The 288,358-nt window shown below is 39.6% G+C and overlaps 5 protein-coding genes across 10 annotated transcripts; 4 read left to right on the top strand and 1 right to left on the bottom strand.

The window, feature by feature from the left end:
• Positions 1–3,453: 3,453 nt before the first annotated feature.
• Positions 3,454–35,683, top strand: wdr81.L (WD repeat domain 81 L homeolog). Its single transcript, XM_018246156.2, has 11 exons — positions 3,454–3,961; positions 7,598–11,133; positions 13,104–13,211; positions 15,607–15,782; positions 18,455–18,636; positions 21,247–21,412; positions 24,410–24,575; positions 26,470–27,135; positions 28,117–28,262; positions 30,249–30,428; positions 35,306–35,683. Exons 2-11 carry the CDS (start codon positions 7,635–7,637, stop codon positions 35,630–35,632), a joined length of 5,616 nt encoding a protein of 1,871 aa, XP_018101645.1. The 5' UTR covers positions 3,454–3,961; positions 7,598–7,634; the 3' UTR covers positions 35,633–35,683.
• Positions 35,684–48,519: 12,836 nt separating this feature from the next.
• serpinf2.L (serpin peptidase inhibitor, clade F (alpha-2 antiplasmin, pigment epithelium derived factor), member 2 L homeolog) lies at positions 48,520–70,834 on the top strand. Of its 5 annotated transcripts, none has more exons than XM_018246150.2 (8): positions 48,520–48,602; positions 49,169–49,232; positions 59,853–60,483; positions 61,206–61,349; positions 62,522–62,725; positions 68,136–68,278; positions 69,524–69,728; positions 70,030–70,834. In XM_018246150.2, exons 1-8 carry the CDS (start codon positions 48,535–48,537, stop codon positions 70,341–70,343), a joined length of 1,773 nt encoding a protein of 590 aa, XP_018101639.1. In that variant the 5' UTR covers positions 48,520–48,534; the 3' UTR covers positions 70,344–70,834. The 5 variants fall into 5 exon arrangements, with proteins under 5 accessions (XP_018101639.1, XP_018101638.1, XP_018101643.1 ...); XM_018246149.2 differs by having other exon boundaries at positions 59,850–60,483; XM_018246154.2 differs by lacking the exon at positions 48,520–48,602 and adding an exon at positions 48,640–48,782.
• Positions 70,835–87,421: 16,587 nt separating this feature from the next.
• Positions 87,422–127,614, top strand: serpinf1.L (serpin peptidase inhibitor, clade F (alpha-2 antiplasmin, pigment epithelium derived factor), member 1 L homeolog). The gene is given in 8 exon segments (NM_001092514.1): positions 87,422–87,494; positions 116,079–116,161; positions 118,996–119,173; positions 119,825–119,980; positions 121,156–121,359; positions 122,638–122,780; positions 124,063–124,273; positions 126,063–127,614. Coding segments are annotated over 7 exon segments (1,230 nt in total). The 5' UTR covers positions 87,422–87,494; positions 116,079–116,086; the 3' UTR covers positions 126,326–127,614.
• On the bottom strand, positions 126,720–153,829 carry smyd4.L (SET and MYND domain containing 4 L homeolog). The gene is made up of 11 exons (XM_018246147.2): positions 153,683–153,829; positions 149,607–149,758; positions 148,695–148,839; positions 144,202–144,291; positions 140,636–141,650; positions 139,645–139,827; positions 137,732–137,883; positions 137,526–137,658; positions 129,490–129,606; positions 129,122–129,245; positions 126,720–129,025 (listed from the first exon to the last, which is right to left on the bottom strand). Exons 2-11 carry the CDS (start codon positions 149,738–149,740, stop codon positions 128,881–128,883), a joined length of 2,238 nt encoding a protein of 745 aa, XP_018101636.1. The 5' UTR covers positions 149,741–149,758; positions 153,683–153,829; the 3' UTR covers positions 126,720–128,880.
• Positions 153,830–153,926: 97 nt separating this feature from the next.
• On the top strand, positions 153,927–190,689 carry rpa1.L (replication protein A1 L homeolog). Of its 2 annotated transcripts, none has more exons than XR_005965216.1 (17): positions 153,927–154,161; positions 158,029–158,076; positions 158,214–158,292; positions 159,512–159,620; positions 161,957–162,045; positions 167,991–168,065; positions 172,076–172,199; positions 173,633–173,735; positions 175,866–175,934; positions 176,041–176,233; positions 176,320–176,459; positions 177,762–177,910; positions 179,146–179,278; positions 182,584–182,760; positions 184,725–184,836; positions 186,534–186,620; positions 189,554–190,689. XR_005965216.1 is itself a non-coding variant. In NM_001088116.1 (17 exon segments), coding segments are annotated over 17 exon segments (1,830 nt in total). In that variant the 5' UTR covers positions 153,992–154,125; the 3' UTR covers positions 189,665–189,748.
• Positions 190,690–288,358: the final 97,669 nt, after the last annotated feature.

The following is a 288,358-nucleotide window of genomic DNA, read 5'->3' as shown; positions in this document are numbered from 1 at the left end:
TGCTACTTGACCTGAGATCTATGGGGTGATTGAGAACCTTTTTGCTTATCTGAGAATAACAAAATAATCTAATGCTCTGTGCACAGGAGTGAAAATCTGTTGGAAGGAGAAGAACCCAGAGTCAAGAGGGGCAGGCAAACCCTGTACTTACAGTCTGCTTTACAGCAGGCCTAATGGGCAGAGCTAAGAAGTGCCCTGACATAGAACCAATCACTAACATTTGAATCAGGTGCAAGTTAAATGGATAAGGGGGGGGGGCCTACATGCCTCCACCAGCCCACCTCTTACCAACAGAGTGCTAACTGTTAGTGTTGGATTATCTATTTCAAACAAACAAACAGCTAATCTATTGGCAATAAAATCTATAATATATTTTTTGAAAAGACCCGCACTCCAGTGTTGTAATCACTTCAAATTTCTTTTATTGCATACATATATCCGACGTTTCGGTCCACATTTGGGCCTTTGTGTACAATGATTATGTGCATTTATACCCATACATCCCCATTTGAATTTGGCGCCACGGATGACATCATATACATCAAAAAAAACTTCACCCACAGTCTTTTTTACATCAAAATCATATAATCTCTCGCCACTTGGTGTCACTGGTGAACTGTGCCAAGAGTCCATTCTAACTTCAAACCCGACATAGGGACCTAGGGGCAAATTCACTAAGTGCTGAAAATATGATATCGACGCCTTCGCTGCACTTCACCAGGCGAAGTTTTGACAGGTAATTAGTCAAGGAAAGCGAAGTTACGTTAGCGATGCCTAATTTGCATACGGTGCCAAGTTAAAGTACAATGGACGTATATGTTGCAGCAAATACATTACACTACACAAGCCTGGGAAAGCTTCATAAAATAAAATAGAGTTGTTATTTTGCCCTATACATGTGCCCACTGTATACTTTAGGTGCCATATGTTAGGAAATGTAGGGGGGAAGGAGGGTACACCTAAGAAATATTTCGATCTTTTTCAGCCTATCACCCTTAAAAAAGTAAAAGACGCCAGCGTTTTTGGGACTTAGAAAAAATTTCAACTTTTTTTGAAGCAATCCCTATCTACTCTATTGCACTTCGCCTGGTCTGAGCTAGTGAAGTCAAGTCTGATGCAAGAGGTAACGTTCAGTAAAATGCGCAAGTTAGTGAATTAGCGTAGTTATGTCCCTTCGCCATAGCACAACTTCGCCTGGCGTAAGGGTGCGAAGCAGCGCTAGAGTAGGTCCACTTTGCTAGCGAATTTACACCAGCACCCGTTAGTAAATCGGCGAAGTAACAAAATGACGTCACGCTGCGAATTTGGCGCTAGCGTTAGCCGCTTCGCGCTTTAGTGAATTTGCCCCATAGAGTCTGTAAAGTGCATACAAATTATGTACTTAGTATACAAAAAATTGACAATATATTGTGACAAAGTGTTTCTAAGCATGGTATCTCTAAAAACATTGTTTCAATAAAATCTGCTTCAACCTTGTTTTTGTCGTATCAGTCTTTTGTCATATCACTTTTTTGTCATTTACATGAAAGAAACATTCTACAGAAAACAACTAAGTACTAGTTGTCCGTTTAACCCTCTAGGAGCAACGCAATCAAGTTTGTATATCCAAAACGCTTCTCTTTTTAACAGGGCTTTATTGTAATCTCCCCCTCTTGGTTTTATTGTGAAATGATCGATGGGCATGCATCTGAAGGTTGCCAGACTGTGCTTGGCTTCTGCCCAATGTTTTGCCACCAACTGTTGGGATATATAGTTTTTTCTCTTTTTCTTTCTCTTTGTCTTTTTCATTTCTATTCGGGTCAAGCGCTGCTCTAATACTTGCTCTATGCATCCCTATTTGTTCTTTGAGCTGCCTAATGGTTTTCCCACAATAAATTAGACCGCACGGGCATTTTCTAATGTATATCACCATGGTCGTGGTGCAAGTCATCCTATGCTTAATCGCATATCTCTTTCCTGTTGGTGGGTGGTGAAAACTGTCTCCTATTATCAGACTACTACACATCACAGAACCACTGCATCTGAACACACCCGGGCGTTGGATAAGGAAATGTTGCTTTTGTTGTTTCATGTACTTTTCTACTGGATCTGAGGGGCTCAGGTTTTTCTTTAAAATCCTCCCCCTCCTATAACTGAGTTTGGGTCTATTTGGTAATTTTCTAGCCAAATTGTCGTCACTAGCAACAATAGGCCAATGTTTTTGTATGCATTGATTCGTGTGATTCGATTGAACACTGTATTGGCATAATAAACATTTTCAGAAACACTTTTACCTTTGTTACTCATCTTTTCATCACAACACTATCACATATAAATCTACGGTCTAAGCTTAATGCCCACTTTTTGGTGTCCTGAACCAATTTATGGGGATACCCTCTTTCCAAAAACTTCTCCCCCATGTTTTCCAAGTCTTGGGCACATTTAACAATATCACTGTCAATTCTTACCACCCTTAGCATTTGCGATTTGGGTAAAGAATTCAGCAAATGCCTCGGGTGGTTGCTATGATAATGCACAATATTATTTCTGTGGGCTTTATATACATGCACGTATGTAAATAACCCCCATTTTGTACACTTTTACATCCAAAAAGTGCTGTCATGTTTCAAGGTAAATCTTCAGATGACTGAAGGAGGAGGATGGAGGGCTGAGGGTGGAAGGCAGAGGACTGAGGGCGGAAGGCTGAGGGCAGAGTTCATATGACTGACGGCTGAGATGGGAGGGACGGAGGTGTGACTGCAGATTTGGACGATGAGTGGCTGTAAAAGCAACTGATGCGCTGTTCCGAAGACATAGGACATCGCATGAAGGAGATGTATTTCGCTGCAGGATGTCCTAAAATGCGTTCCGTACATTCAGCCCAGACTCTCAGCAGAAAGGCTCGCTGTGTAGCTCTGAAATATTGACAGTTTTAGGGCAGAGACACACGGCCAGATTCGGGGATATTAGATTAGTACCCGGCGACAAATCTCTTTTTCGGGCCGACTAATCTGCCCGAACTGCCTTCCCTCCGAATGTAAATCGCCGGTGGGATGGCACTCAGAGCGCTTCATTTTCCAAAGTCGCCCGAAGTTGCCTCACGAGGAAACTTTGGGCGACTTCGGAAAACAAAGCGATTCGAGTGCCATCCCGCCGACCATTTACATTCTAGCTGGCGGGAAAGCAGTTCAGGGAGATTAGTTGGCCCGAAGCAGAGGAGATTTGCGTCACCTGGCGACTAATCTCTCTGAATCTGACCGTGTGTCTCTGCTCTTTGGAGTTAAATTGCTTTCAAAAAGGGTTTTTTAATTCATCATTACATATTTTGGGGATGGATGATTAGTACTGTATATCTGAATATGAACATTAAATGAAATGTCTCCTTTAAATCAGCTCCGGTCATAAGGGTTAGATTAGAATAATCCACTTGAAGGAAATGGGGGGGCGGGGTTTAGCGGACTTGTTTGTGCTTCCCCAGTATCCATGTGTCTATCACTAGCTGTTCCCCATGCTTCAGCCCTGCAGACATCACACTGCGTTTCCCCAGCAGACAGCACACTTCCCTTCCCTACACTCTCTTACAGCATTCCACCCAAGCGCAGCTCTCCTGCACCCCCACCCCCTGACAACAACCCTCTCCAATTGCAAAGCTTTCAGTTTGATAGCTCTGCACCTTTCCTCCACTTTAGCCACAATTCTATATTCCAATCTCCCCCTGCCTGCTCGGTATGGGTCCTTCTCACATGCTGTCACGTGGTGCCGTGACAACGTCACTCACTGCTGCTTCAGGCACAAGAGTCGCACGCTCTGTCCATATGACTTCAGTCGTGTCCGCCCACATCTTGGTCACATGACTTTGACATCACGACTTCCTGAAGTCACTCCGTTCTGGTATCCCAAGCAGAATTGTGCTGCTGAAGTCCTGGCTGTGGAGCCTGCGAGCTGGGGAGACAGTGTAGCCTCATTTCTGTGCCCTGCAAAGGTAATTGCTTTCTGTTGTCGCACTCTGTGTGGGTTCAGGAAGTTGTTTGATAACATGTAATGCTCCTGCGAACTGCCCCCTGCAGCTCTGCCATTCTGCTGCTAGTTATATTATCTGTATCCCTACTGATCATGAGATATATATATTATTGGCTGTTACTGTCCAGCAGCTATCATTTTCTAAGGCACTGTTTCTTAGCCTTTAGCTGGACTACAATTCCCAGAATCCTGCTGCATAGAATCACTATCAGTTGCATTTGGGAGTTGTAGTTCTGCTGCATGTGGGAGCTAAATCTATGAAACAGTGCAAGGTGTTGGCTGGGAAGCTGAACAACAAATTGGGGCAGAATTGTAGAGACTGTGTATGGTTTAATTATAAATCTTTCAGCTTATGCTTTAAGAATTTTAGGTTTTACACTGCAATTCCCAACATTCTGCCAGGGCCCAGCAGACAACGCACTTCAGTAGTGAACAGTAATTGTGTGCAGAACGCTTATAATTTAGAGAACACACGTCCCCCGTTTTGGCTTTCCAAACCATTTATAAGTAGAGTTATGAGACCTGTTATGCAGAATGATCGGGACCTGGGGGTTTTCCAGATAATGGACCTTTGGATCTTCCTACCTTAAGTCTACTAGAATATCATGGAAACAATAAATGAAACCAATAGGCTGGTTTTGCTTCCAATAAAGGTTCATTATATCTTCGTTTTGTTTTATTGTTACAGAGAAAAGGGAAATCATTTTTAAAATTTTGGATTATTTGGATAAAATGGAGTCTTTGGGAGACTTTCCGTAATTCAAAGCTTTCTGGATAATAGATCCCAAACCTGTACTGCTTTTATGACAAATGTCATAATGTACAGCATTCTTATTATCTGTGCACCTTCAGCCCTCTCTTTAGACCCAGTATATAATAACTTGTGATGTATCACACTTCTGCTATACTGTACACAAATAGAAGGGCAACACAGGGCTGCACAATACAATCTCTTAGACCAGGGCTGTCCAACTATTGGATCATCTGTATTTGCAAGAGATTCATGTACATCATTGTGCACAAGCAAAACATACTTATCAATGCTTTCATCAGTGGTCAGTGCATTTATCCAGTTCCATTACCTACCAATACTTCTCAATAATCTTGGTGGGTCAGTGGAGTAAAAAGCACTTTACTGTGTAAGAGCCTCGCCTTAGGTCAGGAAGTTCTGCTGTTTCTGCTTCTTAGGGTTTAAGTTAATATGCATTAGGTTTTTTGTCTTAGTAGAGAGTGTATGCCCCCCTTGCAAATTAGCATGCCCTAGGAATTACAGTGGAATTCTGAGGGATCCTGCATTGTGGGTAAAATGGCTCCATGTTGGTGTATTGTACACAGTATGCAGTGCACACAATTTAGCATGCGCCTTCAACTACACTGGAATTCTGGGGGGGGAACTCTGCATCGTGGATTAAAAAAAAGTCTAAAATTTGCACTTTGCCGGAACTAGGGCTAGGCAGAAGAGTCACGTGCCTAGAACGTACCTCTTCTTTCATCCTACCCATGGTCCATACCCTTTCTCTCCCATCAGCACTCTCCTGCGCGCTTCTGTGTGCAATCTCTTCTCCCTCCACGAATAGAAATATCGGGCGCGCATGCGCAGTTACGGACGCACTCTAGCCTGTGCCGGCAGGGGGGCAAATCGGCCGGCCAGGTTGCCTTGGGCGCCCGGCTGGTATGGCCTGGTTTGGACAAATATCATTTGGTCAAATAGCAAACCGAATTCCCCAAATAAAGGAATGTTTATTTTGATCTTAAAGCGATACTGACATGTTCCTATAAAATCATAGGAATGTGTCCGTGTCAAGGAGGTGCTGCATGCTGAATATTTTCCTCTAAAAGCCACCCCCAGCCCCACAAACCTTTGTGAAGCCGACCCTCGGATCTTCTGCATTGTTTTAGTCATGCTGTACTGGGGCGGATCAATCCTTCCATAGGCTGAAGTCCCGTTTTTATTGGTAATTAACCTATGGAAGTATCGCAGTCTTTTTGAGGAAAATATTGTTGCGTGCAGCACCTCCTTGATACGGACACATTGCTATGATTTTTATGGGAACATGTCAGTATCACTTTAATGCTGTCCCCATTTATAGAACCAGTGGGTCTAGGCTTTTAAAGGTCATGTAGAAGCCCTGAACATATTTCTGTTAATTTGCATGTTCAGATATTGGCGCTACTGTACCCCTTTACACCTACTCAAGAGGCGCACTAGGTATATTGCCAATGTTATCTCCAGCAGTACAGGTTCTTAGTCTGATATGAGATTTCACTTACGGCCTTGCTAAAGCTTCTGATTAGTGTGCCACTGCCTGTGGAAAGATTCTGATTAGTGTACCACTGCCTGTGGAAAGATTCTGATTAGTGTACCACTGCCTGTGGAAATGTGCTAAATTGGGAATATACATGGATCACTTGCATAATAGAATAAGGGCAATATCACATCTAAATGTATCTGAGAGAAGGGGATCAGCCTGAAACCAGAAACTGTAAAGTTTAAGGTGAAGGGCCACTTTAATAAGTAGGTAAAAGGGCTACTTATTAAACAGAAGGGCACAAAATATGCCTTTATAGCAGTTTTGGTTTTGTGCATGTACTTCTGCCTGAAGTAGATGCAAATAAGTGCCAATCATGCACAAGCTCCCCACTCTTTATAGAATGACATCTGCAATGGCATTCTGGGAAAATTACCTTATTATGGGTAAAAACACAGCATTACCTTATTATGGGTAAAAACACACTTAGCACTTCCATCATACATGCCCAGTGTATCAAAAGTAATTTTGGTTCATTAATAAAGCCCTAGTACCACAAGCCTCACCAATTTTTTTGCTTTTGGTTACTGCAATAGTGCAAGTGTGCCCATTAAATGTGCCCCGGTGATTTTTGTAAAATGTACTGTTACTTGAAATATTACACATTTGGAAATGGGCTTTAATATTTAATTAAGAACATGTTTTTAATTGGGGAGGCATGATCACAATTATCTCATTCAAGTTTTTGCAGTGTTTCTGCAGTAAATCAAAGGACAGTGGGGATGATGTTAATTGGAAAAGGGCTGAATCAATTTCTTGGTAAATTATATTCATTTAAGGAAAACTATCCCCCCAAAATGAATACTTAAGCAACAGATACATCATATTAAGTGGCATATTAAAGACTCTTACCAAACTGAAATATATTTTTAAGTAAATCTTGCCCTTTTACATCTCTTGCCTTGAACCACCATTTTGTGATGGTCTGTGTGCTGCCTCAGAGATCACTTGACCAGAAATACTTCAACTCTAACTGTAACAGGAAGAAGTGTGGAAGCAAAAGACATAACTCTGTATTTTAATTGGCTCATGTTACTTAACATGTATGGTTTGTGTGCACAGTGAATCGTACGATCCCAGGGGGTGACCCTTATTTGTTAAAATGGCAATTTTCTATTTATGATTACCCAATGGCACATACTACTAAAAAAGTATATTGTTATAAAAATGGTTTATTTACACAAAGCAGAGTTTTTACATATGAGCTGTTTTATGCATTATATTTTTAATGAGAATGATTTTATCTTGTTAAAAGTGTTTTTATAGTTTGCCTTGTTCTCATTTTTTAGATTAGAATGCATTTGGGAGAGTGATATTACCTTCAAAATGGAGTGGCTTTTAGAAGCAGTCAAGAAAGAACTGAACATTGATTCAAGGCAGCTTATAATAGCGGAAGAGGGAACCCACGTTATCGCCCTGGTGTCACAGAAATGGCTGGCAAGCATTAAAGAGCGCCGAGCAGTCTCTACACAGTGCCCAAAACCGGAAGGGTTCAGCCGTGTGGAAATACAGACATTCCTTCAAAGATCTGTGCATAAGTTACCAGTTGGCTGGACTAGAATTGAAATCCATGGGGTGAGAAAAGAAAGATTGGCCTACCCCGTAGCACTGAATGATTGCTTTCTAGAGGGAAAGAATATTGATTCTGAATCTCTCATCAGGTTTATGCAGTGCATCGCTGTTCAGAACTACAGTAACATGTGGAACGCGGCCTGTAGGACTTATGTACAGCCATACGAAAGCATGCATAAAGTGCCAAGCATTCAAGCATTGGACGTGCTAAAGTTGTCCCTTCAGAGGGTTTATGGTTGCCCCTTTATTTTTATAAATAAAGCGGCACCAAGTTTATCTCCTTCTAAAGAAGGAGCAAGTTTTGTATTAGGTGCACCATCCAGTTCCAATATTGTCCAAGCTGAAGCTCTGCTGGAATCTGGATCTATGTTATATATCATTTTACCTTGTATACCATATTCCTTATATGATGTGGTCACATTTAGTCCAGCTAAACTTGCAAACAGTCATGCTAAAGTGCTCTTTATCTTGTACAATATACTGCAGGCTCTAAAGGCGTGCCATCAAGGGGGGCTGTCAAGTGGGGCGTTAACATTACGTAATGTGTTAGTCGATGAGAAACTGTGCAGCCAGTTGAGGCCTAACTTTATTGACTATGAAAGAGAGTGTAGAAGCACAAAGGTGGAAGAAAATATTAATACAAATCAACTTGGGACTGTGGGGTTATGCATGTGTTGTAACAAGGAGTTAAAGCAGATGGTAATAGACTGGATTCATGGCAGAATCGCCAACTTTGACTATCTTATGTATCTGAATAAGCTGGCTGGTAGACGTGCAGGCGATCCCAACTACCACCCAGTATTGCCTTGGGTTGTAGATTTCACTACCAAGAACGGAAAGTTTAGAGACCTTAGGAAATCTAAGTTTCGCTTAAACAAGGGAGACAAGCAGCTGGATTTTACCTATGAGATGACCAAACAAGCATTTGTAGCTGGAGGAAGCAGTTCAGATCACCTGCATGTTCCTCATCACATTTCCGATGTTCTGTCTGACATAACATACTATGTGTACAAGGCTAGGAGGACACCAAAGACTGTGCTTTGCAACCACGTCCGATCTCAGTGGGAACCAAATGAGTACCCTGCAAGCATGGAGCGAATGCAAGGCTGGACTCCTGATGAGTGCATTCCAGAGTTTTACACAGACCCCACCATTTTTAAATCTATACACTCTGACATGCCAGACCTTGAAATACCATCATGGTGCAGTTCATATGAGGACTTTATTCATGTCCACCGTGCTCTTTTGGAGAGCCGAGATGTATCCCAGGATCTTCACCACTGGATAGATCTTACTTTTGGGTACAAATTAACTGGGAAAAATGCACTCATGGAAAAAAATGTTTGCCTTCATTTAGTGGATAATCATACTAACTTGACTTGTTTTGGAGTGGTTCAGCTTTTTGATCAGCCACATCCTAAGCGCTTATTAGGCCCTTGTTGCCCGTCTTTCGAACCCCCTGCCATCTTGTCTACTCAAAACATAAGCCAAATGAGTGAATGGAAAGATGAACAAACAAGCAATGGAATCAATGGACCGGTAATAGAGGCCATGGTATGTGAGGCTATTTGGAATACTGACAAATTGTGTGCAGTGGATGAAGAACTGGAACAAGGAACTGAAGCTCTTGACTCATTGGGCATTGCAGGAAAAGGCAATGATCAAGTATGCATCCCCTCTGTTCAGGTTACTAGTACCAGTACATTCCAAGGGGAAACCCGACCTCCAGGCAGTAAGTCAAATCGAATAAGCAGGCTCACAACTAACGCAGAGGAAAGTGAAAGGAAACTCTTACTTCCTGAAAGCTTCAATCCTGTTCAAGCCCTTGAAGAACTAGAAAAACTGGACAACTTTTTACTTCGGGGCTTACACAGTACCTTACTGCCCGTTCAAAAATCTTCTAAAATATGTCCACTTAGTCTTTTGGATCTTTTTCAAAGAGATATGCAGGCCTTGGGTGTCATGATTGCAGAGATTGTTTTTGCAGGAAAGATTCATACCATGGCACCAAAAACATCCTTGTTAGAACGATATATTTTAGTACGTAATCTTAGCAGACATCATCCAAAGGACATTCCACTTCCCCTTTTGCAGATGCTTGAGTCATTACTGCAACTGCACACACCAGAAGAAGAACTTCTTAAAGATAATGGGGAACATAAAGGAGCCCTGCTTTTTGAGTTTTCACACATTTCAAAAGGTCTTCCCCCACCTTCTCCTTCATTACTCCTCAGTCCTTTATGCTCCATTATCCCTTTTCCTACATACTTTCCAAATCTGCACAAATTCATCCTAACATACCAATCAAGAAGAACTGAAGATGAGAGTCAAGGCCGGGAGCTAGTATTTCAGCTGTGGCAGCAAATTGATGGTATCCTCTGTGATATTAACCCTGAAGGATTAGAGATTCTGCTGCCTTTTGTCTTGTCTTTGATGACTGAAGAAAGCACAGCAGTTTATGCTGCATGGTATCTCTTTGAACCAGTAGCCAAGGCTTTGGGCCCTAAAAATTCAAACAAATACCTGCTGAAACCACTTATAGGGTCATATGAAAATCCTTCACATCTTAATGGAAGATTTTACCTATATACAGATTGCTTTGTTGCACAACTGATTGTACGTTTGGGCTTACAGGCATTCCTGTCTAATTTGCTTAACCACGTTCTTCAGATACTTATTGGACTGGAGACCTCAGGGGATGAGAGGAAGTTGCTGTCAGGAGGAGCTGAAGATGAAGAGAGTGGTGGTGATAGCCCTGTATCATGCAACTTTGGAGAGGCAAGACAAACCAGTATGGATCAAAGTGCATCCTCTCATGAGCTCCTGGACTATACCTCTGGAGTCACTTTCCATGATCAGGGTTACCTAGCAGAAAATGAGGATTTTCAGGGTACTCTTTATGTAAGTGACCCACTTCAACCACAAGAGCCAGAGTCACTTAGTTTGGGGAGGTTAAGTGACAAGAGCAGCGCAAGTGAAGTCTCCCTTGGGGATGAAAAAGTTACAGACAGTGATTCACTAAAAGAGAAGGGGAGCTTACAATCTGGAGACAGCAGTCAGGATTTGAAACAGAGTGAAGAATCTGAAGAAGAAGAGGAAAGGGAACGCTCTCCTGGGCTCTCTGAGTTAACATTGTCTGTCAACACTGACATTTCTGTGGATACAGTCCTAGCCAGTGAAAGCAGAGAAGACGAGGAAGAAGAGCATGATCTAAATAACCAAACAGAGGAAAAAGAGCAAAAGATTGTAATAGGTAAGACATCTATTTAAAGTTTAATTTAGAAATCTGACTTGGGCTAGGCATATTGTCAGTTTCCCAGCTGCCCCCAGTTATGTGACTTGTGCTCTGATAAACTTCAGTTACTCTTTACTGCTGTACTGTAAGTTGGAGTGATATCACCCCTCCCTTTCCCCCATGGGAAGGTAACCAGATAGCAGCTCCCTAACACAAAATAACAGCTGCCTGCTAGATCTAAAAACACCATCAATAGTAAAATCCAGGTCCCACTATGACTCCTTAAGTTGTATTGAGTAGGAGAAACAACAACCTGCCAGAAAGCAGTTTTTGTGCTGGCTCTTTCTGAAAGCACATGACCAGGCAAAATGACCTGAGATGGCTGCCTACACACCAATATTACAACTAAAAAAATACACTTGCTGATTCAGAAATTACATTTTATATTGTACAGTTAATTATTTGCAGTGTAATTTAGAAATAAAAATGAAATCATAAAAATCATGACAGAATCCCTTTAAGGACTGGCTCATAATATACAGTATATTTACAAAATTCTCAATACAAGGCTTATTAGTAATACATTCAGATTCGCATTACATAGCGCTACTGAAAGCATTGCACTCTGTACCAGAAAATGATTAATAGTCAGCTAATGTATTGATAACCCCTAAGCTTAGCCTGTTGACAGCACTCATATCTAATAAAATATATGTAACCCCCACTTTTGTCACTTTAGTCAAAATAGAAAATCCCAGTATACAAATGTAGAGCCATACAGAGTGCCAGTGCAACAAATGAGTTCACTGTATCCTGACAATATAGATACAGATCCACCATATTTCCAGGCAATAACTCTAATTTTATTTTATCTATTCCAGCTGCTTGATAATAATATTTTTCTAGCATCAGATTTAACACCAACAATTCTGCTTCACGTTTGCTGATCAGAAGCCTGGATCTACTCCTGCAACAGCAAACCCAGTGGGTTTTTTCTGGGATATTATATCTTATGTTTGAGCAATGGCTTGTGGATATTTAATCAAACCGGAAACACATAAAGCAAAATTTGTAAACCTTTCTGGGTTTCCTGTAAAGGGGTGAGAATAAAGCAAAAGTATTTTAAGCATAACCCCCAACAAATTCTCCGCCCTTGAGACACTCGTATACACACATATATAATGTTTATAAAGGTATGGGATCCATTATCCAGAAACCGGCTATCCAGAAATCTCTGAATTACAGGAAGGCCATTTCCCAAAGACTCTTATTTTAAATAATACATTTTTTAAAAAAATGATATCCCTTTTCTCTAATAATAAATCAGTTCCTTGTACTTCTTCCAGACTAAGATATAAATAATCCTAACTGAAGGCAAAACCAGCCTATTGGGTTTATTGAATGTTGAAATGATTTTCTAGTAGATTTAAGGTATGAAGATCCAAATTATGGAAAGACCCGTTAAACCAGAAACCCCAGGTCCTGAGCATTCTGGATAACAGTTCCCATGCCTGTATTGTAGAAGCATACCAGGGCCTTGTATAGAAAGAAGCTACAGTTATTATTACAGTTATGGGACCTGGTATCCAAAATGCTCAGGATTATCCAGAATTCTCAGGTTTTCCTGATAATGTTTCTTTCTGTATGGATCTATGTTTGGATCTTCATACCAGAAAATACTAGAAAATCATGTAAATATGAAATAAACCCATTGGGCTGATCTTTGCTTCCAGTAAGGATTATTTATGTCTTAGTTGAGATCAAAAGTACAAGCTACTGGTTTATTATAACAGAGAAAAAGGAAAGCATCAATTTTTAAAAATTTTGAGTATTTGGTTAAAATGGAGTTTATGGGAGATGGCCTTTCCGTAATTCTGAGCTTTCTGGATAACATGTTTCCGGATAACTTGTATTACTCTTTGTTTTCTTTATAAAAGTTGGTGAACAAATGGTATCTCTATGTATAACTTTGCCTGTATTTGTTGCAGACACTGCATGTAAGATGGTGAGGTGGCTCTCGGCCAAACTTGGTCCAACAGTGACCTCTCGTTACATTGCCCGGAATCTGCTGAGATTGCTGACATCCTGTTATGTTGGTAATTCCCCATTTAGTTTCTGTGTATTTTTTAGTTCTTTTTATGGATAATGTGACACATTAAGAGACAGCTTGCCATAACCTATGTTTAAAACACAATATAGAAAGCTTCCATTGCGGTTTAAGATTCATGTGGATGAGTAAACTTTATAAATAAAGTCTGCAGGTATGGAATTAGAAGTGTTTCTCATCATTTTAAATCTGACCCTTTGCTTGTGTTCGCCTATATCTTGAAGGCAAGACACCTTCCCTAGTAATCCTAACATGTTTTAAATTTACTTATGTATTATTGTAGTCCCTTCAGGTAAAGAAGTTGTGGGTAGATCACATTGAACTTGCAGACCACCAAAAACAAGATAAAGTATCAGCTGGCATGTTAGTAGGTTTATTGTTGGTAGGTAGGCTTGGGCGAATTTGACTTGTTTCGTCTGGCCAAAAATTCTGCACCGGCGAAATGCTGCAGACACAGACTTTAATGGGCGTCAACATTTTTTTTTACACGTGTCATTTTTTTTGATGCATGACACCATAAAAGTCTAATTTCCACAGTGAAACAAGGCAAAAAAAATGCTTTTTGGACTTTCAAATCCATAAGATTTACACAAAGCATTGCAGTTCTTGCTCTCCTCCAGGTTGTATTTCAGACACAGCCAGTCACAGCAGTTCAATTTACAAATCTTTTCTGATACCTCTAGTTATGGGCACAGGGAATCCTGTAAATGAATCTCTCCATGTTGGTCCAAAGTTTCTAAGCAACAGATGCACTCCAGGACTTTATTATGCAGTTAAAATAAAGAAAAAATTGTCAGCGTTTTGGTCCCAATTATTGTGTGCGTTTTTGTTTATTTTTACCACATCGTGAAGTCCTGGAGTGCGTCTATTGCGGAGAAACTTTACTTATGATATGCAAGATGGCACACAGGCATATGCTGATTATATATGGGACTGTATATATGTGTGTGTGTATATATAGAGAATAAAATACCCCCTATTGTAAAATATAAGGATATTATAAGACACAGAGGAGTTTCATGACCGTATAAAAACACAAGGCTGAAGAACTCCGAGGTGGCTTCTAATATCCTCATATTTTCCAACAAGGGGTACTTTATTTATTATAATACACAAGTTTTAGTGAGTCATGTGACCAAAATTACATCACTACTCACCGTTAATAACTGATGACATCACTAGTCACAAAAAAAAAAGGTTGAACTCGATGGACATGTGTCTTTTTTCAACCTTACTTACTATGTTACTATGTTATAATATTAAATATCTTTTATATATAGTGAATAAAGTACCCCCTCTTGGAAAATATAAGGATATTATAAGTTACCGAGGCCGAAGGCCGAGTGTTTTTATACAGGTTATGGAACTCTGAGGTAACTTCTAATATCCTCATATTTTGCAACTGGGGGTACTTTATTTATTATAATACACAAGTTTCAGTGAGTCATGTGACAGAAATGACATATATATAGATATATATATATATCTATATATATCTGTCATTTTTGTAGGTTTCCTTCTAATGATTCAACACTCACAGGACTTGCTTTAAAAATGAAAAAGAAATCCTATTTTATTTTATCTTAATAGAGCCTGAATCAGACGCTTGCACTCTGAATCAGTCTTCCATAAGCCCAATACCTGAGTGCGCATGCGCGAAAAGACAAATGCGCACTTCTGTTTTTCGCGCATGCGCACTAGTATTTTTCGCGCACACGCATACGTCGGCCAGTGCAGGGACCGGACTGGGGGATAGCAGAGGCAGAGAAGGTGCATGCCTGGCGCCCCTCCAGCTTTGCGCCCTAGGCACGTGCCTACTCTGCCTAGCCCTAGTTCCGGCCCTGCACTGTACTAGATGCTGGTGCTAATCAGGCCGCCATGTCTCTTTCTTTCCATGGTCATCCATGCATAAGCAGACTCGTATTTATACAAGTGGCCACATACATGGTCAAATAACAGTGACCCAAAGCAAAAGAGAGGACTGTGTGCTTCCTCTTCACCACAGAGAAGGGGTTTAATCAGATGGGTGGACAGTAAAGACAACATCTGCCAAACTGCCTGATATTAATCAATGCATGTATGACCATCTATTGAAATAGTTTTTTTTTTGTATAGTGTGGCTCTTCTACTCAAAAAAAAATTTGTAGGCTTCATGTGAAAGCATTTGTGCTGGGGATTTCCTCCTCTAGCTAACAAATAAGTATACACCCTGTGTGCCACAGTCTTTATAACTTAACATCCTCCTACTCTAGTGCCAATCTGTAATTAACTCACATATGTATTATATTGGGCTTAGGTGCTACCCTGCAAGAGTATCCTTGATACTTGTGTAGGTGAATAGTTTGTGGGTGATTTACACATCTTTTTTTTTTTTATGTTGTTAGGTCCCCAGCGACAACAGTTTATGGCTAACATGGACGAGAACAGCCCAATAAATGTTAAGAAGCGAGTGTGTGGGGACCAGGTGTCTAAACCGGTGTTGGACTGTCTCATGTATTTGGCTCATCTATATGGAGAACCATTCCTTACATATCAGTATCTACCTTACATCAGCTACTTGGTAGGTCATACTGTTAAACAGTTTAAATAATATTTTTCTTCCCATAGATCGCTATGTTTTGCCTAAATCATGCTCTGTTGGGGTAGGCTGAGACCAGTAGCGTAACTAGATGTTACTGGGCCCCACAGCGATTTAATTTTATGGCCCCCAAAATATCCAGAGCTTGTCCTGTTTTACCAACATGTGTTGAAATTGCAAATATTAGGGCCTCATGGGGCCCCTTATACCACTGGGCCCCTCTGCAGCCGCAGGGTCTGTTTCCTCTGTAGTTATGCCCCTGACTGAGACCAGGTACAATAATCACTACCCTGGGAGCATTCTGTTTTACTGGCACACCTGCAAGTAGATATATTATAACCTTGACTTTAGGGGCAGATTTATTAAGGGTCGAATTGAAATTTTGATTTTTATTTATTTTTTTTTTTGGTCAAAACTCTCAAATTCGAATTGTGAATTATACAATTGTGAATAATTCGAATTTAGAGATTTATCATACTATGGCCATTTTAGAATTCAAATATGACTATTCCCCTCCTAAAACCTGCCAAATTACTGTATAAGTCAATAGGAGAGGTCCATGGATCAATTTGGTAATGTGTGTAGCCTTCCTGACATTGGAGTTGGTAAGATTCATTCAAGTTTTACATATTCGATTTTTTTAATGACTAATCGAATTTCTAAACTAATCGAACTCATGTGAAACTAATCAAACTCATTTAAAGAAAACTCGCATGAATTTGAAATTCGACCCTTGATAAATGTGCCTTTTAAAGGAGAAGGAAAGCTACTGAAGCAGTTTATTGCCAATAGATTAGCCACAATAGTGCAAGCTATAACACTATATTTATTCTGTAAAATGCTTTACCATACCTGAGTAAACAGCTCTAGAAGCTCTTTAGAATCGCAGCTGCCATATTAGCTTGGTGTGATATCACTTCCTGCCTGAGACTCTACCTGCTCACTCATAGCTCTTGGCTCAGATTACAGCAGGGAGGGGAGGAGGGAGGGGGGAAAAGGAGCAAACTGAGCATGCTCAAGCCCTAGCCCTGGAGGTTTAAGCTGAAAACAGGAAGTCAGATACAGAAGCCCATGTATACACCAATAGAAGGAAAGAAATGCTGTTTTTCTTTTGACAGAGGACTCAGAGCAGCATTACTTTGAGGGTTTACTGGTGTATTTATATAGACATTTCTGATGAAGCTTAATTCATTTTAGCCTTTCCTTCTCCTTTTAAAGTGATATTTCTTCATAAAAATGATAGAAGTCCACAGCATATATCCATCTTGGATCTCCTTAGACCATCTTTCTAATGCCAGTGACACTGAACAGGTTCATTGCACTCTTGGCTGCAGAGGAGATGAGCTTAGGGCTTAGCAGAAATCATCAGAACATTAATAAGTTCAGTTACCTCTGTCATAAAAAAAAAACCTGATGCTACAGGACTGGTTAATAATCTGTTTTGGTACTTGGTGCATTGGTTTGTATGCTGCCATGTAATGTGAATCTGAATTAATCATTTTAGATTTATATATTTATTGTGTATTGTGAGCGCAGCCCAAAGCATGTGCTGTGAATCGGCAAAAAGATGAGGAGCTTCAGGGGGCAGAGGCACAGATCTTCATGTCCAAATGTCTGTGATGCATTGAAATGCACAACAGTTTTCAGAATTTTAAGAAGCTGTTGGGGAATGGAATTCTGGCAGGGGGTGTAGCTTGAGTGAAACCGAGATGTGACCTGGGCTAATACAGGGTGTGTGACTGAGGTCACAGTGGGCATGGCCAAGGCACACTCCAATCAAAAGGGATCTGTGTTGGTGTCTCTGAAGCAGGACTGTATAGTCGGGAACAGCTTCATCTACTCCCTTATAGGGTACGTGCCACTTCTAGGTGCTGTCAATGTTCTGGAGAAATAAAACCACTTCCAACACTTTTATAGAAAATAATTTGAGCCTAAAATAAAACTGTTTAGGTATAATCAGCATTTGACTTAACCACATACAGAATGTGTAATGTCATGCTACCATACCTAATATCCCTTCCCAGAGACTTTTATACCCACTCCTACTATAGGCACCATCTCTCCCTACTATACCTGATATCCCACAGCCTTAGTCCCTTCACAGAGATTATTATCCCATTGCTACTATAGGCATCATCTCTCCCTGCTATACCACAGTCACCGTCCCTTCCCAGAGTATATTATCCCCACTACTACTATAGGCACCATCTCTCCCTACCATACCTGCTATCCCACAGTCACAGTCCCTTCCCAGAGACTATTATCCTCACCCTCTCATCCCATAATATTTGTTTTTCATATAGACCCTTCAATGAGGTTGTTATCCTCGCATCTACTGGTACATACTTACCATATCAATCCTGCTTGATAAGGACCTTGATAAAGGCCCTAATGTGGGGCTAAACTTTGGATACACAAACATGAATAAAACTTGATGGTTCACTGATATTGGAGTGCGGATCCTTCTAAACTTTATAGAATACTAATTGGCCCAGCATCCACTGCAACTGAAGACAGGCTCAGAGTGCAAGTGTTTGGTCACATTATATATTTCTATATAAACGTATATATGTGTATTTTTCCCTGTCTGCTCAGGGTTTTACAGTTTGCTCTTCTGCATATTTCTAATCTATTTCTCCACTATATTCTTCCAGGTGGCTCCCACCAGTGGCTGCAGACTGAATAGCCGCAAGGAAGCCAGTCTATTAGCTGCTGTGACTCTGACCCAGAAGATCATTGTTTATCTCTCAGACACTACTTTGATGGACATTCTGCCCAAGATTAACCAGGATGTTCTACTACCTGTTCTCAGCTTCTTGACTTCAGCCACTGTTGGGTAAGATACTTAATGGCTCGCTGCTAATTTTCTGCTTGATTATTTGAGACAACCCCTAAGCTTAGCTTCTCAACAGCTGCTCAAAGCCCACTGAGCATGTGAGTGTCGCAGACACTTTCCAAGATGGTGACAAGTCCTGGATCATCGCTGCTATTTTGAAGCTGAAACATTAGGCTGGTGCAATAAGTATATAAAATATGGCATTTTTAGCCATATTCATGGCCATCATTTAGTATGTTGTTGTTATAGTTAAAGTGGACCTGTCACCCAGACACAAAAATCTGTTAAATAAAAGTCCTTTTCAAATTAAACATGAAATCCAATTTCTATTTTTTACTAAAGCATTCATAGCTGTTGTAAACTCATTTAAAAATCTCAGCTGTCAATCAAATATTGTCTGCCCCTCCTCTATGCCCGTGGCATAGAGGCGGGGCAGACAATTACTTTCACTTTCAATTCAGCACTTCTTAGATGTCACTGCTCTCCCCACATTCCCCCAGTTCTCTTTACCATATAACTGTGTGGTCAGGGCATGGGGATGGACATCAGGTCCCCCATTCTGGTGAAAAAGATAAATTTTAGTGGGAGCACTTACCGGACGCTGAATTCAAACGTGCTGCACTGCTAGCCGCCATCCCACACGGTCACAAGAATTCCAAGAACAAAAAAGGCGGAGCACCGTGAGAATTCAGTAAAATTTAAAAAATGAAGTTTTATTCAATAAACATCTAAGAACAAGTTACAGCAGCAGTGAACCCATGGCTGCCCGCTTAACGCGTTTCGTGGCGTCCTGCCACTGCACCATTCTGGTGCACAAACAAGATTCTGAGATGATACAAGGCTTTTCTTAATGACAGTGTCCACAAAATGGCTCCTGCCTGCTTGCTATAATTTTGAAATCCCAGACTGAAGGAAACAAGATTCAAATAATTTATATAGTGTAGTTAAAGTTCATTTTCCTTGACTAATCTGATAAAATAGGATTTTGAATAATTTTTTTGGGTGACGGGTCCCCTTTAATTCAAAGCACTTTCCAATTGGTCTTCATTAATTATTAATGTAATCGTTTTTTTGCCTTCTTCTTACTCTTTCCAGCTTTTAAATGGGGGCCAATGATCCCCATCTAAAAAACAAATGCTCTGTAAAGCTACAAATTTATTTTCATTGTTACTTCTTAGTTCTCATCTTTCTATTCATGCATTCTCCTGTTCATATACCTGTCTCTTATTTAAAGCAACACATGGTTGCTAGGGTAATTTGGACCCTAGCAACCAGTTTGCTGAAATCTCAAACTGCAGAGCTGTTGAATAAAAAGCAAAATAACTCAAAAACAGCAAATGATGATAAAAAAAATTAAAACGAATTGCAAATTGTCTCAGAATATCACTTTCTACAGCATACTAAAAGTTAATTTAAAGATGAGCATCCCCATTAAAATACATCACTCCACGATTTCTCAAAAAATTAAAATGTCTTAAAGTCATTCAAATATAATGGTGTTATACCAGTTGCACTGGTAAAACTAGTGTATTCATAAAAATTATTGTTTATATAAATAAACTGCTGTGTAGCCATGGTGATAGCCATTCAAGTTGAAAAAGGGCTAAAATAACAGAGCTCTGTAGAATACAATGGGTTCAGTTCTTATACAGGAATTCAAACGTGTTGTATTCGACAGAGCTTATCAGATACCTGCTATGAAACCTTTTTTTTTTTTTTTTTTGATTGAATGGCTGCCCCACATGGCTACACAGTAGCTGATTTATATAGCTATAGTAGTCTTTCAGAAGCATATACCTTTAAACAGTGCATGGCAACAGTACATTATATTTTAATAACTTTATTGTTTGCTGTGAACGTTCATCTATCTTAGCAGATATTATAGATACATTATAATTTAATTACTAATTGCATTGTTTGGTGTGACCATTCATCTAACTTAGCAGATATTATAGATACAATATATTTTAATTACTAATTTTATTGTTTGGTGTGACCATTCATTTAACTAAGCAGATAGCAAAGAGCAAGTGCATATGAGTAGGATCTTTTTATACAAGTTTCTCAGGTTCTTTTGACAGACTTGTGGGTTTAACCAGAAAAACTCTCAGATTTCAGACCCTCTTTCTTGTGGTACTATTAACATGCATGGGAAACTGATACATTAAGAATGTGAAATCCTCTACGCAAAGTCCACCAATTCCATCCATCACAATCACTAGTGTGGACTAGTTGTTATTTTGTTTTAAACAGCAATTAGATCGCCCCATCAATAGAGATTCCTACAGGAGTAAACGATTCTATAAATTATCCCGAATTATTATGGCCATACACTCAAATGCATTTACAGTATTTTATCTGATTATGCTTTGCCTGTTCACATCACCCCTGTAGAATAATCTGTGTATAATACCTATTTTCAACATATAATCCCAAATCCGTTGATAATGCTGGAGCGTTGTTATTATTGTACTGAGTTATTAAAGCTTTTTCACACAGGATTTGGCTTAATCCTGATACAATGTGGAAGTAGGCTACTTAACCAACCATCACTAATTATGTTCATGTTCTTTTTATGAATTAAATATATAGATATTCCTTTCTTTTTAGGTTTCCCAGTGGTGCACAGGCCCGTGTAGCTCTGTGTGTGAAGTGCAGCAGTCTGCTTTCTCTGATCTGCTTAAGGATCGGACGAGAGATGGTCCAGCAGCACCTTGGTGATACTCTCAGAATTTTCTTCAGCAACTTTACATTACTGCAGGAACTCCATGAACAGGTTTGTGTGTCACTAAACATTTACTTTCTCAGATTCACAGCTTTACCAATATATTCCACCAGGCTGGAATCTGTGGAGAAGTCAAAAGATTTGGATAATATAAATTGTGAAGGTGGCAGTTAGGTTTCACCCTAATCTTATGGTGCCTCAGCATACACTGCTTAGAAATTGGCAAAAAATGTCTGTATCACACATGCTTTTGCCCAGGAGTATGCTGGGGCACCAGAAGGGTATTGCAGAAAAGAAAAGTACCCTGGGCCACTGCATTTTTAGAAGAAGTGGCACACCAGCGCAGCTTAGCAAGTACGCAACTAGACAAACAACTACTGTACCTCCCAATAATTCTACCTTTTCTTCTACTTTAAAGAATAATTCATGAGGCATAGCACATGAACCAACAACAACCTTATTCACTGACTTTCTTTAAAGGAAAACTATACCCCCCAAACAATGTAGGTCTCTATTAAAAGATACTGAGTAAAACAGCTCATGTGTAAAACCCTGCTTCATGTAAATGAACCATTATCATAATAATATACTTTTTTAGTAGTATGTGCCATTGGGTAATCATAAATAGAAAATTGCCATTTTAAAAAATAAGGGCCACCCCCTGAGATCGTAAGATTCACTGTGTACACATATAAACCACATGTAAGGTCACATGAGCCAATTAACAGACAGAGTTCTGCCTTTTGCTTCCTCACTTCTTCCTGTTACAGTTAGTGATGTAGTATTTCTGGTCAGGTGATCTCTGAGGCAGCACAGATAGAGTCACTAAATGGTGGTTCAAGGCAAGAGATGTAAAAGGGCAATATTTATGTAAATATATATTCCAGTTTGGTAAGATTCTTTAATTTGTCATTCAATTTGATATAAACTATCTGTTGCTTAAGTATTCATTTTGGGGGTATAGTTTTCCTTTAAGCAGCTGATCTAGGGAATCCATATTATCTTTGGCTTAGTTTTGATTCACATACAGTAGAACCCCAATTTTCCATTTCCCAAGGGGGTGGCATCAATTCCGGGAAATTGTAACATCCAGGAACAAAAAGATGCCACTTGCTTGCCTGGAACTGCAAAAAAACGGTGTCAATTGCAGGGAAGCCCTCAAATCAGGGTATGTAAAATTGCGGTTCTACTGTAATATAGAGGGCTGCCAAGTTTGAGAAAATATGGACCCCATGGCTGGATGTCAACCCCCAGGTATTGTTATCGGATAGCTAAACTCTAACTGCAAGTTGTGATATAATGAGTTTGTTTGAGGCCCTGGGCCTTCTGACATGACGATCACTGTTTTTATGCAAACACTTGTACCCAGCTTATTCTGCAAATGTCAAATGTGATTATTTATTATTATTGTTAATTTTTATTGATTTTCTTGTCTGTTTAAAATGCAAAATAAAAACCTTTAAAAAAAAAAAAAATAGAGGGCTGGGCTTCTTTATGAGACAGAGGCCTCAGGAACAACCTGTTGTTAATCCTAAAATGGCCATAGACGCAAAGATCCGATCGTACGAATCGTGGATTCGTACGATTTTCGGACCGTGTGTGGAGAGTCCCGACATTTTTTGTCCGCCGGAGATCGGTCGTTTGGTCGATCGGACAGGTTAGAAAATTTCTGTCGGCTGCCGATAATATCTCTGCGTGTATTGCCGATCGTACGATTTTCAGAGGGAGACTGTCACTAGTGTTGTCAGACATAAGTATCGTACGATTGCCGTCAGGGGCAGAACATTGGGTGATCTGTTCTTATTTGATCGGAATGGTAAAGACTTTGATCTGAATGGTTAGTGGAGGGTCGGGAGATGGGAAAGTCCGATCGTACGTTGATTCGTACTATCGGATCTTTGCGTCTATGGCCAGCTTTAGAGTTACATTTATGTGAAGAGGTTAAAATGAGATGTTTGCTAACTAGAGGAGGTTATTTGGAACAACTGCTGCAAATATGGTCTGTTTAACGGAGCAAGCTAAAAAATGACATTGATGCCTTTAAATACCATTTAAAAACCTATCCCATACCTAATGCTGCCATTGTAGATCCCGCAGCCATCCCATACCTGCTTCTTTTTGCACCATACACTACTACTTCTGTGTGCTCTTCTTCCAAGATGGGGAATCTTCAAGCACAGAGGAAGAGTGTATTTTCCCCCAGTCCAAGCCAAACCCACAATGGATACCTAAATTTCAACCTGAACCCACCAGCCTGCGGGTTTCAGGTTAACCTGCACATCACTAATCCAAAGATAATCAGATTCTTTCCTATGGAAACATCAGTCATACTGAGACATACACTGAGTAAGTTACTGCAGTAGTTCTGTTTAAAGAGTTAAATAACAGGTCAGTTTTTAACCTAGAAGGTTAATGGAAGAAACTTGTGAGGCTTGGATAGCTATTTCTTTTTCCAAAATTAGATAAAATACTGTAATCTTCATTTGACACCTAAACCTTCATGCAATTTTTGTTCTTCTGCTTCCGGTCAGAGTTAAAGTACAAGGGAGTATTTGTTGAAGTGATAAAAGGGAAGTGGTCACCATACCCAAAGTAAGGAGAAACCTTACGAAAGTAAAAATACCACAGGCATGTGTATTATTTAGAGGAAAACATCAGAAACGAAACACACTGCTTCCCTTCTTAGTCAACCAACATACACTATTTCAGAATATACAGAAAAGGTAGTCACTCTAAGTAGTCACTCTTAGTAAAAAAAATTCACGCCGTTTTTTATACGGCAAAGCATGGCAATATGTGGTGTATTATCCCACTATTTTTTACACAGCATTATAAATATGCTTCTTTTTGGGTGCTTTTGATGTGTGTGCAAACACTATAAATTTTTGATTTTCTGTGGCAAATCATGAATAAAACATTGCTACAAAGAACGGTTTCTACCTACACTAATGGAGCGCTAATGGTGCAACTAAAAATTGCTTTCTCTGACATCAAGGCCACATTACTCACTTCAAATCCATTTGTGAAAATTGTTTGGTCTAATTTCAGGGCCTAGTCATGGAGAACCAGGAAAGCTTGGAGCCAGTGGTACAGCATGTACAGTGCAAGGATGGAAGCTCCCTGCCCGTTGATTTGAGTTTGCTTGATGAGCTGGAGAAAGTATACAATGCGGAAATGGCCTATGCCACCTATATCCCCTTCTCGTGCCTTATAGGTATGTGATATGTCATCAGCCCAGTGGATGTCGGCGAGAACTGTTATTAGATGTCACCTAGTACAGTAATGGTTAATCCTATATTTTATTCTACTCAGCATTTTCAATTCATTCTTTCAACACTATATGTTTTTGGAAGCTCTAGTACTATATACTATTCCATTTTTAGTTTTAACCTCATTCATCAAGGGATGCTATGGTCATTTGTTACGTATGTGCTCCGGTGAAGCACTCTCCATAAATTCAATATGATAAAGCTGTCGAAGACATTTTTTTTTTTAATTATTGTACTTTTTATTACAATACTTAACTGCTGCAACTTGCTCAAGATGCACCAATCTGAATTCAAATAAGTGTCTGTTTTGGCAAATAGCTCACATTGTGGTGGTTTTAAATGCTGCATTAGCTTCTGATTCACTTACCTAAAGCTGGCCATAGATGTGCAGATTATTAGGCTATGTCTGACGGAGAACGAACATCTTTTTCAATCTTCCGACCTGCAACTAACCATTCAGATTAATATAAATTAGTAAAGAGAACAAATCACATGATGCTCGGGCCATTAATTGACAGACAGCAATTGTGCAAAAGTTATGTCTGACAAATAGTAGTGACAGTCTCCCATTGATACCATCAGTTAGGCAATACATGCAGAGATATTATCGCTAGTTGATATACATTTTTTAACCTGTCCGATAGATTGAACGACCATTCGCCATGGCATGAAAAATGTTGGAACAATCCACACCCAGTCAGAAAACATTACAGATCTTTGTTTCATACGATATTATTTTTGTGTCTATGGCCAGCTTAGGTCAGGTAATGTAGACACAAGGCAGATGCCTGCAATTCCAGAGCTTCAGTCACCCAATTCATCAGAGCCTACTGGGGTGGGGTGGGGGCGAATGTATGCTTGCTGTAAGTTGCAAAGCACACAAATGCATACAGGACATCAAGATGAGTCAATAAGTGCTTGATTTTGGATTCATTTTAGTAATTGCATTTGTAAATGAGCCTTAGGGCAGAGAGACACTCTGCGGTTCGGGGAGATTACTCGCCCGACAACAAATCTCCTCTTCTTCGGGGCGACTAATCTCCCCGAACTGCCTCCCCTGCCTTCCCGCTGGCTAGAATGAAAATCGCCGGCAGGATGGCACTCGGACCGCTTTGTTGTCTTAAGTTGGCTCACGAGGTAACTTTGGGCGACTTCGGAAAACGAAGTGCTCCGAGTGCCATCCCGCCGGTGATTTTCATTGTTGCAAAGAGCATGAATGCATACAGGACATCAAGATGAGTCAAAAAGTGCTTGATTTTGGATTCATTTGTAAATGGGCCTTAGGGCAGAGACACATGCTGCGATTTGGGGAGATTAGTCACCCGGCGACAAACCTCCTCTTCTTCAGGGGGACTAATCTCCCCAAACTGCCTCCCGTGCCTTCCCGCTGGCTAGAATGTAAATCGCTGGCAGGATGGTATTCGGATCGCTTTGTTTTCTTAAGTTGGCTCACGGGGAAACTTTGGGCGACTTCGGAAAACGAAGTGCTCAGAGTGCCATCCCGCCGGTGCCCAAACTGCCTCCCTTGCCTTCCCGTTGGCTAGAATGAAAATCGCTGGCAGGATGGTATTCGGATCGCTTTGTTTTCTTAAGTTGGCTCACGGGGAAACTTTGGGCGACTTCGGAAAACGAAGTGCTCAGAGTGCCATCCCGCCGGCGATTTTTATTGTAGCTGGCGGGAAGGCAGAGGAGGCAGTTCGGGGAGATTAGTCGCCGGGAAAAAAGGAGATTTGCCCCAGGCGACTAATCTCCCAGAATTGCAGTGTGTGTCTCTGCCCTTAACATTTGAAAGGCATACTCCGGTATGAACCATACTTTACAAATATTCTTGTCTTCAAGGTGATGGCATTGGTCAGTTGATCCCTAACCATGATTTGATTTGGAAACTAACAATGGTTTATCAGGATGCAGTGATCCCAAAAGACATTGAAAGTCCAGCAGCACCATTGTCATCCAGTTCAAGGATAGGCTCTTCCTTCTACACTGCAGATGATGACGGTCAGTCGGGTACATTTGGCAGTGTTCTGGTAGGCAACAGGATTCAAGTACCTAAAGACACCCAGTATCCTATGTCCAAGTCGACATGTTGCAGTCCTGTGATGGAAAACTTTCAGTGTGACGAAAACGCTTTCAAGCAGGACCTTCAAAAAAGCGCCCAAGGGCTATGTGGTAACTGGCTGGCATACTGGCAATATGAAATTGGGGTCAGTCAACAGGAACCCCACTTCTGTTTCCACCAAATTAAACTGCAGAGCTTTGTGGGTCACTCTGGCGCCATCAAATGTGTCAAACCACTGAGTGGAGAAGATTTCTTCTTGAGCGGCAGCAAGGACAAAACTGTCCGCTTGTGGCCTTTGTACAACTACGGAGATGGCACCAGAGATATAGAAGCCCGACACATCTATGCAGAGCACAAGAGGTCTGTCTTCTACGTGGGTCAGCTGGAGTCTGTGCAGCAGCTGGTGAGCTGTGATGGAGCTGTCCATATATGGGACCAATATACAGGTAAGATTGTTAATAACATCATATAACCCAAAGGATTACACTAATGCAAATGCCGCTGAGAAGAGAACCAACTTGTACACAAAAAATCGGAAATTGCGATGTCAAAAATTGCAATGTCAAATTCAATTTGATCTTACCAGTATCTCAGTAGATCTGTGATGGAGAAATGAAACTTCTGATCAATTCATTACATCTTGAATCAGGATCGCTAAAACTTTTATCACACATTAATCGATAAATCCATCCCGGATCAAAGGGAAACCCTACAAATTTGTATTAGTCTTATTTAAAACAAATCCCCTACAAGGGCCCCTGTAGGGGGGTTTGGGGGCACCGCAGGGGGCCCCTGTGCCATCAAGTCAGATGTGAAGTTGTTTCAAAAGAAAGACTTCTTTGTATGATTGGGAATTTTTTCAGCGTTTAGCCGTTACTGGGCAAAGGTAACTAACTAAAGGGGTTCTTCACCTTTGTGTTAACTTTTAGTATGATGTAGAGAGTGATCTTCTGAGACAATGTGCAATTGGTTTTCATTTTTTATTATTTGTGGTTTATTTAGCTTTTTATTAAGCAGCTCTCCAGTTTGCAATATCAGCAATCTGTTTGCTAGGGTTCAAATTACCCTAGCAACCATGCACTGATTTGAATAAGACACTGGAATATGAATAGGAGAGGGTCTGAATGGAAAGATGCGTAAGAAAAAGTAGCAATAACAATACATTTGTAGCCTTAGAGAGCATTTATTTCTAGATGGGGTCAGTGACCCCCATTTGAAGGCCAGAAAGAGTCAGAAGAAGAAGGGAAATCATTTAAAAACTATAAAAAATAAATAATGAAAACCAATTGAAAAGTTGCTTAGAATTAGCCATTGTATAACATACTAAAAATTCACTAAAAAGTGTACCACCCCTTTAATACAAAATACTGTTGTGGGTGTTTTAATTTTTTTCAAAACCAGATATATATGGTATTTATTTGTTATAGGTAAGAACATTCGAACCTATGAAGCTGCAGATACCAAATTACCAATCACTGCTGTGGCCACCATGCCACCGCCTTATTGCAGTGTGACTGTGGGAAGTGCTGACTCCATCCTTCGCTTTATTGATCTCCGGAAACCAGGACTGCAGGTATCCTGTAGCTTAATATAAACTGACTTCCTCGCCCCAGATTTTGACCCTGTTTGATATTTTAGTTAAAGGAGAACTAAATATATAAAATTGCCATATTTTATATACTGAACGTATTGCACCAGTGTAAAGTTTCAGTTTGTCAATAGCAGCAATGATCCAGGACTTCAAACTTATCACAGGGGGTCACCATCTTGGAAAGTGTCTGTGACACTCACATGCTCAGTGGGCTCTGAGCAGCTTTTGAGAAGCTAAGCTTAGGGGTCGTCACTAATTATCAAGCAGAAAATCAGGTTTGTCTGTAGTATAAGCTTATGCTACAAGGCTGATTATTAAATTCTGATGCTAGTTGCACTGGTTTCTGTGCTGCCATTTAGTAATTATCTGCATTAATTACTAATCAGTCTTATATTATGACATTTATAGTCTATATGTACTGTATATTGTGAGTGGGTCCCCAAGCTTAGTTAGTGACAGCAGCACAGAGCATGTGCAGTGAATCAGCAGAAAAGAAGATGGGGAGCTACTGGGGCATCTTTGGAGACACAGATCTTTACTGCTAAAGGGCTGTGGTTGCCTTGGGCTGGTACAGAAGCCCAAAACCTAATGTACAGCATTTCTAGCTACTTCTATAGTTAAGCTTTACTTCTCCTTTAAAGAATATATTCAGCTAGTAAGTGAATCATTTCCATGTAGTCCAGTCTCATGCATGCAGTAACTGTGCAGGACAAATGAACAGCAATTCATATATAGGACAGTAGATGGCACTGTCTGCAACTGTAAAATTACTATCCACTGCCTTGTGTTCTTTTTCTGTTTTTTTGAGGGGGGCAGTGTTCTTCCAGAAATAGTCCATTATGGAGGAAATATATAGAAATATAGAATTAACCACCGCTTGGTGCACAATTGTTTTTTTTTTAGGTTTGAAAATACAATAAAAATGAAGGCAAGAAAATAAAATGAAAGCAAGAATGAGGGCTACTTAGCTCTTGTCACTGGACTGCTGTTTTGGTGCTCCCCACGTATTCTAAATATAAATGGTACTGGTATTGGTTTTGTGATTGGTAGGATGATTGACGCTCAGGCATGAGAACAGGGGCATGTCTATAGAACTGGACTGAAGGCGCCTTCATTCTAACACGGAAACACACGTTATAAACACATATCATATATAAACACATACACATGTGCATGGATCAGACCTGGATGACAGTAGCAGACCTTTTGCTTGAGTCATAATTAGATGGCAGCTGGCACTAAGGCAGAAACCAGATATAAGATTTTTCTGTTGAGTGGGGTGGACTGGACAAAAATCAGGCATTGTAACACCGCTGAGAGCAGTTTTATGTGATAAAGGAGAAGGAAAAGCTATCAGAAAGGTCTATATAAATACACTAGTAAACCCTCAAAGTAATGTTGCTCTGAATTCTCTATCAAAACAAACACAGCTTTTCTTTCCATGTGTACACATGGACTTCTGTATCAGACTTCCTGCTTAAAACTCCAGGGCATAGGCTTGAGCATGCTCAGTTTGTTCCTCTCCTCCTTCCTTTTGCCCCATCCCTCCTCCTCTCCCTGCTGTAAGCTGAGCCCAGAGCTATGAGTGAGAAAGGAGAGACTCAGGCAGGAAGTGATGTCACACCAAGCTAATATGGCAGCTGCTATCCTAAACAAACAGAGAGAGCTTCTAGAGCTGTTTACTCAGCTATGGTAAATCATTCTGCACAATAAATATAGTTTTATGGCTTGCACTATTGGCAATGAACTGCTTTGGTAGCTTTCCTTCTCCTTCGAACACAGGAGCTTTGTGCTTCATTCTTGTGCTGATTGTAAATGCAGAGTTTTATGAAGTTCTGTACCACGGATAGGTGCATTCCCAAACCATACATGTTACATATGAGTACTGACTGAGAATGGAAGTCATGACAGCCCTACACTGTACATAAGCATCTGTCAACCTCTTATTATTTCTGCTTTGCTTCACAGCATGAATTTAAGCTAGCCAGTAATGTGAATGCCGGCCTTATCCGATACTTGGCGGTCAGCCCAAATGGACGCAGCGTTGTAGCGGGTTATTCTTCGGGGTTTATCATTCTGCTGGACACCAGAACTGGGCTGGTCCTAAGAGGCTGGCCGGCCCATGAAGGAGATATCCTGCAGATGAAGGTAAGGGACACAGAATATTTGTATTTGTGTGACGCTTTTGAAGCAGTTTTCATGTCAGATGTGTAGGGTGTTTTGTGTCCTCAATTACACAGCATAGGCCATTTCTCACACCCCCTTACCTCCATCCCAATACCAAATGCAGCAGATCAAAGTTCACTGAGAGTGGGTAGTGCCACTTGCTAACCGTGAAATTTATTTCTCTTGAGCCACAATGTGGCTGCTCTTTGTCCCCCCAGACACACACCTCCAGTAATTTCTACATTTCTTTTATCTTTACAATAGCGGGAATCTCTAGTGGGTAGCAGTGTCATATGCAGTGCATTTTTTAAATTTCTGTTAAACTGGCGGGAGATAACTTTTTGTTTGTTATAGATTGGCCAATTTTAAGGATTTTTTTCAATTGGTCTTCACTATTTATTTTTTTTATAGCTTTTAATTGTTTGCCATTTTCCAGATTTCAAACGGGGTCACTGACTCCATCTGAAAACAAATGCTCTGTAAAGCTATCATTGTATTATTCTTGCTAAATAGAAAACAAATGAAAGCCAATTGGTCTCAGAATATCACTCTCTGCATCATACTAAAAATGAACTTAAAGTCAATATCCCTTCTACAAGGAGCAGTAGCTTACAGGGGTGGTTCACCTTTAAGCGAGCTTTTGGTATGTTAGAATGCCTCATTCTAAGCAACTTTTCAACTGGCCTTCGTTATTTTTATTTTTTTATATAGTTTTTGAATTATTTGCCGCCTTCTGATTCTTTCCAGCTTTCAAACGGAGGTCTGTGACCCCATCTAAAAACAATTGCTCTGTAAGGCTACACATGTACTTTTATTGATACTTTTTATTACTCCTCTTTCTGTTACTCCTCTTTCTATTCATATTCCTTATTCAAATCACTGCATGCAACCAGAAATTGCAAACTGCAATAAAAAGCTTAAATAACTCAAAAACAATGATATTGTCTCAGAATATCACTCTCTACATCATACTAAAAGTTAATTTAAAGGTGAATTGAACTACTCATGGGCCGTAGCCTGAGTTACATAGCATTGCAAGCAGTTGGACACCCCATCTTTTAGGATTGTTTTGCGTCCAATAATTCTGTTTGACTACGTTGCACAAAGCGCCTGCAAATTAACTGTTGCCGTTAATTACTTTACTATTTAAGTCTACAAAGAATTGTATTACAGAGTCCAGGCCCAAATCACTGTGAACGTAGACCACAGCATTCAGGTGTTTTGGTCCTGGACTCTGTAATACATTTCTATTGCAGGGTCGGAATAGTTGGACTGTCTCTTCAATACAACAAAAACAAAGTTTAACTGTGACTTTTCTCTGAGTCACAGTAATGAATAACTCTTCTTTATATTTGCCTGCCCCCTGTGCTCGCTGTTACAGTTTGTTTAACCTATTGGGAGTCAAGGTGAAAGAAAAGTCCATCACGGTATGTTTACCGGCGCAAGGAGATTTCTTTGCTCTTTTTTTCAGCTTAAGAACCATACCATATATATTTTTTTCTATTATAAAATGAATCAAATATCCGTCTTTTCATTCTGGAGTTTTAATCCTTTTTTTTTAAATTTTTCTTTCTTTGTCCTGTTGGTGGACAAAGAATAGTATTCTGTGATAATGCAGAGACAGAATATTGCTGAATTCTCCCGAGCATTTCTCATTAATGAGAGAACTGAAGCAAACACCATATGGACTAGTTTAACTCTAGAGCGCAGTTAGAATTTAATGACGTGCTCGTAGCAAGCACTTCTCAAATCTCCTGAGCAACCTTTATATGGAGTACGATAAACATGGGTTTAGCTTTACCATGTGAAAAATGTTGACGCAAAGGAAACACACTGTCACCCCTCCTTTTTTTTTTTAAATGCCCCAAAACAAGGGTCCATTGGGGGGGTAATATCTGAAATGGGATCTAGTTATAGAACTATTTCTATTGCTATAGGCTTCAAGAAGATAGACCTATAAACATCTCTCATAATTTTGTGAGCTAGAACGAATCCTTGGATTGTCCTTTCGCTTATGACGTTCATGTTATGTTAAAGGATAACATTTTATTGACTCTTATCGCTAAAACAATGACACTATACGGACCGGCTTCTCTCTGTAAGGTCAGAAGGGCTTTCCTGGTTTATGAGTACAGGAAATTATCTATATAAAAAAAGGCATCCAAAATGGCTTTCTTTAGTACTAATGTAAATGAGAATTCGGAATACACGGTTATGGTACCATAAACAAGGCACATTTTAAAATGATTCTGTCTTGGGATGTTTTATTTTGCACAGAAATAAGTGTGTTCAGATAAAAGACAATGATAAGTTCCTATGTTTGCAGTGTTATTTTAAAGGACCACTTACTAAGCTAAGGGACTGATGCAAAAGATACAGAATATATGTAATAGAAATGCTACAATATAAGACTGAATAGTAAATAATTCAAATTATTAGTACATGGCAGCTCAGGGACCAGCACAATTAGCATCAGACTGAGCCCTGTGGTACCTGCTTATGTTACAGGCAAACCTCATTTTCTGCTTGATAATTTGTGACAACGTCTAAGCTTAGCTTCTCGACAGCTGCCCAAAGCACACACATGTGCAGTGTCACTGACACGCCTAACAAAATCCAAGATGGAGAGCACCTGTGACAACCTTGAAGGCCTGGATCACTGCTAATATAGAGATGCTGAACCTAGTTGCAGTAACACCTTCCTAAAATATAGAGAAAATATTCTTAGGGGCAGAGACACACGTAGAGATTCGGGGAGATAAGTCGCCCGGCGACAAATTGCCTCTGCTTCAGGCGACTAATCTCCCTGAACTGCCTTCCCACCAGCTAGAATCTAAATCAGCGGCAGGATGGCACTCGGAGTGCTTCATTTTCCAGAGATGCCTTACGAGGAATCTTTAGGCGACTTCGGAAAACGAAGCTTTCCGAGTGCCATCCTGCCGGATTTTTAGATTCTAGCTGGCGGGAAGGCAGTTCGGGGAGATTAGTCGCCTGAAGAAGAGTCGATTTATCGATAGGCTTTCCGAATCTCCGCGTGTGTTTCTGCCCTGAGGCCCCCATACATGGGCAGATATAAACTGGCGACAGATTAAAGGAAAACTATACCCCCAAAATGAATACTTAAGCAACAGATAGTTTATATCAAATTGAATGACATATTAAAGAATCTTACCAAACTGGAATATATATTTACATAAATGTTGCCCTTTTACACCTCTTGCCTTGAACCACCATTTCGTGACTCTTATCTGTGCTGCCTCAGAGATCACCTGACCAGAAATACTACAACACTAACTGTAACAGGAAGAAATAAGGAAGCAAAAGGCAGAACTCTGTCTGTTAATTGGCTCATGTGACCTTACATGTGGTTTGTATGTGTGCACAGTGAATCTTACGATCTCAGGGGGCAATTTTCTATTTATGGTTACCCAATGGCACATACTACTAAAAAAGTATATTATTATGATAATGGTTCATTTACATGAAGCAAGGTTTTACACATGAGCTGTTTTACTCAGTATCTTTTAATAGAGACCTACATTGTTTGGGGGGTATAGTTTTCTTTTAAGTTGTCAGCTTATTGCCTAGTGTATAGGGCCCTCCGATGGGCTTTCCCGATTGATATCCAGCCAGATGTCAATCAGTCAAGCTTAAAAATCCAATCGGATCAGGGATCGTATCAGTTCGTTGATGAGGTCCTCGATCCGACCGCCCATTTTCTCCTAGTTATGATCTGATCGTTGGGCCCTAGGGCCCATGAGTCATGTTCAGGCAAGCATTTCAAGGCAGAGATATGATTTAAATAATTCTAAGAAATATGTTTCATTAAGGTCCTTGGGGCTGTGTGGAGCTTGTAAATATATTCAGCCAACTCAACGGCTTATTCTATTTTTTTCATATTTGACACCATCTGGGATTGTCTGAGCACTGTGGAATCCCAATAATTGATACTTGCTGATGCCTAGGTAGCAAAAAAGACTTTCGAGAAAATGTTATAGGGAATTACACTTTCTGCTGCTCTTTCTTCCACTTCCATTTCATTGATCTCACATCAGATTGTTTGATCGTTGCTTTACATCATAAGAAGAGATATAATGGAAAAACATGAAGTGAATTTGGTAATGTTTTGGCATTTCATGGAATCATCTGTATAGTAGTCACTGTATGGGGATGCTAGATGGACACCAGAGGTGGCACAGTATTCCAGATACAAAAAAACGCCAATACCTTTGTATGCTGCAATAGGGGTGATCCCAATTTATTCCATGGTGCTACCAGACACTACAGTATTCCAGGCCAGTATTAGACCTGACAAAAGTAGCAACCCCACATACACTGTAGTCTTCATATGAGCTTTCATTTAGTAATTGGAGAATTGTATCACTAGCTTCCAAATCAGTAGATCGATCCATGTGTGCCATTATGGAAAGATGGAGCAGTGGGCATTCTTCCTTTGCATTGATGGCAGGATGACCTGAATATGATTATAAACATAAGCAATAGAGAACTCCATTTCATTTTACCTGTTTGGAACAGGTAACAGGGTGATATGAAATTGATAACACATGAAGCACATTTTCCAAAAGAGTTCATCTGACAGTTAATAAGACTGACAGTACAAAGGAGCACTGTACTAGAATATAGTGTTAATTAAGCAGAGACATGCTTATCATATAATTGCCTTCACTTAATCCCATTTAGCATAGCAAACATGCAGTAGATGTACTTTGTGAAACATGAAGTTCCCGACGCTATAAAGCAAGGAGCTAATTGAACTAAGGATTCTCTAGAATAATTAGAATTATTTAAAGTAATTTTGGTGTATCTGAGAAATTCATTGGCTCGTACTTGTCTTGCAGGCAGCAGATGGAAACATTGTGGTGAGTTCCTCCACTGATCACTCCCTAACAGTCTGGAAGGAGCTGGAGCAGAAACCTTTGCATCAATTCAAGTCCAACTCTGACCCGATCCACGTGTTCGACTTGTACGGAAGTGAGATTGTAACCGGCACTGTGGCAAATAAGATCGGCATCTACTCCATGCTGGATTCTTCAGCCCTGCCCAACAGTTCAACTAAACTTAGCACTGAGAACTTCAGGGGAACCTTGACCAATCTTGCTGTCCTTCCTACCAAAAGACTTCTGCTTCTAGGTTCAGACAATGGAGTCGTACGGCTTCTGGCTTGACCAATTTCATTTTGGTATAACTTTCATATAAACAAGGATGGTAGATCTAAAGCTTCACCGTGTGTTTATAATTGCCAAAAAAACATCTCTTAAAAAAGTGTGATCATAGCGCGATTCTAAAGAATTTCAAAAGAATTTGAATCGGATTAGTCTAGCCATTTTGCTGCAATACAATATTTGTGTTGAACAAATGGCACATATGGGGACCTATAAAAGCAGATCTTAAAGGGGTGCTATGCCTAGGGCAGATTTTTTATTTCATCTGAAATGGAGGCCAGAGCTTACACTTTATTAGGCCTTTGGAGATGGCCACTCTTGGCTTCATTTGAAAATGTTACTATGCCAATATTCTTATTACAAAAGGAAAGATTTTATCAAAGGTTGAAATTAGACTTTTTCATTTTCAACAAAAAAAAGAGACTTTTGCCATGCAGCTCAAACACTTTAGCGGTTTGTCTTGCTGCTGACATTTTTACTACTAAAAAAAACCTACAGAGATCCATTCACATCTTTGAATGGAAATGTCTCTTATCACTCCACTTACTCAAGAGTTGTCCTTGAGTTACTTCATCATTAGTCTATAGGAATGGTGCAAGTAAAAAGGTTCTCTGGCATTTTCACACTTGAGAAACCCTGGGTGACTTAAAATGCCTGGGAACTGGAAAAGAGAAATATCAAGAAATATTTCACATTTTGACAAACCTCTCGCTTATCGTCGGGTTATAAAAATCTTAGAGACTTTTTCTAAACTCATCAGTCACAAGAAGTCTCTGACTTCTTTCTGCAGTCTCTGGTATTTATCATTGAATACACACATTTACATAGACTTGAATGGTAAAGCAATAAGAACTCTTGAGACATGTCCATTATTTTCAAGTTAGTGGAGCAATAGAAAGATTTATGCTCAAGCACGTCTATAAGTATATCACTGAAAACATTTAATTTCTCATCTTGACCATTGATTAGCCTTTAATGTTAAATGGGTTGTTCACCTTTGAGTTAACTTTTAGTATGACGTAGAGAGTGATATTCTGAGACAATTTGCAGTTGGTTTTTATTTGTGGTTTTTGCGTTATTTAGCTTTTTATTCAGCAGTTCTTCATTTTGGAATTTTAGCCGGCTGCTTACAAATTATCGTAGAAAACATGCACTGATTCGAAAGAGATAATTGAATATGAAAGGAGAGGCCTGAATAGGAAGAAGAGTAATAAAAAGTAGCAATAACAAGACATTTGTAGCCTTAGGGCTTTAGCACACGGGCAGATTTGGGGAGATTTAGTCGCCTGGTGATTAATCACCTCTTCTTCGGGGCGACAATCTCCCCCAAACTGCCTTCCGCCTGCTAAAATGAAATATCCCCTGCGGCAATGCACTCGTGGCGCTTCAATTTCCGAAGACGCCCAAAGTTTCCTTGTGAGGCAACTTCGGGCGACCTAGGAAAACAAAGATTGTCGCCCCAAAGAAGAGGTGATTAGTCGCCAGGCGACTAAGTCTCCCTGAATCTGCCCGTGTGCTAAAGCCCATACAGAGCATTTGTTTTTTTTAGATGGGGTCACAAACCCCCATTTGAAAGCAGGAAAAAGTCAGAAGAAAAAGGCAAATAATCCAAAAACTACAAAAAAAACGAAGACCAATTGAAAGGTTGCTAAGAATTGGCTATTCTATAACATACTAAAATCTAACTTAAAGGTTGACTGCCTCTTTAAAGGGGACATATTGTGTAAAATAATACAAGAAAACCCCTACTAGGCCTTGCCCTTCTTTTTCACTTTCTATTGGCTGGTTTCCAAGGCTGTTAAGGGGAGCTGGTCACTCTGTAGAACACCAACCAATTAGCAGCTAGACTGACCTGACAGGGAACTGCAGCCTACCTCTGTTTGCATAAATGCAGGGCTGTGATTGGCTACCCACCTCTTTGTGTTCCTCTGGCAAGGACATGCCCACCCCTCACTGAAACATGGAAAGGGAACCATGTGGATCTATTTGGTGCTCCCATTTTTAGCCCAGATTGAAACCTGTACCAGATAGTATTCACCATTGCCTACAAGATTATGGGGGTTCTGAGTATACTGTATGTCCCCTTTAAAAACGTTGCCTTTGCACAAAAGATAGAAGTTAAGGCTGGATACATGGGAACAACGTGTTGCTTATGTTGTTTTTGAGAATGCATAACCTTTAATCCCTACTAATAGCTTAGTTTGCATACTTCCTTGCACTTAAAATGTATTTTCCTTAGTAGCAGAATAGAAATTATACAGTATTTTCTGTAAATTGTACATAGAAGTGGTTTCCATTCTTTATCCCGAGGAGCCTGACCAATGTAATTCCTATTTATTACGTCGGTTAAAAGCTTCCATAAGTGATAGAGGTAGTCGTGCCGTGAATAATAGCCGCTGGTTGCAGCACTGTACAGTAACTGACAAATAGCTTTTTTTTTTTTTCTTTTTTATGTAGGAGTTTCAATCCAATTCTGAATAGAAATCACACATTTCTTATGTTAATTGCTTTTGGCAATAAAACCGTGGATGCGCAGGAGTCATAATTACAAAACCTGAAAAATAGGCATCTCAGGAAATATAAAAATTTCTCAGGCTTGCTTTCACATTCATTGCGTTTTCATTTTTTTATTTTGTGTTTGTTGTTTGAATATTATCATTGGGGTATCGGAATCATTTTCGTTCCTGTTGCTTGTATCGGGGATTAGCTCTGAGTCTTGGATACGGAAACCATCGCAATTCATATTCCAGCACTCTCACACTCAGTAGAAACTTTCATGTGTTTCTTATTAATGGGCCGATTCCAAAAGCACTCCAAATTACCCTCTACTGCCTTCCATTGAGTTTCAAAGGATAGGCCTAAAAGAGCCAGTGGCTAAGCTTTAGAGCCTCAAAATGCACTAATGCATGATGGGAATGGGGTATTTTGCTCTAATGCTGACTCAAAATCGACCCAAAGTGCTTCTGAAAATGTTCGACTAAAAGGAAGGTTGGCTGATACTTTGCATTGTGGTTGATTGACGAGACATTATAGGTGTATTTTCAATATGATTGCCCTGGTGGCTGCTTCCTTGGGGCACATGAAGCTGCACCCATGCACCAGATGTAGGGTGCAAAGCCCGCACTTTCCACCAAGGTGATAGTCTTTGCATTTCAGATTTGTGAAGGGTGCTAAGGAGCCTGTCCATACCAGCGGCCGTGCCCTCTGTTTTGAAGATCTGGTGTGAAGTGCAGGGCCCAGGACACAAGCGCTTAATGAATAATTACTAAAGGGTGTGATTTTGTACTCTTAAAGGAGAAGGAAAGGCTTTGTGCATACAGTACACGGCCCACATGTAAGCGTTAGAGTGTTAAAGGAAAATGAAAAGGCTTGGTGCACTTGGCAGTGCCAAATGTATTGTATTGGATTGTATTGACTTACCTGAAACCCCGGACTGGTGCTCCTATCAGCAGAAAACGGCACCAACCCGGGGTTATACCAGTGAGCACCACGGAGCGATCCTCTTCCGGCTTCTTCTTTCTTCAAATTCAGCGCCGATTCGGACCTAAGCGCCGCCTGAGGCGGCTCCTGCAATGCCGCCCCCCCTCGCCGACTTACTTGTCGGGAGGGGAGGCAGGAACACTAATGCGGAGAGAGCAATTGCGCTCTCTCGCATTAGTAAAGCCGAATTTCCGGTTTAAAAACCGGAAATTCGGCTCTTAAAGGTGCAGGAGCGGCTTTTTGCCGCCCCTGGAAACCGATTCGGCGTTGCCGCCTGAGGCGAGCGTCTCAGCTCGCCTCATTGGCGGCGCGCCCCTGTTCAAATTTCCCGGGGCAGACGCATGCGAAGTTGAACGAAATAGCCGACTTGAAGAAAGAGGAAGACGGAAGAGGATCTTTCCGTGGTGCTCACTGGTATAACCCCGGGCCGGTGCAGTTTTCTGCTGATAGGAGCACCGGCCCCGGGGTTTCAGGTAAGTAAATACAATCCCTTGGGGTGCCTAACATTTGGCATCCCCAAGTGCACCAAGCCTTCCCTTCTCCTTTAACACTCTCACGCTTACATCTGAGCCCTTCGTATCTAATACACAAGTAGTGACCTCTGCTTTAACCGAGCAACCGTTACAGTAACTTGTCTCTTTCCCCGTCCCTTTAGCCTTCAGACTACTGTCATTATAAAAGCATTGCAAGAATAATTGCCCTGGCCTGCCGCAATATCACACACGGAGTGAGACTCGCAGACCTTGAGGAGAGAGCTAATAATGCAGCAACGTCCAGCACTATTTTTGGAGTGTGCTTATAAGGTCAGGGTGTCCCTGTCTCAGCACTACATTACTCACTTGCCCGTCTGTTAAAGGACCAGTAACACCAAAATCTACATATATTTTGCATTAATACAGACTTGATTTAAAAGCATATATTCCTTATTTGTATAAAGCATGCTGTCTGCATTTATCATGTTTGTTTCCCCTTTGAAGGGCTCCTGGGTCTAGAACCAGAATATTTCCCTTTATTCTCTTAAGACTATGGTTCACCAGGTGCTTTATTTGGAACTAATACCATCAGTCAAAAAGCCAATGTTCATCTGTTGATAGCAAACGAAAGCACCTTGAGTAACCTTGGGCATAAGACTTGTCTCCCCAAATACACTCCGTCCTACATTGAGTATAGCAGCAGTAATGCAGGACTCCTGTTGCAATTAAATATGTTTTTTTGCATAGTTTTATGAAGGTCTTTATGGCAGAAGGAATTTAGTCCATTGAAGTGTGTGGGGAAGACACAGCACAAGTTGTATAAAGACAGGCATAACTAGTAGAATTGCTTTAGAGTTTACCCAATCTTGGGAAGGATTTAGACTTTTCCAGAAGGATTCAGTTGAATCCAAGTGCCTGGCCGAACCAAATCGTTAAAATTACGTGGCTTTTCATCACACAGACAAAAAAGTGAAAAAATTTAAATATGCCTGGTTCTCGCCACTTCCCATCATTGATTTGCATATGCAAATTAGGGTTTGGATTTGGCTCTGCATATGGACGAATCCCAAAATAGTGGATATGGTGCATCCCTATTGGGCGGTACATATCTCCAACAGTGGCTGAGAAGAATTGGGATTGCAGTTGAAAAATAAATTTTAGGATGGCTGTTTGCTGCCAGTTGGCCAGTCCAATAGCTGCCAGTTTTGCACAGCTGCATTGGTTATTATACTTGCAACAAAGTGCTTTCTGCGGATACAACCGTGATGTGCCCCATCTTAAATGCTTGTGCTGTGGCTACATTCTGGTTTCCTTTATGTCCATATAAAGACTTTCCCTTAAAGAGGTTGTTCACCTTTGAGATAACTTTTAGTTTGATGTAGAGAGTGATATTCTGAGCAATTTGTTTTAAATTGTTATTATTGAAAGTTTTTGAGTTATTTAGCGTTTTATTCAGCAGCTCTTCAATTTGCATTTTAAGCAATCTGGTAACCAGGGCCCAAATTCCCCTAGCAACCATGCATTGATTGGAATAAGAAACTGGAATATGAATAGGAGAGAGTCTGAATAGAAGGATCAGTAATAAAACGTAACAATAACAATACATTTGTAGCCTTACAGAGCATTTGGTTTGTTTTTTAGAAGGGGACAGCGGCGCCCATTCGAAAGCTGCAAAGAATGAGAAGAAAAAGACAAATAATGATAAAACCTTAAAAAATAAATAATGAAAACATTTTGAAAGGTTGCTTAGAATTGGCCGTTCTATAACATAATAAAGGTTACTTTAAAGGTGAACCAAGCAAAATAAACTATTCTCCATTACCTTTATTCACTGGTAGATCGTTGAAATGGACTAAGGGCCCGAATATCGAGGGTTAATTAACCCATCGATATTCGACGATCTAAGTTAAATCCTTCGAATATCGAAGTCAAAGTATTTACCGCTATTAGTTCGGTCGAACGAGCGAACGATTTAATTCATCGATTGAACGATTTTCCTTCAATCAGAAATTGCCAGGAAAGCCTATGGGGACCTTCTCCATAGGCTAACATTGGTGCTCGATAGGTTTTAGGTGGCGCAATAGGTGGTCGAAGTCTTTTTTAAAGAGACAGTACTTCGACTATCGAATGGTCGAATAGTCAAAACGATTTTTAGTTTGAATCGTTCGATTCAAAGTCGTAGTCGAAGGTCGAAGTAGCCAAAAAAAAATACTTCGAAATTCGAAGTATTTTTCATTCTAATCCTTCACTCGAGCTAAGTAAATGTGCCCCTTAATGTTTACATGATTTTCTAGTAGATTTAAGGTATGAAGATCCAAATTACGGAGAGATCCGTTATCTGGAAATCCCCAGGTCCCGAGCATTCTGGATAAAAGGTCCCATACCTGTATTACTGGCCCAGCTATGAAATCAGGGTCACTTACTGTAAGTCTTGAGATGGACCCTACAAAAACAGGAAACCAAGTGACTTTGCACATTCCATCAAGTTTCTTCTGTGTGTATCTCTGTACAATATAGAGTATTTCACATTTGCTCAATGGAGGCAGGAGTTTTGTGCTGAGGGGGTGATATCTCTGTACATTTTCTACTTCTCATCGATGATCTGGCTTCTCTACTAAATCCACTTGTTTAGCTGTACATAGTCCAGATGAAATCTCTTGAATGTATATAATAATTGTATTTAATATAATTGCACATATGATCTAATAATAAATATAAGATGCTCATAATGTGAGTCCAGTGCATTTTTTAAATAAAGTGGAGCTGTGTATGAGAACATTCCTAGAGTTTTCACCGACCGATCTGTTGGACCGTTTTAAAGGAGAGTGAAAGTGTGCTTGGCCCCATCCTGAACCTGACACATATGTAACTGCTGATCACTGTAACTGGCTACAAACTGCAGAATAGTGTTGTGGGTTGGTGAAGTCATCTGGTGCGGCCTTAGGTCCTCTGATGTAAGATCACCAACAGAAGAAGTCAGGTCTGAATTGGCTTCAATTGAACATCTTCCTGTGATACAAAAGGAAAGTCAACCGCCCCCTGAAACCCATTCAACCTCACAAGGGATAAAAGTATCAGTATTCAATTGTTCTCTAGCCTAGCTACCAGCAATTCTAATTCTAGCTACATTTTCCCTTGTTATCTGGCCATACGTACACGATTTGTATGGCCAGTGTCCTCAGGAGACTTAATCATTTGCTAGTTATTGACCCAACCATCTCTGCAACACGTGTGCACACAGTCAAAAATAAATTAGAGGAAACATTGGTTGAACACATTAATGGCATGGTGCCAAGCACCCCTGCATTTGCCCTCCTGCCTGTACTTGTTCAGTCTGTACTCCATCCATGCTCTTGGGAAGCTTCTCTATACACGCGAATAGTTTTGGTTGAGGGAGAACGAGTAACATGATGTGTTGAAGGGTGCCCTGAATTTTCCAGGAGGTTTGGGCTAACAGAGCCTGGATTGGGGGAAACAACAGTATTTTTAAATAAATGCTTGTGTCTAGCCAGCATCAGACTGGAGGGTCCAAGGCTCACCGGGGCTTCCAACATAGGGATTCCATCCCCCCTTCAGGGTCCCAGCCGAAACCCCCCTCCAAGCCCCAGCCATAACCCCAAAGGGCAGTGCGGGCCTGTGCAGGCAGCAGATTGCAGGTGCAATTCTGGGCCTGCCGGGGTTTTACCCAATAATCCTCTGGCCCAGTCCAACGTCTGGCATGAATGCTTATGATTTTAAAGTGTCCCAGATCACTCCTTTTTGCACCAGCATGGGACGTTCCACAAAGAACTTTTAAGGGTATTTTTGAGTCAAAAAATCTATTTTTACGTTTTTTTAAAACCCTGACCCTGGAAATAACTTGAATCCGATAATACACCATCTGCAGTAAATCCTGTCAAGGTCATGTAGAAGTCAATGTCAGAGGTCCCTTGAACCATTTTAATAACCATGTTAATAGCCTTCGTCATGTTTCAGTTTTGTGGGTTTCGCTCATAAACTCAATCAATTGGAGCGATTTGAGTTTTTTCCTCCGAAAACTGAAATCAATTCAAGTTTTTTGGGTTGTTAACCCTGACCATTCGAGTTCATTAGAAACCATTCAAGTTGTGAGTTCATTCGAGGTCTAAAAAAAGCTCACATAGCTCTTAAATTTGACCTTTGACAAATAACCCCCTGAAAGTACAGATAAGGGCCTCTGCCTCTCTTGGCCCAACAGCAGTTGCAGAGTCGGCTACTGTCTGGTAAGGTCCTGCCAAACAGCTGTATGGTGCCCAGATAGAGGGCAAGGTGAGTGGTGCATGAAGAAAGAGAAATCACAGATGTACAGTCACTGCAGGCAGAAAGTAACATTAGAGCAACTAGTAATGTATATCGCTTCGGCGGAGGTTAAGGGGGAGTAGTACACAAATTATTGGATGAAAATAGAATGCTACAAGAAATATATAATAAGATTAATGAAGTATACAATGATCCATTAAGTAATTGGGGGAGTGGTAGATTGTGATAACCTCATCTGTAACATTGTGCCCTCGGCATGCCCACCCCAAGACAACAGAAACCTGGGGTGCGTCAATATAATCAATGAGTCATTGGGTCAGATCCCCGTGTGTTGGGGACCCTGTGGATAACCTGAACACTTACTCTGCTGGGAGCCCAGGACAAGCTTAGAAACCAGTGACTGCCAATGATCTGATAATTACATAGAAACTTGTAGGAAATGGATTGCAGCCAACGTACACAGCGTGCCTCCTAGATGTGCCCAAAGTGTTCTATTTTACTGAAAGCTTGAGCTGCAACCAATTACATTAATACACATGCATGAAGGTTTTAATATACCCATTATAGAAGCCTACAGTGTTAGTATAAAATAAGGGCATGTACTTATAGATACATTTCTTCCCTTTAATTCATACAATACACTGAGAAGCATTGCCAATACAAAGGGAAGTCTGACATCTCTGAAATGTTTTCTATTTTGGAATGGCGACTTTTACCATAAGTTGATATAGAATACTCCCACCACGTAGATCAGAAGATACACCGAAGACAACATTTTGCTTCTATTAATAAAAACGGGTGGTATGAAGGCCATGGGATAGTGATATGTATATCTGTAGGGTAGAGGGCCTAGTAAAAGACCCCTGTGATCAAGATTTAGAGCAGTGATCCCCAACCAGTGGCTCACAAGCAACATGATTCTTTCCAACCCCTTGGATGTTGCTCCCAGTGGCCTCAAAGCAGGTGTTTATTTTTGAATTCCAGGCTTGGAGACAAGTTTTGGTTGCATAAAAACCAGATGTACTGCCAAAAAGATCCTGCAGGCTGCCAGTCCACATAGGGGCTACCAAATATACAATATACACAGTCCTTATTTGTCATCCCCAGGGACTTTTTTCATGCTTGTGTTGCTCCCCAACTCTTTTTACATTGATATGTGGCTCTTGGGTAAAAAAGGTTGATGACCCCTGATTTAGAGGTATCTCCTCCTCCTGCATTATTCTTGTGTTAAAGAGGATCACAGAAACCCACCCAAATCAGCATAAGAGCCCAGGTCTGGACTGAGAATCAAAATAGGCCCTGTCATTTCAGGTATACGTTGGCCCAATCAGCCCACACAGAGGCCCAAACAGCCCCACCAGCATAATAAATACTGACTTTCTATGGCAGCCCCTCTTGCATTTGCCAGAACCCACAGAATGCCAGTCCGGGCCTGTGGGAGCCCATTGTGGGGTCAGAAACCATAGGTTAAAGGGGAAGTTAATCTTTACATCTGCTTTTCCTATGATGGACCTTTTCTGAGCAACTTTTTAAATCACTATTTAGTTTGTACTGTATGTTTTCCAAACTACTTGCCTTCCCATTATGGTCTTTTCATCATACGGTTTAAAAGGTTTCTGATAGCAAGGGACATTGACCCCAGCAACTAAAGCAGATTGACTGTGAAGCTTTTTATTTTACTTTTTTTATTGTTGTATTATATATCGCTTGCTTTTCTTTAGTTTAGTTTAGTTCTTCTGCTAATCATTTTCTATTTTGATTTAATAACTGCTCCCGGGTTGCTAGGGTAATTATCAGTTTAAATTCCAAGTCAGAAAGGCGCAGAACAGAAAAATGTAAATCATTTAGAAAAAATCCAGAAATAAAGGCCAGTTGTGGTTTGTGTTACAATTATGCTGTTTTACACTAAAATGTAATTCTAAGGGGAACAAACCTTTTAATAGAATACCAGCTTCAAACCTTCATTTACAGATTTGTTACCCTCTACTTTTCTTTGAGTAATGTCAAAAGGTGGGAATTCTTATACCATCAAAGACTGTAGCATTTCTGTCAGCAAGAGACTATTGTAAGAGAACTAGATATTGGCCTTCAATGGGTGTCAGCTGCCATGATGCCCACCTGCAATTTCCATAACACAAAAAAAAAAACTTTATGGGCTTTGCCAGTAAGTCAAGATCCTGCAATTGTTTGGGTCATAAACTTTTAACCACATGTTTTCTCTTCTTCTTATGGTGTAGTCACAGCATAAAGATATTAGGTTCCAGACCTTATCCCAATACCTTAACCATTTGTAGATCACCTGAAAGCTCCTTAGGAGATCATATCTCAAAATACAGAAATAAACTTCAAGTTATGGCCCCACTGTTATGCATAGCCATATTCTTGACTCACTTGAATTGTTTTAAAGGTGACTGTTGGAAAGTATGTATTATTGCAGTGATCCACAACCAGTAGCTCGTGAGCAACATGTTGCTTTCCAATTGTATGTTGCTCCCAGTGGCCTCAAAGCAGGTGCTTATTTTTGAATTCCAGGCTTGGAGACAAGTTTTGGTTGCATAAAAACCAGGTGTACTGCCAAACAGAACCTCAATGTAGGTTGACAATCCACATGGGGCTACCAAAAGGCCAATCACAGCACTTACTTGGCACCCCAAGAACATTTTTCATGCTAGTGCTCCCCATCTCCTATTACTTCTGAATGTTGCTCACTGGTTCAAAAGGTTGGGGATCCCTGTATTATTGGTATGTATCTATTAACCGGCCACGGGCGTCTGCTCAATGTCGAACTGGCCCACCGTGCTGCTAATCATTTGGCCTCTTTCATGAAAATTCCCTATTTCTATGAGAAAAAGAGGCTAAATAGATGGAATAATAGATTATAGTATGTAAAGAAAAGAGACTAGTAGAATAGAGGTTGAGTGAGGAGAGGAAGTATAATAGTAATGAGAGTGGGCCCCTGGTCTAAGGTTTTTGGGTGGGCCCTTGATGTCCCAGTCCGACACTGCGTCTGCTGAATATTTTCCACTGAAGATTAGCCTATTCATGACAATGCAGTAGATAACCTAATTATGCATAATATGGTAATAAATGAATACACTTCTAGCTACACCTCCATCCTAAGCCCTCCCACTAACATGGTAACAGCCAATGACCACTCTTCTGCCTGTATGTTCTTAGCTCAGCCAATCTTCTGCAAATGCTACAGGTAAGCAGCTGCCTACCAATTAACTTTATTAATGGCACCTCAAGCTTCCCTTCAAATTGTCTATAATGATATCACTGTGTAAGTAAGATGATTACTGTTTGCCTTGGGGTGGGAAGTATAAAAAAAAATTGTGTTGTTGATAATCAAATTTACAAACAATTTCTTGGAACAAGCTGAAGAAGTCAGGGTGGGGGCAACTGCCACCTTCTGTGGACACCCATGTGGACTGTACCAACTGCAGGGCCCTGGGATGCTGAACCCAAGTGCAATTGGACAGTGCAGTGATTTGGGGCCGTAGAAATTTCAGCCCAGCCCTGCTCAATGTATTGTTCATTTGTTGGGAGGGAAGCTATCACCAGAGCACCTTGTATTTAACACATAATATGACTAAATATTTGATGTGGCACATTTCCACTCTGCTTAAAATGACAAAGGACAAACACAGTAGTGAAAGCTGAGGGAGTCGCTGCCTTGTTGCAAAACAATTGCTGCAAGCGAGGAAAGTGATACATTCACCTGCAGTAACATTACGCCCCGTGATTATTCTCTCTCTTCCTCCCAGAAGTCAATGTTGGGGACCAACATCCTGGTTCCTTTCTAATGAATTGTTTTCTTACTAAATGAAACATTCCATGGGTTAGTAATGCTTGTTCCTAGCAAACAATTGCAGCATGAGAATTCTTCACCAAATGGGATTTCATGTTGAAATGGCACTTATGAACATGGCTGAGGTTTGTTTGTTGAAAGGTTAATTCATTTACCAAGTATTAGGCTTCAGCACAAGCAGGAATAGAGGAGGGATTTGGGCAGCAAAAAACGCTAGGGTGGCGGGTGTTCTTTATCAGAAAGGGCAAGTAGGAACATCAGCTAAGATTTCAGCAGTTTCATCATCGACTGGATTTCCATGGAATAGTCCTGTTTGGCAACTCAGTATAATAACTTTATAACTCAAGAGCCTCCAATTTCCTGTAAATCATATCCTTATAAACGGTGCTTAGTGATGTCATCAGTTATAATCAAAGCTTAGTGATGTCATTTCTTAGTGATGTCATTCTGTCACATGTATTATAATAAATAAATAAAGTACCCCCTGTTGCAAAATATGAGAATATTAAAAGTCACCTCGGAGATCCAGGACCTGTATAAAAACTAGCGATGGCCGAACCCCCAAATCCTTCGCAAAAGATTCGGCCGGATACCAAACCGAATCCTAATTTGCATATGCAAATTAGGGGGTGGGAAGGGGATTTTTTTTTTTACTTCCTTGTCACGTCATTTCCCTGCCCATATGCAAATTAGGATTCGGTTCGGCCGAATCCTGCTGAAAAGGGTCCGAATCCTGGATTCGGTGCATTAGCCTGGTGCTTATATATGGAACTCTCTGTAACTTATAATATCCTTATATATTACAAGAGGGGGCACTTTATTCACTCTATATTAAAGTACAAAATGGAAAATACCAGCCTGGCATGACGTCATGCACCAATTCATGCATCACCCCAAATAATGTGGGGAGTTGTCTCAGAGACAGACTGGGGTGAGCACAGGTTACAATGTGCAGCTGGGGCTAATGTTTGCTGAATGCAGTCAAACAGTAAACAGGGGAAGTTTCACAGAGCATTTCACCACGGGTGGGAAGGGCTTATTAAGAAGCAGAGAAACTGGAATTTGTTCCCTTTCTTAGACACTCATACAGGTTAGAACTCTGTAGGAATAGGTAAGTGTGGGGAATGAGAAGTTTTGGGGCCATGGTATGTACCCTGAGTTAAGTGTATCGGATAAAGGATTATGGAGAATGAGAAATATATGTCTGCGGGTTATACTACAATTCCCAGCATCCCCTTACAGACCTCAGCTTAGGATGCTGAAACTTGTAGTTTTGCAACAGCTTGTGTCGGCTGATCTATTTAGTTACTGCAGAGACAATACTCCTTCCCTATAGTCACCTTAAACATTCTAAAGAGAGGTCCTAGAAGAGATGGACATTGTAATGTACAAATAGAGTGTTATATGTTTTCCTGGGATGAGGTAGAGAGGAACGGACAAGTAACTGAGGTTTAACGTTTCCTAATTTTTAAACTGATTTTGGTCCTTTCCTTGCAGGACAATGGAGCGGCTGCTGCTGCTGTGTCTGATTGTGCTCTCTGGGATAAACGGCTCTTCAGCTGTAAGTATTTATTCCGATATATTTTCTAGTTCTATCAAGATACAGAGTAAGTAAAGGGGAAGTTGATCCAGGTATGAGACCTGTTATCCAAAATGCTTGGAATCTGGAGTTTTCTGGGTTTGGATCTTCATACCTTGTCTACCAGAAAATCATGTAAACATTAAGGGCTTTAGCACACGGGCAGATTCGGGGAGATTAAGTTGCCTGGCGACTTATCGCCTTTTCTTCCAATCTCCCCCCGAACTGCCTTCCGCCTGCTAAAATGAAAAATCGCCTGCAGCAATGCACTCGCGCAGCTTCGATTTCCGAAGTCACCCAAAGTTTCCTCGTGAGTCGACTTTAGATATCGAAACGGCGTGAGTGCATTGATGCAGGCGATTTTTCATTTTAGCAGGCGGAAAGCAGTTCAGCCTCAAATAAGTATTCATTATATCTTAGTTACTGTTTTGTTATTACAGAGAAAATGCTTAAATTTATAAAAATTTGGATTATTTTGATGAAATGGGGTTTATGGGAAAACAGCCTTTCCATAATTTGGAGCTTTCCGGATAACGGATCCGATACCTGTATATAGATTCGCTCCATCCTGGTCTGCCTTGACAGGGAGCTTGTAGCGCTTGTATAGCTAAGTGTTAATCTGGATTTTAAGGTCTGAATGCAAAGGTGCCATTGGTCAACCTGGAAAAGTGTGGATTATCTCTTACACAGCCACCCAGTGTAATCAGACCACATTCTGTGTATAATACTCATTTGGTCAGACGTGCCATAGCAGGTACAGGTTGTACATCTGTAGGGGGCCTGAAAATTAGTATTTAGTTTTGTATATTACGACACAGGGGGCTCAAAATATTGCTCTTTCAAAGCCCCAGTGGAAAAAGTGAATGTTGTATGTACTTTAGATTGTACGCTCTTGTGCTCAGGGCTCTCTGGTCCTGACTTTATTCTCTTTCCTTTGTCCGTTAAATTATTGCAAGACCCCTGTTTGTTACAAATGATTGTAACTCTGCGAGTTGAGCCATAACACAACAATTCCCACTTGTACAACAATCCAAGTTGTAAGGCCTCCGGGAATTCAGTAAATTGGCACTGGGAAGTAAAACCTACAACTGTCAATAAAACACTGTCTTGTGCTCTGATTCCTAATGTACTACTGGCAGTGAATAGGCAGCTGTAAATCTGAAATGTACGTCTGAAACTCAAGGGATTTTAGTTTGTAGAATTTTTTTTGTCCATGAGGATTTGAGCAAACTTGTGAAATGCTTGTTCCATTCACAGTACTAACAATGAGATTTTTTTTTAATACTAGTGACATTTTTATGTCTGGGTGAACATTTATCATTTAAAAAATTGTAGTAAAAATTATGAAGTTGCCAACTTGTACAACGTAATCTCAGGCGCATATGAAAGGTAGCTGTGCTCCAAATCCATTGTAGCTAGTAGAAATGGAAATGCAGATGGGTGATCTATTATCCGGAATGTCTGGGACCTTCTTTTTTTTCATAATTAAGAACACCATACTACTTTATCTAGCTTATCTCTAGCTTATCAGGTAATGACTAATAATTAGATACTATACTTGCTATCGCATAGCCATAGTCCCTTCCCAGAAACTATTATCCCATTGCTATTATACACACCATCTCTCCCTACTATACCTGCTATCCCACAGTCACACTCCCTTCCCAGAGACTATTATCCCACTGATACTATAGACACCATCTCTCCCTACTATACCTGCTATCCCACAGTCACACTCCCTTCCCAGAGACTATTATCCCACTGTTACTATAGACACCATCTCTCCCTACTATACCTGCTATCCCACAGTCACAGTCTCTTCCCAGAGACTATTATCCCACTGTTACTATAGGCACCATCTCTCCCTACTATACCTGCTATCCCACAGTCACACTCCCTTCCCAGAGACTATTATCCCACTGTTACTATAGACACCATCTCTCCCTACTATACCTGCTATCCCACAGTCACACTCCATTCCCAGAGACTATTATCCCACTGTTACTATAGGCACCATCTCTCCCTACTATACCTGCTATCCCACAGTCACAATCCCTTCCCAGAGACTATTATCCACTGTTACTATAGGCACCATCTCTTTATACTATACCTGCCAAAGTCCATTGCATTTTAAACACAACATACTGCATTTTTACACACTTGACATATGCCCACAATATATTGAAATAGAAAAATGCATGCTGCAATCACAAAAACACATTTGTGTTGAATAATTTCTATATATTTATATAAACACAGTCTATACATTTTGACATTTTCAGCATGCATTTCAATAAAACTATGTGTGAGGACTCTTAAGCTGGCCATAGACTCAGATCTGATCATACGAATCGAGGATTCGTACGATTTTCAGACCGTGTGTGGAGAGTCCCGACATTTTTCGTCCAGCGGTCGTTTGGTCGATCGGGCAGGTTAAAGATTTCTGTCGGCTGCCGATAATATCTCTGCATGTATTGCTGATCGTATGATTTTCAGTGGGAGACTGTCACCAGCTTTTGTCGGACATAACTTTCGTACAATTGCTGTCAGGGGCAGAACATCGACTGATCTGTTCTTTTACTACTTTATTTGATCTGAATGGTTAGTGGCAGGTCAGGAGATGGGGAAGTCCGATCGAACGTTGATCTTTGCGTCTATGGCCAGCTTAAGGGTCACCTACACACCCCTATAAACCTAAGTGAATGTTAAATCTATATGCCACATGGCTGGCTTAAAGGGGATGTAAACGCAAAAATAAAATCCTATTAATGAATAATCCCGTTAATGAAAATTAATTAATTGGACATAGATTTCTTTTTCATTAAAGGGATTTTTCATTAATTGATTAAAATATTTAACTAACTAAAAAATCTGTACCGTTTTTATAATATGACTGTATGCTGTGAAATACCACCTTTGTTTTACTTGCTTTGACTGCTAGGATAGATAGACCGTCCCTAACTGCTCTGCAGGGAAACTGATCATACTTTCAAATGGCAGGGGGGAGCCCCCCTGCCCCCCCCTCCCAACTTACTTCCCAGAACTCAAGCAAATTTGTTTTTTATCCTGTAAAGCAGCCGGCGACTGTGCAGAGATTTGTATCCACAGACCCAGTGCAGTCTGTATATTCTGATTATTAAGCAGTCTTGATGTATCAGCTTCTATGGCAGATATTATTTGACTTGTGCTGTTTTGATCATTTATGACGATCCCTAAGCTTATCCTCCCAACTGAAGCTCAGACCACAATGAGCATGTGCGTAGTCTTGGTCTTGCAAAGATGTTTAACAAAGTTACAAGATGACAGCCCCCTGTGGCCAATTTTGAAAAAACATAAATCATTTGTTTAATTAATATTTCTGGTGCAGTAAGTTTATGTTTATTATACAAAATACAGCATTTCTAACCCTTTAATTATCAGTTCATTTAGTGTTATTGTTATTATAGCCATGCAGTATGCATTTGAATGAAATCCATATTCCGGGGGTGGGGGGGGAGGTGTGTGATAGAATACAGTAATATTCCCATGCTTTTAGTTTGTCGCTTGGCTGTTTTGAAACTAAAGCAATTTACAAAATGAAATGAATTGTCTGCAGCCAAGAACCCACATCCTACACTACTGTATATAGTGTTAAGTTACAGCATCTCTTCTGTCTGTTTGCCACTTGCTATTCCCTACCTTTTTTTAAAACTCCAGTTCCCACTATGACTTCCATGTTGTGAAGAATTACAAGTGTGCTAAACATTGTTTCAAATGATCCATGTGGTGAGGAGCAGCAGTGCACAGAACAGCAATCAATAAGCAGATCCTATTTTTCGAATATTATCATGAAAAGCTACTTCACACCAAATTTCCTGTTATTGTGTCATATTTGGGTTTACTTTCCCTTTAATGACATATGTAATTGAATGAATATATATATTATAGTTTGTAACCGATCAGCGGCATTGTCCAAAATCAGATTGTGTTTTCCTCACCTACAAAGCAATGAATGGATATGTGTGGTTGAAAACCTCTTGCTGCTGTTTGGTGAAATGTTCCATGAAATTCACATTTCTGAGTGATGAGTGAACTGCTGGTTTCGCTGTTTCAGACAGAAAATCTTGAGCTTTTGTCTCAAACTTCAAATGACTGGTGGATTATGGTTTCACAACATTCTAAGGGGCCTGTTAATTAGGTGGTATAAAATCAATTGACTGTCTTTCCAGCATAAATTGTTTATTATAAGGTGTGTATTTCTCCTTATGTATAACTTATATTTTGCCACCTATTCCGATCCCCAGGGCTGTTTTAATAAATGCAGTGACATAATTAGAGCACGCCAGGCCCTACCTGCTAAAAATAAATCTTTTTTTGTTTAGGGAGGCAAACGTAGCATACATGGGCTCAGTAGCATAACTACAGTGCACTAAAAATCTCAAGAGAGAAAAACAGGTTCCAGTGCTTGCATTTACTTAGCTCGAGTGAAGGAATAGAAGAAAAAATATATAATTTTGACTCCCATTGACAAAAGAGTTGGGCGTGTAAAAATTGTTGCAGACATAAAAATTGTCACGTCCACATTATTTTAACGCTTTCTCCAATTTTTCTCCATTTTCACGAATCACCATTTTTTACCAGTTTCGTGAAATTTTCAGCGAAACGGGACAGATTCACCCATCACTAATTAGTTCTTCTATTGTAAAGCCGAGCCATTTTGTGCTGTGACTGTGCTGTGATTTGCTATCACGTAAACCTGTTTACTTCTTTCTAAATTTTGCCTTAATAACATTTAACTTTGGAACAAATAAATATTTACATTTTATACTGCCCCTGTCCTGAGTAAGCATCATTATGTATCTCACATACTTCTAGGCCAGGGATCCCCAACCTTTTTTTTCCCGTAAGCCACATTCAAATGTAAATAAAAGTTGGGGAGCAACACAAGTATGCAAAAAGTTCCTGGTAGTGACAAATAAGGGCTGTGATTGGCTATTGGTAGTCCCTATGTGGGTTGGCAGCCTACAGGAGGCTCTGAAAAACTTGCCTTCAAGTCAGAAATCCAAAAATAAGCACCTGTTTTGAGGCCACTGGGAGCAACATCCATGGGGTTGGTGAGCAACATTTTGCTCATCAGCCACTGGTTGGGGACCACTGTTCTAGGCCCCAAGCCCCACCCTTTTCAGGTCTGAAAATCATGACCATTGGGAGGTATGCGTTCCTCTGCTTGGGCCCCTGCATTTATAATAATTCTCATAAACAAACCAGTCAGCCGACTGCCCAGCCAAAGTTGGGAACCCAGAAAGATTGCACTGTACACTCTGCCTTCTCTGTGCTGTGTTTGCACCATAAATGAGGCTGTGATGTCCAAGGGGCAGGTCAAAGGGAACTGTATCTACATGAATATGCATGCTACAAAGTGGGTGCCAGTCTGTGAGAGACTTTATATTTTTTCTTTTGTTTTAAAGTGTCGCAGGCAGATTTGGGAAGGCTTAGCCTCCCCAAGCCGCATTGGAAAATCTGCATATGCCCGGCACACATAATTGCCCCCGTTTGCAACCCCCTTCCCATGTTGCAAGGGTGCAAGCACGAAAATTTAAAGAAGAAGAGACGTGGGGAGGGGGGAATTGTAATGCTATAGAGTAAGCCGGCCCTTTTCAAAAAAAGGTGGCAACCATAGTGCCCATGGATGTTGGTCCAAGACGGCACACTTTGGGATTATGTCTACTTCAGTATTTCACTTACATTGCTTTTTCTTTCTATGAGAGTATGTGTGTCATATTTTAATTACTCTTTTTCCCAAGGGATCCCCAGTGTTACAAAGGGCTGGTGCAGTGAAATCAATTGTTTCGCGAGTTGAGTGTAATGTGAATAAATACACTGCAAGAGATTCACTGAGACAACGAGTTGAAACGGCAGCACAGCGCTCTGATAGATGCAAGTTGGCACCCCACAGTCAATTTGTCTTTCCTTATCCTTTAAAATGATTTCCATACCAATTCTACATTTCTGCTAATCTCTTGAATTAGAATTAGAAACCCATGGTCCTCCTTTTATATTTACACCATGCTGTGGCCCTGACAGCAGGAACCTAAAGATGTAATTACATGGGCAGAAATAAATGGCAGTGTGATGGATTTTGATCTTATTGCCAGACGCTTGGATAATGGATGGGCACCTTGTGGGGCAGTGAAGACTACAGTACAATGAGATCACAGAAGTTTGTTTGGACTGAAAATCTGTCTCCTTTACCTTCTCCTTTACCTAATTCTGTTCAACTGGCAACTGAACAATTGTCTCTGTTCAATTTGCCCATCCACATGCGTGGGCTGAATGCAAGGTAACCCAACCTGTAGCCACTTTATATCTATTCTTTTAAATAACACCAATGTGTAAAAGCTCTGCCATTCGCATATATATCTTTGCAGACAGCAGGGTAACTTCAAGTACCACTTACCATAAAAAAAAAGCTGTCATTGTTCATAAAATGACTTATTGACTCAGAACGAGTAATGGTGAAATCATGGAGGCTGCCTAGAGCTGCTTGTGCCTTATCTGCCGCTGTGTGAGTTGTGGAAACGTTTAACTTGTGAATCCAGATGAATACATTAATAATACATTATGTTGTTTCAGAAAGGTTTTGCCTGTGTTAACCTAAAAAAGGTAAAACTTTTCACTTTTCACCACAGTGGCGTAACAAGATGTTACTGGGCCCCAGATCAAATTCAAGTTAGGGCCCTAAAATGTTGCTAAGTTTACCATTTCTGCCAAGATATATTTAAATTGCTCATTAATTAGGATCTCAATTGGCCCTCTAACCTCCTGGGCCGCCCTGCTTCCTCTGCCTATGTTTTACCATGTTGTATTCTGCTCACGTCTTGTTTGAACGTTGTTTAACTTTTTCACTAGTGATGGGCGAATAAAATCGCCAGACACAAATTAGCAGTGGATTTCCACTGTTTCCTGCAAGCGAATGAATTCATGAAACTGCGGCAACAATTAGCCGGCGAAAAACCCAGAGAGTAAAAAATTTACGCACGTCAAAATGGGTGCGCATAAAAATTGTTACACGTCAAAATTATTTGGACGCCCATTGACTTTAATGCATTTGGACCAAATAGGTGATGCAGGTGTCCTACATCACCTGCTTCCAAGTAGAGAAGTTAGGGAGAGCAATGTTTCTCCAGTTTGGGGTAATTGGCCTCTTAGCCAATAGTAATTCCTCGAGGAGAAAGCGTGACTGGTATTAGTTCTGCTTAAGGTCTTGTATTATGGCCAAAATACATGTCAAGTATTTATTTTTAGTATCTACATCAGTTATACCCAACTCCCAGTATTCTTGCATTACACAAAACCAATGGATTTTTAATTGATGGGATTGGCTGTTTTTCCAAAATGAAAGTTTAAGTTTAATGTTTCTTCCTCTGGTGTTTCAGTCTGGCAGCTCAGTAATTCAGTTGCAGGCTCTAAACTGTTACAATTTGCTACATTAGTTGATCCATTTCTCAGCAGCATCTCTGGAGTATTAGCAGCTATTGTATCAATTCTAACAGCTGCTTTTAAAGGATAAGTAAACCTTTAAAATAAGTGGATGTAAAACAGATGAGGGGGCTATTCTAAGCACTTTTGTAATTAACATTCATTATTTATTTTGTTTTTATTCCAAGATACTAAGGTATACATGTATTGTTAATATGAATGAATTTTGTTAAGACAGCGCCACCTGCTGGTCATTTTCCCACCAGTCTGACCACCAAGTAGTCAAGGAAGTTGTCAGGAGAAAGAAAGAGGCTGCTCTGATTGAAGAGGCTGCTTCTAATTGTAGAAATTACCCTTACTCACGAGCGTTTGAAGCTGCGCTCCCCTGCTTTCCGATTTTATGCGTTCAGCCGCAGAGAACCACAGGAGTACACTCAAAATGCATGTACACGTGGAACGCAGGAAAAATGCAACATGCTGCATCCCAACCTGCGTTCAGCTCTTAAATGCATCTGTGTGAGTACAGCCGCATTGAAAAGAATTAATTTCATCTACTCCTGAGCTCCACTGCGGCTGAATGAATAAAACCAAAACGCAGGGAGTGCAGCTTCAAATGCCTGTGAGTAAGGGCCCTTAAACAAAATTCAATGATAAAACATTGTAAAACGCTGCGTAAAATAAATGGCGAATTTATCAAGGTGTGTTTTTTATTCTACACCATGCGAACGCCAGATTTGCTGCTGTTATTTCACATTGCTTCACACCTATGCAAGTAAGTGGCGGCAGAAGTTGTTCAAAGAAGAAGTGCTACTTTAATAGTAGTAGAATGTGTACAAATAAAATGTACAAGAGTATGAAGCGTTTCATGTATGCCGATTGAAGGTTTGAATTGTCCCTGCTGTGCCTTTATAAAATTGTGTGTACTGGGCTTTATGCAGAACCAGTGCGATTGATAAACCAAAGCAACACTCGTTTGTGTTCTGGCTGGATCACCTGTTTAATTATTCACAGTAGACTGAGTTCACATTCACATTGGGAGTCTCTGGCGGACTCTCTGAGATTTTTATTCCTGTAATTACCTTCTAAACTATAAATGCTGGTGTCAAATTCTGCTTGACAAAAGCTTTTACTCCCAGCCGGCACACCATCTCTCTGCTGACGGTTAGTAAATACAATGGTGGATTCCTGGTGTTTGCCTTATGAGAAGTTACGCACTCTATCCTGGAGATCTGAGTAGATTTACACAGACATCAGGGTATTGCTTGGATGTTGTATGTTGGTTAATTCATGACCTAGGTGCTATTTAATGTCAATTACATTTTAGTTTATTCCAAGTATAGATGCACACTGGGATTTTTTATAAAACAATTGTATCATATTTAAAAAGTAAAACAGGCCAAAATGTTGGTCCCCTTCTAGGACCTTTGTCTTTTAAAACACAGTAAAGAGACTGTGACCACAAAATTAATACGGACAAAGATATTATCCTCTGTACTCAACCCATTATCAATAAATACTGTATAAGACATTAAGCTACTAATAGAATGCCTACACCTTTTTTCTACGTCAAAGTCATCCCTGGTCTTGCCAGTCCTAAATTCACTTTAACCTGATTCATTAAGAATTTTTAGTAGCTTGATGCACAAAATGACTCAATTTCCTTAATATATTCATAATGGGTTTATCTTTATATGAATTTTGTGGTAACTGCCTCGTTGCACACAAGCAAATGGTTTAACATTTAGTGACGAGCACCACTTTTTTTCTTTTTGCTTTAGTTTATACTGTACAGGAGCAGTGACCAGCTCCATGTTGTAGCTCCCATCACTCCCAGCTATAGTCAGGTGATCCCAGTGGTGGCCAATAAAAAGGAACCTTAGTGCACAAAATATCATGTTAGTGTACAAAGTGTCCTGCTTATGTTGATAATGGTTATACTATATATATGTTATATCAGTGGCGTAACTAGATATTACTGGGCCCCACAGCAAATTATTTTTCAGGCCCCCAAAATGTTTAGAGGTTGACTTGTTTCTCCAATATTTATTGAAATTGTATATAAATTAGGGCCTCGTGGGGCCCTATCCCTCCTGGGCCCCCCGCAGGGTCTGCTTCCTCTATAGTTAAATATATTACAGCACAGTACTGATGCAGTTCAATTAAATAAAGGGCAACATTTCACGTAGTTTCTAAAAAACATGACACAGTATTGAAAATACCATTTTTTTTTTCTGGTCTTTTTTTTTTATATAAAGTACTCACCATCTTCAGCATTATAGGTTTTCATGCACAGAGCAGAAATTCTAAGGCAGGCGCTAGTTTAAAAAATGCAAAATTGTCTCTTAACAGTACCAGAAGCAACTTTTTGCTCAGCACTGCCGACTGGGGTTGGATTTATTACTCACCTCATTGGCACTGTTGGCACAGTGCCCCTGCATGCAAATATTTCAGCTGTGTGTATGAGTATGTATGTGCTCCATCAGTTAACATATCCTCCCCTATGTGGGTCATCATGTGTTGTGCGGCATAGTTATTAAACAATGGTAATTAAACACTCAGTAAGAAAAAACAATTGGTCTGTTGCTGGTTTGGACTTTGTTCCATCATGACATATCTCCTTCTGTCAATATATTGATGGGAAACTGTATATAAATACATCCAGGGTTACAGATCCTAACAGGGTATTCACTTGAGGAGACAGGGTGTTGATATTTGAGAGAACAGCACATACTGTAAGTGAGCAAAGCTCTATATTGTGTGCAACAGATAATAGTGGGGTCTAGGGTTGCCACCTGGCCGGTAAAAATGATGGGTGATCCCAATGTTATTAATTGGGAAAAAATATAAATATATAGGAAGGCCGGTATTTTTTTTCCAGAAAAGGTGGCAACCCTAGTGGTGTCTAATAGGAAAAATGGATGAGGCCTCTACTGCAGCTAGCAGGCAGGCAACAATTGAATTCTCTCTGGGCAGCACATTTACCTTTTTTGCCAGCACCCATCAGCAACATAATATTCAGCATCAGCACATATTTTCTGCTGAACCTTCTCTCCAAACCTTCTTTTAAATAATCAGTCATTAGTGCTTTTTGTACATTTGTATAATATTGATGTCTAAAATGATCTGTTTCCACTCTTGCAGCAGTATACTACAGAAGTGCCACCTGATGCCAACATAGAGGACAAAAATGTAACAACACAACATTATGAAACAACCTCTATTCCTGAAGACTCTACCTCTGATACATGGGAAGACCTACATCCACTTGTAACTACAGCCTGTCGCACAATTGACTTTGAAACAACAACCGCAAGTGACAGTGATAACCTTGGTTCAGAAGATAAGTTGGAGGAAGGGTCTGATGATAAGTTGGAGGAAGGGTCTGATGATAAGTTGGAGGAAGGGTCTGATGATAAGTTGGAGGAAGGGCCTGAAGATAAGTTAGAGGAAGAGCCTGAAGATAAGTTGGAGGAAGGGCCTGAAGATAAGTTGGAGGAAGATCCCCTTAAAAAGTTGGAGGAAGGGGCAGATGAGAAGCACCCAAGTGAAGATAATGAACCTTGTAAACTTGTGATGGATGATAATGATGATGACAATGAAGTAGAACAAGAAAGCTGTGATGAAAATGCGTCGCTGGAAGAGATGCGCAAATTTTCTCAAGCTATTACGTCCTTCAGCATTGATCTGTTGAAAGAAATTGATCCAGAATCCCAAAAACCAAGTGCTGTCATGTCACCATTTAGCATTGCTTTGGGGCTGCTCCAGCTGTCACTAGGTAGTAACCAACTCTGGGCAAATGTTGGGTCATGTAATGCATTAACTGTGAAGTTCATCATAAAATGAGCTTAAAATGGTTCTGTAGGTTTGGATGGATCTGCATTATTTTGTTTACTTTGTTTTATTCAACTCCAGTTTGGAGCTAAACATTGTCTGGTTGCTATGACACCAACTAGCCTATCAATCAGACAAAGGTTTCAGTTGCAGACTGGGGTGATCAATGGGAATCAACACAAATCTTGCTTTAGATTTGGGTTGTTGAGCATATCTAAAGCTGGCAACTAAACAGTGGCTATAGAAGGGTCAATGGGATTTTGTAATAAAAAGTACTGTACTATGTTTGCCCAGGTGCAATAAACCCATAGTACCCAAAAAGCAGGTAGTATTTACTGGTGATCTTTTTAAAAAGCAACATATTTGTTGCTATTAATTACTGTACCTGGGTAAACTTAGTTCCGTTTTGGTTTAAAAAAACAACAAAAAAAAAGCTTGTGCACAATTATGACTTTTTTCAGTAATTCTTATTTATGTATATTAGTGGAAGCTGCCATATAACCCTTCTTGGCAAATGTCATCTAAAAATATATTTAGACTCCCAAAGGCAATATATAAATGGATTACCCTGACCTATAGGATGTAGTTTCTTTTAAAATATATAGGGGGAATCTGAGGCTTATATGTTTGCTGACCTGTGTCTTCATTGTTCCATTGCTTTTGTAGGTGCTGGGAAAGAGATGCAGGACAAGCTGATGGAGACACTCCATGTTGAGTCATTGCACTGTCTTCACAACAAGCTAAAAACTGTCAGGAAGGAACTCACAACATCTATCCTGAGAACTGCTACTCGAATATATCTAAAGAAAGGTTTGTATCACTCCTTTATGGAGTCAAACAAGCTAGTAATGTGTGCCAATAATCTCCAGACTATTTCCAATTTATCCATTTTTAATTCCACCTCTCCATGACATGGGAATGGTTTCATACATGGCAAGACCCACTCGTTTGGAGAGGTTGCCAAACAAGCAGACCTTGCACTATTATGCCCACCTTGAGTGGTCTATATTGGGCTGATCTGATCATGGACCTTAGGGCCCAACGATTGAATAACAAGGCCAGGATTGCAGGGGTTGAGATCAAGGACCACATCAATGAACCAATGCGGTTCTCAATCTGATGAGTATTTTAAGTCTGTGCGATCGACATCTGGCCAGTTTACGGTCAGATCGTGGAAGCCCTTCAGCAGGCCCCGTATAACCTCCAATAAACTGACAACTATGTCTATTGACAGCTTTTCTCGCCCTGTGTATGGCCACCTCTAGATACAGTCATTTTGCTTTGAATACTCTAGGGGGCAGATTTATCAAGGGTCGAATTTCAAAGTAAAAAATACTTCGGAATTTGACCATTGAATTAAAATATCGAAGTCGAAGGATTTTTCACCGAATTTGGCCATCGAACGATCGAAGTAAAATCTTTCGATCCTACGAGTAAATCGTTCAAATCGAACGATTTTAACGTACGATCGAACGATTTTACTTTGATGCGTGAAGACTTAGAAAATGGTTGTAGAAGGTCTCTATAGGCTAACATAGCACTTCGGCAGGTTTAATTTGGCGAAGTATTGAAGTCGAAGATTTTTAAAGAGACAGTACTTCGATTATCGAATGGTCGAATATTTGAACGATTTTTACTTCGATTATCGAAGTCGAAGTAAATTCGAAGTTGTAGTATCCTATTCGATGGTCTAAGTATCCAAAAAATTACTTTGAATTTCGAATTTTTTTACTTTGAAAATTCCCTCTAATTCACTGTTAAGAAAAAAAAAGTTTCCAACATCATATTGGCTAGAAATTGTTGCTTTCCTTACACACTCTACAGTGTCAGGGTTGAACAGGGTTTTCCTACGGGGGCACAAGAAACACTTTTTTATTACCCCGTCTTGACTGCTTAGCATCAAAGGCAACTTGCTCTTCATGAAAATATTGTTTTTAATATCATTCCTTAATTGAATATGCTTCATGATTTCCCTTGTACAGGTTTTCAGATAAAAAAATCTTTTTTGAAAAGATCTGAGAAGTGGTATGGATCAAAGCCTATGAATCTGGCAAGCAAAAAAAAGCAGAATCTGGATTCCATCAACAAGTGGGTGAAGGATGTTACGGAAGGTCAGATCCCACATTTTCTCTCTGATCTCCCACAAAATGTTGCATTAATTCTGCTGAATGCTATGCATTTTAAAGGTACGTATAATGGAAATGTTTTGGAAGTTTTTATTCATGCAAGGATTTTCTCGGTGCCAAGCCATTCTATGGGGGAAATTCACTAAAGGGCGTATTTTCACCTCACGTCACATTTTGCGCCACTTTATCAGATGTTAAGGTCATCTCTGCAACATATTAAGTGGGAAATGATTTTCACAGGGTTAAACACAGAACAAAAATGGGAAGTCTTTAAAATGCTGCTTAATAAATATACGTCCATTTATTCCCCTTGTAAGCAAGGAATGTGGTTGCAAAGCAAAACCTTTTTGGTTCAATAGAAGTGTTGGTGTTGAGGTGGGTAAGAAAAGAAATGCTTTTATGGCTGGTTAGCTGGGACAGTGAATTCTTTATAAGGTACAAGGAGGCCAATAAATCAGGCAAAAAAGCTATAAGGCAAGCTGAAATTGATATGGAAAAGGATATTGCAGCAAACAGTAAAAAGAATCCAAAATAATTTTTTAAATATCATAATAAAAGAATGAAGCAGTGATGAGTGGGGCCTTTAATATCAGAGGGGGGGTCAGCTGGTCGATGAAAACTAAAAAAAAACCCAGCAGATTATGAACTCATATTTTTCGTCTATCTACACAAATGAGGAACCAGTTAATGAAGGTTTTGTTCTTAATAGTCCCAATTCTAGTAATACAACTAATGATGCATGGTTCACACATGAGGAAATTCAAAAGAGACTAGAACATGTTAAGATATACAAAGGTCCGGGGCCAGATGGTATTCATCCCAGGGTAATTAGCGAGCTTAGCTCTGTGATTGCCAAACCTCTTTACTTAATTTTTCAGGATTCATTGAGATCTGGCATAGTGCCGAGAGACTGGCGAATTGCTAATGTGGTGCCTCTATTCAAAAAAGGATCCCGTTCTCAGCCTCAAAACTATAGGACAGTTAGTCTGATGTCAGTGGTAGGAAAGCTTTTCAAAGGGTTAATAAAGGATAAGATACTGGACTTCATAGCAAATCATAATACTATGAGTGTGTGCCAGCATGGTTTTATGCGTAATAGATCTTGCCAGACTAACTTAATTTCTTTTTATGAGAAGGTAAGTAGAGACCTCGATTCTGGGATGGCAGTGGATGTGATTTACTTAGACTTTGCTAAAGCATTTGATACAGTGCCACACAGAACGTTACTGGTTAAATTAAGGAATGTTGGCCTGGAACATAGTATTTGTACCTGGATAGAGAACTGGCTAAAAGATAGACTACAAAGAGTGGTGGTAAATGGAACATTTTCTAATTGGACCAGTGTTGTTAGTGGAGTACCGCAGGGCTCTGTACTAGGTCCCTTGCTTTTCAACTTGTTTATTAATGACCTGGAGGTGGGCATTGAAAGTACTGTTTCTATTTTTGCAGATGATACTAAATTGTGCAGAACTATAGGTTCCATGCAGGATGCTGCCACTTTGCAGAGTGATTTGTCTAAGTTCGGGAACTGGGCAGCAAACTGGAAAATGAGGTTCAATGTTGATAAATGCAGGTTCTGCACTTTGGCAAAAATAATATAAATGCAAGTTATACACTAAATGGCAGTGTGTTGGGAGTTTCCTTAAATGAGAAGGATCTAGGGGTCTTTGTAGATAACACGTTGTCTAATTCTGGGCAGTGTCATTCTGTGGCTACTAAAGCAAATAAAGTTCTGTCTTGCATAAAAAAGGGCATTAACTCAAGGGATGAAAACATAATTCTGCCTCTTTATAGGTCCCTGGTAAGGCCTCATCTGGAGTATGTGGTGCAAGTTTTGGACTCCAGTCCTTAAGAGGGATATAAATGAGCTGGAGAGAGTGCAGAGACTAAGTGCAACTAAATTGGTTAGAGCGATGGAAGATTTAAATTATGAGGGTAGACTGTCAAGGTTGGGGTTGTTTTCTCTGGAAAAAAAATCGCTTGTGAGGGGACATGATTACACTTTACAAGTACATTAGAGGACATTATAGACAAATAGCAGGGGACCTTTTTACACATAAAGTGGATCACCGTACCAGAGGCCACCCCTTTAGACTAGAAGAAAAGAACTTTCATTTGAAGCAACGTAGGGGGTTCTTCACAGTCAGGACAGTGAGGTTGTGGAATGCACTGCCGGGTGATGTTGTGATGGCTGATTCAGTTAATGCCTTTAAGAATGGCTTGGATGATTTTTTGGACAGACATAATATCAAAGGCTATTGTGATACTAAGCTCTATAGTTAGTATAGATATGGGTATATAGAATTTATGTGAATTTATAGAGGGGTGTGTGTATGGATGCTGGGTTTTCATTTGGAGGGGCTGAACTTGATGGACTTTTTTGTCTTTTTATAAACCCGATTTAACAATGTAATTAAGTTAATTTGCAGCACATACTCTAATTCATCAAAATGCAAAGTTACATTTCGGGAGACAAACTCTGACGAAGTTTCGCCAGCAAAAGTTCGTTAGCACGAGCATTTCAGCATTTCATAGCGAAGAACTATATATAACCTGGCGAAGCAGACTTTTGCGAAATGGGTAACATAGTGAAAAATTCACACTTCAGAGTTCCATTTAGGGTTTTGGTCTAAGTATTATATAAACCCAAAAATTATAACAAACATCAAATCAGTTTGTTTGATATATTTGTTTGAACAGACACCCACACACAAAGAAAACATTTAAAAACAAAAGGTTCTAGATCCCCTCATAGCTGTACCATAAACGTATCATTTTCAGTACTGCCTTACAACTTGAACTAGTGTGCTAGCTGTGCCCATTGGGGGGAGCTCCAGCACAGTATATAAATAATGGAGACGCCACAGCAGCAGAGTCTGCTTCATTTCCAGTTTTTATTCCTTGTGACCTGGGCTGCATACTCTCTAGGGGCTTGATAGCAAAAGAAAAAAGTCTTGTTTTAGGATCGAGCAGAAAGTATGGTTTCCATAGCCCCAGTCTCACACACGGCTGCATGGACTGAAAACCTTCAGGATAAAACTACAGATTAAGTCATAGATGTGCGACAAGGGCCATTAAACAACTGAGGGCCTCAAACTAATAAGGGGTACTGGGTGTTAGAGTCCAAATGCTGGAGGACAGCAACTTGATATCAGACCTTTAAATTACAGTTCCCAGCAGCCAGGGAGGAGTTGCCTTTTATAGCCTTTGTTCTTTGATTTACCTCTATCCAGAGCAAATACACTGTTGCCCTACTCTAAAATAATTTGAGACTGTTGCCCCAGGCAGGACTTAAGTCCAAGCTGCTTGAAGCTATTGCCCCTGTTTCCCATAGAATTGATGGCTGATAAGGATGAACAAAATATTTTGCTGCAAAAAAATGGCCATAGATTCTAATGTGTAGTAAAAAATGTTGCATGATTTGAAAAATGTCACATATAAAAACCCCATTCAATTAAATGTGCATTTTTCGGCAAAGCAAAACGGGTCAGATTTGCCCATCACTACTGGATGAGTATGTTTAATGTAACTCTCTATTAATTGCCCACAGAGACTGTCACCTCTCCAGTCCATAATGAACACTGCCGCCAGGCTCATACACCTCAGCAACTGCTCCTCCTTTGCCTCGCCATTCTGCAAATCCCTGCACTGGCGTCCACTACCTTTTAGAATAAAATTCAAACTAATGACCTTGACATTCAAATCACTTCATAACTCTGCCCCACCCTGCATCTCTGAACTCATCTCTATATACTCACCCAAACGCTAACTACGCTCCTCTACTGACCTGCTACTCGACTCTTTTCTCATTACCTCCTCACATGCTCGCATTCAAGACTTTGCAAGGGCTGCACCCCTCTTCTAGAATTCTCTCCCACGGTCTGTTTGACTTTCTCCAAACCTTTCTGCTTTCAAAAGATCTCTTAAAATGCACTTATTTAGAGAAGCGTACCCTCACTCTGCAATGCAATACCACATACAGTACCACATCTCTCACCCACTTCATTCTGATCTTGCCCACTCCCAAATCTTGTGTCTTAGTCCCTTCCCTTTAGATTGTAAGCTTCTTTGCACAGGGCTTTCCTCACCTTTTGTACCGGTATTGGTTGTGATGTATGTAACTCCATATGTTCTATGTATGTAATTCATGTGTTTTAGTTGTATAAACATATTACATTACAGTGCTGCGAAATATGTTGGAGCTATATAAATACATAATAATAATAATAATAATAATGCCATGCATATGGCTGACTAATAAGGACAATGACCAAAGCTTGTGCTCTTCTTAGGACACGCGTTATTCCTAAAAATAAACCACTTAGCAGTGGCGTAACTAGATATTATTGGGCCCCACAGCAAATAATTTTTCAGGTCCCCCCCAAAATGTCTAGAGGTTGCCCAATTTTAGTAATATTTATTAAAATTGTATTTGAATTAGGGCTTCATGTGGCCCCTATACCTCCTGCCCCCCTGCAGGGTCTGCTTCCTCTGTAGTTACGCCCCTAGTTCTGGGTTTGGCACTTAATGGAATCCACAAACCATTTTCCAGCTGTACGCCATATACTGTGTGACTATCATTAGTCTATCCTGACAAATGGACAAACAATTCCTCTGTTTTTAAAGGGAAACTAAACTTTAAAAACCTTTTGCTTAGTAGCAGTGACTCCAATCAGGGCTGAGCATCTCCTGCTTGTAGTCCAAAGAGGAAACCCAACTCTTGTGGGGCCGCAGAAAATGCAGACCTCATTGAAGCTAAAAAATCTGCTTACACAGGGAACTAGGGGTAATTTTAGCTTCATACTTTAAATGTGGGTGTTACTTTATTGGTGTAAGTTTCTTAAGTATACCATGGCTGGTGTCCATAGTCCACATTCATCTATTCTAAGGGAGAAAATATATAGGGGCTGATTTATCAAAAATGTTTTTTTTTCAAAATTCAAGGAAAAGTGCAGTGAAAAACATGAGTATGAATATATGCAGAATATACTTTGTAACCTTGAATAGTCGCCATTTATTAAAAAATAAAACCACGAAAATTTGGCAGAAAAAACTGGTGAGGTTATATATACCGTGAGTGAATGGGAATGTTCTCTGACAACTTCATTTATTTATTTATTTTCTCGGTTTATTAAAACACTTGAGATTTTCATCCTCGTTGAAAATGAATGGAACAATGAGTTTCCCGCGCGAAAAAATGCCCACGGAATATTTTTAAAGCGTTTTTCGAAAATGAGCTAGCGTTCAAGAAAAAAATTCATACAAGTTATTTTTACGAACTCGGATTTTGATAAATCTCCCCCCATAAAGTGTGTAATCTTGAAATTAGACAAATTGTCTTTGTAATTGAAGTGTTGTTGTTGATATTCACTCCTTCTTGACTTTTCACTTTGTTGAAAGCAGGGGAATAGTATAAGATGTGCCATCATGTCTGTGCTCAATACTAAAAGCTTTACTTCGCCCTGCGCAGGAATTTGGAAAAATACCTTTGATCCCAGTTTAACCTCCGAGGAAATTTTTTATATCAATGATGATGTAGGAGTTCCAGTGGAGATGATGAGTGCTCAGAAATATCCTTTCAGCTGGTTCTACTTGGATGGCATTGAGGGACATGTGAGTTTTTAACTGAGAAATAAGAGGAAGCCAGAAGACATATTTACATTTCATCTGAGAATAAAGCTAGTTACGTCGGCTTAATTGCTATATTGTAATGAGTATATTTATAAGGAAGACATCTATGTGGCCTGAAGACTTGTAAGTCATGATCCAAAGGTTGGCTGTGCAAAACTGCATATGATTAAAAACATACTGATGAGAGTATCCCTTTATCTGCAAACATATGAAGTAATGGGGGATCCATTTATAAAAGTCATGCCCTGAACACAATAAATGAAAACTTGAATGGGAAAGAAAGAGGCTGCTCTAATGTTTTTAACAGATTTTTTAATATTTAATTTTGAAATTTAACATGGGGCTAGACATATTGTCAGTTTCCCTGCTTCCCCATGTCATGTGACTTGTACTATGATTCACATATGTAACACTATGTAACACATTCAGTTACACCGAGTAGGAGAAACAACAGCCTGCCAGAAAGCAGTTCCATCCTAAAGTGCTGGCTCTATCTGAAAGCACATGACCAGGCAAAATGAGCTGAGATGGCTGCCTACACACCAATATCACAACTAAAAAAAATACACTTGCTGGTTCAGAAATGAAATTTTATATTGTAGAGTGAATTATTTGCAGTGATAACCGTGTCATTTAGAAATAAAAAAATACATCATAAAAATCATAACAGAATCCCTTTAATATCTTGGAATGAAAAAAGAATAAATAATGAATGTACATTGCAAAAGTGCTTCAAATAGCATCAATTTTACATTTACTTATTTTAAAGGTTTACTTATTCTTTATTATTCAAGTGAAAATATTTGCACACTAAGGGTAGGGACACACTGGGCGATTTGGGGAGATTTAGTCGCCTGGCGACTAATCGCAGCGACTTTTCTTCCGGAATGCCTCCCCTCACTCTGCGCCTGGATAAAATGAAAAGTCGCCGGCGCTAATCACACACGGCGATTGGTTTTCCGAAGTCGCCCGAAGTTGCCTCACGAGGAAACTTCGGGCGACTTCGGAAAACGAATCGCCGCGTGTGATTAGCGCAGGCGATTTTTCATTTTAGCCAGGCGCAGAGCGAGGGGAGGCATTCGGGGAAGATTGGTCGTGGAAAGTCGCGGCGATTAGTCGCCAGGCGACTAAATCTCCCCAAATCGCCCAGTGTGTCCCTACCCTTAGTACTACCTTAATGTTCAAAAACACTATTATTAAATGTTTTATTGTTCTAATATTTTGCAGGTAGCTAAGCTGCAATTCAAAGGAAATATGAGTTTTGTTATCCTAATGCCTTTCAGTTCAACCTGGAACCTCTCAAAACTTCTGGCCAATTTTAATCAATCTGACCTCTACAGTCGATTCCCTAAAGAGAAGGCCTCTAACCTGAAAATGCCTAAACTAAACTTGGACTATAAACTGGAGCTTAACGAGGCTCTGACAAACCTTGGTAAGTTCAAAAAATTTCCAAGCAGATATTCTCTGAAGTTTTGTTTGATGGTTGGGCTTTGCCTGTCCCTGGTTCAGATAACCTATACCATTGTTTACATGTAGTCAACTTTCCTTCAACCACCTCTTGTTTGTTCTTTATTAAAAGCCCTGTACAGTAGTAGAATCATGGAAGTGAGCAAGCCATTGGATGAAATTAAAACCTGGCTTAATGATGCCATCAGTTATAATTGGTGGTTTATGATGTTGCATGCCTGTGACATATACAAGAATAAAATAATCATGATGTCCTTTCTCTCCAGGACTTGGGCAGCTATTTACTAATCCAGATTTAAGTGGAATAACCAATGAGCCATTGTTTGTCTCCAGTATCCAACACCAATCAAGCCTAGAGCTGAATGAAGAAGGGGTTGAAGCATCTGCAGCCACAGCCGTTATGACATCGCGTTCACATTCAGTTTTCCGCATCAATCGTCCGTTTATTTTCTTCCTCTTCGAGGACACCATGGGTCTTCCTCTATTTATGGGGCAGGTCCGTGATCCTAGCTCAGGGTATCAGAAGAAGAGCAGTTCCAAAGACAAGAAAAACTTCAATAATGGCTTCTTACCAAAATAGGAATTCTTATGTGCAAAGAATAGGTGACTCCATCCTGCACAGCAAAACTGAGCATTTAAATAGCCATTTATCAAGCTTTGATATTTAATTTTTATGTTTTTTTTGCTGAGGCAAAATAAAGATGTATACTCGGAGTTTCCCTAGTATGTATTTGATTTTACAACTGAAAGAACTTGGTATTGAAAGGTACATATAATAAGGAGGGAATCCAAAAATTCTATATTTAAGAAGAACTCACTTGCTGTGTGCCTGTTTGTAGTGCTCATAGGACTTTATAAACCCAAGTTGGCAAAACAATTTGTATTATTTGTAGAGCCCTAATGTGTTTTGATTTTCTTTTTTTTTTAACCTTGCTGTATTCTTTGTCTTCCTACATTTTGATAATTGATAACCTGTTGGAAAAACTGGTATTTATCATTTTATATCTGTCTAATCCGTGAGCTGCATGGGAAATGTTTTAATCTGTTTTAATAAATGTTTATTGTGACCAATTTACTATTGCTTTCTGTATACTTTGCGATGTTATGGGGGCAAATGCTACAGTCATGTAAACACAGTGTATATTATAAGCTGGGTGAAGTTACTAGAAGTAGCTAGTGATGGGCGAATTTATTCGCCACGCGCGAATTTGCGGCAAATTTGCGCGATTCGCCGCCAGAGAATAAATTCGCGAAACGCCCGCGAAAATTTGCGCCAAAAATTCGCCTGCGTCAAAAAAAAAAATTTCTTGAAAAAACGGACGCCGGCGTCAAAAACGGGCGCCCACGTCAAAAACAAGACGCCAGCACCGTTTCGTGCGAAATTCGCTAATTTTTCAGCGAAACGGCGCACATTCACCCATCACTAGAAGTAGCTGAACCAGTCATTGATGTGTGAGCAACATCTATGGAGAGAAAGTAAAATAACTATTTCAGATATGGGATCAGTCTGCTAAAAACATTTATATGTGGAATAAACCCAATAGATTGTTTGCCACCAAAATGGATTCATGTAGTTTAGTTACCATCAAGAACAAGGTACTGTTCTATTATTACAGGGGGAAAAGGAAATCTTACCTCTACTACAGTCCAAATCTTTAATTATATTGATAGGTGGGTAGCTTGTGTAAGGCTAAACAGATTAATTAAATAATATCTACAAAGGAGTGCAATACAATATCATAGAAGACTTTACAGGATAACAGAACAGGGTGGTAGTAAAGACAGCATACAATATTGGTCAGCACACAGGATAATCAATAAGAAAAGAGTAGCTTACAAGCGGTACCCACAGCTTTCAGGTGCTAGCCTAAGTGGACCCCAGGGAACTATAGGCCGAAGTGGAAATATACTGGGATTTATAGGCCAAAGTTGAAAGATTCTAGGAAGTATAGGCCAAAGTTGAAAGTTGCTAGGAACTATAGGCCAACGTTGAAAGATGCTGGGATCTGTAGGCCAAAGTTAAAAGATGCTGGGATCTATAGGCAAAAGTTGAAAGATTCTGGGAACTTTTGGGCAAAGTTGAAAGATGATGGAAACTATAGGCCAAAGTTGAAAGATGCTGGGATCTATAGGCAAAAGTTGAAGGATGCTTGGAACTATAGGCTAAAGTTGAAAGATGTTGGGAACTATAGGCCAAAGCTGAAAGATGCTAGGAACGATAGGCCAACGTTGAAAGATGCTGGGATCTACAGGCCAAAGTTAAAAGATGCTGAGATCTACAGGCCAAAGTTGAAAGAAGTTGGCATCTATAGGCAAAAGTTGAAAGATGTTAGGATCTATAGGCAAAAATGGAAAGATGTCGGGAAGTATAGGCCAACGTTGAAAGATGATGGGAACTATAGGCCAAATGCTGAGATCTATAGGCCAAAGTTGAAAGATGATGGGAACTATAGACTAAAGTTGAAAGATACTGGGAGTGTGATCTATAGGCTAAAGTTGAAAGATGTTGGGAACTATAGACTGAAGGTGAAATACGCTGGGATCTATAGGCCAAAGTTGAAATATGCTGGGATCTACAGGCCAAAGTTGAAAGATTCTGGGAAATATAGGCTAAAGCTGAAAGATTCTGGGAACTATAGGCCAAAGTTGAAAGATGCCGGGAACTATAGGTCAAAGTTGAAAGATGCTGGGAACTATAGGCCAAAGGTGAAAGATGCTGGGAACTATAGGGCAAAGTTGAAAGATGATGGGAACTATAAGCCAAAGTTAAAAGATGATGAGAACTATAGGCCAAACTTGACAGATGCTGGAATCTATAAGCCATAGTTAAAAGATGATGGGAACTATAGGGCAAAGTTGAAAGATGCTGGAATCTATAGGCCAAAGTTAAAATATGCTGGGATCTCCAGGCCAAAGTTGAAAGATGTTGGGAACTATAGGTAAAAGTTGAAAGATGTTGGGAACTATAGGCCAAAGTTAAAAGAAGCTTAACACTTAAAAGGGGAAAAATTCCCTTTTGAAATTTTTGATGTGCATGCTTCTACTCTACTACATAAGGAACTGACCAGACTATAATGTCCAGAATTTCCTATCCTGTGGCCTAATTCTCTCTAACATCAATCAATAACAAAATCAGCAAGTTAACTTTACAGGCCCATTTTAAAAATAAAATGCGCACTGGCAACTTGGAAAGGGCAAATTGTTTCTACTTAATGTCTGAATGACCTCCAAGCACTTTTCAGACGATAGTTGCCTGGGAATGCAGCACCAACTAAAGTGCCAAAATTATCTTTGGTGCCATTGCCCTAATATGTCTTTTAGCTATGAGTAACCTCCCCCTCGCCCCCCCAAAATATTTAAATAAAAGTGAGTAAACTAACAAGTGCAATAAAAAATTCCCAGTACAGCTCAGAAATCAGTGGTGAGTTGGAGAACAAAGATTCCAGAAATCAATTCACTTTGAAAATGTGGCTGGTGTGTTCATACAGCGTGAGAGACATTTCCTTCTGCTGCAAATAAATGCTCCACTCAAGTGGATTTTATTAAATTTGCCTAATGGTGCTTTTCAAAATATATGACTACATAATGAAAGGGGAAAGAAATGACTTTATAACAGAATTAAAAAAAAAACAAAGATTTATACATTTAGTCAAATAATGGTCGTGATCATAAAGGGCAAAATACATGGCTTACACGTTCTAAATTGATTGTTATAGTCATTAAGAGTTCAATTAAAAACACAAAAAAAAGTCATCAAAAACCAAATGAATGGCTGAGCTGGCACCCCAAACAAAAGATTACAGCAAATGAGCTACAGAAACATTTAGGAAGCGACCAGATGCACTTTACTTGTTTAAGAGCAATTAAAGCTCTGGATACATTCTGCTGTTATTGAGTCTGAAGGCTGAAAGAGTCAAGATCTGTTTGGGAAATATATGTCTTTATAGAGTCTGGTAAACCAAGATCCTAGTGGAATGGCCCAACTGAGTATAATGACAACACAACTCTGGGGAGGAGGGACGGGACTAGCATTAAAGTAGTTGTACACCTTTAAATTATGTTTTTTATTATGATGTAGAGAGTTTGCCATTCAATTTCATTTTTTATTATTTGGGGTTTTGAGTTATTTAGCTTTTTGTTCAGCAGCAATGTCAGCAATCTGGTTGCTAGGGTTGAGATTACCCTAGCAACTATGCACTGAGTTAAATAAGAGACTGGAATATGAATAGGAGAGGCCTGAATAGAAAGACGAGTAATAAAAAAAAAAAGCAATAACTCGCTTAGGAGTTGTATGTATGAGGGGAATAATAATTCTGTAACATCTGGAGTACACCTGGACAAGGCACGGCAACTTGGCTTCAGATTAAAAGAGAGAAATGTTTATCTGTGGTTTTTTTTTATTTTTTGTATTTTATTCCTGATCTAAATGAAGGTGTAGCTCACAAAGGATTACAGTAATACATGTTAATGGTTTCTAATTTAAACTGTATATTTCTTTGATTCTAACGCCATCCATTCTAACAATGGTAAGCATTAGTCTTTGTATTCAGTTTAATCCTTTTTCTGTCTCACTGACAAAGCTGAGCAAGAATCTGAAACAGGTCTGGACTGGGAGTCAATATAGGCCCTGACATTCTAAGTACACAGAGGCCCAAACAGTCCTCCACCAGCCCACTAAATAGTGACTGTCTATGGGACCTCACTGCAGAACCCACAGATTGCCAGTCCGCGCCTGACCTGAAACTATAAATCAAACCAATTGCTTGAATGTAGCACTTGAAACAGAGTCAGGGTGCCATTGAATTTAGGTTGGACATAGGGTGTAGTTACCTTCCATCTTAAAGAGGTTCTTCACAATTAAGTAACTTTTAGTATGGCATACTAGCCTGTACTAAGCAACTTTTCATTTCGTCTCTTTTATCATTTGTGAATTATTCACCATCTTTTTCTGCCTCTTTCCAGAGATTTCAAATGGGGGTCAACGACTCGGCCGGTTAATAAACTATTGCTATGTGAAGTTACAATGTTATTGTTAGAAGAACACAGACATTGTAAAAAATGAAAGTCTAGTGGGCATGTAGGATTATCTTTAGGTGTCTATCTTATCTCACCTGGCTGGGTCTGGGTGATTGACCCTGGTATTTGCTCGGGTTGAGACTGCATAGAAAAAAGATGGCATGCTGTATTCTGTTGTCCTTCTTGCTCTTTTGAACATCCTGAGGATGGCGATAGAGTAACGATCCCCAACCAGTATCTTGTGAGCAACATGTTGCTCTCCAACCCCTTGGATGTTGCTCTCAGTGGCCTCAAAGCATGTGCTTATTTTTGAATTCCAGGCTTGGAGGCAAGTTTGGTTGTATAAAAACCAGGTGCACTACCAAACACAACCTAAATGTAGGTTGACAATCCACATAGGGGTTACAAAATGGCCAATCACAGCACTTATTGGGCACCCAAAAGAACATTTTTCATGCTAGTGTTGCTCCCCAACTCCTTTTACTTCTGAATGTTGCTTACGGGTTCAAAAGGTTGGCGATCCCTGTGCTAGAGCAACAATCCCCAACCAGTGGTTTGTGAGCAACATGTTGCTCTCCAACCCCTTGGATGTTGCTCTCAGTGGCATCAAAGCAGGTGTTTATTTTTTAATTCCAGGCTTGGAGGCAAGTTTTGGTTGTATAAAAACGAGGTTTCCTGCCAAACAGAGTCTCCTGTAGACTGCCAGTCCACATAGGGACTACCAAATAGCCAACCACAGCCCTTATTTTGTAACCGCCCCAGAACTTTTTCATGCTTGTGTTGCTCTCCAATTTTTTTTACATTTGAATGTGACTTATGGGTTAGAAAGGTTAGGGACCTCTTCACTAGAGAATAAGCTTTTGGGAAGTAGACACTACCCCATGTGTTTGTATAGGAAAAGCTCTGTGTCTGCATATCAGCAGGTATTCTGGAAGGCTGATCTCTATTTTACATTTTATCCATTATCCAGAAAGCTCAGAATTACAGAAACGATGTTTCCGATAGACTCCATATTATCCAAACAATCCAATTTTTTTAAAAATGATTTCCTTTTTCTCTGTAATAATAAAACAGTACCTTGTACTTGATCCAAACTAAAATATAATTAATCCTTATTGGATGCAAAACTGGGATTATTTAATGTTTACATGATTTTCTAGTAGACATAAGGTATGAAGATCCAAATTACGGAAAGATCTGTTATCTGGAAAACTCCAGGTCCTGTGTATTCTGGATAACAGGTCCCATACCTGTATTATTTTTTAGATCCATATCTACTTACTACAGCGTCTCTTTCTTACTCTTGAGAATTTCTGGAGAGAGAGTAGGATCTCTGGTTATATTGGCCTGTGCATAGTCCTTCCACTTACATTCACTGTGCATTTTCATTAGCGCAAGAGACGGAAATCAATTGCGAAATGGATTTCTGTCCGGCTGTATCTGTCTGACTGCAGGGCTGTATATTCTGGTAAGGGAAAGGCAGAGATCACTTCCTCACTGCTGAGCCCATTAGGAAAATTTCCATTCAGCACATACATATAATTGCCACTGCAAGACATTCACTAATAGAGATGTGATTAAGCAATTAATTTGGGTTTTGTATGCGACTTTAATTACTCTTTAGTGACTTTTTTTCCTGAGTGCCTAATAGAAAAACTTTCTCTTTCAGACAAATGAGATGCTGATTACTTATAGATTTTTAATCAGAAATGGAGTGCACCTCAGCTTGTTGGCAGGGATTGCCAATTTTTCATAAATAAACATTTTATTTCTACAAGTGCATTACTCATAAACTGGAGTAGGATACACTGCTGAGCATCCTTGAGGGATCCAGCTGATGGTGGGAGTTGTAGAAGTAGTTAGTCATTCTTGCAGGAGAACCTTACTTGATTTCCCATCTAAGTAGAAGTAGATGCGCAGGTCCAGAAGATGATGGCTTATATTCTCTCTTTTATTTCTCCTTAACAAGATCTTTAGGACCAAAGTCTGGTTGTGTATCAAAGTTTTCCTTCTGGAACACTGTGTGCTTATACTAGTGGGATTTGGTTGGGTGGTCTGGATGATTTTGATCTCTCTGCTTGGCCATCATGATATATAAGTCACTTATACGCGACCCTATTTCTTTTCAACAAGATTTGTAAGAGCAAAGTCTGGTTGTTCTTCAAAATTTTTCTTCTGGAACACTGTGTGGCTTATACGTGGTGGGATTTGTTGGCCATTTTGGTATATAAGGTGCTTATACTCTATCCTATGTATTTTCAACAATTTTTGTAGGAGCAAAGTCTGGTTGTTCAACAAAGTTTTCCTTATGGAACACTGTATGGCTTATATGTGGTGGGATTTGGTTGGGTGATCTGGATGATTTTGACCTCTCTGCTTGGCCATCATGGTATATAAGGTACTTATACTCTATCCTATGTATTTTCAACAAGATTTGTAGGAGCAAAGTCTGGTTGTACATCAAAGTTTTCCTTCTGGAACACTGTGTGGCTTATATTTGGTGGGATTTGGCTGGGTGGTCTGGATTATTTTGACCTCTTTGCTTGGCCACCATGGTATATAAGGTACTTATACTCTATCCTATGTATTTTCAACAAGATTTGTAGGAGCAAAGTCTGGTTGTACATCAAAGTTTTCCTTCTGGAACACTGTGTGGCTTTTATGTGGTGGGATTTGGTTGGGTGATCTGGATGATTTTGACCTCTCTGCTTGGCCATCATGGTATATAAGGTACTTATACTCTATCCTATGTATTTTCAACAAGATTTGTAGGAGCAAAGTCTGGTTGTACATCAAAGTTTTCCTTCTGGAACACTGTGTGGCTTATATTTGGTGGGATTTGGCTGGGTGGTCTGGATTATTTTGACCTCTCTGCTTGGCCACCATGGTATATAAGGTACTTATACTCTATCCTATGTATTTTCAACAAGATTTGTAGGAGCAAAGTCTGGTTGTACATCAAAGTTTTCCTTCTGGAACACTGTGTGGCTTTTATGTGGTGGGATTTGGTTGGGTGATCTGGATGATTTTGACCTCTCTGCTTGGCCATCATGGTATATAAGGTACTTATACTCTATCCTATGTATTTTCAACAAGATTTGTAGGAGCAAAGTCTGGTTGTACATCAAAGTTTTCCTTCTGGAACACTGTGTGGCTTATATGTGGTGGGATTTGGTTGGGTGGTCTGGATGATTTTGACCTCTCTGCTCAGCCATCATGGTATATAAAGTACTATTCCTTTTCAACAAGATTTGTAGGAGCATAGTCTTGTTGTTCATCAAAGTTTTCATTCTGGAAGACTCTAAAACTGTGGATTATACATGGTGGCATTTGTTTGGGAGGTTTAGATCATTTTAACCTCTTAGCTTGGCCATCATAGTATGTACGGCATTTATACTCTCTACTTTGGTCCTCCATAAGATTTGTAGGAGTAAAGTCTGGTTGTGCCTCAATGTTTTCCATATGCACGTAACACCTGATTGGCCATCATGATATATATATTGCACCTTGTGGCACAGGCAGTTTTGATATGAAATTCTGTGATCTCATCCAATAACAGTGTTCTGCAAAACTGAAAACCTTGTTTGAACCATATCAGTTGGAAGGTGGTACAGATGGAACAATATGCAACCATAATACTGCAGCCATTAATTGCAATCCACCCTAAGCCAATACTCACCCCTGGGATTTAATGCACAAGTTGAGATTCCAGCTACAAACCCGTTTCACCCTTGTTCCTCGTTATTTGTATGCAAGGCAGCAGGAATTCTGGAGTAAGATCAAACCCTAAGAATGTCTGTCTGGCTACAGGAACTGTGAAATATATCTGTGCAGTTTATCAATTGTAAAAATCTAAAACATTTCCTGGAACTTATAATGAAAAATAGAGGGTGAGGCTTGTAATAAGGATAAGGAACAGTTGGCAAAAGTTTATTTTGGTGCGTTGTATCCATGAACATAGGAAATGTGTTGCTTCTGAGTAATAGTGAGCCAAGCACTTAATGTGCCATAGTCCCAAGGCAAGACTGGGGTTGCAAGTTGAGCCAGTAATACTTTTATAGAACTTGGGAGGAAATCAATGCAAAGAGGGAAATGGCTTTGCACTCAACGTATTCATATTTCCATCAGTCAAAAAGCACCCAAGCATGCAGCCCTTTAACATCATAAGAATGAGAGCAATATGATCTCCATCATGTACTAACACCCTTTAACCACAAGCCGCAGTTCATAAATTACACCCTTGAGTTTGTCACAATTATGGTTTTCATGAACTTTTGGAAAGCATTTAGTATAAAGTAACCCAAAGCCCTTAATGTACTCCCGACCCATATAATTTCTCCTTTATCATGTGGGATTTTATTTCCATGTGATGTGCAAAATTGACGAGCCAGGATTTATAGTAAAACAGTTCTATTTGGCAGGGCTGAGCAGGGATACATTTTAGGATAACTGAGCAGCACATAAATGAGCAGCCCATATTTCATGTCCTTAGAATTCTAAAGTTTGCAGCAAGGCCGGGCCAAGGTTGTTTGGCACCCTAGGCAAGGGTTCCAATTAGGGATGCACCGAATCCACTATTTGGGATTTGCCCGAATCCCTGAATCCTTGGCGAAAGATTCATCTGAATACCGAACCGAATCCAAATCCAAATTTGCATATACAAATTAGGGGCAGGGATGGAAAAAGTGGAAAAAATTCTTCTTTTGTGATGAAAATTCACGTGATTTCCCTACCTGTCCCTAATTTACATATGCAAATTAGGATTTGGTTCGGCTAGGCACAAGGATTCAGCCGAATCCTTTTGAAAAAGGCCAAATCCTGGCCAAATCCCAAACTGAATCCTGGATTCGGTGCATCCCTAGTTCCAATCAGCGACCCCCCTGTCCTATATTACCATTTCATACCTAGACATGACGTTTTTTTAATAAAAGAAAATGTTTTATTGAATGAAACGTTTCATTTATATAAATATGTAATGTTTACAAACAAAAATAAGGTACTCCAGCCCATATTAGCCATCAATATTGACCCCAAGGGGCCTAAGCCCCTCCATCTGTACCTGTGCCAAGCACCATTGCCCATATTACCTATTAATAATGGCCCCCACCCAACAGGCCTAAGCCCCCCATCTGTACCTGTGCCAGACCCAAGCGCCTCCATTGCCGATATATTAGCCATCCCCAACCTTGGCATGTACTTTGGAGTCTTCCAGAGTCACAGACGCTCATTGATAACACAATGGAGCTGCCGGCATGCGTGGTAGACTGCTGAGCGTCTATGCGTCAGATGACATTACAAAGACTGACCAGCAGAGAGAACCTGTGTGCTGGAGTACTTTGCGGCTCATGCTGAAGAGACACAGAAGACCTGCTGAGGTTGAGTTGAGCTTTTTACCTTAATGATTACGCTTCCTTGCTGCTGGCACAGGTACAGATGGGGGTTTAGCCTAAGGGCAATTGGGGGCCGGGAGCAATTATTGATGGCTAATATATGGGCAATGGTGATTGGCACAGGTTCAGATGGGGGGGCTTAGGCCTGTTGATGGCTAATATGGGCTGGTGTACCTTATTTTTGTTTATAAACATCTACATATTTATATAAAAAAAACATAATGGTAAGGTTGGAAATGCTAATATAGGAGGGGGGTGCTGATTGGAACCCTTGCCTAGGGTGCCAAACTACCTTGGACCGGCCCTGATGTAAACAGCCACAAGCGGTAATGAGAAGCTGTTGGGGCAGGCGGTTATTTCCAGATAATCATATTATTAAAGGCCAAGCATTACTCGTGTGTAAATATGGAATTAAAAACAAAAAAAATAAAAAAATGTCCCCTGAGAAGTGCGACCCGAAATGACTGCACACTAGGCAAGTGCCTACTCTGCCTATCTCTTGGTCCGGGCCTTACAGACCCAGGTCAAGCCTAGCGTCGCCCTAGGCAACTGGGCTGGCCACTTAATGCCCTTCCCAGTTTGTGCACGAATGTGCACTCGAGCCAGAGGTGACAACACTGGAGACAAGTGTTGGTGGGGGAACAAGGCTCCGGACCAGGGGTAGGTGAAAGAAGAGGTACGGTGCACTACGTTGAAACCTAGGCAATCGCCTACCCCTAGGTCTAGTCCTGATTTATAATCACATACCTAGCCCAAAATTGTTAAGACATGATGATAATGAAACGCGGCAGGTTTAATTACATATAGATTTTCTTCCATGGAAATAAAAATGCATAAGATAGCTTGATATCTTATGCAATACCTCACCTTCAACCTTGCCTCCCTGCTACCAACCAAAATCATGGAAAGGCAGCTGATGATGCCTTTATTTTCAAAACACTGTTAAATTTGAGGATTCCTAACGTTCAACTTGTTTTGATTTTACAAGTCTGATTCCTGGGGGTTCATTTCTTGGGGCGCTTGCCTTTCTATGATATTGGATGATCTCCTCCCCTAGCAGTAGCTAAAGGTAATAATGTGAGTCCTCTCTAGAGACGGTTGAGTTTACTCAAAAGTCTCCTCTGTCCCACACAATACTTTCTTTGTAGACCTCTAACAACCAAGCCATAAAGAAAAAACAGCAAATCAATAAAACGTCAATCATGGAGTCCTAGAATCCTATTCTTGGGATATGAATCTTGGAATTTTCAAGATAATATTATAATATGGCTGCAACAGTGTCCTTAGCATGACTGTTACTTTATATGACCAGGTACTTTATATAATTTGAAAAGCTTTACAATGCAACCACCTCCCATTCCCCCTGTATACTTTATAATAGTGGGCCATTAGCATTTAATACACTGGCTTGTAGAAAGGAAGGAAACTTGTGCACACACATACCTCTGTACCAGGCAGTAATTGATAAATAGGCCATAAATACATTTTCTTATCCAGACATGTCAAACCGCCACTTTAATTACAATAGAAATTGCTTAAAATGTCTCTAAAAGCCCCATTACCTGAAACGACTTCGGCTGTCACAGACATTGTGATGCACAATCCCCAGTCAGACGGCAAGGGAACAGGAGAAATGATCCCACTGCTGTAGGCTGCCAAGCACACAGAACAGAAGAATGGTTCATTTTAATCTATGAATGTAATAATCATGAGACGTAAATGGTTTTAGAACCCAAAACAACAGCTTAAATACACTCATTGTTAATCTTACAGAAATTACAGTTATTTTCTTTTCTGGGGTTGCTGGGTTTTCATTTTCATTATCCTTTAAAATTACAGTATAACATATATACATATCTTTTGTGCTACAAGTTCTAAAAAAAATAAAATAAAAAAAATAAAAAGTCAACACAGAATGTACACAAGATGCCTAAACCTTGAAACAAGGTTTAAAGGAGAAGGAAAGCTAACAAAGCAGTTTATTGCCAATAGATTAGCCACAATAGTGCAAGCTATAAGACTATATTTATTCTGTAGAATGCTTTACCATACCTGAGTAAACAGTTCTAGAAGCTTTCTCTGTTTGTTTAAGATAGCAGCTGCCATATTAGCTTGGTGTGACATCACTTCCTGCCTGAGTTTCTCCCTGCTCACTCATAGCTCTGGGCTCAGATTGCCGCAGGGGAGCGCAGGAGAAGACGCAGTCAATTATTTTGAAGGGGGCTGTACTCACACAGGCGCATGTAAGAGCCAAACGCAGGTGAAATGAAACATGCTACGTCCCAACCTGCGTTTGGCGCTTACATGCGTCTGTGTGAGTACAGCCCCCTTCAAAATAATTGACTGCATCTACTCCTGCGCTCCCCTGAACGGAAGAAAGCACAACGCAGGGGAGCGCTGGTAAAAACGGCCGTGTGTAAGAGCCCTAAAGGTGAAGTTGAATGCTAATAAAGACCAAGCAAACCACAGTACATAACTGTAATAGCCTCTGTTTGTAAGTATGAGTTTTATGTAAGCCGGGTGTATATAACTCGAGGACTCCCTGTAAATGAGTTTCTTTTGTTGTTCCTCTCCTAAAGCACAGCTCCACTGACCATGATCAGCGTTGCATTGCACACAGTCAGAAAGTCTGTATTTTGGGTGAAGTCAGTGTCGGACTGGGACACCAGGGGCCTATCCAAAAACCTTAGACCAGAGGCCCACTCTCAGTACTAATATTCTTCATCTCCTCAATCAACCTCTATTCTCCTAGTCTGTTATCTTTACATACTATAATCAATTATTACCATCTATTTAGCCTCATTGGGGTAAATTTATCAAAGAGTGAAGTTCCGCCACTAGAGTGAAATTCCGCAGCTCTCAATTCATTTCTATGGGATTTTGAAAGGCGTATTTATCAATGGGTGAAAGTGAAAGTTCACCTGATAAATACACCTATAAAAATCCCATAGAAATGAATGGAGAGTGGCAGAATTTCACTCTAGTGGCGGAACTTCACTATTAACTTCACTCTTTGATAAATATACCCCTTTGTTCCCATAGAAATAGGAAATGACCATGAAATAGGCCAAAAGTTTAGCAGCATGAGGGCCCACTGACACCTGGTCCCACCGGGAGTTATCTGGTATCCCTGTGGGCCAGTCCGACACTGGGTGAAGTGCTCACCAAAGTCTGTCCTTTTCCTATATAGTCTTCCTTTCCTGTAGCTCAGCACCTTTCCAACTGACGCTTGGAGGCCTACTTATCCAAATACACATTTGCCAGGTTTCAGAGGGTTTACTCTACTTTCAATTAGGGATGCACCGAATCCACTATTTTGGATTCGGCCGAACCCCCGAATCCTTCACGAAAGATTCGGCCGAATACCGAACCCTAATTTGCATATGCTAATTAGAGGTAGGAAGGGGAAAACATTTTTTACTTCCTTGTTTTGTGACAAAAAGTCACGTGATTTCCCTCCCCGCCCCTAATTTGCATATGACAATTAGGATTCAGGTTCGGTTCGGCAGAAGGATTCGGCCGAATCCGAATCCTGCTGAAAAAGGCCGAATCCTGGCCGAATCCCGAACCGAATCCTGGATTCGGTGCATCCCTACTTTCAATAGACTCAATTTAAAAAAGAAAACATATGTTGGCTTATTTAATAAAAAAATTTGCATATACAAAACTTGAATTTATAAAAATGAGCAACAAAAACTTGAATACAAGTTTAAAAAAATTCAAATTGCATAAATAGTTGTCAATTTTGCCTAGGACAGCTCCCATTGATGACGAAGTTTTACATTCAAGTTTTTTGAGGCTTTTTTTTAGCTTTGTAAATATTTAGTTTGAAGTTATAAATCAAGTTTGTGAGTGTAAATGAAACAAAAACCTCAAACCTAGAATTCAAGAGTTAATAAATCAGCCCCTTATTGTGTTGGAGTAGTTTAATATCATATCATAATATCATATCTGGGCAATGAACCAGTTTCTTTACGTATATCTGCTGGGACAGGGCACTCCTGTGTTTCAGTGATCACAAATCTTGCTGTGAATCCATGTATCAATGATAGTTTATTAACTCAATGACTTTGCAGCTATTGGTGTTTTTTCTCAATTTATCTAGGATGCTGAATGATAGAGAGTAGGTGAATGTGTTAGTGTGGAATCATTGTTCTCTACTGTGATGTTTGGCACCATAGGATCTAGTGATGTCCCACTGGTGCCTTGAAAATCTGGCCTGTACTTGTGTTTAAATCATTAGATCTGCTGAATATTTTCTGCCTAAACTTGTTTGTAACGAGAGATAGATCCTTAACCCTCACACTTAGAGGCTGTTTATTTAAAGGCTCTATTTTTCTAAAACCATTTCTCTAAAATCATGAACGCCATGAAAGTTACTAGAAGATCCGAATATAAAAAGTATGAAAAAAAAAAAACTGCTGAACAATCCCAAAAAAAAAAAAAATCCGAATATCTCTAGAACCCTCTTAGAGGCCCATTAATCAAAGGTCGAATTTAGAACGAATGTGAATGTCTAAAACTCGAACGAATATTACTGACTCGAAAACTCGAATCAGATTTGAATCGAATTCGACGAAACTAGAATCGAGCATTCGTTGCAGCTGGAAGAAGGGCATTTTATCTGCACACGTGGAAAGCATATTTTACAGTGAGAGTAGTAAAGAGGAGGAATGCATTCCCTAAAGACTTTGTACTGGGCAATTGCCAGATAACAGTAGTCTCAAGAACGGGTTGAATTACTGCTTAGCGATTTAAAAAATACTGAGCTGGCATGTTGATCTAGGCTGGATTGCAGGGAAGATACTTAATATAATGTAATGCAATCTTTACAGCATGAGAGTGGATACCTGTTAAGTAGCATGCAGATTAATCACAGTATAGACAGTAAATACTGCCTCTGCTAATGGCACCCACTTATCCTGCTGTACTTTTGTTTACTTCCCGTCCGGGAATTACTCCCCTAAGGTTAACAGCAGCTATGGGCCCGTCTATTTGGTTAAGGGAGTGTGTCCTCATTCCCATATTCATGAACCACACCCTGGGGATATTGGGACAGTTTCTTACATGCTACTTGATGTTCACGAGTCTTTAAAATTTGAGGGATCCCAAAGTTTGTCCATAGCCAAAGGTAGAGAACAGCATCCAGAAGGCCCCATGAGAAGGGTTCGTAGATTAGGCTTAAAAATCGACATAAAATAACATACACGGAACCCTAACCTGAGCCTTCCAAACCCTACCTGACCCAGCATGGTTGCTTTATTTATAGACCCACACCAACCTGTCCATCTTCAGCTTCACGAAAGGGGGGCAGATGGCATAGGTGTGCGCCTACAAGTAGAAGCCGGCAGAGTAAAGTCGCAGGTGGCGAGAGCAGAAGGAAAAACTCAACTCAAAAGTTGACCCTAACCTGCGAGTTTTGGGCCAGCATGCACATCACTAGGACTTGCGAGAGAGAGAGAAATCACAGAAGATAGTAGTTATTAATAATTCCTTTGTATTTGTTGTAGAGCTAGATGGTCATATCGGTGCAAGCATTCCATATAAAGGGATTCCATATTTCCCTTTTTCCCTCTTAATGTAACTAATAAATATTCGTCTCTGTCCCACCACATCATTGAGCCGGGACTAGGGCGCCAAGATATTAGGGGTGGCATGCTGCCCAGCTGCAATCTAAGGAGCACTGGGTACATATACTCCTGTACACATAATCACCTGTGCTCCGGCGCATGTGTGTGCTCATGCAGGTTGGTGGAGGGGGCTAGGACCCTGCCACCTAGGGCGCCCAAGCCCAAAATTCAGGCCTGCCAGTAACCTATGCCTGGGTAGTGACCTGTAGGAGCGAGATATGAACAGAATTTCTTGGTTTCCATTTCATGGAAACTCATGCATCTTCCTCTTTGGATTTTCAGGGGGCTGAATGTTGGAGACCTTGATATTGGGGGAAGCCTCAGTAGGTGAGGAAACATTTGTAGGGCCCAGGATACTGCAGTTATCCCTGGAGGCATCCATTCAAGTAACTAGTGCACATACTGTAAGTGCCACAGATGTAGACATCCGCAAGTGCAGAGGCAGTCCCTGTAATTACCTTGCAGTCAGTTTCACTTAAAACCACTTTCATTACTTTCATTATTATTCAGTTTTTCCTGCCTTCCGCTCTGAACTGATCGCTGCTGTATCTCTTGTAGCAGGGGAAGTCAGGCACTACCACCACCTCCTGACCATCTGGTTTCTCCAGGGCTCCCTTTGCATCAATAGACACAGCACACTCACACTGAAAGAACTGGGCAGAGTCAAAAACCAAACATGGGAAGGGACTCAGTATTAGTGAAAAATATTAGCAAATATTATTAAAATTAAATAATCTTTATTAGGACATGTATTAGCCTAACCCATTTCGTGCCAAGGTGGGCACTTACTCATAAGCTGTCGGTCTCCCCTGGTCAGACCGACCTTGGCATGAAATGTGTTAGGCTAATACATGTCCTAATAAAGATTTTTTTAATTTTAATACTGTTTGGGCTACTTTTTCACTAATAGAGTGAGTCCCTTCCCATTTTAGGCTTTTGATTTACTTTACAAAACCGATTGATAACCCCTTGGACTGGGGGGTTTTCGGGGATGAGACCACTGTATATTTTTGACATAAATTAGACATATGAGAGCTGTCCTTTTTTTGGTTTTGATTATTATTAATTGGTGTGTTAATGGTTAAGTTCCACTGGCACCCAGTTTATCCCAATACTTTTTGGACACCTACAATCTGGGCCAAATCAGGCTTATCTGATGGTTTGGTCCCCGGATCAATGATCAGATTATAATGGGCACCTATGCAGGCCTGTCAGGAGAGGATCACACCAAAGTACGACCCAGAAGGATTTTTAAACCTGTCCAATCTGGTCTGAAGGGGCTGAATCTGCCTCTTAAATCTGTGTGCGTATTTCCAGCTTTACAATCCAGCCACATCACCCTTTCCTCGTGTTTCTACAGCAGCTGTGGCTGAAGAGATTTCAATTGAACCTCCCCCTTCCATAGGGCTCCAGACACATCTGTTTGTCTGCTGAAGAATGCCTTGAAATGTCCCATCTGATCAGTAACATGAACCTTTCCCTCCCATCCCTCCAGCCTGTAGCCCAGTTGTGTCTCTCCCACCCAGGGCCGCCCTCAGCTCCACCTCAGCACTCACAGCCGATCTGCTCCACAGATAAAGAGAGGCACAAGGGCTGCCCTGCTCCACATTCCCAGAGTCATCCCCAGGGGAGGGAGAACAGGTGCCCTGTCCCAAGAGACAGACCCCGTTGGTACCAGGAATTACAATTGGCCAGGTATGAGCAGAATTCCTTCCTTATGTCACTTTATACTGCAGCACTGAGGAAACAGGCTGGAAGAGGGTATGGTCAAACATATATAAATGTATATACATAGCAATAACAATGTCATAGAAAAGCTGCTTGGAGAATTAGGGGTGAGAAGTGGCCCTGGGACTTAGCATAAGGAGTAACAATCAGAGGGAAGAGATGGGAAGGGTCAGTTCTACTTTCTGCAAAACTTCCCAGGGAATTGAGAACAATTACAGAACTTTTATATCCTGCAATTCTGATTGATTGTAAATGGCTGAATGGTAGCAGCGAATATAGGGAATATATGGGGCAATACTGGGCCACAAGGCTTGCTTTCACATATACAAATGATTTTCAGCATTTATTCCTGTAATAACGTCTCTTCCTCAACAGTCTTAATAAATAAAACCAGTTAAGGTTTATGTCACACTGTAAGATTATAAACTGATTTTTGGAGCTAGTTCAAAATTATATTTGCTGTCTCCTAAAAGGCATAACAGGCTACTTCCCCATACAACAAGCCATGGCATGAGATCTTTTATCCGGAAACCTGTTATCCAGAAAGCTCCAAATTACGGAATGGGCTCAGTTTTATCCAAATGATCCACATATTTAAAAATGTAAATAATTAAAAAGTAGCTTGTAATTGATACCAAATAAGATATTATTATTCCTTATTGGAAGCAAAACCAGACCAGTGGGTTTTTACATGATTTTCTAGTAGACTTAAGGTATGAAGAATTACAGAAATAGACGTTATCCAGAAAACCCCAGGATCTGAGCATTCTGCATAATAGGTCCCATATCTGTATAATTTGTATAACAGTTTAGCATAAATGTGATAGGACTGATGTATGCTTTTTCTTATACTAAAGTAATCCTGGTCTTTTTTGTTCTTGATAGAGCTTAAGCACATTTTCTCCACCTTTCTTGAACTATAATTCCAAGTATCCTATGCTGACATTCCTTCCAACTTGCCTTTGTTTATGTATTTATATATTAGTGTTGTTCTGTGTGGTTGGCAAGTTAATTTTTCCAGTTAAATTTGTGTCTGCTGAGCCGCTTTTTCCATATCTTTTTAACATGGATCAGACTCCTAATTTCCAACTCATCTTCCAAAGGGCAAACCAATGTTTTTTAGAGCCAGTTGGCTGCCCACATTGTGTTATTACATAATATCCAAATGGTACAAATAAAATCAAAATTGTTGAGTTTTGCGAGCAGAAATCAGTTATTTAAGGGGAATTCATGAATAAGAACAATATTCTTGTTGGTTATGAAAGGGATTCCACGCAAATTGCACTAAAACATAAGCAACGAAATTCAGGATACATCACAGTAAAAATATATTTTGCTCCCCCCCCCCCTCCAAAAACTTTAGATATAAAACTTGTATTATGCCAATTTAGTAGACTAGACATATTTTTTTTTCTACTGAAGCATCAAGGGGCAGATTTATCAAAGGTCAAAGTGAAAATTCGAATTTAAAAAATTAGAATTTCTTGCTAATTTTGTGTACTTTGACTAGGGAATAGTCCTTCGATTCGAATTTGAAAAAAAAAATTGAAAATTCGAATTTCGAAATGTATCATGTACTACTAGCTCTTTAAAAATTCCACTTCGACCATTCGCCATCTATAACCTGCAGAGTTGCTGTTTTAGCCTATGTGGCACCTCCTAGATTAGAACCTATTTGGAGTCATTTGGTGGACTTTGAAAAAAAAAGTTTTTTTTGGGAAAAACTTCAAATTGTACAATTCGAATACGCTATTTCTTAGATTCATACACTTCGAATTCGATAAACAGACCTATTCAGCCAAAAAAAAAACTTAAATTTCATTTTGGTCGGTCTTTTTCAATTCGAATTTCAAACTTTTTCAAATTCGATATTCGAACCTTGACAAATCTGCCCCCTAATGTCTTGGCTAATGGGAAATTATAGATACAGTTTAACTTGTGTTAATAATTGCAGTATTTATATACAGAGTGAGATTGAGAGCTAAATGAGCTGCGCACACAGGACTTAGTTAAAGGGAACGTCAACCCAAAAAATAATATTTTGCCTAATAAAAGAATACATAATTTTAAGTAACTTTCCAATATACATTCATTACAATTTTATCTATGGTTTGCATGTTATTTGTATTAATATTGAATACAATATTCTCTTCTCTGCCCTGGTGGCTCAGATTGTTGATACAATGTAAGACAAGGCAGCTGATTAACAGTCCTGACTTTGCTGGGGAATTAAGACTTTTGCAACATTGTTTTAAAAGTAACAGCCAGGAGTTAAGCAAATGCTACTTTTTATAACAAATGTTTTTTACAAATAACTTTAAAAACACTGCACATTTTTAATATGTCTATATTGGAAAGTTGCTTGGAATTATGTTTTCTTTTATTTTGCAAATGTTTATTATTGCCCTTTAATATTTTGCTCCTAGTTTATTGCTCAGCATGTTTGTTCGTAAAAGTGATCGAAATATTGGACGGTAAAACAGTAGCAAAATCAGTGTCTATGGAGAAAACAAATACTTTTTTAAGCATGTGCCCAGCAATTGTCACCTGCTGATTGGTTGCTATGGGTTACTAGACCCGGTGCAAACAGTATTTTGTTACTTTTATTATATTATTCCATATTATTCCATAAGTGAAGAATTATTCCATGGAACAGAGAGCTGCTCTGTATGATCACAAGTAGCTCTTTTATACAAAGCATCTCTAACCCATGGCTTCCCTTCAATGGCAATGGCAATTTCACTGCACACATTGTTTGTAGCCCATCACAGTACATTTGCTTGCCAGATGATCTTCTCTCTTTCCATGTCCCATTCCAGACATTTTAAAATAAATGTGTAGAGCAGGTTGAATGTTTCCCATTATTCCTAATGTTCCTAGGTTTTGTGAAAGGGCTGCACTGTGCTGAGACCCTGGGGCCAGACTTTGGTTGGTAGACGTCTACGACTCTGTTTTAACAAAAATTAAATAAACGGTAGCATCCTAAGTCCTCCAAACACACCTGGTGCAGCCATTGTTTAGCTACAATCATACAGTGTTGTTTCAACTGGCAGTTGCTATTTGCAACCAGGTGTACCTCCTGTAGGTTGCCAGTCCACATAAGGGCTACCAATAGTAAACCATAGCCCATAATTGGCACCCCCAGGATTTTTTTGGATACCTGTGTTGCTCTCCAAGTTTTTTTTACATTTGAATGTGGCTCACAGATGAGAAAGGTTGGGGATTCCTGTTTTAGGGACTTATTTTAGATCCCCTGCATAGAGGAGCATCAGAGATTTCTTTTTCCATAGATTCAGTGAGGTCTTCAAGCCATGGGTGTTCTAGTAACGGTTTGGGTACCACCCCTGAACTAGTTACAATTAGTGATGGTCAAATAAATTCGCCAGGCTCGAATTTGGGGCGAATTTCCACGTTTCGTCGCCGGCGAATAAATGCGTGAAACAGGCGCGAAAATTCACCTGCAAAAATTCGCCGCCACCATAAAAATTGCTCGCATCAAAACCATCGCACGTCAACATTATTCAGACGCCCATTGATTTTAATGCCAGTGGCAAAATTGACACGAGAGTCAGAATTGACGCGGGTGTCAAAATTCGCGTTTCACAAATTTTTCACCGTTTTCAGAATTTTGTGGGAAATTCACAAATTTTTCAGCGAAACGGACAAATTCGCCCATCACTAGTTCCAATAGTAAAACATCTAATGCACAGGAGTAAAATCAGGTCACATATACACATAATAAACCAATCAAAGCTAAACCCAGCGCAGACCATGATATCTTCAAATTGGGAAAGGAACAACTGCGTTGACTTATACATGACCCTGAGAAGTTTTCAGATTCTGGCTTTTTGCAGCATCTGGGTATAAATAATAATTCCAATTTAATTGTTTTTCCACCAATATGTAGCTTAGTTACCATCAAGTAAAGGTAGAGATATAGGATATATTTTCTGGAAAGCTCTAAATTACAGGAAGGCCATCCCCCATAGACTCCATATTAAAGGGTAACTCCGGCTTCCAAACCAAAATTTGATAAAGAGACCCACGTAACACAGAAACCCCTAATATACCCATCACAGTTACCTGTTTCTTCACAAAGTATGAATAAATGCCATTTTCTATGCTGAAATCCAGCTGTTTAATAGTTCTTTTCTTTCTGCAAGGAGGGACTAAACACTGATGTTACAAATTGTAACAACTTCTCCACAGCTTACAGACAGCATGCAGGAACTACATCACCCACAATGCATTGCACTGGGATGTTCTGTTCCTTATTGAAATCACAAGTGCAAGGAATTGTGGGGTTTGGAGGATGCAGGCTGAGGACAGATGGCTGCTGATACAAAGTAACAGTAGTCAGCCAGCTCAGCAAAGTAGTCAGACAGATCAGCAGAAGAGCAGGGGACTAGGCTTACGGAACTGTTCTAAACCATTAAAAATCATAAAAAGCCTGCATATTTTTTAATTGATGTATATTGCAAAGTTGCTTGAAATTGTTTACTTTTCAAAAAGCTTAAGTTATGTTTGTGTGGAGTTCCCCTTAAATTAAATAATTCAAAAGTTTAAAACATATTTCCTTTTTCTCTGTAATAATAAAACAGTATTTTGTACTTGATCCCAACTAAAATATAACTAATCCGTATAGGTGGGAAAATAAAACTGGTTTATTTAACATTTTAATGATTTTTTTTTAGCAGACTTAGAGTATGAAGATCCAAATTACGGAAAGACCCCTTATCCAGGAAACCCCAGGTTAAGGATTCGGCATAACAGGTCCCAAACCAGTACTGGTTTATTATTACAGAGAAAAAGGAAATCTTTTCTAAAAATGTTAATTATTTGAGTCTATGGGAGATGGCATTCCTGCAATTCAGAGCTTTCTGGATAACAGGTTTCCGGATAACAGATCCCACACTTGCAACATGTAAAGGTACATATTATCAAAATGTATTTGACTTTGTAACTTCAGTCCTGCCAGTGCAGTAAAGCAGAGTATGATTTATTTGGATCTGTTGAAGCTTTATGTTCCAAATTCAGAGAATCATTCATATTCAAGGGGCCAAAACTTTACAGAATCCATTTGAAAAACGACTGCATAAGTTTTGTATTTGGGGAGAAACATATCTCCTTTGATGATTGGGATATAGTTCCTTGCGCCAGGTTTGTTGCCGACGCTGCCTCAAACCGTCATGTTTACGGCTGGACAAGATTAATTATATTAAAGAGTATGGACTCATTAAGGGCTTTGGGGTAAACTCCAGGGTGATTTTTCATGTTAATTAAGAAACAGCTAAGGCCTATATATAGGATTTTCTGATTATTATGATAGAGGTGACATGCAGTGTAGAGGAGCTGAATATAAATCTCTGAGCCACACATCAGACCCATCTCCCTTTAATGTATCCAACTGTGCAAATCTAATGAAACTGTGCATTATAGCCCTCATTTACAAAGGGCAGGGTGCAAAGTGTAAAGAGTGCACTTAATAAATGGCAGGCATTAAAGGAGAAGGAAAGTTTAAAACTGACTTTATCAGAAAGGTCTATATAAATACATCAGTAAACAAAGTAATGCTGCTCTGTCAAAAGAAACACAGCTTTTCTGTCCTTCTATTGTGTACACATCATACCTCCCAACATTTTGGAAATAAAAAGAGGGACAAAAAAGTTGCCGCTTGCAGTATTGGGATTTTTTGGCCACGCCCATTTTGTGGCCACACCCCCTAATTACCATTTTACTATAAAGTTTTTCAGGTTATGAAAGTTTGATCATATTTCTGTGTTTTTTTTCCAGTTATTACAGATTTGCTAATGAAGGTGAATTGTCCTTTAAGCTGTGAGTCTAAGGGCACAACTGGTGATTCGGGGAGATTTAGTCGCCTGGTGGCTAATCGCCTCTTCTTTGGGACGACTAATCTCCCTGAACGACTTCCCCCTGTCTTGCGCCGGCTATAATGAAAAGTCGCCTGCGGCATGGCACAAGTGGCGCTTCGTATTCCGAAGTCGCCCAAAGTTTCATCGTGAGGCAACTTCGGAATATGAAACGCCGCGTGTGCCATGCTGCAGGCGACTTTTCATTATAGCCGGCGCAAGACATCAGGAAGCCATTCGGGGAGATTAGTCAAGGTGAATAGACTAAATCTCCCCAAATCGCCAGGTGTGCCCTTACCCTAACTTCTCCCAAGAGACCTGTTATCTTATATGGTTACAATTACTTATTTGCTTTTCTCAAAATTCTTAAAAAAGTATCTTATCTGCAGCTGTGGCTGATCTGGGCTCTCTGCCAAAAGCCAATTAAGTTAGAAACATTGTTTCTTTTTCTACCTGTTCAGTGCAGAGAAAATCGGGACTTTCCAGTACAAAAGAGGGACTGTCCCTCTAAAAACAGGACAGTTGGAAGGTGACACATGGGCTACTGTCAGACAGACTTCCTTCTTTCAGCTCAAACCTCCAGGGCTTGGGCTTGGGCATGCTCAGTTTGCTCCTCTCTCCCCCTCCCTTCTCCCTCCTCTGCTCCCTGCTGTAATCTGAGCCTAGAGCGATAAGTGAGCAGGAAGAGACTCAGGCAGTACGTGATGTCACACCAAGCTAATATGGCAGCTGCTATCCTAAACAAACAGATAGAGCTGTTTACTCAGGTATGATAAAGCATTCTACAGAATAAATACAGTATTATAGCTTCCACTATTGTGGCTAATTTATTGACAATAAACTCTGTAGCATTCCTTCTCCTTTAAGGACAGGGATGGCTGCTATTTCCATTTCCCGCGCCCCCAGATGAACCGGGCACAGCAGCCGAGGCACGGGTACATAAAAGGCAATATCAGCAATGACTCTCAGTCTTGGAGCGGGTTAAACAAATGTAGCCCCTGTTTCCCAGGAAAACAAAACGAAAAACTAAAGTTTGGCTTCTCTTGTTCTTTGATTGATTTTTTTCATTTCCTATTCATATCTCTCGTTGTTCCTTGGGAACCAGAAATTATGCTCTAAGCTTGAGTGGGCAGAGAATAAATGTGTCTGAATAATTCCACGCACAGCACAATGTAAGAATATGGGTACATATTATTCTGACTATCTTTTCTCCTAAATTTGTGCCGGTCGGTGTTAATAAATTTTACACGGGCGAAAGAAATGATGCCCCTATGTGTATCACTTAAGGAACCAAGTGAGCTCCAGCCATGATACTTATATACATGAATGCTTCTGGCCAGATATTCACTGTTATAAATGTCCCTTCTATTCTCCAGCTAGGTCTTGGTGGTTTGAAAAATGCTTTGGTACATGTAAACATTAACCACAGCAGGTTCTTACTCTTCCTTATCATGGCACATAGTATTCCAAACGCTGAATTTGGTTCAACGCAAACAATAAAAAGTTATGAGATCAGTTATCCAGAAACCCATTATCCAGAAAGTTTCGAATTATGGGAAGGCCGTCTCCCATAGACTCCATTTTAATTAAATCATTCACATTTTTAAAAAACGATTCCCTTTTTTTCTGTAATGATAAAACAGAAAGATATAAGATATAATTAATCCTTATTGGAAGCAAAACCAGTCTATTGGGTTTAGTGCATGTTTACATGATTTTTTAGTAAACTTAAAGTATGAAGATCCAAATTACGGACAGACCCCTTATCCGGAAAACCTCAGGTCCCGAGCATTCTGGATAACAGATCCCATACCTGTAATCCATTAAAATCGTATATGGGTTTTAATATAGGTAATAATTCTTTTAAGCATAGGATCAGGAATGTTATTTCTATATAATACACAAGAGCCATGAATATCCTGTAAATTATACCCTTATAAACGTTGACTAGTGATTATTTTAGCCATCAGCAACAAGTAAAGCACATGTAAGGAGACGTTTGGTGTGCAGATTCAACTAACCATTTCAACCTATGAGGCATAGGCTTTGCATCATCCAATCACATTCTGTAAGTCTCTTGGACTATCAAAAACAGAGCTGGCCAATTACCTTCAGTGGTGGATGTTAAAGGCCAATTGATGTCAATTGATAGGAGCAGTAGCTGCACCACTGTCTCTATCCCCATTGAATGGACCAGTTGGGCACTGTATGTGGTTAAATCCCTGAGGATGACTACACAACACACATAGGATGGAAAATGCAACTGTTACAAATGTACCTGTTCACTAGCGCCAAGCAGCGTCAGATTGGGATGCCAGGGGCCCAGCAGAAAACCTTAGATCAGTGACCCCCAACCAGTAACTCGTGAGCAACATGTTGCTCACCAACTCCTTGGATGTTGCTACCAGTGGCTTCAAAGCAGGAGCTTATTTTTGAATTCCTGGCTTGGAGGCAAGTTTTGGTTGAATAAAAACCAGGTGTACTGCCAAACAAGAGTCTCCTGTAGGCTACCAGTCCACATAGGGGCTACCAAATAGACAACCACAGTCCTTATTTGTCACCCCAGATACTTTTTCATGCTTGTGTTGCCCCCCAGCTCTTTTTACATCTGAATGTTGGACACGGGTAAAAAAGGGGATTCCTGCCTTAGATCATGGGCCCACTATCCAAACTATTTTTCCTCCTGTCCTCAATCAACCTCTTTATTGCACTACAGGTATAGGATCCATTATCTTTTTCTGTGTAATACCTTGTACTTGATCTCAACTAAGATAAAATGAATCCTTATTGCAGGCAAAACCGCCCTATTGGGTTTATTAAATGTTTACATGATTTTTTTTTAGCTTTTTCCATTATCTGGAAAACCCCAGGTCCTGAGCATTCTGGGTAACAGGTCCTCTATATGTAGTCTCTTTTTTGTACATGCTACATACTATTGTTCTATATATTAAGGGGCAAATTCATCAAGGGTCGAATATTGAGGGTTCATTAACCCTCGATATTCGACTGGGAATGAAAATCCTTCGACTTCGAATATCGAAATCGAAGGATTTTGCGCAAATACTGCGATCGAACAATCGAAGGAATAATTGTTTGATCGAACGATTAAATCCTTCGAATCGAACGATTCGAAGGATTTCAATCCAACGATCGAAGGATTATCCTTCGACCAAAAAAACTTAGCCAAGCCTATGGGGACCTTCGGTTCGGTAGCTTTTAGGTGGCGAACTAGGGGGTCGAAGTTTTTTCTTAAAGAGACAGTACTTCGACTATCGAATGGTCGAATAGTCGAACGGTTTTTAGTTCGAATCATTCGATTTGAAGTCAAAGTCGTAGTCGAAGGTCGAAGTAGCCCATTTGATGGTCGAAGTAGCCATAAAAACACTTCGAAATTCGAAGTTTTTTTACTTCGAATCCTTCACTCTAAGTTAATGAATTGCCCCCTTAGTCTTTTTCTTCCCATACAGAAATAAAGAATGACCATGAATTAGGCCAAATGTTTAGAAGCAGAGGCACACTGACAATTATTCCCACCATGGGTTTTCCTGGTATTCAACACTAGCACCAAGTCATATATTCAGCTGTACTTTAGACTCTTACCTTTGTGCTCTAAGCTCATTCATACTGAGGGAATGCGTATTTTATTTATAAGACGTGAATCATTTCTGTGATTCTAAATTCCATCTAGTGCCATTAAAGCTAATGGAGATTTAGATTCAGCAATCAAATGTAAGTGAATATTTATAGACAGCACATGATCAGTGGCTCTGTACTTACACAGCAACTATTAACCAAGTACCACAGACTTGCCTGTAGGCACTCTAAAGGTGGCAATAGACACATAGATCCGATCGTACGAATCGAGGATTCGTACGATTTTCAGATTGTGTGTGGCGTGTGCCGACATCTTTCGCCACACACAATGTGTGCCGATCGGTCGTTTGGTCGATTGATTAGGTTTGATTTTGACCCGACCGATCCCGCCGGAGCCCATGGCACATCGTAATCTGATCGTTTGGCCATACGCCCGAACGATCAGATTACCCCCGATATAGCCATGCCTGTTAATGGCATATCGGGGAAAGATCCGCTCATTTGGCAACATCGCCAAACGAGCGGATCTTTGCATCTATGGCCACCTTAACTGGGATTAGTATCAACTGCCCTGCTCTAATTTATTCATTCCTTCAAAAACCCAACTTCATTGGTCAAATACAGTCGTTTTCATAAAAGTACATTATATTCAATATTACACCTAGACCATTTAAAGTCCATACAATCCTCATAAACTGCTTAGTGATGTCACCAGTTCCATTTGGTGCTTCCATTTGGTCATTGATGTCACCTGACTCTTTAAAACCAATGTGTTGTAAGAATTAATGCTCTCCCTGTTTTCAAATATAAGGATATTAGAAGTCACCTTGAAATTCCATGACTTGCATAATGGTGTTTGGTCGACGGCTTCATATATTCATATTGGTTTTGCCATTCCTTAATGACTTTAATATTCTATAAACACACAAGAATCAGGAACATCCTGTAAAGTATAGCCATAAAAAAATCTGTTTTGAGATGTCATCAGATATAATCATATCATATCATATAATAATATGTTATGGATTTTGTGTCACGTGACTCAGTGAAAGTTTTAGACTATAAAGAATAAGGTACCTGCTTTTATAAGAATATTAGAAGTCACCTTGGAATTCCTTGACCTGTATAAAGACTAGACCTGCAGCCTTGTGCCTTTATATGCTCGTGGAACTCCTTAGTGACTTCTAGGGGCAGATTTATTAAGGGTCGAATTTCGAAGTTAAAAATACTTCGAAATTCGACCATCAAATTGAAATACTTCGACTTCGAATATCGAAGTCTTTTTCATCGAATTTGGAATCGAACGATTCGAAGGATTTCAGCGAACGATCGAACGATTTTACTTCGACTTCCAAAAACTTAAAAAAATTCTCTAGAAGGTCCCCATAGGCTAACATAGCACTTTAATAGCAGGTTTAATTTGGCGAAGTATTGAAGTCGAAGTTTTTTTAAAGAGACAGTCGAATATTCGTTCGAATATTCGAACGATTTTACTTTGAATTGAATTCAAAGTCGTGGTATCCTATTTGATGGTCGAAGTATCCAAAAAATTATTTTGAATTTCGAATTTTTTTACTTCGAAAATTCCTTTGAATTCACTTCTACCCTTGATAAATCTGCCCCTTAATGTCCTTACACATTACAACAGGTGTTACATGATTTCCTATATAAATGGAGCTTAGTAATGTCATCAGTTAAATTCAGTGATGTAATTTGTGCCATGTGCTCTCTGTTATAAAATACGAGGATGTTAAAAGTCAGGGAGTTCCATGACCTGGAACTCCTTCAGCCTTGTGACTTTATATAGTAATGGAACCCTTCAATGACCTATAATATATGTATATTTTATATTATTATATTATTCCCCATATAATACACAAAATCCATGAATATCCTGTAAATTATATCCTTATAGTGATGTCATCCGTCATAATCTGTACATTTCTGTCATATGACTCAATGAACGATCACAAATATTGAAACACACTCAGACAAAATCATACTCACCACACATTTCACTCCTGTTGTTTCAAGCTAGCCAGTTCAGATAAAGGTTGTAATAGTGTAACTAAAACGTAACTTTTAATAAATATTCTAATTTATACATGCTGCACATGTATACAGAGAAAATGGTTTTAATGTGCAAAGCCGTGCAGAACCTTGTCCTTAAAATTACACACACATTAAAATCGCATAAGGTGGAGCGGTGATGTTAATACTACTTACTATTGAGGCTTTAGTATCCACATTTTTAGTCGCTATGCATCTGAATAGTATTATTATAATAGCCGACACTTCCCTCCCTTCCAAAACTTCCCCCGTGCAGCACCTGCCTATCTACGTTGGGAAAAAGTGGGATCTACTCACATCACCTTCCACCAATGTCGCCCTACGTGTTTCACTGATTTCTCAGCTTCATCTCAGATTTCTCCGCGACCTGTATAAAAGCACTTGCCTTCAGCTGCAAGCTTTTATATGGTGATAGAACTCCTCAGGGCATATATTTTTGCAATGGGTTGTATATTTTCCCCAAATAACAGTCTGGTCTATTGTTACAGAGGCTTTTCATAACATAACTAGCTTTCCATAATTGCTTCTCCTGTATTGGCATGGCCAATTAAAGAGCAACACGGTCGGACAGGGGCAGGAGCGATCCTGCCATTTTGCCGCCCGAGACGGCCTTCGTTCTGCATTTTCAGCACCGGCGGGGGTCAGGGGCGTCCGCATCGCTAGGGCAGAGAGCGCAATTGCAGGCAACCAGTGGGGCTCTGCCGCCTGAGGCGAGTTTCTTGGGGCTTGAGAGACAAAGGGCAGGTGGGGATCAAGTCTGGGTTGGTGGGGCCCATGAGTGCCAGGGCCTGCCAGGTTTTTTCTCATTGTCCTGCCAGCCCTGAAGGCTGATGAAAAGTAGGCATAAACTGACCAGCCCTACAAGGTATCCAAACAGTTGGCCCATGGGCCCAGGAGCAGGGCCGGATTTACATAGTGGGCACCCCTAGGCCTGCTGCCGTTTGTCATCCCTGTCCCCTTCCCTTCATTCGTGCACACGCACTCATTTTCATCATCAGGTCAGGAGCACTGGGATTGGCACAAAGGAAATTTAAACAACTATTGTATCTCATGAGCAGCATTAGAGCTTCCAAACCAATGTGAATGTGGTTGGGCAGCATGCCTCCCCCTTAAATCCTGCCACCCTAGGCACGGGCCTTGGTGGCCTTACCACAAATCCAGGCCTGCCCAGGAGATATATATCATACAATGGCCCTACACAGGGACATGCATATGTCCTTGTTCTATTGATGAGAAGCTGTGGCTGTTATTGACGTCTTTGTGGCTGATTAGTAAAGGGTTTATGGCTGCTCTATCTGGTTCCGTCTCCAGACCCCTGCAAGTATCTCAATGCTATTGTTAAATCCTCTTCTCTAGACTGGGCTGCTTTCCCCTTCAGACACACAGAGGACGTGACTTCTGGCTCCCTGTGTTATTTTGGCATAAAGAGAAGCGTGTAATTAAATGCAAAGCTATCTCGCCACCAGCATTGCTGATCTTTGCCTGACAAGTCTTTCATTATCACGGAAATATTCTCAGCTCTCCAACAAGTTTTTGCGGCATCAGCACAATGATTTCCCTGAACTTGCATTTTCTTCAATGGTCGAACTTAAAAAACACTGTCATTTTCCAAGAAAATCGTGGCAGGCATTTTTTCCTGTGTGGTTTGGCCAACTCTTGTGTATCGTATTTATTGCAAAGAATTCACACAAAAAAGGGGGGGAAAACTCAAAAGAGTTCCAGTAAGTTTAGAGCTGGAGTGAATTTGTTTGGACAGAATTTGTTTGTTGCAGCTTAATCGATGGTAGCTAGGAGTAGCCTTTTCTCTACACTTGTATTTTCTCTTCTGTTAAAGTGCTACAGTATGTGTGTGTTATTCATCAATGAGAACTCTATCTGTTCATCGCTAGCAAATTCCGGTGTTGGCTATTTAGCAATAGTATAACCGTTGTACATGTTCAGTCCTCACCCTAATTGCAGAGCAGTGAAAAAAAGACATTTTGGGTGCTGGGCTCTGGAATGCTTTGTTGTATCAAGGGTCAGAACAGAACATACAAAAATACAATACAAAAAAGTATTTTCCCGCATTTCGTTACTGCCGGGGTGCACCTTCCTATGGGCCACAAAGCACCCCATCTGTTCTTACCCTAAAGTAGATATTGTTCAGAGAAGAGGGGCAGCCACATGTTTAGATTATTTTTTTGTTGTACCAATTCCTCCCTAAATTTAAAGGGCAATGAAAGTCCAATTCATAGAGTGTTCCAACTTTTTAAGCACCCCACTTAATCCAATTGTTAACCTTAAACCCAAATCCAGCGCTCCCCTTTATGTATTAAGGGAGGTCTTTTGTTTGGGAGCTCGGATCAACGATATTTACTCTATGGGGGGAATTCACAAAAGTGTCGGGAACGAAAAAATGTCTTTAAAATGTCGTAGAAAGTGTCGTAGCAACAGCCAACAAATTCACAGAGCATTTCTCCGCCAATTTCCCGACATGTACAACACTTTTGAATTAGTGTCGTTAAAAGTGGGCGTGGCTTTTTCGGCGCCACTTTTCCCGACATTGTTATGAATTACTCGTAAACTCCTTTTTTTTTACAGACAATTTTTCAGACACTTTAGGCTCTCCAAAATGAAAATGTCAGTCAAATTGTCTTTTAAAAAGTCTTGGTAAATGTCGTTTGTACGATGAAAAGATATACGACATTTTAGAAAATTGACAGACTTACGAGACATTCAGAGATGGTAACATCTGCCTTTGTGAATTTGCCGTTCGTACGTCATTTTACAAATTTGTTGACCACCACTTCTGGGTGACTTATTTTACCGACACTTTTGTGAATTCCCCCCTATGTGTATGAATTCTCTGTGTTGCCCTGGGTTGGAGCCCTTCTGTGGGTTGGTACTCTTGGGTTACCTGCAAAAAACAAAGCGGGTACCCTGCAGGCTGTGGGTAGGATTTTCGAGTCTGGGAATAGATTGTGTTGGGGCCTCTCATCTATTTTTCTTTTCTTATGTAATATAATCCATATTATCTGTATTTTACTCCTTTAAGCATTTTTATAATGCTGATATCACTTCTGGTTTGTACCAATAGCATTTCCCGTTTAATGGTGGTCAGTGGGTTGCAGATCAAGCAGCTGCGGGTCCAAGTGGGTAACAATGTGGGTTGCAGTTCCAGGTTGGGTCCAGGTTTCAAAAAATGGTTCAGCGCAGGAATCGACCCTGGGCCAGTGATTGCATACTAAAATAATAATAAAATGCTAATAATAAAGTGGTGCAATGGTGCCAATAAAAATACTAAGCAGCTAGACTGCCTGTTTCTGGTTCTTTACCTCTTTATAAAGAAGCAGCTTTGTATCGTGAGTGGGGTGCATCTAAGAAGTTCAGTGGTGCAATGGTTAGCGCTAGTGCCTTGTAGTGCTGTAGTCCTAAGTTTGATTTTAACCAGGGCACAATTTGCAAGGCATTTGCGTGTGGGGTATTCTAGTTTTATCTCACACTCCAAATATAGGCAGGATAATTAGTTCCTTATAAAGCTGGCCCTAGTGAATGTGCTATATGCATTAAATAAGGAATAATAGTACTACTGTAGTGCCAGGGTACAGGTTTGTGGGGAGTGCTTACCATAGGAGCATCCCAGGGATGGAACTAGGGGTAGGCAGAGTAGGTACATGCCTAAGGTTCAAAGCTGGGGGGGTGGCATACACGTACCTTTTCTGCCTTCTACCACTAGTCCAGGTCCCTTTCTCCTCTCTGCCTGAGTATGCATTGATTCACGCGTGATTGCCCATTCAGACTGGCCTGGTCCAGCTCTGGAGCATCCCTCCTTCTAGGTGAATTGGCCTTTTGTTGTACTTTATTATTTTATTATTAACATGTATTTATATAGCGCCAACATATTGCCTAGCACTGTAAAGTAAATGTGATTATACAACTACATCACATGAATCTCTTTAAGTACTTTAAGTGAGTCACCTCTGCAGGACCCGCTGCCGACACTCAGCTACACAGGTACAATGTGATACATTAGTTCATACATTTGTCAGCTTCAGCCCTTACTGAGCCTTCTCACTGGCTTGAAGAGAACTAGAAGGTAAATTACTGTACCACACTGTAACAGCTGCTCTCTAATTTAGTATTCTTGGGAATCATTTCCAAAGCTCACTAACTATGCAGAACTATGCACTGACTATAAAGTTTTCCTTTGACACTCAAACAATGGCAAAAAATCCCAAATTAAAAAATAGAATGCAAGCTTTAAACCTCTAATCAGTCATTTTTGTGAAACAGAAACATATGGGTTCATTTAGTAATGGTGGGGCAGGGTGCACCATGTGTCTTACACTTTACTTTCTGTCCCCCAGGTTCATCCTTAGTCACAGGTTTTTGTGCTCCATTCTAACATGCAAAGACATGTGGCCTTTCTCATGAATATGGTTCTGCCTTTATTCACAAACGTGGGCTATTGGGGGGTTACATGAGCATCTCCTCTAGAGACACCCTTTAGCTGGTGCATCATTCAGACCTGCAAGCTAGGAAGCACTAATGGGTGCAAGGTAATAGACAGGCATTAAAGGAGAACCAAAGAAGAAAGGTGTAGCTCTGGAGAGGATTCGGCACAGGTAAAGATAATGGGGCAGTATTGGTGGGTTTGTGAGAGGGGAGAATTCTCTTGGGCAAGTTGTTATCTATGTTTTTTGTTGACCTTTAAATGCAGTGCTGCCTTGTTTCCATGAGCCATGAGCATCCTATGGGCACCAGTGCTCAGTGGATAGGTCCTAAGGGCCCCTTAGAGCTCTGCACTTATGTCTGTGGAATTACTATACAATCTCTCTAGAGTCTGTAGAACTTGCTTTTTTCCAGTTTTGTTGCCTTTAAAATTGCCATAGTTATACTTAAGTGTCAGATTTATAAACAGGGTACTGCTTGGGCATCACAAGTTTTGGAACTAGATGTTCTTCAGATGTGGTATTTAATGTATTTATTCTCCCCTTTCCACTTTTCCTCTTTTATGTAAAGCCAAGACATATACTATGTATCCAAGTTCTTTGTGCCCAGGGTGTTTAAGCACATCCACTGGACACTGCAACACGGAATGAAATGACGACTGCCCAAACAACGGCTTATTAAGGTTCCCCTTAGGAGCCGCTTTTTCCCATGTGCGGCCTTCTGTGTCCGGCTTTAACCAAGCTGTTCTAGGGACCGCAGAGAGGGTCAGAGAAAGCAAGGAAGGTATTTCAGTGCCTGGGTTGGATAACAACAATATAACAGCTGGAGGCCTAATAAAAGAGAAGAATTGGACAAGATGAAATGTTTCATTCACTATTCAGCCCTAAACAATAAAATGCATTGAGGTTGCAAAAAGGTGAAACCACCCACCATCTGTGCTGTTCTTTAACTTTAGCCCCAGCTCAAGCTGCATTCTTCACGCCATTTGAATTTTGCTCTGTGACCCCTAACGGGAAGTTTAAAGAGACAGCAGCAGCCGCCATATCACAAAGCAGCCTTTTGGCTCCTTTCAGTCCCAGGCAACCCAAAGAAAGCATTTTGCAAATGTGTGAATGGCCGGCTCATTAATTATAAAGGATCATGGAATTTATTGCTGTGTAACACACAGAGTTTCAATGACAATGGGAAGCCAGCGTCTTTAACAGGATCAGGGTTCAGCTTTGTAAATCAGCTGTGATTTCCCTTCTATTTTTAATGAGTGCCACTTATACTAATAAAATAGAATAAAAAGGCATTGCCATGGGTCTTTGGAGGTTTAAAAGTGGATGATTTCACTGGCATGTAAATAGGAAGCGGTTTGAAATCACAAGGTGACTGACATTGCATTCTGGGCTTCCAGTATATAAAAACCTTTATCAAGCGGAATATTCTTAAGGGACACTGAAAGTGCGCTGCAGATTCACAAATCTCTTCTCTTGCAGTTAAAAAAAATCTCCCAGATAACCTGACACTATGCCCAGAGGATCTGTACCCACTCACAGTCAAGCATTGCATATGTTACATATTTTATTTGTGGTGCAAAGTCTTCCAAGCGTTCGTGGCAAATGCAATAACTAAGGAGAGATTATTTTTCCATCTGCAGAAGGTGTAGCAGCTAATTAAAGTGGACGGACTGTGAATAACATGAAGTACAGTCGTGTACAGACTCACACAGAATTCTTATGATATACCGATAATTCCATGGAGAACAGAAATGCTATTTGATATACAATACTGTGTTAGTTCCTTGTACAGGTATGGGATCTGTTATCCAGAATGCTCGGGACAAGGGGTTTTCCAGTTAATGAATCTTTCCGTAATTTCGATCTTCATACCTTAAAGGTGGCCATAGATGTAACATTTACGATCTTTCTTGGAAAAGATCTTTCCAAGAAAGATAGTTCGTTTCAATACACACGTGTAGAGCTGAAGTCAGATATACAGGTAGAAACAATAGAATTCTACCGTATCAGACGATTCAGCAGTAACAGGGCCGCCATTAGAAATCACAGGGCCCCGTACAACAAAATCTTTGGGGCCCCGCCCACACTGGCGCCCAAGCCCCACCCCATATCCTGCCCTCTCCACATCCCAGTTAAAAGACCACACAGACATCAGCGCTATAAAAGTAACCTCCCCCCACACAAGTTATAAAAAGCTATTGATGGTCAAGGCCCCCTTATAAATTAAAAGCAAAAACATTGGCGCCAGGGCCCCCCCCATAAAAGTTTTTAAAAATTGGGGCCCCAAAGAATATTTTTTAAAACAACATTGGCGTCAGAGCCCTCCTCACAAGTTAAAAAAAATTGGTTGAAGTTAAGGACTTCAACTTCACCTCCTTTCGTGACTTTGGGTCTTTTCACCGCTTCAGGACTTCAATTTCGTCTATTTTCGTGACTTTAGGTCTTTTTGCCGCTTCGGGACTTCGGCTGTTTTCTTGACTTCGGTTCTTTTCGAGTCTTCCGGACTTCGGCTGTTTTTGTGGCTTCGGGTCCTTCGGCTGCTAGGCAATTCTGAATACGGGACTTGCAAAATGGGCGCATTGCTCGGGCGCTCGTATGGGGGGCCCAGCTCTTTCAAAACTGCAGCACTGCCGGGCCCCCCTTCATGCCCAGGCCCCTTGTCCCCCTGATGGGGACCCTGAGCAATAACAATGGCTGATGTTAAATGCCTTCAAAGGCACCCGATCAAAATTTTCTGTCCAGCCCGATCGATGAGCCGACTGATATCCAAGTCTTCTGCTGATATCCCACCATACACGCACCAATTATCATACGAAAATGAGTTTCATGCGATATTATCTGTACATCTATGGTCAAATCTACTAGAAAATCATGCTAACGTTAAATAAACCCAATAGGCTGGTTTTGCTTCCAATAAGGATTAATTCTATAATATTAATTCTATTATATTAAATACAAGCTCCTGTTTTACTATTACAGAGAAAAAAAGGGTCGAATTGAAAATTCGAATTCTCAAGATGTTTTTAGCCTTTCAAACATTGTTTTTTTTTCTGTGAAAATTTGAATCAAATTCATTTTGAGTTTTCGGGTTTTACATATTTGAATCTTTAAATAAATAATCCCCCCAATCAAATTTCAAGGTAAATCGAATTTAGTAGAGTTTTAAAAAATTCACATGAATTCAAAATTTGACCCTTAATGCATGTGCCTCCCCAAGTACCCCTGCCCCTCTCTGTGCAAACTCCAATTGGATTTTTGTAGCCTGCGCCACTTCTTTTTCCTCATGTTTAACTGCATCAAATGATCGTGATAGTTAAAGCTGATCATTCACTGTGCCCTTAGATACAAGGGGTGCAAAAGCATGATATTTAGTGATCATTCAAAAATTTGCATCTGGGGTCTGGTTGCTATCTGATCTAGTGCAGGTGCTCTGAATGACATGGAAAATAGAGGTTGGGTGATGCCAATGTGCTTCCTCCTATAAACGCATCATGAATTCGGTGCTGCCCAATGTGGGTATCTGCACTCCAGAGAAAACACAGGGGCACATGTAGGTCTATGCACTCCACTTTGAAGCACGACTAATGATGGGCGAATAAATTTGCCAGGCGAGAATTTGCGTTGAATGTTCGCGTTTGGACTCGCATCGGAAAAGTCGCTTGCGTCAAAACCATAGTGCGGCAACACTATTGGGACGCCCATTGACTTTAATGCTGCCGTGAAAATTTACGCAAACTGAAAATACGAGTTAAGCTAATTTTTCGGTGTTTCGCGTATTTTGCAGGAAATTCGGGAATTTATCGGCAAGCCAAACGGGAGAAATTCGCCCATCACTAACCATGACCAGGAGCAATTTAAAAAAGTGCAGGGTTCAAGTGACCAAAAAAACAATGTGCTAAAAAAAATGTCTATTGCCTTCAACAGGTTTTGCAATTTTTCGCCGTTTCCTGAATTTTTGGCTAAGCGAAATGGGACAAATTCACCCTTCAATACTGGTTAACACAAACATGGAGCTGAATTAACTGAGAATAATGTAGAAAAGGTGGGGTGAGGGTAACAAAATACATTTGGAATTCCTGGTTTTCTGTAGCCATGATACAAGACAGCAATAGGCAAGAAATAGACACTTTTATTCCAACATAATTTCCTGAGTAGTAGAAATGAGCATATACTGAATAGGGGACCATTCACATTCAGTCAGCCTCTGGCTCCTCCATTGTAGGTTAGGCTAGAACTTATAATGTGTTTAATGTGTATACCCTATTGGATAGCACAGACTGGTCCATGATCCATGAGAAGCATTGCCAGACATACAGCCCAATATCCAGACTGCAGAATGTGTATCTGTTTGGTGAGCAGGCTATATTAGGGGGCACATTTACTATTGGTCGAATATCGAGGGTTAATTAACCCTCGATATTCGATCGTCAAAGTAAAATTCTTCGACTTCGAATATCGTAGTCAAAGGATTTACCGCATTTCCTGCGATCGAACGATAATCGATCGAAAAATCGATAGATTCCAAGGATTTTAATCCATCGATCTAACTCATTTTCCTTCGATCCCAAATTGGCTAGAAAGCCTATGGGGACTTTCCCCATAGGCTAACATTGATGCTCGGTTTTAGGTGGCGAAGTAGGTGGTCAAAGTTTTTTTTTTTTAAAGAGACAGTACTTCGACTATTGAATGGTCGAACGAAGTAGCCAATTCGATGGTCGAAGTAGCCAAAAAAATACTTCGAAATTCAAAGTATTTTTTATTCTAATCCTTCACTCGAGCTAAGTAAATGTGCCCCTATATGTTACTTTCATTCAGCACAGGCAAACACTGGAGGTTTTATCCTACAATTGAAATTCATGCTGAAGCAGTTAGTGAAGGTGCTATGGAGGCAGCCACTTATGGTCTCAACATTATAAGTTTGTAAGCCAAGTCCGGATATAAAAAGGCCAAGAATATCATTGCGTATAAGTACAAGCAGGGCCTGTACATCTAAACGAGACACAATGTACCAAATAAAAAAGGCAGCCGGCCATGCTTTATTTCTGGAAGAACAGCGGTATCCACAAAGGAAATATTCATTTGCATTTAACATCATTAGCGCCAAATGCCTCAGTGTTGTGTTGGAAGCAGCACAAAACATTCAGATTCACTTTATACATTAAAATCTTGGGGCTGTTTTGAACTGTCTGAAAAGTTCCCCCTTGTCCAGTCAGCAGAATAATAAACAGAAACGAACAACATTTTCTTTTTTTTTTGTCACTCTTGGGGGCATATTTATCAAGGGTTAAATTTCGAATTGAAAAAACTTTGAAATTCTAATTCAAAAAGACCAACCGAAATTAAGTCGAAGTTTTTTTTGGTTGAATAGGTCAGTTTTCGATCGAATAGGTCCGTATTAGGCTGAATTAGATCTAATTCGATTAGAAGTTTTTCCCCAAAAAAACTTTGATTTTTCAAAGTCCACCAATTGAATCCAAATAGGTTCTATGAGGTCCCCCATAGGCTAAAACAGCAATTCGGCAGGTTTTAGATGGCGAATGATCGAAGTCGAATTTTGAAAGAGACAGTACATGATAAATTTTCATTTTTTATTCAAATTCGAATTGAATTTGGACTATTCCCTAGTCGAAGTACAATTTGAACTTTTTTCATTTGAAAATTCACCTCGACCTTTGATAAATCTGCCCCTTAGTTTAAATCAGTGATCCTCAACCCGTAGCTTGTGAGCAACATGTTGTTCTCCAACCCCTTAACTGTTGCTCTCAGTGTCCTAAAAGCAGGGGCTTATTTTTGAATTCCAAGCTTTGAAGCAATTTTTAATTACATAAAAACGAAGTATAGTACCAGGCAGAGCCTCCTGTATGCTGTCAGTCCAAATAGGGGCTACCAAATAACCAATCACAGCCCTTATTTGGCACCACAAGGGACTTTTTCATGCTTGTGTTGTTCTCCAACTCTTTCTACATTTGAATGTGACTCACTGGTAAAAAAAGGTTGGGGACCCCTGGTTTAAATCATGGGAAATGTGGTCTACTGAAGTCAAAGGTAAACAAAAAACCTAAAAGATATAATGGTTATAAATGCAATCCAGTATGCCCTAAATAAATTGTAGTAGCCCTTTAATAGTAATGATATATCACTTTAAGTAAGAGCAGATTTATTAAAGGTTGAGTTGTTTTTTCCACAAATAATTTGAGTTTTCGAGGGTACCTTTCAATAAAAAATCTTATTTTTGGGTTAAAAAAAAACTCATAAATTCTTTTATTTAAATACATCCCAACCCTGGAAATGGCTTAACTCTGAATATACACCTCTAAAACCTGTTGAGGTCATGTCGAAGTAAATGGTCCCTTGAACCATTTGAAGATGTTAATAGTCTTCATGATGTTCAGAGTTTTTTTTTTGATGGGTTTCGCTCAAATTTGAGCAGTTTCACTGGAATCTCAATCAATTCTACTATTCGAGTTTTTCACTCCAATTACACTGTTTTAAGGTTTTTTTTTTATATTCAAGTTTTTCTTAAATGAGAGACCATTCGAGCTGTGACTTCATTCGAGGTCTAAATAAGCTCACAATTCGACCTTCGATAGTTAACCCCCTAAAATTGTCCACAGCTGCTTCCCAGCAATGATCTTGTTAGGCACTGGTTTCTATGCTTCTATGTAATGTAATTCTTAACAATCCTTTTCAGATTTCTAGTGTGAATTATATATTTTACACATACTACAATGACGCTCTTGACCTGACCCTAACCTGTCCTCTCTGCGCTCTATAAATGCAAGTTTTTTGAGAAGGTTGGGATGGATGGGGGAATGTCTACATCTGCTGCTATAATTTGACTGCAGCACACATACAGTAGGATTCTGTAAATGTAGTTGCATAAGATGATAATCATTTCCATGAAAGCTCTTCCAGCCAGGATATCACCAGCTGGTTGAAAACAAGCCAACAATGCTAAGAAGGCTACTGGAAAAATAGGTCTCCACCTCCTCCAGAATATATCCTCCAGATGTTTTTTTAACTACAACTCACCCTTTCGAGACAAGGTGAGCTCTTCCCATGCTGAGAAAGCACAGGAATTTGGGAATCACCATTACAAATATTCTACTTTATGGAAAGAAACGAATACGTCTCCAGCAAGTACAACAATGGAACTTCAATATCATCAGCTGTCAATCTGATTCCAACCCAAGTACTTCTGCAAGTTCTGTAAAATAGGCATGTAATCCTGTTCTGGCTCTCTGCCTCATAGCCCATTAAATGGACACTGGTTTCATAGTTAATTTGAGTCAAAAAAGTTGATCAAGTTCAACCCTTCCAAATGAAACCCATTGCATACATATGCTTGTAATGACCTGTCTATATACCAATACCTATACTACACTAACTGTAGATCTTAAAAGAGAACTAAACCTCCTTTCTGATAAAAACCCCTACCCTCCATAGTCCCCCCTCCCTGCTCCCCCCGCACAGGAGTTAACACAAGTAAATACCCCAAGCCGGTAATTACCCCTTGTTGAGTCAGCGCAGCGGAGCTCACGGGGGCCATCTTTAGCCGATTCAGTAATCTTCGGGTCTTCTTCCACCGCTTCGGTAATTTTCGGCGCATGCGCAGTTGTAGTGAACCGGGAGAATGCTCCAACTGCTCATTCGCTGATACGGAGCTTCCTTACTGAGATTACTGAAGTGGCTAAAGATGGACTCAGTGAGCTCCGCAACAAGGAGTAATTACCAGCTGAGGGTTGTTTACTTGTGTTAACTCCTGTGCGGGGGGGGGAGCAGGGAGGGGGGACTATGAAGGGTAGTGGTTTTTATTAGAAAGGGGGTTTAGTTCTCCTTTAAGAGCACGTTAGCCTTGGATATTACACTTGCTCAAGAAATCACCTATCCCACTTTTCAAGGCATAAATAGAATCAGCCATCACATCACCCGGCAGGGCATTGCACAACCTCACTGTCCTTGCCATGAAGAACCTCTTGCAAGCACCTTTTCTCTAACAAAAACAACACCAACCGTAACATAGCTTAATTCTTCCATTTTTTTTACCAGTTTATTTGCATGTCTCTCCACTCTCTCCAGCTCATTTATATCTCTCTTAAGACCTGGCCCAAGATTGAACTGTATACTCATTGTGAGGCCTTACCAGGGGTTTTAGTGTCCTTTTTTATGTAAGACAGTACTTTATTTGGAAAACATGTTGTTTCCTTAAAGGAGCACCTTTACATTTAACTAGTGATGGGCAAATTTATTGGGCAGGAATGGATTTGTGGTGAATTTCCACACTTTGCTGACTGCAAATGTTTTCGCAAAACTGCTGAAAAAAATTTGCCATGGAAAAATTAGCTTCGTCAAAAAAATCGTTGTGCGTCAAAATTGTCACTGGTCAAAATGATTTGGATGCCCATTGACTTTAATGCATTTATACAAAAGAGTCGCATGTATAAAAATTGTCGATTGCGTCAAAATTGACGTGCATCTAAATTATTTTGACGCCCATTCACTTCAATGCGTTTCGCAAATTTTTCTCCATTTTGCAATTTTTTTGCAGAGTTTCATGAATTTTTCAGCAAAGTGGAACGAGACAGATTCGCTCCTCACTTAATTTAACAGTACATTCACTGGGGGGGGGGAACCTAACGTATTGGGGCTTTCCTTTCCTCCTTCTTTATTGCCCTACTTTTGCTTAATTATGGCCAAATAAACCAAAAACTCCTCTCTATGGTCATATGTGACTCTTATCTTTGAGATACCTGAGTAATGTATCAAGTATAAGTTCCATGAAAATAACTAAAACAGAAACACGTTCACAATACTCACCAAAAACCATGGAATGGAATGAGGAAAACCATGAAATGTAGAGATAAGTGATGGGCATTCAACAGATCTCTGTGGACCCTAGGAGTTCCCATCACCTATTTCTACATTCACTGGGGTGGGGGGGGGAAATAACGTATTGGGCCTTTCCTCCTCTTTTATTGCCCTACTGTTGCTTTTCTATAGCCAAATAAACCAAAAACTCCTCTTCATGGTCATATGTGACTCTAATCTTGGAGATACGTGAGTAATGTATCAAGTATATGTTCCATGAACATAACTAAAACAGAAACACATTCAGAATACTCAACAGAAACAATGTGTGGTCCAGGTGCACCAGCCCTAAAAGTCCAGCCAAGGAAGAGGAAAACCATGAAATGTAGAAATAAGTTATGGACACTCAATAGATCTCTGTGGACCCTAGGAGTTCCCATCACCTATTTCTACATTTAATGTAGCAAACATCACAGTCTAGGTCTTATCTACAATATTTTGACATGTTTAATCCATTTCGTTATGTAGCAATAATAGTGATTTTATTGGTATTTTCTTGGCAGTAATGCTTTATGGCTGTTTTTAATTCTTTATTTACTGTTATATTTCTTCTTAAGCGATTAATTTTCGTCCAGCTCATAAGATGCCTGACTATTGGCACGGCATTTATTATGTGCCAAGTGACTCATCAGACTCCAGCAAAACAGCTTCTCAACCCCTATGATTATGAGCCTTTAAAAACCTGGAAAATACTCCACCAACGAATAATTGTGGAAGGAAAGAAAGGGGTTGTGTGATTTTCATGTATTAAACACATCTGTAATTGTACAAATACTGGACAGAATAAATGGTGGGAATCATTTATATTGAGTGAGAAAAACTTCAGGAATTTTGATATGGGGTGTCCCTGGCTGGCCCTAAGCTAATAGATAACATGGGACTCCAGGAACTGTAGTTTAGCCACAGCTGGAGATCTATGGGTTTAGACCCTGATGTCTGGTTTTACCTAGCATATATATCAGCACAAAACATTGTGTGAATAATATTCCGTTAAATAAATTTTTTGTCGTCTGTACAAAAAGCAGTAATTGTCAGACTTTCTGTTTTAGCCAGGCCCCCTCAAATGTCCAAACTTTGGTCAGGGCCCGTTTCAGCTCATAACAAGGTTAAAGATATTGGATAACATTGTTGTACAGGTATGAGATCTGTTATCCGGAAACACGTTATTCCAGAAAGCTTTCAATTACAGAAAGGCTGTCTCCCATAGACTCCATTTTATCCAAATAATCCAAATTTTTTAAAGTGATTTTCTTTTTCTCTGTAATAATAAAACAGTACATTGTGCTTGGTTCAAATTAATACAGTATAAACTGTAAAGAATCCATATTGGAAGCAAAACCAGCCTATTGGGTTTATTTAATGTTTTCATGATTTTCTAGTAGACTTTAGGTATGAAGATCCAATTTATGGCAATATCTGTTAACCGGAAAAATCCAGGCCCCAAGCATTCTGGACAACAGGTCCCATACCTCTTTCAGACATTCCGCCATCTACCACCTCTAACCTCCAAGGTGTTATTTTAGGTGTATCTAGGACAGCAAATTGACATTCTCCCCATTGCCTTCTGGCTGAGCCCCAGCACCTCTGCTCTAAGTCAGCCCAAGGGGGACACTCTCACAATTTGGAAACCACTGGCTTAGAGGGAAAATTGCATGTTGGGAGCCTTATGCATGACCTTAAGGCTTATTTACAAACTCAAATTTTGGTGCATCGTGCTATTCCGGTGAATGCACAGATGCACTGGCACAAAAAAGTGCACTTAACACTATGCACTGTGTTTTCTAACGAGCCTTCTTATCCGATTCCTTTCCAATTTACTAGGGATGCACCGAATCCACTATTTCGGATTCAGCTGCATTCCTGAATCCTTCATGAAATGTTCAGCCAAAGACCGAACCAAATCCTAATTTGCATATGCAAAGGGAAGGGAAAAAGTGGAAACTTTTTTTTACTTGATTTTCCTTCTCTCCCTTAATTTGCATATGCAGATTAGGATTCAGATCCGGTTTGGCCAGGCACGAGTATTTGGCCAAATCCGAATCCTACCAAAAAAGGCAGAATCCTGGATTCAGTGCATCCCTACAATTTACCCTAGCAAACGGGTAGTTGAATGAACAAGAGACTGGAAGATGAATAGGAGAGTGCCTGAACAGAAAGATATTTAGTAAAAAGAAACAATAACAATAAGTTGTACCCTCACAGAGCAATAGTTTTTTTCTGCCGAGGGTCAATGACAAAAGCAAATACATGAAAAACTATACAAATATAAAAAAAAAGAAGACAAACTGAATAGTGGCTAAGAATGGAATAGTATATAATAAAATGTAACTTAAAAGTAAAACAATATTTTATATTTTGGAGTGTGCAATTTGTCTTAGTTAGTATCCACACAATGATTCTGCCATAAGAGAATGACATTACTCTTGCACCTCTTGACGTCTCTTCTAAGCGAAAGTGGTGGAGGAAGCAATCCATTATGCTTTGGGTAATTGCAGTAGACAGCAAACATGTAATTGATCGTTGTAAAGCTATTTGATGTCAGGCACATGATAAACATAAATATGTTGATTTCAAAAGCGTGAAATGGACCATGAAGGATATCTATGGGTCATTGGCATTCTCATTTCCCCGCAGACAGCACATGTCCTATAGCGTTAGTACAGCATCCCAGCACTATCACATACCACTTTCGAAGTCGGAAAATGAACAGGCATTTCACTGAAGCCAAGAGAGACACTTTGCAGCAGCTAATGATTTCAGATATCATAGACTGAGCCAAAGTATTGGATATGGCATCGCGGCACAACGAGCGTATAGCTCAGTCTGTAGGTGCAACTGAGGATGCAGGTTCAGTGTGACACATTCATTAACAAGTCTCCACCACATAGGTCAGAAATATTCCAGCCCTCCGTACCACAGATGTTGGACAGCACCATTTTAAAAGATCTATAGGTAACCGCGGGTCCCTTCTCTAAAGCTGCCGTTCTAGGTACGGGCCTACAAGTGCCTATATAGAAATACAGCCCTGAATATGATTAGACAAGCTTGACAGATTTAATTTAATAAAACATCCTACGAATCTTGTAGAACAGCTATTCAAAATAGTGATGTTGCGCTTAGCAAATATTGAGGCAACCACAACTTACAGAAAAGCCCATAATGAAGCTATTGTAGATATAGGTCTAGGATGAAGAACTCCAGCCATAAATCCCACTATGTGTTTTCCTCTGAACCCTATAGCAGAACTCTGTAGGGTTCAGGTTCTCATAATCGCCTGCTTGATAGAACCTCATAGAATTAATTAAATCCAGCAAAGCAGTCTACATCTTTCAAACTCTACTTTCATACTCTACTCTACTGTCAAAGGTTTTCTTTCTTCAACATTGGTCTCAGGAGTGGAAACAGGCGCCACTGCACCAATTAGGCAACATTACAATAAATTTGTCTGCTTTGAGCAGAGGGGATAAAAAGCAAGGGGCAGACAGATACTGATAAGGTTAAAGTCTGAAATATTATATCTATATTAGAAAGTTGCTCGGCATTAAATTTGTTTTATTTAGCAATATATATATACAGTAAATACTGTATATATTTATTTGGAGGGCATTTCTCTTTAAGGGTTCAGTGTTTGTATGCTTTACGTGGAGACTGTGCTGTATTTTTATGCAACATTTAGAAAACATTGCATTGTAATAATTTATTTCTACTCTTCACAGGACTCACAATGAAGATCTACCTAGCTTTGCTTTTTACAGGAACCTTCCTGTCTTCCACCAGCGCCCAAAATGCTGCAGAAGAGGTAAAAAAAACTTTTTTTACAACTAATAAATATATTGCTTTATAGATTTATGTATATAAACAATTAATTAGAAAGTAATTATACAAAGAGACACATATAAAGATCCCTACAGAGAGCCCTACCACCTGTAAAGGGCACTTTTAATAAATGAATTATACTAGGAAACCCAATGCCGAAATAATATTGCCGAGTTAGGTGTGAGGTTCTTTATACAGTACTCAAAGTGCTTTTCAATAAAAATAAAATCACTGGGTGATGTCAATATGTTAGACCCCCAATTACTAACATTGCTGACCTTTTACACCAGGATCTTCTTTAAGAAATAAACCAGAACTTTGCTGTAGAGCTCCATGCTGCCATGTTTTCCCTTGCTTTGTCTTCTGCCAAATGAAGTTGGGTGCATGTGTTGTACAGTAAGCACACAAGAACCACTATACTAGGCATGCACCCAGCCCAAGGGACATCTGGTAGCAGGGAAAGCATATTGGGGATGTGCTATGTTGGAAATATGTTGGCACAAATTCCCAATTTATGTTTTTTTTTCACATTTTCTAGTCCTTTATCTTGTAGACGGTGAAAGCCCCTTTCCTCCCATCTCAGTGGATACCCTCCTATAACTTATAAAGGCACAATTACACACTCAGTACACTGCAAAGTGCAATGTCGGCATGCATATAACCATTTACTCATAATACAGGTTCTTCCAGTGCAATTGAATGTGCGCGCTAAATTGCATCCTCTGCAAAACTCAAATTAACACCTATTTTCATAAATCATATTGCTGATATTCAAAAACTGCAGAGGAGAATGTATGGGCACAAGGGTCCTGAATGGCATTAATGCATGTTTGATACTGCATCCAAAGTGATACCCCCAACAAAGGCAATTTCCATTCCTTTACACCAGGGTTCCCCAACCTTTTTCACCTGTGTAATATTTAAATGTAAAAAGAGTTGGGGAGCAACACAAGCATCAAAAATGTTATTGGGTGATGCCAAATAAGGGTTGTGATTGACTGTTGGTAGCTCTATATGGTCTGGCAGCCTACTTGAGCCTCTATTTGGCAGTACACCTGGTGTTTATGTAACCAAAACTTGTCTCCATGCCTGGAATACAAAAATAAGCAACTGCTATGAGGCCACTGAGAGCAACATCTAAAGGGTTGGGAAACAACATGTTACTCAAGATCTACTGGTTGGGGATCACTGTGTTACACTATCAACAAGCAAAATAATGTTTCTTTAATTGCCTTTTACTTTTACAAATATATCTATGTATTTTTGCATAGCTACTAGTGTCTGCAGAAATGTACATTACATATATGATTATGTCAGACAGGAGAACTAAATACTAAAATTTATTTTAATATTTATCTTTATAACGTGTGTGTGTGTGTGTGTGTGTGTGTGTGTGTGTGTGTGTGTGTGTGTGTGTGTGTGTGTGTGTGTGTGTGTGTGTGTGTGTGTGTGTGTGTGTGTGTGTGTGTGTGTGTGTGTGTGTGTGTGTGTGTGTGTGTGTGTGTGTGTGTGTGTGTGTAAAATATAAAGAAGAGTGTGCTAGAATCCATGCAAAGCCCAAGCTGATGATGTTCTCCTGACCTTAGGCAAGCAGAGCCTGAAAACTTCCATCCCAGGGAGCATTTGCATTATACAGTATATCCCATTAAGGTTCCCCCCGGGCTTATCTTTCTTGTATAATAACAATGTGTGCAGGAGGATTGCACCGTGATCCCTCCTCGGTGTCTGTGCTCAATTACACAAGCCTTCGGTTTTCATTGTCTCAACAAAAAGCCGTTTCATAAGTAGACACTCAATTAAGTAAATTACAGTGGCTGTGGGGTAATTAATACTGTGTCATTTTCTTCTTGACTTTGCTTGTACTATAGAAGAAAGATTTGCATTTCTAATTACAGTTCAGCTACGAGGCCATACACTTATGGCAGCTGTAAGCAGTTTTTCATGATAATGGCTTCTTTAGAAAACTCTGAACTAAAATGACTGTTAAAGTAAACCCTTGCAAGCAATGTTGGTTATACTGAGTTGGCGGTTTCCAAAATACCCAATGTTTCTGGCAAAGGCATTGGTTTTGCATCAGAGTGGGCATCACATTTCATTGCTCCACGAATGCCTGCACTTGACTTACAAAAAGGAAATTATTGATGACTACCCATGTGGCAATATAGAATGAGTTTATCCCCCCCCCCTTTATTTAAGATGAGATTAAGCATTGAACACCTACATACTGGAACTACTGATAAAGAATATATACCAGCGATCCCCAACATGTTGCTCGCCATTCCCTTGGGTGTTGCTCTCAGTGGCCTCAAATTAGGTGCTTATTTTTGAATTCCTGGCTTGGAGGCAAGTTAGGTTGCGTAAAAAACACTTTTATGGCCAAACAGAGCCTCCTGTAGGCTGCCAGTCCACTGGATAGCCAATCCTATGCTTTATTTGTCACCCCCAGAAACTTTTTTCATGTTTGTGTTGCTCCCCAACTCTCCGGATCTGTTCGTCTAATGGTGGGTGCTGGATCAAAAGTTTGTATTCATAGACTCTCACATAGAACCGCACTCCAAATCATTTAGATGAATAAAGTCACATTTATTTTGTGTCCTAACAAAATAAATGTGACTTTATTCATCTAAACGATTTGGAGTGTGGTGAGAGTATATATATATATATATATATATATATATATATATATATATATATATATATATATAACCTGGTCAGGACCTAAGGGGTTGTTGAACCAACAACCAGTGCTATATGGTAGTGTTTGAAATTGTTTTAGGTGGCATTCAAAAATATATAAGCCATCCTATGTTTTAACAGGTCCTACCAGAAGTGGAAGAAGAAGATCCCTTCTACAAGAGTCCACTTAACAGGCTTACCTCTTCGGCATCCAACTTTGGATATGACCTATATCGTATGCAAGCAAACAAGAATCCCAACAGCAACATCTTTATTTCACCACTGAGCATTGCTACTTCCCTGTCAAGTCTTTCCCTGGGTGAGTTTGATAAAGATGAGAAATGGCATGAATCGTTTTCCATGCACCCTACAAAACTCTTGATTTTAGATCACATATAAATGTAAAAGATTTTCACATGGTGCCTTCAAAGTACTTTGTGGATGCATGGAGATACAATAACACACTGTTCAGGAGGCATACAAACAGGGGTACAAGTAGAACAAACCGAGACTGCACAATGTAAATGGTCAGGGACCAGATGATTATTGATCGGAGGGCAGGTCATTTCATTAACTGAGGCCAACCATACCCATGTAGTATGGACAATGCTTGTTCTGAAATTGAGCAGGTTAAAAAATAATCTGCAGATGCACCACAAACTGGCAATAAAGGCGCAGATGATTTTTTTTAACCTGCCCAATTCCAGGATAACCAATATCCATACTACATGGATGTGGTTGGCATCAGCAGGCACCATATGCCTTTTTAAACTTAATTTCATAAAATATTATTGGTCATTGTATGGCCAGGGAAAATGAAGTGTTGTTTTAAAAAAAGGTTTAAAAGCAGTTTGGACAAATAGGTTACCGTATAGAGTAAAATGGACATGGTAATTAGAATAAATTGTCTTGCTTCATTGTTAAGATGCATTTGTCTGTGGGGATTACTGATCAGTTTTTTTTTTTGTAGGGAGTGGGCAAAGAACCGAATCCTTAATCCATCGTTCTCTCTACTATGACCTTCTCAATGATCCTGAACTCCATGCTACTTATAAAGAACTGCTTGCAAGTCTTACTTCTCATGGGAGTGGATTGAAAAGCACATGGCGAATCATGCTGGAGAGAAGTAATTCACATTGTTTTCTACTTTAGAGTAGCATTTTGCATTACCTTATTCAAAGGCTCCGTAACCATTTTTGTATTTTTGGGACAGTATCAAAATATAATTTACTACTATCTTTGCTCGTTTTATTCTAACTGCTCTAGATCAGGGAAACGTTAACTGCTTAATTGCTGCTGTTAGTCCAGCAAACAAACTCATCTGTTGCAACATAACCCATTAGTGAGCAAGTATATCCTCATTGTAGATTTTATTGCATAATTGTTCCCGTGTATATCCATGCCAATATCTATAAACCTACCAAATGTGTAAGCAATAATTAGTGATGGGCGAATCTGACCTGTTTCACTTCGGCAAAAAAATTGAGAAATGGCAAAAATTCGATGAAAGTCATAGACATGAAGTCTATGGGTAACAAATTTTATTTTGAAGCGCGACAAATTACGCAACAAATTGTTGACGCACAACAAATTTTTGCACCCATCAGTCTAAGGCTGTCATTTTTGCGGCAAAACGTGGTGAAAAATTTTGCTTATCACTAGCAATAGTCCATTTCAATGAATCAACAATGAGCTTTGATCTTTCACAGACAGCTAGACAAATTAAATCAAGGACCCGGAAGGATTTCTGCTCAAAAAGCAAGAGTTACCAATGTATAAAGTTTCAAGAGGTTCTTATAGAAAGGCAATAGTTGTCAATGTAGTATTATAAATGCTGCAAAAGTATTTGAAGTCTCATTATTCCTATAGTATTTTAGCAATGTTGAGTAAAAACTGAGGCTCATTTATAAACATTAGGCAAATTTGCTCATGGGCAGTAACACATAGCAACCGATCAGTGATTGCCTTTTTTTCAGCCAGCTGCAGCTGAGCAGTGATAAAAACTTGTTTGGTTGCCATGGGTTACTGCCCAGGCAAATTTGCCCATTGTTTGTAAAGGTATGTGACATGTTATCCTGAATGCTCGGGACCTGGGTTATTCCTAATAAGGGATGTTTATCAGAGCGAAAAAAAAATGTTTGCAATAAATTGCATATCAAAATAATAAGAATCCAGTGAAAGTGAATAGGATTTGGGGTATTTCACAAGGATCTGATGAAAACTGTCTCTGAACCCTTTCAATAAAATGTCGTTACTGTAAACGCAATTAAAAGGACCTTCCGTAACTCCCTCTATAAACAGAGCTCAGGCTACGACTGGACTTCGTGACTCAGGTTGAGAAGTTCTATGGAAACAAGCCAAGGATTTTGACGGGAAACACTCGCCTGGACCTGCAGGAAGCCAACGACTTTGTACAGAAGCAGACTCAAGCCAAAGTTGTGAAGTTCTTTAAGGAGATTCCAGCTGGTGTTAGCATTCTGCTGCTTGGAACTTCTTACTTAAAAGGTACAATTAAATAGATCTACTATATGCACAATTGTCATTGGCGCACAAGCCCCAGGGAGCATAGTTCTACAGATACTTCATTCATTCTCTTTGATGTCGCTTTATATTATTTCTAGATGCTAAAAATGGGACCTTTCTTTGTGATGAGCAATTTTTTTTTGGCTATTGGGTGAGCAAAATAACTGCATTTATAGAAATATGAATATTCAAAAAAAAGAAAATAAAGTGACACGTTTGTTAGAAAGTTTTCAGAGTTACGTGGACACACACCACATCTGTTGTAGGCCAGAGATTTGGAGATGGAAGCAACAGCAGGTAGCAAAAAAACGAATGAATGCAGTTGAATGTCACTTGTTTGGATGATGCATCCCGCATGTGACATCCAATAAGTACTACACAAATGTAAATATCAGTCTTAAAGGACGACTAAAGCTTAATAAGATGTTAGAAATGCATCACCTTATGTTATGGACATCAGCCCTTTAAGCAGTGTAGATCTGTGCTTCCGAAGACACCACATCTGTTTTTTCCCTCATTCACAGAACATGCTCTGCTGACCTATGAGTAATGAATTCAGAATTAGGTACAACACAGATAGAAAACACAAACATCAGAATTTAATAATAATTAACCTGAGTGCACTGACAGACGTAACCTCGTTTTCTGATATTGTTTTAATTATTTCCAACTACCCCAAAGCTTAGCTTTTCAACAGCAGCCTAAGATACACTGAGCATTATCGGTTTAGCAATTTGTTTGGCACGCCCCAGTGCTCCTCTGACAAATGTATGGGGATGGGGTACTTTTCTAGTGAGTTCCAGTGGTAACCCTTTTGCTCCATTAAAGCTTTCATCCAAACTTATAGTATCTACTAATATTAGAACATTTGAAGGTTTTACTGGGTCTCTCATTTTGCAGGTCCTAAACATATAAAATAATTTAATTTACTTATTTTAATCTGTGGAACAACTTAGATGGCTTTACCAATCAGATTTACTCTTCATTTTCCTATTAGGCATTTTTGCTACAAGTTGTATTGGTGTGCCTCATTGTTCTGCTTTGATCTTTTGTTGAAATTCCTGCTTGTTTAACGTGGAAAACAATAAAAACATTTTCACAAAAAAAAACCCATATAAAATAATTGTTTTTCATTGGCATGGTATGCCGTAACAAGCAGCAAGTGTTCTAGAATCTTCGTGAATGTTCATACAGGAAAACAAACGGTTTTTTTCCGCTTAATTAATAGAAGTGACTAACGTATTTCTGAATTTATAACAGGCCAGTGGGCGTACAAATTTAATCCTCGGGAAACTGTCCAGAGTGAATTCCACCTAGATGAACAGACATCTGTCACTGTTCCAATGATGTCATCTAAAAACCTTCCCGTGAGATACGGCTTAGACTCCGACTTTAATTGCAAGGTGTGAACACAGTCTTCTCCATCTCTTCTCTTCAGTCACACTCTTCATTTCCATAAAGGCTTGACCAGACATGTCCCTTTTTCCTATAGACTCGTCATATAATTAAATGTTCTGCATTCTCGTTCTAAATCTCTCTTTTCACCTGCAAAAGTTTCGTATAAGCCCGACTCCTATTCAAACTACAAAGCACTGTCTGTAGCACAATAGTTCTTCACTGCTAATGCCGCCCGTTGAGGCACCGACACCTGCAAATCAGATTCATTCTTTAACACAATGTAGAAAATGAATCAAAAGGCTGATTTCTTTTTTTGTATTATTTGTAACAATGGAGCTCACAAGTGATTCAGAATTTGCTAAATCGCAGTTCCATTGGAATCAATCATATGGCTTTCCAGTTCTAATGGGCCATGGATCTTATGGTACTGGTAGCTCTGCACACTAAGGGACCTATTTACTAATATTTGAATTAGTTTTTTTCACAAATCAATTTTTTCCTCTAAAATTTTATTTTTTAAAAATAATTTTTATAAAGAGTAACATACTCGAATACAAAACTGCGGCAAGTAAAAGCAGTCGAGATCGAGAAGTTAGTGGGAGCTGCGCTGATCCTATTGAATTTTTTTGAGCCATTGAGACTTTTAGAGGTTTTTCATATTCCTTAGTGCATCGTTCAATGTTTTTCCTTTTATACTTTTTGTTTGGATTCAATAATAAATACAAGGCATTTGAAATTTTAGAGAAATAGGGTTTAAAGGAGAACCAAACCATTTTCATTAAAATCCCCTACCCTACATAGACCCCCCCTCCCTGCTCCCCTCAGTCTAGGTGTTACCCTGGGTAAATGCCACTCTTTAATTACCCCTCGATGCAGATTCAGAGCATCGGAGTTCACAGGCGCCATTCTTCTTCTCTTCGGGTCTTCTTCCAGTTCTTCGGCCATTTCCGTGGCTTTTGGTGCATGCACAGTTGTTCGGGACCAGAAGATTTCGCCAACTGCACATGCGTCGATACGCTGCTCTCTTACCGAAGAGAAGAAGATGGCGCCCTTGAACTCTGATGCCTTGAATCTGCAACGAGGGGTAAGTAAAGAGTAGGGGCATTTACCCAGGGTAACACATAGGCTTGGGGAGGGGGGCAAGGAGGGGGGTCTAGGGTATTTTAATAAAAAGGGTTTGGTTCTCCTTTATCCGTATTTTTTTTTAAAAAAAAACTCTAAAGCCACTAAAATTCTTTAAAGATGTTGAATAGAAATTTTCATGCATAAATCTTTCTTTTATTACAGATTGTTCAGCTTCCTCTCACTGGTGGGGTTAGTATTATGTTTTTCCTGCCAAACACAGTCACCCAGAACTTGACCATGATTGAAGAGGGCCTGACATCCGAGTTCATCCATGACATAGACCAGGCACTGCAGACTGTCAACATGGATCTAAGAATCCCTAAACTGAAGTTGAACTATGAAGTGGAGCTTAAAGAAGCACTGCAAGAATCAAGTATGTTTCTCATTATTTATATCTGCTACATATATATATATATTTATTGTGCCAACATTTATGTAGCACTGATATTGCCCCTTCCCTAAGAGATTACAATACCTGACAGAGGCAGGTTGCTATTTCTCTTCTGCCAAATGCCAAACCTACAGCCCTCCAATACTTGTTTATTGCCAATAATCAAGGGTGTTGGGAATTATTAAAGTCAATCTATAACTATTGCCAGGAACCAAAGATTTTCACACTCTGAAAATATTAACATACAGTATTACACAAAAAATCTGGAGTAATGAGTTGTCCTGATGGTTCTGCTTGCTGTCTACAGTAGAAAAGCACTTGATTTCCCATGCCAAATAGCATCAAAATTTCAGTAAAAAAAAGCAGAAATTTGTCTTTTAACGTTACCAGGGGCTTTTTGTCACTGAAGCTACATTACGGATATATTAAAAGAGTGAAACATTGAAACACTTATATTCCAGTGGGGCACACCAATCGTTCTATTATGGAAAACATTTTATCAGCAGATATATTTTAGAATTCTTGATTTGGGTTAGTAAATACACTATGGGAAATGTCAAAAAAGAAATGAGAAAGAATAAATGATTTTAATAGATGTGAAACAAATCTGTGAGAATTGTATTTTATTGGGCATTAGATTATATTTAGAATATCTTGCACAGATGGTTACATAGCTCATAAAACAATACAGCTAGATGAGTATTTTAATGGCATATTTTAATACTAATAATGAGAATATTATTACTCTTACAGTTTCATGGCTCAGGCAATCTGTTAGCTCTCAGAGACACTAGAAGCTGCCAGCGTAACCTAAAAACATGACTTGCTTCACGAATAGTTATTGAGTCTAATAGATTTTAGCACATTGTTACATCGTGCCCTTTCTATACGTGTCCATTTGTAAAGGGATAGTCAGTTAAGACAGTCAACCGGGTGTACAATGTCCAAGAGATCAGAACCAAATCAAATGTAACGTGGGAATGAATGGAGATATCTTCTCACAATAGCCTCTTGCTCAAAAGCAGCAGTTTTCTATTTTCCCTTTTAATAATATTCAGAATTTTGCTGCATGTTTGACTACAATCACTATATGAAATCTGATTGGGACAGGTTGAATGGAATCCTCCCATAATAACAATGGCCATATGTAGGGGTTTCAGGTGTTTTGTCTGCTACATTTTTATCTGCACTAAAAATACATTGTCCAAATGCCAATGTCTGTGGGAATCACACGAAAGCACAAACATATATATATCCGTTAAAATCCATAGTTACAACCAATGGTTACGGTTACAGCCCCTGAAGAAAAAGGTTGGCAACCCTACTGATGGTACATGTGACAGCTACCATCAGTAGGGTTGCCAACCTTTTTCTTTGGGGGCTGTAACCATAACCATTGGTTGTAACTATGGATTTTAACAGATATTCCTTAAATGAGAAATGTTGAGACCAGAACTTGCCATGGATAAACATCTCTTCAGCCCTGTCTACATCTGCTTTAGACAGCTCATTCTTGTTTAACCAAGGGCAGTCTCGGATGTTATCATGGTTTGTGATGCGAATACTGATAAATCTAATTTACATGACTTTGGACAAAAGAAACATTATTGTGAGTGGGAGATGTATTATGTATCACTCATTTGCGCATAATGTACATTTTCTCACTCCTGTAGGGAATACAGGCTTAATTCCTAATAGAGAGCATTGTGCTTGGTTGGTGTTACTTTTCTGTGTTCAGCAATTTATGCACTTTATTTTTCATTATTTACAGAGCTCCAATCTCTTTTCTCCACTCCTGACTTCAGCAAAATCTCTTCAAAGCCATTAAAGCTCTCCCATGTAGTACACAAAGCCACCTTGGAATTGAACGAGGATGGAGCAGAGACAGCGCCAAAAGCAGAGGCAAGCAGCCGCAAATACTTTCCTTTGGAGTATCACTTAGATCATCCTTTCTTGTTTGTTCTCCGTGCCAATGACAACGGCGCTCTCCTCTTCATTGGGAAAGTTATGGACCCTAAGGGATTTTCCTTCTAATAAATCAGTGCTGTGCTATCTCCTTTTAATGTTCTGAATGACAGAGTGCAATAAATTGCTTTGCAAAATATTTCAAGTCCCTTCACGGCAACTGGAGCTACTGTACTACAGCCGACACCACCGCCTCAGTTGCCTGTACTCAATTTCACTGTGTTCTTGAATCATTCTCCAGAAGAGTTTTCTTCCCATAGACTTCTGATTTGATATGATAACTCACAAAAACTCAAGTGGTATCTCAAATGCAATAACATAGTAAGCATATCCCCAACCAAATCCTACTGTCACTTTGGTAACACAAATCAGGTCAGCCACACAAGAAAAAGTTCTTGGGCCACTTCAGCATGGCCCAGGGCCAGAATATTTACAATTTAGGTGGTTGGACATCATACATGACTTGGGTAAAAAAACAAAAGCATCCATTTATTTCACCAGCTTTCCTTGTGTACATAAGGACAAACTAAAGATTAAAACAGGTCTTGTCACAAATACCTTTAATGATGGAAAATTTTACAGATTTAATAGGTTCCACCGTGACTTAAAGAGAGGATAAACACATTTCATATATAGGTGTGCTTCTCTATATATGTAGCATATTGCTCTATATAGCCAACAATATATATGGGCACTTGCTTGCCCAATATTTTATTCCTAAACCAAGCGTATCAATGTGCACATGCTCCATGTGGGTGATTGGAAAGAAGAGGTGCTGAAGCAGTGCCTGACAATCCTGCTACCCTATTTGTATTTTGTCAGGAACTCCCTGGTTGTGAACCAGGGACCTGTTGTATTCTTGCCACTGATCCTCACGCTTGAGCCACAGAAGGCACTATGGTGACAGCCTGATTCTGACAAAGTGCCTTCTGTTTTACTGCCTCCTTATCAATCTTCCCTGACACCAACCATATCCAGCTGCAGGCAGTTACTTTTTAAAGGGCTATTAAGCCTGCTTCCCAGACTCCCTTGCTGGATCATTGTCCAACCTGCCTTATCCCAACCTTGTGCCATGTTAATCTTGTTCCTGAATTGTGCTCCTGATCCTGTTCCAGTAACCCTGTTCAGTTCCTGCCATCTTGGCTCTGTTCTCTCTGGTATTCGATCTCCCGTTTTTGACCTAGGCCTGTTAACGGACTCTGCAAGTCCTCTGCCTGTCTCGACCTTGGTCTGTCCCTGGTTTGTCTGCCGACTGCCCTTGACCTTTGGCCTGAACTTGGACTTTTTGCCTGCCCTCATTTGTATTTTGTGCAGAGGTTTGTACGGTTTTCTTTATTAAACCAAATAGTTACTCAGCACATTGGCTCCTGTCAGTTTATCATAAGCTAATCCTTTAACATATACACAGATAGGACCAGTTGTGTGAATAACAGGTGGTCCAATATGGGAGCAGGTTGTTGGTAGGGTTTCATTTTCCTTTAAGGTTTGCTTTCAGTGAAATCAGAGGCCCTAGCCCAAACCATGGAAAACAGGCCCAGCCCCAGACCATTATTCCCTCCAGCAGGTTTAATGCATTCTGACAGGTAGACTTTTCCATCAGACTGCCAGTTGGAGAACTGTCATTTTTACACCACTCCAGCCAATGCTTGGAATTACACCTGGTGATGTTAGGTTTGTTTGCCTCTGATCAGCCTACAAATAGTTCTTGCACCGATATTGCTTCCAGAGACAGTTTGGAACTCAGACAGTGTCCCAGTGTCATTATAAGTCTATGGCACACTAGGAGATTAGTCTCAGACAATAAATCTTCCTTACCGTGAGCAAATAATCTCCTGCAAATTCTTTCCCACAGGCAATAATGTCTCCTAGTGTGCAGTCAGCCTTAGACAAAGTGTCCAGACACTTATGGCACTTATAGTTTAACAATTATGTCTCAGAAATAAAATGCATGAAGTGATTTCCAAAACAAAAATATTTCTTTTCTCTAATATCACTGTATCTCTTAAACAGTGTGTACGTATCGAAAGGCCTGAAATATCTGTTTAATATGACCATAGTAAAGGCTGATAGCAGAATGAGGACCAACAGATGGTGCTATTTGGTGTTCCTAACTATATTTCCAAAACCATATTCCGAACCAGATAAAATTATGACAGAGGACCTTGAGTCCATGCCCTTTCCTCTTGCTCACCATTCAGTTCTATTCCTCTGCTGTGCTTTTTCAAAGTGACAATGCCCCTTTATGTGCTCTTCTCATCTGCTTCATGTCAGAACAAATAAAAAGCCTTTGTACTTACTGCTCGTTAATGATTTCTCCCCTGATTCCTTCCCTGGCAGAAAAAGGAGCAGAGTTTCACATCTGTGATATTTATGAAAATAATGACTGAACAGGGACATGCATCTCATAAATAAGGTGTAATGAGAAAGCTATTCTAATTAGTCAAAGTTAGTCCCCCAACAGTTGGTGCACAGAAAGAATACAGGAGTTTCTGAGCATTAAGGCAACAGATACAGGAACTTCTGAGCCAAACAATATTTTGAAAACTACTATAAGCTCTGATTTATAGTTACAGGTCCTCATCTTGAGTTTTTCCATATTTATTCCTCTTTATTCTGGAAGTGTGTCACTTTCTAGGATACCCATGAAATTGTATCAGACATGTCTCCATAGTTTTCAGCTCCTGCACTAGATTGTGATCCGACCCATAGTGCATCGATAGAACCTTCTGAGCCTCCATGATAGTTTTCATTGCATCAAGCACCTCAAACCTGATTTGTGACAAAATCATATTGTTATGGGTTACATTACTGACCACACTATAATGGAACATCTGCAAAAAAAAAAAAATTATACTATTTTCTTACCCATTAAATAGGATCTGAGCAAGCTTGAAGAGTTCATGTCCAAGTTCCATACTGGAGGAGCCATAATGAACTTCAACTATGCTGATGCTCTTTCTAAGGTGCCCTGCAGCTGCTCTCCAATTGCCTATTCAGACAAGAATCAAAAGCGTAACTTGTTTATAATAGATGTTCCTTATAATTAGATATGTTTTGTTTTCTCAAGAATTATTTAAAAAAAATGAACCAAATGTGGTATAAATAGGAGGAGCTTGTTTTATTTTACAAGCCTTCTGAATGAGGGACTGCAATGGGTGCTTCATGCATATGCAAAACACCTTATACATGAACGCATTGGAAGACGCTTGCTTTTTGGTTCTGCCCAACATTACCATCTGAAGCTTCAGCCTGAGCCAGATGATCCATGATCTCCCCCACCAGCAGGTGATTCTGGGAGAGAAAACGCTCCGCTTCTGATAAACAGGACATCAACATAATTTTGGCATCATCTGACAGAAAGTAAGACAAGGATAATCAGTCACGTTTATTTCTAGTGAATTTTTGGCAAATTGATTGATGTTGGCTCTAACAAGAGGAACCAGGACAACCAACACAGCAAAGAGAATGAAGATAATATGGGTAAAACCTTTATCTTGAAATAATCTACAAATCAACAGAGATCAGCAATCTTGAATACAGGCCTTCTTTGACTGGTATATATATTATTTTTTCCCCTGAAAAGTAGTAGAGGTATGGCTGTTTGCACCAAAAGCACAGCGTTGCCCTGTGTTTTTGAAGGCCACTTTAGCCTCATAATAATACTCATGTTTAAATAAAACAAAAGCCCTGCGTGTTTTTAGCTCTGTTTTCTCCAAATAAGAAAACAAGCAGTGATATGGCTGTTTGCACCAAAAGCACAGCGTTGCCTTGTGTTTTTGAAGGCCACTTTAGCCTCATAATAATACTCATGTTTAAATAAAACAAAAGCCCTGCGTGTTTTTAGCTCTGTTTTCTCCAAATAAGAAAACAAGCAAATATGGTAGTCTCTGCTCTGTTAAAAAAAATGCCTTTCGTTAACAATTAATAAGGGTAGAGGGAAAGGACATTGGTACCAGACAACCATCATTAGAACACATGAAAAACATACTTGTTTTTTTTACCTATGGACTACAATGGAACCATCATAAGCAGGGGTCCCCAACAGTCAGATGTAAAAAGAGTTGGAGAGCAACACAAGCATTAAACATGTTACTGGGTGGTGCAAAATAAGTGCTGTGATTGGCCATTTGGTAGCCCCTATGTGGACTGACAGCCTACAGGAATCTCTATTTGGCAATACACCTGGTTTTTATGCAACCAAACTTGCCTCAAAGTCTGGAATTCAAAAATAAGAACCTGCTTTGAGGCCATTTGGAGCATCAGCCAAGGGGTTGGTGATCACTCATCTAAAGCAAGTATGATATTACTAAAAACAATATGCTTTAAAGAGAACTGGGAAAGCCTTATAATAACAACGTGGAATTTATAGAAACACAAGATACTTGAAGATATTAAAAGCAGCTACCACAACTGAACACCAGACTTTAAGGACAGTCTTTTTATGGTTTTTAGCTAATAGAGAGCTCCTTGGTTGTACCTAATCGCTGACTTAATTTCTCCAAAATCCGCTTGTGTCCTTTACAGTGTCTGCTCGAAATTTTTACTTGTTACTTGCCGCCATAAAGTCCCCTAAAGTAAGGTAATAAAGATAGCACTCACAAACTAAAGGTGCATGCACCAAGAACATTCCTTCCTCTGGACGTGCACACATCAAAAGTTAGGCACCCCCAAGAGACTACTTTCACTTACCCGACACCCTGGGCCGGTGCTCCTATCAGCAGAAAACGGTACTGCCCCGAGGTTCTTCTAGCAAGCACCACTGAGTGATCCTCTTCCTGCTTCTTCGGGCCTTCTCGCGGCTGCATATGTGCAGTAGAGTGAAAGAACCCTGGGCCAGTGCGCTTTTCTGCTGATAGGAGCACCGGCCCGATGTGTCAGGTAAGTGAAAGTTACTTAGTGGTGCCTAACTTTTGGCACCCTCATGTAGAAAATGGTATTCATTCTCCTTTAACAGAAGTTCACTTGTCAATACCCTTTCCTTGCCCTTTAAGTTTTATTAAGCTTATTTAGTTAGAACTAAATATACTTGGTGAATCTGAAAGATCTGTTAGCAAACAAGCTATTTTTCCCTTGAGGTGGGGATATCGGATAATCCAAACATCTGGCCCTAGGGTCAAGTGATCTAATCACCATGGTGGGGAGGAGGGCAAGGACTGCACCAATGAGCCAACACAGTCCTTGCCCCGATGGATTTTCAAACCTGACTGATTGACATCTGGTCGATTTCTGGCCAGATATTGGTCTAATAGGCCCATTGGCGTTCCCCATGCTGATAATCAGTCACTGGTAGCCCATGTATGGTCACCGTACTAATGCTCAAGTCCAGCTATAAAAGATTTGAATCATGAAATCTTTGGATGCATCATCTGGTTGTATGAAAAACAGTTATACCATACTAGCAATACAACTCACAGAGCCGTTTTGCTAGTACAGGATACCCCATGACACTTCCATGGGCTGCCCTACAACTGCTTCCAACCCTGCAAATCCATATTTATTAAGCCAAACCTTAATGACAAAATTTGGTTTTGGTAAGCTATTACTACTAACAACTACACAAAATTGTTTCAAAATACCTGCAGAACTTGGATACTTGGCTGTGACTAAAATAGAATAAGCTTATGTTCAGTTCAGCTTATAAACAAACGAATGGCACAGTGTATATGATTTTTCAGAAGGATGAATTCCTTGAGGGTTTTCTTTTTTTGCTCCCGGAGGCTACATCTGATTCAGAGATCTATTGTTTCTCTTCCCTGTATTAAGAACTGAATATTGCCGTTGCCACACAATGCTCTATTCTCTGCACAATAAGAGCCAATATACTCTTTCCACTTTGTTTCCACTTAAGTTCCATTCTTTAGAAATCCAGTTTTTTTTTTAATTTCCTCCATAACATTATAACACTACTTCTTGAAAGACTCCTGAGTTTGTATACAATTCTCGCAGACCCAATTGCCTTCCTATTATTCCTCGCAATTTTGTAATCTCTAGTTGTTTCCAGAATACACTGAATGAAGAAAAACATCTGCTCCAAAACTCACAGCCATAAAGGGTTGGACACAAGCAGACACTCCATGCACTTTGTCTGATGTTGCAGTAGGTTTATGCTGCACAAACAAGGAAACTTTCCAGTTGATTGTTTTGGGCTATAAAATAACAGTATATCTGATGATCTATAATGTATCAACAATTCTATTTCAGAAAAGGTCTCATACTCAACAGTTTAAACTCATTCATAAAAATATTTCAGTTATTTTTAATGCTATGGATAAAGATTTGTTTTTTTGAAAATATAACAAGTTAAGTATTTCAGACATATATTTTGGCACTAAATCGCTAGTTGTTCCTCTGCTACTCCATGGAACATAGCAAAGCCAAGGCTCTCGTGGGATATGGGATCCTAGTTCTGTGCACTATTCATTTCATGCGCTTCCAACATATCAATATCGAGCTGTTGAGCAACCAATTCCAGCATCCTTATACAAAACTTTGGCTGGCAGACTTTGTAATGCCAAAGCAATTAAAGGACTAGTTTGGGTAAGAGATGTCCAACATGGGTCTCTGTAACTACAGGTATGGGATGCGGGAAGGCTGTCTCCCATAGACTCTATTTTTATCCAAATTTTCATCTGTTATAATAAAACAGTATCTTGTACCTGGTAAAAAATCAAATATATAATTAATGCTTATTGAATTTTGAGTTTATTGAATTTTTTTATTATTTTCTAGTTGACAAGGTATGCAGTTCCAAATTACTGATACATCTATTACCCAGAAAACCCCAGGTCCCAAGTATCTGGATAACAGGTTCCATACCTGTATCAACATTCCCAGGCAGCTATGGTTCAGCAACCATGGGAAGATCATAAGCTGAATAAATACAAGGTCAAATCCAGCAGCCCTACAATTTTTGGCACCTCCATTAATAAATGGAGGTGCCAAAAATAGACTGAACATCCACGTTTAGTAATACAGCCCACAGGTGCTTGTTGTGTTATAGCTCCCAGTAGTGCCCGACAGAAGACACTGAAAAAACAGCGGCTGACAGCAGGAGAGCATGAAAAAAAAAAGGAAAACAAAAAACCTATAAGGTAATGGTAATACAGAACCAAAGGGAGTGGAGGCAGAGTGAAGCAGAACAGAAACTTGATACACTTTCAGTTTTTTGGTGTTACTGTCCATTTAAGCATTAATTAAACCTAATAGGATAGTTTTTCCAATAAGGGTTAATTATATCTTAGTTGTGATCACATACAAGGTATTATTACAGAGAAAAAGGAAATAATTTTTTAAATGTGTATTATTTGATTCAACTGGAGTCTATGAGAGATGGCCTTCCCTTAATGAAGAGCTTTCTGAATAATGGGTTTCTAGATAATGGATCCCAAATCGGCTCTTCTTCGGGTGCTAATCATCCCGCCGGCTAGAATCTAAATCGCGGGCAGATGGCATTCGTCAGGTAACTTTGGGCGACTTCGGAAAAAGAAGCGCTCAGAGTGCCATACCGCTGGCGATTTAGATTGTAGCCGACGGGAAGGCAGTTTGGGGAAGAAGAGGCGATTTGTCGTCGGGCGACTAATCTCCCCGAATCTCTGCGTATGTCTCTGCCCTTAGGTGTAGCTGCAGGTAATTGGCCAGTTAAGGGGCTATTTATGCCTGCCTCTTCCTCTACCCTGGGCTGGACCATTAACCCTTCAAATGCAATTATCATGCATTCAGTGCCGCTCAGCAACATGCATTTATTAGTTGTGCCTCAGTTTTTCTAATGATCTGGTAACCAAAAAAAAAATGTTTTCTTTAAAGGACAAAATCAATTGGCTCCTCTAAATTATATAAAATTAACCTAATTGCCTAATTTCCCAATGCTTGAATGTACGCCATGCACATAAAATAGTATCTTCCTTAATGAATGCCTCGGTGTAAAAGGCTCAGGCTAGATATTTATGCTAAATTTAGGTCGTAACTGTAGATAGCTACATTAATATGAACTATATTAGCTGATAGCTTTCTAATGCCTCATTTGTAAGAAAACCATTAAACTGGAAACTGCCTTCTGATATAAATATATAAATTAAAAAATTCCAGCCACAAATGGACGTCCCATACATAATGCTTAGAAACCTGAGCAGTGCCAAATGAATGAATATTATCTACGTGCCAATCTGTCTTTTCAGAATGTGTGAACTCATTAAAATGTAAAAGAAAACTTTCCCTTCTGCATACATCTATATAAACCTGGTTGAAACTAGGGATGCACCTAATCCACTATTTTGGATTCGGACGAACCCCCCGAATCCTTCACGAAAGATTCATCCGAATACCGAACCGAATCCTAGGGGCAGATTTATCAAGGGTCGAATTTCGAAGTAATGGGAGTTTTTTTGATCGAAATTGATAAAAAAAAAATATAAGTTTTTAACTTCGGGTGAATAGGCTGTATTCGAATTGTTCGAATCGAAGTTTTAGCGCATTCGAATCGAAGTATTTGCCCCAAAAAACTAATATTTTTAAAACTTCATGGGCTAAAACAGCAATTCGCCAGGTTTTAGATGACGAATGGTCGAAGTCGAAGTTTTAAAGAGACAGTACATGATAAATTTCGATATTCGAATAGTCAAATTTTTTTCCAATCAAATTTTGGCCTATTCGATAGTTGAAGTACACAAAGATAGCTCAAAATACGAATTTTTTTACTTTGAATTTTCACTTCGACCCTTGATAAATCGGCCCCTTAATTTGCATATGCAAATTGGGGGTGGGAAGGGGAAAACCATTTTTTACTTTCTTGTTTTGTGACAAAAAGTCACTCGATTTCCCTCCCAACCCCTGATTTGCATATGCAAATTAGGATTAGGATTCGTCCGAATCTGAATCCTGCTGAAAAAGGCTGAATTCTGGCCAAATCCCGAACCGAATCCTGGATTCGGTGCATCCCTTGTTGAAATCCCACAACGGGCTGTAATTTATTTTTGTATGTATCCCAATCCCATGCATCTGACTGCTGAATTATCCAGGTTATGGGCCACTCTCCCCCAACTGGAGGTGTAGCCCAGATCTAGAATTTACACACCAAATTGAAAATACATGCATGTTGCAATTCTCTCATCCACACCCTCTAGAAAACAAATGTAATGATAAATCTGAGCTGCCCAAAATACTGGTACCTGGCTCAAACTGATTTTCTGAATCTAACAAAGACAGCTGGGGATTCTTTATACCCTATATCAGTGCAGATCAGGGCTCAGCAAGTACATGTATGGGACTTGATATCCAGAATGATCGGGATAACGGATTGTTGCGTAATTTGGATCTTCATGACTTAAGTCTACTAGAAAATCATGGAAACATTAAATAAACCCAATAGGCTGGTTTTACTTCCAATAAGGATTAATTATATCTTAGTTTGGATCATGTACAAGCTACTGTTTTATTATTACAGAACAAAATAATTTTAAATTATTTGGATATAATGGAGTCTATGGGAGATGGCATTTCCGTAATTCTGAGCTTTCTGGATAACGGATCCCATACTTGTACTGTAAATGCCAAAAAAATCCCAATGCCAATATATATTGAGTGTCTGATTTTACATAAAGTCCTGCAGGCATTAAAGGGGACTGAGCTTGTGCACTGTGGATTTGCACAAAGTCGTTTGAAAGCAGAATTAATGCAAACCCTTTAACTGCTGGACAATGCAACATTTACACCACAAATTTGTACTTGTTCTGAATGGTAAAGTGGGAATGAATTCAGCACTACCCTGGGAATTGTCATATGATCCTTACAGGTGTGAATATAAACAGTATACGTGTGAATGATATGTGTCAGCTGCAGGGGTGTTGGCCTGAGTTCTGTTGGTGGATTTCCTTAATCACGTGGTGTGCACTTTATTCAAAAATCAGTGACTCCTGCAAAGAGAACCCAGTAAACGCTGGCTGACAAAGGTGGACACTAAAAAGCCAGTGGAACACAATATCATGGTCGAATTTAGCTCATTAATTACTAAACTATGTCCCATACTAGGTGTACGTTGTGCGGCCTTCAGTGAAGCGGTGAAAAAGAATGAAGTTGATCACTGTAGAATTTTTTATCCAGCACAAGCATCAGCATTTGTAAAAGGGGCTTTATATTTGTGTCATACTTGCTTGGGTTAGTGCTTAATCACATTCTTATCAGAGTCCTGGCAGGGCTCTCCTAGAATGAATGGTGACTGGTTCACTAAGGAGCCAGGTAATGTTTCATTCGAGGGGGCTGAGCAGAATGATAGACTTTGTATTAGTATATGAAATACTTAAGGGACACAAAAGCACAAATCACGGAAAGAGAAATAAAGAATAACTAGAACGCACAGCATTTCACTGTCAAACGTAACTTGGTGCAGGGAATAAATGGTTGTTACATTAGTTGATATATTAATCTGTGCCATCCAATCAATGTTATTTATTGCACAAGGAATGGCACAATGTATTGTTGAAAGTGTAGCCTGGAAAACTCCCCTTGTTTGAGATCTATGGGGCTACCAAAGCCTGCTTTTGACGAATATGCTTGTTATCCATTAGCTATGCAATAAAATAATGTAAGAAGATAGTTTTAAATAAAGATGCCACCTTTAAGGCAAGTTAAAGGGGACCCGGCACCCGAAAAAAAAATTCCAAATCCTCTTTTATGGCGCTAGTCAAGCAAAATAAACTTTAATTACACTATATAAATTATTTAAATCTTGTTTCCTTTGGTCTGGGAATTCATGATAGCAAGGAGACAGGAGCCATTTTGTGGACACTGTTTTTAAGGCAAGCCTCAGAATCTAGTTTGTGCACTAGAATGGGGGACCGGATGTCCATCCCCTTGCACTGGCTACACAATTGAATAGTGAAGAGAACTGGGGAATGTGAGGAGGGCAGGTGAAAGTAATTGTCTGCCCCGCCTCTATGCCGTAACGCAGGGCAGACTATATGTGATTTACAGCTGAGATTTTTAAACGAGTTTACAGCTATGAATGCTTTGAAAAAAAAAAATTATTTGGATTTCGTGTTTCATTTGAAAAGGATTTTTATTATACAGCTTTATATGTCTGGGTGACAGGTCCCCTTTAAGAATGCAGTGACAAAACAGCAAACTGGATTCATTCTGAAGATTAATTAATCTTCAAAAGTATAGTGAGTCCACAGAAAACAATCATTTTTTTAGTGAAGATAGTACAACTGCACTCCACCACAACACTAGTGCAAGTGAGTTCAGAGAGTCGCCCAGTTTATAATGTGCTGCTTACCTGTCTTGTTGTCCTGCAGTTGTCCCTTAGCTATCTGAATACGGTTCTCAAGCAGCTTTAGTCTTGAGGTGAACTGGACCCGTGCAGCGGTAAATGCACAACTTGCACCAGTACAGTATAATTCCTCCTCACCCTACAGAAATAAAGATAAGAATATCTATGTAAAGGCAAAAACATACAAGTCATTGAAAAAAATTAAATATTACCTCTAATTGGGTTCTGCACATCGGACAGCAAAATCCATGAGTCTTTTTCCCTTTCAGCTCTTCCGTACAGGCTTTACACCGGCATGTAAAAAAATATTGATCCTTCAATGACTGTTGCCTCTCAGCCACACCAATTCTTAATTTATGAGGACCTGCAGTAAAGGTAAATTGTTTTAATCACTAAAAGTTGCTTCCTGTAACCTTCACTGTGTAAAAAAAAAAAAAAAAAATGGGAAGCGAAATATGGTATTAAATGCAGAGTACTTTGTTTCGCCCACAGAAAGGACATATATAGGTCCTTGTAGACATATTGGGGCCGTCTTAACACATAGTGCAAGAAGAACAGTTCCCTAATAAACAGTTCACTTCACAAATGCAAATTTCACAAACGCAAATTGCACACACATATATAAAACATAAGGGCTCATTTATCATTACGAAATGTGTAAAAAAAAAAGGTTGATTGGCTAGACTTGCTTTCCTGCTTCCACTGAAGCAGTACTTGCTGCTACAAAAAGTGCTTTATTAATGGGATACTGTCATGGGAAAAAAACATTTTTTCAAAATGAATCAGTTAATAGTGCTGCTCCAGCAGAATTCTGCACTGAAATCCATTTCTCAAAAGAACAAACAGATTTTTTTATATTAAATTTTGAAATCTGACATGGGGCTAGACATTTTGTCAATTTCCCAGCTGCCCCTGGTCATGTGCCTGCACTTTAGGAGAGAAATGCTTTCTGGCAGGCTGCTGTTTTTCCTTCTCAATGTAACTGAATGTGTCTCAGTGAGACATGGGTTTTTACTATTGAGTGTTGTTCTTAGATCTACCAGGCAGCTGTTATCTTGTGTTAGGGAGCTGCTATCTGGTTACCTTCCCATTGTTCTTTTGTTTGGCTGCTGGGGGGAAAAGGGAGGGGGGTGATATCACTCCAACTTGCAGTACAGCAGTAAAGAGTGATTGAAGTTTATCAGAGCACAAGTCACATGACTTGGGGCAGCTGGGAAATTGACAATATGTCTAGCCCCATGTCAGATTTCAAAATCGAATATAAAAAAACTGTTTGCTCTTTTGAGAAATGGATTTCAGTGCAGAATTCTGCTGGAGCAGCACTATTAACCGATTCATTTTGAAAAAAAAAAAATGTTTTCCCCATGACATGTCCCTTTAACACAACATGTTTCTGGCTCTGGGCCCTTTATCAAGTGTAATTCACAACACAGTGAACAAATGCCTTTATACCAAAATTCGGGAAGTAGGAATAGTCCAATAAAGTTCATTGTTTCAGTGAACGTCCAGTGTGCTTATTATTTCCTCCTTTTTTTTATTTTTCAATATTTTTTTATTGGTATTATTTCCCTTTGAAGATAATTAGTTGGCCCTTGAAGACTAAATAAAAGGAAAATACATTTTTGAAATGTAAGAAAAATATATTTTTGAATCTGCTTTGTGGAGCTCAGTGTACAACCTTTGTTGGGTTCCTTTGGGTAGGCCAGTAGATGGCAGTACCATTGTTTATTATTGGCATTTGTATTTTTAATGGACTCAAGCACAGAGTTGGGGGGGGGGGGACGTTACATGTCACTTCTTGTCTTATGGTATAAAGGCATTTGTTCTCTATGTTGGGAATTACACTTGATAAAGGGCCCAGAGCCCGAAACATGTTGTGTTAATAAAGCACTTTTGTAGCGGTAAGTACTGCTTCATTGGCTCTCTCTTGGTAACCTACACTGCAAATTTGTCTGCTATTCTACACCTGAGGTGGCGGTGTATACCGAAATTTAGAGCCCATTAAAAATTTCCCACAGATGCAGTCACTTTCACTGATTGTGTTTGACTTCCTTCCTTGTTGATGGTAAAGTCCCACTCTCCACAGGCCCCTGTATACCTGCCACACGCATCCTGAAATACTAACCATAGCAGTGCGTCACTTCCTCATCTCTCCTTATTGGCCTATTAGCTCTGATCGTGACAAATCTTCCCTTAAATGACACAGTGGTATTAGGATCACAGGAGTGATTTAGCAGGCTCAGCACCGGAAATACTGCAGTGGCCAGGCGGACGCTTTTGCTGCTCTTCACAATCGACAAATTGCTCTCTGAAAACATAAATACCGTTATCCTAAGTAAACACTTGTTCATGGGAATCAAACTCAGTTGCATCAGGATATTTCTATGTTAAAGGGATTCTGTCATGATTTTTATGATGTAATTTTTATTTCTAAATTACACTGTTTACACTGCAAATAATTAGCTCTACTATATAAAATTTCATTCCGAGTGTATTTTTTTTTTAACTTGTAAAATTGGGGTGTAGGCAGCCATCGCAGGTCATTTTGCCTGGTCATGTGCTTTCAGAAAGAGCCAGCAATTTAGGATGGAACTGCTTTCTGGCAGGCTGTTCTTTCTTCTACTCAATGTAACTGAGTATGTCTCAGTGGGACCTGGATTCTAATAAAAAGTGCTGTTCTTAGATCTACCAGGCAGCTGTTATCTTGTGTTAGGCTGTTATCTGGTTACCTTCCCATTTTTCTGCTGATAGGCTGCATGGGGGGAAGGGAGGGAGGGGGGTGAAATCACTCCAACTTGCAGTACAGCAGTAAAGAGTGACTGAAGTTTATTAGAGGACAAGTCACATGACTGAGGGCAACTAGGAAACTCATAATATGTCTAGCCCCATGTCAGACTAAATATAAAAAAATCAGTTTGCTCTTTTGAGAAACAGATTTCAGTGCAGAATTCTGCTGGAGCAGCACTATTAAATGATGAATTTGGAAAAACACATGCTACAAATTGGCATCAAGAAATACAAACTTTATTTCAAATGCCCTGAATGATTTATGATAAGTAACTGAATTTGAGAAAATGAGTAGATACAAAAAAAATAGCCTGTATCAAATGTAATACCGTCATGTTCCTCTTGGAGTACAGTCACTGCCTGGGCATTACAATAGAGCTGCAGCATATGACGGAGTATTGTAGGACCAAGGAACTGCCTCCCCGAGGACCAGTCTTCAGTTCGACTTGACTCCTTTGTCATTGGTTCCTCTGTCTGTGATGATGGGGAACTCAGAGCATTCTTTGCCATTACCAAACACAGTTTTTTATACAAAGCTGCAGCAGTGAGTGCACAGAGGAACTTTCTCTCGGCTTGGTGATTTTCAGTGTGTGGCAGTAGATTGACTACAGCCTGGTAGGAACTGCAATACTTCTCATGATAGCTACTTTTGCTATGGCAGTCTTTCATATCATCACCTGCATCTGCTGACCCAGTCCCCTCTAACAACTGAGACACCAACCTGCAGCCGGCTACAAGCACTGCCCTAAGTGCTGTGTGACAAAAAACTCCAAGAGCAAGTAATAGGCAACCTAATGAACACTCAATATAGTGGTAACTTCTCCAGGCCTTATCCATGCACTCCTGACTACAGTAGCTGGCAAAACTGCAATGCTGACAGGGCAGGGAAGCTATGACTTTATTCAAGCAGTGGTGACAATAAAGATCACAAACTGTAATCTTAGCGTCCCATTTTTCTCCTTTTCTCCATTGGTTTCTCTCTGGGATAATCACACTAGCAAAGGCTTCTTCCCAGATTAGGATCTCCCCTTGCTCAATGTTCCGAGATGCCAACAAATGGCGTCCTTTACAAGTGTCAAAGTTAAGGTGCAAAGCACAGGAGGCATTTGTTATTTGAGGATTCCCGTCCAGCCCCATTTCTTTTAGTCTTTCAGTAGACATAGTCTGTTGGGGCCCTGTTTCAGGCTTAACTATCTCAACACATTCTAGTTTAGGGGTGTGTGAGGTCGAAGAAGATGGTTTTCTCAGTTTTTGAAAACATTCAGTCTTTCTCTGAAGAATCTTGTTCCTCAGCCGCTCAGGATACCCCTGGTCTTGTGCACGTTTAATATCCTCCAGGCATACCTAACAGGGAAACAGTTTTCCACAGTCACATATACAACAAGGATTTCAAATATGGGAGCTACAGGATGCATGTAGTTCATCACTTTGTCTTATATTGCCTGCCTCTGTTTGTAATACACTCTGATCCCTGAATCTGCACCGAGGGGTAAGTAAAAAGTTAGGGGCATTTGCCCGTGGTAGCAGCTAGGCTGGGGGTGAAGAGGGACAGGGGGTCTATTTTTTTTAATAAGGGATTTGTTTCTTCTTTAAAGGAAAACACTTTACACTTGAATATTGGAAAAATAGTCCCACATAGAAAATAGGAAGTAATTGGAAAACAGCTTTATCTCTGGTGAAATCAACTGAACTGTAAAAAGTGTTGGAAGGTGAACAACCCCTTTAAAGGGGAAGGAAACCTAGTTGGCGCAAAAACCCTCCCCCCCTCCCATGTGTTGCCCACCCTCCCTCCTCCCCCCTGGCCTACCCGTCCCGCTGGGCAAATGCCCCTAACTTGTTACTTACCCTTCTGCGCAGGTCCAGTCCAGGGAGTTCACAGACGAAATCTTCTTCCACACGATCTTCTTCCTGCTTTGACCGGTGCATGCGCAGTAGGAGCATTTCGCCGGTACGATCTACTGCGCATGCGCCAAAAGTACTTCGTGACTTTTGGCGCATGCGCAGTAGATCCGTACCGGTGAAATGCTCCTACTGCGCATGCGCCAAAACGCCGTTCAAAGCAGGAAGAAGATCGCGTGGAAGAAGATGTCGTCTGTGAACTCCCTGGACCTGCGCAGAAGGGTAAGTAACAAGTTAGGGGCATTTGCCCAGCGGGACGGGTAGGCCAGGGGGAGGAGGGAGGGTGGGCAACACATGGGAGGGGGGAGGGTTTTTGCGCCAACTAGGTTTAATTCCCCTTTAAGGGATAAAACTGTGTAAACATATATGGGAAACATACAATACACACGTTAATACTTTATTTATCAGTAGGCCTTCCAGCATTCTAATCCCCATTCCGATTAAACATTTTTTACAGTGAGAGCTGTGAGGTTTTGGAAAACTCCCATAAGTGGCTGTACTGCAGATACATTAGATAGCTTAAAGGGATACTGTCATGGGAAAAAATAATTTTTTCAAAATGAATCAGTTAATAGTGCTGCTCCAGCAGAATTCTGCACTGAAATCCATTTCTCAAAAGAGCAAACTGATTTTTTTATATTCAATTTTGAAATCTGACATGGGGCTAGACATATTGTCAATTTCCCAGCTGCCCCAAGTCATGTGACTTGTGCTCTGATAAACTTCAATCACTCTTTACTGCTGTACAGCAAGTTTGAGTGATATCACCCCCCTCCCTTTCCCCCCCCCAGCAGCCAAACAAAAGAACAATGGGAAGTTAACCAGATAGCAGCTCCCTAACACAAGATAACAACTGCCTGGTAGATCTAAGAACAGCATTCAATAGTAAAATCCCATGAGACACATTCAGTTACATTGAGAAGGAAAAATAGCAGCCTGCCAGAAAGCATTTCTCTCCTAAAGTGCAGGCACAAGTCACATGACCAGGGACAGCTGGGAAATTGACAAAATGTCACATTTCAAAAATGAATATAAAAAAATCTGTTGGCTCTTTTGAGAAATGGATTTCAGTACAGAAGTCTGCTGGAGTAGCACTATTAACTGATGCGTTTTGAAAAAATACATGTTTTCTGATGACAGGATCCCTTTAGAAGGGGTTGGATGGTGAGAAAATAGATGGCTATTGAAAATAGCATCAAGTACATCCAGGGACAGGTCTGACTGTTATCTTGGTATCAGGAAGGATTTTTTCCCACTCAGAGGCAATTTGGAGAGGGTTCAGATGGGTTTTTTTTATTCCCAGTTTAGGCATTTCAATAATTAAATTCACTAAAACGGCAATTTGATGTTAACTTTTTTTTACCTACCCCTACCAAACAAATTCACTTCCCTTGTTTTAATGAGTGGTTGCTGGTTTTATAAGGGTTAGGGCAATAACACAGGACAATTTTGAGAGTTTTATCCGAGATACTCATTGACTGACCAACAAAGTGCTCATACTTACCCAGTGTTATACTGACCTAAACTACAACATTGTCATTATAAAAGGAAATGGCAAACTAATTGTCTATGACAGTCTTTTTACTATTCATTCTTAGCTCCAAAATGCAAATTCAGTTTTTAGCAACACGCCAGGGAAGGTATAACAGTATAGTCATGGATCTCCGTCTGCCCCTGTAAATAGCTGTTCCATTCACATTAACTCTTCTGAGCTGTATTAAACTGATTTTCAGAAGCACATTTCTGTTGCCTAGTGGTAATCACACACTGAGAACATCTAGTGACCCAATTGCTAGGGTTTTAATCCAATAAACATAACATTTAGGGTAACACGGGATTAAAGATTTGCTTTGGATGCTGATAAACTCCTCTTCCCCAAGGGAATGTACCTGGCAATGGCTGTACAGTTTGAGATATTTAAGAGATGCAGATGGAAAGTATTTAATACATCTTCCCTCCAGATCCCTCAAAGGGAAAAAAAACAAGTATTACTTACTGAATATTGACCAAGGTGAAACAGAGCTGCTGATCTGTTAGCAAAGCATATTGCCATTGCCTCAGAACCAGATTTGGCATGAGTGATTGCCTGCAAAAGACAATGGCACGTTAAAAATTTGTGTGTAAAACATGTACTTTCATAGCGACTTACCTTGCAAATAGATATAAATGTTTTCAGACTATCCCCCGTAGCATGCTTCATGGGAGTAGTAAAAGAGCTTGTTTCTTAAAGGAACAGTAGCACCAATAAATTAAAGTGTCTTAAAGTAATGAAAATATCATGTACTGTTGCCCTGCACTGGTAAAACTGATCTGTTTGCTTCAGAAACAGTACTTTAGTTTATATAAACAAACTGCTGTGGAGCAGTAGCTGAAATTGATAAAAGACTATATGGCACAGGTTAAATAGTGGACAACAGATAACACCATTATGTTCTACAGAGTTTATCTGCTGTGTAACCTGAGCCTTTTCTCCTTTGAATGGCTGCCCCATGGCTACACAGCAGCTTATTTATATAAACAATAGTAGAGTTTCTGAAGCAAACACACCAGTTTTACCAGTGCAGGGCAACACTGCATTCTATTTTTAGTACTTTAAAACAATTAAATTTTTTGATGTAACTGTGCTTTAAAACAAAGCAAGGATAGTGTATACATCACATAGCACACCCTTGGGTGAAGCTAATATGTATGAATAGGTAACTCCAGCACACTCAGTGACACCCCGCATCTTTCCCAGATTAACCACAGCAAGGTAAATGATGTTTAAACAATAGGATCCCTTTTTATTATTTAAGAGAAGCAAATGGCAGGGATCTGAATATAACCAGCAACATTAAGTAAACAGTGTATTATAAAACAATAGCAGTTTAACAATATCATATAATGTATAAAGCAACTTTAATGTTGTATGAACTGCCCTGTCACAGCCTCAAATGATGTGTGCACGTTGGGGCCCTTGTGAATTAATCCTCTCCAAATCAGTGGCTGATAGTGCTGTTCCTTTAGTTTGCTGGTCAGCTGTATAACTCTTGCCACTTGGTGAGATTCACAATCCTTGCTGGTGAAGAATCACTTGGCAGAGGGTATAGTTCAGCAACAGCAGGGTTAACTCTTTTAGGTTAATAATTACACAGATCCCCCATAGGATATGGTGTTGGCAGTTTACTCACAGTCTGTGCTCCTAAATCACTTGAGTAACAATATATGAGCAGATATTGAGATGATGCAGGCAGCTCTGTCCTCCAGCAGTGTAATCACCTGGACATCTGTGCAGCTTTCCAGCCTGGGACTTTCTCAGCAAGCAGTCAGACAGTTTCCCTGGGTTTAGGATCTCTACAGGTGGCTCACTCTCTCTCTCTCTGGCAGATCTCTCACCCCAAAGCAGGAGACTCACAGCAGTCAGAAGTTCCCTGCTGTCCCACAGCTCTCTCCTTTACCCCAAAGTCAGAGGGCAGTCTGCCCCTCTCAAGCATTTTGCGCGCTTTCTTCACATTGGTAGTTGCAAGGCCCATACAGGGTCCTAAGCTCGGCTGCATGCTGGGAAATGTAGTTCTGTTACTGGCCTTGCAAACAATAGAAATCCAGGCTCTTTATTGTTGCTGTTTATATGTCGGGCTTACTTAGGGGTGTTACAATCATATATTAGCCAAAAATAAAGTCATCATCTTGCAAATGCAAAGGTCAGACATAGTTATCCCTTGATTACTGGCTTTAACCGTTAAGTAAACCTTTCCTCTCCTTGTGCAATTTTGGCGAGACGAAAACTGGGGTCAGCCACCCCTTCACACAGGACAGACCTGCCCAGTGTATGTTTAAATTATTTTCATTATAGAGGTGTGCTTCCCACTTTTAAATACTACCCTTGATTAAATAATAATCTGTCATGAAAAGAGCATTGCTACAACTGCGCAAATATTGGAGCAATCATCCCAGGGAACAATAAGTCGGATAGCCTTCATTTTGGACCATACATCAATATAACATTACCAGTGGCTTATTCAGGCTTTTAGTAAGCGTTGTGTGTTCCGTTGTGCAAATGTGAGGTGGGTGTAACATCATGTTGTAGCACAGTAGGGTGGGGACATGAACATGCCAACTTCACTCAATCACAAAAAAAGCGTATGAGCAGTTCTGCTAAATGAGTACTTATTGGACGAAAACCAATGAAAAATGTTAATGGATGCATAATACAAACAAACAATCATCACATTAGTCACACGGCCACGTTTTCCATTCTTAGTAGTTCCCCTTGAAACCAGTAAAGCTGGTAAATCTGCGATTAGCTTTCAAATGGGACATTTCAGTAAAGCAAGTGGGCTATTACTGTATATAAAGGAACAGCAAAAGGAGCCTATGAGTAAGTGCCCCAGTAGGCACAAAACGCGTTAGGCGGCCATCTGTATGTCCTAATAAATAAGTTGAAGTTTTAATCTTAATTTTGGCCTTTACTTTTGGAGAAAACTGATTTTTGCACCCATGGACTGGGGTGAACTGTGAGTATTTTTCTCCCTTCATTAATTATTTTTTGTTACTTCCTTTCTGTTTAATAATGGTACAATTACTGGCATTGTGTAACAATTTCTTTATTATATAAAGGAGTCAACACATTTCCTGTGATTTATCCTTCCACAGCTGATGGCTGCATGCAACCTTGCTATCTTGTGCTAACATAGATTTTAGCATGCTGTATTAATTGATCATATTTACATAAAAAACTACTTCCTGCACAGAAACGATCTTAAATGGGTGGTTCATCTTTATGATGGCTAATTCTAAGCAACTTTACAACTGGCCTTCATTTTTATAGTTCTTGAATTATTTCCCTTCTTCTGACTTTTTCCAGCTTTCAAATGGTGGTTACCGACCCTATCTTAAAAAACAAATGCTCTGTAAGGCTACACATTTATTGTATTTGCTAATTTTTTATAACTCACTTTTCTATTTAGGCAATCTTCTATTCAAATTCCAGTCTCTTTATCAAAGAAATACATGGTTGCTTGGTTAATTTTGACCGTAGCAACTAGACTGTCGAAATTGCAAACTGGAGAGCTGCTAAAAAACATCTAAATAACTCAAAAAACACAAATAATAAAAAATGAAAACCAATTGCTAATTGTCTCAGACTATCACTCTCTAAATCATACTAAAGTTAATTTAAAGGAGAACAACCTCTTTAATGGTCTATTAACACAGGTGTAAATGGAGGTACAGGTACTTACTGCTCAACAATTTATACATGCCATTCTTAGCATGCAGATGTAAGCCCTCGCATATGATGGAGGCAGGGTGTTGCTGAACTATACTTGTATATAAATCTATAATTAATAACTTTTTGTTAATTGGATTCATATTGGAGTCTTTGAGAGAAACTAGAAAATAAGAAATAGGATACACTGCTTTACAGTAGTGTTAAAAGTAGGCATTACAATCAGGACTCCAATCCTTACTAAATCTCCTTGGTGCAGCTCAGGCTGCTTACTGGCTACCCTAATCCTATCTATCTCACCTAGGGGCACATTTACTAAGGGTCAAAAACTTCGAATTTCGAAGTAAATTTTGGGTACTTCGACCATCGAATAGGCCAAATTCGACTTCAATTCAAAAAAAAACTTTGAATATTCGATCATTTGAAAATCTAAGTACTGTCTCTTTAAAAAACGTTGACACTTCACCACCTTAAACCTGCCGAATAGCCTATGGGGACCTCCTAGCTATAGCTAAGTTTTTAGAGTTCAAAGTTTAATTTTTTTTAAAATCATTCGATGATCGAATAAATTGTTCGAATCGAAGGATTTAATCGCTCGATCGAACGTTTTTACTTCGATCGCATATGGCCATATTTCATCAAAAAAAAACTTTGACTTCGAATATCGTACTACTGCAATTTCACTTCGAAATTCGACCCTTAGTAAATGTGCCCCATAGTGTGATCTATCCCAGAGTATATCCTTACAATTTACCAGCTCTATCTGTGCCTAGGCTCCAATATTGTCTCAAGTCTGCCCAGGAGGAAACCAGGAAGAGAAGACCCAGAGCACATGTATGTGTTTCCTTTTATACAATGGAACAATTTCATCTACTGGCCAGTTCCTGAACTGCCAGGAAAAGCTTCCCATCTATAAATAAGGACAAATAAGGACCCACTTAGCTGACCAAAGCCATAGACTATACAAGGGGCAAATAAACTAGTGCCCTACAAATGTAAAGGATAGAAAGAAAGAATCAAAATGTCAGTTTAAGGATATACTTTTATTTTTACGGATCTTTAAAAGCTAAGGGACATGGAAAGAAAATCCCTTGCAATGATTTTAGTCAGAAGTGATCTCCCAAGGGATTTAAATTCCCCCCACCAGTTGATGCTAGAATGTAAATCGTGATTTAAAAAAAAAATAAGTAAATAAAAAAAAAGCAAAAATATGAATTATAAAATAAACACAATTCTAGGTGATGGATTAGACATTTGAGCCCCCAAACTTCAGTGATCTTTACCTTGGAATATAATCCAGCTGCAGTCGCAAATTGCTTTTCGGCAAACCTCTTGTTTCCTTCTTCTTTGAAGAACTGTACCGCATTAGGGTCTTTGGCCACAGTTAGATTGCAGCAAAGTCGCTCAATAAGCTGCTCTTCATCCTGTCTGTGGAAGAAAGGCAATGTATTTGTTGCAATGAGCTGGGAGCCAGAGTACAAATTAAGTACAGTGAGTGTCAAAATGTATTCCTCAGTTTTACAAGGCAAGTTCTGTTTGTATCAGATGATGAGTCCATCCCTGTACCCCTATAACCCTAGAAAACACATTCGGTTTCGGATTGTTGAATCCATTCCCAGTTTTAATAATAGACAACCATGACAAACGTTCTTTTCTCTTAAATTACTCTTTCCCTATCACAGCTTGCTGGAACATGGTTGGAGGGATTGGAGTCTATCATGCCACAAGTGTATTAGTGAAGCCAGGCAAGTTCTTCCATCCTCATCTCAACAAACTAATTCTATACGGACCTTATTGTTTTGTACATGGTTATATTAGGTTTTTTTTTTTGCAGCTTTCTATTACAACTTCTTGTGCTGCTTTTGTTTCCAGAGACAGTTTGGAACTTTGCAGTGAGTGGTCCAAATGATGACATTTGTAGGATCAAGAAAGCTTACGCGCATGCGCACGAGGAACATGGCTCCAGACCGGACTGGGGTAGGCAACAGTTAAAGGTACGTGCCGGGCGCCCCCCCCCCCCCAAGCTTTGCGCCCTAGGCACGTGCCTACTCTGCCTACCCCTAGTTCTGGCCCTGATAACACTGCATGTGCAAGGATGAGTACATGAAATATAAAGCTAGAAGAAGTTTGAAATTCATAGTATGATATATGTGTGCGTTGCATTGCCCTCTCGGTAATCACTAAAACGAACTTACCGGAAATGTGATAAACAAGCCTGAAATATCTCATCAAGGTTTGCAGTAGAAGAAAACTTCTTTTTCTCAGATGAGGTAAGATGTGCCCATATGATATGGACTTGATCTTGCCACTCTTGCACTGGATGTTCCATTAGGGAGATGAAGGCAGGCTGTATAAAAAGAAAAATGCAGGTACAGCTATAAATAAAATCTCCATCAACAGCTGTTAAATCAACAGTCTAAATATATAACACCAGGGGAAGAACAATTCAGATAGCAGTGTGAGTTGTTGAAGCAGCGGGTCCCTAACTAATACATAGTACATGTATATAAGTATATTTTCCTGGGACCTGTTATCCGGAATTGTCGGGACTTGGGTTTTTCCAGGTTAAAGGTTTTTTTTCAGCAATCTGGTTTCTAGGGTGCATTGAATAAGAGACTGGAATATGAATAGGAGAGGCCTGAATAGAAAGAAGAGTAATAAAATGTAGCAATAACAATAAATTTATAGTCTTACAGAGCATGTGTTTTTTTAGATGGGGTCAGTGACCCCCATTTGAAAGCTGGAAAGAGTCAAAAGAACAAGACAAATAATTCAAACACTATAAAAAAGGAAAAAATGAAGGTTAATTTAAAAAGTTGCTTAGAATTAGCCTTTCTATAACATATTTAAAGTTAAAGGCGAACCAACCCTTTAATCTGCTGATTTGGGCCCTTTAGACCAATTTGGCAGTTTATCAGCCTGTGTTAGGGGATCTCTGATGGGCCCACCTGGCCAAAAATCAGCCAGATGTCGATTGGGCAGGTTTCATGTTGCTGTCAGATCGGGGACCACAATGTTTAGTTGATGTGGTCCCTCATCAGACAATCAAATTAAATCCCGATATTGTCCACCTTAGGTGGGCACATTATGGAAAGATCCACTCGTTTTTGATGACTGTCTTATAGTGTATGGTCACTTTAAGAATAAAAGGACAGGAAGTTTGTGACATTAAAGTAATTGAAGCACATGCTAACATGACGTGAGAAAAAGAGAACAAAGCAATAAATCAGAACAACTCCAACCAAATCTGTTAATCCAGTGCATATTGCCGATTGGGCAATAGAATATTAGACTACTTCTGGGACTACCAGAATATTAGAAAATATTAGAACAGCACCGAATAGCTTTTCAAATTAAAATGCATTTTGCAACTTGGTTTACAAATCAGGAAAAATTAACTCTATATTCATGCTGCTATAAAAATATATGTTTATTTTGTCAAATTAAAATACATATCAATTCCCCCTATGAAGCCTAACGCTGCACCTGGAACTCCAAAAACTGCAATAAAAGCATTTTCATATAAAAAGCTACATGGTGCTTCCAAGAAAGAGACTCTCATAACCAGGACCAATACCCATCAGTACTACTCTAGTGATGGAATTATTGGAGGCTCCTATACCAAACTGTTCAGTTCAAGTTTACATACACCAAAAGATGTATAAACACTATTTCACCCTTACCATGTTACTAAACATTGTCTGTGCAGAGTATCTATTTTATTTCGCTATGAACTCATTTCAAAGGAATAGCTTAGAGACCAATTTATTTCATCTTTTAGTTACCATATCTGATGTCACATTTACAATAGTTTCGTAAAAGTTGGCTACTATTTCATAAATGTGACAGTATTAGAAAGTTTATGCACAAAATAAACAAATTTACTCACACAGATGGGCACCAAGTTACCCATAACAACGAACCTGAAATTCATTTTGGTTGGCTTAGTACATGAAAGCAAATATCTGGTCAGTTCCTTTCCTAGTAAATTACCATCTCAACCCCCCATCTTTATAAAAATGATTTGTGAGTAAGTGGATATCGGTATCTATGGATATTCATGTCATACAACTGGTCTGATCATGATAGACCACATATGAAACTACCATGGCATTGCATTCAATGGCACTGTATGCCTATAAGGGATTAAACAATCTGGTGTTTTTTATTAAAGATGGAGAATAAAACTGTGTATGCAGAATCCCCTGTAGAGCCCCGGTGAATTGTAAGGATTCTGTTCTCAAGCTAGTCTCAGTCACTATAGCTCTGGCCTTGAGAGCAGAGCCACCTGTTTGGCTGTAAGAGCAATTCTTTGTTTTCCTTGCCATAGAATATCTAATGCTAACTCCCTTTACTCCCATAAGCCTTCATAACGGTCCCATGTACAAATCTATAAAAAAAATGTTTTTTTCTTTGTTCAGGGTTCTGTCTTTTGCTAAATTCTGAACCCACAGAGCTTGTGTAAAATAAACTTTGTCTTTCACCTCCTGTAACTCTGAACTTTCCTCAACACTTCAGATAAAGTTGAATGATTTAAACCACTCCATACCATTAATGGTCTAAAAAAATTATATATTTCAAGAAGAAATGTGGGTCTTAACTTTTCATGACTACACATCTTAGGGCAGAGACACACAGGAAGATTCGGGGAGATTAGCCCAGCGACAAATTTCCTCTTCTTCGGGGCGACTAATCTCCCCGAACTGCCTCCCTTCCGGCTAGAATGAAAATCTCCGGCGGAATAGCACCCGGAGCGCTTTGTTTTCCGAAGTTGCCCAACGAGGAAACTTCGTGCAACTTCGGAAACCGAAGCCCTCCGAGTGCCATGCCGCCGGGGATTTTCATTCTAGCCGACGGGAAGGAAAGGGAGGCAGTTCAGAGAGATTAGTCACCCCGAAGAAAAGGAGGTTTGTCGCTGGACGACTAATCTCCTGAATTGCAGCGTGTCTCTGCCCTTAGGGCAGAGAGACACACGTGGAGATTAGGGGAGATTTAGTCGCCCGGCGACAAATTGCCTTTTCTTCGGGCAAGTAATCTCCCCGAACTGACTCCCTGCCGGCGATTTAGATTCTAGCCAGCGGGGAGTCAGTACAGGGAGATTACTCAGATGGCACTCGGAGCACTTCGTTTTCCGAAGTTGCCTCACGAGGAAACTTTGGGCGACTTCAGAAAACAAAGCGATTTGAGTGCCATCCCACCGGCGATTTAGATTCTAGCCGACAGGAAGGCAGTTCGGGGGGGATTAATCCGACTACCTCCCAACATTTTGGAAACAGAAAGGACAAAAAGATATGCTGCGTGGAGCACAGTGAATTTTTTTTTACCATGCCCATTTTTGAGGCCACACCCCCTAATTCCGGAGTGCCGTCCTTTCTTGGTATTGGAAATTGCACACCACCTAATCACCATGTCCATTTTACAAAATTTGGTAGGTTATGAAAGAAAACACATTTCTATGGTTTTTGTATGTTATTACAGTTTTGCTAATGAAGGTGAATTGCCCTTTAAGCTGTGTCTTCTTCATATCTTATCTAAAACTGTTACAAAAGTATCTTAAGTGTGTATTCTGGGCTCTCTGCCAAAAGCCAATTAAGTTAGAAACTTAGTAAACTTTTCTGGCGGTTCAGTACAGCAGATAATAGAGAAATTTGGGAAATGTCAGTACAAATCCGGGACTGCGTGTTGAACTGTCAAAAGCGGGACTGTCCCGCTCAAAGGGGGATATTTTGTTTTCTGAAATCGCACGTAATTGCATCACGAGGAAACTTCGGAAGACAAAGCGTTCCATGTGCCTGCCCCCAGGCGATTTACATTTTAGCTGGCAGAAGGCAGACCGGGGAGATTAGTCGCCGCGAAGAAGAGGAGAGTTGACGCTTGGCAACTAATCTCCCCAAATCTGCCCGAGTGGCCAGACCCTAAGTCTCCTGAAGAAGAGGCGATTTGTCGAGTTGCGACTAATTTCCAGAATCTGTGTGTCTCTGCCCTTAGGGCAGCCAAAATAAACCTTGAGTTTCCAGCTATTCCTGGAAAACATAACAGAATCATTGGGGGTTTCTTGCGAGGAGGGGATGAGTCAAACAAGCAACCCTGTAGAGGTGGGATTGGGAAGTGCCATTCAAATTTTGACGGGGGTGGGGTGTCTTGGAATTGATGCAACACCTGTGACAGCTCTGCGAGACTGCGTGGCTATGCAGCCATTCTTTATAGGAAGAGTAACCACACATAACTCTTCTACATGCAACTCAGCTAGGCAACAAAAAAACTCACTCACCGCTTTTTGCTCAATTCTTTCTATCGAACGCGCCTGATTGTTTTGGCGCCACGATGACGTCCCTCAGACAGCCAATAACAAGCCAACGTGTGATCTAGGGCCGCCATCTTTGTTCATGGCAGTCCAGTCACTGCCCAGTTTTGCGCAGAACGCGAACAAGAAATGTATGTTGTCCAAAAGTAGAAAATTAATTTTGAAAGGGTTTATTGAACTAGAGTAAGATAGCTGTCGTTTGTTCAGCAGAAACATTTGCCAGCACTAACGAAGGACGACGAACATTCTTCGTGGCTCACGACTGATGACGCAAGCGCGTCGTCGGTCCCAAAGTTCCAGTGCGTGGGATTTGGCGGCAGGTTGAGTGGAGGCGCGCGCGGGTAATACGCACAGAAGGAGTCGGTAGTGTGAGTTGGCCGCGGTCTTGTCCTGGGAAAACAACAAGCAGTATGGCACTTCCACAACTGAGCGAGGGCGCTATCTCGGTAAGCAACTGTATTGGCCCAGTGACAGTAACCTTTAATATTGCGAGGAACTTGGAATGTCAGCAGCCACAGTGAACTTTACATGATATGACACATAATACTGCTCTCCCGCGTGTTATTGTTACACAAACCCGGCAAGAACCAGGCAAATGACAACGTAAGGCCCTAATGATACAGAGGAGGGAGCCAGACAGGAATTGTCTGTAGTCACAGATGCACGTGTTCTTTTCTTCTCAGCGATGTATAAATGTGAATCAATCCATTATAGAATTGAGTGCAGGGCTTGAACTCTTCCCAGATGTATTGAGGGCATTCACTTATTATTCTTATTATTCTAGTCCTTTATACAGTGCTGACTTGTTCTGCAGCCCTTATACATAGACTATACATTATTTGCACATCATTTACATCAGTCTGTCTCTGCAACTTAAAGGATAAGTAAACCTTTAAAAGAAGTGAATGTAACATAGATGAGTGCTATTCTAAGCACTTTTGTCATTTACATTCATTATTTTTTTTGTTTTTATTCCAAGATATTAAGGGATACATGTGCTGTTAATATGAATGAATTTTGTTAAAACGTTGCCACCTGCTGGTCATTTTCCCACCAGTCTGACCACCAAGTAGTCAAGGAAGTTGTCAGGAGAAAGAAAGAGGCTGCTCTGATGTTCTTCTGCTTAGGAAAACGATTAGAAACCTTTCTCAAATCTTTCCTAAGCAGAAGAACATCAGAGCAGCCTATTTTTCTCCTGACAACGTACAAGGACCAGAATGGCTGTTTTTAAAATAAAACATATTCTCCAATTTATCAGAATGAGATTTGCTCATGTTTGTCAGGGGCACACCCATACATTGAGCAAGGTTGCGCTTATTGTCCTTAATGGTCATGTAAAGGCAAAAAAATAAAATCCCATTTTTACTTTCTTTAATGAAAAAGAAACCTATCACCCATATACTTTAATTGAAAAATGTGTACCGTTTTTTTATAAGAAACCTGACTGTATGCAGTGAAATTCTCCCTTCATTTACTGCTGTGGATAGGAATTGTCAGATGGTCCCTAACTGCCGAGCAGGGAAACAATCATACTTATGAACAGCAGGGGGAGCCCCCACCTTACTTCCCAGCCATGCAGAACTCAAGCAGCTTTGTTTATGATGATCCCTAAGCAGCCCAGACCACACTGAGCATGTGCACAGTCTTAGTCTTGCAAAGATGTGTAACAAAGTTACAAGATGGTGACCCCCCTGTAGCCAACTTTGAAAGCATAAATTATTTGTTTGATTAGGCTTGTGGTGCAGTAAGTTCACGTTTATGTTTAGTATACAAAATACAGCATTTCTAGCCTTATTCTATTTTAGACTTTACATGCCCTTTAAAGGAGAGACTTGGTGCACTCAGGGGTGCCAAATGTTAGGTGATTGTATTGACTTACCTGAAACCCCTTGCCGGTGATCTTATCAGCAGGAAAATGCACCGGCCCGGGGTTATTCCAGAGAGCACCACGGAGCGATCCTCTTTCTTTGCGCGTCTGTACATGCGCAGTAGAATAAAAAGAACTTTTACTAAAAGTCAGCTGTTTCATTCTAATGTGCATGCGTTTGCCCTGGGAAATTTGAAGAAAGAAGACTGAAGAGGATCGATCCATGGTGCTAACTGGTTTCAGGTAAGTCAATACCATCACTTGGGGGCACTTACATTAGGCACCCCCAAGTGCACAAATCCTTTCCTTCGCCTTTAAAATAAATGCAATCACGGCACTACAGTCACATCAAAAAATTTAATTTTTTAAAGTAATAAAAATATAATGCAGTGTTGTCCTTCACTGGTAAAACTGGTGTGTTTGCTTCAGAAACTCTACTATTGTTTATATAAATAAGCTGCTGTGTAGCACTGGGAGCAGCCATTCAAGGGGGAAAAGGCTCAGGTTACACAGCAGATAAGCTCTGTAGAACATAATGGTGTTATCTGTTTAACCTGAGCCAGGAATCGTTTTTTCAATTTCTACCATTGCTACTAGGGATGCACCAAATCCATTACTTTGGATTTGGCCAAACCGCGAATCCTTTGCGAAAGATTCCACTCCTGGCCGAATCCCGAACCGAATCCTGCATTCGGTGCATCTCGAGTTACTACACAGCAGTTTGTTTATATGAACTATAGTAATATTTCTGAAGCAAACGGATCAGTTTTACCAGTGCAGGGCAACAGTACATGATATTTTCATTACTTTATTACTTCATTAAAAATTATATTTTTTGATGTTACTGTAGTGTCGTGATTGCATTTATTTTAAACGAGAAGGAAAGGCTTTGTGCACTTTCATTTTTTGGTGTTACTGATCCTTTTAGGGTAGGACTACACGAACGATTTCAGCGCGATCCGACGCGCTGCAACAAACCGCCTCCGACAGGTTGCATGCAACAGAAATAAGGTAAGAGAATTGTCGCAGCGTTGATCCGGCGCGAAACGTCTGTCCAACCAACTGACACAGTCGTGTCGCGTCGGATCAACACAACACGGATCGCGGCGAAATCACTCGTAGTCCTACTCTTAGCGAAGCTCCGAATCCACTGTTTTGGATTCTGCCGACCCTCGAATCCTTCTCGAAAGGTTTGCCGAATATCAAACCGAATCCGAACCCTAATTTTCATATGCAAATTTGGGGTAGGAAGGGGAAAACATTTTTTACTTCCTTGTTTTGTGACAAAAAGTCACGCGGTTTCCAACCCCCCCCCCCCCCCCACCAATTTACATGTGTAAATTCAGATTTTCTGTTCGGTCGGGCAGAAGGATTCGGCCGAATCTGAATCCTGCTGAAAAAGGCTGAATCCCGAACCGAATCCTGAATCGGTGCATCCCTAGTTCCTTTAAGGGGACCCAGTTTTTTTAGGGTGTCAAGATTTCTCCTTTAGTGTCCTGTTTAATACAGCCAGAGACTGTCATTATTTGCTCCAATGTGCATTTTTGTTCAAATTACTAAGGCTGCACGGGGGCAACAGGCGAAGTATATGTCTTAGCAAGACTTAGCAAGCACCTGAGGAAGGGCCACTGGGCCCGAAACATGTCGTGCACTGGTTTTGAATAAATGAATCACTAATTAGCAATTGGTTCTCCAGAGTTTATTCTTTATATTGTCTTAGCAGGACTGCTATGAGTAGGTTTCATGGAAAGAGATACTTTTTGGACTAACAATTTATGATCTATATAAATGTCCTGTTTTATTGCTACAGCAATCCACCAAGAGCTGGTTTCTTTTCAGTAGAGTATAGGAGAGACAATCCCTCCCTTTGATTACAATTGGAAGAGATGTGTGGCAAATTGATGTTATAGCAATGCCATCAAGGGCAGCAAAAGACAAAACCGTATATATGTCTATGCAGCAATATAAGTGCGATGGGTTGCGATGTTACTCATCAAACAGGAAATGATGGTCATCAAAAGTGGCCGGGGACAGAACAAGTTTTGTAAAACTTTAAAATATAGACAATATTACATTAGATAAGTCATTCAGATGAGACCCGCGGCTATACCCGCACCTGAAAATCCTCCCCTCATTCCGCAGGGTGCCCGCTTTTTTTGTGGGTAACCCGTGGGTACCCGACCCGCTGCAGGTCTTTACTCAAGAATTAGGCAGGGCATTGCATTATAATGTAGTAATCTGCCTAAGATGAAAAAATTCACAGCGTCCTATGTACTAGAAAACATGTATGTTATGTTAGTATTTCCTTCCCCTTTTTTACTATTGTAGGATAGACGAGATTTAAACAATACTTCAAATTGTATACCCTTCTATAAATAATTTCTAATGTGTATAACTGTGTTTTAATGTCGGAACCGTGATAGAGATTTTTGTTGTTTTTTTTCAGGCTATGTTAGGTGGCGATTCTTCTTGCAAGCCAACTCTGCAAGTGATTGTATGTATCTTATTTAAGCTTTTTCCAATGTTACGAATACCATTTTATTTTTATAATATTTAAGTTATGTGATATGTCCTTTGCATGCATGAGTCAGGCAGTTCTGATAAGTACTTGATGTGGATCTTTTCTTCTAGAATATCCGCCCAATCAACACTGGAAATGGCCCTCCACGTTACCGTCTCTTAATGAGCGATGGCCTGAATACCCTTTCATGTAAGTAATTATTTTTACACAGTTAAAACCATATATTAGACATGTCTATAACTTAACATGTGGGTAACGGATTGTGTATTCTGTTGGTGCATAAATTTACTTAGAACCAGTGAACAATTGCTTATTCACAATAGTGGAGCAAAATTACCAAAGTTGTGAATTGTTTATAATTCAGTAGCACAGGTCAGAATCATGACACTTTCCCAATTTCTGCAACACTTTTGTAGATATTGTTTCAGATTATCTATACAACTCATTGTGCTGGGAGTGCTATACATTGTTTTGTGACGTACATTGCTGGGATTTCATTTATTGCTTGTTTGATTAACTGGGTAGCAAACCATTATTATGATGTAGACTGTTTTATTGTGATACAAATTACAACTGACTTGGAGTTTGAGCAGCTATCTGGTTGCCAGGGCACAGTTTCTGATAGCAACCAGGCAATGGATGAGAAATTAAAAGATACATTTAGGAGAGAATCGGACAAGGTAACAATGGTATTATTGAGAGTTTGTCTGATGGTCAGAGACTGGAAAGAAGCAGAAGAGGTAGGTAGATAATTCAAAAACTATGAAAAATAATCATGACCAGACAAAAAGTTAGAGTAGGACATTTTTTTTTATCATACTTTTGTACTTTATCATATTAAAGGGCAACCTGCCCTTCAACCTTTCAGGGTGGCTAATTGCTGGGTCTGTCACTGACCTTGCAAGCAAATATTTGTAAGACGCTGAGCTGTCTCTGTTTTATGTGCTGCGTATTTGTATCCGTAACATGATCTAGGCAACTCATTCAGACCATGCCAAAAGCACCAATTTATCCTATGTTAAATGGGTTAAATTAGTGTCAGGGCCAAGCTGGCAAGTTTATGGTAAAGTTGTTGGTCAAATGTGAAGCACATAAATGACAGCAGCGTCCACCTTATCAGGTTTAAAGAAACTGACCTCTGTTTTCGAACATTCCAAACTTCCAGTATCCCTCAGACAGCCGAAGACAGGGTTTTGTAAATTGTTCCACATCTGAAAAGGATGCTGTTTGGATAACACTTTTGTAATTGCTGCCTGGTTAACACACAAGCTCAGTGTAAAATGATTCTTTGTGATGGGTCTTTTGTGATGAATTCTGCCTGTCTGGCTATGAAAACATTTAATTTGACACACCGTAATAAAGTTGTCTGTCTTTCATCCATTTTACAATTATTTTTCATCCATTACAGCTTTTATGTTGGCAACCCAGCTGAACTCCCTTGTGGATAACAATCTTCTTGCCACAAACTGTATTTGTCAGGTGTCACGGTTTATTGTAAATAATCTGAAAGATGGAAGGTAATGTGGCTTTTCATTTTTGCTACTATGTTGCACATTCCATGCCGTCACTTTTTTTCTCCTGTTGGGCAGGTGGTGAAACCTATCAAGTTTTGTGATGGAGAGGTATTTTGTTGCCTATGGCAAATCTGAGCGTCCTGAAACTGATACAATTCTTGAAAATGCCTTTCTATAACAAGAGCAATCAATGATCCTGTCCATATTAAAGCGGAACTATTGCGAAAATTAAAATTCAGTACAGGGTATAAGCTTTATGCTAAAAAGCCTCTAAATACCATCAATTAAAAATTCGGTACTGTTTCTGAAATAATCAAGTTTATATTCACTATTCCTCAGCATCTGTTTCTCTTCATTCTCTCTTCATGCAGGAGTTGGGTGTCAGATATTCATTGACAGATCCAATATATCTTATAGGGGGCTCCTTTTGCCTAGAAGATGTAGTAGAGGTTACTGTATTAAAATCGCCAGACATGTCTCTCTACACGTAGAATTTGTGCAAAAGGCAGTTTTTTTAGATTTTTTTTTTTTTGGTACTGGAATCGGTTGTTTGTGTGAGCTCTAATACATCTGGTAGGAAAGGACCCCCCCATAAGATATATTGGATCTAACTGTCAATGAATATCTTGACATCCATCTCCTGCATGAAGAGAGAATGAAGAGAAACAGATGCTGAAAAAGAGGGATAGTGAACATAAACTTGATTATTTCAGAAACTATGCAGAATATTTAAGTGATTGTATTTACAAAATGTTTCTTATTTCAGTATGATGAAGCTTATACTAAATTTTAATTTTCACAATAGTTCCCCTTTAATAAAATCATGCTATGGAACCAAAATGTAATTAAAAGCATTTACACACTATTCTACTGATATTGACACAACAAAGTTAAGGCTCTGCTATAGAAAGGCATTTTAGGTATTTTGTATGCCACAGAGAGCAATATTTTCTAATGGAAACAAAACAACCCTTGCGCCATGTGCTGTTGGGCCAATATTTGTATACCAGCTTAAAATCTGACGTTTAGAATGTAATGGCTTAAGTACTGAAGTAGAGCCGGAGAACTCAAATGCACATGGCTCTCATGGTTGAAAACTTTTCATATGAGACGGGTGCACAAAAGCTTTTATTTGGAGGTGATGAGCATGATAACTATTACATACAAATAAATAACTGACAATCTATGGTGTTACTAGTCTTCTAATGCTTAGCCAACACCCTTTTAGCTAAAGGCAGCCATGCACAGGCCAAACTTCTATATTCTCAAAAGGATGCGCCCATGGGTCTAGTTGACAGAGCATTTGCTGTTGCCACCTCTCTCTCTTTCTGCACAGCTTTAAAATATTGGCAACATTGAAATCCCATTTTCCATATTACCACAACCCTCTTTTCGCAGCTTTGTTAAATCTAGAAAAACAATATAATTAATTATATGTGGTGTCCAAAACCTAGGGATGCACCGAATCCAGGATTCAGTTTGAGATTTGGCCAAGATTGGGCCTTTTTGAGCTTTATTCAGCCGAATCCAAGTGCCTGGCTGAACCGAATCCAAAAAACCATGTGATGTCACACAAACAACAAATTAAAAATTTTTTTTTAACTGTGCGATGTAAATTTGGTTCTCTTCCCCCCCCCTTGTTTCCCTTACTTTACATATGCAAATTTGGTTCGGGATTAGGCCAAATCTTTCACAAAGGATTCGTCTGAATGCCAAAATAGTGGATTCAGTGCATCCCTACCAAAACCAGACTGTTGAATGTCTTCTGTTAATAGGCATCTATTATATGTGTTATGTTTAAGTGTGGGATGACATTAAAGGGCATGTAAAGGCGAAAAAATAAAATCCAATTTTTACTTTCTTTAATGAAAAAGAAATCTATATCCAATATAATTAAAACATGTGTACAGTTTTTATAAGAAACCTGACTGTATGCAGTGAAATTCTCCCTTCATTTAATGCTGTGGATAGGAATTGTCAGATGGTCCCTAACTGCTGAGCAGGGAAACAATCATACTTATGAACAGCAGGGGAGCCCCTGCCTTACTTCCCAGCCATGCAAAACTCAAGCAGCTTTGTTTATGACAATCCCTAAGCAGCCCAGACCACACTGAGCATGTGCACAGTCTTAGTCTTGCAAAGATGTTTAACAAAGTTACAAGATGGTGACCCCTTTAGCCAACTTTGAAATCATAAATTATTTGTTTGATTAGGTTTGTAGTGCAGTAAGTTCATGTTTATATTTAGTATACAAAATACAGCATTTCTAGCCTTAGACTTTACATGCCCTTTAACATGATGAGCTGCATTATGACATTTTACCTTACCTTGTTCTGTAGGAGAGTCATCATTGTAATGGAGTTGGACGTTCTGAAATCTGCTGATTTGGTTATGGGAAAGATTGGCAATCCACAGCCTTACAATGATGGTATGTGTAAATATATTTCTACTTCCCCTAGTTCCTTTAAACCTCTACTTTCCAGACATATATGTGGTATAAATGTTCGTACATTACTTTTCTAAACAGCAAATGAAGGCAGAAAATTCAGATCGGCTATACTTTTGTTTGTCAAAAACATAGATCTGAATATTACTTATGAATAGTAAGTTTAAAAAATCGGCTTAGGTAGCCAGCAAGTCGTCCGTGCATAGTAGCAAATTCCACGTTGTGGATAACTGGAAAAAAAGTGCACAGTGATTAAATGGGTTAAATTAACTGTTAGGTGGTTATTTTTCAAATGTGGGGTTAGTGAAGTTTTTTTCTACTTTGAATAAACTCACAACTCAACTATTTGTTTATTTACGAAAAAAAACAGACAGTAAAAAAACTTGATTGAATCCAATTGGGGGGGGCTCAAATTTATTGTTATAGTCTTAAAAAACCTTGAATTCCTCAAAGTTTTCAAGCACAAAACACTGTAAAAAAAAAACTAAAATATTGAAGGCGGAAATCATCTTCAAATGATTGACAGGTTTTAGCTGGAGTATTTTCAGATTCTGGGTTTTAGCAGCATCAAGGCATGATAAATCTCGAAAAATTCAAGTTTTTAGTGAAAAACTAAATTTTTTTGATAAAAACACAACTCGACCTTTAATAAATAAATAAATAACCACCTTAGTGTGATGTAAAGTGATATTTTGAGACAACAATTGATCTTCATGTTATTTCGTATGTTTATCGTTTTTTTTTTGTTTAGCATTGTTCCAGTTTTGAATGTGCTAGGGTCCATTTCACTGAAGCAAAAAGGTTTCAGTGGCCAAGTGGAGAGGACTAAGAAAGGGTTTGACTAATAAAAAGTGACAATAAATTTATACACACTGAAATGTTTTTTTTCCTGACATTTTTTAAATGTAGGGTTTCTTTTATACATTGTACTTAAAGGAGAAGCATAAGCTCTGTTTTGTTAAGGTTTTAGTTTTTAGTTATTTCTGCATTTCTTTTTTTTTTTTTTTTTTTTTAATAAGGAGAAACTATATTTAACGATTACTGTAAGCTTGTGTGATATTTGGCGCTGTAAAAAATGACTTTGTGGGCAGCTTATAGAAATGTACTCCAAGGTTACATTTTATAACGGCAAATTAAATTTCAAGACACTAAATTGAAAACAAATTGAGTACGGCATTTACCCCAAATATGCTGGAATAAATTTAAAACCGTCATGATGATCTTTTGTTTAAAAATTACTAGAAGCTACTCTTACTTCTGTCTGTCTTATTTGTGTCTAGTCATATGAGCTACTGCATTTAAAGTAGCCTGAAAATGACTTCTATAGATAAATATATTTTAAAACATAAATTCAATTATAGAAAACCACTATGCTACTTTAATTTATTTTGTGGCTTTTGAATTTAGTTGCTTGTTTAGCAGCTCTCCAGTTTGCAGCTTTATCAGTTATCTGGTTGCTATGGTGCAATGTTACTTTAGCAACTGGTAGATGAGACTGGTAGATGAATAGGAAAGAGCATGAAATTAAAAGAGAAGTAATAAAAACTAGCAATAGAATTGTAGCCTCACAGTTTTTTGGCTCCCAATCTAATTCTAAAATTATTTATTGGAAAAAAATAAATAAATAAAGACCCATTGAAAAGTTGCTAAGAATAGGTCATAGTAAAACATACTAAAACTTAAGGAGAACTGCTCCTTTAATACAGTGGCTATTCGAAGTATAGGAGCTTTCTTGCTTTTCTGAGACATTGACTTTAACATTACTGTTAAAGTTAACATTACTGTTAAAGGACTAAAACAGAACCATCCACATGATTTGCTGTTATTTGCATACTAAATTATATATTTTCCCACCATAAAACCGTATTGTGCGTCTGCTCATCTTTTTCTCATCCTATTTGTAATATTACTTTGAATTACTTCCTCCATACATAAGAGAGGAGAAATGAATTTGTCAAGAGGGGAACAGTGGTACATTTTTTCTCTTTGTAAAAAATGCATGTGGTATGTGTGCCAGCTGCACATTAAACATTTTTTAATGATTTAGGCAAAACCCATGTTTATACTGGTGATAAACCCGTTCAGGGGCAGGTATTCTGTGCATAGTGAATGTATCTAGGCCACAGGTCCCTAACCTTTTTTTTTAACAATGACCCACATTCAATTGGTAGCCTAGAGGAGGCTCTTATTGGCCGTAAACTTGTTTTTTTATGCAACCAAAACATACCTCCGAGCAAGGAATTGAAAAGAAACACCTGTTCACTAGGAGCAACATCAAAGGGGTTAGTGACATGTTGCTCACAAGCCTCTGGTTGGGGATCACTGATATTGGCCATTTATTGGGTGGAACTGATAACTCTCTTGTGCTCAGCTCAGGCTTAACTGGGAGCTAGAGTCCTGCAGCGGGTCGGGTACCCGCGGGTTACCGGCGAAAACCTGCGGTACCCTTCGGGTTGCCGGTAGAAGTTTCGGAAGCGGGTATAGACGCAGGTCGGCGCTTCTCCAGGTTTTACTGGTCGCGGGTCTTCTCAATAACGAGTTTTACTCCCTTTTTTCTGATCACGCCAACTTCCAATGATGTCACTTCCGGTTTACAATGATGGCACTTCCTGTTTCTTGATGGTCAGCAGATCGGTTTGCAGATAAGGTACTGCGAGTCGGGTTGGGTAGCGGGTCCAAGCGGGTAAGGGTGCGGTTCGGGTTTAGCAAATTAGTTCCGCGCAGGACTCTACAGAGAGCTCATTTTCTTAGTGTTGGTCTTTACGGTTTTCTCAGTAAGGGTTAAAATCCAGTTAAAGGGGTTGTTCACCTTCCAACACTTTTTTCATTTCAGTTGGTTTCAGATAGTTCACCAGAAATAGACACTTTTTTTCCAATTACTTTGTTTTCTATGTGTGACCGTTTTTCAAATATTGAATTGAAAGTGTCATTTTTCACCTTGAAAAGCAGCTCTGGGAGTGGGGGTCACCGACCCTGTAAACTTCTAAATTGATACATTAGGTGATACATTTCTTATCTTTGTCCCAACTGAGCAAAATTCCTGAGTTTCATTAAAGGCAATTGTTAGAATTGATACAATAGTAACTAATATTCCAGAGATGCTGCTGAGAAATGTATCAACTAAATGTTGCAAAATTGTCACTGTCCAGAATCTGCACCATGAATAAATGAGCTGCCAGACTAACACCAGAGACAGAACCATTCAACTTTAAACTTAGATTTTGAAAAAAAATGGAAAGCAATCGAAAATTTTTTTTTTTTTTCTGGATAAACAATCTGAAAATAACTCATCTGAAAGTGTTTGGAAGGTGAACATTCCCTTTAAGTGTGATTTCTTGCAAGTAGGGATGCACCGAATCCACTATTTTGGATTCGACCGAACCCCGATTCGGTCGCAAACGATTCGGCCAAATACCAAACCGAATCCTAATTTGCATATGCAAATTAAGGGTGGGAAGGGGAAAACATTTTTTACTTCCTTCTTTTGTGACAAAGTCATGCGATTTCCCTCGCGACCCTTATTTGCATATGCGGATTCGGTTCGGCCAGGCCCGAATCCTGCTGAAAAAGGCCGAATCCTGGATTCGGTGCATCCCTAATTGCAAGGTAACTGTTATACTTGAGTTTAGCAGAATTTGAATTTTTTTATGGATTTAGAAAAAGGATTTATCTTCGTGTCAACTCCCTGAAATCATAAACTAGAACTTCTACCCTGTAAGCCTTTAGCGACTCAAGATATTTGCCACCTGTTCAGAAAAATGATTAGGCCCATTAACCTCATTTACACATTTGATAGAATTGTCAGATTCGTGCTGTGAGTTTTATTTGTTTACCCGTCCGTATTCCTGCTAGTGTTCTTGGCAGTTGAACGAATGTGATTATCTATTGATTTTGAACCCCATGATAACTCATCTACGATTGTGCTCTCTGCATATTGCTACATCTGTTATTCAGAGCCATCTGCTCCCTTGTGTTACAGAAATGTATCATTTCAAGTTGTTACCCTTGAAATAGAATGTGACGTAAGAGTACATTTTAGGATGGTTTAACTGAGTCATTTTCGAGATACAGCAATAAGTCATAGTTAAATATTAAGCCTTGATTTCCCTTTTTTCTTTTTTTGCCGTGAAAATACAACATTTAGATCATAAATGAATAGCCAAGGTGCACAATTCTGCACTTACATAGAAGATATAGGCTTAATGGATATAATTAAAGGACAAATATTTTGCATAATGAAAGTAAATGTAATTTTAAACAATTTCCCAATATATATTTAAAATATTAATGATTGTATCTGTTAAAAGGGGTGGTTCACCTTTCGGTTAACTTTTAGTATGTTATAGAATGGCTAATTCTAAGCAACTCTTCAATTGGTCTTTATTTATTTTTTATAATTTTTAAACTATTTGCCTTTTTCTTTTGATACTTTCCAGCTTTTAAATGGGGGTCACTGACCCCATCTAAAAACAAATCGTCTGTAAGGCTGCAAATGTATTGTTATTGCTCTGTTTATTACTCGTCTTTCGAAATAATTTGCTCTTCTATTCATATTTCTGTCCTTTATTCAAATCAGTGCATGGTTGCTAGGGTACTTTTGACCCATAGCAACCAGATTGCTGAAATTGCAACCTGGAGAGCTGCTAAATAACTCAAAAACCACAAATAATTAAAAAATGAAAACCAATTGCAAATTGTCTTAGAATATCACTCTGTAAATCATACTAAAAGTTTTTTTTTGAACTGAATGCAGTTTGTTTCCTACTTTTCTTCCACTGCTTGTTCTGACCTCCTAAGAACTAAACCTTTTCACTTGTCTGCTCTTCTGCAGCCAGAACTCTAGTTTCAACAATACTATGCATATTTTGTGATTAACAGATGCACAGATAAGAATAACCAGACTTGTGCAAGAGATTTTGGAAAATGGAATTTTGGTTAGAGGAGCGCATTGTAGTTATAGTTCTGCCAATATTTTTGCATGTTGTAAACCAATTTTAGGAGCATCTCATCCCTGGACTAGTCCTGTTTTGGTTGGGGAACTGAATATTTATTGCAGGTATCATTTACTAAATCAGAATGTGAGCAACCAACTCAGAATAGAGGGTTGTCTCTTGCAATAAACAATGCTACTTTTGACATCAGACTGCACCTCCCTGTTGCCTATAATCATTTCTTCTTGGTGTTATCTCTCAGTAACCGAGAACAAGCAAATGTAACCGACATATTTTACCTAAAGAATCCAATAATTTTGCAAAGCAGTTACTAACATGTCTGCATGTGAGAGACCTAATTACTGAATGGTTTTGTATGGCAATGACTTAAAGGAGAAGGAAAGGCTAAAATTAAGTAAGCTTTATCAGAAAGGTCTATATAAATACAAGTAAACCCTCAAAGTAATGCTGCTCTGAGTCCTCTGTCAAAAGAAACACAGCATTTCTTTCCTTTTATTGTGTACACATGGGCTTCTGTATCAGACTTCCTGTTTTTAGCATAAATCTCCAGGGCAGGGCTTGAGCATGCTCAGTTTGCTCCTTTCTCCCTCCCTCCTCCCATCCCTGCTGTAATCTGAGCTCATACCTGTAAGTGAGCAGGGAGACACTCAGGCAGGAAGTGATGTCACACCAAGCTTATATGGCTGCTTCTATCCTAAACAAACAGACAGTATCTAGTGCAGTTAACTTAGGTATGGTAAAGCATTTTGCAGAATAAATATAGCGTTCTAGCTTGCACTATTGTCGCTAATCTGTTGGCAATAAACTGTCTTGGAGCTTTCCTTCTCCTTTAAGGTATACTCTCTATTTTGTAACTTCTCATTATTGCTGTAAGCTATGCTGGAAGCAAATTTATAAAATATATATTCTGCGGCAGAAATAATTTTTAACATCTGCCATCTGGTATTTTTTTTCAAAAAAGTTGATGTTTTTCAGGGCAACCGCAGCCTGCAGCACCTGCACCAGCATCTGCTCCTGCTCCAGCACCTAGCAAACCACAGAACAATTCAGGTGAGCCTATACGTAACATTTGGTGATTGGGGTAGAGATAATGTATTTGTTTTCTTTATTTTGTACAATGAATTGTACCATTTCTGCTAGCTTTGGGAAAGTCTTCTGCCTGGCCTTCGTGGGGCCATTTTAGCTAGGGATGCACCGAAATCACTTTTGGATTCTGCTGAATCCTTCGCGAAAGATTCGGCGAATACCGAATCCTAATTTGCATATACAAATTAGGGATAGGAAGGGAAAAACATTTTTCTACTGAAAAAGGCAGAATCCCAAACTGAATCCTGGATTCGGTGCATCCCTAATTTTAACTGAATGAAGTACCCAGACCACAGTTCAGTCAGGGCTTTGGGCATGGGGGGCAGGAAGCATTAGAGCAGATACTGCTGATCTAGGGACTGGTCCAATTTCCATTTTGGAGTTAGCAAGACCCCCCCCCCCCCCAGGCAAAGTAGAGAGGCGTTAGATGGGGTAATTTTGTCTTAATCTAGATCAACTAGCAGTAAGGCAAGTTATATAAAGACATTAATGGTTGAACTTGATGGATGCATGCCATTTTTAAACCTAACTTACTATGTGACTGCAATTGTGTGCTATTTGCAGAGCTCTTCATTGGGCTGGTATACACAAAGTAAAAATATTTGTAGCTGAATAGTTTCTCCCTTCCTCAAAAAAATAACAGCATTGCTTGGTGCAGGTTGTCCATGTTGCTAGCAAGACATTTAGGGGGTTATATACTAAAACTCAAATTTTTGTAGTTGGGCTTTTTGGGGCAAATTTTTTTTTCGAGATTTTATTATACTCAGATGCTGCAAATAGCTTGATTCCGAAACTCCGCCATCTCAGACCTGCCGAGGTCATGTATAAGTCATGTATTAATCAATGGTAGATGTCCCTTTCCCAATTTCAAGATGGTTACATAGTTGAAAAAACACAGTCTATTAAGTTCAACCCCTTCAAACGAAAACCGAGCATCCATACACACACCCCTCCATACCTTCATATAAATTATATATACCCATATCTATACTAACTATAGAGTTTAGTATCACAATAGCCTTTGATAATTGTTTTGTCCAAGAAATCATCCAAGCCACTTTTAAAAGCATTAACAGAATCAGCCATCACAACTTCACCCAGCAGTGCATTCCACAACCTCACTGTCCTCACTGTGAAGAACCACCTACGTTGTTCAAATGAAAGTTCTTTTCTTCTAGTCTGAAGGGGTGGCCTCTGGTACGGTTATCCACTTTATGGGTAAAAAGGTCCCCTGCTATTTTTCTATGTCATCTAATGTACTTGTAAAGTGTAATCATGCCCCTCGCAAGCAATTTTTTTCCCAGAGAAAACAACCCCAACCTTGACAGTCTACCCTCATAATTTAAGCCTTCCATCCCTCTAACCAGTTTAGTTGCACGTCTCTGCACTCTCTCCAGCTCATTTATATCCCTCTTAAGGACTGGAGTCCAAAATTGCACTGCATACTCCAGGTGAGGCCTTACCAGGGACCTGTAAAGAGGCAGAATTATGTTTTCATCCCTTTTTATGGTTTTTTATGAATTGCACAATGTGTTATCTTCAAAAACCCCTAGATCCTTCTCATTTAAGGAAACTCCGATCACACCACCATTCAGTGTATGTAATTTTTCAGTTCTCTATCCAGGTACAAATACTGTGTTCCAGGCAAACATTCCTTAATTTAACCAGTAACCTTCTGTGTGACACTGTATCAAATGCTTTAGCAGTATCTACTTAATCACATCCACTGCCATCCTAGATTCGAGGTCCCTGCTCACCTTCTCATAAAAAGAAATTAAGTTAGTCTGGCAAGATCTATTACGCATAAAACCATGGTGGCACAAACTTATATTATTATGATTTGAAGTCTAGTATCTTATTCTTTATTAACCCTTCAAAAAGCTTTCCTACCACAGACGTCAGACTAACAGGCCTATAGTTTTGAGGCTGAGAACGGGATCACTTTTTAATAGTGGCACCACATTAGCAATTCACCATGCCAGACCTCAGTGAATGCAGAAAAATTAAGTGAAGAGGTTTGGCAATCGCAGAGCTCGCAAAGTACCCTGGGATGAATACCATATGGCCCCGGACCTTTAATTATCTTAACATGTTCTAGTCTCTTGAATTACCTTGTGTGAACCATGCATCATTAGTTGTATTACTAGAATTGGGACTATTAAGAAGGAAACCTTTACTTACTGGTTCCTCATTTGTGTAGACAGATGAAAAATATGAGTTCAGAATCTCTGCTTTTCTTTTGTTCTCCTCAACCAGCTGACCCCACTCTGATATTATGGGTCCCACCCCTTCCTGCTTAATTTTTTTACTATTAACATATTTAAAAAAATAATTTTAGATTCGTTTTACTGCTTGCTGCAATATCCCTTTCCATATCGATTTTAGCTTGCTTTTATGCATGATTTATTGGCCTCCTCGTACCTTATAAATGATTCGGCTTTCCCAGCTATCTTGAAAGCCTTAAAAGCACGCCTTTTCTTACCAACCTCAACACCAACACTTCTATCAAAAGGGGAATATAGCGACGTATATTTATTAAGACCATTTTTGTTCTTTGTTAAAACCTGTGAAAAGCATTTCCCACTTAATATGTTGCAGAGATGCCCTTATACTGTCAAGGTTTGCACATCTGAAATTTAGTATTTGTTACTCCCTTATAGAATTGCCTCTGCTACAGAATCTCAAAGGAGACAATGTTATGATCACTATTCCCTAAATGCTCACCCTCACAAATGCTAGAGATAAGTTTAGTATTATTAATTATTACACCATCCAAAAGATCCAAAATTATTCCTAGTAGATATTTTAGTTTGCACTGGGTTAAACCAGATAATCTGTATAAATTAGGGTTTTCGGGCCTAACCACAAAAAATTTGCGTTTTTTCCCAATCCAATTTAATTATTTAATTGATAAAATAAGGCAAAATTGTGAATGGAAGTTTCGTTGAGCTTTGCTGAATTTGGCTTGTTATTACTTAGCACCCTACATATATATTTTACTTTTATTATATATTATCTATATTCTCTCATATTCTACTCTTATAAGCCAAGTTTTCTACCCCCCCAGGATGTCAAATACACCTGTGAATAGAAGCTGTGTTGGTAAACGTAAAAAATTTCTATTTTTGACCATGGTTAATCCGTGCGTAGTGCTGTGCAGTGGGCATATGCAAATATGGCTTGCTCTTGCTTTTTAGCACAAGTAATATGATCCATTATCTGGAAACCAGAGCTTTAAAATACCGAAAGGCCATGAAGTAGAACTAATAGTATAGTTACTAATTTGCATACATCAGTGTTGATGGGAAATATAACCTATTGCTTTTTTGTTTTATTGTTTACATTTTTTAGTAGACTTGATCTTTGATGATTCAATTTACAGAAATGCCCTCTTATCCAGAACAATCTTGGGTCAGAAGCACTTCAGAAAATAGTATAGCTGTATACCTTTTATAGCTAGGAACAGTGGAATATTTCTCCAAATTGCCCTTAAAAAGCAATAAAGGCTGCATATATGTATGTGGTTGTATAGGAACTCTACATAAGGAAAACATTTTTATTGTGGGGCTATCCATTTAAGTGTGGATGCTACTTGCCTGAGGCTGTGGAAGCCTTGTGGTTAAACGACCAGAGATTTACAGTGGCCCTTTCTACTCTGAATTCCGTAAATATCCTATAATTATCTGCATTGCAGACAGCCTTACTGTGTTTGTGAGTATGCTATCTAATCTTCCTCTGCTAGGCCCCTGGATAGCTCTTTATTTTTTCTGCATGATTCCTCTTGGGTCTTGTGGGTTCTTTAGTTATTTTTACTTCAATGTATTATGGAGACTTAAAAGCTTATGCGGTTTCTGACTGGAGGGTTAACCAGTGCACTCTTATTATGTGTGTCTAATAGTTCTGCATCTTTAAGTATGCTGTTTTACTTTGTAATCATCCTTAAGAGTTTGCCATGGATCTTTTTCTTACCACAGCTCCTCCTCCTTCAATGAACAGAGGAACGTCTAAATTGTTTGGAGGGGGAAGTTTATTGAACACACCTGGGGGATCTCAGTCCAAGGTAGTGCCCATTGCAAGTCTCAATCCTTACCAGTCCAAGTAAGTGCCATTCTCCACATGGATTTAACTTTTAATTACATAAACGGAATATTTTAACATGCAAAATATGGTAATAATGTGTCCTTTTTCACATTGTTTTGAATTTCTGTTGTTCCTGTTTTATGCTCTATGAAGTCGAGTACAGCCTGTGTAAGTTCCTTTAAAGTGGACCTGTCATCCAGACACAAACATCTGTATAATAAGTCCTTTTCAAATTAAACATGAAATCCAATTTCTATTTTTTATTAAAGCATTCATAGCTGTTGTAAGCTCATTTAAAAATCTCAACTGTCAATCAAATATTACCTGCTCCTCCTAGGCATAGAGGCGGGGCAGACAATTACTTTAACTTTCCATTCAGCACTTCCTAGATGTCACTGCTCTCCCCACATTCCCCCATTCTCTTCATCGTTTGTGTAGCCAGGGCAGGAGATGGACATCGGTTCCCCCATTCTGGTGCTCAAACAAGATTCTGAGATGATACAAGGCTTGACTTAATAATAGTGTCCACAAAATGTCTGCTGCCTGCTTGCTATAATTTTGAAATCCCAGACTGAAGTAAACAAGATTCAAATAATTTATACAGTGTAATTAAAGTTAATTTTGCTTGACTAATGTGATAAAATAGGATTTTGAATAATTTTTTGGGGTGATGGGTCCCCTTTAAGGTGCATATACATTTACACAAAACTGTCATTGAAAATAATTAACCGTTGCACTGATTGTTAGATATTGAAATATTGGAGTTATTACCCAGAGTTCCCTTTCATCCTATGAACCATTCAAACAATGAAACATCACTCTTGTGCGCTTGCACTCATTAACGTGTCCACATTAAACATTTTCCAACAATGTAGTCTTGGCATTGAAGTGAGTTTAGAAAATCCATTTCTTACTGTTTCTGCTTTTTCTTTTATCAAATCATTTTTTTTTTTTTTTTTCGGCAATGAAAGTTTCGTATTGATTCTTATCCTTGTTCTCTGTTCATTAGCGCATATTTTTTGTAGTTAGGAACACATGACCCACCCGACCATTGCTTTCCCAGCATAAACATTAAAATAGGAGGTATTATCTGCATATTAGACCATTTCCACAGTGGTTGTATCCGTGTAAACCTTGTCTGAGGTATTGAATTTTCTTTCCAAGGAGACTGCATGATGCTTGGGCATAATAGGGATCTTTTGCATACTGCTAGCAATTGATTTGATTTGTTGGCTGTGCTAGAGTTTGTAAAAGCTTCCTGTGGTACAACACACTTACTGCCTCTGTTTGGAAAGTGCTTAACGCTCTGTATTGACAGTACCTTGCCAGCAAGTCACTTCCTGAGCAGGCTTTCCGCTTTTCTGAAACAAAAAGTGCAAATAAAAAGGGTCTAAAGCATGATTAAGCACAGTCATTTTGCTGCTGGTAAACACTTTTTCTATCTTTCCAAGGTGGACGGTTCGTGCTAGAGTTACCAATAAAGGTCAGATCCGCACGTGGAGCAACTCCCGAGGGGAAGGGAAGCTATTTTCAATTGAGATGGTGGATGAGAGTGTAAGCACCCCGTGCTAATTTGATTCTTTCCTCTCACACGGGATATGGATTGCTAAAGTGATTTAACATTTTCCATATTGTAGTTGCCATTTCAGATGCAGACTTTGAAAGGTTATTAGCAGCAATCTGTTTTCCAGTGATTATTTTAGTGGTAATCAAACATACTTAATCATAATTTAAAAAAAAAAAAAAATGAAACTAAAGAAAATCCTCTGCAGAAATACTTTTTGTTTTGGGGACTGGTAAAAATAATTCGTAAAATCACAATATAAGAATGTTAGGACAGGTATGGGACCTGGGGTTTTCCGGATAACGAATCGTTCCGTAATTTTCATCTTCATACCTATTGGAAAATACTTTAAACATTTAATAATCCCAATAGGCTGGTTTTGCTTCCAATAAGGATTAATTATATCTTGGTTTGGATGATTTTATTATTACAGAGAAAAAGAAAATAATTTTCTAAAACTGGGATTATTTGATTATAATAGTCTGTGGGAGACTTGCTTTCCGTAATTCGGAGCTTTCTGTATAATGGGTCCTATACCTGTACTGTTTATTTCTCCTTTAATAGAAAGCACCATTTGGTAATGTAGCTAAAAACCTTTATTTGAATTGTTATTATACAGACTCAGAGCAGTTCTCACATTATACCACCCCACAGATAAATATACAGTGCTATCTTGTTTGTGCTGCAATCAAGCAGCGCATGTCTGCAATGGTTTGTGTGGAACCTCGTTACTACATTTAACCTCTGTTTCATACACACACCTGTCTCTAATTCAGTTCAGCCTTTCTCTTACTAATATAGTTGGTAGGGTTTCTTGAAAACCCCCAGTGTTGTCCATAGCCCTCTGCCAATTAATGGGCCACTCAGTACTCAGGATTGCTATATCTTCAGTGCCCCAAGTGGCACAAGTTTATTTAAAGGAGAAGGAAAGGTTAAAACTAAGCTTTATCAGAAAGGTCTATATAAATTACACAAGTAAAGTGTCCTCTGTCAAAAGAAACACTGCATTTCTTTCCTTTTATTGTGTACACAAGGGCTTCTGAATCAGACTTCCTGTTTTCAGCTTAAACCTCCAGGGTTAGGGCTTGAGCATGCTCAGTTTTTTCCCCTCCCTGTTGTAATCTAAGTCCAGAGCTATGAGTGAGCAGGGAGAGACTCGGGCAGTAAGTGATGTTACACCAAGCTAATATGGCAGCTGCAATCCTAAACAAACAGAGAGCTTTTAGAGCTGTTTACTCTGTTATGGTTGGTAATGCATTCTACAGAATAAAGTGTTTTAGCGTGCACTATTGTGGCTAATCTATTGGCTATAAACTGTCTCTGTAGCTTTCCTTTGTCTTTAAACCCTTGTTATCAAATTATGCTACATAATTTTTAACTGTCGTAGTCACACTAGAATTTGTTCTACTGCAGAGATAGGCATATTCTCAGGCATTGGCAAGGACAGCTCCTTCCCTAATTTCCAAAGCTGCCTGCAAATGTTCCCCAGCTACAAAGGCGGACTGCTAGCTTTTGTTTTTGCCCTTCTGACCTCCTAAATGATTTGAGTTGGGCAGGATTCGTCATTCCTTCTATTCTTGGTCACTTGCAAAAGAACGCAGTGACTAAAATGTTTTTCTGTGCAGATGTTGTTTCTCTGATGCAAGAGCAAAAATCTGTTATCAAATAATTAGCTCTTCTTGCCCTGGGTAAAGAGGGGGTGGATGAGTCATGTCGGAGCCTGGGCAGCGAATGCAAGTGGTGACATCTTTGGCATCAATTTGGTAATCACTATTTCGTAGCCCACACATCACGTGCTGCTGTCTTAAGCTAATTAGTAAATCATCTGCATTGTCATTAACCAGATAGAATATCTTCATGCATAGGCCACAAGTGTGTGTAAATAGACGTTACATGGTCATTCTGTTATACCAGCTAATAGGAAAAACACCAGACTATAGTTTTCTTCATGTGCCAAGTGTTAATGAGACTTGCACTGAACCGACCTGGCAGCAGTGTATTGTCTGGAATTCTCTCTTCTTTGCCGTCTGAAAACATAAGGTTAAGCTGTAATGTAGTAAATCCTTGTTGTCTGACATTGTAATATAGGTCAGTGCATTGCCGCCTTTATTTTTCTACAGGGTGAGATCCGAGCTACAGCTTTCAATGAGCAAGCTGACAAGTTCTTTTCCATTATTGAAGTCAACAAGGTAATTTTCTTAGTTTTTTCCCCCGTTCCAATGTTTTAAGAAGCAAAAGACTTTGACTCCGAGTACCTGCTGCTTTATTATGACCTTGCATTCTCCATCTGCCTAGGTGTATTACTTCTCCAAAGGCACACTAAAAATTGCCAACAAGCAGTACACCTCTGTGAAGAACGACTATGAGATGACTTTCAACAGCGAGACGTCTGTTATTCCCTGTGACGACTCTGCTGATGTCCCAATGGTGCAGTTTGAATTTGTATCTATTGGCGAATTAGAAAGCAAGAATAAAGATACCGTTTTAGGTGAGCATTGATGAATTACTCTTTTGGGATTCTACTCTTCAATGTCTGTTGCTTTCGCATTCTAACCTTTGTACATTTACCTAAAGATATCATAGGCGTTTGTAAGAATGTTGAAGAGGTAACCAAGGTCACAATAAAATCCAACAACAGAGAAGTTTCTAAGAGGAGCATCCATCTAATGGATTCATCTGGCAAAGTGGTCTCAACAACTCTGTGGGGTGAAGATGTAAGTTTCTGCAATTACACTGGAGTTTAACTGTTAATTACAGTAGCATCATTGGTTTGCTGTAACTGCAAATGTAAGGCATGGGTTGATAATGTGAAGAAAATGTCACAGAACAAAGATTAATGGACTATTCCTCCCTCTTTTAAACATTCCCCAATCAAAAAACCGAGGCATTAAAGGGGTTGTTCACCTTCAAATTAACTTCTAGTATGATGTAGAGACAGTGCTGGATTTACATAGTGGGCACCCCTAGGCCCGCTGCCATTCGTCGCCCCAGTCCCCTCCCTTTTATTCAGTAAAATTCTCATCATCGGCACCGGAATAATTGGTGATTGGTGCACAAGAGTTTTATAAAACTGTCATATCTCCTGTGCATCCCCAGTCGGAACCAATGTGAGTGTGGTTGGGCAGCATGCTGCCCCTAAAGTCCTGCTGCCCTAGGCCCGGGCCTTGGTAGCCTCTCCACAAATCCTGCCCTGTTTAGCGATTGATATTTTGTGGGAATTTGCAACTGGTTTTCATTTTATTATTATTATTTCAGGCTTTTAAGTTATTTAGGTTTTTATTCAGCAGCTCTCCTGTTTGCAATTTCACCAATCTAGTTGCTAGGGTCCATGATACCCTAACAACCATGCATTGATTTGAATAAGATATTAGAATATGAATAGGCGTGGACTGTAATAGAACGATGAATAATAAAAAGCTATAACAATAAATGTGTAGCTTTACCAATAATTTGTTCTTTAGCTTGGGACAGTGGCCCGCAATTGAAAGCTGGAAAGAGTCAGAAGAAAAATTAATTAGAAAAACTACTAAAAAAAATATATAATGAAGACCAATTGAAAAGTTGCTTAGCATTAGCTAACATACTAAATGTAAACTTAAAGGTAACACACTCCTTTAAAAGGGATATATACCCAACCCACAGTATCTTCTGAGCAGGTTTACAAGATACATTTGCTTTTGCCATTCATTCTGTCTAGTTAACCATTCATAATATTAGCAATGTAAAAGCTGATTTGCAAAAGGGCTACATTTTATATGGTTTGGTATCAATCTGGGATGGTAGTGATTTTTTTGGGGGGATACATCTTCTGACACCCATGAGTCATTTCTATTCATAGTTTAAACTGTCAAGTGTCTGGGCAGCACATACTTAAATGTGGTGTTGTTTTCTGCGCATAACAAAAGGCTTAAATGTTATGCGTCTGTGGGAATATGAGTGTTTTTGATTCTCAGCCCAGATTGTCTGTATAACCACTTTCTTGCTCTTAACTGATAATTTTTCATATTTCATAATAGGCCGATAAATTTGATGGCTCCCGACAGCCTGTTGTTGCAATCAAAGGAGCAAGGCTTTCAGATTTCGGAGGGCGATCACTTTCAGTCTTGTCGTCTAGCACCGTAATGATCAATCCTGATATTCCTGAAGCATTCAAACTCCGTGCATGGTAGGGCTTCTTTTTAGAAAACAAACCTTTTGTTCGTTGTGGCCTACTTAATGATTTAAATCCAGGCACTGTCCAGTTTTGTCATCTTCTACTGCAGTTCTTTTATCTGCACGCTGGTGGGCACTGCATCTATGCTAAATACCTCATACATAGCATTCATCCATCAACTGCAGTAAGACATTTTTACGTGTGATGAGCTTTCAAAGAATAATAACCTAACCAACTGTAAACTCTTTCATACAGTCTCTCATTTATATCTGACGCATTTCTATCTGAAATAAAACAAAGGTTAAGGTAAATCCCACTTATTTAATTACACAAATACATTTAGTTGACCTGCAGTTCTCCAACAGGTTTGTACCTTTAAAAATACTAGATGTTTTATGATTACCTATTACAGCTGCAACTTCTGTGTTAAAGCAAAACAAAATGGCAGATAAATGGAGCATCTAAATCTAAATGTTTGACTTGCGATCACCTGCATTTCTAGTGTTTTCTCATTGTCCATATTTACATATAGTATTATATAGTGAATAAAGTACCCCCTCTTGTAAAATATAAGGATATTATAAGTTACCGAGGAGTTTCATGACCATATAAAAACACGAGGCCGAAGGCCGAGTGTTTTTATACAGGTCCTGGAACTCCGAGGTAACTTATAATATCCTCATATTTTACAACTGGGGGTACTTTATTAATTATAATACACAAATTTTAGTGACTCATGTGACAGAAATTACATCACTACTCACCGTTTATAACTGATGACATCACTACTCACCGTTTATAACTGATGACATCACTACTCACCGTTTATAAGGATATAAATTACAAGATATTCATGGCTTTTGTGTATTATATTGTATGTAATATATCTTTCTGGCTGAGGAGAATCCTTAATGTAATACATTATCTGGACCAAGCCTAAAAACAGTTGCAAAGTTTTGCGTCTGTTCAAGCAGCTTATCAACAGGCGGTGTTTACTGACCTACGGTTTGAAGTAAAACATTTCATTTATTGGTAGTGGTTCACACTTGGCTGACTTGTGTCAGTGATTTTAATTGGGAGCCATTGTTTAAAAAAAAATGTATTTCCAAAAATTAACATTTGTTGAAAATCTTTCTGTAACATTCTCTTATTTTAAAGTGTCTTTACCAGCTGATGTCCTCAAATTAGACCTAGGTTTATTTTAGTAGCGGCAGGACTTAATGGAAACATTTGTTTCTCCTCCCAAGGTTTGACTCGGAGGGGCAAGTGGTAGAAGGAACATCAATCTCTGAATCTCGCGGTGGTGGAACGGGAGGTGGAAACACTAATTGGAAGTCTTTGTTAGAAGTGAAAAATGAAAACCTTGGCCATGGTGAAAAGGTAAAAATGTTATTGTCTAAGGCAGGGGTGCCCATGTTTATTTCATAGCAAGTATTTGGATTTGAAAAATTACACCAGTTTGTGGTGCTGCAATGTTTTGCAACAAACCAATTGCTAGATTGTAAGCCCTTGTGATCACATCTATGTGGCACTACTGTATACTTAATTATGAATAAACAATACAAATGATGTTAGCAGTTACTAGCAGTAGCTTTCTAATTTAAACGGTGGAATATTGAACCTGCCTTCCAAATGTTGTTGCACATCAATTCTTGGATTGGACTTTTTACTCTGCACTGCTCCATTTAGTTCCAGTTTCCTAAATAACAATTATGGGAAGTGTTTCAACTTTGCAAACATTATTATTATATAGGTGCAACATATTGACGCTCTATAGCAACGCATTATCTTTAACATGGAAAAAAGTTTCCTTGAAACAATGCCGGGTGCGTATTTTGCAACGTTCATTATGTAAAACCATGAGTTCAAAGCATGCTTGTTCAACTGCAGCAATGTTACTTTGGGCTCACAAATATGTTTTGAAATTGTGAAGAAATTGAAGATGAGAGCTACCTGGATGTGAGTATTGATGTTCAAACCAAGGCTTCATATACTGTAAACAGGCAACCGTTTCTTTATGCTGCCCTACAATTAGTATAATTATTAAAGTAAATCTATTGTAGATAGTATTCTAACCATTCGGCACCAAATCTACAGAAGAATCCACTACTTAAAGGTTGCACTGACTGATTAAAACATATAGTTCAGGCTAATGGCACATTAACGTTTCTGATGCTTTTGTCAGAAAATAGAGCTATAATAAGTATGCCAGATATTGTCTCTAAAAATTGCCATGTTTATATCACATACAGGCAGTAAGTACTTTGAATGCAGATGTCAAAATTCTCTGAATATTCTACAGCTTTTAAAAGAGCACTATGAAGTTGGTATATTCACTTGTCTCCCTCCTATACAGCACTGGATATACAGCTGGTTACACTGGTGCTGGGGTTAGATTATGGACATTCCACCAGATATAAGTAGTTGCTGAAGAGAAAAAAAACATGATGGATGTAGCTAAGGAAGGTAGTGGATCTCTGCCTGAGAAGATCCGGGTATCCGCTCCTCTACTATTCGATGTGCCTGTACCCAAATACATTTCCTTGGCTTGGGTGCAGACAGATGCAGTGGAATCTGCTGCTGAAACGCAAGATTTTGCGCCTAAATCGTTTCTCTGCCTGCACCGGAGCCGAGGCAATGTATTCGGGTGAGAGCAGAGGAGTGGATTTTCTGCCTGTGTTTCTTTGCAGGCTAAATGTGGCTATACACGGGCCGATAAAAGCTGCTGACAGACCGAGTCGGCAGCTTATTGGCCCGTGTATGGGGGCCCCCGACGGGCTTCCCCGATCGAGATCTGGCCGAAAGTCGACCAGATCTCGATCGGATGGGGTTAAAAATCCCGTCGGATCGCGGCCGCATCTGTTCGTTGATGCGGTCCCTCGATCCGACCGCCCATTTGCGAACGCTAGGATCCGATCGTTGGGCCCTAGGGCCCACGATCGGATCAGCCCGATATTGCCCACCTCAAGGTGGGCATATCGGAGGGAGATCCGCTCGTTTGGCGACATCGCCAAACGAGCGGATCTATCCATGTATGTTTACCTTAAGATCCACTACATATGGCCCTAGTAAAACAATTATAATCAAATACTAATTTAATGCTTAACTTTTATTTGTGACTTTGATACGGGTCTTGCCTCAATTTTGCCGCAGCCCAGCTACTTGTTTCATAAAAGAACAGTATTTTAGTATTTTACTTGAGTGGATGCTCTAATGCCACTTAGAAAACAGTCTAAAATTCTTATGCCCGAGAGATGCTTTGCTCACAAGTTATTCTTTTGTAAAGCAAATTGGATAGCTCTCTCGTTTCATGAAAGATGTCCAGTAGAGGTCACGGTTTTGTTATTTTCGGCTGAGGTTAATTTCTCTAAGCAATCATGGCTGATTCCACTGAATTACCTGAGATTAAATAAGACTCAGCAGCATCGTGTGCCTCTGCTAGTGCAAGCAAAAAATATATGCACTTGGTGACAACAGTGACCTCTACCTTTCTAACTGCACAAAAATTAGCCTGTGGCAAATTGCAAGGTCTTTTCTTAAATAAGGAGACTTATTCAGGTAAAGTTTTTTTTTTTTTTTTTTATTTTAAGTTGCAATGCCTATTTGTGACATACATAGTAAGTAAGGTTGAAAAAAAAAAACACGCGACTTATCAATTTCAACCTTGTATATTCCTATTTGTTGTAAAAGCACCCAGAGTTTACAACTCACATACGATTAAAATCCCTCTTTTTACAAATAGTTTAACAACTGAGCACAGTGGCATCATATTTTCTTCTCTAGTGCTAGGGAGGGCATGAAATCCATTTAGTTTTGCATGGTAGACACCATTCTGAGAAATGGGCTGCTGTTCTAGTTTATTTAAAGGGATACTGTCATGGGAAAAAAAAAGAATTTCAAAATGAATCCGTTAATAGTGCTGCTCCAGAAGAATTCTGCACTGAAATCCATTTCTCAAAAGAGCAAACAGATTTTTTTTATATTCAATTTTGAAATCTGACATGGGGCTAGACATATTGTCAATTTCCCAGCTGCCCCAAGTCATGTGACTTGTGCTCTGATAATCTTCAATCACTCTTTACTGCTGTACTGCAAGTTGGAGTGATATCACCTCCTCCCTTTTTCCCCCCAGCAGCCAAACAAAAGAACAATGGGAAGGTAACCAGATAGCAGCTCCCTAACACAAGATAACAGCTGCCTGGTAGATCTAAGAACAGCACTCAATAGTAAAATCCCATGTCCCACTGAGACACATTCAGTTACATTGAGAAGGAAAAACAGCAGCCTGCCAGAAAGCATTTCTCTCCTAAAGTGCAGGCACAAGTCACATGACCAGGGGCAGCTGGGAAAATTGACAATATGTCTAGCCCCATGTCAGATTTCAAAATTGAATATAAAAAAATCTGTTTGCTCTTTTGAGAAATGGATTTAAGTGCAGAATTCTGCTGGAGCAGCACTATTAACTGATTAATTTTGAAAAAAAAAAAGTTTTTTCCCATGACAGTATCCCTTTAAGTTAATACAGCCCAGCTTTCTGCATAGGATGCAGGGACTGGGGAATAAACTAGTTTATTAAAAGCAAGTTATTTCTGATTTTATGTGTTTTGTACAGTAGTATTGCATCAGGACTATCTCCAAGACAAGTGATCACAGATTCAGCAAATTCTACTCTTTCACTATTTCAGGCAGATTATTTCACCAGCGTTGCTACAATCGTGTATCTTCGGAAGGAAAACTGTCTCTATCAGGCCTGCCCCTCACAAGACTGTAACAAAAAGGTGATAGATCAACAGAATGGCCTTTTCCGCTGTGAAAAATGTAACAAAGAATTTCCAAACTTCAAATATCGTCTCATCCTTTCAGTAAGTATAGAGGTGCTTTTATAGCCCCTTCTAAGAAATCAATGAATGACTAAACTAAATTTTAAAGGAAATGTAGACCTATGCATTGGGCATGTAGATGTACGATGTAACAAATTGTTTGTTAAAGGCAAGGAGTAGACATGTTAGATTATGCCTTTAAAGCAATATAGATGTTTTTGCAAAGTGTTCGAGTGTAGTGTAAGGATTCACTGCTCGGGATGACACTGCTGAGCTGTTTCAGTGTAACGTATATTGGGTCCATGACTATTCTAAGCAAATGGAGTCTCCCTCCATCTGAGCAGTTGTACAATTGCTCTCTCTTGGAATGCATTCATTTACTGTGCCACTTGCACTACCATGTTGCTTTAATCTCTCATTTCTCCTTGCATACTCCCTTCACCTGTTTCTCTTTCCTTTGCCTTTCTGCACCCTACTCCTTATAAACTGGTGAAGTACCAGGCCACTAGCGAACCCCAAATGACTAGTATTTTTAATATAGTACATATATTAGTCCTCTGTACTGCCCGCTTGTTTTTATTAAGTTTTATCGTCACTAGTAAATAGGTGGCCTCATTTGAAATCTTTACTTTATGGTGTTTACTGGGTTGTATAATTACAGCTTGAATTTTAATGCAATAAAACAATTGTAGAACATAGCAACTGCTGTATAATGTAGTTTAAATGTTTCTCTCTTACTCTTGTCATTGATCCAAATAAAAAAATTCTACAGCTCAAATCTCCTGCCAAGTTCTTCCTCTGAGAAGTCTTTGTACTTGTGGAAAGACCACAAAAGTGAATCCACTCTTATTAGTACAGCAGTCCATATTGTGTTTGTGTTGCAAGATTATCAAAGGCACAGAGGCTGTCCTATTTCCAGCAATTTAGTTTTTATTTTATAAACTGAATTTTATTTTGTTGTTGCAATATCTGGTTATAAGAAGTACTCTCGTTAACCAGACGCATACATGGCTTTGATGCATTGAGAAACTAAACATTATGAAAAATAAGTTGCAGTTTTGAGAGGGCAATAAAGGCCAGGCCTATAGTAAGCCTTCCCGCAGGAGCCAGGTGCTGATCCGGCTGCAACAGTGGCTCCTGCTTCAGAAGCTGAACCTGTTTGTGCTTGTCTGAAATGAATTTATATGTTGGAGTGGGAAGATAATTCTAGTTCCTGTGAAAGGCTGCCAGTTCCCTACATGCGGCATCACCAGTTTCGTGCAAGTGCTCATTGGCCCTGACCTACTGGTAGAGCGATTCTTTCTTCTCACAGGCTCGTTCTAGACATCATCCCTCAGCAGCTGGGCCAGCTTACAATCAAGCTGTTTAATGCCTGTTCAAATCCCTAATAATCTAAAATGCGAGTTGATTCTTGTGGAATATATAAAAAAAAAATAGCAGGCTGAAATTTTTTAATTTTTTTTTTAACCTCAAATCTCATTTTCTCTGCCTTACTCAAATCTTTCATCAGCAGTAGGACACAAGTGTGCCTTTCTATTAACCTGATGTGGACAGTTCTTCAATTTCGCAATGCTTCGATTATGCCAGTGCCTCCGTTTCAAAACAAATCTCTTTTGCAGGCTTAGCTCTGTGACAAACGTTGCCTAATTTTCAAATTATTTAATTATCCTTACAAAGGAGAACTAAAGCTCAACTAAGGGATTTATTTAAACATGCTGCACTTTGGGTTCATATCAGCTCAGGGGTACCACATTCATTCTGCCTCTGAAGATGCCCTCATTAGAAACCTTCTTTTCTTTTCTCCTAATTCATAGTATATACTTTATACTCCAAAAAACACTAAAAATACTCTGCCAACTGCCTTTGAATTCTGTAAATTGAAGAGCTCCTTATAACAAGCTCTCCCTTTAAGCTGCCATCAGTGCTTTATTCCAACCCTTAAAAATACGTCAGCTGGCAGGATTCTTTCTTAGAGCTGATTTTCTCTGTATGGTTCTATTTTGCAGGCTAACATTGCTGACTTTGGGGAGAATCAGTGGATTACCTGCTTCCAAGAATCTGCTGAGAGTATTCTGGGCCAGAATGCTACTTATCTTGGAGAACTTAAGGAAAAAGTAAGTTGCAGAAGCACGTAAGAAAATCATAGCTATATATTTGTTTAGTGCAGACTGAGCTTTGCAAATGGTATGATTTCCTATGTTCCCGCTCTGAAGTATATACTCTATTGAATGGGTGAATATTTGTGCAGGTTTATCCCTAAATGGCAAAGAGGTGCTCGAGCCTAATAGATGTCTAAGACTGGGTTGTATTTTTTTGAATGCAGTTCGCCACTTGCACAAAATGAAGGCTTGGTAATAAACCCTATATAATATTTACCGCAGGGCAACCGTGAGAGAGGAATTAAAGGATAAAGCAGAGTGTTGCCTTTCATTACACCTGTAGAAGCGTTGCAGGATACCTGCTTTTTATTAGCTTTATAACCACAGGGAAGACACTGCTCAACATGGGAGGAAAGAGAATCATGATTTTGTCCATGGATGTATTAAAATCCAGTTTTTATCAGTTGCATGTTAAACTCTGCAGTTGTTTAAAGGGCTGTTCTACCAAACGGCTCCTTTTTTTGAAAGGACAACTCATCCCCCTAAAAAAAAACACGGCAGCTTTTTCGGTTAGTTTACACAAGGAGATTCGGGGAGATTTCGACTAATCGCCTCGTCTTCTGAGCGACAATCTCCCCGAACTACAATGAGAAGTCGCCTGCGCTAATGCACACGCGGCGATGCATTTTCCATAGTCACCCGAAGTTTCCTCATGGAGCATTTCCACTAAAACTGCATTCAGTTGAATATTGTCAGTCGAATTCTGCTGAAAAAGGCCGAATCCCGAACCTAATCCTGATTCGGTGCATCCCTAATTATTATTCTAGAGAAAAAGTAAATAATTTTTTAAAAGGTAGAATTATTTGCTCAATGGAGTCTATTGGAGATTGTCTTCCTGTTATTCAGATCTTTCTGGATAAGGGATCCCATACTTGAACAAGGGTGGATTTTGAGTCTTCTCTGATGCGCAGTGTACTAGGAACACTCAAACATTTCTGTGTTCACATTCGCCTTCTTTAGAGAAGGTACTCCACTCTGATTGTAACGGGAACAGGAGTCTAATGCATCATGATTTTCTATTTTTCTTAATCGCCTATTAGAATTTAAAATTTTGCGGCATCAGCCATTGAAATGTGAAAAGATGAATGCAGATGGCGTTTTATTTTTGTCACCTTTCTCCTTATGTAAATAGATGCAGATTAAAAGGCAGTTGTGTTGGGAAAGAAAGCAAGGATTTAGGAAGTTACATTCACTGCTCCACCATATTTGTGATAAACAATCTTTGTGTAAAAAAAACACAGATGCCTTGTGTTGCTTTGCAAGGACAAGAGCCCGATTTACAGCATAAATATCTGTTTATGGAAGATATTGATTATAAGTGATTCTAACAAGCCTTTTGCACATCTTGAAGGTTTTGTCTTTATTTATCTGAAAGCAAACGGCTCTTACTCATCTCTCCAGCAAAAAAAAAAAATGCTCTCTGCTGCTTTTCATTTAAAAGTAGTCTGTGGGTGTCCACACTTACAGCGAGAACATTCTTTGTTGAATAAATTCCTTCTAGGGAGAGAGGAAAGGACTTTTTATTTTTTTTTCCCTGATGACTGCTGAGCTGTTTTGACAAGTTTAAAGGTGCAATTAGTTCCCAGACTGAGGGAGCTTTCCACCGACTGATATGTCCTTTTTCAACTCTGAAACCTTTCTCTGCTCAACTTGCAGAACGAACAAGCCTATGATGAGGTGTTTCAGAATGCCAACTTCCGTTCTTACACGTTCAGGGCTCGAGTCAAGCTGGAGACATACAATGTGAGTATATTCTACCGCTGTTATAAGGTTAACGGACACTTTTTTTTTTTTTTTTTTTAGTCTACTTTTAATAGCCAAACGTTCCAGCAATGTTCACACATTCTTACTCTTGAGCCACATTTAAATGTAAAAAGAGTTGGGCAGCAACACAAGCATGAAAAAAGTCCCTGAGGGCACCAAATAAGGTTTTGAGGTTATTGGTTATTTGGTAGCCCTTGTATGGACTGACAGGCTAAAAGTGGTTTTATGTGTAAGTACTTCTGGTTTAATGCAACCAAAACCTGCTTCCAAGGCTGGAATTCAAAAAAAAAAAAAAGAACCTGTTTTGAGGCCACTGAGAGCAACATCCAAGCGGTTGGTCAACATGTTGCTTGCGAGCCACTGGTTGGGGATCACTGTCTTAGAGCATTCGGTTTACTTTTGAACTTAAAGGAGAATTCAACCCATAGTTTACCCTGGTTAGACAACCCCCCCCCCCATCCGGGCAAATGCCCCTAATTTTTTACTCGCCCCTCCGTGCAGATTCTGGCCTCGGAGTTCACGGCAGCTATCTTCTTTCTTCTGCCTTTTTTCGGACGTTCCGGCACATGCGTAATTGGAGTAAATTTCCGGTCCCAAACCACTGTGCATGGGACGAAAATTTCTGTGACTTTCGGCGCATGCGCAGTTGTTTGGGACCAGAAATTTACTCCAACTGCTCATGCGCCTAAAATGCCGTCAATACACGAAGATAACCGGAGAAGAAGAAGATGGCTGCTATGAGGCCAGAATCTTCATGGAGGGGTGAGTAAAAAATTAGGGGCATTTGTGTGTGGGGGGGGCAGTTAGGCTGGGGGAGGCGGGAGCGGGGTCTACCCAAGGTAGGGGGGGAGGGGTTTTTTAAACTACCAGTTGAATTCTCATTTGAGCTCAAAAGTAAACCGAAAGCTCTAAGACACTGATCCCCAACCAGTGGCTCGCAAGCAACATGTTTACCAACCACTTGTTCTCGGTAGCCTCAAAACAGATGCTTTTATTATTATTTTTTGGAATTACAGCCTTGGAAGTAGGTTTTGGTTGCATTAAACCAGAAGTACTTACAAATTAACTACGGGTTGAATTCTCCTTTAAAGGAGAACTAAAACGTAACTAAAGAAGTTGGGTGGAAATGTACGTTTTGGGCTTCTGTACCAGACCAATAGAAACACAGCCCTTTAGCAGTAAAGATCTGTGCCTCCAAAGATGTCCCAGTAGCTCCCCATCTTCTTTTCTGCTGATTCACTGCACATGCTCTGTGCTGCTGTCACTTACTGAGCTTAGGGAAAGAAGCACAAGGTACTGAATATATTTAATATAAATGTCAAATTATAAGTCTGAGTAGTAAATCAGATTATTGGTACATGGCAGCTAAAAAAACAGCACAAATAGCATCAGAATTTAATAATCTGCCTTGTTGCCTTCTATGACAGGCCAGCCTCATATTGTGCTTTATTCTTTGCGACAACCCGTAAGCTTAGCTTCTCAACAGCTACTCCCAGGCATGTATGCGTTGCAGTTGCTCCAAAATCCAAGATGGGGAAACTCCTGAGACAACTTTGAAGATCTGAATCATTACTACTATACAGATGCTGAACCTTTAGGCTGGTCCAATATATAAAATACGGCATTTCTAGCCATATTCATTTTTAGAATTTAGTTCTCTTGTAAGAGGCTTTGCTTGGGTTTAACCATAGAACAGGCAAATGATGGTACATTGTGCTTGTGCAGTAGGGTAAATTTAGTAAGAATACTTTTACAGTGTACTTTTGCTCTGCCGCACACATGTACAGCTCAGCAAAGCAACAGAGAATATGATGGTTGCACATTACTTAGTAGAATATTACCCTTGACCAGTGAATCTCTGGAGGGTGGCTAACAACTTGGAATTTGTGATTAAGCCTTTCCTTGTCATTTACTGACATTCTCTGTTTATTTAACTCCTGTTTGGGAGTTCCAGAATTTTATGTGGATGTAAAGTGGCCTTGAATATTTATTACAATCATAAAATGGATGCATAAACTGTACAACATTAAGGAGTCAGAAGTTGGTAGGCTGTTTTTTTTTATTCAGCATGCATAATGTAGAGCTGCCTAAAGTTTCAACACATTAGGTTAATCGATACTTAACATCAAATTAATCCACGCAGGAATTTAGGAGATGATAACAATATTCAAAGACTTAAAGGAATTGTTCAGTGTAAAAATAACTGGGTAAGTAGGCAAGCTGTGCAAAATAAAATTACAAAAAGTTTCTAATGTAGTTAGCCAAAAATATAATATATAAAGGCTGGAGTGACTGGATGTGTAACATAATAGCCAGAATACTACTTCCTGCTTTGCAGCTCTCTTGGTTTCCACTGATTGGTTAGCAAGCTGCAACCAATCAGTGACTTGATGGGGTCCATGGGTCATAACTGTTGCTTTTGAATCTGAGCTGAATGCTAAGGATCAATTACAAACTCACTGAACAGATATGTACCATATAAGCCCCTCTTTAAGTCGCTGACTAACTCAGATAAAAGCCAGAACACCATTTCCTGCTTTTCAGCTCTCTAACTCTGAGACATCCAGTCACTCCAGCCTTTATACATTACATTTTTGGCAAACGAACTAGCTAAGAAATATTTTTTTTATTTTGCACAGCCTATCGATTTACCCAGTTTGTTTTGTCACACTGAACTGTTCCTTTATGGGTGAGTGTGGTGAAAAACTGATGTGCTTGGAACTGTGGCTGAGTGTATAATATTGAGTGTTTTTAAGTCTGTGACCTTTTCTGAGCCAAGAGGGGAGCCCTTGCCAAAGATTGAACCTCCAAGGGCTATTTGAACAGAAAAGCAATGGCAAACACTGTTTAAGGCATAAACTGCTTTTATTTTTAGTTTCTAACCAGTGGTTTCTATTTTTTTTGTTTAAAAGGATGAATCTCGTATAAAGGCCACAGCCGTGGATGTGAAACCTGTTGACCACAAAGAATACTCTAGGAGGCTAATTATGAACATTAGGAAAATGGCAACTCAAGGTGTCTGATTTGCCATAAAGACCCTTTGATGAATCGCTTAAAAGATGCGGGAGCAAAAAATAAAATGTCCCAATACTAAAGCACTGAAGCTTAAACTGCATCATCTTCAAAACTGATATAACCATTAGCACTTGCTCCCCAGAGTGTCCAGCTCCACCAATTGAGCCGGAATAGATATAAGCATACGTTCTTTTCATTCCGCTTCCCTTACAACTCCCGTCAACAAAGCATTCGACATTGCTCTCTTATAGATGAGAAAAAAGGCCCCCAGCAGAAACCCATGGGGATGATCGTTTTGTCATTGCTTAACGTTTCATTCCGTACGTATCCCAGCTGCAGATGAGGTAATGAAAATACTTGGCACCCATTGGACATTTGTTTGCTTCATTTTTGTTTTGAGTGTATTTCTAAGCTAGCACATAAATATGCCATTACGTTTAAGGAGCACTTCAGTTATTTTAGCACTAGGTGCCATAAGTCCTATATTGTTTGGGGACTCCCTGTCTTCCTGTAAAAGACCTGGGGCTTCCAACCTCCTCTGCAAGTTCCTGCAGCAGCCGGATGGATGTGCCATACTGTTTGCGAACGCTTGGAATGACAATATGGAAGAATTATTAATCAAAGACCTATCTTTTCAATCTGAAGACTTTCCTTCGGGGGTTTAATAGACTGAGTCAGATGGCCCTGATATTAATCAAAATTCTCTCTTCTGAGGAGCTCTGATAAGCATTGACTCTCTGCCCCCTGGGGAAATCTGGCCAACTACAAAGCTTTGCTTTATTTTTCATTTAAATTAATATTTTGCTTTCTTGCTCTCCCCTTTTCTTGACAGTGTGTAATTGGCGAAGTTTGCCGTCTGTACATTTTTTTTTTTTTTACTGCTTCCCCTACATTTCAACTACTTTTCTATTATTTTTAATTTTTTTTTGGTCTTTCCTCAATGACTTGGAATGAATCGATGTAGTTCTAGTACGAAGAAGGGGGTACCCTTTTATTCTCTGAACGGAGTAAAAATAAAAAGTTTCGTTTTGCACGCGTGTTTTGCCTTTGTATAATCCTGTTTCTACTGCAAAGCAATTAATTTTCTTTTGGTGGAATAAGACGAGGAAAGCGGATATTTCCCAGGCTTATTACCATTTGCTTTTCTCGTAGGATTCTTGACTTTCACTGTTTTTGAAGAGCTGAGGCAGCATTTTTGCATGCTTTTATTGACGTGTGCAGAGCCCTTGGAAAGCAAGAAGGATTTAGAATTTGCCTAGAAAACCATAATTCTGCTGGTGGGGAAGCATTAGGAGCTCTGTGCTGCCCCAGTGAGGGCTTCATTATATTCACTGCATGCCTTTTTCCTTTGGATAACTTATCTGCAATAGAAATCAGTGTTGTAAAGAATCCAGGTCTGTAGTGCCGTCGTTTTGCTTCCTTCCTTGCCTGCACAGACAATCTACAACTAAAAACCGCTTTCCAAATGTCACCCACCATTTATATGAAGATGTAGCAAAACAATTACAGATTGTTACATTTACTGGCGTATAACAAAAACTAGCCTTTTGCTGTGTGTTTAGCATTATTGTAGAAAAAAAAAAAATCACAAAGGGCACTCCAATCCTAAAGCTGTTTTAATCGAAACATAAACGAAAATCCAACACAGTTCAGCCCCAGGCTTTCATCAGAGGTAAAAATAATCCTTATGCGTGATAAATTGGGTATGTAGGGGACGTACCCAGTATTCGTATATTTCTTTTGATTTTTTTGGATTCAGTAGCATATTCACTATTATATCTGGGGATTGTCAATATGGTAACACTTCCCCCCACAAAGTAATTAAAGGGGACCTGTCACCCAGACATAAAAAGCTGTATAATAAAAGTCCTTTTCATATTAAACATAAAATCCAAATTTTCTTTTTTATTAAAGCATTCATAGCAGTTGTAAACTAATTTAAAAATCTCAGCTGTCCATCAAATATTGCTGCCCCTCCTCTATGCCTCAGGCATAGGGGCGGGACAGGCAATTAATTTTTACTTTCCATTCAGCACTTCCTAGGTGTCACTGCTCTACCCACATTCCCCAATTTCACTTAACCATTTAATTATGTGACCAGTTCATGGGGATGGACATCAGGTCCCCCATTCTGGTGCACAAACAAGATTCTGAGATGATACAAGGCTTGTCTTAATAACAGTGTCAACAAAATGGCTCCTGCCTGCTTGCTATAATTATGAATTCCCAGACTGAAGGAAACAAGATTCAAATAATTTGTATAGTGTAATTAGAGTTCATTTTGCTTGACTAACATGATAAAATAGGATTTGGAATGTTTTTTTTTTTTTTTTAAAGGAACAGTAATACCAACAAATGAATGGGTTTAATATACCTAAATATAATGTGCAGTTACCCTGAAGTTGTGTAGATATTTGCTGCAAAAACACCACTATAAAGTTATCTGTGTTGATTGTAAACATTTCTAATTTGGCAAGGTTTACCATATTGGTAGGATTTAAATAGAAATATGTCCAATAAGTATGGTAGTAAAGGTGCTTTCTTAAAGATCAAAATTCAGTATACTTGTTTTGCTTTAGGTTCTGGCACGTGGGAAGTTTGTCGCCCGCTGTATTTTTGCGCTGCTGTGGGAGACACAATATCCAAAACATTTTTCCCATTTCTTCCCAGAGTGCACTGCCTATTGAAGCTTCCAATAGAGTCCTGCGCAGGTCAATTTTTTAGAACCCGTACCTGCAACCTGCGTTCTTACCAGCTTGGACCTGCAACCCAACCCGCAAGTACCTTATCAGCAACACGTACCCGCGACACGCTGGCCATCAAGAATCAGGAAGTGCTGGCATTGTAAACCGGACGTGATTTCATCGGAAGTAGACGTGATCAGAAAAAAAACAATAAAAATCACCATTCAGAAGACCAGCACCTGGTACCTCTACCTGCAACCCGCAGGGTACTGCAGGTTTTTGCGGGTACCTGACCCACTGCAGGACTCTAGCTTACAACATCTTTATCTGGTGTGGATCATTTCCTGTTAATTCCTTCACATGATCATGGGTGCCCCCATAACCCACAAGCTAAGAAGGTCCTCTATGGAGAATCCCTTTCATCACTGTGCACGAACAGAGAATTCTAAACTTACACTTCCACTGTTGTTCCTGTCTGTAATCCCCAAACTTTGCCATAGGTTCTGTGGGAAGGGCTAACTGGTCTGCTTTATCTCTTAATGCAAATACCCCTAGCTGTTATCTGTCTGTGAATAACATGTTCAAACAAACTTTTGATTAAAGGGCATGTAAAGGCAAAAAAATAAAATCCCATTTTTACTTTAATGAAAAAGAAACCTATCTCCAATATACTTTAATTAAAAAATATGTACCGTTTTTATAAGAAACCTGACTGTATGCAGTGAAATTCTCCCTTCATTTACTGCTGTGGATAGGAATTGTCAGATGGTCCCTAACTGCTGAGCAGGGAAACAATCATACTTATGAACAGCAGGGGGAGCCCCCGCCTTACTTCCCAGCCATGCAGAACTCAACCAGCTTTGTTTATGATGATCCCTAAGCAGACCAGACCACACTGAGCATGTGCACAGTCTTAGTCTTGCAAAGATGTTTAACAAAGTTACAAGATGGTGACCCCCTGTAGCCAACTTTGAAAGCATAAATGATTTGTTTGATTAGGCTTGTGGTGCAGTAAGTTTATATTTAGTATACAGCATTTCTAGCCTTAGACTTTACATGCCCTTTAAAATAAGAGCTATGCATTATTAGTGGGATTAACCTGGAGCACCTTGTGGTGGTGCCTCTGCTTGATGCTCGCTGCCAGGCCAGACGAGAATGTGAGAATGCAACCAGATAACATGAATTAGTCCCCTGATTTTCAAGCACAGCACTTTACCTTTATTGCAACATTGTTATATTAAGGAGATGCATTTCTCTGGCTTTACTGTCGGCACGATATGTAATGCCTGCTTCCAATATATATCTATCTCATCCATCACACAAGATCTGCACTCAGGTCTTATAAAATCTTAAGATTGTTTATTTATTAAAAGAGGAGCAACGTTTCGGCCTGCTTCGAGGCCTTTCTCAAGTGTGTGTGTGTGTGAATAGGTATATATATATATATATATATATATATATATATATATATATATATATATGTACAAAAGCCTACACTATTAAAACAGTAGGCAAGCGTTACAAATTGAATTAAAAAAGTAGTAAAATCATTAACCTTGAGCAAATGAAGCGCAATGAGTGCTCCCATGTGCTGCTCTATCTCTAATCAGCAAGTCATTTACAAATCAAATCTTTCCATTATAGAGAGTCAAGGCAAAATACACATGTTTTAGATGTTCATTTATTACAACTCCCAACAAACGGATTCCGGTTTCCCCCGATTTACCATGTTAATGACTTGCCCTGGCATATGAGGGAACAAGTATCTATCATTTTCATATTCTTTTGTTCACAGCATTGCCCTTCATTGCGACAGTAATGATATTTGCTGTCATAATTTACCTCTAGGAAATGCATTGTGTTCTGTGCCCTTTGTTATGGCGCTTAGGCTATCTGGGCATGTATTTGCAAAGTTGATCTAAATGAGAAAGATAAATGTGGCCGCGTCAGGGCAATCACTACAAGGCTAAGCGCTTTCTCCTTATTACAGATCCAGTATACGTTCACACATGTGACAAGCCTTTGAAGTGCGGTGGAGTAAATATAATCTTTGTCTATCTGATTGAGATGAGCTTTGAACAGCGTGTTCTATGGAAGAGCATGTCTGATGTTCAGAGGAGAAATTCTGCTTTCTTCTTCTCTGCAGTTCACAGAGCTGTGGCTGAGGTCGAATCTGCACTTTAGCAAACTCCCGGCATCCCTCTTAGCTTCTTGTGCTCTTGAAACAGCATCCGTCTCTCTTTTATTTGGAGGCGGCGGGAGGGTTGCAGGTTTCCCCTCCACCCTCTTCCTCCTCCGGCTGGTGTCTTGCTGGGAAGTCTCCTGTTCTGACCTTGCTCACAAGCCTGCACTGATACACAGCACTCTGTTAGATTGACAAATTATAGGTTGAAAAGCAGCCATCAGTATTTTCTGTTGTTGTAACCCACCTTTTTATTTCTAATCCTTCCAACCTCCAATTTGCACTAGAGGCTGCAGGGAAACATGGCATTTGTGACAGCTTTGTGCCCTGACTTTATTAACCTTGTCCCTAGAGAGAGATGCCTTTTCTGCTTATTCAACATACAGATGCCTAGAGACACCCTGTGGCTACATCCACTGCTGAACAAACCCATCAAATTCGAGTGGTCACATGCAAAAACATTTATTGGTTACAAATAATTTAAGTTTAAAAATGAAAATTGTGTAAACTGTACAAAACGACACATAGGTGCTTCCTAGTGCCTATATTCCCTATATTCTGCCCTCCTTACGCGTTTCGTACCATTAAAGTGCAGAGCATGTGGCGCTAGGATGCACCTTTGTGCTGTTTGGTACCGAATGTAAAATTTTGCTTTTAAACTTGATATAAATGTAACCTATAAATATTTTGTCTAACACTGCTAATTTGATTGCAGTATACATTACTGTATATTCAGGGCCTTAGCAGTAGTGTTGCCACGGGCCAGTATTTGACCGGCCTATCAGTTAGGGCCGACACCGGTATAACAAAATCAAATTTAAACTGCCCTGTAAATCCCTCTCTTCTCTAATCCCCCTCCACTGTCAATTTCCCCTTCTACCCAAACGCCCCCCACCCAGTCTGCCCATTTTCTTTCACATTTTCCAACCCCATCCAACTTCCTTCCATCCATACATCATAGCCCCGACGTGACATCATGGACTGCCTCCTGAACATAAAGCCGGTGTAAGGTTAAAAAAAAAAAGTTGGCAACCCTACTTACTGTAGCTTTGACGTATACTCAATGCCTTTTTCTACCATTGAAATGGTTGATTGAGTTATACCTCCTGCTGCCTACTTAGTCCTGCCTTATTCTAAATTGGTGCCCAGCGCTCAAACTTCATCACATCTATTGCTGCACATGTAGCCTTCCATTACGCCTGCGCCATTCCATTATTGCAAAGCTGCTCAATTATTTAAATCGAATTTCTCTTAAAGCTACTTCGGGGGCACAGGAACTACAGGTTATAGTTTCTAGCAATAGGAGGCAGGACACTAGAAGTCTCCTCTCAGTAGCTATACCCCCAAGCACAGGCTAACTGATCCTGTTTTTCTAGTGTCCTCAGGAGGTATGGACATGGCCTTAGCAAGCTTACGTTGTGATGATTTGTCCACGGTCCTGGACTAGCTAGGACACCAGAGAATTCTCCTGCACATTGCCTAGGTAGCATGTCTCAATGCTTCCCTCTCCACTGGACTCCTTTCCAGGGCTGTAAAGCTGGCCATAGATGTTGAGATTTTTAAAAGATCAGATCCTGATCGTGAGACCACGATCTTCTCAGAACGATCATACGATCGTACGAATCTACCATCAACTAAAAAGACCAATTTACCAGGAAAACAAAGGGGAGCTGCCTGCTTGGCCCTGCAAACATAGAGAGATTGCACTGGGACCGACAAAGATTTTTTGACCTGGCCGATCAATTTCCCGACAGATGTCGGACGAAAAATCGTAAGATGTACGATCGTTCGAATACCACTAACCGCACGATAATTTCGAAGGATTGGTCGGGCTTCCCTAAAATCGGTCGTTCGGCAAGAAGAATCGTCGCATCTATGGGGACCTTAAGTCGCACTTCAGTGCTGGCCACCTAGTGTTCCCAAGGCTTTATACAAGCAGCAGACAGCTTGCTGGAAGAAGGGTATGCTGTAGCAGTGATCACAAGTAGTAAGTATATTCTGTATTACCGGCATGCAGGTAGCTCCCAACTGCTACTCTAGATGGTAAGTGTTGCACGTCCCACAGGGAGGTACTTCACTGCACTGGAGCCCTCAGCCATTGCCGGACTCCTGGGTCCACAAGATTGTATCTCTGGGATACCACTAGGGTTGCCACCTTTCCTGGAAAAAAATACCGGGCTTCCTATATATTTATCTTTTTTCCCTATTATAACATTGGGATCAACCATCATTTTTACCGGCCAGGTCGGTAAAACACCAGCCAGGTGGCAACCCTAGATACTACTTTGAATTTTCTCAGCCCCCGCCCCATCTTCATGTCCCAGTTACCCAAGGATCCACTTCTCGCAAGATCCTTCCTAACTGTGATCCAAGACATGCTGGAATCTGCCATCATCACTCCCATTCCCGACTCGGGCTATTCCAAAGTTCATTGTCCCCAACCCGTAATTCCTGTGTCCCCCAAGAGACTAAAGAGAAAGGGATTTTACGGTGAGTAACACAAAGTCTCCTTTTTATTAACAATATCTTTAATCAGAATACCGTTTAAACTTTGCATTTCATTGTAAGACATCATGAGTTAAAAGTAATATTTTTGTGCCTAAAGGCTTGTCATCGCCGCCAGTAACGGAAATCTGATTTAAAGACAAACCGACCAGCCTCGGCAGTAGGGCTAACCATTCTGTGGGTCACCTCGCACAACCCCATGATAAAAAAAAAACAATCCTTTTTTGATGCCTTGTTATTCAGGCTATTTCTACTGGAAATTTGTAATTTGGAAAGAATGCAGGGGGAAATCTCATGATTTTTCTGTTGAAGCTCGTGCTGATAGGGTGGAATAATCTGCCAATGCCCTTTCCAGTATTGTTTCTGCAGATAACAGCAGTGCACATTAACTGCGGCTGTCTGTGCCTCTCGCTATTCAGTGGGGGAAACTCTTTGTAGCTGAGATTTCTTCCCAGTGTTTAAGCCGGCACTCACTGAATTTCTTTTATGCCTGCTCTATGAGCGGTGACTATTTTACTTTATTCGTCGTTGAGTTAACAAAGCAGTTCCGACATGATTAGCGTTCTGTGATAAAATAATATGGCAATTAAAAATGCTCCAAGATCACTGGGACTTTCATGTTGAGTCTCAATCCCTGTCCTGTTTCAGTTTGCCAAATCCTAGAAGAATAAAATGTATAGCCTGATGTCTGTCTGCAGTGGTGTAACTAGATGTTACTGGGCCCCACAGCAAATTATTTTTCAGGCCCCCAAAATATCTAGAGATTGACATATTTTACCAACATTTATTGAAATTGTATACGAATTATGGCCTCATGGTGCCCCTATACCTCCTGGGCCCCCCAGCAGCCGCAGGGTCTGCTTCCTCTATAGTTACGCCCCTGTCTGTCTGTTTTGGATAGACATTATGCCTTCTGCAACAGCTTTGTTGCTCTCTTGTGCTCTATACCGGCTTCATGAACTGCCAGTGTTTTTCTTTCTGTCGGAGTAGTCAGTTGTTAAGGAGGGTAAATACTATTGATTCTGCTATTCAATACACTAATGAAAGCCACTGTTATTGACTTAGAAATTAATATGCTGCCTAAAAGGGAAGACAGGCCGGAGGAACGAGGGAACTCGCCACTCTTTCCTTCAAACGGGAGGTTTTATTTTACAACAACAGATTTACTGTGTGTTTTTTGAAGCTGTATTCGTCTCCTTTCCTCCCACGGGAGCTACTTCTCCCTTTTAGCAGAGGGATGGAAGGTTTCTTCCCCAACCAAGCCACTAACGAGAGATTTTGTCATAATGCTCAGGATGAAAAATCTGAAAGCAATAAGATGTGTGTTTATGAGATAGATGTAGCATGCAGGAAAATCTTTTTTTCCCTTCTGTAATCTGCTTTCATCTAAATACTTGCCAAAACTGCTTGCCACCTTTCATTGTATAAACTAGGGTTGCACCAAATCCATTAATTGGGATCCGGCAAAACCCTTGAATCCTTTGTGAAAGATTTGGTTGAATACTGAACCAAATCCTAATTTACATATGCAAATTAGAGTCAGGGAAAGGAAAAAGTGTGAACATTTTTTTGACTTCCTTGTTTTGTGACAAAAAGTCACCTGATTTACCTTTCCTCCCCTAATTTACATATGCAAATTAGGATTTTGTTCCCCACATCTCTGGTTTGGTTTGTGCTGTTAACGGGCACTTGTAAAACTTGGCACAACGGCAGTAGTATTTTAATATTAATTTGGTTTAAAGAAATACTGATAACACATTGTGCTGTATGTTGAGTTTGAAGAAACCTGCAATCAATGCCCAGTGGCACTTACACTATATGGAGAAAAGTATGTGGACACCTGCATTTCCAAGATCTCATTACAAAGCATGGGTACTACTGTGATCTTGGTTTTCCTTCTGCTACTAGATGTTGGAACAATGTGGGATTTGCTTCCATTTAATATGACGAAGGGGCTTGCCCCGTAATGTTACATTGCTTGCACCAAAATGTTACATTGCTTGCACCAATAAACACGCAGGTTAATCCCACTTGCAAGAGACCCATTGTGCCAGTTTTTCCTTATTGGAGGGTGTCGACCCCTCTGAAGATACTGAGCGCCGGGTGAAAAGACATATTAAAGGCGAGACTGTATTGGTGAATAATCCTGTTCATTTGTTTCCATTTATACACAAGAGGTAGTAGACACACTGTGTTGTGATCAGGCCGGGCTTGTAGTTGTCATTCCAATTCATTTTACAGGAGCTGAGTTGGGTGGAAATCAGGACTCTGTGCAGGACAGTCCAGTTGCTCCATTTTTGCAAACCAATTCTGTATGGACCTTACTTTGATTCCACCTCCCACAATGGCTATGAACAACCAAGGCGGTGCATTCGTAATTGATTTCCTCAATTTATCTGCAAGCCTGAGACACAGGCAGTAATTAGACGAAGTGAAGGGCCCATTATACAAACCTCATTATCTCTCTTTGGGTAAAACTACACGGGACATATTGATCAGAATTTGTGGGTCGGATTTTATCTGATCTTGCCATCCAACACCACGCAACAGCACTAGATCTGATCCTAAATCTGATCCCCCTATAGCTAAAATGTAAAGTTGGATCAGATAAAGGGATTGATTCAATTCAATGCGCTAAGGGCAGGACTCCAGGGACGTTTCCGGTGCAATCCCACGCGCTGCGCAAAAATGCAGGTGTCACATCAGATGCGACAGAAATAAGTAGTGATGCACAGAATCCAGGATTCAGTTCGGCATTCGGTCTTCTTCAGCAGGATTTGGATTCGTCCGAATCCTTCTGCACGGCCGAACCGAATGCAAATTCTAATTTGCATATGCAAATTAGGGCCGGGAGGGAAATCGCATGACTTTTTGTCACAAAACAAGGAAGTAAAAAATGTTTTCCCCTTCCTACCCCTAATTTGCATTTGCATATTCTGGGGTTCGGCCGAATCCAAAATAGTGGATTCGGTGCATCCCTAGAAATAAGGTAAGAAATTCTATTGTCAGATCGTGTTGCAGGGTTGATACGATGCGACACGACTGTCAGATGCAGACACTGCACGCTGCTTCTGCATCCAACAATCGCGTCGCATCAACAATGCGACCCGATCCGACATGTGTGGGAATCGTTGCTATGGGAAAAAATTGCTCCTTCGTTCAAGTGTGGGGTACCTGGTGTTGTGGATACAGACGATCCATCCACTTATCAAACATCTGGTATGGTTTTTTTGCCTTAACCTACAACCAAACTTTCATATTGATTGATTTTGTAAAGGAGAACTTGCCCTTAACCATAACATTTATTCTGATGTAAAGATTGTTTTAAACTGACACTTTGCAACTGATCTTGTTGCTGCATCTATATTTGGATTGCATCACATCTCCTATTTTTACTGTTAGCATGGAAATGTTTTCTAGGGTCAAATGGAGCCTAGCAACAGCCAGTGTTTGGAAACAGAAACACAAATATGGCTAGAGGATATACTACATAGAAAAAGTGTGAAAAACTCATAATAACATTGAAATATGACACTAAAAAACACATGTTGGTGTTGTAGTCACCCCCATTTAAAAACTACAAATATTGGGAATAGTGAGAATTTAAATGAACAGTTTAACATAAAAAACTGTTAACATTCTTAAAGGGATCCTGTCATCGGAAAACATGTTTTTTCAAAACACATCAGTTAATAGTGCTACTCCATCAGAATTCTACACTGAAATCCATTTCTCAAAAGAGCAAACAGATTTTTTTATATTCAATTTTGAAATCTGACATGGGGCTAGACATTTTGTCAGTTTCCCAGCTGGCCCTGGTCATGTGACTTGTGCCTGCACTTTAGGAGAGAAATGCTTTCTGGCAGGCTGCTGTTTTTCCTTCTCAATGTAACTGAATGTGTCTCAGTGAGACATGGGTTTTTACTATTGAGTGTTGTTCTTAGATCTACCAGGCAGCTGTTATCTTGTGTTAAGCTGGCCATAGATGTTGAGATTTTTAAAAGATCAGATCCTGATCGTGAGACCACGATCTTCTCAGAACGATCGTACGATCGTACGAATCTACCATCAACTGAAAAGACCAATTTACCAGGAAAACAAAGGGGAGCTGCCTGCTTGGCCCTGCAAACATAGAGAGATTGCACTGGCACCGACAAAGATTTTTTGACCTGGCCGATCAATTTCCCGACAGATGTCGGCCGAAAAATCGTAAGATGTACGATCGTTCGAATACCACTAACCGCACGATAATTCCGAAGGATTGGTCGGGCTTCTCTAAAATCGGTCGTTCGGCAAGAAGAATCGTCGCGTCTATGGGGACCTTTAGTGAGCTGTTATCTGGTTACCTTCCCATTGTTCTTTTGTTTGGCTGCTGGGGGGGAAAAGGGTGGGGGTTATATCACTCCAACTTGCAGTACAGCAGTAAAGAGTGATTGAAGTTTATCAGAGCACAAGTCACATGACTTGGCAGCTGGGAAATTGACAATATGTCTAGCCCCATGTCAGATTTCAAAATTGAATATAAAAAAATCTGTTTGCTCTTTTGAGAAATGGATTTCAGTGCAGAATTCTGCTGGAGCAGCACTATTAACTGATTCCCTTTAACCCAAAAAAAAACCATGTTCTATCATTGTTGTGTGATAGTCTGTTTGTCTAGGCGTTTCTCTTTATAATCTCAGTAATTATATAATCTATCAGTATAATTGAACTATGGAATCTATCCATCTTTTTATACTGAAGTAGTGTCTAATTTCTATGTTAAGGGAGGGAGGGGGAGGAGAGAGAGAAAGTGAGCGAGATTCTTTTTGAAGATAAAGTTACACTAAATCAAAAACTCCATATGCATAGCATCAACATTTTGTGAACATTCTGCCATTTGCTTATGGACGAATAACACATTCTTGTCTTTTTTTTACAGACCAACAACCAAAGATACAACCACCCACAGGACAATCTTGTGTTGTGGCACAAAAAAAACAACTTGGCCAAAAAAACATAGTACATCTTCTAACACTTTAACAACGGATGCTGTTTCAAGTGACACTCCTAATCCAACAGAAAAAGAAATTGTCCATCATCCTGAAAATCTTTTTCTTAGTTGTCCATCAACACACCCATATAGTGTTTATGGTGCAACAATACCCAATGCAAACATATTCAGTATAATATGGAAAGTTGAGACAAAACTTACCTACAAGCCAACCACCACTTGATAAATAGATTCTCATCATTTTTTTTAGAGCTTGTAGAACTTAAGTCAGTGCCTGAGAAAGTGAATTGAGACATTCCACTGACAATACCTTCTGAATTCCAAAATGATTTAGAATGATTTGTGATGGCATTTGTTGAAAGGCTTATTTAGAATTTGTGTGGATATATTCGAGTTAGCATATAAGATATTATTTTAATCACATCTATATCTTTTCGAAGGTTTGTCTTTATAGCTTAAGTATGTGACCAATAACCCAGAACACAAAATAAACTGAGATGTGAGCATTGAACATTATAGTGTTATTGGCAGCTGAATACAAATTGTAGTTTATGTCAGGCCCTTTCTAAGTCAACTCGCAGTCTGGCGTTTCAAACACTAAGGGCAGATTAATCAAGGGTCAAATTTCGAAGTAGAAAAAGCTTCGAAATACGACCATCGAATTGGTATACTTTGAATATCGAAGTCGAAGTTTTTTTTACATCAAATTTGGCCATTTGCAGTCGAAGTAAAATCGTTCGATCGAAGGATTTCATCCATTGATCAAACGATTTTTCTTCGACTTCAAAAAACTTAGAAAAATGCTCTAGAAGGTCCCCATAGGCTAACATAGCACTTCGCCAGGTTTAATTTGGCGAAGTATTGAAGTCAAAGTTTTTTTAAAGAGACAGTACTTCGATTATTGAATGGTCGATTATTCGAACAATTTAACTGCGAATCGAATTCGATGGTCGAAGTATTGAAGTCAAAGTTTTTTTAAAGAGACAGTACTTCAATTATTGAATGGTCGATTATTCGAACAATTTAACTGCGAATCGAATTCGATGGTCGAAGTATCCAAAAAATTACTTCAAATTTAGAACTTAGAAATTTTTAACTTCGAAAAATCCCTCTAATTCACTTCGACCCTTGATAAATCTGCCCCTAGATGGTTGCTAGGGTCCAAAACAAATAGTGATGTAGTACTAGTCAAGTGTCATACACACACACTTATTTAAAAGAAAAAAAAGACATGAATGAAAATGTAATAAATAAAAATAAGCCAAATAGGTCACATTTTGAATCAATTTTTTTTTTAAAAACAGAACATTTGAAAGTACTTTTGTTAATGAAATAAACATAGTCATAGCTGTATGTTCCTTTAAAACCCTCTAGCGATAAGGCGCATCTGCGAGAATAGAAGATGAAAAGAGGGCGAAAAGGCTTTAGCGATAGGAGACAGAGCATTTCCGCCAGTTCAAAGTGGAGTAAGGGAAACCGGAAGTTATTGCAAAAGACTTCATGAGATAAGTGGTTTTGGGTTGAATTGAGAAAAACATTTCTGCTACTTTCAATGAGCTGTAAGGTAGCGAGAATATAGGTAATGGAAAGATATATTGGTTAATGTGCTAAGTATTTAGTGCAATGAATTGCACAGGATGGGAGTTATATTCAAAGGTCGAATATCGAATTTATGTGAACTTTGTTTTTCTTTTCTTTATTCAAATGTACTCGAATGGAAGGTTATTTATGAAAAAATCTGAACGTCTAAAATTCGATCGAATGAGAACGATCCGAAAATTTGTTTCATATTGGAATCAAATACGTACTAAACTTGAATCCAATTTTCCTCTGTAAAAAAAAAAACTCAGGAAGGCTATTAACATATTCAAATTCGGCAGGTTTTAGGTGGCGAATATTCGAATTAGAACTGTTGGTGGTCAAGGAGTTGATAAATCTCACATTCAAATTGGCCATTAAAATTGAAATGTGTGAATTTTGACACCAAAAAAAATTGAATTTACTATTCAACCGTTAATTATAAATCTGCCCCCAAAATGTACCATATTGCATTGAATTGAATCGAGACCAAAGTCGGATGGTGTCGTTTGCTTATACATCTGCATCCGACAGTCGGACAGTTGCTACCTTTTTTACTGCAAGGCATTATTTGTATTGAGCCTTCCTAATCCGAATAACGAGGCTCAGCATGAAATCCAGCACACCTTGTTTAGAACAGCCTTCAGGCCGGCTCGTTCACAGGGCAATGAAGCTGTCGAGTTGTTAGAGTGCAAGCTGTGACGACTAGTTTAAGTAGCTAAAGTGCCAGCATTACCCGTCAGGCGGTGCTTTATATTTGCCAGTTGGAACAGGCCAGTAATATTTAAATAATCCTGTGTTGGGTAAAATAAGAGGCAGTCATTACTTTTGATAGGCACGAAAATACAGTAGTGTAATAACGTCCAAAACAAGATCAATCCCCAGGCTACACTGCTATTGATTACAGCATGTATCAAACACTAAATACTAATTCTCTGCTGTCATTTAACCTGGGTTGGGATCACAATAATAATAATTGCATTTGACGGCGTATCTCCTTTTGTTTACAGAGCTTGCATCAATCCTAAAGTGTTTTACAGAGAGTAGTACATTAGAAATAACTTGCCTCTCTGCACCGACTCTGCTCGGGAAAGCAATCCGCCCTAACTAGGGCTCATATAACTATTGATAAAGGACTAAGTACTGTACCTATCACTTTTCAAATACAGGTATGGGACCTGTTATCCAGAATGCTCGGGACCTGGGGTTTTAAATATTAAATAAATCAATAGGATTGTTTGCCTCCAATAAGGATCAATTATATCTTAGTTGGGATCAAGTACAAGCTACTGTTTTATTATTACAGAGAAAAAGGATGAAATGGAGACTATGAGAGACAGCCTTTGTGTCACTCAGTTTTCTGGCTTACAGATTTCTGGATAATGTATCCCATACCTGTAGCTACAAATGGGACCATTTATCCAGAATGCTTGGGAACCAGGAGTTTTCTGGATAAGGGATCTTTCCATAATTTGGATCTCCACATATTGTCTACTAATGAATAATTTAAACATTAAATAAACCCAATAGGGTGGGTTTGCTTCCAATAAGGATTAATTATATCTAAGTTGGGATCAAGTACAAGCTACTGTTTTATTATTAGAGAGAAAAAAGTAATCACTAGGCACTAGGCCCCCTGCCCGTTGAAGGATAGAGCGACAGGTGGGAGGAGAACGCGACTGAGGGGAAGGTGACAGGAGGGAGAACAACAAAGTAGTGGGTGACAGAAGGAAGCAAGGGGAGTAAGGGGTGCGAACCCTGCTAGGGGTAGGCAGAACACAATTTTAGAGGTAGCTGCCCAGCGCCCCCTAGCACTGTGCCCTAGGCAGCTGCCTCTTCTGCCTACCCCTAGTTCTGGCCCTGGTTTGATTAATAGGAAATGGCCTTCCAGTAAATCAGAGTTCTCTAGATAAAGGGGCTTCCCGATAAAGGATGCTATACCTGTATATTGTAAATATAATTTTTTTGCTTTTTTTTTAATCCCACGTCAGAATGGAAATAGCATTCTGTATGTATTTATAAGCAATGCTGGTTGTACTGTGACTTTCCTGTGTTACTGTGCTCTGCAGTAAAGTGAGTGAGGGAAACAGAGTACCCGGAAGAAACCCATACAGACACCGGGGGAAAAACTCCTTGCACATAGTTGCCTGGATGGAATCAATCCTTGGTCCCTATCTCTCTTTACACCTGCAGTGATTTCCCCTGATTTGTCAAAACAAAGAGAGTTGCCCTTTCCATGAATTTGGTGCAGGTTTTTCAGAGTGGGGATTGTGTCACTTTAAGCAACATTTACATGATTATTTTGGGGGCAAGACTGTTGCACTTATACCTGCTGTGGGAACCCTGGAATCATCACCATCTTCATGGTGAACGTATCACTTTAACATGCTACTTTCACTTGCCTATAGTTGTACTAAGCCCCATTGCATCCACATTCTGCTGAATGGTGCACAAGGGAACCTTTTGACACTGGAGATACAAGTAGCTTGTTATGGCTACAAGATGAATGGCATCTGGCAACTTAAGGCTGTGTTTGAAAATGATCCTGATAGACGTAAACCAACAAACAGCATGGAGGTAACCCTTATCCTTACTCAACAATTAGAGGGGCAGCTGGCAAGTGGTGTGAATACATACAGACTCCTAATGGGAGGATCTATGTGCAGATTAAAAAGGGCAATCGTGTTAAATATGCGGCCCTTCAAATGTTCATAAAGTACAACTCAGCATTTCACTAACAGTCAAAGACCGGGTGGTGCTCCCCTGCTGAGCGAGATCATTTTGACGATTTCACTTTTTGATCCAAACCACAGCTTCATCTTAGGGGCCGATTCACTAACTTCTCGAAGTAAAAAAACTTCGAGTTTCGAAGTGTTTTTTGGGCTACTTCGAATGGGCTACTACGACCTTCGACTACGACTTTGACTTCGAATAGAAGGATTCGAACTAAAAATCGTTCGACTATTCGACCATTCGATAGTCGAAGTACTGTCTGTTTAAGAAAAAACTTCGCCATCTAAAAGCTACCGAACTCAATGTTAGCCTATGGGGAAGGTCCCCATAGGCTTGCCTAAGTTTTTTTGATCGAAGGACATTCCTTCGATCCTTGGATTAAAATCCTTCGAATCGTTCGTTTCGAAGGAATAATCCTTCGATCGTTCGATCGAACTATTTGCGCTAAAATACTTCGATATTCGAAGTCGAAGGATTTTAATTCCCAGTCGAATATCGAGGGTTAATTAACCCTCGATATTCGACCCTTTGTGAATCGGCCCCTTAGTCTCCAGTTCTATTCAGTCCTTCATATGGCAATAAAGCAAAACATAAACACATCAAATACATGTAAAATTGCTCTTCTAAGCACTTGTACAATTTAGCTTCCCTTTTTTTTCTATTTTTCAAGGTATTAGCATTTTTTACACTACTAGTAAGAAGAATTTGAAAGAACAGCACTGCCTGCGTTGAGCTACTTAATAATGAACTTGGACAAGAGTCAACTGAAATTTCTATTGACCAAAATTAGATTTTCTGCTCTTAGTAAATTGGTGAATATAGGTATGGGATCTGTTATCCAGAATGCTCGGAACCTGGGGTTTTCCAGATATGGGATCATTCTAGAATTTGGATCTTCATAACTTAAGTCTACTAGAAAATCATGTAAACATTAAATAAACCCAATAGGCTGGTTTTGCTTCCAATGAGAATTAATTATATCTTAGTTGGGATCAAGTACAAGTTACTGTTTTATTATTACAGAGAAAAAATAGTTTTTAAAAATTTCAATTATTTGGATAAAATGGAGTCTATAGGAGCTTTCCGGATAAAAGGTCCCATGCCTGTATTCACTGGAGAAATTTCACCTGGAGAAGAGATGTGAATTTACTCCAATGCAAAGAAATTTTTTACCACTGCAAAGTTAATTCTCCAAAACATGTTGTAGTCTCCTTTTAGTAAATTGCCGCTGATGAAGGGGAATGTTAATTTTTGGTGAAACTTACTCCAAATTTTCACTTTCACCCTTGAGTAAATATGCCACTATGTGTACTAGCACTGAGGGACCAACTCTATTGCAGGTATGGGATCCATTATCTGGAAGCCCATTGTCCAGAAAGCTCAGAATTACAGGAAGATCATCTCCCATAGGGGCAAATTCACTAAGATGCGAAGTTGCGCCAGGCGCAACTTCGCCGCACTTCGCCAGCGCTTCGCAAATTCACTAAAATCCGAAGTTGCGCACAGGGGTAGCGTAAGGTTGCGGAGTTGCGCTAGCGTTGTTTCGCTATATAAAGCGAAGTTGCGCTAGCGGAGGCTAATTTGCATACGAACACGTATCTGCACTACAAATGCCTAGAAAACCTTCAAATCTGCAAATAAAAATTTTATTTTGCCCTACACATGTGCCCACTGTCTAGGTAAGTTGCCATGAGTCAGGAAATGTAGGGGGGAGGAAGGGGAGCCCCAAAAAATTTTCGATCTTTTTCAGCCTATCAGCCATCATGTAGAAAACACGCCAGCGTTTTTTGGGACTTAGAAAAAATTTCTAAAAATTTTTTTATAAACAATCCCTATCTACTCTATTGCGCTTCGCCAGGTCTGAGGTGGCGAAGGAAGTCTAGCGTAAAAGGTAGCGTTCGCTACACTGCGCAAGATAGTGAATTTGCGTAGTTTTGTCGCTAGCGAAGATTCGCCTGGCGTAAGGTTGCGAAGTAACACTAGCGAAACTACGCCAGCGTTCGTTAGTGAATTTGCGCAGGAGCGAAAATGCCCAACGCTAGCGAATTAACGCTAGCGTTCGGCGCTTCGCGCGTTAGTGAATTTGCCCCATAGACTCCATGTTAACCAAATTATTCCAATTTTAAAAAATGATTTCCTTTTTCCTCTGTATTACAGAAAACAGTACAGGTATGGGACATGTTATCCGGAGACCCGTTCTCCAGAAAGCCCATCTCCCATAGACTCCATTTTATCAAAATAATTAGTGATGGGCGAATTTATTCGGCAGGTGCGAATTTGAGGCGAATTCCCACGCCGTTTTGCAAATTTGTCGCCATTTCGCGAATTTCGCTGGAAATTCACAAATTTTTCGGCGAAGCGAAAACGCCCCAAATTCGCCCATCACTAAAAATAATCCAAATTTTTTAAATGATTTCCATTTTCTCTGTAATAATAAAACAGTACCTTTTACTTGATCCAAACTAAGATATAATTAATCCTTATTTGAGGCAAAACCATCCTATTGGATTTATTCAATGATTTTCTAGTAGACTTAAGGTGTGGACATCCAAATTATGGAAAGATCCATTTTCCGAAAAACCCCAGGTCCCGAGCATTCTGGTTAACAGGTCCCATACCTGTATAATATACTTTATCTAAGCTAAGATTAATCCTTTTGGAGGCAAAAAATCCTATTGGGTTTGATTCATGTTTCAATTATTTTTTTAGTCGATTTAAGGCATGGAGGCTCAGATTACGGAAAAGCCCCTTATCTGGAAAACCCCAGGTCCCAAACATTCTGGATAACAGGTTCCATACCTGTACATCTTAAGCACCTAGGCCTCCAGTCTTCGAGGCACAAGAGCGCAAATCAGCTGCAACACTGGTGATCCTAACTCGCAACAGTCTTTTTCTGTAACCTGCAGAGCATGATCTTGTTCTCCTGACATGTCCACACCATGCGGAACTGTCGATTTGCTTGAGTGTTCTTCTGATCTTTACCCTTTTGATTTGTTCACTTCCTATGCAGTATCTTTGCTGTGTGCTTCATGCTCACTAGTCCAGTAAATACAGCCAACACTCTACTTATGTTGCCTTCTCCATTCTGTTAAGAACTCCCCCTAACTTGGTGCCTTTGATGCCTCCTCTGGGGAATGATGCAATTCTATTTACATCTATCAGCTGTCCGTTTGTGTTTGTTGTGATGCTTTCTAATGTTTCTCTTGGGTATCCTCTGTGCTCATTTTTTCTGCGTTTGACACTATTTACTGAGAAATCTAAAAAAAGCTCTTCCAAGAGCGCAGAATTTACAGTGTAATGTACTAATTATTCACAGGACAAAAATTTTCCATATCTAATGAACTAATTTCTCTTAGGTGATCCTATGTACTCGAGGGGCACCCAGACTTGCTTTCCCACCCATTTCATCACACGCTGAGATTTGCATGCAGGGTCCAGTGGCCTCGGGCAGTTTGATTCTGAGTAAGTTCATAGTCATCTTCAAGGGAGTTTTATTACATTCTTTACTTCCAACTTAGCATAAATATATTGCAGTTTACAGATCAATGTATGTGCCAGTCTGCATAAAATTATGGTTTTGACTTGCTTGAGCTTAGAAATGTTTTCTTGTTAGAAATCCCATTAAAATCTTATGAAATTGCTTTTGGCAGTAGAATACTAGGGTCTGCTCAGGACTGTTTTGGATCTGCGCTATACACATAGATTGCCCCTAGTAATTGGAGTCTGTGCTAGAAAGAAAAGATATGAATATATATTATTCTTCCATAAACCAGATTTAACTCCTGGTGTTTGGTCAATTTTCAACATTTACAGATGTGTAGGAGTTATTATGTGGAAGGCTTGGGAGCTGGTGGTGTTTGTATAAGGTGTCTTTCTAAAGTGGAGCACTGTTTATACACTGAAAAATAAATAGAATTATTTTACCATCAACGTTAAGTTTTACTAGTCTAGTTAGGGCAAAGACAAATGGGACATTTTGTTGCCTGCAATTATTCTCTGGTGCATGGGATGCATAGAAGCATTTTTAGCAATGCAGGTATCAGGGAGCTGTTTTCTGGTTTCCTCCTGCTGCTGATGACTGCTGGAGGGAAAGGGGCAGGGGTTGATATCAGTCCAACTTGCAGTGCAGCAGTAAAGAGTGATTGGTGTTTGTCAGAGCACAAGTCACAGGGTTGAGGGCACCTGGGAAACTAAACAATATTAAATATCTATCATGGCAATTCATGCTGGAGAAATATACACAGAGCATAGTCCCTCACAAGAAAACTTTGGGGCTATTGTGGTAAGTAGCTATGGCACATATGTCTCCTCAGCTGTGAATCCCATGTTAGCTGCAGCAGAGAACATTTCGTCACTAGCTGTACCCAAAATTAATTGCGGGCGACAAAACATCCCATCTGTCATTGCCCTTAAAGGGGAACTCCTGCTTCCAAACCAAAATTTGATAGAGGGCCACATAACACAGAAACCATAATATACCCATCACAGTTACCTGTCTCTTAATAAATGCCATTTTCTATGCTGAAATCCAGCTGTTTAACAGTTCTTCTCTTTCTGCATCATTTGAAATCCTGGCAGGGAAGGAGGGACTAAACACTGATGTTACAAATGGTAACAACTGCTCCACAGCTTACAGACAGCATGCAAGAACTACATTACCCACAATGCATTGCATTGTGATGTTCCTTATTGAAATCACATGTGCAGGGAATTGTGGGGTTTGGAGGATGCAGGCTGAGGACAGTCTGAGGCTGTTAATACAAAGTAACAGTAGTCAGCCAGCTCAGCAAAGTAGTCAGACAGATCAGCATGAGAGCAAGGGGCTAGGCTTAGGGAACTGTTCCAAACCGTTCATCATGAAAAGTCTGCATATTTTGTAACTGATGCATATTGCAAATTTGCTTGAAATTATGTTTACTTTTCAAAAAGCTTAAGTTATGTCCCCTTTAAGAATAAAGACTGATATATTAGAGAATGAGGCACAACTTCACCCATTGACACTGGGGAACCCTAGAACTACGGCCACCCTGGACCTGTCAGTAGCTGCATGGTCCCCACAACTGGGCACATCAGTAGGTGCACCAGACGGGTGTTGTCCAGTGAATCGGACTTTAAAAATGTTAGGAGAAACTCAAGCTACATTTACATCTGTTTGGACAAATCAAGGGTGATTGTAGCAGGGACAACTTGGAGTGTCTTCACAAAGACGCAGGAATTTTGGGGGGAAATTCTGCTTTATGGGTAAAAAAAAATCTTTTTTTTCTGTATTTTTAATCTACCAAAACGTAATACTTTTTTTATTTAATAGGATAGGACACTTAAAGAAATGGCATTGCCGTCTTTTGAAGCATTTTAGATCATGGATTTCTGGATAATAGGTCAAATACCTTATTTTTATGGAGCTGTACAGCTTTACAGCCTATAGAAGGTAGACGTACAGAACCGTATTCCAATAAAAATGCCTTCATCCCAAATACATGGCAAGACCTTGGATTACAGCTTTACAGCCTATATAAATTACATTCATTGTGCATGTAGAATGATGTAGAGTGGATCCTAAAAATGAATCGGGTGTTTATGTTGATATTTATATTAGAAATGAATAGGACAACATGAGAATGAAACTGGGTAACATGAAAGTAAATATTATTATTTTATTATTAACATGTATTTTTAGATTGTGCAGCGCTGTTATAAAGTGATATATATATATATATATATATATATATATATATATATATATATATATATATATATATATATATATATATATATATATATATATATATATACATTGAGCTTAATCCACACCCAGATCAGTAAAGCAGATCTTCTCTAGAGAAAAGGGAGTATTCTATTTATTCTGTAAACTGTTGCCAGTATGAACAAAAAAAAACAGCTTTATTTGCTTTGTAAAACACATCTTGAGGTGCCGTAATTAGCTGTGTACACAAGCTGATAATATCTGAAGTGGCAAATTACTTCATTTCTTTTGTGTGCGTTGTGTCGAACATTTCTTACTTTGCTTGAAAAGGAAATTGCTCCCAGTGCCTAATTTTGGCAATATTGATAGAGAAAGCGTGAAGATAGCAACTGAGCACTCAGAAAAAGAAACAAAATAACACCTTTTCTCAAATCAGGATAAAATTTGTTTCCCAAGGCTGTGTTTCTTGCACAGAGAACATATGCCATTTATAACTTTTGTTTATCATATACTGTACTTTCCCTAAAGCAGTTTATTGGCCAATGTATCTGACCTTACCACTGGCCTGTCCCACTCATATATCTATAGGGTATGTTAGAAAATCAGGTAAGGACCACAATGGTTTAATGTTGTCCTCTCTCAATAAGTCTGCATAGTCCTCAATTATACTCCAGTTGCTGGACTGGGAGACCAAACTATTGTCTCAGCCCTATTGGGCACAATATGGGGATGGCCACATAGGGCAAAGCTCTGCTTTTTTGGTATCTTTGCCAAATGACTAGATCTAGTATTTATTTATCATCTATCTAATCTATCATCTACTTATCTGATCTATCAATCATCTATCTATGTATCTGTCTATTTGACTATCTATCGTCTATGGAATCTATCATCTATTTATCCTCTAACTATCTATCATCTGTCTATGTATCTATCATATATCTATAAATCATCTATCTATCATATCATAGCATATCTGCCCAGGCCTCCATGATGATCCCATCATCCCTATTGGACATAACATGTGGATGACTGCTTTGGGCAAGGCTCTGCTTGTTTGGTTAAATGAACCCATGCTCTCTTTGCCTTCAAAAAGAGCTGTAGCGTGCCTAGCAGTATAGAACTGTAATCAATTGCACAAAAAAATCCCATTTAATAAATGTACTTGCATCGACATTAAGTGTATACTTTTATATAATTGTACCTGATACCTCTGCCTCTGTCTCTTGCTCCAAATTGGGCACTGTTGTTCCTATTGACTCAGGATAGTGATTTGCAGGTTTGTCTATCATTTAGCTATCCATAGCTATCCATATCTATCTATCATCTGTCTATGTATCTATTATATATCTATTAAGCATATATTCATCATCTATTATCTATCTATCAATCTATTCTATTTATCAGATAATCTTTCATATAACTGTAATCTTTCATCAATCTGTATCTATCATCTAACTATAATTTATCATCTATCAATCATCTGTCGATCATCTATGTATCATCTATCTATTATCTATCTATCTATCTATCTATCTATCTATCTATCTATCTATCTATCTATCTATCTATCTATCATCTATCTATCTATCTATCTATCTATCTATCTATCTATCTATCTATCTATCTCTGTCTATCTGTCTATCTGTCTATCTGTCTATCTGTCTATCTATCATCAGTCAACTAACCTATCTATCTATCTATCTATCTATCTATCTATCTATCTATCTATCTAAAGTACCTGTCCTTATCCCCTCACAATATGGGGTGTTCAATGGTCCAGCACTCCCTTCTGTGTGTGTGTAATATATATATATATATATATATATATATATATATATATATATATATATATATATATATATATATATATATATATATATATATATATATATATATATATATATATATATATATACCTATATATATATATATACCTGTATATATATAGGAAAAAGTTTGGGAGCCCCTCTTAATTCTTTTAAGTTTTGTTTATCATTGGCTGAGCTTTCAAAGTAGCAACTTCCTTTTAATATATAACATGCCTTATTATGGAAATAGTGATATTTCGGCAGTGACACAAATTTTAGTGGATTAACAGAAAATATGCAATATGCATCATAACAAAATTAGACAGGTGCAGGTGCATAAATTTGGGCACCCCAACAGAGATATTACAGGTATGGGACCTGTTATCCAGAATGCTTGGGACCTGGGGTTTTCCGGATAATGGGTCTTTCCGTAATTTGGGTCTTCATGCCTTATGTCTACTAGAAATTCATTTAAACATTAAATAAACCCAATTGGCTGGTTTTGCTTCCAATAAGGATTAATTATATCTTAGTTGGGATCCAGTACAAGCTACTGTTTTATTATTACAGAGAAAAATGAAATAATTTTTAAATATTTGGATTATTTGGATAAAATGGAGTCTATAGGAGACAGCCATTCCGTAATTCGGAATTCTGGATATCGGGTTTCCGGATAAGGGATCCTATACCTGTACTAATACTTAGTTGAGCCTCCTTTTGCAAATGTAATAGCCTCTAGATGCCGCCTATAGCCTTTAATGAGTGTCTGGATTGTGGATGGTGGTATTTTTGACCATTCGTCCATATATGCTGAGCATGGACAGCCTGTTTCAAATCATCCCATACATTTTCGATCATATTCAAGTCGGGGACTGTGACGGCCATTCCAGAATATTGTACTTCTCCCTCTGCATAAATGCCTTTGTAGATTTTGAAGTGTGTTTAGGGTCATTGTCTTGTTAGAATATCCAACCCCTGCATAACTTCAACTTTGTGACTGATGCTTGAACATTATCCTGAAGAGTTTGTTGATATTGGTCTGAATTTGGTGATGGGCGAATAAATTCGGCAGACATGAATTTGTGGTGAATTTCCATGTTTTGCTGCCGCCGGATTTTTGGACATGCGCCGGAAAAGACGATCGCGTCAAAACCGTTGCGTTTCAACATTTTTCGGACACCCATTGACTTTAACACCGGCAGGCGTCATTTGCTTTTTTTGCAGGAAATTAGCTATTTTTTTCTGCGAAATGGGACAAATTCGCCTATCACTAGTTGAATTTATCCGACCCTCGACTTAACCAAGGGCCCCTGTCCCTGAACTAGCCACACAGCCCCACATCATGATGGAACCGCCACCAAATTTGACAGTAGATAGCAGGTATTTTTCTTGGAATGCGGTGTTCTTCTTCCGCCATGCAAAGAGCTTTTTGTTATGACCAAATAACTAAATTTTTGTCTCATCAGTCAAAAGAACTTTGTTCCAAAATGACTGTGGCTTGTCTAAATGAGCTTTTGCATACAACAAGTGACTCTGTTTGTGGCATGAGTGCAGAAATGGCTTCTTTCTCATCACCCTGCCATACAGATGTTCTTTTTACAAATTGTGCTGAATTGTAGAACGATGTACAGATACACCATCTGCAGCAACATGTTCTTGCAGGTCTTTGGAGGTGATCTTTGGGTTGTCTGTAACCATTCTCACAATCCCTCGCATATGCTGCCTCTCCTGTATTTGTCTTGGCCTGCCAGACCTGGGTTTTACAGCAACTGTGCCTTTGGCATTCCATTTTCTGATTACATTCCTTACAGTTGAAACTGACAGTTTAAATTTCTGAGATATTGTAGCTTTTTTTCAGCCTTCCCCTAGACCATGATACTGAACAATCTTTGTTTTCAGATCTTTTGAGAGTTGCTTTGAGGATCCCACTTGCAATTGGCCACCTTAAATACCTTTTCTCATGATTGGACACACCTGCCTATGAAGTTCAAGGCTCAATGAACTAATCCAACCAATTTGGTTTTGCCAGTAATCAGTATTGAGCAATTATATGCATTCAAATTTAATTTCATACAACTGAATACTGCTTCACTATAAATCTTTGTTCAGAAAACACCCCAGTAGCAACCAAAAGCAGCATAAGCTATCAATATCTATTGTATTTCACTAACATTTCTGCCTTTGTTTCTGGAATATCTGCCTGTGGTTTAACTCTTACACAAACTGGTTTGTTGGAACACAAACTTTAATGGCTTTCCAAAATCTCATATTCCTTGTCTCTGTCTATCCATTCGTTTATAATGAATGACCCGCAGACACTCTCAGCTTCAAGGCTGTGCCCTCATCTACTGTACTTGTTCTCTTTTATCTGCTTTAATCTTGTCTTTTTCTCTTCTGTTCCACATGCTTTTTGTCCCCTGTGATCTATCAGCCATTCTCTGTTCTTCTGCTTCATCTCACTCTAGGCCCAGTTCTCTCCCTGCTCCCTATATCAGCAACTTTCTACCTTATACTAACATCTGTCTCAAAACATCTCGCTGAGCTGAGCCAGATTTCCCCTGTGCCTGGATACCCATATAACTTGTTGTTCTCCTTCTATTGTACATAATCACATTACTGAAGTGCTAAGAACACCACTATGTCACAGGATACCTACAGCTAATAGCTAGATAACAGAAACAATTGAGTAAATTGGGGATACAAAATATACTGAAACAGTAGTTTCCCACAGTAGTCGTTACAACACTAATTAAGAAATGAAATGCTGTCTAAACCCTAAAAAATTAATTGATTCATACTTTGAGAGTTTTTCTGAGCACTTTTGCAATTTACATTGTTTTTCTTTCTTTAGGTGGTCTAATTTGCAGTTTAGATAGCCGGCTTTTGGCTCAGCTGAGAAATAGCATTGATGTTGTCCTGTTCTAGCAAGTCTGCATCGGCCTCCATTATTATCCCATCTTCTCTATTGGGCACAGTATGTGGATGACCACTTTGAAAACCATGCTCATTTGGGGTTGACTTAAATATATAGCGTAAGTGGAATTCCCAATACCAACCGATCAGTACTAAGTTTTGATCAACCTACTAAAGGCTGGGAAAAGAAAGCAAATAATGTGATTGGTCATCTTTGTTTGTAGAGCAAAAGTTAGAGTTTATACAGGAACCTAGAAGTAAAAAAACACCCCAGCCAATAAATACAAATAGTTGCTGAGAATAGAAGGCCGTGAGATGTCCATGAGCACCTGCAATACTCACCAGAATATCAGCAGTGGCTGATTTTTGTTAAAACCTGACAATTAAATGGTGTAGGCATGGTAATTTAGCAATAGCTGCAGGGTCATTGATTCTGCCTTATATTCAGGTTTTCATTGGGTCCATGTGGGTCACCCAACTTCACTAGCAAGCCTGCACATAGCAATACATTTTATACTTTTTTATTTTCCTAGAAATAAATTGACACTGTGGTCACTGCAAGTCAAAATGTCTCACTCTTCATGGATATTGAGAAGGTGACAGTTGGGTGAAGTCATAAGAGATTGGGTTGGGAACAGAGAAAGTATCTGGCATGTTAAGGGGCTTTAGACAAAAAACTGGAATTACCTTTATTTATGGACTGGTAAATCTGTGTAAATACCTAAATCTCTAAATCCTACTCCTCAATACCTAAATCCTAGTCATTTTGGCACCTTAGGGCTGGAAGTAAGGCAGACTCTATTTAAAAGTCCATTAAGGTATAACGAATAATAAATTCCTTCAGACAAACAATATATTACTTTGAATAATGCACCTGAGTTTAGAATGCAAAAGCTTTTTTTGAAAGAAAAAATCTTTTTAGCATATGTTGGATAATCCCTGAAATAAATTTAACCGAGGTTACCATGACACCGGTGCATTTAAAGGGACACCACTCCTACATTTGTTCGGCATCATACACTAGGTGGGTGGCAGTGAGGCATTGTTTCAGATGGAAAGCGGTTAACGGCAATATCTAAGAGTGGAGCAAATGTAATGTGTTTTGCTTCACAGTGTCGAACATTATTACATAACGAGTTATTTACATCCAAGATTTTGATGCTGAGAATATCCTTTTCTTTTTTCCTTCTTTGAGGCATTTTATTCTAATTCCTCGTCTCCCCGGTGTATCGACATAGTAATTGGAGGAGCTTCTATTGCCATTAAAATGACAGCTTTCACAGATAACATAACTGGTGCTTAGATCAGTACGTTTCAACATCTACAAATTAACTGTTACTGCATTCATTTCTTTTTTTTTTACCTTTTCTAAATATCAGCAGGTCCCTTGCTGTGAGGAATAATATTGTATATTGCAAGAATATTTTTTCTCTAGAAAAGCACTTAGGCTCTTTGTGTTGAGTATGCCGAATGTATTATGTTCTTGTACTGTGTCTATGAAAAGGCTGAAGCATTTATAAGCAGTCGTTGGCTCTTGGCTGTCGGGAGGGCCCCTGGTTTCCAATACCCCAGCTAAAGAGCATATTTTAAAGGGCACAGATACAGTTTGCATGTGAATACTACCCCACAAGAAGACCTGGGAACAATGGTGGCATGGGAGGGACCCAGAAAGATTCCACTATTGCAGTGCCAAATGATCCTTAGGGTGATTGGCTGATATTCTTCAGATCTTAATTTGCTTTTTGCCTGTAATAATACGATAGTAGAAGTAATTTGCTACACGCGGGACAGGGTGCAACAAACTGCAAAAAAGGGGTGCAATCTGCATCATTCTGATAGTTACATAGTTACATAGTTAAATTGGGTTGAAAAAAGACAAAGTCCATCAAGTTCAACCCCTCCAAATGAAAACCCAGCATCCATACACACACCCCTCCCTACTTTTAATTAAAATTCTATATACCCATACCTATACTAACTATAGAGTTTAGTATCACAATAGCCTTTAATATTATGTCTGTCCAAAAAATCATCCAAGCCATTCTTAAAGGCATTAACTGAATCAGCCATCACAACATCACCCGGCAGTGCATTCCACAACCTCACTGTCCTGACTGTGAAGAACCCCCTACGTTGCTTCAAATGAAAGTTCTTTTCTTCTAGTCTAAAGGGGTGGCCTCTGGTACGGTGATCCACTTTATGGGTAAAAAGGTCCCCTGCCATTTGTCTATAATGTCCTCTAATGTACTTGTAAAGTGTAATCATGTCCCCTCGCAAGCGCCTTTTTTCCAGAGAAACAACCCCAACCTTAACAGTCTACCCTCATAATTTAAGTCTTCCGTCCCTCTAACCAATTTAGTTGCACTTAGTCTCTGCACTCTCTCCAGCTCATTTATATCCCTCTTAAGGACTGGAGTCCAAAACTGAACTGCATACTCCAGATGAGGCCTTACCAGGGACCTATAAAGAGGCATAATTATGTTTTCTTCCCTTGAGTTAATGCCCTTTTTTATGCAAGACAGAACTTTATTTGCTTTAGTAGCCACAGAATGACACTGCCCAGAATTAGACAACGTGTTATCTACAAAGACCCCTAGATCCTTTTCATTTAAGGAAACTCCCAACACATTGCCATTTAGTGTATAACTTGCATTTATCATGATATCATGATGCTCAAGTTCGGGGGGGACAGGGTTGCATGCTGACGCCAGTGCCAGAACTAGGGGTATGTAGAAGAAGCAAGTGCTTAGGGGGTTTGCTAGTATTAGGCTCGGGGCAGAGGCTTGTCTGGGTGGCCTGACACTATGGTTGCCATCTGCCTGGTCTTTATCTGGACAGTCTGTTTTTGGAAGGGCTGTCTGGGTGAAAACTGCCTGCCCAGATTTCAAAATTAGGAAATCCATACAAGACATTGATGTTAATGGCATGGCGATCAGCCAATCTGCCCCCTGATGAAACAGACCCAACCCAAATCATCACCCATCCTGCCCCTGATGTCACACCCCCGCCCCTGATATCATGCATCACACTTCCTACCTGGAGTATCCCATTGGAAAAGGTGGCAACCCTACCCGGCACTGGAATTCTTATCTTATCCTTTCATATTCTTATTGGAGATAGGTTTCTTTTTCATTAAAGGGCATGTAAAAGCAAAAAAATAAAATCCCATTTTTACTTTCTTTAAAGGGCATGTAAAGTCTAAAATAGAATAAGGCTAGAAATGCTGTATTTTGTATACTAAATATAAACATGAACTTACTGCACCACAAGCCTAATCAAACAAATAATTTATGCTTTTAAAGTTGGCTACAGGGAGTCACCATCTTGTAACTTTGTTAAACATCTTTGCAAGACTAAGACTGTGCACATGCTCAGTGTGGTCTGGGCTGCTTAGGGATCGTCATAAACAAAGCTGCTTGAGTTCTGCATGGCTGGGAAGTAAGGCGGGGGCTCCCCCTGCTGTTCATAAGTATGATTGTTTCCCTGCTCAGCAGTTAGGGACCATCTGACAATTCCTAGCCACAGCAGTAAATGAAGGGGGAATTTCACTGCATATAGTCAGGTTTCTTATAAAAACGGTACACATAAAAATGTATACTGTTTTTATAAGAAACCTGACTGTATGCAGTGAAATTCTCGGTGAGCACCCCTAGGCCACGCTGTCCGCACAGTCCTAGCGCCCGCCCACACTACTTCCAAGCGCCAGAGCATTAGGGAGCAGCACGTCCCCAGTGCTCCCCACAGAGTGGCTGGGCGAAAAGCCGCCCCAAAAAATGTGCCACCCTAGGCCCGGGCCTATGTGGCCTCGCCACAAATCCGGGCCTGTATGTACCTTCTAATTGACTTCAGGGATGGCTCTTTTAATTACAACTAAAACTCCCTTTTCTGTTCACCCCCATGCCTGCAGGAATTCAACTGAACCCGTCGTGCACATAAATTCTATTACTAGGGATATTAACTTGCTTAACCAGTTGGAGGCAATAAGGCATCAGTGCTGAATGAACAGGTATATTAACTGCAGCGGATATGTGTCTTATGTATACAATGAGCAATGAAATGGAAGATCTAGTCATCCATCAATAGCTGTAACCGTTCCGTTTAGGAATAAGATATCAACTGCATAAATATTTATGAGCATGCAAATACGCAGTTGGTTTTGTGCACACCTTTCTATATGCATTGTATCAATCTGTGATCCGGGGTGATTATTTGCTCAGCCACTGAAATAAATGCTCGGAGCATAGAGCCGGTAGTGCCATTCTATTCAAATAGTGTCATCTGGCATGTAATGAAAACAGAATAAAAAAACGCTTTGCAGGGAATCATTAGATTAAAGTATCAAAAAACATTCAGATGTGGCATTTCAATGATGAACAAAAGGCTTGGTAATACGGTAGATATAAACATGGAAACATCGCTAAGCACTGAGCGGATTTTCTTGCAAGTACAAAAGACGCTTGAGAAGTAATATAGTAACATTTGTACCCAGTCTAGTAACCTATAGCAACCAGTCGGATGTTGTTGGCCCCAGTTATGACCTTCACTGTGGCCACTCTACTGATGGGTCTCACTTGCTGAATTCTAATGTATTCCTGTTCTATTCAGAATACCTGGCTTTGACCTTGGCCTGTCTTGCCCTAGTTTTTTTATTAACCCTAGTCTGTGTTATATTATCTGGTACATTCAACACCAGTCTTTTACCAGGCAATTGTAGGAGCTGGAACTCATGGCTGGGGTAGGGGGTGCTCTGGGGGGCCCCAGGTCGCTCCAGGTCGACACTGTGCATGTGATTCTATGAAGCTCCACAAAACATTTCTGCATTTTATTTATAGAAAAACATGGCAAGTATATATATATATATATATATATATATATAGTTTTGTATGTGTTTCAATGGCCTGCCAAACGCATGAACACAACTCTGCACGTGTGTTATTGCTTTCCAAGAGTATTATCACTTTTATACATCCTCAAATATGTGCTTCATTTGGCACGTGTCTTGGATTTTCCATTTCTCAGAATGGAAAAGGTCCAAAAATAGCTCAAGAAGGCAAATATACCATTTAAAGCAGGGATACAAAACAATATTTTTTATAATGGTCATTTTAAAGCTGTTCCTGTGGCTGAGGTTGTGTGCCTTATTGTGCAAGCAATTGGAGATTAATTCCATAATACATTGTAAGGTATTGTCCCATGTTTTGTTGATCTCTGCTGGGTTTGAACCTGAGGTTATAGGCAGGTATTGGAATTCATTCTATTGAAGTCTACCTACAGTATACTAATCTGTCTTCCAGGTTCTGCCAATTGCTCTCTATTAATTAAAAGGTAAAGTTCATTCCCAGTAAACTCCCAGCAGAGATTACATATATATACACCCTAATCTTGCATTGAGTCATTGTGTTGGTCTACCTTCTTGTAGGTCCCATTGCCTGTAGAAGGTATTTCTATTATATTGTATCTGAACTGCTGGTTGCTAGGGCAAGTGATGTAGCCAGTAGATAGTAGTTTGGATAAATGTAATGTAATATATCAGCCAAAAATGTGCACGCCATTAAATATTTAAAGGTTACATGCCTGGGGGCAGGAGTCTGGAGATTATAAAACATCATTGTACACCACACTCACAGGTCTTTAGTGATGAACAAAAAAATTCTAAAAACCTGTGAGTTTGGTATATGTATTTATACATATATACTGTACTACTGTATATCTATCTATATATCTATCTATCTATCTATCTATCTATCTATCTATCTATCTATATATATATATATATATATATATATAGTTCAAGAGGACCCGCACTCCTTGGTTAGTGAACCAAAAATATCTTTATTTTTCAAACTTGTGCACAAGTTTGAAAAATAAAGATATTTTTGGTTCACTAACCAAGGAGTGCGGGTCCTCTTGAACTTCACATAAATACTTCGACCCAGCACCCACGTTTATGGAAGACTGGTTCAGAGTGCAAGCGTCTGACTCAGGTTATATATATTGACATTGGTGGCGATATCTTCGTTGGCTGCTCATGTGTCACGCAAACTGCAGTTCTGGTCCATTTCCATGCGGGTTTGTTCCCCGTATATATATATTTTTTTAGCTTGGATTTTAACCTTTTTTTTCACTTTAAAATATGTTCTATGTTCCTATTCACATATTACCTTCGCACTTGGTTATATTTGGCTATGTGGGCCTTATCCCCTAATGTGTGGACGCTCTGCACTTACCTGGCGCATCCGATCACTGTGATGACGTCATCTTCACGAGCTTACCACTCACACGCTCCTTCACCTGTTTTATTTGTGCATTTTTGTAACTCCTATTGTGTATAAATTCCTGTATGTTTATTGGTGCACCTTCACTTCCTGAGGACGGCTCAAGTGACTGGGCCGAAACGTTGAATAAACTACACTTTTTCTTTTTTATTCAAGTCCTATGTGTGCGGACCTTTTTTTGATATCTGTATATGATTGTTTTTTGTTCCAACACTGAGGCATCCATTTTGTGTTCTGGGTGCACCGACCCCATGCTGTTTATATATATATATATATATATATATATATATATATATATATATATATATATATATATATATATATTAATAACAATAAAAGTAAAGCCTATACAGTGACTCTGGTATATGATTGCTGGGGCTAGTAACCCTGAAAACCCTAAACAATCAAACAGCAAAGCAATACAGAATACACAGGGCGTAGTACAGAGGTCATCCACTATACAACGACCTTACATTATAGCAGTTATAGCCTAGTAAGAGTAATATGACTGCACAAGTTAAATATGAAATGGGTGGTTCACCTTTAAGTTACCTTTTACTATGTTATAGAATGGTTAATTTTTTTTTATATCGTTTTTGAATTATTTGCCTTCTTCGCCTGACTCATTCCAGCCTTCAATCATCTAAAAAACAAATGTTTTGTAAGGCTACAAATATATTGTTATTGCTACTTTTTATTATTCGTCTCTCTTTTCGGGTCCTCCAATATTCATGTTCCAGTCTCTTATTCAAATCAATGCATGGTTGCTAGGGTAATTTGGACCCTAGCAAACAGATTGCCGACATTGCAAACTGGAGAGCTGCTGAATAAATAGCTAAATAACTCAAAAACAACAAATAATGAAAACCAATTGAAAATTGTCTCAGAATATCACTCTCTACATCATACTAAAAGATAACTCAAAGGTGAACAACCCTGTTAGATGCTTCAGGGTATGGAAGGGTCTGTCTAGGGTTGTTTCTTATTTTTGCAAACCTTTTACTCACATAGGAATTTTATATCTATGCATTTATGCTCTTGGAAACCACGGGCATAGCAATCTGTTATTTTCTGAACTTACTCCTCATACAGGCTGGTGTGTGCATGGAGCTTGGAGTTGCTATTTGTATCTCCACTCAAGCATGGGTAAAGGCCACATCCCTCGGCTCACAGCCTCAAAAGCAACTTCAGAGTCATGCCCTAATGCAAGACTGGAATTAAGTGGCAATATCAGGCAGCACTTCTTCTCTGACTAATGACAGGGAAGCTACTTGAACTGAATGGCCCAGACACTCTAATGCCTCGCACAAAAGCAAAATGGAAAAGGGACGAAAATATCTCCCGGCAAAAATTTCTGTACCTTCTAATTGAGACAATTTATCCTAATTACTACTCATAATGTGAAGGAGGTTTCACAAGGGATGTCCTTGATTAAACAGAAAACGGCCTATTCCTTAAGAATTGTTATAATTTGTCTAGTGCAACATTACTTTGGGGAGCTTCGGATGCATTTTCTGTACAAGCGCAGGCTCAAGATCCTGTCAACTTCCTCCATATTAAGGGCTTGTTTTTTCATTTATTTTTAAATATAGCACGGTGCTCCTGTACTCATTTAATTAGATGGTCATTCGGCTTGCTAAAAGATTAATTATAGTGTTTAGATCAGAAACTTTAATTCTCTTGTTTGTCTTGGTTGCCTGGCAGTTGTTGGATGACAAGCCTGCAATTTGTCCTTCAGTGTTACGAATCTAAGTTCCTCTGCATCGAAATAAAAAGACAGCAAGCAAAGGCTGTTCAGACCAGGGCATACAAAAAAAAGAAGGGTTCTGGAATGTGTGGCTAACCCATACCTTTCTATTGAGCTTAGTCATCCAGAACTACAGCAACGTATGACTGACCTTCCCAACCCTGACATGCAGATAATTTGAAAAACAAAAAATGTATTGCCTTAATTAATGTAATTTTTGGATCTGTGAAAGACCAGATGAACCAATTTAGTCTTCTTCAGTTAACTGGGAGTAGTGATGGGCGAATCTGTCCTGTTTCATGAAAATTCATGAAAATGTGGTGAAAATTTGCAAAATGGATTGAAGTCAATGGGAATTTTTTTCTGCAACTTTTGCCACTGTGAAACTTTTTCCTCAATATATTGGCATCGTCGGACTGGAGGGTCCAAGGCCCACATGGGCTTCCACCACAGGGGCCTCCACCACCACCAAATCCCCCTACCCCAGCAAGCAACACCCTCCAGGCTCCCTGCCCCAGCAAGCAACCCTCTTCCAGGTCCAGCAAGCAACTCCCCTCCAGGCTCCTGCCCCAGCAAACAACTCCTTCCAGGCTCCCCCCTGCCCCCGCTCCAGCAAGCAACCCTCCTCCTGGCCCCCTGTGTATACTTTTCTTTTAATTTCAACTGCAGTTGGGGCCGGGGTGGGGGGGGAGAGATCAGGGGATCTCCGGAGCGGATCTGGATTGGTGGGGTCAACGTGGACCAGGGCCCTACTGTGTTTTTACTGTGTATTTACTGTGTCCCATTGGCCACGTCCGACACTGTACACTGAAATCTAACAGCGTTTTTCTGAGACGAAACCAGGTGAAAGATTTGTCCATTCCTAACTGGGAACTATTTTGTGGATAAGTCCTTGAACCTCATATCCACTTATTGGTCCATGAGCAGTTCTTGTCCCAGTGCTCTGAGGGTGATAGACAAATGCTTGAGGGTTGGAGGTTCAGAACACGCTTTTTATTTCGACATAATGAGAAAGGGTCAATGTTGATCAGTGTTTACTCATAAACAACATGTAATGAAGGTTTGGGACCAAAACTAAGTTGTGGCCTTTGCTCAGTGGTGCTCCCTTAATTTAACTTCATCATCTACACTACAGCATCGTTATTCAACTATACACACATGGTGGGCCAAATATTGAATCAATCAAATATTGATGGAGACAGAATTATACAAACAAATAAATGGTATTTGCCGAGCTCATGAAACTCCTATCGCACATTCAGACTGTGCACCTCTAGTTAGACAGCTTTATACAGTGTGTATGAAATACAAGCAGGGACACCCTCCTTGTTGATAAATTAATTAACAACTTATTTCATCAAATGTCATTCACACATTTCATACATAAAGTTACAACATTGTATAATTAAATAACATTCTGATAGATGTAAAGGATCAGCACTTACTCTGCTCCCACCCACTGAAATATTGAAATATATATCTATATATATATATATATATATATATATATATAAAAGTCCAAAAGTTTACACGCACACCGATGTTAATATAAATGTTACTTTATTAGGAAGTCATTAATTATATTGCATCAACGTTTCGGTTCGGAATCTAGAACCTTTCTCAAGATGCTTTTCCCTCAGAGGGAAAAGCATCTTGAGAAAGGTTCTAGATTCCGAACCGAAACGTTGATGCAATATAATTAATGACTTCCTAATAAAGTAACATTTATATTAACATCGGTGTGCGTGTAAACTTTTGGACTTTTGGATTTTACGATCTACACACAGCACCCGAGTTCAGTTTTTAACGACGAGTGCGGACCTTAATGGTGGATATATATATATATATATATATATATATATATCTATATCTATATATATATATATATATATCTATATATATATATATATATATATATATATATATATATTTATATTTGCAGTTGTATGGATTAAATTGTGTGCATTATCACCTTTGCTCACCATTAAGTCATCTGTATAAGTTATGAATCACATCAGACCAAACCCTTCAACTATTTAGGGGGCTCATGTTCATTGCCAGGTTTGCTCTTCGTTTATATTTTGCTCACTGCGAGATTTTATTCCTGTGATAGAAATGTGCCATATTTATACCCCGGCACTGCACCGCGCTTTCTTTAAAACTCGCATAAATTGTATATTTATTAATGGGAAAACTGCAGCCCCTGTCAGTCGGAGTGCCTTTCCCCGATGATGTTTTTTAGCCTTGGTTTTACAACCAAATGACTAGTTTCAGCAAACTCTATATACACCGCTCAGACTATGATAGCTCATTTATGTACCAACACACAGTCCCTGTTCTCCTTTCATGCAAAAGCTATCCATTTTCCTATTTTACAACATAAATATTGAATGGCGTAAATACTCTAAATCAGGCGGCTCTGCTACTTTCTTTTATATCTTTCTTTGACCACTGCCATAGGAGGGTGATATATCAGAAATCATTTTTTTTCCCGAAGTTGATGAAAAAAGCAGCATTCCTGGCAGCAGAGAACACAGTTCTATAGCCTCTCCTGAATAGCAGTTTCTTCAGATAAACCCACTGCATAATTTGGCTCCATCTTATTCCTAGTAATCAAAGGAGACCATGTAGAAACGGTCAGGGACAGTTGTTCTTGTCTGTACTGCGTCTGAATTTAGGCATGGGCAGATTTACCTCTGAACAGTTGGCTGAAATGGCCTTAACAAAGCACAATTTAGGGAAACTGTACCTTTATTATCTGCTTTACAGTCTTTCCCAAGTCTTGCATTGAAGTCATTTCCACTGAAAATTAATTTGACAAGTACTGACATTAAATATTAAATGTAATGTTAGGAAATGTCGGAAGTAATATCTGCTTCGATAAGCTACAGGATCTTTGGCCTTTGCGTAAATCCAGCACTGAAATTATGACTTACAAAGGATGGAATGCTATTTATTGTGTTTCAAATACCAGAACAAAACACTGAGAAGATCGAAATTATTTGACTGCAGTTTGCTGCAGGGTTTGGCATAGTTAGGATCTTCATGGACTATAAAAGGTGGGTTTACTGGGAGTGCCAATATGTTAGGCACCCCTAGTGAATCCAATTGCAGTGAACCCCTTAGTAGAGGGCCCCCAACTTTTCTTCCCTTCAACATTCAACAACATTGAGCAACACAAGCATGAAAAAGTTCCTAGTGTTGCCAAATATGGGTTCTGATTGGCTATTGGTAGCAGCTACTGTATGTGGACTGGCAGCCTACAAGAGGCTCTATTTGGCATTGCACATGGTTTTTATGCAACTTAAACTTGCCTCCAAGCCAGGAACTCAAAAATAATCACCTGTTTTGAGGCCACTGACACCTGCCCACCAGGAGTTTTCCTGGTATCCCAGTGGGCCAGTCCGACACTGAGGGGCCGATTCATGAAGCTCGAGTGAAGGATTCGAATTAAAAAAACGTAGAATTTCGAAGTGTTTTTTGGGCTACTTCGACCATCGAATGGGCTACTTCGACCTTCGACTACTACTTCGACTTCGAATCGAACGATTCGAAGTAAAAATCGTTCGACTATTCGACCATTCGATAGTCGAAGTACTGTCTCTTTAAGAAAAACTTCGACCCCCTACTTCGGCAGCTAAAAGCTACCGAAGTCAATGTTAGCCTATGGGGAAGGTCCCCATAGGCTTGCCTGAGATTTTTTGATCGAAGGATATTCCTTCGATCGTTGTATTAAAATCCTTCGAATCGTTCGATTCGAAGGATTTAATCGTTCGATCGAACGAATAATCCTTCGATTGTTCGATCACAGGATTTGCGCTAAATCGTTCGACTTCGATATTCGAAGTCGAACGATTTTAGTTCCTAGTCGAATATCGAGGGTTAATTAACCCTCGATATTCGACCCTTCATACATCTGCCCCTAAGGGTACCTGGTATTGGTAAATAAAATTATGGAGTGGCACTCTGTTTAATTTTTTTCCTGTGCTGGTGCAGTTTTTTTCCTAAAATGAGCATTGATCAGGGGGAAAAAGTTGACTGGATTCAATGGAGATGCCTAACATATTGGGAAAACTCACTGCATCCACCTTTATTTGTCCTTTCTACATAAAAGTGTTTTCATCCACATGGTTGTTGAATGTTTAGGGAGAAGGAACATATTATGCTATAGATCTCAGACACTGATATAAGCTCTGTAGAAAAGTCAATGGGATGATGTAAAGAGAGGGGAAAAGAGGTTAAGGTAAGAAGAAAAGCATATGGAGTTGGAAGTAATGTTGTTTGAGATCAGAGCTGAGCTATATGGAGGTGTTTCCTTGTAAAAGGCCTGGAATTAAATAGTTTCCATTTCATTGGAGGGGCAATCAGAAGCCACTGATGGTATTTTCATGGGGAGCAGCTCATACAGAACAGTAAAATAAGTGGATGAGTCTAGTATGTAGTGCAGCCAGAAATAATTCATGGTTTGGTAGACTCTACATAGACATAGAAGAAGCAGCTCCATTTGAATCTAATAGTGTTTTTACTTTATTCAGTTGTATACTGTACCTCTGGAACTTTTAGTGGTGAAACTCCACTTATTGTTTCTTATTATCTAATCCTGGCAAATCAGGAGGGAAAGTAGACACTAATTTATTGTGGAACTTTTACCAGCAAGGTATTCTAGTCACTTCAGTATGGGAAGATACATAGAGGTCATTTGTATTTATATGTATCTCAATTGCCTCGCCTTTTTTGATACGCTTGCCTGAAATCTTCATCAGTGGTCTAGACTTCATCTGCATACAAAAATTGATGGTATAAAAATAAAGTAAAATAAAAATAAAAGAAAGTTTTCCACCCATTACAGATATGAAGCCCTAGGCTCAGGTGTAGCTGGCTTTCCACAAACCCGAGCTTGATTAAAAAGTTCACTTCTGAATGTATTAGGGTGCCTCATAGTGTTCATTCAAAAAGCACTCGCTCCAGGGGCCTACATGCACTTCAGAACCATTTTAATAATACAAGGGAAAGAAGGGCATTTGGTCAGGGTCCACCAGGACAGGGGGGCCACCACTACACCTTATCCGATATAACATTCAATGGAAGCATATCCTGAACTTGAATAGGATTCATTTTAATCCACTGGCTGAGCTGAAAAACACAACATTTAAGAAATTCTGAATTTTTGTTTTTCCATTTTACAATGGAATCTGCTGCCATGACTGGTGGTCAATGTTGGTGCAAGTTGAACACTTCTTTATTGCTTGCCGTATTATATTCGAGTTCATATGATAGAGGGTAGCACTATCACAAATTTAGTGAGGCAGCCGCAGCAGGACCACAGATGAGAGCTTTGGGGCCGATGGCACCTTAAATGGGTCATCTGTAGCTCCAGATTGGAAATTAAGGAGTATTTGCAGAGCATCGCACCGGAGGGCATAGTGCACACAGTAAGTATAAGGATCTGTTGTGACCTTTGCTCAGTGGTGCTCCTTAACTTGTGTGTCCGAATGCAAGTTAGTGGGTGAGAGGGGGGACACCTACATCCAAGTACTGGTGAATGTAGACAGTGTTGTATTCAAGGGACATGTGCATTTTGGAATGTAAAGACCTATTGTCTTTCATGAAATTGCAGGGCTCAAGTGTGCCCATTTTTTGTGCTTTGCAACCTGTTCTGCACTTTGTAGATGACTTCTTCCGTGTATATGATATATGCAACAAATGAGATATAAATACCTTGCGCATCCAAATATACAGAATTAATAAGCAAACAGATAATGCTGCAAAGGCACAATATAGTTTATATATCGTCTATATATCCATTTCATGTTATAATAGTTTTATTCTCTGCAGTAGCACCTTGGTCGGTGACTTTTATTTTAGTCTATATTTTTGGTAAATATATGAACAAACTCTATGGGGCAAATTTACTAAAGGCCGAAGTGACTAACGCATTTCGGAACTTCGCTGATTTACTAACGGGCGCTGGTGTAACTTCGCTAGCGAAGGAGATAGACTCCAGCGCTACTTCGCACTCTTATGCAGGCAACGTTTCGCTCTGGCGAAAGAGCATTACTTCGCAAATTCACTAAGATGCACATTTTACTGAACGTTACCTGTTCCACCAGACTTGCCTTCGCCAGCTCAGACCAGGCGAGGTGCAATGGATTGTATAGGGCTTCTTCAATTTGTAGTTGAACCATTTTCTAAGACCCAAAACATGCTGGCGTCTTTTAGTTTTTTCAGGGTGATAGGCTGCAAAAGTCCGTAAAATTTTTTTTGGGTACCCAGGCTCCCCAATACATTTCCTAACATATGCACATGAACTATACACTGGGACATGTGTAGGGCATTATAACAAATTTTATTTTATATTATTAAGGTTTCCCTGGGCTTGTGTAGTGTAATGTATTTGCTGCAACGTATACGGCCATTCAACTTCTGTGGGTTCTGGCAAATGCCAGAGGGGCTGCTATATGGTCCCATAGAAAGTCAGTATTTAGTGGGCTGGTGGGGGCTGTTTGGGCCTCTGTGTACCTGAAATGCCAGGGCCTATTTTAATTCTCAGTCCGGACCTGCTTCCCGCCGTATGCAAATTAGCCAACGCTATCGAAACTTTGCTTTGCTTGGCACAGTAACGATAGCGCAACTTCGCCAGAGTTCGGCGCCCTGGACGCAACTTTGGATTTGAGCGAATTAGCGTTGTCTTGGTGAATCTACACCTGATGAAGTGTTGTGATGTGAGTGAAGCCGTCACTGGCGAATTTACGGAGGTTAGTGAATTTGCCCCTATGGGTCAGTAAATGAAACTCCAATAACCCTACTATAATGAAAAGCCTCTCTGACTAATATAAGCTTTCAGCTACCTAATCACTCTTGAATTTGCAGCAGTGGGAAGCCACCGGCTTCACACGGAATGGTTAACAGAGGGGATCGCTCACTGCTGCCTTGGATTTTAGAGCGCTGTGTCACTGATCTGTATGGGAAGAAGAGACCTCCTCTTTCATTTAGAATTTTGCAGAAAGGTTAATGATGTTGCCATGGTAGAGGTGACTGCGGTGTTACAGAGATGGGTTTGATTGTGGATGAATCTGCCAGGTGACAGTTTGTATAACCTTTTCATTTCATATTTATTTATTTTACAATAATAGTTCTTTATATCTCTGTGTTATTCATATTATACGATGGCTCTTTTCCATTTTAGCTTCACAAATGAGAAATGCGGTCATTGTAGAAATGTGTTCAACCATATGATACCCTAAAGTATGTTGTGCAGCAAGTGCCGCGCTGACTCCCTGGCTGGTAAATGTTTATAATACACAAAAGCCATGAATATCCTGTAAATTATATCCTTATAAACGGTGAGTTCTGATGTCATCAGTTATAAACGATGAGTTCTGATGTCATTTCTGTCACATGACTCATTGAAATTTGTGTATTATAATAAATAAAGTACCTCCAGTTGTAAAATATGAGGATATTAGAAGTTACCTCGGAGTTCCATGACCTGTATAAAAACACTCGGCCTTCGGCCTCGTGTTTTTATATGGTCATGAAACTCCTCGGTAACTTATAATATCCCTATATTTTACAAAAGGGGGTACTTTATTCACTATATAATCCACAAAAGCCATGAATATCTTGTAAATTATATCCTTATAAACGGTGAGTTCTGATGTCATCAGTTATAAACGGTGAGTTCTGATGTCATTTCTTTCACATGACTCACTGAAACTTGTGTATTAAAATAAAGTACCCCCAGTTGCAAAATATGAGGATATTAGAAGTTACCTCGGAGTTCCATGACCTGTATAAAAACACTCGGCCTTCGGCCTCGTGTTTTTATATGGTCATGAAACTCCTCGGTAACTTATAATATCCTTATAGTTTACAAGAGGGGATACTTTATTCACTATATATCCAGTCATCATGGTCCAGGGATAGATTTTGCATCAGGGCCAACAGGCCTCCAAATGAAAAAAACAAAAACAATAGTTCTGGACTGAACCAACTAACACACTTTATGGTTCTGGTGATCTGGAGCAAATATGGGTGCTAAGAGCAAATTCCAAATTTTTTATATGAATCAGTAAATATGTAGTGTCTCCTCTTTGGTCTTGGGTAAAAGCATATATACCCTAGGACACAATGGGGCTCATTTATGAAACAGGTTTTTTTTTAGACCCAAATCATTTGCATTTTCCCCCAGAAATCCAGTGTCCGGCAAACATCATCTGCACACAATGTCCCAATACAGTTGAAAGTGGCTGCTAATGCAATGGAATCAATACTTAGCAAAAAAACAAAAAAACATGCAAAGTAGCCCAGTGACCACTTCAGACATTTAGGGCTATTCCACACGGGGAGATAGCGACGCGTTTGCTGTCGCGGCGACAAAGCGCCGCGACAGTCGCCGCGACCGGCGCAGGCGACAGTTTTGTATGGGCGCCTATGTAAAAACGCCTGTGCTAACCACACGAGGAGATGCGCTTTTCAACAGTCGCCTGAAAAAGCCTGGCGAGGCATTTTCAGGCGACTGTTGAAAAGCGCATCGCCTCGTGTGGTTAGCACAGGCGTTTTTACATAGGCGCCCATACAAAACTGTCGCCTGCGCCGGTCGCGGCGACTGTCGCTATCTCCCCGTGTGGACTAGCCCTTATTAGTGCAAAATCACCACAGCAATTAATTACAAAACTGTGAAAAATAAACTCATATCATACCACATGGCTGTGTCTTCCCCCCTTGTTTGCATATCCCATGTCAGCCATTCCCTACTGTCCCGACACATTTCGTACCATTGGGTGCTTCATCATTCCTCTGTTGAAGCGATGGCGCGAAATGCGTAAGGAGGGAATGGCTGACATTGTATATGCAGACAAGGGGGAAGACACTGCCTTGTGGTATGATATGAGTTTATTTTTCACAGTTTTGTAATTAATTGCTGTGGTGATTTTGTACAAATAAATATCTGAAGTGGGCTACTGTGCATGTTTTGTTTTATTATTTTTGCACCCGTGCATAGTGCTCACCCATAGATGCCATATATCCATATTATAATTGATTATACACAGTATCAATAACAGCAGATTTGCCCAAGGTTAGTAAATGAGTAGTGATGGGCGAATTTGTCTTGTGAACTGTGAAAAATTTGCGTCAATGGGCGTCAAAATTATTTTGACGTGCGTCAATTTTGACACCCACGACAATCTTTAAAAGTGCGCCTATTTTGTCTAAATGCATTAAAGTTAATGGGCGTCCGAATAATTTTCGGTGTAACAATTTTTATGTGCGCGCGGCTATTCTGACGCACACCCATTTTTTTTATTTTTTTTTACGACAAATGTATTCGCTGCTGGCAAATGGTGGAAATTCGCCACAAATTCTCGCCTGCCGAATTTATTCGCCCATCACTATAAATGCGTGAGAAGCACCTTTCTTCTTTCTTTAAATCTAACAGAGTGAAATGTCAACAGATAGGTTCTGCTAAGCCTTTCTGGCCAGGGATCTGTGACCCAAAGTTATGGAGCAGCTGAAAGTTTTTCTGTTCCTCGCTCAGATGTGTCAATATGAATAATGCGGCTCAGACAAATTCCGCCGCCCCGGCTCTGCACTATGTAAATGTGCTCCTTTGAACTCTGGAGTATTCTCAGCGGATCCGATTGTTCTGCACATTCCCAAGCCCTGTGTGTGTGTGTATATACTGTATATATCTATCTATATACACCATGCTGCAGTCAGTCGTCTCATCCTGGTCTCTTGCATACCATCAGGCTAATTTACATGTTTAAAATAATAATAGTATTCCGACAAAACTAGGCAGGAAAAATGTAAATCACAGACTTAAGCTTTTGTTTAATTTCTCCATGGCCAAGGTACATATATTCTTTCCTTTCCTCGTGCTGCGATTAGCCTATTCATCATTCTTTTGATTGTATAAAACAATTCAAGGGAGTTCTGTCTTCATGAATCCTATTTAACATTTTCTCTCTTTTTTTATATATTTTTTTTTTTTTTGTCGCTGAGGTTTGAAAGCGCCGTTTCCATTATAATAGTCCAGTGAACTAGGAGATCATTCACTAGAACATGTATTCTTCCTCCACACAATTAAATTAGAAAAGACTGGGACTGGAAACCCTAATCACTATATTAGTGCATTCATTACAGCAGAGTTCACATCACCAAACGCCCCTATTACTTCTCTATCTCAACACAGCGGCCGGCACTTAATTCTTCTGGAAAATGAAGACACAATTTGCAAGGCAGCAGAGGGGACTGATTCAGGGAGGGAAATGGAGACAGTTCAGTGTTCCATACACCAATGGGGATTCTGTTGAACCACAACACCCTGCGCCTGGGAGAAGTAGTTCGATAATATAGACTCAATCTTTATAAGCAGATTCTTTCTGTTTATATATTTTCTCAGATAGATTGCAAGAGGAATTACTTTGTGCAAACATCGACCCATTTAGGATATATGTAGAAACTGCCGTGGTACAGTACTTGCAGGGCACTATAACAAAACTACAAGGTCCTCTGAGTTCCTTGTACAGGTATGGGTTCTGTTATCCAGAATCTTCGAGACCTGGGATTTTCCAGATAAGGGGTCATCCCATAATTTGGATCACCATACCTTAAGTCTACTAAAAAAAACATTTAAACATAAATTTAAACCCAATAGGATTGTTTTGCTTCCCATAAGGATTAATTATATCTTAGTTGGGATCAAGTACAAGGTACTGTTTTATTGTTACAGAGAAAAATACATTATTTTTTTAAAAATGAATTGATTAAAATGGACTCTATGGGAGATGGACTTCCTGTAGGAGCTCACCTGTACTATAATGACATTTCTGGCCCATTGTGAGATAGTTCTTTCCCCATGTTGTCCCTTCGTTGAATTTGGACCAGTTGTATGTAGTTTATACATATGAGGACTCATTTATGAAGCTGATTTACTAACGGTCGCTGGTGTAACGTTGCTACCGAAGGAGATAGACTCTAGCGGTACTTTGCACCCTAACGCCAGGCGAATTTGCGATCTGCCGAATGGACGTAACTACGCAAATTCACTAAGATGATTTTACTGAACGTTGCGCCAGATTTGCCTTCGCCACCTCAGACCAGGCGAAGTGCAATAGAGTAGATCGGACTTCCTCAAAAAATAGTTGAAGATTCGTACAAAAGTCGTACAAAAGAGCTTACATTTTTTTTGGAGTAACCTGCTTCCCCCCTACATTTCCTAACACATGGAACATAAACTATACACTGGGCTCATGTGTAAGGCAATACATTATTTTCTTTTATCAAAGTTTCCCGGGGTTGTGTAGTGTAATGTATTTGCTGCAACATAAGCATCCATATAACTTTAACTTCCCGCTGTATGCAAATCAGCCTATGCTAGCGCAACTTCGCTTGGTGCGGTAACGCTAGTGCAACTTCACCAGTGTTCTGTGCCCTGGACTCAACTTTGCATGTTAGTGAATTAGCGTTGTCTGAGTGAATTTTCGCCTGGTTGAAGTGTTGCGCTGCCTGTGAAGCTGTCGTCTGCGAATTTTTGCCGCTTAGTAAATTTGCCCCTAAGTGCCATCCCGCTGGCGATTTAGATACTAGCTGGCGGGAAGGCTTTTCGGGGAGATTAGTCACCCTAAGAAGAGGCGATTTGTTGGTGGGCGACTAAATCTCCCATAATCTTCGCTTGTGTCTCTGCCGTTATGGGATCTCCCACTATCTGTCTATAATGGCCTTTAAAATACATCTATGTCCACTCACAAGTACCATTTCTCCAAAGAAAACAATCCCAGCTTTGATATTACCAGTTTAGCTGCACGTCTCTGCACTCTTTCCACCAGTTAGGGCCATATTTATTATGCTGTGTAAAAAACAGCGGGATAGTACACCACACATCTGCTGTTCACATGGCGTAAAGTTACACACACCTTGATAAGTTCACAATTTATTTCACACAGCTTTTTACACTGTTTCTTCCGGCAAATTTTGTTTTGCACAGCATTATAAATAGACACCTTAGAGTTAATGTAAAATAACAGCGACAAATCTGGCTTTCACATGGCGTAAAATTACACACACCATGTGATGTTGTACACAGCTTTATTACACCGTTTTGTCTGCGAATTTCGTTTTACACAGAAGAATAAATATGTGTGAACTACATTATTTCCAGCTGGGAGATGCCCATGTTAGCGTGCAATTCATTAGGTGCTAGTCAGTTTCAATTTACTACGTCAAACGCAGTTACAGTCGCATAGAATTCCCCACAGTCGGTTGTGCGTAAAACCCCATTCATTAAAGGTACTCACATTAACATGCTCTCAGTGCATTTCCATATATTTGGGCTCGGCCCTATTACCTTCCTCCTGTTCTGAATCGAGTGCTGCTGGGCCTATTGAAGCAGTATTTTCGGCTAAACCCAGCGCAGACCACGATAACTTAAAATTGGGATAAGTGCCTCTCCCATTGACTCCCACAGGACCTCGACAGGTCTTAGATGGCGGATTTTTGGATTCTGACTTTTGGCAGCATCGGGGGTACAGTATAATGAATCTTGAAGTGAGTCACTTCCAGAGGTGCATTTCAGTCCACTATAAATTTGAATCTAAATTTGCCTAGGTAATTAAACATGTTAAATTAAATTGAAAATATACAGGTTTTGCCTTTTGTCTATTATTTTACTGGCCTGGTCTGTAATAATTGTATTGCTGCCTATATGGGCAACAAAAGAAACAAAGATAAGCTGGTATGTCAACCCTGGTTTTCTTCACCATCCAGTTATAACCCCGGTTGGCACTTTTTAACATGGCTGTCGTTCTTTGCCCTCCCAGAATGAACTGGAAATACCCATGCACCCTCCATGAATACAGAGCTGCTGGCGGTTAGCAGTGCTGAATTCATGAGGTGGGAGTGATGGAGAAACATAGGCATTGCCCATAAACAGGGTCGGACTCCGCCAGCGGGATGCCGGGAAAAAAAAACCCGGTGGGCCCCCGCCAGTCCAGACCCATTCCCCGATTGGCTGGCCCATAAAAAATACCTAAATATAGACCAGCTCGGTGGCATTGGCTCATGTGCGGAGCACGCCGGCGTCTGCTTATATGCAATGCCGTTCGAGTATGCACACTGTACTGGCATTCACGCATGCGCACCTTGCTGGCAGTCATGCATGCACATTGCGGAGGCCCCAGAGGTTGGAACCCGATGGGCCCCCAATCGTCCAGTCCAAGCCCTGCCCATAAAAACCCCTAAGTTGTGTTGGTTAGGGAGTACCAGCTGGTGCAGGTTGCAAAGGAGCCCTGTCCTTAACACCTGCCCTATGGCACTTGTTGCAATTATTCCCCAGACACAAGTGCTGGGTAAATGAATACTAAGGAAATTATTTTGGGCCCCTTACTGTACCACTTGCATCTGGAGAATTGTTAAATATTTCCCAAAGAGTCTGACTAAGGGTATGGGTGCAAGTAAGCTAATATCACATAGGATAGCATCCCACTGAAAATGAACCGATTCATGACCCATAGAAGATAACCTAATTAAGACTTGTGTTGGGGTAGGAAATTTATAAAACCCTTTTGTGTTGTCTTGGAACTAGCTGGAGTGTCAGAGTGGGGTTATTATTTAAATCAGCCTTAAATAATAACAACATGTTACACATTAAATAAATTTATAAAGAGTTACTATTAAAGGAGAAGGAAAGTCTTTTTCCACTTGGGGGTGCCAAATGTTAGGCACCCCAAGTGAATGTATTTACTTACCTGAAACCCTGGGCTGGTGCTCCTATCAGCAGAAAACTGCACCGGCCCGGGGTTATTCCAGCGAACACCACGGAGCGATTCTCTTCTGACTTCTTCTGTCTTCAACTTTCCTGGGGCAGACGCATGCGCAGTTGAACGATACAGCTGACTTTTTAGTTAAAATGCGGCCTTTAAAGGGCATGTAAAGGCAAAAAAATAAAATCCCATTTTTACTTTCTTTAATGAAAAAGAAACCTATCTCCAATATACTTTAATTAAAAAATGTGTACTGTTTTTATATGAAACCTGACTGTATGCAGTGAAATTCTCCCTTCATTTACTGCTGTGGATAGGAATTGTCAGATGGTCCCCAACTGCTGAGCAGGGAAACAATCATACTTATGAACAGCAGGGGGAGCCCCCGCCTTACTTCCCAGCCATGCAGAACTCAAGCAGCTTTGTTTATAACAATCCCTAAGCAGCCCAGACCACACTGAGCATGTGCACAGTCTTAGTCTTGCAAAGATGTTTAACAAAGTTACAAGATGGTGACTCCCTGTAGCCAACTTTGAAAGCATAAATTATTTGTTTGATTAGGCTTGTGGTGCAGTAAGTTCATGTTTATATTTAGTATACAAAATACAGCATTTCTCGCCTTATTCTATTTTAGACTTTACATGCCCTTTAACTCTAATGCGCATGCGCAGCCGTGAGAAGAAAGAAGAAGACGGAAGAGGATCGCTCCGTGGTGCTCACTGGAATAACCCCGAGCCGGTGCAGTTTTCTGCTGATAGGAGCACTGGCCCGGGGTTTCAGGTAAGTCAATATAATCACTTGTGGGTGTCTAACATTTAGCACCCCAAGTGGAAGAAGATTTTCCTTATCCTTTAAGCTATTGGCTACAGCCACTACAAGGCCTAAAACCATAATTATTCCGATCACAAGTAGATTTAAAACTGCTCAGGTACAAAGTGCTCTTTTCTGCCTGAAGCACAATTGAAGAAACAAGATATGGATCATACTAACATTTAAATAGCCCTTGCATCTTAAACATGGCAATAACCATGATAAACTCCCTTCATTATCTCCATATCCATGTATGCAGTGGTCTTAAAATATTTGGCAAGAAGCTCAGCTTTCCCTAGACTATGCCCCTGTTTATAGTCAGATATACAGAACGGAAACAGTCATAACTATAATAGTAATGCGCCTTGTTGATCATTCTCCTAAGATATGAGATAAAAAAAAACATCTTTACAGATAAATAGTGATAATGCCTTTAACCTCCACATCTAGTACAATTTAAACATTTCCATACGGCGTATATTCCCCATGAATCGTTACCATTTATACATAACAGATTGGAGGACCCTTAAAAGGAAACATAGCCATATAAAGCATGAAGGCAAAGCAAGTTAGCAATTAACTATGTAGGCTTAGTATTTACTGTCGCATAAAGCCATCGCATAGGCTCATTTCAAAGATTATCAGTTTTACAATCGGATTCTAGTTGATAAATATTTGAAAGGATTCCATAATTCCCGTCCAAAGCATTTTTCGCCCTTACTTTCAGCTTTACTTGCCATCTCAGGACGCAAGTAAATAAATGTTGAAAATTAGAACTGTGTACTGAAGGGCAAAGTACAATCATTTAACCAATTTACTATTTTTATTACCCACAATGCAATTTAGAGTCCTGGCACTCACCAATAGGAACCTATACAAGTGCAAAATTTGCACCTCTTTGTAAATGTGTAAGTTGTGCAATGATGCTTTCCATTTGCACATTGATTAGTTTGCTCAAAAGAAATAAAAAAATAATAATGAACAAATGAACATCTTAATGAATAAACCCTTTTTAGATATGAGAATACAATAAAACATAAAGAATAATGTGACTGGGCAAAACACCAAGGGGCAGATTTATCAAAGGTCAAGGTGAATTTTCGAATGAAAAAATGAAAAAAAATTCAAATTTCGAGCTATTTTTTGTGTATTTCGACTAGGGAATAGTCCAACTGCGATTCGAATTTGTAATAAATTAGAAACTTCGAATATAGAAATGTATCATGTACTGTCTCTTTAAAAATGTGACTTCGACCATTCACCATCTAAAACCTGCTGAATTACTGTTTTAGCCTATGGTGGACATCCTAGAACCTATTTGGGGGCAATTGGTGGACTCTGAAAAATCAAAGTTATTTTTCTGAATTTGATCGAATGCGATATTCCTTCTTTCCAAACTATTCAAATTCAGCCGAATACGGACCTATTCAATCAAAAACTGACCTATTCGACCAAAAAAAAACCTTCAACTTAATTTCTGTTGGTCTTTTTGAATTTTGAAGTTTTTTCAATTTGAAATTTGACCCTTGATAAATATGCCCCCCAAGAGAGCCTTAAAATGGACCTTTCTCCCAGACATAAAAAGCTGTATATTAAATGTCATTTTCCAATTAAATATGAAACCTAAATTATTTTTTTTATTTGAACATGCATAGCTGTTGTGAATTCATTTAAAAATATCAGCTTAACGGGTCCCCATTAAAGGGGTTGTTCACCTTTGAATTAACTTTTAGAATGATGTAGAGAGTGATATACTGAGATCATTTGCATTTGGTTTTCATTTTTTATTACTTGTGTTTTTTTAGTTATTTAGCTTTATTATTCAGCAGCTCTCCAGTTTGCAATTTCAGCAGTGTGGTTGCTAAGGTCCAAATTACCCTAGCAACCATGTAATGATTTTGAGAGACTGGGATATGAATAGGAGAGGGCCCTAATAGGAAGATGAGTAATAAAAAGTAGCAATAACAATTAATGTGTAGCGTTACAAAGCATTTGTTTTTTAGATGGGGTCAGTGACCCCTATTTGAAAGCTGGAAAGAGTCCGAAGAAGAAGGCAAATCATTCAAAATCTAAAAAGAAAAAATGAAGGCCGGTTGAAAAGGTGCTTAGAATTAGCTTTTCTATAATAAACTCAAAGTTATCTTAAAGGTGATATATGATATTTGATATTATTTCAGTGGCAGGAATCAAGTGCTCATCCCGTTCATGGAAAGCTGCGACTGCAAGAAGCCAGAGAGAATGGTAGCGCATAGCAAGGGGCAAAGAGTCAGCACTTTGTTTCATATGCCAGGGCAAAGTTCCAGGACCACAGCTGGTGCCAATGGTAAATAGATGACTGGAAAGGGCAAAGCTCCCCAGGAGAGCTGTAGCCATGGTGCAGTTGTTGGAAGATATGCTGAGCAGTCATTATGCCCGATGCTAATTTGTTATTTGTTGGTTTTACATGCGATTCCCAAGGCGACGGGCTCTCCTGAGGAGTATTATGAGACAGAGACCTGCATCTGTTATTGTACAGATCTCAGCCATAACTTAATGCTTCATTTGCCATTTTCTGTTGGATACAAACGACCCCCCATAAACAAAAAGGTTTTACATACATAAATCGTAATGTATATGCCCAATCCACACGCCTCCTTATTAAATGTGTGCTCTGTCTAATGCTGGCGAGGTGCAAGGTCCAGCCCCCTGATGAAGATTAGGGTACCTTAAAATAGATATATGTAGATAAATGGCACTATTTATTGCATAAGCTACTAACAGCTATAGAGACTTAAGGGTTCAAGCACACGGGCAGATTCGGGGATATTTAGTCGTCTGGCGACTAATCACGGCCTCAATCTCCCCGAACTGCCTTCGCCCTGCCTGCCGCCTGCTATAACGACAAAATGCCAGCGCCAATGCACTTACGGCACTTCGATTACTGAAGTCACCCAAAGTTTCCTCGTGAAGCAACTTTGGGCGACTTCGGAAATCGAAGCGCCGCTATGCAGAGTTCTCCATAGACAACATGGCAGCAGGGATTAAGATGACATGAGTGCTATGCTGGCAGTTCTAGGTAACCCATGAGCAGGTCCATGTCCATATGGAGCAGGTCCCTATATGTATTTTTTTTTTACTATATTCTCTTGGTAAGTACCTTGGGCAGGTGCACTAGCCTTTGATTGAATGCAGTCAATGGAAAGTGCCTAACAAATTGGCTGTGCCAATGATGTCAATTTAAGTTCTCCTTTAAACCTTACTACTAAATTTCATGTTGTGTCCTTCAATATACAGTAGATTAAATCTCTTGGGTCAGAAATTAGTTTTAACTGAAAAAAGAAAAAAAAAAAACAGAATATTTGTCTTTGCAATACATTATCCTCTTACATTTTATGCTTCTGCAAAGAGCTGTGTATGTGGCTAAATATTAATAATAATGTGTATATATGCAGAAAAACCAAGCAGCCATGTAATTTAGTCTGAAACATTTGGCTGTGCAATACTGGATTTCAGTGTGTCACTGTCAAGAGATAAGAGAGAAGGAGAAGAGCAAGAAGGGTAAGTAGAAGCAGTGATTAGGAGGTGGGACAGGCTCCACTGCTGAAGGATAACTAGACTATATAATCACTGTCATTTAAATACGGAATATTGCTGGGCCTCTCAATGATGATAGTATACAGAGGGCACACCAAAATAACATCAATCTTTATACAGGTATTGGAATGCTTGGGACCTGAGGTTTTCCATAAAAGGGGGCTTTCCATATTTTGACTTTGTTTACCTTAAGGATACTATAAAACATTTAAAGATTAAATAAACCCAATAGGATTGTTTTACCACCAAGATGGATTCATGCAGCTTAGTTACTGTCAAGTACAAGCTACTGTTTTCTTATAAGAGAGGAAAAAGTGTTACAGCATGCCTGTATTGTAAATACAATGTTTTGGTCACATGCTGTTATAATGAAACTCGCAGCTCATTTACTAACATACTGTAGGATCACCTGTGCAGATACCTGTAGAAGCCAATGAAGAAAGATATGAATTGTTAGCCTCATTTACAAAACTAGCCAATGTACACTGCTTTTTGGGCTTCACTGGATATGTAAGTTGTTGAGCAAGTGCTTTTTGCATTGGGCTCCAAGTTCTTCTGTGCTTAAAGGGCATGTAAAGTCTAAAATAGAATAAGGCTAGAAATGCTGTATTTTGTATACTAAATATAAACATGAACTTACTGCACCACAAGCCTAATCAAACAAATAATTTATGCTTTCAAAGTTGGCTACAGGGGGTCACCATCTTGTAACTTTGTTAAACATCTTTGCAAGACTAAGACTGTGCACATGCTCAGTGTGGTCTGGGCTGCTTAGGGATCGTCATAAACAAAGCTGCTTGAGTTCTGCATGGCTGGGAAGTAAGGCGGGGGCTCCCCCTGCTGTTCATAAGTATGATTGTTTCCCTGCTCAGCAGTTGGGGACCATCTGACAATTCCTATCCACAGCAGTAAATGAAGGGAGAATTTCACTGCATACAGTCAGGTTTCTTATAAAAACGGAACACACTTTTTAATTAAAGAATATTGGAGATAGGATTCTTTTTCATTAAAGAAAGTAGAAAAAATGGATTTTATGTTTTTGCCTTTACGTGCCCTTTAAAGGGGTTGTTCACCTTCCAAACTCTTTTTTTTCAGTTCAGTTGTCTTCACATTGTTCAACAGAAATAAAGACTTTTTTCAATTGCTATCCATTTTTTTTTATAATCTTTCCAAAATTGTAGTTTAAAGCTTTGAGGCCCATTTATTAAAATGTATAAGTTCCATTTCTCTAATACCAAGAACGCCATGAACGTTATTGAAGATCCGATTATTAAAAATATGAAGGAAAAAAAACCACTCAATGATGTCCTATTGACTTCTATAGGACCTTGACTGTTGTTTACTCGAAATGAATGTAAGTAAATCAGCCCTATGGTGTTACCCCTGTTGTTTCAGTCTGGCAGCTCAGGTGCAAATTCTGAACTGTTACAATTTGCTACATTAGTTGATACATTTCTCAACAGAATCTAGGGAATATTAGCAACTATTGTATCAATTCTAACAGCTGCCTTTAATTCAGCTCAGCAGTGGAAAATATAAGAAATTTATCAACTAATGTATAATTAGAGCAGAGCCATCACTCCCCCCCCCCCGATTTCTGATTTAGATAGACATAAGAAGGTGAAAAGTGAAGGTTTAAACTTAAATATTAGAAAAATGGATAGTCACAAATAAATAATAGAAAGTAATTGAAATGGAAATTGAAAGAAAGTCTTTATTTCTAGTGAACATCTGAAACAAATGAACTGAAAAACGTGTTGGAAGTTGAACAACCCATTTAACCCTTCATTAATTAGCCATGGTGACTTTCAGTATAACACACTGAACTTAAAGGGATACTGTCTTGGGAAAACATGTTTTTTTCAAAACGTATCAGTTAATACTGCTGGTCCAGCAGAATTCTGCACTGAAATCCAATTCTCAAAAGAGCAAACTGATTTTTTCATTTATTTATTTATATTTTGAAATCTGACATGGGGCTAGACATATTGTCAGTTTCCCAGCTGCCCCAGTCATGTGACTTGTGTCTGCATTTCAGGATGGAACTGCTTTCTGGCAGGCTGTTATTTCTCCTACTTAATGTAACTGAATCAGTCTCAGTGGGACTTGGCTTTTACTATTGAGTGCTGTTCTTAGATCTACCAGGCAGCTGTTATCTTATGTTATGGAGCTGCTATCTCGTTACCTTTCCATTGTTCTGTTGTTAGTCTGCTGGGGGGAGGGGAAGTGAGGGGGTGATACCACTCTAATTTGCAGTACAGCAGTAAAGTGACTGAAGTTTAACAGAACAAAAGTCACATGACTGGGGCAGCTGGGAAACTAACAATATAGTCCCTTGTCAGATTTCAAAATTAAATATAAAAAAAATCTGTTTTCTCTATTGAAAAATTGATTTCAGTGCAGAATTCAGAATTATAAAGTGCCCAGGAATGCACCAAACAAATCATTTGTTATGCAGTTTTCAAAAGGAAAACGCCTCCTCTTCTCACAAAGTTAAGGATGGGCGAATTTATCCCATTTCATTTCGCCAAAAATTCACCACCATCGAAATGTCGCCGACCCCAATTAATATCTATGGGCGTCAAAAAATGTTGCAATGCGGCGAAATTTTATTTTTGACGCACAACGCCATACAAGTCTGTGGGCGTAATTTTTTCGGCGAAACAAGACAAAAAATTCGCCCATCCCTACTCAAAGTCTTCAAGGGGAATACTCAATCATACTGTACCCCTCTCCTGGACACTTCCATGGGAATACACATAATTTACCTCTATATCTATGCACTCAGGGTCCCTGTACTAGTGTTTTTTTAACCCATGAATAAAGCTGGGATAAAATTTAAAATTATATCAAATCATATAAAAGCAGACTACCATAGGTCGTGTAATTCATAATAAGGTCAGAAGGCACATATACTTATTGTAGGGCCTATAAATACTATAAAAAATGTTTTGAAACAGCAAAAATGAAGGCAAAATTAGAAAATGAGGAAATGATTGATTCACTTGAATGTGACCATACCTATTTTATCGCCACATCCCCTAAATATTATGTCTGTTTTACAAAACTTGGCAGGTTATGGAAAGTCTGAACACATTTCTAGGAGTTTTAGGGCCATGTTTTATGTGTTATTACAGTTTTGCATATGGGAATTGACCTTTAAAGGACAAGGAAACTTAAACTAAAGAAGTAATCTATAATGTTGTACATTATGTTTTGTGCTTCTGTACCAGCCCTTTAGCAGATCTGTGTCTCCAAAGATGCCCCAGTAGCTCCCCATCTTCTTTTCTGCTGATTCACTGCACATGCTCTGTGCTGCTGTCACTTACTGAGCTTAGGGACCCACTCACAATATACAGTACACATAGAATAGAAATGTCACAATATAAGGCTGATTAGTAATTAATACAGATAATTACTACATGGCAGCACAGAAACCAGTGCAACTATCATTCATCAGAATTTAATAATCAGTCCTGTAGCATCATCTTATATTACAGACAAAGCTCATTTATCTGCTTGATAATTTGTGACGACCCCTAAGCTTAGCTTCTCAACAGCTGCTCAGAGCCCACTGAGCATGTGAGTGTCGCAGACACTTTCCAAGATGGTGACCCCCTGTGACAAGTTTGAAGTCCTGGATCATTGCTGCTATTGACAAGCTGAAACTTTACACTGGTGCAATACGTTCAGTATATAAAATGTGTCATTTTTAGTCCTCTTCATTTTTAGGGTTTCCTTCTCCTTTAAGCTGATAAGTCTCAGTTCTCCCAAGAGACATGCTTATCTTAAACAGTTACAAATGTATCTAAGTGCAGATGTTGAGTATTCTGGGCTTTCTTTCAAAAGCCTCCTATTTAATTAAGTTTCAGAAACGTTGTATCTTTTTCTGGCGTCAGTGCAGGAGAACAAACAGAAACCGAGACATTTCAGTAAGAATCCTGGACTGCGGGCTGAGCTGTCCAAATCGGGACTGTCCAATAGGACAGTTGGAAGGTATGTTACTCCAATACCATGATCAATATGGGCCATTCCGTTTAATTCCTGAGTATATCAGAACTTCAGATGATTTCTGAGCAACCTCCTGCAGCACTCATCATCATGTGCAGTGGGGGAGCATAAGAGAGCTTGGTGATGTGAGACATACAATCATTCTACTAAACACACACACACACGTGTACAGACTCACAGACACACATACACTTTATCATATCATAGACACAGATAGACAAGCTCAGGTTCTCACACAAACCGACACAGGTTCCCCTAAATGCCGGGAATACGAAACAATATTTTCATATAGCGGCAGAATATATTCTATTTAATCATAGCTCTTTAATGCAAAACTCCTTTGATTTCATTTTTTATGCAAACAAATTCATATAACCTTTAGTATGATTATGTATCAGAAATCTGCTCTCGGTTACACATTGGAGCATTTATATCCGTGGGTCATATTCAGCCATATTCATTCCACTGAAATCATCGCTGGTTTTAACACCGTTTTAAAGAGCAAAATGGATGGCAACACCATATCAAGGATATTTATATGGCTTGACATATATAATAAATAAAGTAAGCCAACAAAATATTTTCCATGTTGAAAAATGGACCAAACTTTCCACATCTAAAGGAAAATAGACCAGACAATATTTTGAAGCTCATTGTTGTTATAGTGTCCTTTTAAAGGATAAGTAAACCTTTTAAATAAGTAAACGTAAAATTGATAAAAGTGCTATTCTAAGCACGTTTGTAATTAACATTCATTATTTATTTTGTTTTTATTCCAAGATATTAAGGGATACATGTACTGTTAATATGAATGAATTTTGTTACAACAGAGCCACCTGCTGGTCATTTTCCCACCAGTCTGACCACCAAGTAGTCAAGGAAGTTGTCGAGAGAAAGAGGCTGCTCTGATGTTCTTCTGCTTAGGAAAACAATTAGAAACCTTTCTCACATCTTTCCTAAGCAAAAGAATATCAGAGCAGCCTCTTTCTTTCTCCTGACAACTTCCTTGACTACTTGGTGGTCAGACTGGTGGGAAAATGACCAGCAGGTGGCGCTGTCTTAACAAAATTCATTCATATTAACAGTACATGTATCCCTTAATATCTTGGAATAAAAACAAAATAAATAATGAATGGTAATTACAAAAGTGCTTAGAATAGCACTCAGTTTTACATTCACTTATTTTAAAGGTTTACTTATCCTTTAAAGGGCCACTATACTGCAATATGTTAATGATCAGCCATGGTTATATGTTTGCTAGAATAATTTTATGGTATGTTTCTGTGCAGGGTATGAGATAGGTTTCAGGGGGAGTATACCTTGGGCTCAAGGAATACATTTTGCCTATTGTTATTTCTTAGGCTAAACAAGGCGACAAGGAAATAAATACTACTCCATGTTTGTTCCGTGTGAGGTAGATACGGGGATGGAATCCATTTTCTGGAAACCCATTATCCAGGACCTCCGAATCATGTGAATGCCATTTCCCATAGACTCCATTTTAATGAAATAACTCACTTTTTAAAAAACAATTTCCTCTGTAATAATACAACTGTACCTTATACTAAGATCTGAGATTATTCTATATAAGATCTGATTAATTAATCCTTATTGGAGGCAAAACAATCCTATTGAATTTAATTCCTGTTTAAATTATTTTTTTAGTAGACCTAAGGTATGGTGGTCAAATTACAGAAAGATCCCTTATCCAGAAAAACCTAGTTCCTGAGCATTCTGGATAACATGTCACATACTTGTAATTAGATTCCCAGTATAATGAAGTCCTGTATATCTGTAGGCCACAAAAGTCATAAAGGATTAAGGGAGGGGGTTGTTACCTACCTACCAAGGAACGAACATGAAAGGACCAGTAACTTGCACAAATTTTGGGTGACCCTGTGTTAGAATGACATTACTGGATTGTAGTCCAGGAAATATGCAAGCGTTAAAGGAGTGGTTCACCTTTAAGTTAACTTTTAGTATGTTATAGAATGACCAATTGCATCTTTTCAATTGGTCTTCATTATTTATTTTCTATATTTTTTTTTTTAATTATTTGTCTTCTTCTTCTGACTCTTTCCAGCTTTTAAATGGGTTTCACTGACCCCCTTCTAAAAAAACAAATACTCTGTAAGGCTACAAATGTATTGTTATTGTTACTTTTTGTTACTCATATTTCTATTCAGTCCCTCTCCTATTCATATTCCAATCTCTTATATAAATCAATGCATGGTGGCTAGGGGAATTTAGACCCTAGCAACCAGACTGCTGAAATTGCAAACTGGAGAGCTGCTGAATAAAGAGCTAAATAAATCAAAAACCACAAATAATAACAAATGAAAACCAAGTGTAAATTGTCCCAGAATATCACTCTCTACATCATACTTAGCACTAGGGCTGTTTTTTTGCATATAGGCACTCAAAGGCCCCCAATTTTCCCCAATCTACCACTGAGATAGCAATCTAATCTGCAGATGTGCCGTATGGAAACTCTACTGCACAATTGAGCCCTGACAAGCACCCTGTATACAGACAAAAGCCAACACTCTTATATGATAGTATCCTATCTAGTGCAAGTCACTTTAATGAGTAGAAATAAGAAAATGGATTGGCAGAGTGTAGCCAGGCATGATACGCCACTTCCATCACTGCCTCTTTTGCTAAATGAAACGACTGAATTTGTAGAGTAGATTTTTCCCTCTGAGAGCAGATGCATGATTGGTTGCTATGGGTACAGGTATTTGTGCAACTTTATTATGAATCCTTTCACTTAGATGAACATTTAACCCAAAAAACCCCCATAAAAATCCACCTTTCGTGGCACTCATGCAATTTAAGGGGGTTATTTATCAAAGTCCAAATTTATCTCAATATTTTCTGAAAAAAACTCAGATGTTGTTCACGTTTGAGATAACTTTTAGTATGATGTAGCGAGTGTGGATATCAGGATCTTATATCCCTGGAGGACTATAGGAGCATAAATCCGACAGCGAGTGATATTCTGAAACAATTTGCAATTTGTTTTCATTTTTAATTATTGAAGGTTTTTGAGTTATTTAGCTTTTTATTCAGCAGCTCTTCAATTTACATTTTAACTAGGGCCAAATTTCCCCTAGCAACCATGCATTGATTTGAATAAGAGACTGGAATATGAATAGGAGAGGCCTGAATAGAAGGATCGGTAATAAAAATTAACAATAACAATACATTTGTAGCCTTACAGAGCATTTGTTTTTTTAGAAGGGGACAGCGACGCCATTTGAAAGGTGCCAAGAATCAGAAGAAAAAGACAAATAACTATAAAAAATAAATAAGCAAAACCAATTGAAAAGTTGCTTAGAATTGGTCATTCTATAACATAATAAAAATTACCTTAAAGGTCTACTTTACACTTTCCTGAAAATTTTGTTTGCGGGAAAAAATCAGTGAAAAATACGAATTTTACGATTGTTTCGGAAATTTCCACCCGAAAAACTCTGATTTTTTGGGGTTTCCCAGCGCAGATCAAAAAAATCTTTGGGACTTCTCCCATTGACTTATACTTTACTTCTCCCTCGGCAGGTCTGAGATGCCGGATTTTCCATCCTCGGTGTATAATAAATTCTGAAAAAAATTTTTCCACAAAAAAAATCTGATTTTATACTAAAAAAAAACCCCACGAATTCTTCAGGGTTTTGGCATTCTGAGTTTAGTAAATAACCCCCTTAGTGCCGGGGGCATGGAATCGATGTTGTTGGTAGGGTTAAATGTGATCAATCAGATAACGTTTTTTTTCTGCGTTGTCATCCAATCCATTTGACTGTTGATTTGATGCTGAAATGAAGGTTTTCCAGACATAAGTAATACCGCATATTGATGAAAGTGTCCCTTTCAATTAAAATACTTGACCTTTAAAGTCCCAAACAGAAGATCTTTGACCTGGAGGTGATCTGCTTTATCTTTGATGTGATAGTGACATTATAAATATTGGATCAAGGGCAGTCTCTGTGCATTTTCTATTTCAAAGAACGGAAGAACGGATATAAAGAGAGAAGGGGTTAATTGGCCTGTGAGATGTGCAGCCTAACATAGAATTTCAGGTCAGGGCGTGCGTTGGTGTTATGCCATTGCCTCGGGGTGGATTTGGAGTTTTAGCTGTGTATTTGGGCAGGTTGCAGTGTTCTCAGTATATCTGTTCTCTCACAAGTACTGGCCCATTATTATAGCAGGAGAGGTCTGGGATGGGAGCTAAGGTGCGGGCGAATATCTCCTTTTGATGTGATTACATGATACTGTAAGTGTTGATAATTCCCTGTCAGACGAGTCTTCTCTATTGTGACAGCTGCTGAGTTATCTGGAGCAGCAATATCCCTGCCTTCATGTGCTATTAAAAGCCAATCATGTGCCGGCGGGGAAAGAAAAACTTGTATCTCCAGGGGTCACTTGTTCTGAAAACTGGGATCTGAGTCTGTCTGGAGAAGGCAAAGGAGAACACAGTCTGTCCTTCCCTGGAATATTTATCACCTTGCTAATTGTGTGGATACTGCCCCTGTCTGGGAAAAAAAAAAGCATACCGAAATGTTATGGGAATTAGTGCGGGATGCAATAAGTCACCAAGATGGCAGCTGGCGCAAGATAAATGTCTTCATTAGAGCAGCGTTGTGTCATGACGTGTCCTGATTGCAGATTATGTATGTGTAATTAGTAGGCAAACTATGAAAATGGGCAATGCAGGAGGAGATATTGGGGGGGGTGTCAGTTAAGGGGGGACCCTATTTATTTTAATTTGCCATTGCAGCAGCTTTTATGTTTCCCTTTTGTGTAATATACCAGGATCTATTGCTGTATTTGGCACCGAAACTACCTCTGGAACTTCACAAGTTGCTCTAATGGCACAGGCAATATTGGTATATTCTTTAGCGTCTGGAGATCATGTTCTGAATCAAATAGGCAGGCTGTGGGCAGCTCAGCACAATATAATCACAGTACATTATTATTATCACTTGACTGCAAACTTCATATTTATTGGGATATTGTTCAGAAACAAGATCCGTGATTCCGAGCATCAGTCAGTACTCACTGTTGCTTCACTGCAGTATCTGAAAGCTGCAGCTTTTCTCCACAATAGGTCGCCACAGGTTGCAGGCAGTGGTGCTTCAAGGATAACTAAACCCTAAAAATGAATATATCTGGAAATGCTATATTTTAAATACTGAACTTATTGAACCAGCCTACAGGTATCTTTATAGTAGTAATGATCCAGGCCTTCAAAGTTGTCACAGGAGTTTCCCATCTTGGATTTTGATAGGAGTGTCTGCGATATGCTGATGCTCAGTGGGCTTTAAGAAGCTAAGCTTAGGGGTCCTTGCAAATCATCAAGCAGATGATGACGATGAGGTTTAGCTGATACTACCTGTGCAGGTTTCTGAGCTGCCATATACCCATAGGTCACTAAGCTCAGGTATGTGACAGCAGCACAGAGCATGCGCAGTATTGATGTGCGGGCCTGCCCAATACCCTCGGGATCCACAGGTCAGGTGGCATTGGGCCAACCTTGCACTCCTCTTTGCGGGTGGCGGGCCACCTTCAAATGCCGGCTTCCGACTTCCGGCTTCATAGCCGCATGAATGCTCACCCTGCCCCTTTTGTGACATCATCGGTGGGGCGGGTCTATAAAAGAAAGTCGAATGTGGGCGGGCGCAGGTTGTGGGAGGGCGGGTCCGGGTCAGGTAAAACCCACACTGATGTGCAGTGAATCAGCATAAAAGAAGCTGGGGAGCTACTGGGTAGTGATGTGTGGGTCGGGATTTCCCCTACCCACACCCGCCCGACACCCTCCCTCCACCTGCGCACGCCCTAGCCCGACTGGGTTCCTTTTATAGACCTGCGCTGACCTGCCTCATCGATGATGTCACAAAAGGGGCAGGGCGAGCAGGCACATCGTCTATAAAAGCAGGAATTTGACGGTGGTGGGCGGGGAGTCTATACAACAAATATCAATACATATTGTGCCTAATGGATGCCACCTACAGCTACAGTCCAAAAATGTCATCTCTGTGAGGTTCAGGACAGTGTCTTTGCTATAAACAATCTGCCCAAAAAGGTCAACATGCTCTAAATGGAAGCACTTGTACAATGAATACCCTATGTCAATTCAGTTATCAGGACATGCTTGTAGGGTCCATGTTCTTGGAGCATGCTGCGACCATTAGAACTGGCAAAAATCATAATTTTATTTAAAATTTGGATTGCGGAAAGTACCAAGATCTAATATAATGGTTTGTCAACTGGGCCACTGTGGTCTACTGGCTTGGAGATAGCAATTAACCTTATGTTATTACAGTGATAATGATCCACTCCGGGCACTTTATTTCACATTACAAATGACATTAAAGAGGAATTAGCTTTTAAAAATCCAGAACTGGATCATTATCACCCTAATGACATGGGGTAAGCTGAACATCTTTCTCGAGATCTACTGTAAGATCACAATCTAGCGTTTGGGTTCCCCAGTCCAACTCAGAGCTGTTTGTATTACAAAAGTCTTCTTAAAAAAATGGGTCGTTTATATGCATGGGATCCATAACTGAGGGGAGGAGCAATGTTTCTGTCCAGGAGAGCTAACAATTTGCAGATGATGACACCAGTGCAGAAACCCATAGCAACCAGATTTTCATTGCATTATCCTGCCTGTAGTAGATAGATCAAAGCTACTTTCTAATTTATTGCTATGAATTACTGTCATTTACCCAGCACTGTCTTAGTAATTCAGCCCCAGTATCAGACTGCTGGCATTTTAAACATTTTTGTGGGTTAACACTGGGCAAATGTGCTTCTGGGAAGTAACCAGTGAAATAATGGTAATGGAAATATTAATAATAATGTTCTACCAACAGCTGGCTGAAAACAACTAAACACTGATCGGTTTCTATGGTTTACTGCCCAGGTGATTATTTGCCCAGTGTTGATAAATAAGCCCCACTGCATTCAAAAAAAGCCCTTGACAGTTGCAGGAGAGAGAAGGGTTTGTAGCCCTGACAAAAGCTGGTTTCAAAGCTCCACTTTCAGGATTCCCGATTTTTTAACATAGACGCAATGAAACAGTTATGGAGCTGCAGAGTAATTAGACTTATTAATCAAACCCTCTGCTAAGTTCCACTTATAGGAACTCAAGTTTATGACTTTAAAAATGATCTAATAGCTGTGATACATGAACTGCTCATGGTGATAGCAAGTGCTGCAGAATCAAGCGGCGGGCGGGGGAGGTGAGAAATATGGAGGAAATATCTGCTTGTTTGCTTAAAGGAATGCTATAAACGTTTCATCAGCATCATCGTCATCACCGATTCATCGTATCACAAGATTGATGAATAAGACTGCACATTTTTAAGCTGCCGAGGACATTTTTAGGCTAGACTAAACACAGTGTGTCCCTCAACATCACAAGACCACCTTTGTTACCATAGACATATGGGTTGCACATGCTTGAATAACATATATCTGGACTCCAGCATGGCAACAATTCTGGGACAACTCTGGCCCTGTAAGTGGCATTTTATGTATTGTAACAAAAGCTTAATTTCTCCTAATTTTTTTTCCTTTTAAAATAATTTTTGTTCACTTTCTGCTTTAAAAATACCATCTCTGCATCACTCATCGTCTTACTCTGGCTCCCCCATTTTACATTCATTATATGGGTGAGATCTGATAGCTGAGGTTCCTCCGGAATGTGAATAAACGGAGCTACAGGAGTCATCTAGGGACACATGGATCAATAGGTAATACACTGACCTACAGTACACTTCTGGAGAAATGATACTGGATCACTGTCTTCTTTCAAACAGTGGCCTTGTCAGGCACCACGGTATCTTCTATTACACAATTAATCATTTCAATGCAACCTGTATAATAAATCATGTAGGGTAGCACTGGAAGTCTATATGTTCTCCCTGTTCTGGAATGGATTTCCTCCACGTCCTCCTATTTCCTCGCTGGCTTCTGTTGAAATTGGCCATAGCGTGTGTTAATGTGATAGGGATCTTAGAGCAAGCATAGTCTAATATTTTCTTGACCCTGTTGTTAAAGGAGAAGAAAAGGTTATGATTAAGTAAGCTTTATCTGAAAGGTATATATGTATACACTAGTAAACCCTCAGGGGGTTTCAGGGCTTGGGCTTGAGCATGCTCAGTTTGCTCCTCTCCCCTCCCTCCTCTCCTACCTGCTGTAATCGGAGCTCAGAGCTATGAGTGAGCAGGGAGAGACTCAGGCAAGACAGAAAGTTAATATGGCAGTTGCTATCCTAAACAAACAGAGATAGGGTCTAGAGCTGTATAGAAAAACATTCTAAAGAATAAAAATTAGGGATGCACCGAATCCAGGATTCAGTTCGGGATTCGGCCAGGATTCGGCCTTTTTCAGCAGGATTCGGATTCAGCCGAATCCTTCTCCCCAGCCGAACCGAATCCAAACCCTAATTTTTATATGAGGAAAATCTCGTGACTTTTTGTCACAAAACAAGGAAGTAAAAAATGGTTTCCCCTTCCCACCCCCAATTTACATATGCAAATTAGGGTTTGGATTCGGTTCGGTATTCGGCCGAATCCTTCGCCAAGGATTTGGGGGTTCGGCCGAATTCAAAAAAGTGGATTCGGTGCATCCCTAATAAAAATTGCTTTCTAGCTTCCATTATTGTGGCTAATCTATTGCCTTGGTAGCTTTCCTTCTCCTTTAATATACAATTGCAGTTCCTACTCCCTCCTCTTCTACAACTCTAGTTGGGGTATTTGTGGCTTTAGAGTCCCTGCTAAAACATAACCTATACTGTATATTATCTAGAATTTGTGATTGCTGAATTTTCAGGCAATATGCCCCTTTGACTCATAATGAAGTTATGTTATTCATTTCGGTCCATGCATTGTGATAGAATGTATTAGGTACTTTGCAAGTCTCAGTGTTGAACTGCATTCAAATAGGCCTTATACCAAAGGTAATAAACATGAATCAGCTGGTAAAATGTGATGTTCACTTTGTTTAATATGCACTTTGGCAACATTAAACCATAACGCATCTTCTCTGCAATCAGAACGACCAGCGATATACATATTCTCTAAATGGGAAGGTTAGTAATGATACATCATCTTCAGCCTTATTAGACCTCTCTAATTTCCAGAGTGGACTGTCTCAAATGAATACATCCATCGTAAGAATGTTTTGACATTTGAAATGGTTGTTGTACAAATCCCAAATTGCCATTTTCTTGAAGAGATTGGAAACATAGCGCTGTCTGTGCAACTATGTTACCATGGCAACGTTGAAAAAATGTTATAATCTGACCGAAATGTTTCAGGGGCTTGTATGTATGATGGGACCAGCAAAGGGCCAGCTGCCTGTAATTGTTTAGGAAAGATTGAGTAACGCTATCTACTTTTACGTTAAAAAGTCAAGAAGCACATGCATTCCCTGTACTTAACTCAATTCTGCAAGAACATTGTGGCCAAAATTCTGGCCAAAGGCATAACGTTAACGGGAATCAGTTGCTGGAAAACTTGTTTTTTTTTCTTAACAAATCAGTTAATAGTAGTGATGGGCGAATCAATTCGCCAGGCACGAATTCACGGCGAATTTCTGTGTTTCGCTGGTGGCTAATAAATTTGCGAAATGTACGTTTTTGTGATGCTGCCAACAATTCAGACGCCGGCGACAAGTAAAAGGACGCTCATTGACTTTAATGCGTGTCAAATGCAGCTGGTGTCAGAATTGTCGCTGGCGTCAATTGTGACGCCGTGAATTGACGATGGCGTCAAAATTAGCATTTTGTGAATTCTGCGGCGAATCAAAATGGGATAAATTTGCCCATGACTAGTTAATAGCGCTACTCCAGCAGAATTCTGTATTGAAATCCTTTTTTTAAAAAGAGCAAACAAGATTTTTTAATATTTAATTTTGAAATATGACATGGGGCTAGACATGTTGTCAATTTCCCAGATGCCCTCAGTCATGTGACTTGTGCTCTGATAAAGTATTTACTGCTGCACTGTAAGAACAATGTGAAGGTAACCAGTTAACAGTTCCCTGGTAGACATGAGAACACCACTCAACAGAAAAAATCCAAGTTCCGCTGCGACTCAGTTACATTGAATAGAAGAAACAATTGCCTATCTGAAAGCAGTTACATTGTGAAGTGCTGGCTCTTTCTGAAAACACAGGGTCAGGCACAATGACCTGAGATTGCTGCCTAGACCCCAATTTTACAAGTAAAGAAAAAATACACTTGTTGGTTCAGGAATGCAATTTTATATATTTCAGTGGATTATTTGTTATGTAACCAGTGAAATTTAGAAATAAAAACTACACCATAAAAATCATGACAGAATCCCTTTAATATGCTATGATTAGTGATGGGCAAATTTCTCCCATTTTGATTAGATGAAAAATTTATGAAATTTGAAAATTTCAAATTTGACGCCGGCGTTCAAGTCAATGTGCATCCAAATAGAGTTGACACGCTGTGATTTTGACACAAGCAACTTTTCAAAATGTGCGTCCAAAACTTTTTGGACGCCATCGAATTTTCGTGGGAGTTTCGCTAATTTATTCGCCGGCAGCAAAATGCGGAGATTGGCTGCCTATTTATTCACCCATCACTAGCTATGATAACATGACAGCTCAAGCTCTGGGTCCAGGTTATTGGTCGAGGTCCAGGTTATTGGTTGCGTAAGGCTGATTATTAAAGGAGAATCACATGTGATTGTCGAATGTTAGGCACTCCCCAGTTATTGTAATCACTTACATGATACCCTGGGCCGATGCTCCTGTTAGCAGAAAACTGCATCAGTGATTACAATTACTTGTCTAACATGTGGAACCACCTAGTGAATTAAAGTTTTTGCAACATCCAAGTCCCACTTTTGTAGACGTCTTTCAAGGTCTTGGAGGATATCTAAATGGATTCCCAAGACCAAAGAAAACTTCCATGAGAGCCAGTCTTGATATTTTGAGGTTGTAAGTATCTATTCAGGAAATATATGACAAAGCTCCTTTTATAATAAACATTGACTTTAACAAAGAGTACAGAGTGGATCAACAAAACACTTCAGATCAAATACCCACAATAATCTTAACAATACAAAGAGAGGCTTCAAAATATATGTTTTATTAGGCCTCATAGGGGAACAGCACTAGGATACAATACAATTATACAATGATTTGCAAGTTATTTTTTTATACTGGTTACATTCTATAGATGTCATAAAATCAATGTTTTCTTCACTGTCCTTATGTTCTTCTCTGACCCTTGTTTTTCTCTGAAATCATTAATGTTAGGCTTTGCCTTAAAGAACAGCAGAAAGGGGTCAAGATTGTATTTCCTATTGTGAGCAAAAGCTGAAGGATATGACTTATAGGTGATCAAGGTTCAACCTTTCCATATTGTCTACTTTATACTTTGTTGACATTCTTAAGCTCAATGTTATTGCAACCTGCCTTGGTTAGAGTGTGTCGGCCATGTTTCATGGGTAAGGTACTCCATTCCACTGGGCAGGATAACAGAATGGAGCTGATGTTTTCTTTAAAGGAGAAGTAAACCCCTTATTAAAAAAAACCTTACCCCCCCTACCCTACATAGACCCCCTCCCTCCTAGCTGCTACCCAGGGCAAATGCCAGTAATTTTTTCTTCCGATTGCCGATTCAGGGCATCAGAGTTCACAGCAACCATCTTCTTTTCTTCGGTCTTCATTGGGAAGTATGAGCATTTGGAGCAGTCTTCGGGTATTTGTCAACTGCCCATGCACCGAAAGTCACTAAAATTGCCGAAGAAGAAGACCCAATGAAGACTAAAGAAGAAGAAGAAGATGGCGCCTGTGAACTCCGATGCCGTGAATCTGCACCGAGGGGTAAGTAAAAAGTTAGGGGCATTTGCCCAGGGTAGCAGCTAGACTGGGAAGGGGGAGGAGGGGGGTCTATGTGGGGGTAGGGGGTAGGGTTTTTAATAAGGGGTTTACTTCTCCTTTAAATGTATTTAACTGTAATTAGAAATTGTATAGAGTGTCTGGGCAGGGAGGCTACTTGCCTTTTGAAGGAGCTCCTAGAGGGGCGAGGGCCACTGCAAAGAGAAGAGAATGACCGAGGCACTGACTGAGAGTGAAACCAGGAGACTGAACATTCCCCTAAAGAGTACAGGGATGTCCACAAACATTTCTCAACATTTCTGAAGATATTTACTGGTAATCCATAAAGGGCTCAGTGCAGTGAGGGAACTCGCCAAAAGTGTATAGGTGTATATTGTTTTGTATAGAACCTCTGCACCTGCAGGAGTCATGGTCTATTTATGGCAGGTAAGTACATGGCCATTTCTGTAACTCTTAGGAGAGCCAGAACTAGGGGAAGGCAAATAAGGCCGATATCCTTGGTGGAATTGGAGGGGTGTACAATGGGGCAGGGGTGGCAAACTGACTGGGGGATATGGTGGAGTCTAGACAGTTGGAGTGGAGGGAGTGCCAAGTAATGGGGTGAGGCAGTCAGGGAGTAGGGTCAAGTAGTGTTACTTTGGGTACCAGCAATACTTGCAACGGGCAGATTTATCAAAGGTCGAGGTGAATTTTTAAATGAAATAAAAAAATCGAATTTCGAGCTATTTTTTGTGTACTTCTAATAGGTTCGAATAGTCCAAATTCAATTTGAATCTGAAAAAAATTTGAAAATTCGAATATCGAAATTTATCACGTACTATCTCTTTAAAGATTTGACTTCGAGCATTCTCCTCTAAAACCTGCCGAATTTCTGTTTTAGCCTATGGGGAACCTCCTAGAACAGAGGTCCCCAACCTTTCTTACCCGTGAGCCACATTCAAATGTAAAAAGAGTTGGGGAGCAACACAAACATGAAAAAGTCCCTTGTGGTGCCAAATAAGGGCTGTGATTGGCCATTTGGTAGCCCCTATGTGGACTGGCAGCCTACAGGAGACTCTACTGGCAGTATACTTAGTTTTTATGCAATTAAAACTTTCTTCCAAGCCTGGAATTCAAAAATAAGTGCCTACTTTGAGGCCACTGAGAGCAACATCCAAGGGGTTGGAGAGCAACATGTTGCTCACGAGCTACTGGTTGGGGATCACTGTCCTAGAACCTATTTGGAGTCAATTGGTTGGATCGAATAAAATTTCGATCGAATGCGCTATTACTTCAATTCTATCAATTCAATTTCGGCCGAATATGGACCTATTCGATCGAAAATAGACCTATTCAACCAAAAAAAACCCTTCAACTTAATTTCGGTTGGTCTTTTTGAATTCGAATTTTGAAGTTTTTTCAATTTGAAATTCGACCCTTGAAAAAAATGGCTCTTGGCCTAGGCTCAGCTCAATAGTGATCTTGAACTTGATTTCTGGGGCAATGGTAAATTGCTTTTCTGCTGTCTTTTTCTGTTGCAAGGAACAACACTGTCCAATACTTAGGGGCAGATTTATCAAGGGTCGAAGTGAAAATTCAAATTGAAAAATTTTAATTTTCGAGTTTATTTTAGGATAATTCGACTAGTCCAAATTCGATTAGAGTTTTAAAAAAATTAGAAATTTATCACGTACTGTCCCTTATTTTGACTACTTGACTATTCTCCATCTAAAAACTACCGAATTGGTGTTTTAGCCTATGAGGGACCTCCTACAATCAATTTGGAGTAATTTGGTGGACTTTTCAAAAATAAATTAATTTTGGAGAAAAAAACTTGATTCAAATTGAATTCTAGTTTGCGGGTTGATCCTATTCACCCGAATTTACAAAATTCGGTTTTTTTAAATAAATTTCATTTTTTTTTTCGAATTTCGAGTTTATGGGAGTTTTTATAAACTCCCATAAACTCTTATTTCGACCCTTGATAAATCCGCCCCATAAAGTTCTCAAGACACTTTATGATATCTACTGAATGTTTCTATACATGAATAGTGCTGCTGGCAAGATATGAAAGCAGTAAAACAATCCCTCTTTCCTATAGCTTGTCAGCTTGTAGGTGTAATTACCTATCTGCAGACCCAGCTATCACAGTGGGGCCCAAGAGATGGTATGGCCTGGTAAGGATCTGCACAACCTGAAACCCACCCTCCCAATCACGTCACGTCAATCAAACTAGTCTGAAAGATTTCTGGCAGGTCATCTCTATGTGAAATCAATACAATCTTATTTGTTTCCAGTGTAGTCGCTTTTATACGTCTTGAGCAATTAGACTGACCCTCGCCAATATAATTACGCATAACTCTAAGCCCTTTGGTGGCGCAGGGCGAAGTGTTTACAGATGCACTAAACATTTCCACTCCCAAAGAAAAGTAGTCACTGTCCCCTATCACAGCTAAACTAAGGGGGTTATTTATCAAATTCTGATTTTATCTCAACATTTTCTGCTACAAACTCCGATCAAATCCGTCTGGTTTTTTGCACTTATTTATTATTACATTTTCCCGAAAATTCACTTTGCAGGAAAAAAAACTGATTTTCAGGATTTTATCAGATTTTTCACCCGAAAACTCAGATTTCTTATGCTTTTTTGCCTGAAAACTTCGAGGTATTGCACAAAACCCAGCGCACATCAAAAAATCATTGGGACTTCTCCCATTGACTTATAACCTCGACAGGTCTGAGATGCCGGATTTTCTAATTCTGACTTTTCCATTCTCGGGGGTTTAATAAATTCTGAAAAATTAGTGATTTTTTAAAAATCGGATTTTATAAAAAAAAATCACTAATTTTTCGGGATTTTTTCATTCGAAGTTTAGTAAATAACCCCATAGATGTCTATTGAATGTATCAGTATCTTGGCTTATTACAAAGGAATGCAACTGTGACTTTTAACAGGGAAAATAACTCCAAATACCATAATGCATTCATTCTAGGGACCCTGCTTTATGAAGCTCTAATTAAAATACAATTTTCTAAGCCACTTTTTACACAGTCGTTTAAACACAGCATATTCAGTACACTTTGAAATAGCTGCAGAGCCGCATATAAAAGTTAAAATAAAAAGCACTGAATGTCTATTTAAGGAACTGTCGTTATTATAAAACAATCCACTAAACTGTAATGTATGCTTCAGTTTGCCAACAAAAAGGGTTTGAGATATAAATGGTGTATAACTGCTTCCTCAACCTAACATGTTTTCTTTGCTTCAGCCATGCTGTGTATCAGTAGAGCATTGGAACGTGCTGACTAGTGCTGGAATCAACCAATTACAGCAGGTGAAATCTGTCAGCAACTCAGAGCATGAGTGGGTTGGAAAAAATGTTTGGTTGAGGAACACACAGATCCGCTGTTAAATATACAAACAACTATAAAACAAGATTATTGTTACTATTTTACTATTTGTGAAACAGATGATGGAATTGCTCAGAGAGCCACTACAGATACAGACTCATGGTTTCCACTGGTGAAGACACTCAACAGAGAATAGGGTTTCATAATTAGTTACAATGGATAGAACAATTTGCTTATTTTATTATATATGAATACCCTTCTGAGCATCCATTTCTCTGTTAACGTTATTACATATGATTTAAGGGATGGTTCAACTTTAAGGTAACTTTTAGTATGTGTTATATTTTTCAATTGGTTTTCATTATTTATTACTTACATTTTTATAGTTATTTGCCTTTTTTTTCTGAATATTTGCAGCTTTCAAATGGGCGTCGCTGACCCCTTCTAAAAAGCAAATGCTCTGTAAGGCTACAAATGTATTGTTGTTGTTACTTTTTATCACTCATCTTTCTATTCAGGCCTCTCCTATTCATATTCCAGTCTCTAATACAAATCAATGCATGATTGTTAGGGTAATTTGGACCCTAGTTACCAGATTGCTTAAAATACAAATTGAAGAGCTGCTAAATAAATAGCTAAATAACTCAAAAACCTTTAATAATAAAAAATTAAAACGAATTGCAAATTGTCTCAGAATATCACTCTCTACATCATACTAAAAGTTATTTCAAAAGTGAACAACCTCTTTAAGTCCCTTTGGTCATATTTTTCACTCTTCCTCACCTTTTACATCTCCATCACAAAATATACAACCTCAGCCTCAAACGTATATATTTGAATATCCAGATTTATGTCACCTAGGGGCAGATTTATCAAGGGTCGACTTGAAAAATCAAATTTTTAGATTTGAATTTAGAGCTAATTTTAGGGGCACATTCAATAAGGGTCGAATTTCGAAGTTAAAAAAGTTCGAAATTCGACCATATGATATGATACTTCGATAGTCTAAGTATTTTTCCGATCGAGTAAAAATCGATCGAACGAACGATTTAATCCTTCGAAGCGAATGATTCGAAGGATCGTACAAAAAAATCGTACAAAAAAAAAAACTTTGACTTCTAAAAACTTAGCCAAAGACTCAGAGGGGTTCTAGGAGGTCCCCCATAGGCTAAACAGCAATTCGGCAGGTCTAAGATGGCGAAGTGTCGAAGTTTTTTAAAGAGACAGTACTTCGACTTTCGACTGGTAGAATTTGTGAAGTATTTTCAATTTGAATCGAATTTTGGCCTATTCGATGATCGAAGTACCCAAAAATTACTTCGAAATTCGAAGTTTTTGAATTTGAAAATTCACTTCGACCCTTAGTAAATGGGACCCTAAGTGTACTTCAACTAGGGAATAGTCCAAAATCGATTCAAATTTTCTATCAGATTTGAATATCGAAATTGATCATGTACTGTCTCTTTAAAAATAAGCCTTTGACTTTTCGCCATCTAAAACCTGCCGAATTGCTGTTTTAGCCTATGGGGGGGGACCATCTAGACCCAACTTGGAGTCATTTGGTGGGTTTTGAAAAATCAATGTTTTTTTTTAAATACTTTGAATCGAATTTGATCAAATATGATCCAAATTCATTTTGAACGATCTAATACAAGCAGCCTTTTCACTCGAAGCTTAAAAATTAAATTTTTAAATAAATTTTGGTTGGTCTTTTTTTATTCAAATTTTGATGGGAGTTTAAAAAAAAACCTCCCATCACCTCGAAATTCGACCCTTCATAAATCTGCCCCTCAATGTATAAATACCACCAGCACGTACAGTTATTGGTTATTGCCTGAATTCTCAATTTGGATGAGTACATTATTTTGTGTTTACAAGTAATGAACATCTTCATAAAGCTGTGCTGGAATTTCGCTATTCATTTTGTTTCACCAACCAATCCCCCACCCCTTTCTTTTACACAGTGAAAAAGGGAGAAAAAAAAACACCCATTGACTACAAAACATTTGACATGAGAAGAAACACCCAATGACTCCAATCAATTTGGAACATGAAAATAAAAACTCAAATGACTCCAATGCAATCGTTGTGAAAAAAACATGGAGTAAAATTTGCCCATTGTCTCTGTTAAGTCTGACCGCAAAATAATCAATGAACACTCACCTTCCACAGTCTACAAACAAGAGAGACACTTCTTTGAACCTTAGGTCCTGATCATCAAGTTAAGATACTGTATCTTCCTGAAGTCCACTTGAGTGTCCTGTTCCTGTCATTATAAATGATCAAAGATGTCTACCGTCACATTCTCTACTGAGAGTTCTTTTGAGAATTATCTGATCATGGCTGCTGCTGTAGCTGATATGCCATTAGTAATGACCGCTGTTGTTTACCTACTCCAGTTGGAGTCCTGTGCCAGAAAATGCAAAAGATCTTCAACCACGCTCTTGTCATTATGATCACGCTCCATGGTGATTATACTTTCACTATGAATCTGACTTTAGACAGGAGCTCGCCAAGGGTTTACAGATATTCTGAATTACCTGCAAAAAAGGGAAAGGAATACCAGTGGCATCCTGACATTTTTCAAGTATTTTTGGTAGAGATAACGAGGATACAAAGTGGTTTCAGATAGAATCTTCTGAATTCCCATTTTGTTGGAATCAACTTCTAAAGTTAAAAGGTCAGCTCCTCTGCAATTTGGAGGGGAAAAGTGTGTAGGAGCGCACCTCTTGAGAGAGTGAATCACTGAGCAAAACCTGTCCATTGTAAACTTCATTTCTCAAGAATCCTCATTTGAGCCTGAGCAAAACTTTCAATTATATACTTCCCATTCATTCTCTTTTTCATATAAGGATATTCTCCTTAGAGAACCTTTCCATTGTGTTCCCTTGCTCTCTCTCTCATAATTTTGCCCTTGTCCTATGTCCCTGACTCTGCTGCGTACTCCTAGTTCCAGACCTGAAAGTAAACTTCCCTTCTCAACAACTTTACTAAGAGGGCCTTCACTTTTGAGTTCCTGAGCAAAAAACTTTCCATTGTAAACTTCCCTTCAGAAGAATTTTACTGAGAGTCTACTCCTTGGAATCATTAAGCAAAACCTACATAGTCAACTTCTCATCTTGAGAATTCTACTAGGAGAGTCTCCACCTTTGATTCTATGAGCAAAACCTTTTCATTGTCAAATTTCCTTGCTCACTATAATTGTGCCCCTTCCCCTCTTTGCCGTATGCCTGCTGCCTACTAGTGATCGGCGAATTTCTCCCTTTTCGCTTCACCAAAAATTTGCGAATTTCCAGCGAAATTCGTGAAACGGCAGAAAATTTTAGAAACTCAAAAATTAAAGCTTGCATCAATTTTGACACCGGCGATAAAGTCAATGGGCGTCCGAATAGTTTTGACGCATGGCGGTTTTGATGCAACGACTTTTCGGAAGTGTGTCCAATTTTTTTTGACGCCAGCGAATTTTCACTGGAGTTTTGCGAATTTATTCACAGGTGACGAAATGTGGAAATACGCTGCAAATTCGCGCCAGGCAAATTTATTCGCCCATCACTACTGCCTACCCCTATTTCCAGCCTTGATTGTAAACTTCCCTTTTCACTAAAATTATTGAGAATCTTCTCAAAATTTGCTGCAAAATTGATCTAAACAAGCTTTATGTTTTATCAAAACATACACAGTAAGGCATTTCTTGTGTGATAAATTTGTGAAATAATGAAGAAAAAAAAGAGCTAAGTAGAGATGGGTGAATTTGGGGCATTCCGCTTCACCGAAAAATTTGTGAATTTCCAGCGAAACAGCAAAAAATTTGCGAAATGTCGTTGGCGTCTCATTTTTGACGCCGGCGTCTGTTTTTTGGACATGGGAAAATTTTCGAAAATCAAAAATTAAAGCTTGCATCAATTTTGACACCGGCGATAAAGTCAATGGTCGTCCGAATAGTTTTGACGCATGACGGTTTTGGTGCAACGACTTTTCGGAAGTGCGTCCAATTTTTTTTGATGCCGGTGAATTTTCACTGGAGTTTTGCGAATTTATTCACAGGTGACGAAACATGGAAATACGCTGGGAATTCGCTCCAGGCAAATTTATTCGCTCATCACTACTGCCTACCCCTATTTCCAGCCTTGGTGGTAAACTTCCCTTTTCACTAAAATTATTGAGAATCTTCTCAAAATTTGCTGCAAAATTGATCTAAACAAGTTTTATGTTTTATCAAAACATACACAGTAAGGCATTTCTTGGGTGATACATTTGTGAAATAATGAAGAAAAAAAAGAGCTAAGTAGTGATGGGTGAATTTGGGGCGTTTCACTTCACCGAAAAATTCGTGAATTTCCCGCGAAACAGCAAAAAGTTTTCGAAATGGCGTCAATGTCTCATTTTTGACGCCGGTGCAAAATAGCCGAGAAAATGCACCGGCATCCAAAAAAAGGGCGCCGGCGTCCATTTTTTTTGACGCCGGCGAATTTTCGGGAATTTATAAATAAATTCGCCCATCACTAGAGCTAAGCTGAAACCAATAGGATTTGTACTTTGATGCACTTAGTACTGTTTCTTATCATCCCAAGCACCTAATGCATCATCTTTATTAGAGTTTGACCTTGACACATAGATCCCACATATGTTTATTGCGTGTACAGTGCGCCATTACGGGTTTGATGATTAAATCCCAAACAAAGTAAGCTTACCGTTTAAATGCACACTTGAAACACCGAACAAGTGAATTACGCTTTCCCGTTTTAATGTCGGATTGAAGCACAGCCTTCTAATGCACCCTGTAAAGTTTATCTTTTAAACCAGCTGCCATGTCACAGATACATCTTGTATAACTGCGTTTCCCCCCCCCCCTTCCCTGAGATTGACTCTGCAATGAGGAAACATGCGGAAAGCTGCTGCTGTCAGTTGCTTTGAGAGGATTTGCTAACTTTAATGCTAATGTATCCTCTTGACTCGTAATCACTAAAGTTGAATCTACCAACTGTGAATTTGAGAATCCAGGACTTGTTTTATGAGGTTAATCCAAGCAAATATACATGGAGGAGGCATGCACATTCCCAGTAACAGTGGCGCTCTATGTTTTTTTTATAATAAAAGTTTATACAGGTATGGTGGGATCTGTTATCCAGAATGGTCGGGATATGGTGTGTAAGGACCTATAGGATCTGTTAGGCTCCTATAGAATTAAATCGCTACCCTTTCTTTGCTCCTTTGTTATTGGGCATAAGCCTTGTAACAGTTCATTTAGTACACCATTAGTTATTGGTCAAAGGGTGTAAAACCACTTCCTGCCACACTCCTATATAGGGTGTGTAGGGAGTGGCCTCTTCCTCTTTGGCTCCTGGTGCCTGTGCTGGTAGGTGTTTCCCATTGAGACTGGGATCACCAAGGCCCCAGTAAAGCCATTTGCCCCAAAGGGACCTGTACCTTTGGTGATCAAGTCAGTGATTAGGAAACCCTGTGAACAAGGTTAGCTATCATTAGTGCAGATCTTTAATAGACTGTCTAGGAGAGTGAGATAGTCAGATTTATATAGCAGGCGCAGCTGTGTGCTCCATCAAGGATAGTAGCAGGGAGTAGCTTCCCAAAGGCTTCTTGTTTGCCTTAATGCAGGGACTCAGTGGATAGGGTGTTAGGCTTTAGACTTCATCTCCCTAACTACTCCACTGGTGATCCCGATTCCCACAGAGATATATCTGTCTTCTGGGAATTGATGTACACTTGACTACTATGCCTTATGGGAGTGACAGTCTTCATTGTGCTGTATCATCCTCTGCTAACCTCCCTCATCTGTGATATGCTACACCTGCATCAACTCCTGTGTGAGTAAACCTGTGGTCACTTTCATTTTGCATTGTTACAATAAATCCCCATTTGTTTGCATCAGGAACCTCCTGGCGTCCAATCAATCTATTTTTATATGCAATAGCCTGTGTTATGTAGTTATACTACATCTTAAAGGGATAACTTCCACTTGGTGAAGGCCATGACCCTGTTGTGTAAGTTGCATGTAGCCAATGCTCTATCCTACTAGTGGGTATTTGTCTAAATACAGCCAAATAGGTGCTACAGGTGTTTTTTGGATATGGATCTTTCCATAATTTAGATCTTCATACCTTAAGTCTACTAGAATATCATGTAAACATTAAATAAACCCAATAGGCTGGTTTTGCCTCCAATAAAGATTAATTACAGTATATCTTAGTTTGAATCAAGTACAAACTACTGTTTTATTATTACTGAGAAAAAGGTTTCTGTATAACAGGTCCCATACCTTTATATCCTCTTTTGCACAGGACCCTGTAGTCTGCATTGTCCAGTTACTGGGACTCTGTGTATGAAAGGATTTTGAAGGTAGTTTTCTTCTTCTGTTGGGGCTGGGAGTAGAGTCCTGCAGCGGGTCAGGTACCCGAGGGTAAATGTTTTGGATACAGGTATAGATGAGGGTCGGCGGTTCTGCGGGTCAGGTCGCGGGTCTTCTCAATAGCAAGTTTTACACCTTTTTTCTGATCACTCCTACTTCCGATAATGTCAGCAACGGATCTGGTTGCGGGTAAGGTACTTGCGGGTCAAGTAGTGGGTCCAAGTGGCTAAGAATGCAAGTTACGGGTCCGGGTGCAGGTTGCGTGTTCCGGGTCGGGTTCGGGTCTAACAAATTGTTACCATGCAGGACTCTATCTGGGAGTGGTGCAATGTTGCAGACTTGGCTAGAAAAATAGAATATATTCTGTTATTACACCCTTCACTTAAAGAGGAGAAGTGACTGTGCCATACTCCCTATATATACTGGTATCATTAAAACAATAAATAAACCCAAAAGGACTGTTTTGCCTACAGTAAGGATTATTTGTATCTTAGGAAATAATTATTAAAAATTTGAATTATTTGATTACAATGAGGGCAATGGGCTTGCTGTAATTCGGAGCTTTCTGGATAATAGGTTTCCAGATAAGGATCCCATACATATATAGGTTAGCATTGTCTTACCAGAACAACTAGAGTTGCAGGCTTTTCTATACAGGTATGGGATCCGTTATCCGGAAACCCTCTATCCAGAAAGCTCCGAATTACAGAATGGCCATCTCCCATAGACTCTATTTTATGCAAATAATCCAAATGTTTAAAAATGATTTCCTTTTTCTCTGTAATAATAAATCAGTAGCTTGTACTTGATCCCAACTAAGAAATAATTAATCCTTATTGGAGTCAAAACCATCCTTTTGGGTTTATGTAATGTTTACATGATTTTCTAGTAGATTTAAGGTATGAAGATCCAGGAAACCCCAGGTCCCGAGCATTCTGGATAACAGGTCCAATACCTGTATTAGGATCATTCTAGTATAAGATGCCACATATACATATGGATGCATTCAAATATAAGATCAAGGCTTGCTTCGTACAGTATGGGTTGATGTTTTTAATGTCTTGCTCCACCTGTTGCGAAGATATGGAACGAGCCATGTGTATTTCTGAAGGGAAAATGCACAAGTACCATTTTCTCCATGAGATTAGTGATGTTTGCAATGCAAAGTGTGTATGCATGACTGTGATTACTAATTAAGCCATGTTCCTTTCAATCTTCGGATAATAATATGGAAGCATGTGTCTGACTCTGGAAGTTAATTGGCAAGGAGGGGTATAAAGATGATGTGGATAAACATCTTCATTTCATTTTGCTGGAAGATGTAGGGAACCATTTACTAAAGTGTGATAGTAGGTGATAATAACTTGCACCAGATATAATGCCAGAAAACCTTGTATTTGATCCAAACTAAGATATAATTAATAATTAGTGGAGGCACAATTGGGTTTATTTAATGTTTAAATGATTTTTAGTAGAACTAAAGATAGCATATAAGATAGAATAACACTAGAAATGCTGTATTTTGTATACTAAACATGAAAATGAACTTACTGTTCCAGAAGCCTAATTAAACAAATGATTTATGCTTTCAAAGTTGGCCAAAGGGGGCTGTCATCTTGTAACTTTGTTATACATCTCTGCAATACCAAGACTACGCACATGCTCAGTGTGGTCTGCTGTTGGGAGGCTTAGGGATCATCATAAATGATCAAAACAGCACAAGTCAAATAATATCTGCCAGAAGCTGATACAGCAAGACTGATTTAATAATCAGAATATGCAGACTGCACTGGGTCCTGTGTTGTCATGTAATCTAATGTGGATTTTATAGTTTTTGTATTGTTTAATACAAACTTTCTGCAACTCTACAGAAGCAGTGGCTGCAGCAAAATAATCCTTCAATGAGAATCCCAGTTTATCTGTTTAAATCTGGCTCTGTGTTCTTTGTCCCTGCAGCTGGAGTTGGAAACAGAGGATGTAAAGGCAAAAATAAAATACTTTACTTTATTAACTGCAAAAGAAACTTATCCCCAATAATAAATCTGTACTGTTTCTATAAGAAATCTGACTGTATACAGTGAAATTCCCCCTTCATTTACTTTCTCTGACTGCTGCAGATACGAATCTCTACACGGTCGCTGGCTGCTCTACAGGGAAACAAACAAAGCTGATCAAGTTCTGCACAGCTGAGAAATAAGGTGGGAGGTTGCCCCCTGCTGTTCGTGAGTATGATCGTTTCCATGCAGAGCAGCTAGGAACTGTCTGAAGATTCCTAGCCACAGCAGTCCTAGCAAGTAAATGAAAGGGGAATTTCACTGCATACAGTCAGGTTTCTTATAAAAACGGTACACATTTTTTAATTAAAGTATATTGGAGATAGGTTTCTTTTTCATTAAAGAAAGTAAAAATTTGATTTTTTTTGCCTTTACATATGGTGGTCCAAAGTAGAGAAAAAACCCTTTATCCAGAAAACCCCAGGTCTTGAGCATTCTGGATGAGAGGTTCCATACCTCAACTAAAGTAATTTAGTAATATATGTTTAATAACATATATTGTAAAATACCTGCTATTGCAGCAAACGCTATGTAATTGTTTCTCAAGGTTTCTCAAGTCTAGTGGCAGATTTATTTGGTAGCTGTGCCAGAATTAACACCAATTTCTGTTGTCACCCAGAGAGTGGCATTATTTCATATTTACATGACCATAAAGCATAAGTGAGTCCAATCAATTAAGACTTATACATCTCTATTAATATATGAAATGAAAATGATAGATTATTCATATCGGCCACATGCAATTTTACAACTGATAGGTAAACTGGTGATAATTACTTCATTAACATAATTTATGTTATAATTTATATAAACTTTGCATTAGCTCATTTCATGTCAGCCAAGAAACACAATGATTTTATAGTTTTTTGTAAATGTTATTGCTATTGCAAACAAGTTTCTGTCTGGCTGCTATGTATCCCTGTTTCTGATTTATTTTAAAGGGCATGTAAAGGCAAAAAAATAAAATCCCATTTTTACTTTCTTTAATGAAAAAGAAACCTATCTCCAATATACTTTAATTAAAAAATGTGTACCGTTTTTATAAGAAACCTGACTGTATGCAGTGAAATCCTCCCTTCAATTACTGCTGTGGATAGGAATTGTCAGATGGTGTCAGGCCCGAAGGCTCCGTTTGCGGTGTCGGACCAAGGAGGAAGCAAGCAGGTTACACACCAAGTTCGCAGTACAAGAAGGGATCAAGAGAAAGAGTAGTCAGCCAGGCAGGAGGTCAGTTCAGGCAGCAGGTAGTCGTAAACAGGAACAGGCAGAGGTCAATTAACAGGAATCCAAACACGAAAATAGCACCCAGGAACACAATGAAGTAGAACCTATTCACAGGCAAAGGCAGAGAGTGACAAATGGCCATTTAAACAATTCTTTGGCGCCAAAATGTGCGCAGTGACGTCATGCGTTGCGTGCTGACGCTGCGTGTTGACGCTGTACGTTTTGGCGCTGGCGTCTTGGCGCTGACGTCATCGCGCATGCGTCTTCGCGCATGCGCACATCCGCCGCATCCAGGCGAGGCGCCGAAGGAGAAGATCCACGTGGCCCGCCCTGGGCGCCGCCATCCTGGCGTGGACGCCGGCGAGAGAGGACGCGCTGGACCGCGCTCCTCACAGATGGTCCCTAACTGCTGAGCAGGGAAACAATCATACTTATGAACAGCAGGGGGAGCCCCCGCCTTACTTCCCAGCCATGCAGAACTCAAGCAGCTTTGTTTATGACGATCCCTAAGCAGCCCAGACCACACTGAGCATGTGCACAGTCTTAGTCTTGCAAAGATGTTTAACAAAGTTACAAAAAATTTAGGACATCCATACCCTAAAGAACAGAATATACCAGTATCTTGTGAACCTGTGAATCTCCATTAAGCTTCTATTATTCCTGAAGCACCTGCTGACATGGATCTACCACAAGCTACACCCAACTGCAACTTGGTTGGACCGTGACATGGTGTGACTTGCACCATGATGAACATGAGCATGTCATCCATAGACTGAATGATCTACAAGATGTGATCTGCTATCCTCTGATCCAGGACCCAAACTTTACTAGCTTTGGACTGATCTAGGGGATGCCTAGCAGTTCACTAAGGGCACCTAGCTCCCTGAGTGCCAGGCGTGCAATTCAAATAATCAACTTTTCTATTCCTAATGGCCAAGAAGAACTAATTACATTGTACAATGTATGGGGAAAATTGCATTTAAGCTTGGACAGTATTACCCGCTGTTATAACCAGCAAACCTATACTGTAGGTCCATTGCTTATATGAAACCACAGACGAATAGCTGTACTTTAGTCCACCTTATTTACACCCTAAAATGTTCTGGTTCTTGGGCTTTTCAGTTCCTGGCCATACAGTAGATCTTGTTTTTTTCCTTCCAGATCTTATTTCAGCAGAAGTGATTTAGCAACTAAGTAATGGGCATCAATAATGCCTTGAGTCCAGAAGTGTTAAGTGGTGTTAACACATATTGAATGAAAAAATATCAATAACCCTGCTTAACATGAAATGTGTCCATGGCTCATGACAGTTAGACAGTAATTTTGCTCACTGGCAACTATTACATCATAAAATGGCACGGACGTGCTCTAAGCGCTCAATGCTTCAGTAAATAAGATCTACGCCAGTGTAATATATTGGCAATGATTAACATGTGTTGTTGCTTTTGCTGTCACCCCTGTGCCATTATGGAAGAACTGTATCTGGTGGAACATTTAAAGGCAATTGCTAATCCTAAATATTATTTCAGAATAAATATGTGAGAGTCGCAGCAGAAGCCCCTCATAAAGCATAGGGAGTAGTGATGGGCGAATATATTTGCCAGGTGCGAATTTCCGGCGAATTTCTTTGTTTCGCCGCAGAATAAATTTATGAAACTCCACGAAAAATAAAAAAATAAAAATTTGGATGCGTGTCGGAAAAGTCGCTCTCGTCAAAACCGCTGTGTGTCAACACTATTCGGATACCCGTTGACTTTTACGCGGGCGTCAAAATTCCAGTTCCGCAAATTTTTCGGCGATGCGAAACGGGAGAAATTTGCCCATCACTAATAGGGAGTGATATAGCCTATACGAATGCCTTATGAGGTCACTTACTACATATGGCTCTCATTCTTTGCCTGTTAGTGATATGATTAAGCCTACCCCATGTGTGTTATATGGATTTTAAACAGGTTTTAAGAATCAAGTGCTATGAATACCGCTTTTTATCTCCAATCAGAGATGGCTTTTACTCTTTATTACAGAAAGGGCCAATCCAGGCCATTGTACTACCTGATGTTGTGGAGTCTGACCTTATCCTAGTATGGCTGCCCTGGACATCTCATTCCCTCCCTAATGGCACTTAACCTTATATATACAGGTATGTGACTTTGTATCCAGAATGCTCAGGGCCTGGGGTTTTTCGGATAACATATCTTTCCATAGTTTGTAAAGAATATCATTTAATACACGGGGCAAAGGTGAAGCATGTTTTTTAGTAAAAATGTGTAAAAATTACAATTTACAGGGACATCGCCAATTTACTAAAAGGTGAAAAAGACAACAAAGCTCAGCCCTAGAGAAGTTTCGCTTCATTTCACCAGGCTAATTTTCGCTCAGGCAAACGATCGTTAATCTACCTGGCGAATTGATGAGATGCAGCTACATCCTCAGTGACATCATATTCTGTATTCCAAAATAGTCATTAAAAAAGACAAAGCGCTGGCCTTTTTTCAAATTTTAATGTAGCATTATGTTTACAAGTTGTGACTGTTAAATATGTTATTCAGGGCCGGAACTAGGGGTAGGAAGAGTTGGGCACAAAGCTGGGGGGCACCAGGCACATACCTTCTCTACCTCTTACCCCTAGTCCAGTCCCCTCTCTCCACTCTCATGCTCAGCTGTTCCCTCCCTTCTTGGACTAAATTACTAGACTACTGGCCCCAGGAGGGGGGGTATTATATAAACTTTTTAGGGGAGGGATTTTCTGGATGGGGGCGCAGATATTACCCTGTGTTTATGTTGACATATATAGTGGCTAGGAAAGGAAAATTACGGTAAGTATGAAAAACAATTTTCCCTTTTCTCAGTGGTAGCTTCTACAGCATACATTTCTGCTTTAAAAAGCTAAAGATGGCTTATATATTGGCAGGTTCATAAAAAGGAATGTTATCCTTCTAGCCTTTATTGCTCAACTAAAGAATTTGCTGTATTCAGAGTGAAAAGGTAGCAGGGTATATGACAGTATCAATGTCTGCAGATCTATTGGCAGATGCTGGAAAGTTTAATTCATTCTTGTCTTACCTGCTTACAAGCTATACTTAAAGGGCATGTAAAAAAATAAAAACCCCATTTTTACTTTCTTTAATGAAAAATAAACCTATCTCCAATATACTTTAATTAAAAAATGTGTACCATTTTTATAAGAAACCTGACTTTATGCAGTAAAATTCTCCCTTCATTTACTGCTGTGGATAGGAATTGTCAGATGGTCCCTAACTGCTGAGCAGGGAAACAATCACACTTATGAACAGCAGGGGGAGCCCCGCCTTACTTCCCAGCTATGTAGAACTCAAGCAGCTTTGTTTATGATGATCCCTAAGCAGCCCAGACCACACTGAGCATGTGCACAGTCTTAGTCTTGCAAAGATGTTTAACAAAGTTACAAGATGGTGACCCCCTGTAGCCAACTTTGAAAGCATAAACTATTTGTTTGATTAGGCTTGTGGTGCAGTAAGTTCATGTTTATATTTAGTATATGTAGGGATGTGAAAATCTTAGACACCCTTACACATTACAGACAGGCACATCCCTAGTTATACACCTTAGTGGGTCCTTATGGGGACCTTGTGCTTATGTAACCCCTGCAGTTCACACAGTGTACACCAGATGGCACTGTTCCAGAGTATAAAAGGTTTAGGAATCATGTGCTCTGGGTCCATTGCTTTAGCCCAACCAAGCAGGCTGGAAGGGAATGGGTGGTGCTGACCCTAGGCGCCTTGGCCCTAGTAATTAGACAGCTATACTCGTTTTATAGATCGCTCTAGGAGTGATAGAGAGGTTATTTAGTTGAGCAGCTCAAGGCTCCGCCGAGGAGATTAGAGGGATTAAGATCCCAGGGTATTACTGACCCAGAGTAAGGAACCAAGTGTTGAGATAGGGATGTCAGGAGTTCCCCTAGTCTGCCACTGGAATATATCCTGAAAACTGGGCAATACCCATCACATGCTGTCAACTTACTCTCTGCTGTATATTCCCTAGCCTGTGGGGATTCAGCCTATACGTGCTGTGAGTATATGCTTCCTTTATGCTGCTGTGTTATTTCTATACTCCATTGTGGATCAATGTGCTAAATGATCTATGTGCTCTTGTTCAATAAATACTGTTCTTGGTTCAACTGTTAAAGAACTACTGGCGCCCATTATTGTGCTATCGCATCAGGTTACAGTTACACTACACCCTTGCCTCCACCCCGCTGCGAGGGCTTACCCCTGAGAAAGAGAGCTCATCGGTGGTCTCAGCCCACCAAGGAAAGTAGCTAAACTGTCCTAGCACAAGTCAGTTTACGATAGTGCTACATATACAAAATACAGCATTTCAAGCCTTATTCTATTTTACACTTTACATGCCCTTTAATAGCCTTGTAACCATAACAGGTGTAAATTTCCCATTTTAAAATGGGGTTATTTATCAAAGCACCTTGAATGAACTCACAACTTGAATGTTTTCTGATTTAAGAAAAAAACTTGACCCGCATGTTCCTGCTACCTGACCTGCAATAGGCCAACTGACCTTCCGACCCGGGGGACACACAAAACCAGAAGAGATGTCACTTCGGTGCTAAATCTTCCCCAAAAACTTTAAAAGCTGGAAGAATCACAGGAGGTATCAAGCCCGCACCTTTGTTGGGTACCCTCCTGAGTTACCTGTGGACTGCCCGCAAGGCCGCAAGGAATGGGGGACTTTTTGCCCAAAACCCGACCACTTTGTGGGTATTCTGTGGGTACCTGCGGGTACCTGACCCGATGCCGAACTTGTATTAATCCAATTTTTGTAGAAAATAACCCTAAATTCAACCCTGAATTCAAATAGTTGAAGGGACCTCTGCCATTGACTTCTACGTGACCTCAACAGGTTTTAGCTGGAATATTTTCTGATTCAAGCTATTTCCAAGCTCGGGGTGTAATAACGCTAACAAATAATTTAATGAAAAGTTGCTTAAAGTACTTTTCTGAGCATTTTTGAAATATTTTATTATATTAGAAGTTTTATACTGTAACATGAGTGCTGCCTGCTGTTTCACCTGGGCCAGGCGGAAAAACAAAAACTCATTTTACTGAAGCAGGAAGGGTCTTGATATGTCCCTGCTTAGTTCCATCAGTCAGTGTGAGTGGAATGAGAGAATAGGAAAGCGCAGGATGCTTTAATGAATATCGCATCCCATACAATAATTAAGAGAAATCCATGCAAAATAAGTATAAATACAAAATTAAAAGACTGCATGAAACTGTAGCACTACAGGACAGGTTTATGTCACACAAGGACATTATTAGCTCCTACTAGTTTCATAGTTTAAAATGGAGCACAATAGACTCCTTTTCCCCTAGGAAACAATAAAACTTGCAAGTGAGAATCTCATTCTGTTCTCTTCTCTGATATAGAGTTACGTAGAATCTCATGGCTGGAAAAAAAAGTAGAAGGCATGGGGGCAGCACAAAATTCATGCAAGCAGAGAAAGGTGTTATAACTCTTTTCATTATTAAAGTCATTTTTTTCTCCCAGTGCAACTCTAGTTAAACCTTTGGAATTTCTTCCTTACATTTTTCTGGGTAAACTATTCGTAGTATGCATGCTATTAATATATTACGTTCCAGTTTTCCCCTCCTGTTTATATAGTGCAGGTATGGGATCCGTTATCCAGGAACCCATTATCCAGAAAGCTCAGCATTACAGAAACCCTGTCTCCCATAGACTCCCATAGACTTATCAAAACAATCCAAAAAATAAATTCCCTTTTTCTCTGTAATAATAAAACAGTATCTTGTACTTGATCCAAACTAAGATATAATTAATCCTTATTGGAAGCAAAATCAGTCTATTGGTTTATTTAATGTTTACATGATTTTCTAGACTTAAGGTATGAAGATCCAAATTATGGAAAGATCAATTATCCAGAAAAGCATTCTGGTCCCAAGCATTCTGGATAACAGGTCCCATACCTGTATATTTATTCACACGGAAACCAGACTGAAATCAAGTGTTACTAAAGATGTACCAACAATGGTTATAAACACAAACCTACTTACATGGCTAGTGTAAACAGTCAGCTTATTGAGCAAATACTGTGCTAATAAATACAGATAACCATGGTTTGGGCTTTGTTTTGCTGTTAAATTAGATTAATAATGCTGCTTATTTCTCTTTATGCACTTCTTGTAATCCCATGGGCGCTTTTAAAGGACTATTAGCTATGCCATTGTTTTTGCATTTGTCATTAAGAGCGGAATAAATTACTATTTTCATATTTCCCCCTGTCCAGATTCTTTGAATATATTAATGACCCTTTTTACAGATCAAGCCTTGAGCTCCCTCATTATGCTATAAGCAGGGATGTAACTACAGAGGAAGCAGACCCTGTGGCTGCAGGGGGGCCCAGAAGGTATTGGGGCCCCATGGTAAAACAGGTCAACCTCTAGACATTTTGGTGGCCTGAATTATAATTTTCTGTGGGACCCAGTAATATCTAGTTATGCCACTGGTTATAATCCCCTTGCCAATCAGAAGGGGCATGACATGGCAAGACCAAGAAGTACCAGCAAGAAGTAAAACATTTAACCAAGGATATCACATGACAAAATTGGGTATATGGCCAGCCAAACAGGGCTGTAAATTTCTGTAAATGGACCTCTTGGTTTATCATAGCCTATAAAGACAGATACCATGAAATATACCAATATAAGTACAGGTATGGGACCTGTTATCTAGAATGCTAGGGACATGGGGGTTTCCGGATAACAGATCTTTCTGTAATTTGGGTTTTCATACTCTAAATCGACTAAAAAATCATTTAAACATTAAATAAATCCAGTAGGCTGGTTTTGCTTCCAGTAAGGATTACCGTATATACTCGAGTATAAGCCGTCCCGAGTATAAGCCGAGGTACCTAATTTTACCTCCAAAAACTGGGAAAGCTTATTGACTCGAGTATAAGCCTAGGGTGAGAAATGCAGCAGCCTCTGGTAAGTTTCAATCAAAAAATTGAGGGTTTCTGCTCCCATTGGAGGTGCCGGCGTCTCGTTTTTGGATGCCGGCGAATATTCTTGGAGACTATTCTTGGACGCCGGCGACTATTCTTAGACGCTGGCGGGTATTCTTAGGCACCGGCGACCGTTTTTGCGCTTGACCCGAGTATAAGCCGAGGTAGAGTTTTTCAGCATATTTTGGGGGCTGAAAAACTCGGCTTATACTCGAGTATATACGGTAATTATATCTTAGTTGGGATCAAGTACAAGCTACTGTTTTATTATTACAGAGAAACAAGGAAATACATTTCAAATATTTGGATTATTTGGATAAAATTTAGTCTATGGTACTGAATGACAGGTTTCCAGATAACAGATCCCATACCTGTTAGGCCTACCAAGTCCCAGGGTAACAATCAGAGTGACCCAGTCCTTCTTCAATGGGCAGAGTTATAATTTTCTATCAACTGTGCAGTATCCAATTGCATTTTCCTGTAGTGTCCTATTTAATCAAACAGTGTCATTCAGTAGCTTCTACTTGATTGTAACTAAGCTGCCTAGCCCCATAATAACCTTGAGGTATGGTGCTTCACATTATGACAAACTAGCCTGCAAAATGACGGTGGCACATGGGACAATCCAGTGAATATTGTCATACAATGTGCATTTGCTTTAGTCTGCAAGATCTACCGAGAAGAACTAACCTTTACCAACATTTACTGTGTCTATAATTGATGCCTGTTACTTCTGCCTTGGTTGGAAGTGCACAACAAAGCGACAACCCTGCTTTGTTTTATTAGATCCAGTCAACCGTAGCATGTGGCTATGGAAAATATGGAAAAACTAATAACATTGGGAAACCGCTTTCATGCAATATGATTATACTGAGTATTAAAAAAAATGAAAGGATCTTATGAAAACATTTGTTTTAAAGAAAAGAGCCGCCTTATACTTATTTTTTATTTTTTTTTGCTAATCTTGTACAATCCTCTTGCACAGATTTTAGCTGGATTATTAGGCGATGGCTGTCTTTTGGAGCTCCAGCTGTTATGGGATGCTGATGCTTTTTTTGACGGTGGCTACAGGTTATAGTTCAGCAATGGCAGATGTGCCAAAGTTGACCACTTACCTGCTGGAGAAACGGAAAGCTGTCGGCAATCGTCAGCTGCCATGATGACAAGCAGTCATCATTTGATCATTTGTCATTAACTGTTAGGGCGAATATCTTAACCTGATCTGAACAAGAAACACAGAGCAGTCACCCACTCTCCACTAACAAGCGACAGCAGAACAGAGAGCCATCAGCATCAATCATATATCAGAGAGAGAGAGAGAGATAAATCATTCCCTATCATATTCCAAACAGAAGAGTTCCATAAGATACCAGAAATATGGGACTGCAACATGTGTTCTGGTCCAGTAACCCATATCAACCAATCAGATTTCAGATTAACCAATCCGTTTCTTTTCTGCATTCCGACTGTGCTAAACCGTTGTTAGCTATTTATGAATTGGCTGCTATAAATTATAGGAAGGGGGTAAACCTTGTCTAGGTTTCTCTACAACCCACTGTAGAAAGCTCTCAGTTACTCGATTAACACCTACCTAAAAAGGCATTTCAACGAACCCTCATACGTTCCTGGAAGCTATAATTCTGTGGGATCTGTTATCTGGATACCAGTCATCAAGAAAGCTCCGAATTATGGCAAGGCTGTCTCCCATAGGCTCAATTTTAGCCAGATAATTCAAAATTGTAAAAATTATTTTCTGTTTCTCTGTAATAATAAAATAGTACCTTGTAATTGATCCAAACTAAGATATAATGAAGCAAAACCAGCCTATTGGGTTTATTTCATGTTTAAATGATTTTTTTTAGTAGAATTGAAGTATGAAGATCCAATTTATGGAAAGATTACAGAAAACCCCAAGTCCCAGGTATTCTTTATAACAGATTCTATACCTGTATAGACTGCTACTCACAAATAAGATGCATTAACCTGGCCCGGTAGACACTAATGACTTTAATTTTCTGCCTCTAATGGACCTGCAGCCATGATCAAATCCCATTAACCAATTTTATCCTTGTAAATTTCCTTTACTCTTTACTTGCCTGACCTTCGAAGCAGGGATTCCCTACTCTCGCTGCAGCTCAGCACTGATACAGGGTAATTGTCAAGGGCCCCTAGCAGAAATACAAAAAGAAAAATATATTGTTAAACAGATAATTCAAATTATGGCTATGGAGGGTGGAAGGCTGTTCATCCCCTGCGTATGAGGGGCCTAGCTTTCCTGCACTGTTAGGGGCCCCATTTATTCTAACTGCAGTGCTGCACATTCCCCAAGTTCATCGCATTGTAATGCATCTTCTTTTCATGTTCTTAGTAAATTTTCCAGTTCAGAGTTTGATCAGCACCGTCTGATAATGACTATGGGTGACTGTAATCATATTAATAGTATGGATTTTTTGGTAAATTGAAGAAAGATTAAAAAGAGGCATTGCATGCAGCACTTAATAGCTGAGACAAGATGCATCGAGATAGCGGAGGTTAATTAAGGCTTGTGAAATTACAAATATGTTAATGTGTGGTTTAGTGTATCAGCATGGAAACTATGGGGGATAAGCAGTTGGTTATCCAGATGCAGGAATCAAGGCTTGATATAATCCAACCGCTTTCTTTCTTATACAGAGGGGCACATCATGCAAATCTTTGCTGATCCGCATGACATAGAGGATAATACTGACCATCCTCGGGGAAATGTTTAGGAAGAGATTTACCTCTACTCAAGCTCTCATGGCTGGCAAGTTGCGCAAGTGAAAATAATACTCGATCTTGAGATTTTCTATAATGTGGATTAAAACATGCACGTAATTCCTCAGGGACGGGAGATGGGGGTGGACTATGGAAAAAGGAGCTGTGTTTGGGCACCCTACAACAGAGAGCAGCACTTGAATGTGCAGTGGAAGGGACAACAAACCCATTGCAGCCCTCTCTGGTTTTCAAGAAGGAGTTGCAGTTGTGGGAGAATGAGTATAGAAAGGCAAGATAGTGTCAGTAACCCTGTGTATTACAGAAGCCTTCAGCTGTGGTTTAACTGCAAATCACACAATTCAATGACTTGTTAATGGCTGTTGGGGGAATGCTGGGAGTTGTATTTCAATTACAGTTGTAGAGTTGCTTTAAAAATAATGGGTCTTTTGCCCCAGTCCTTGATACCACTGAGGAGATCCTGCAGTGTGGGAGATACTCAGTTACAGTCTGATGCCTCAGGTTTTTTTAAAGGAGAAATAAAGCTTAACTAAAGAAGTAGGATATAAATGTTGTACATTATGTTGTGGGTTTCTATACCAGCCCAAAGCAACCACAACCCTTTAGCAGTAAAGATCTGTGTCTCCAAAAATGCCCCAGTAGCTCCCCATCTTCTTTTCTGCTGATTCACTGCACATGCTCTGTGCTGCTGTCACTTACTGAGCTTAGGGACCCACTCACAATATACAGTACACATACAATATAATATATGTCACAATATGACTGATTATTAATTAATACATATAATTACTACATGGCAGCTCATAAACCAGTGTAACTAGCATCAGAATTTAATAATCAGCCCTGTAGCATCAGCTTATATTACAGACCAACCTCATTTTTGACTTTTTAAATTTGCGATTACCCCTAAGCTTAGCTTCTCAACAGCTTCTCAGAGCCCAATGAGCATTTCAGTGTCGCAGACACTTTCCAAGATGGTGACCCCTTGTGACAAATTTGCAGTTGTGGCTCATTGCTGCTATTGAGTTGCTGAAACTGTAGACTGATACAATAAGTTCTGTAAAATATAGCATTTTTAGCCATATCATTTTTTAAGGTTGAGTTCTCCTTTAAAGGGACATAAAACCGGGCATTTGTGGTTTTGTTGTCTGCCAGAGAATAGTGGGATTAGTACTGAGATCTATTATCCAGAATGGACCTGGTATTTTCTGGATAAGAGATCTTTTTGTAACTTGGATCTCCATCTACTACTAAATCATTTAAATGTTAAATCAAACCAGTAGCATTGTACCGTAAGGATGAATTGTATCTTAGTTAGGGTTAATTACAGATAGGGTGGGATTGGACTGGTGGGACACTGGGAAAAAACACAGTGGGCCCCAGTTCTAGGGGGCCCTGACACAAACCCGCTCCCTTTGTGCTGTCTCTTGACCTCCCTGTGGACCCTGATCTCGGGTGAGAGGGATGAAGGGGGGGAGGTTGTGGTGCCAGGTGGACCTCATGGCTGGGATGGGGGGCCCTGGGATGTATGTGGGGGACCCCTGAACCTCTCCAGTTCCTCCCCAGTCTCACGTTTAGTACAGAGTACTGTTTACAGAGAAAATGGAAATTATTTTTACAATCTGGAATTATTTGATTAAAATGGAGCCTATAGGAGATGTCCTTCCTATAATTCCGAGCTTCCTTGATAACAGTTTTCCAGATAACGGATCCCAAACTTGTACTGCACAACAAGAACCTCATTCCATCTTCATATGATTGAGGATGAAAAGCTGCATGTACATTACCTTTATTATTTGTGTATGTGAGATGATTAGGAGATCTTGGACATGGCAAATGAACGGATGGGGACATAACCCTGCAGAAGTCCTTATTCCTTATTCCTCTCTCAGGCAGCATCAGCAGCAGGCACAGGCTGATTTAGTCCTGCAAGTAAATCAGTGCAGCAGCAGTTTCTATGGACACTAGAGCTGAACTAGAGCTCTTTGCATTCCCAAAGTGGAGACGCAATAAAGTATAAACGCTGAAATGGGCTGTGGGTGATTAGCTTTGAATTACCATGTGCATAATTTAAAACAATTTAAATGGCTATTGCTGCACTCACATTAGACCTGTTGGAGATATCTCATACTTTTTTCTCCTATCTTTTTTTATGAAGCAGTTTGTTAATTCTTTCCTAGCAGTGCTCAGTGCATATCTATGTATATTAAGCCTAGGGATTCTCTGCACTAATAGCACTGCACAGACAGGAGAGGTGAACCATAATTACAGCCTGTATGTACAGAAAACACGGAGATGACATCGCAATATTAATTGTCCCCTGGTGCAATGTTAAAAATAAGCTCATGATATTATTTTCCATCGCTGGTATGTCATTGAATATGATGTTGACAGTGCGTCCTGATTTTCCATGTGTTGTGTCCTTCCTCTGTATCCTTAGCTGCACTGGGACACATTCACTGGATAATTAGCAAAGGAGGAGATTCTGAATGGAGCACTCATCTTGGGAGGTCGGGGAAATAACCACCATTAAAGATTCTATGGATACTTGATCTCCTGAGAGCCTAGGGAATACTTAGACTATGGTTCCAGTGTCTATGGACATTCCAAGAAGATGTACAACCACAGAGTATCTAAAGCCCACACCTCAACTGTGAATAGCTTGCTGCTCAAGAACACCACTGACATTGGTTTCTTGGCCAACAGTTATAATAAACAGACCCATTAATTATCAATTTTCTTAAAAAAAAAAAAAAAAGCAGCCATGTGCAATGAAAGCACATTAAAGTCCTATGATATAATGTACATGCCAAGCATTTTCATGTGACAGAATATGAACTTGAATTGCCAGAGATCTTTTTGCCCTGGTCCTCTATTTATACATATGGCCCCATTTAGAACATACATGTGTTACACATCTCTGATCCTGTTTGTAATTTCACCAGCTGACTAATGCATTAAAACTGGCACAATTAGCGCTCATTGCTTCACTTCCATAACAAATAGATGTGTCAAAAATAACTGAACACCATCATCCATCTTGTTCCCAAACCAAGGGCATTAGTGAGGTTGAGCGGTGATGTTATGATCAAGCCTGGCTCTCAGCCGACAAGATGTTAATTTGGGTCAGGGTGCTGTGTAGGACCTCAGGTTCCACTGCCATATCAGCAAACCCATTCTATACAGACCTTGCATTGTGCATGGGGACGTTATTGTGCAAAAAGAACAAAGAACATCCTCCAAACTGTTGCCACAAATAGGAAGCATTGCATTATCAAAATGTCACTGTAGCGTTAAAGGAACAGTTCAGCGTAAAATATCTGGCCGAAAGTCAAGGCAGATGTCAATCGGACAGGGCTAAAAATCCAGTCGGATTGCGGCTGCATCTGTTCGTTGATGCAGTCCCGAGATTCGACCACCCGTTACCCTTCATTATTATCCGATCATTGGGCCCTAGGGCCCACGATCGGATCAGCCTATCGCCCACTTCAAGGTGGGCATATCGAGAAGAGATCTGCTCATTTGGCAAATCGTCAAACGAGTGGATCTCTAAGTGTATGGCCACCTTTAGTCAGCGACTTGTAGGGGCCCACATGGGACATAACTGTTCAGTGAGTTTGCAATTGAGACACAGAGTCAAAAAGCAAACAGTTATGGCCCATGTGCCCCCCCCTCAAGTCACTGATTGGTAACCAATCAGTGGAAACCAAGAGAGTGTTTTGGCTATTATGTTAGACATCCATTCACTCCAGCCTTTATACATTTTTGGCTAACTAACTATATTGAATTCTCTTGGCATTGGTCAAACCAGACTTCTCCATTAGATTAGCCAGATTCCATTATCAGTCCAATGACAGTGACCTTTACACAGGGGTGCTCCGCCAATGAGGCGAGTTGAGGCTGTCGCCTCAGGCGGCAGCACCCCACTAGGTACCAGGGGCAGCAAAAATGCGGCGGAGGGGCCAGGATCGCCCCTGCCTTTACATTATTCCATTAGATGCTTGGCACTGCACATGGTGATACAAAAAAGGGGGCTTTTGGGTGCACTCCTAAGGCTAAGTTAAAATGTGTTTAAATACAATAGAAGTGCTACTGATTTGTACTTTTGCACCTATGCACACCTACTGCACTCATTACACACCTTGGACTGGGGACCAAGGAGTGTGCATTGGCCAAATCAGTAACACTTCCATTATACTTAAATATATTTTAACTTAGCCTTAGGAGTACAACCCCTTTTTTGTAACTGCACATGGTGATGTTAGGTTTGTTTGCCACTGATTACCCAAAAACACCTTATCCTGCATATAAATAGTTCTTGTAACCACAGACATTTCGGTACTGTGAGATTTCCAACTCATAATATATAATTTTAGATGGAAGATCCAGATTCTTTTGGCTATGCAGAGCACCCTACATGACTATGGAAGCAGGACTTTTCTTGACCCTCCTTTGCATTCTGATGTCTCCAGACTTGTATAGATATGTATATGTGTGCAACTAAAAGAATACGTGCCTCTTACAGCTTTCAGGCAGAATGAAAAAATATTGAATATTCCGCTTCACCACCCTCAATACATTTTAGAATCAGCACTTGAAAATGTATTACATGAAGCCTACTCTTAAAACAACACAAATGTGCAACAAAAAGCCAACGCTTTCACCTTACTGAAACTCTGGTGTTCTTCCTAACTGGAGCTGCTGAAGTCAGCAAGTATGAGCGCCCACTGAGGCAGAAACCGACTGACCGTGGTTGTCTTCCCGATACATTAGATTATAGTATATTACTGTTAATGTGGCTATTTATCAAAATCATCCAGCTGTGAGCCTTGTCCAAAATAAAAGAGCAGAAACATATTGGAATTTGGGTTTGTATTGTTTTCTTAACCCTGACGTACACCTGTGGGAATATTTAGATGCTTATCATTTTCTCCTTGCCTCTGTGACTGAAATCATTCAGAAGTGTCAGTTTAGGAGAGGGATTTTTATAGCAAAACTAATAACTGTGAGCAAGGCTGGAGGTAGCAGATAGGGCCCACGGCAATGGAAAAAGGTGAGTGTCTATGTTTATCGGAGGAAATAGCCTACGTTTGGTGTTGCATATTTATGCCAATGACCAATTAACTTTCATCTGCAGTTGGAATAATAAGAGCAAATGTCTAATGTGCTGGTACAAATTAGAACCTATGTTAGAAAAATGAAAGCCTACAAAATCCTGCAGACTCAAGTCAACCCAACCTGACAATACAGAGGATGCAAAAGTGGCCCTTTAGCAGATAGTATGACAAATTGTATTTAATGGAAAAGTAACTCCAAAAAATAAAAGTGTTTTAAAGGAATGACAATGGAGTGTACTGTTGCCCTGCACTGCTAAAATGGTTGTGTGTTTGCTTCAGAAACTCTGCAATAGTATTTAAACAAGCTGCTGTGTAGCCATGGGGGCAGCCATTCAAAGCTGAAAAGGGAGAAAAGGCACAGGCTACACAGCAGATAACAGATAATCTCTGTAGCATACAATGGGATAATGTTATCTGTTATCCTGTGCTTGAATGGCTACACAGCTGCTTCTTTATATAAACTACAGTTGCACTTCTGAACTAAACACACTCGTTTAACCATTGCAGAGCAACAGTGCCTTATATTCTTATTCCTTTAAAACACATTTTTTGGTGTTTCCTTTTACTACATGTAGTGGTAAGTCGTCAGTATGTTGTGCTTTTAGCCACCAATGGTTTGGTTGCAATGGAACCTGCCCTTCTGTCTTCTTTGAACTCGGTGGGTCAAGTCTTCTCGAGCAGATCAAGAAATTATTCATATTTAATTGCTATTTCTTACGAAATGACTTCACTAATGATAAAAGATATGCTTTCTGTTCTTCCCTGCTACTAAAATACCATTAAAAGCTTCTTAGCTGTTCATGTTTGTTGATATATATAGTTGCTTATTTTCACTCCAAGCAAAAGATAAACAGCTGCTAAACTAGAAACCGTTGAATGGATTGCATTAATAAAGACATCACAATATGCTATTAAAGGGGTGGTTCAAGTTAACGTAGAATGTTATAGAATAATCAATTCTAAGCAACCTTTCAACTTGTCTCCATCGTTTTTTTTTTTTTTATAGTTTTTGAATTGTTTGCTTTCCTCTTCTTTTCAGCTTTCAAATGGGGGTCACTGACCCTATCTAAAAAATGCTCTGTAAGGCGACACATCTACATACTAAAAGTTAACTCAAAGGTGGTGAACAACTCCTTTAGGAATGGGGCAAACTGCATTGTGGTTTGTACTATGCTTCTTGTGCAAATACACAGACTCCTGTAGTTATGGTGTCACAGGAGAGAACAGATTAACAGAAGCATTATACATTATACATTACTGGTTTTACACATGGAATTAACAAAAAAAAAAGAGTAAAAACAACATTTCAGTGGTCCAACCTGCCTTCATCATATATATGCTGAAATTTCCCTGCACAATGGGAGAATGTTATACAAATGTATACACTGCATATAGATTCTGACACACAAACTTTCTTCTGAAGTGCTCCAGTTCCCTGGATTCCCAGCAGGGTATCATCATATAATCCAGAACAATCAAAATAGTAACAGCACATGATATTCAGACATTTTGCCACTTATTAAGTCACAGACTGACGTGTGCAGAAAATTCATCGTTCTGTGGGGATAACCCATCATTTACCCCTTTCTGTCCCCCTGAAATGTCGTCTGCACTTGTCAATCCCTGGCTTAATAAATATCAAAGTGCCTGAAAATTAAGTGAATATTGTTTATACTTTG

Source organism: Xenopus laevis, chromosome 2L, assembly GCF_017654675.1.
Source record: "Xenopus laevis strain J_2021 chromosome 2L, Xenopus_laevis_v10.1, whole genome shotgun sequence".
Classification (NCBI taxonomy): domain Eukaryota; kingdom Metazoa; phylum Chordata; class Amphibia; order Anura; family Pipidae; genus Xenopus; species Xenopus laevis.
This window is presented reverse-complemented; position numbering and strand designations above follow the sequence as displayed.

Excerpts from the sequence above, each read along its gene's own strand:
- smyd4.L (XM_018246147.2), bottom strand. The coding sequence starts at position 149,740 with ATGGAACATCCAGTGCAAGAGTGGCAAGATCAAGTCCATATCATATGG. Across the intron at positions 141,651-144,201 it reads TTCACCTTGGTCAATATTCA|GTATGCCTGGAGGATATTAA; the intron begins GTAAGTAATACT and ends TTTCCCTGTTAG. Across the intron at positions 129,246-129,489 it reads TCAGGCTGAAGCTTCAGATG|GCAATTGGAGAGCAGCTGCA; the intron begins GTAATGTTGGGC and ends TTGTCTGAATAG.
- serpinf2.L (XM_018246149.2), top strand. The coding sequence starts at position 48,535 with ATGACGTCATGCACCAATTCATGCATCACCCCAAATAATGTGGGGAGT. Across the intron at positions 61,350-62,521 it reads TCGAATATATCTAAAGAAAG|GTTTTCAGATAAAAAAATCT; the intron begins GTTTGTATCACT and ends TCCCTTGTACAG. Across the intron at positions 69,729-70,029 it reads CGAGGCTCTGACAAACCTTG|GACTTGGGCAGCTATTTACT; the intron begins GTAAGTTCAAAA and ends CTTTCTCTCCAG.
- wdr81.L (XM_018246156.2), top strand. The coding sequence starts at position 7,635 with ATGGAGTGGCTTTTAGAAGCAGTCAAGAAAGAACTGAACATTGATTCA. Across the intron at positions 15,783-18,454 it reads TACCTTACATCAGCTACTTG|GTGGCTCCCACCAGTGGCTG; the intron begins GTAGGTCATACT and ends ATATTCTTCCAG. Across the intron at positions 30,429-35,305 it reads GAGATATCCTGCAGATGAAG|GCAGCAGATGGAAACATTGT; the intron begins GTAAGGGACACA and ends CTTGTCTTGCAG.